This window comes from Neopsephotus bourkii, unplaced genomic scaffold, assembly GCF_033783945.1.
Source record: "Neopsephotus bourkii isolate Nb327-2 ecotype Australia unplaced genomic scaffold, CSIRO-AGI_Nbou_v1 NB_659, whole genome shotgun sequence".
Classification (NCBI taxonomy): domain Eukaryota; kingdom Metazoa; phylum Chordata; class Aves; order Psittaciformes; family Psittacidae; genus Neopsephotus; species Neopsephotus bourkii.
The window spans coordinates 2819025-3044895 of record NW_026901158.1 but is presented as its reverse complement, the minus strand read 5'-3'; the positions used below and the strand labels follow the sequence as shown (position 1 = coordinate 3044895).

General features: G+C 43.9%; 3 protein-coding genes and 1 long non-coding RNA gene across 9 annotated transcripts; 2 read left to right on the top strand and 2 right to left on the bottom strand.

Annotated features, from left to right (window-relative positions):
* The first annotated feature begins 11462 nt into the window (after positions 1-11462).
* On the top strand, positions 11463-35187 carry PSMB7 (proteasome 20S subunit beta 7). Its single transcript, XM_061352588.1, has 8 exons — positions 11463-11602; positions 11724-11817; positions 12182-12279; positions 12832-12972; positions 13105-13220; positions 20514-20572; positions 33931-34082; positions 34951-35187. The coding sequence occupies exons 1-8, from the start codon at positions 11541-11543 to the stop codon at positions 35060-35062; spliced, it is 834 nt and encodes a 277-aa protein (XP_061208572.1). The 5' UTR covers positions 11463-11540; the 3' UTR covers positions 35063-35187.
* Positions 35188-36222: 1035 nt separating this feature from the next.
* On the bottom strand, positions 36223-179640 carry NEK6 (NIMA related kinase 6). Of its 5 annotated transcripts, none has more exons than XM_061352586.1 (10): positions 179509-179640; positions 73008-73132; positions 64989-65129; positions 63884-63946; positions 61040-61150; positions 57464-57572; positions 56111-56218; positions 47427-47521; positions 42000-42113; positions 36223-38377 (listed from the first exon to the last, which is right to left on the bottom strand). In XM_061352586.1, the coding sequence occupies exons 2-10, from the start codon at positions 73098-73100 to the stop codon at positions 38267-38269; spliced, it is 945 nt and encodes a 314-aa protein (XP_061208570.1). In that variant the 5' UTR covers positions 73101-73132; positions 179509-179640; the 3' UTR covers positions 36223-38266. The 5 variants fall into 5 exon arrangements, with proteins under 5 accessions (XP_061208570.1, XP_061208571.1, XP_061208569.1 ...); XM_061352587.1 differs by lacking the exon at positions 179509-179640 and adding an exon at positions 97717-97847 and having other exon boundaries at positions 73008-73129; XM_061352585.1 differs by lacking the exon at positions 179509-179640 and adding an exon at positions 97717-97842.
* Positions 179641-181459: 1819 nt separating this feature from the next.
* On the top strand, positions 181460-187687 carry LOC133211846 (uncharacterized). Of its 2 annotated transcripts, none has more exons than XR_009725301.1 (2): positions 181460-186277; positions 186872-187687. It is a non-coding gene; the product is annotated as an uncharacterized LOC133211846 (long non-coding RNA). The 2 variants fall into 2 exon arrangements; XR_009725302.1 differs by lacking the exon at positions 181460-186277 and adding an exon at positions 186344-186777.
* Positions 187688-200708: 13021 nt separating this feature from the next.
* LHX2 (LIM homeobox 2) lies at positions 200709-224171 on the bottom strand. The gene is made up of 5 exons (XM_061352581.1): positions 223242-224171; positions 220501-220703; positions 219399-219781; positions 211042-211247; positions 200709-203890 (listed from the first exon to the last, which is right to left on the bottom strand). The coding sequence occupies exons 1-5, from the start codon at positions 223467-223469 to the stop codon at positions 203603-203605; spliced, it is 1308 nt and encodes a 435-aa protein (XP_061208565.1). The 5' UTR covers positions 223470-224171; the 3' UTR covers positions 200709-203602.
* Positions 224172-225871: the final 1700 nt, after the last annotated feature.

Genomic DNA, 225871 nt, shown 5'->3' with positions numbered 1-225871 from the left:
AAGGCCAGCTCTAGTGGAGATGTCTAGGAGCGTAAACAGAAGACCAGGCTGATACAACGAGCAGAGCTCACTGAAAAAGAGGCAGAGTCAGACCAGCAGCAGCTCTGCAGGGCACCTCCAGCACATCTCCAGTGTAATTCCCTTGCCTAGCAGCTTCAGTGTTCTGGCATTTCCTTGAGCCTGAGCCCGTGACAGTCCTGGAGAGAACATGAAGGCTGGAGGGCTCAGGCCACCTCCATGGGCCAGCAATGCTCCCCGCCTTACAGGACAGAGCTGCTCTTTCAGTTTATGCCCACTCACTTTTGCTACAGCAACAGGCACACAGTTCCCACTCCTCCCCTCTAAGTGAATGCTTGAATCACACCATGGATTCACAGGCAACTGGCTTTTGTTCTTGAGGGTCTTCGTCCGGGAATGAAGGCAATTACAACATCCCAGAGCCCCTGCTCGCTGCAATAAATCTCTCACAGAAGAATGGCCCTTGGAGGCAGCTGAGCCGGGCTGCTTAGTCACTGCTGCCAGTTGGGAAACAGCCTGGCACTCCCGGACAGTGCAGCACAGAGCGCCAAAGGCTTGGAGGGAGAGGGCTCTGCTGCTCACTGGATTGGCCAGAACTGGATCCTACTTTCCCTTGGTGATGGAAGGAACAAAGGGGGTGAGGCAGAGCTCTAGTTTACACCAGAGATCTTCAGAGGAAAAGTGCAATGTGTTTTTCAAACTCATGGCTGGATTAGGTTTAATAAGAGTTAGAGTTACCCAGCTCATAGTGAACTGTTCTTTATGCCCATGTCTTAGAATTAGGCACTTTTTGTAACATCAATAAATACAGTTTCCTAGTAGCATTAGAAATGGAATCCAGCCCACAGCCTCCAGCATCACTCTTCTATAGCCACACAAACAAACTATCCTCTGTGCACATGCAGAGAGGTGAAGTTTCCTGTGCTCACTGAATGCTGCCTGTATGTAACCTCACCTACACAAGTTCTTTGGATTTAAATTTGAACTAACTTCCATAATTACACACTGGACTTTCAAGTAAGACTCAATGCTTTGGCTGGGATCAAGGGCAGCTCTAGACTCTGGTAAGAACGTTTCACTGGTGTTTCAAAGGAAAGGTCACAGCCAGCAAGTGGAGGCTGGTAATTGGCACCTAGTTGTGTTTTCACCTAAAATCAACCTAAAGGCCCCCAAAGAGCTCAGGCTCCTGGGCTGCACATCAAGTCCAGGGAGTGGGGTCCAGATCCTGGCCTGCTGGATGCTTCTTTTGGACCTCTCAGCTCTCCAGAGGATCTCCTGCAGCCACATTCACACATGGGCACTGCCATATGTTTGTTCCTTGCCATGGCAGCAGTCGTTTCCACCAGTGCTGGTAATCCATCATTGTATTGACACTAAATCCCACAAAGCAAATATTCTAGCCAGTCAGCTGTCTCCTTAGGGCAACTGCAGCTCCTGAATTCAGCCTTCATCCATCCATCTCAAAATTAATTAGAAATAACAGAGTTCTTAGAATTAATAGGTGTCCATCCAGTGCAAGAAGACCTTACCAAGCAGCCATATGACCTTGGTTAGATGGTAACATCCCAGTGTACTTTTAATGCCTGTAAATCTCTTTAATAAGCAGCTGAGGAAAGGGCAAATTGTGCTGTGCAGTATGGGAGATGCTGTCACCCTGGGTTAGCTTGTTTTCAAATTGGTTGTGATCCTGTTTACATGCAGTCAATTTAAAAAAATCAGCTCAGGTGCATTTTAAGAAGTGTTAGCTTACCAGTTAGTAAACCCTGATCTGCCACCCTCGAGGCACATCTTTCACACAACCCTTGGAAGAGCTTCCCAGCACATGGGCGAGCAACATGTTAAACTTTATAAATCAAGTGTTTGCCAAGTGGAGTAGAAAGCCATGTGTCTAAGCAAGATGCATTGGAAAATGGAACAAAGCACTGTGTGTGTCAGAGATCACTGGGTCGTGTTGCAAGCCTGTCCCTTGCAGAGTTATCCTTCAAAATAACATTCCCTCGCCCAGCTGTAGATGGTATTTCACTCCAACATTTGTTTCCTCCCCCTTTTTCCTGCACGAAACTGACCCTTTCTCTGACCCAGCTCCTCCTCATGGAGTTTAATGTTACCCAAACTTTGTTTGAATTAGACTGGGTTCTCTGCTGAGACAGGGCTTGCTGAGTGTTGACTTAGGAGGCTACTGCAGTTCAGAGCTTTCAGGGTGCCCTTGTTTATCTGCATATGGATGTTTCTGCAAGGGGTGATTCCATGTAATGTTTGAAATAAATGAAAGCGCGGAGTCTTCATCCTAATAACTCCATCTTTGCCTGTCCAACTGCTTATTATTCAGAAAGAAGAGTGAAGCAGTTGCTGCTTCTCTCTTGACTAATGCTGCGTACTTGAAAAGGGACAGTTGGGCTGTTTGTGAGTGCACAGGTAACAACTGGAGCTTTCTGCTGCTTCTGATTCAGGCACTTCATTGAGGGGTGCAGACACAGCCCAGATGTCTCTCACATGCAGAAACTAAAACTACAGCTCACTTCTATAGGGCCAAAACACTTCTGCTTTCCAGTTCCACCAGCAAAGCCTTCCATCAAATGCCGTCCCCCCTGCCTAAAGGGCACTGCAAATGGGCAGTTTGTAACTTCCACAAATCGAAGTCTGTGGCAGACTTAAGGCTGAGAATGGACAGTCTGACACTGAAAAAGGGACAGGGCTGATGAATTTCTGAGTGTGTTCTCAGCCTGCGTATTTAACACATGCCTGGAACAGACACTTCAGTGCTAAATCTCCTCTCTTCCTTCCCACACTCCTGAGATTCCCATGTGTGAAGAGAAGTGTGAACTTGCTGTCCCATGAACTCCAGCTGGCTGAAATGCTGCTGGCTTCTGCTCCTGCAGGACCTCTCGGTCAGCTCTCCCAAAAGAACATTAACCAGTATTCAGGAAGCAATTAACACTGCATTGCAATAATCCAGTTGTAGCACAACTTCCCACTGTTCCAGCTGACAGGGAGATGTCAGTCCAGGACATCCCATGTCTGTCACTCTAGGCAAGCTGTTAACATGTTACCACTCTCACATGGATCAAGGTATCCGAAGCAGCAATGCCTGGAAAAACCTAAGACAACGATTCCACCTCCTCTGAACAAAGCCACAACATCACCACCTAACTAGCCTCTATTCACCCGTTACCCAGAAGACTGTTGTGTAGCTACACAGCAACCATTGACTGCCTAAGCTAGCTAGCAGCAGCCATCAAGTGAACAATTTGCTCTTTGGACTTTGGACTGTGGATGTAATTTTACATTCACATCGAGGACACGTGTTCAAGCTAATTCTTCAGGTTTCCAAACAGGTGTCCTTATTCTGCACACTGAAGGTCTGCACTGATTTGCTTTTATGGCCAGACACCTTCATGTTTGGCAATGCCATTATTTGTCTAGTTCTCTCTATTTCCTCTCCCTCTCTCCTTTCAAGTCTGTCACATCAGGGTTGACCAAACTTTCTGACCCTACAGGCTTCACATCAAGAGTCTAGTACATTGGGGATATGTCCTCCAGGAAGCTGAGCGGAGAGGGCACAATTTCACAGGCAGGAAGAGCAATACCTCCCCAAGGGGACAGGATGACCCAAGCATGTAGGTCTCAAGAGCCTGTTTGTATTGGCTCACCTCTTCACACAGCAAAACACACAGTTCACCCTGCAGTCCTCACCCCACCGTGCCCCTGTCTGCAGCAGTGTGGCCTGCCTTCAGCACGAGTCACACCTCAAATGCTTGCAAATAGGAAGCTGTGCTAGAGCTCTGCAGTGAATATCTGCATCTCCTCTCCCTGTTCTGTGCACTGCTGAAAGCACAGTGTGGGATTGACCACTGAAGACCCACTGCAGACACTACTTTGTGGCATATGTCAATCTTAAGTTATATATCTGGGGAGATGGAACTGATAGCAAGGAAAAGATTTTCCTAACTTTCCTCTTTGGTTTTCCTGATGCCAGCATGTTGGAAGAACTGCACCAGCAGAAGAGAAATTTGAGCCTTACTGACCAAATTAGTTTATTCTAGTATCTCTCTCTACAATGGCTGATATGGCCAGCTGCTTCCCTTCCAGTTTCAGAACTGGTCCCAAGAAGCAGCTGAGACAACTTGTGTTGCTGTATTGCTTCCAGGGCCTTTGTAGGGTCAGTAATTTGGGAGACTTTTATCAGAGTGCCAAGTATGGAGTACTGTCCAGGGCTTAGAACTTGCATTAGTTGGGTACAAATCTCTATTGCATGGATGCTGGTGCTTGGTCCTAGTGCTGGATAAGCAATGCAGAACTCCCACTGCAGTTTCAGTGCACAGAACCCTGCTTGGTGTTAATTTCCTATGACACCCCACCGACAACTACAAGACATCTCAGCTGAGAAGAAAGTCTTCCCTCCACAACCCCAGGCTCACATTTCTAAGGCAAATGATCCTATTTCAGTGCTATTTTGCTTTTCAGACTTGTTTGTAGAGTTAGATTTAACCAGGGTTTTATTTTGTTGTTTTTGTTTCTTAAATACCCCCAAGTGTCAGTGAGGTTTGTTGAGGTTTGTTTCAACAATCTCTTGTGGACATGCCAGCCTTAATCTCACTCTTCCAGGCCCTTCTTATTGTCTGGGATGAAAGCTCAACACAGAGCCTCCCCTGCTAATTGCTAGCTTTATGTTTCCCAATGACAGGTGTATTGTCTGGAGGAACAGACCCAATTGTGTCCCTGCACAGTAGGGTATCAGCTGCTGATATTAGAAAGCCTTTCAGGGGAGCTTGGGCATGGCTGGTTATTTAGTGCCATCATTTATAACAAATCTGTGTAGCCTAGAAACTTTCAATAGAAAAAAATAGGACCTGCCTTTATTATTCATCTTTTTTTTTTTTCCTCAAGCTACTAACTACTCCTAAATCTCCCATCCTCCTACCAGCAAGACAGAGCATTTGGTTCTGATCTTTGCAATACTAAATCTCTCTCATACCCTTTTCCCATAGTTTTCTACTAACGGGGTTTTTCTGGGTTAACCGGACACCCACTGTGCATCTACTTTAACCTGTAATCACAGCTGGTGAAAAGTTTGCAAACTGTTATTCCTGTGGGATGCATTCTGAAGCAATAGGGCTAATCAATATGCATGTGCTCAGATTTACAAACATCACAGAGAGATGGTTTATAGCCTCCAGAGGTCCTCGGTAACAGCCCTGAGGCAGGTAGCTTGCTTGGGGGACAGTGAGTCTGTGCCTGCTTTATCAAGTAAAAACGGGGCTCTGGTAATCCGAGTGAGGAAAGGCAGCAGCAAGAGAGCTCCTGAGAGATGAGAGGAATAAATACAGGAATAATATTAGGCCCAGATTGCATCTGTCTTTCCCATTTTGCACATTAAAGGGTAAAGCTTTCCATACGTGACTGTTGCACAACAGCAGAGCTCCAGCCAGTACTGCAGCACCATGCGACCAGAGACGCAACAGACCATTAAGCAGATGGCCCAAGTTTTCGCTGCAGGAACCTGGCAGTAGAGAAACCGTCTCCTTACTGGATTCAATCACGTCCGTCACAAGACAGGAGGGATGGTCTACAAACAACCCGTGTAAGCAGTTCCACCTCAACTTACAGTAATACAGATGTCCAGAAAGAGGAAGCGTGTGATGTCTGTCTGAGCCCTGGGTGCCTCTGCAGTTTTGGAGCAGCATTTTGGTCAGACAAGGACAGGCATCTGTGCATGGAGATTTCCCCTCATTTCTGCTCTCTCCCATGCTGCGCAACATCAGTATGTGCATCCAATAACCAGTGCTGGGAGACCTGTGCCTACACACAGGTAGCCTGCCAAGGAGCATCAGCTGCCCAGAGGGACACAGTGGGCTCCTGGGCTGGCCATGGAGTCACAGCACCTCCCTGCAACACACGCTGGTGCCCAGCAAAGCAGACCTACATTATGCCTCTTTATACAAAGCAACAGTGAGTGGTAGGAAAAGTAATTATGGCTTTTATAGCTTAAAGGATCCAAGGAGGAATGAAAGGATAGTACTTGGTAAGAAAGCACTGAAAGAACTGAAGATTAATAAGACAAGTAATTACTTCCTCAAGGACAAATCTCTGCTCAGAACAGACTTGCCTCCTTCCATCTCTTTTGGGTGCAATCCAGATGATCATTTAGATTTTCTAGTGTTCTGTAGGTCACTTACAGATTACCAACACCTACTTTCTGAAGTTTAGCTTGTCTTAAAAATGGCCGTACTTCTGCAGTCGTGTTCATTCAACTCAGATGCATATTGACAGTCCAGATGGACTCCCTGCTTCACATCCCTTTTAATGACACGCAGCAGCATCTCAGAGAGCGGCACAGAGACCTCTTCATACCTGAAACTCTCTTCCTCCTCTTCCAACTCGTGTAGGTTTGCCAGCTCGTTCTGCCAGAACCTAAATAAAGCTGAAAACTTGATTCCAGCACTACTAACAGAAGGACTTTTGCAATTGTCAACAGAATACCAGAAATTCAGGCATGTCTCCTAAACAGTATTGACAAGTGATAGACAGTAGCATAATGATTTGAGTATCATAACACTAGAAAACAGTGTAAGATCAGCATTAGGCATTCTCGAGTTTCTAGCCCCACAACATTTAGCTGAAAGTATGCAAAGAGTTCCCCGTGTACATCATTTTCCCCCTTCCTTGGAGGGCGACAGTCCATTTCTTATGCATACACCTCCTCCAGCAACTTTTTCCCATTCAGAAAATGGCTCTTTCAGAAACTCTTGGGAACTTGCTTCACATTTCAGTGCACGGCCCCTTTGCAGTTCTTTCAGTTTTCAAAGTAATGAAGACACCCTCTTGGACTCAACTCTCTATTTCATTCTAGAGTTTCCACACCTCAGACAAATCCTCTGCTTTCGGAAGCTACAGTTGCACAACAAAGAAGATCCCCGAGGGATCACCTTCTGTCCTGACCCAGGCAAGCACTCAATTAGCTTTGTTTTACCCACAGGTTGGTGAAGTTTTAGTCTATCTAGTTCTGATCTTGTCAGAATTGTATTTAAATTCTTCTGACAGATTCTTGGCCAGCAGCTCGCTAACAGATCGTCGTTGAGGCAAGATGTTTGAAATTAGAGTGGTTTTGAACAGGAGAGACACATGGTGCGTTTATTCTCCAGTTCAGTGATTATCTCTCTGCCTGGCTCCGCTCCTAACACAAGTTCACCTTGGGACATTACAGGAGTTGTTGGCGAGTTTGGGAACTAGTGAGTATTTATTGGAGTACGCACAAGACACAGCCACAACCCGGGCCCAGGCACAACTGCAGTATGGGCTTTCAGCTTCTGGACAATTTGCATTGCCTCTGGCCAGCTCTAATCAAAACCAGTCCCACGGAGCGTTGGATGGTGCAGGGACTGGTATATTCTCTGCAGACAGACACTGAATGTAAGGGCACTCATCCATTCATTTATCTGGACTTCAAGCAGCAGAGATACAAAGTGTGGCACGAGAAAGCAGTTCTTGGGTTTCTCTAATTGCCTGTCATTTCACATGCATGTGCCTGTGGTGATTTATCACCTTTCATTTTGAGCAGTTGTAGGCACCAGTCCCATAACCACAAGCTACTGGGCACCACACTCCCACCAGTGCTCTACTGGGATCCTTGCTGACTTTTACCTAGCAGCGCTGCAGGCTTCACTGATGTACTGCAGAGCACTTGAGACCATCTCAGAGTCTCGTGCAGCTGTTGGGCTGACTGTGGCTGTCAGGCTGTCCTTTGAAAACCTTCAACAAAGAGGTGCCAAATTGTTCCATCAGAGAATGCTAGAACAATGGAAACCTTCTGCCCATCACTCTAACCTCTTACAGAAAGCCAGTCCTGGATCTACAGGATCAAAAACCTCATCTGCAAAGACTTCATTTTTTGCCACCCCCTTATTCTGGAGAGCAAAAAGTGATTTCCACTTGTTACCCTGAAGAAACAGCATGGTTGTCTTTCGTGCTACAAGAGCAGATGCAAGCTTTGTAGAGTAAAAGTGTACTAAAGATTTTGTTAAACATTCCAAGTTACCCACCATCTCTTTAAAAAAGGTCCAAGAATTTAAAATGTCATTTGGCACTCATGCACAAAGAAAACACTGAGTACAAACTGGGAAGACAGGCAGGGTATAAATGCAGACACCAAAATACCTGAGAGTTTATACATTACATACACAAACTGGAAAGACATAGGCCTCAGCTTGAATGCCCACCTGCTGTGAAAAACACCAACATTCCTTGTATCCCAAGTAAGTTTTTAGAAATGAGTCTGGAGTGCTATTCAACTTCTCTGTCAGATGTCTTGTAGGATGGTAAACCTGGATTGCAGCTTTGTTAAGGCTGGAAACAGACTTCAGGACTGCTTTAAAAAAATAAAGAAAGAGCTTTGCATCTTCAAGCTCCAGCACAGTTCATCGTAACCAGGCTAAGGTAAGCTCTAAAAGTAGCCCTAGATGCTCACAGAGGATACAAAAACTGCTGAACAGACCACTTGCTGTCTGTCAGGAGACCATGCAAGCACTCTTCTATGTACTAGTTCAGAACCTTAAAAACTACTTTAACTTGACACTCTTTTCCTCGGTGTTTTTTTCTCCTAAATACTTTTAGATTTACCAAGAGACATTATGTCTCTTCCAACCAGGTGACAGTGGATACCCAGTGACAGTGGTTATGCCTTGTGATGCCACCCATTACCCCATCATTTGTTCAGAGGAATGCAGGGCAGTTGTCAGGGTTTAGTGGTCCTGATGGCACCTGTACTGGAAGACTCTGAAGGAATGTACAAAACATCAACAGGACCACTGTGTATTCATTGAAGGGCGTCAACCCAGAAGCAGCTGCAATACAGTGGGTGTGAAAAAGCCTATGTAAGATATTCATAAAAGATCTTATTCTTAAGACCACCGGTTGTATTTACATAAATGGCACTGGAAGGAGGTATCCTATAAAGCTGAGAGGGAGAAACAAGCATTTGTCTGAATCTCAGCTGGCCATTAACCAGCAATAGATGGAGCTAGTGATGCACTAAGACGGCTTTGAACTAGGGAAGAGATGTACCTGCACATCTGCAAAAGAGCCAGTCTCGTACCTGGGAGCATAGGAAAAGAGACTATATTACTAGAAGGTAAAACAATAATTGTAGGACATCTGCTTAGTTGTCAAGGACCAAGAGGGAAATAAAGCTGTTGTCCCCTCTAGCTAAAACCTGCTGTTTCTTTTTCCCCAGACTCCCAACCACCAACTGCTCTACAGTTTGTATGCCAATCCAATTTTGACGCCTGTAATTCACCCCAGAGACTGTTTATTTTAACTTTATCAAATGAAGGGAAAAACAACTGTGTTAGAATAAAAAAAGAGCATCTGGCAGCAGGATATTCTTTTCTCTTAGGCAGCTTCCCAGCCTAACTGGTATACAAGAAAATGGGATTTTAGTTGCTCAAGTGTTGAAAGAAAAGGGAGAAGAGCGTGAAGATTGCAGGTTCTCTGTGTGCTTATCTTAAAATGGTCTTTCATGGTCTCCTGGAACAAATGCTCCTAGTATATTGTGCTCCAGTTCAAAAGAGGCACCCGAGCCTGCAGGATGCAGGAGCAATGAATCCACAGAGGACACTGTCCAATGTAGCCTGTGCCAAAAAAGTGACCCCTGGAACTCCACCAGCTGAGTAATGTACCCCCAGGAGCCCCTGGCCAGCGTGGGACAGAGCAACACAGCTTTCTGAGAGTCAACACAAATGAAAGGGCACTCAGGAAAACAGGCACATCCATTTCTTTTTCCAGATTTTGAGTATCAGGTGCCTTTCCCCCAAACCCCAGTGGCACAGCAACCTTGAGCAACGTCAGCACATGTCACAGAGTTCTCCATCTGCAAGGTGTCCTCAGTGAGAACTTGTAAATCAGACCATCCCTCACTTCCTGACCCCTAACATAAGCTGATTCCTTCTTCTTTCATGCCAGGACTTTCCTATTCACCACACTTGGCTCTGCAGCTTCTCCACTCTGAACACAATGGGTTTTTTTTCCTGCAAGACTGGCACAACCAAGAAGGAAGTTGGGGCTTGGTTTTCTTCCCTGTGGCTGTTTTTGTTCCTTCCCATTGGCAAGCATTTTTGAACACTGGAGGCAAAAGCAGACATTGCACAATAGCTTTGCCCACTCACCCCACTTTTATTTGCACACTTTCATCTCAGTAACACACTGATGGAGAATGCTCATTTTGAACCAAAGTGATACTGCAGATGTGTAGATTTGGTCTGGACAGTGGGACCCCAGCTTCATTTTTAGGCTACCTGTTAATTGGGTACTGTTCAGGAGACATCTGACTTGCTTCTGATGCAAGAGCCACGATTCCTATTGGAATGAAACATGGGCCTGCTCCTCTCAGCAACACCATCTATCCTAATGATGCCATGTTCTGAGCATTAACCAACTCAAGAAAGCAGGTGCTTTACTCTGTATAATACTTGGAGGAAGTTCCCTTTAGGAAAGAAGCTGATGGGCTACTTACTTCTTGCGTTGTTCTACAGGAGAGAGCCCCCCACAATTAGCATTTTATGTTCAGAACAAATAACTTTTTTTTTTTTTAATTCAACAAGATATTTTTTTTATTCAACAAGATTTTTAATTTCAGGCATTTATACATTTAGACACACAGAGATATACTGAAAGCAGATTAGATATGTGATAGGCTTTGAAAAAATCACAGCACATGTCTGCCTTGCTTTAAAATGCATCCTTTCTTGAGCTGTTGCAACAAGCTCTTTTCTTGAGCAATACATTAGGGCATTCTTTTTAACAGGTCAGTGAGCTGGAGGAAGAGCTAAAACAGAGGTCAGATGTATTTTATCCAGAAAATACTGGATTAATTTCATTGACTTCCTTGATGTACAACAGGACTTGTCTAATTTTGAAAAGGGCATTTATCTTTTCTTTCACCATATTACCATTACATTAACAGCACAGAAATTTTAGGCAGGTTCCCATTTTCTCACGCTATTATAGGCTCTTTGCAAGATAGAAACTTAAAAGTTTGGGAGTTTTCACCCTTTATCTTCCCTTCATTTTCTTTTAAAGCTTCACAGCTTTTTGCCGAACCTATCAGACAAGCCCCACATCCCAGCGACACAGCATTTCTTCTACTTTAAGTACGTTAGAACGAAGTCAAATGAAGGAGTAAGGATGAGCATCCCGCCCGCTCCTGTCCATCCCTGCTCCCACCAGCCCGGTCCCCAGGGACCACCGGCACCTCCTCGACCACCCCGCGACCCGCAAGGGTCGACAATGCCCTAACACGGCCCCTCCCCGGTAACCGGAGCGGTGCCCGGTGCCTGACCCTGTGCCGGTAACCGCGGCCAGGCCCGTGCCGATAACCCATTACCGGCTCCGCCACCCCGCAGCCCACAGGCGGGAGCGGCCCAGGCCCCGCCTCCGCCCCAGGCCCGGCCTCCGCCCCAGGCCCCGCCTCGCTGCGGTTGACCCGGAAGCGCTCGGCGGGCTCCGCCCGTCTCTGAGGGAGCGAGAAGATGGCGGCGGTGTCGGTGCTGCAGGCGCCGAGTGGCGGCTTCAGCTTCGATAACTGCGCTCGGTGAGGCGAAAGCCGGGGCTGGGCAGGGCTACCGGGGTTGGGTTGGGGCGGCAGCGGGGCCTGGGGTCCGCGGCCGTGGGGGAAGCCCTCCGTCTGGCCTCACTTCTCGCCTGTGTTGCAGGAACTCGCTCCTGGAGGCCGAGCTCTCCCAGAAGGGGCAGCGGCTCCCCGCCGCCCGCAAGACCGGCACCACAATCGCCGGCGTCGTCTACAAGGTGAGGCGGGCACCTGGCGCGTTCCTCCGGTGTTTCGCAGCGGGGAGGAGGCCGGGCCAGGCCGCGGGCCGTTCCTCCGCTCCTGGGTCGAGTTGTGCGCGGCTGCCCCTCCTTGTGGGGCCGCGGAGAGGCCGCTCGGTCCCTCGGTGGGAAGCGGCCGCCCGGTGCGGCGCGGCCCGGCCCGGCCTGGCTGGTGGTGGAGGTTCCGCGCTGCTGAGTCATGCGCGGTCTGTACAGACCCGGCTCCTGTGCCTCATCCCCCTCACCCTGGGCTGCTCCACACCTTGCAGCTGGGCTGGCTCTCGGTGCCAGAAAGTTCCCCTTTGGAGTTTTGGGCTTTAGGAATAACCCTCACTTTCTGTAGGATGGCATAGTCCTGGGAGCAGATACAAGAGCAACGGAAGGAATGGTTGTTGCTGACAAGAACTGTTCAAAAATACACTTCATTTCCCCTAATATCTAGTAAGTATTAAAGTGTCTTGTTGTGTAATGGCATTGGAAATAATACTGGGGATTTTTAGCCATGTTCTTTGCAAACCGCAATATTAGGGTGTACTTTAAAATCATAGAATAGTTAGGGTTGAAAAGGACCTTAAGATCACTCAGTCCCAACCCCTCTGCCGTGGGCAGGGACACCTCACACTAAACCATCTCACCCAAGGCTTTGTCGAACCTGGGCTTGAGCACTGCCAGGGCAGGAGGATTCATAGCTCCCTTAGGCAGCCCATTCCAGTGTCTCACTGCCCTCACAGTAAATAACTTCTTCTTTGTACCTAACCTAAAATCCTGTTTAAGTTTGAACCCATATTGATGTGATAATTTATTAGGAAGGGTTGTAGATTTTTAGTATTTCATTTGCACATAACCAGGCTATCTTGTGTCCTGAAAATACTGACTGTATGAAAACTTTGATTTCGTTACCTTCATGGTTAAATTTCTATTTGTTGGATAAAGTATGGAGTTGTTTCCCCTGCCCTCCCCACCTTTTCTCAATTTGCTCATCATTCATTTCAGCTGTTGTGGAGCGGGCACAGCTGCAGATACTGATATGACGACACAGCTGATTTCTTCCAATCTGGAGCTGCATTCACTATCGACTGGACGACTTCCAAGGGTTGCCACAGCTAACCGAATGCTGAAGCAAATGCTTTTCAGGTAACCACATGGGTTTCTTTTTTCTTTATTAACAATGCTGTTAAAGTGTGGTTTGCTGTTCCTTGTGTAATCATGTTAAGGAACTGCGGCTTCATTGTGGACTTCTGATTCACATATAAACGTTGCTCCCAGGTATCAAGGCTACATTGGTGCGGCCCTGGTTCTAGGTGGAGTAGATGTCACAGGCCCTCACCTGTACAGCATATATCCCCATGGATCAACTGACAAATTGCCTTATGTTACCATGGGTAAGTGATACTTCCTCTGTATTGTACCACAAGTACCTGGTAAAAAGAGTGAACAAATTATTATTTAAAGATTTATGTAAGGTTTTACTTAAATTCCATTGTTTACTGGGAGCTCTACAGACCTCAAACATAAAAGCCTTACCTTCATTTGTAAGGCAGGTGCACTGCTCTTTCTCTTCTAGCATTTTAAAAACTTGGGGTGTTATACCATTTAAGCTGCCAAAAACCTGCTATTAGGAAAATTGCTGTTTGCATTCCCTAGCATACCTTTAAGTAAGAAAATTGTGGGATTCCCAAAAAGTTGCTGTAAAAAGATATATCCTTAGAAACTTGATATGCAGATAGCCCAAACTCACAGCTCACATGAAGTCTCACTTGAGGAATTACAGTGTACTTGAAGTTTTTTCTGTAGTTTTACTGGGGAGAATAGGGGGGAGAATGTGATTTGCTTTTCCTTTTGAGAGTATTTTCTCCTTTGTTGTATTTCTTGTTAAGAAGTAGCTGTATTTTACTCCAGAAGGTTTTTCATTGTAATGAAGCAACACCTGGTGTGCTTCGTACTCAATAATTGGTCTAACTACTGTATGGAGCTTCTCAATAAAGAGGTTTAATTTTGTCTACTGCTGGGGTCAACTTAGCATTAGTAATCCACCATCAGGTAATGGAGTGTTATTACTCCAGTTCTGCTGCCTATGTAACATTTTCTGTAGGAGCAGTGATTTGAGCTCTAGTAGATGCAGTTCTGTGTATGTCTTCTTCAGTTTTGAGTTAGAGATTGTGGTAATATTGAAAGCTGAAGCCACAGATGTTTGCATGCTTTTTGGGCATTTACGTACTACCCTGTCGAGTCTAATCACAAAAGCAGTGCCCAGAATATATTGTAAAATACATACTTGCTAAGTACATTCTTCTTTGGTGTGTTCTCAACTATAAACAAGAATATAGGATAGCATGGAAATAATAAGTACTTTGTGGTAGCAGAATGCAAATTCTAAGCAGCTTTTCTGGAGTAGCTTGTCTCTCACTTAAAAAGTGGAAACAGTGCTCCATTACTTCCCAGTTCTACAGAGGAGATGAATGGCTACAGGTGTTGCAGTAGCAATAATTTCTAATTGTGAAGTGGCTTTTGGGTGCGTCCATTTACCTGTGATCTTGCTGAATAGCCCAGTTAGGCCTCTTAGGAGTACATTCAGGAAGACAGTAATACAGAATGAGAAAATCTTCAATCATCTCTAATCCTGATTTGTGAATTTAACTTGTCTTTGGCTGTGTTCTCTAAATAAAATTGTTTCTTTAGTTACCTTAATTGTTGAGGGATGCTTGGACATTGCCTGTGATAAGAATGCACTATAATAAGCTTTGCAATTTGCAGGACAGCCTGAAAGAAGAGGCACACACATCTTGAAAAATTACAGAATTTGCCCAGTCTTTGGCAAAAGGAGTCTTTTCAACAGAAGCGTTGAACCTATCAACTTGATTGGTTCTAAGTTTTCTGTGATTTATAGGGAATGATTTGGGAATAAAAAATAGTTAGAGAAAACTAGTGCTTTCTGAGCTACTAATACTCTTGTGCCAATAATGTGTGGTGTTTAAGGTTAATGCCCTATTCAGGCTATCGTGTATCTGAAAAAAGTAAAACTCCAAACATGGCCTGGGTTGCAGTTGGGGTTGCTCTCTGATCACTTGAGAAGATACCATTTCAGCCTTGAGTTTCAGTTTGAAGACTTGGATGATTTTGAAAGAGAGCTTGGTTTTAGGAATGCTATGGAAGTGTAATGTAGAGTCCAGATAAATACATGTGAAAAGCAAATTGCCACTTTTATTTTGTCTCCGTCATGGGAAAATAGAACTTTATTTTTTTGTGTTGCTCATGGTTGGCATCTTTAGATAAAACACATATCCTTGGAAATGTTAAAGGCTTTTTTTTGGATCTTTGCGCTATTGAAACAGTGCTGCTGTTTAAACTGAATCATCTGGTTTAACTCTGTCATGAGAACTGTGATGAAATCATACAAATCCTGCAGAGGTGGTTCTGGACCAATAGATGGTGCCAGTGCCTCGGGAATTGGGAAGTAAGTTACTCGGCAAATAAAATCCAAGGAATAGTCATGTGATGTCATTGTTTAGCCTTTGATACATAAAAAAAGTAAATGCCTGATTTTATAACTGCCTTATACCCAATGTTGTAGTAAAGTAAAAGTATAACTGACTTTATGCTGATAGCTGTTGGTAGGTGATTGATTGACTGACTAAAGTTGCAGTCTCCATTATGTATATGGTTACGTATGTGCCTGTGTTTTAAAAGCTTTAAAATGTGGTGTTTCCGAAAATCCTGGCTACTCCTCTTTCCCTCCACAAAAATAACATAGGAGCAAAATAAGTACAAACAAGTAGGAAGTCGGAATATCAATGGATTATGTTCATTGTAGCTTAAACTTTGATTTGCTGTCAGCTGTACCAGGTCTGTATCTGGTGATTACATGTCACTTTTGGCTGTGCTGTCAAACAAAGCCCTTCTCAGTGTAAATGTTCTTTACCTTTCTACACCTAGTAACTTGACACTTTTCCCACTGACTAGTGTATATTTTAGTGGAAAGAGTAGCTTGTGCATGTAAATGAGCCATAGAACTAAGAAAGCAGAGAAAGTATCAAAGGTCAAATCAGAGATAATAGTTGAAATTATATTTTGTTCTTATTAAGATTAATCTATTGTTAATTTTTTGAAGTTTTCTAAGAGCAGTTTATTAAATTATTTTTTGGCTAGTTAATTTTTGGAAATTCGGTATCAAATAGGAAAGATGGTTGTGGTGTTGGCTTTTTGTTTGTTTTTAATGTGCTGGAGCGTGTTTGTGGATGGACGGAGTGGTGTCCTCTCTTGAAAGGGAGATTTAAAAGATACTCAGTGCTTACTCAGGAGTGAAAACATCAAATTAAACTGTTTATGCTGACAAAGGACAAAATTGGATTTCAGCAAACGATGCAAGATTGTCTCATTGCTTGGCTTGTCTAGGAAAGCTTCTGGCCAAGACTTATAATGAAATGCATGCATAAAATTAAAGCACTTGAAGTCTGTAGTTCAGCTTTTGGAAACAGTAAGTATGTTCCAGCAGTCTCTAGTGGCTAAAGCTGGTCCCCTGGTACCAGTGTTGCTTCATATTCATAAATCAGCTCTTCATGCGTTGGCAATGTCGTCCTGCAGAGCAAGCACTACCACTGCTGAGACACAGCCCTCTCAGCCAGGAACCAGGGTGAAAAATGACCCCAATCGATGGGGCTGTGGAGATCACTGAATTTTTACCTAGAATGAACAGCAAATTGAATAACAATGAGTGCGTGTGAATAAATGCCCTGTCAGGAAGCCCTGACAGTGATGGATTAGGAAGTGCTAAATGTTGCTCTCTGAAGGCTCTGTACGTCCTCCAGTGTGGCAGGCTGAGGTAGCAAACAGGTCCTTGGGTGATGAAAATGGACTGTGCTTAGCAATAAGAAGTTGTCTTCAGTGGACGTTCTGCTAAAAAGATCCACTTCATCTGTTTTAGAAAAGCTACTGCAGTTGCAAAACACAATGGAAATTACTGTTGGTTGGGTTTTTTTTGCTATGTATCAATAATTATCTTTTGCTTTAAATCAATACTGAAGTGGCACAACTGCTCAAGGAGAGAGATGGGATTTTAAAAATGAGTTTATTATAGTTGAGACCAGAAAAATTTTAGTAACTTGCTTGTGAAAACTTATGAAATGACCAATGTTTCTTAAAGGAGAAAAAGAAGTCTCTTGGTCTTATAACTTACCTGGTTCATGCTGATTATCAGGCTGAAAAGCTTGCCTCAGAACACAGCTTTGCATCTTGGTTTCTGTAGCTTGTTATAATTTGTTTGGCAATCAATATTTTTTTTCTGTGTAGAGGCTTTTTGAGTATTTTTTTCTAAAGCTCACAGAAAATACATGGAAAAATGATTCTTTGGAATTGTTACAGCGTTTTTTTTCTTGATGACTGTGTTTCCAAGGCTGTTGAAGTGTAACCATAGTGGTTTTAGAAATCTAGCTGAAAGGGTTCCCCCCATGTTGTATAATACAAATACATGACGACCAATTATATTTGGCTTAATTATCTCTATTGATTGGAGGTTGAACTATTGCATCTTAGCAATGTTGAATCCTAGCTGGTAGTGACTTAAACCAGTTCTTGCGTATGAGGTGGGAACATCGATCTCTAATTAATGGACGGTGTTTTGCAGTGTTTGGATATCTTTCTCCAGACATTATGTTTGGGAATTGTTAAGCTTGTTTCTACATAAAGGCAAAGCATGCTTGTTAAAAATGAGTTATTGGTGGGCACTGAATACATGGACAAGAGAACAGCTGTTTTCCCCACATACAAACAAGTTCTCAATAGACCCTTAATATCTAAGTTTTCTGTGCTTTTATAGGTACTGCAATAAGAAAACCATACTTGCAATGTTTACTTAAGTTCACAGCTTTTTATTGCTAGTTCTCCTGTTACAATGCATAGCTTTCACAAGTCAGTTGAACTACTTGGAACATTGTGGGGTTGTTTGGATCGTATGTGGAATTTGACAAGTAGAGGGAAGTTGGTGTAACTGGATAGTGAAGTTTGCAATTCATGAGCAACTGTCCACTGCTGGTTTCCTGCATCTTTGTGGATGGTCAAGTGAGGGGGTTGCAGCCCCACCAGCAGTGCAAATAGGGGCATAAAGGGATTTTATTAATTAACATGCTACAAGTGAATGCATATCACTAATGTTTTTCAAATCAGTTCCTATTTGTGTTGGCAAACAGCAGATTTGTTTTGATGGAGAAACTCTGAAGCATACATCTATTTGCGTTTGTAAAACATGCTGTTTACATCTGGTGCTAGTAAGAATAAAGAATTTTCATTGTACTATTTAAGATTACAAAAATGTGTTCTTTCAGAGAATGCTCAGCTGTGCTGTGAGACTTTTACTAAGGTACTTAGTAAGAGTACTCATAAAGCTTATGTTTAGGATTTACAAACAGTAGAGAAAAAACCCAGACAAGTTTATTTGGCTTTTCCAGCTTTATTTCCTGTTCTGTTAGACCCTCTGTGGGATCTTGGTTTGCAGATGTAAATGTCTAACATGAAGGTTCAATGAAATTAAGACTTTCAACAGCTCTTAGAAAACTTACATTATGGGACTGTTGGCATATATGCATTTCAAATTAATACTAGATTTGGCATTTGTCTTGTTAATATAGTGAGATAAATAATTAGAAGTATAATTATTTGTGTATAAAGAATTTCATGTAATGTAGCATAAGGTGTGTCGTGTCCCCCCCCCCCCCCCTTCTTCCTTCTTTGTAAGTCTGCTGAGTTAGGGCCCTAGGTTCTTTTGGGCACTTCTTTTAAAAAGGAACTGGAGGGATGAACCCAGTTTGAGCCATGAATGGGATTATTGCAATATTTGTTAGTGATGATTTTTATTTGTCAGTAGAAGCTGTAAGGAATTAAGACCATATATTCTTGGCTCAGTAGCTAATGTAATAACTTGTCAGATGCTACATTTTATACTTTAATTCCTGCAAATTTTTTTAGTCTTCATACTAATTATTTCAAAGAACCCTTATCTAAGGGTGATTGTTTCCTAGTTTTGAGGCTTCCCATTCTGCTTATGGTAGGCCTTCATTTAAGTGTAGCAGGAATGTGGTCTTAGTTTGAGCCCATATCTCCTTTTTTTTTCTCATTAGAAATCTTTTATGTCATCCCACAAGAAGCATTATTTTATGGTTAAAATCCTGTATTTGTTTTGGAGCACGCCTTCTTGCGACCTTGTTTGAAGGATCAGTAAAATTCCTTTGATTTGTGGTTTGTTCTGTGATATCAGCTGTTTGTATCAGCAGTTCATTTCTGCTATTAGTTGCTTAAAAATCTTCTTTATTCCCAGTTTCAGCATTTAAAAAATAATGGAGTTGTGTATTGCTCCAAGGTGCAAATGAATAGTCATTGCCTGTAATACAAGTACACACTTAGAGTGTCCTACTGCTTTTAGATGTGATGTATTTGGTACTGTAAAGGTAATGATCCTCAACCACAGCAATATTCTGTAACAGGAGTATCTGTCATATTCGTTGGGATTACCATGTTCATTGATTTGTGTCTGTAAATCTGCTGTTTCTACCCTTTAAATTTGATCTATAATTGGACCTCCTTAAATGGTTCAGATAAGGTAGTCTGTATTTTCTCAACAGTGTCACTGTCAGCTTCTCCTTTTTCATTATACATTCAGCAGACTTGATAAAATCAGCAGGACACCTCATTTGAAACTGTTTAATCGCTGCCTTTTTCTTTCACTAAACCATTGAGGTGGTCAAGTGATATACACAAATCATTTTAAATAGAAGATATGGCTTTCTCTGTGACCCAGCTAAACAGATAGCAGTATGCAAAACAAGTTAAAAAGTAATAAATGCCAAAAAATCTTCTAATTGGAGTAAAAAATTGCAGGTAACTTTATTCACTCCCCAAAAGTAGTGCTCTCTGAAATATGGTTAGGTCCACAGACAGACAAAATACCTTCCTAAAGACTCACTCTTTCTGAACAAAGCAAGCTTATAGTTTCAGATAGTATCATACTGCTTTTTGTATTAATTTACAGAAAGCACATTTATAGCACCTGCATTTGCAGTGCTTTGGGTAGAGATGGCTTCTGTTCTATTACTACACTTGCACTGCATCCTTTAAGAGAAGTAATGTTAAACTCGTGTTCTCATGTCTGTCATTTTGTCTGTTCGGCTGTTGCTGTTCAGTGTAAAAATAATGGCATAAAGTAAATGCATAATAAACTGTTTAAAAGAAGGTAAAGGGAATAACCTCATGGCAGCAGCCACTACCCTATTACCACTGGTGGTTTACTCATCCCCATGTGTAAAGGTGACTGTGCCAGGGCAGCTCGTTAAAGCAATCTATTCATTCTGAGTGTCTTTAGTATTAAGTGACATACCCTCTAATGTGGCCAGGCACAAAAGTGGGGCAGGAGAAATGGAGGAGTAGGAATTACAAACGGTAGCATTTGGTTAACTCTTTTTCTACCTCATTTTTCTATTTTAGTCTTCAAAATAGCAAAAAGATACTGTCAAGATGGACATAGGTCTGTGTGCCCTAGCTATGAATTTAGGATTAAATTAGGTTCTGGACTTAGTGGCTAGTAAGGTAGACTTCAGTGTGGTTTGTAATGCTGATGTTTATCTCTTTCTTAAGAAAAGACTGTATTGAAATACACTGGCTAAAGTACTGTCCTAATTCTGTTGCCACAGGTTCTGGGTCGCTGGCAGCTATGGCGGTGTTTGAAGATAAATACAAACCAGACATGGAGGTAAGAATTTTTCTTTTAAAACCTCAGTTTTCTTCTCTCAACAATCCTCATGATCATAAGAGGCTTGAAGCTTTAAATAAAGTTAAATCTGCTCTGGTTTCCCTGCACTTAAAATGTACTAATGTCAGCTTACTGCAAAGCTGTAAAAAATGATGGGTAAAATGAAGTTTAAAGGAACACAGCTGCTTGTGTGTTTGTGTATGGAAATGCTTGTGTGATTTGAATGTAGGTGAAAGCTTTAAAACCATACCATTTGCTGATTAGAGTTGACCAGGAATTTAACAGCACTTGCATAGTCAATATTGCTGTCTTGCCATCAGTAGTCAGACCCCCTCCTCTTTGAATTTTAAGAAGAGAACACAGGATTGTAAAATCAACAAGAAACGCTCAAGCAGTATACGAAACTAGTTAGATTTCTGCTTGATTGGGTATGTTCAGAACTAGTCAATGTACTTCCATTATTATCTACTTAAAAGCTGATTATCAGAAGATTTACAAGGTCGTGGCTTGTTTGTGTTTTGCTGATAATCTTGATTAAAAATTGAAAAAGTGTTTGGTTGCTCATTACAGAGAATCATTCAGGGAGCTAAAAGCTGGAGTGCCGTGATTGAGATCAGAATAAGCTCTTCAATTATGTGTGTATGCAGCACATTAGTATCTATAGTATTTCCTTACACTTGGTTATGTTCAGTGCCTGTTAACTAAAGAGTGAAAAATCCAGTTATCTGCAGACAGACTATTGATGAAAACAATTAAAGGGCTTTCTGTAACTGTGTTTTGTAAAATGCCTCAGTAATGTCAAGCCCTTTTTTAAACCACATTAAGCTCTTTAGACTTTCTGAGAATACTTACCATTCCAGTTGATTAATATTTACATGGTAAAGAAAAAAATGAATTCAACAGGACTGAAAATTGAACCTATTAAAAATTACTTTTAACACGAAGACTTGCAGTCATTTCAGCCTGAAATACAACAAATCTTGCCGGTACTGAGTTGATTTCTTTCAGAAAAGGTCTTCAGAAGTTCCTCATATTTGTCATGCAATTGCTGTGGGTCATTTCCTTCCCTTCAAATGCGCTATATTTTCTGGTGATGGTTCCATAAGTCCACTGAGTTCCTCTAAAGTTGATCACTTTTTAAAGTTCAGGTGTAACTGATGTCGTGCTCTGTCACATCTCCTGAAGAAATGTGATGTGTAATACCGGTTGATTAAAAAAACCCATCTGGTTTCAAGAAGTTTTCCATCAGTGAAACTGCTTAAGAGTGTGTAATAAGCACTTTTCCAGTTACTGCTGGAACTGGCTCCTTTTCTGTAGGTATGAAATAATTGTGCAAAAATGCAGTAAGATCAGGATTTCTGTGTTGCTGCAGTGGTTTGGGTGGTATCTGAAGACACTGGACTTCAGGGCTCTGGGGTGTTCATAAATGTTATCAGAAATATTGGGAGTATTTTTAATAGGCACTCAGGTTTCCTCTCTCAGTGCATTACACTGCATGACTGATGAAGAGCCACTAGATAGAGGTATTTCCCTCTCCCCTCATGCCTCTCTTAAGAATGACAGTTTCTTTTTCCAGCCCCTTGTGTGACCGTGTGCTTGGCATGTGTGCTATTCATACTGAAAACATGAACTACAAATCCTTGGAATCAACAGCTCCAGTGTAATAGTCTGCTCTCAAAGCTATAAATGTCAGGGCTGTGCTACGAAACTAAAAATTTCATCGTATTCTCAGCTAGTTTTCAAACTTGTATTTTAAGACATTCTTTGTGTAAGAGCAACCAGAAAAAGGCACCAAAAATTGGTAAATCTCCAACTTTTTCTATTTGAAAGGTCATCCTAATTAAATTGTCTTCGTATACAACCATAAATGGCAGCAGATATTCACTGGTATAACAAGCATGTAGAGATAGAGCCTACCAATTTGTTGAAATAGATATTTAGATCTTTGAGGCTTGGGTGCATCTTAACCCTTCCTTTGTTTTTCCCAGATATTCTGTTAATAAGAGAATATTGTTAATAGTAAATTATTAATTTAATCATAACTAAACAAGCAAAGATCCAGGTGATATCCTCAACTGCCCTCTTAAATGCTGCTTTGTAATTTGTTATAGCTGTCAGCCTAAAATATTTACCTTTTAAGTCAGATGTGGTTTGTTTTTTTTCTAGTAAAGGAACAAAATAACAAATGATATTTCTCTTGAAATTAAACCAAATCTGAGGTATGCTATGGATATTTTACATAATATTGCTATGAAATGGCAATGGTGGTAAACTTAAAATTCCTGGAGATTAATTTAGTAAAATGGGTAGAGGATTAATATTTTTCTGTCAAGATCAATGCTGCTTTCTCTTGCACTAATTGTCAGAATATCTTGCTAGGGCTACTGGAGGGTAGTGGTGTGCTTCAAGACCATCACATCACAGAAAAATGATTCAAAGGCAAACTGTCCTGCACCCTCTGGTATCAACTTGCAAATTAGCATCTGGAATGTAATTAAACAAGCTTAATGAAAGTAGCAGCTGAATACTACTGGAAAAGACAATCAGCTTTTTTGCCTCTGATATATATTCTGTACTATTGAAGCTGATCACCAAACGCATTGTGTGAGCACAGTTAAAAAAAATTAGCATTTATTTGAAGAATAGGGGCTGTTTTTCATTCTGTTATGCTTTTGGCATGCACTGGTGTCCCATGAGAGCCATGCCACAGCAGATAGTGCACAATATTTATAAATCCATGACAGGCAATAATAGCAACTTGAAAAATTCTTTTGCTAGAATTTCAAGTTGAGAGCTGCCAAAAGCGGCGAGGATCAAATCTGCAGTGGCAGCTGCTGTGCCCTACAGTTAGAATCGTAGACTTTGAAGATGCTCAACTCGAAAAAAAAATAAAACCTAAAAAAATAAAGAAATAAAAAAAAGAAGACTGCAGGCTTAGCCAATTTCTGCAGGTTTCTAGAGCCCTGGCTCTCTGCCTTTTGAAGATGAGTTGCTGAAGCTTCTACCACTGCCTGAGGCGTGCTAACACCAGCAGGATGTGGTTTTTTTCCATAGACTTAGTGTGTCTTCAGATTTAAGTAGCACATGCTTTATCAATGCCAACTGTGATGGTCCTTTCCCTGGTTGCAATGCTGGGAGATGATCTTTACCCAACATCCTTCAGAGGAACTGCTAAGATAGATGGTGACGTACACAAGTGCCACTTCTGCAGTCTGATTTATGGAGGCCTGTTTCATTGTGAAGCAAGTGCTGGCCTCTAGAGGAACCATTATAGATTGTTGAAGATGTGAACACTTTCAGCCCTGAAGGCCTGTAGATGCTTCAGAAATGTAATGCCAAGCACCTAAGTACTGTGGAACAATATTAATCTGTCATATGGGCAGCTATAGATCTACTTTAAAAAACATAAATGGAAGAACAGCACATCTAATAGAGTGTTCTGAGCTTAGATCTTTCGTTGCAGCCAATTTTTCTTTCAATAGCATTTTGATAGAGTAGCCACATGGTTCTTAAACCTTAGAGTCAGATTTTGCAAATGCATTAATGCCTTCTGGTGTTAAACAGTAGTGAAGAAATACTTTGAGGTGGTGGGGATGGAAACCAGCATGATCTGGGGAAAAAGTCTACAGTGTTAAATGCTGGAGTTCTGGGTTCATCTGTACTGTGGGTGGTGAATTCTTAGGTAGATTGGGGTTATTATGTATTTTATTGTGGTATTTGACTTAAGTTGTTTGGAAAGTAGAAGCGTTTTGTCCGTAGAAGAATTACTTGATGTACAGCAAGGCTATGTTGGAGCTTTCTGACAAGAGCTTTCTGCTTAGGCAAGGAAACAGGCTGCTTGTAACTTCATTTCTGTATTTCATCAGAACAGCCAGGTTTAATAAAAAGAGGAGTCAAACTGAAGAGAATCAGTAGAAGCCACAGAAAGTGGAATTGTTGCAGGGAGAATGGAGTAAATCTTTATGTGATGAGTTCAGGGGCATGGAAAAGGGAAGCAGGCAAGTATGCAAGTATTTAATAATTCTTTCTAGGTAGATCACCCGAAAAAAGTGAGATTATATTTACAGTCCTTTCTTATTTAGTTTTTTAAGTGTGGCAGGAAATCTCATGGTACTGAAAATGGAAATATTCCGGAGGGGTAAGAACAGATTAAAAGGGGGCTGTTCTGACTATATCCCACTTGGAGCATAGGCACAAACTGTGCTGTCTGAAAAGTGGCATCTTGTTCTGCTGCCAGTGATGGTCACTCCTTCAGCTGCTGGCCAGGTTTGCTTTAGTGATGGTTCTGCAGTGTGATTACTTTAGTTAACTCATCTGGTTCTGCCAAGCATGGGTTAAGGAGCAATCCTATGAGCAATTCAGCTGGCAGGTTTGGGTAATCCTCTGCAAAAGGAGAGATGATGAGCAGGCAGGAGGAGTTGGAGCCTTTTCCAGTAATAGTTGTAGGTGTTCTCACAAAGAAATTATACAAAGTAAGCACTGAAGCTGCAAAATTTGTAGACTAGGGCTCTTTGGGTCCACAGTGTTGTTTTGTCACTGGTTTTTGAGGTATTTTTGAGTTTTCCCATATCCCCAGTGAGGCAAAATGTTCTCCTGATGCAGCTTTCACTGCGTACCTCTCAGTTCAGTAAAATAATGCATCAGGCATAGTGCAAAATATTATGAAAACATATCACTTTCTTCCATTTTCCAGCAGCTGCCATAGAGATCATTCAAATCTTTCCATGCTCCTCTTTCCTACTGTCCCTCAATATGGTGGTATTATTTTTGTTTGTTAACTACAGACAATAATAGTGAGCTATTTTGGGAAACTGTCAAAACTCTCTAATCTTCAACAATAGTTGTCTCATCAGTCTTATTTAGCCTGCATCTGTGTGATTCGAGGCGCAAGAGCAATGACAAGCTGCATATGAATTCTGTATTCATTAGTGATGGTGATCAAAATGCCTGTGTCCCTGCCATAGGGCTCAGGTGTGGAAGTCTGCAGGCTAATCCCACCAGCTGACATTTGGAGGTTTAATGACTCCATGGGAAGGTGACCACTTGCTGGGAGGTTTGTCGGCTGAACTCGGGCAGCAGACAATAGAGATCAAGCCAGACTATCAGAGTTAAGCTGGAGAGCCTGCCTGAGATACTTGAACCCCTGTTGGTGTCAAACACAGAGATTAAGTAAATGGGGAGGGAAAAAAATCTGACTCGGCGAACAAAAATAAGTACTTAGTATTTATGTGCTCTGTGTATCTGTTTATTTCATTACCCAGTGACAGGAACTGAGACTGTTAGTGGCATATCTTCAGTGCCCTTTTTGACAGCGCTTGTGGCGACAGAGATCTTGTGCTTTCCTTATGTACCTGTGTTACCATCTTCTTCAGAGAGATGAGCTTCCACGGGTACATACTGGGTGTTAGTGCATAGAGTCATGCAGAAAATAAAGGCTTACTGTGCTATTTCTTATTTTTAGATTAAAATTATTCTATGATAAGCTGGTTTCTGTTTGCCACGTTGGACAGTTAATACTGTGCTCATCTGCTTTCACAGGATTGTGCCTTGGATTGATTTCCTTTGCAGAACTAGCATGAGACAGGAAATACGGGCTGATTCAAAACGCGCTAGCTAGCTGTGCTCTGGAGTGGGTAGGATTACTGGAGAAGTGTTCTGAGGTGTGCTTTCTGAATATATCACACGCAGGCTCTGTGCAGAAATCAGGTGGGAAACCGCCGACAGGATCAGTCTGAGGTACCTGTGATGCCCTGTAGCACTTTCTTCTAGTTTTCTGCTTACAGACTGCATCGAGGGAAATAAATTTTACCCGAGTTTAAATTGGGCCTTGCTGCATGACAAAGAGCAACAATTTCTTCACCTTTATGAAAGTAACACTTAAACTTTGTATGTAATAATGTAGACAAGCCCTGCAGAAGCAGGGCTCCATGTTAAGAGATCATTTCACTGCACAGGGTAGATGTAGGACAGGTAATTATTTTTGATGCATTTCTCAGGAGCAGGTGTTGCAGTGTAAATTGTTTCAGTTTGTGCATCTCCCCGAACTGCAGAACACGGGCAAAACACACTGGAAAATATTTCACATGGCACAGAGCCCGAGTGCTGCTCCTGCGGCAAGGGCTGTGCAGGCAGGGGAAGGCTTGTCTGAGCAGGGAAGAGGGAATGGGAGCCAGGGCCGGAGGGGGGGGCAGCTCCCTTCAGCCACTGAGCTGCATGGAGCAATTTGGGGTATTGGGAAGGAAAAACTATCCCAAGACTTCTCCCAGGTGGTGACCTTCATTCCCTTCCATCCTTTTTTCAGAGGGACAGGCTGATGAACAGATCTGCTTTATTTGAAGGACATGTGTTATGGCTGGATATTATTTTTTTTGATATGCAGTAGTAATATATAGCAGTTGTCATATTTTGTGTGGTTTACATACTGGCTTCTTCCTGGCAGCTGAGGCTCAGTGTGTCACTGCATGGGAACGTAGCTGTATAGAAAACTGAGGGTGTTGTGCTGTCTGTGGGAGAACTTCCAGCCTGGCAGAATTTACAGCTCTGTTGCTGTTGAGCAGCATCTTTTATTTTGGGACTTAGTTCCCTAAAAATCCATGAACTTCACGCAGACAGAAGCAGCAATGGATGGAGTGAGTTTTCCTTCTTAGTTCAGAGCATGGGAATAATAGTGAAAGAAATCCTGTAGTTGTGAAAGGAGCTTGTCATTTAATTCTGTACCACTGGAAATACATACTGTAGTCATCTTTGTGTAAGGAATGGCACGTAGGAACTGATGCTGTGGAATAGTAGTTCCGAATCGTAAGTTTCTTGCCTTGGCAGGTAATTTGGCATAAATTGTTAATGTAAATCCAGGTTAGCGGGGAAGACATTATTTTACTAAAAAAGATAAACTGCTGATTAATTCAGTATAGAACTCAATTACAAATTGAAAGTGTCTCTGCGGGACGCCAGTACCCTAAAGACAGCAGATGTTGAATTGATACTCCAGCATATTTCACACTGGTATGAAATATTAACATGGTTTATTATACTTGTGTGGTGTAGGGTATCAGAAAGGGGGAGGTGATGATGAGTCTGGGTGCAGGCGTCTGCCATCGGAACATGCAAGAGCTGTAATCGCCAAGAACAATAATTAGGAACTAAGGTGCATTTTATTTGGGAAGTTCTTAATAGAAAGCAGTTAGAAAAATAAACATTGACTTGCATATTGTTCACAGCAAGGCTGACGTGAGGTGCACTGAAGAATTACCTCATCTGTGATCTGTGGATCAATGGAAAGATGTTTGTGTAAGAACTCAATTGCTGAGTTTCAAGACTGCTGCTCAGTGCTGTGCTCACATTTCCTCTTACGTCGTTTCCTGCCCATGCCACGTTTTTAGCTCAAGATTGTTACTTCCTAATTTTTCTGTATTTTGTCTGTAAAGCAGGCAGCACATTAACCCCGATGTGTTCATAATCCAGGGATTTAAGCAAGTTGGAGTTTTCCCTTTTCATGTGCTGTGGTGGTGCCATAGACTGCATGTAAGAATGCCCAGTGAGAAACAGAGGAATGCAGCAGCCCAAGGAAATACAGGAATGAAACTGGCTGGGCTTTTTGTTTTTCCTTTTAAATGCAAGTCCAGCTCTGAAACCCAAGTTAGAATTGAGACAAATGTATTTGAAGTCACTGCTCCGAGCAGAAGTTCCACAGCACAGGATGTGTCCTGGAGCGAAAATTCTCATCATGTTTAATAGCCTTTGAGGCCTTGACACTGTTTGTTGTGCAAATACTGAGTCATGCATTTGCCTTCCTGCAAGTGAATTCAGGTAATAATTCAGAACTTGGAGCATTTCACTTTCTTCTTAAATAAGGCTGTGGAAGCAGAACTGGTAAATAACATGGTGTGTGTTACCTTGATTTAAACCAGCCTGGCTAGTTAACACGCAAAGGAAGAGTCACTGTTTCACTGCCCTCTCCCCTTTCTGCTTTAGAAACTAATACACTTCTGGTTTTTTAGCCTTTCACATCTGTTCAGTAAAAATAAACTTGCTGCTGGTCTTCCAGATTCTGATGTTCTTAACCCCTTTGCCAGTAGTTGCTTTAATTCTTCCTACCTGCAGCTTCTACTTTGTAAATGTTTCTTTGTGCTGTGTTCCTTTGGCATGTCAGTTTAATCTGGTTTTCTGTGACTGGGAATCCTGATCTTACGTTACCTCTTTTAAGAGCCTGTTTTGCCTTGTCTGGACTGTAACGTCTCAGCATTCCACCTCGAACTTGGTAACGTCTTAGAGCACAAACAGAAAAAGATAGTGGAAGGAAGGTAGGTGAGGGTCATATTAGAAGGCCTGCCTGCTCTTGGGTTTCATTCACCTGCTCAGAGAGGAGAGAGAAGCAAACTACTTTGTCTAATAAAAACCCTAAATTTGAAGTGAGGTTGTTCATCCGTGTATGGGGTCCTGCTTGAAATGCAGATTTTTTTTGTTTTGGTGAAGACTTGTTAAATCTGAGCAGTTTAAGTTACAGGTGCCAGCCCCTTTCCAGCCTCAGAAGGGAGCCAAACCAAATTCATTCTCACTAATGGAGTCTTTCAACCTCCCCTTACAAGAAAAACACAAAGTACTTTGCTTCTCAGTTTTGTTCTCTCTTTGGACTTAGCCAGCAGATTTTAGCATTGCTTCCAGTTACATATTGATCTCTACCGCAGCTTCTCCCTGCAGGCAGACTTGCACATCCTCTCACATGGTGTACTTGGCTGATTACTCTTCCGAAATCTAATTATGCTTCTGTAGGTGCTTATGTCCTTCAAGAGGTATTGCTTTCCCAGCCCCAAATTCCCACCACTCCTTTATAGATCTATTTTTTATTATCATTGTCCTTCCTGAGGCTTCTGATTCTTTTCCTCCCCTCCCCACCTGCGTCTTGTCAATTCTCACTTAAAAGTAGGATCAACTTTTTACATCCTAGGAACGCATTTCATTCTCTTGTAAAAACCAGTGTGGTATTTGGTTTGGTTTAATTCTTACAAATATTGTTAGACACCATTGTATCCCTCCTATGCAAATATTCATTGTGCACTGTGCTGCAAATTCTTGGCAAGACTTGCTCTTGGAGCACTGCACTATGTATGCCATCTGTGACAGCCTCCTGGTGACCTGCAGAAGGTGCTCATTTCACTTGGGTAAGAACTTAAAGAAATTATCCTTTCTAGTTTTTAAACAGGAGATGGCTTTTCCAGATTTAACTTGTTTGCAAAGTTACCAAATGCTGGGAAAAGAATACTCTCAAAATCATTCCAGCTGTTCTTTTATTGTTGGAGGGATAAGGATAAACTTGTTTAAAATCTGCTCATAAAGGCAGTATTGATGTGATGTAGAAATAGCCACATCTTCTGCAGGAAAGTGTCTCTTTTTTCCTTTGGTAGCATTTGAAATCTAGAAATCGCTTAAGTGAGAAGAGAAACTTGGTTCAAGTCATATACAAGAATAATGTGTAAAAGTTCCTCATTGGTGCTGTTTGGGACTTGCAGCATAGCAGCTGCAGAGAGGTAATCTATCAGTTCTTGAGTGTCCACAAAATGCAACTCTCCAGATAACAGGTTTAAAGTAAAGATTTAATACTGGCTCTATCTACTATGATGTTGCAGTGACAGTTTAAAACTCATTCTCTAAATCTCAGCAGACTTTATAGCTAGCAGTGGGCCCATATAAAGCTTAATGGCATTACAACACATAAATCATCTTTTAAAGATGCTACCAGTAGCACCAATATTAAATGCAGACAATTGTCTGTGTTATAAATAATTTATCAAACACCGTTTCAGATTAGCCTTCCATGCTGAGTTATTTATTTTAGCCTTTACTGTACTATTCCTAAGACACATTTTGGAAGATCCATTACTGGTCACTTTAATGAACTTGAGGGTCTGCTTTTTCCCCCCTCCAGCACTCTGGTACATCTGCGGTGACCATTACACGGCTGAGCTGGACCTCTTTGTGCCTTTTACAGGTGCTGCCCATTTGTCATGTAGTGGTAAATGGAGTTGCACATTGGAGTCCTGGGACACATTGTGTGATGTGGTGATGGAGACAAACAGATAGCTCTATAAAGTGCTGCTTGTCACGACCGACTTGTGTTACAGTACATCACTCTCATGGTAATCTCATTTAAGAAGCAGTGTGGACCCAAGAGAATGATATTCCCAGTTAGCTTGGTCTTTGCAACCATAAAGTAGGAAGTGCTCCTTTTATATACTCTGAACTTTTAGGGTTTTTTAAGATTAATTATTACAGTGACTCATTCGTGCCCCTATGTCAGCACTTTTCATGCTAACCCCCTGTTTTCTGACTGTAAAACAGCAGTCCTTGCTTGTGGCCGTTCTGGTCACCTTCCTAAATCACAAAAGGAGAAGTAAAGAGCACCAAAGCAGCGTTTTCTAATATGAAAATTATTCCAGGTTCATGAACTAGGCTGCACTCTATCAGCTGGCAGAGCAGAGATCACATTTTACTGTCTTGGTGCAGTGGATGCCTTAGCGCGGTCACTGAGCTCTGCTGCCTGTGCTAGGTATTTTTAGAACTGTTTTAATAGCAGGAGGTTGATCAAGTGCACTTTAGAAAGTAAATAATATTCAAATTTTATTTAAATAAAGTTTTACTTTTTTGTCTAAAAATGAGTAAATTAAAGGGGAGAATGGAACAAACTCCCACCAATCTGCTGTAGTTTTTGTAAGCTGTGGTGCTTTTCATATACTAACATTTGTATTATTGCTTAAAATGATTTTGGTTGCCATCACGTTTTTAAATCAGATCGATGTGTATGTTTGTTTTATTTTACTGTATTTACTTTCTCTATAGTACCCTTAGCATGCAACCAGTTAGTGAAAGCAGTTTTCTATCAGCTGAATGAAGAAATACTTAGCAGAGTTTTATTGCCAAAAACCAGTGAAGAAAGGCACAGAATTAGTTTTACAGCATGGCTGTTTTGTTCCAGTCAGCTTGGTAGAAAGTGCAGTTCAATTTATGGTTTTTTAAAGAGTAATGCTAATAAAACTGGAGTTAAATAAGGACTTATGCAGTTTCTATACTTTACTGGAAATAAAGGCCTCCTCCTGGTCAATACTGTAATTAAGCTGTTATAGGAATACTGTTATTAGGCAGTGCTCTTGCAGAGGGCCATCGGGGAATGCAGGGTATGCACGGGGAGCAGACGTGGTTGTAGCTGAGCTAATTTTGGGCTCCTCTTCAGCCGCACTTGTACACTGGGGCTTGTGCAGCTGCTGTTGGAATCGGAGGGTTTAGGATTGGGCTGTGGAGCTGATCATCATTGTTGGCATGTGGCAGGATACTGGCAGTGACACGGAGGCCTTCAAAATGAAGCAGGCATTAGAAAAGCTGCATTTATCATCATTTGCCTGTTTGTTCCTCTTTTCACCAGGTCTGGTGGCAGGAGATTATTCAAAGGTGTGAAATAAATATCAGCAAAGCAGTGAGGACTGATCATGGTAACGTAGTTGTGTTTGGCTGGCTGAGCAGCACCTGCTAGAAATGACTTGATAAAATAGGAGTCCAGATTGGTGTGGTTTAGTCTTTATTGGAACAGGCATGTGCTAGTTGTTTTCAAGTAAGCTCCTTATACACCTTTGAAAAAAGGGTCTTGTGTTCAGGTATGTACTATAGTGGCTATTGAAAAGATTCAAGTGTGTGGCTATGGACACAATCTGTTTTCCCTACATTCAGTGCCATGGGAAGAGGCCTCAAGGCCCCTGCTGAATGATGGAGCTTGGGCAAATGGTAAGTGGTAGGGACAGGCATGTGTTGGTACTGACGGGGCCCATACAAGGTGTTTACAGGATTTAAAACATCTGGAACTTTGTTTTGCAGCATTTCTTCATAAGTAAGTGTAAACCTAAGGCATTACTGATTATGTCTAATAGAGCTGGATCTGGATTGGTGTAAGTAAGCTGCCTTTGAAATAAGTAAGCCCTGGCTGGGAGCTGTAGAGGGAGCCAGTGCAGCTGCCAACCCTCTTGTTCTTGAAGGCTCTCAGGCAGATCAGAACTTGTATTTATTTCTGCCACCTTCACATCAATACCAGTCATGCTGCTGATTGGGGAGGGGTGAGGATGATTACGGACAGGTTGCAGTATTTTAGTGGAGAGTGGCTGATGAATATGAAATGTGTCCTGGTAAAAGACGGTCAACTGATGGTTACTGGTGTTTCACAGACAGTGTGGGGCTCTGGTTCAGGCTATATACATAGTGTATTTCTCAGGGTTACACGCCACGTGCATATTTCAGCAGCTGCATGTTTGCCCTCTCAAAAGAAAGTAGCCTTCCAGTATCTGAAAGGGGGCTATAGGGATGCTGGGGAGGGACTCTTGGAACTGGGTGATCTTTCCAACCCTATTCTATGATTCTATGATACACAAAACCTGTAAGAAATCAGAGCTCTGCAGGGTTAGTGTGTGGTTTCATAAGCAATAGAGAGCTTTAGTTCCTGTTCTGGTTTTCTGTTCTACTTTTGTTGCAAATACTTGGTACAGGGAGTAGGGTTAGAAATATATAAAAATAGATGATATAAAAATCTAATTTTAGCATTATTAATAATACATTTTATATTTAACTAAATCATATATATATTTATCTATTAAGATATATAAACACTGTGCATTAAATGAACTGTATTAAATATGTATTCTGCTTCAGTTATCTATGGAATTCCTGAAGTGTGCAGCAGCACAGAAACTAGCACATTTTCCATTTTCTCACTTAATGGAAAGACTTTAATTACAGATTGCAGCATTTTGACAGCAGTACCAGGCAGTACCAGTGTTTTCAGCAGGTTTAAGTTCTCTGCACTTGTGTTCAGGACCAGAACTGAACATTTGAGCCAGGTCGAGCTCAGTACAGAGCATGGCTGCTTTGTGACAGTTACTGTTAAGCTAAGCTAAGCTACATCAGCATTGAAATGATTTTGGTCCTGCAGAGCATTCTCTACCCAGGGAAGCCTTGTAACTAAAGTATCATGAACCTTTAATGTGTATACAGCTGTTGCACAGAGGCCAGTGCAGGGAACTTGACCCTTACACAAAACCCTGGCACATAAAAATCATAAAATCTATTTATTTCTCTGTTCATTAATGCAAACAAAATCTGAACTTTGCTTTCCTGGCTGTCTCTTTAAGTTTGATCCATCCTGGATAGGATAAAAGGTACTCCCTGTGGGTAACGCACTGTTCAGCACTGCTGTTGATGCTGTGGTGATTAAAAAGGTGCTGGTATCTCCTGTATTGTTCCGAGAGCTCACAGCTTCCCCGGTCACATGGACAAACACCCCTGTGAAATGCCAGCATTTGTGACAGCTTTTCTAACTTTTCTAGGAAGAGGAAGCCAAACAGCTTGTGAGAGATGCCATTGCAGCCGGCATATACAATGACCTGGGCTCTGGCAGCAACATCGATATCTGTGTTATAAGCAAGAGCAAGCTGGATTTCCTCCGTCCGTACGATGTGGCCAACAGGAAAGGGGACAGGTTGGTATTCCCAAGGCTGTCCATTATCTGTGTTCTTCCCAGCATCTGTAATACTTTAATTCTGTCAGAGTAATCCCTAGGTAAGTGTATGAATTTCAACTCCATTGCCTAATAGGGGAAATCACAGCCCCCAAGGCTGCTAGAGGGTTTTGCAATATGTACTTTTATGTTATGTGCAACAAGTTGTGCAACTTCTCAATCTACTGCCAAAACAGGAAAGTTTAAAGAAACTGTTTTTTTCCTGCTTTTAAGGCAGAGTTATGCTGTTCCAGGTAAAGAGCTTTTCAGATTCCTGCTCAACTCTTAATTGTGACACTTAATTCTGAGCAGACATCTATGAGGGAGAAGTTTTGTTACACATTTTAAGTGAGATTTTGTATTATACTCTACATGGGTGTAAAGGGCAACACCGCATCTGGACAGATGCGATTAAGATGCCAGAAGCATGGCCTGATTACAGGCAGTCTGTGTGAAATGTAGCTAATTTTTAGCACAGAAACCCAAAGCTCAGATATTGGTATAATTACTCAAGAGTTGCAAAAAAGAAATATAGAATTATATATCATATAAATTGCTAAAACGCCTTCTTAGTGCGAGTGCTCTAATGAAATCCCACTGACTCCTAGAAAGTAAATGACTAAGTACCTGGAAAGGGCTGTTTTGTTTTAAAGGTGATGTTTCCTAAAGAATGCTGATTTCTCTGAAACGTTCTCTGTTACTGCAGTCAGTTTAGATGTTGCACTAAGCACAGTTCCTTCACTTACTTTATACAGAAACTTCTGGAGAAATCTGGGTAGTTCTGAAATTGTAAATGAGATTTTTCCTGTGCATCATCTTTAAGCTGAACTGTCCCCTCTGTCTTTAACAGGTACGGGAGGTACAAGTGTGAGAAAGGAACTACTGCTGTTCTCACAGAAAATGTAGCACTCCTGGAAATTGAGGTGTTGGATGAGACCGTACAAACCATGGACACCTCCTGAGCTACCCACCAGCCCTTCTGTTTCCTTCTGTGTCCCAGGCAAGCAGCACCAGTTAGTTTAGCAGCCTTCCAGCATCCAGTGAAGCACGTGGCTGATACAGAATAAAGAGGGTTCTGAATATTCTCCTTGTGTTGTCATGTGGTGCTGCTTTCTTCTACTGGTTTTCCCTCCTTAGGCTGTTGAGAATGAGGCTGGTGCAGAACAGAACTTACCTCATCTCCTTCGTGCTGTAGGCTGGGATCACAAGCTGGACTTACCTGAAACAGGCTGTACCATTATACAAAAGGGTAATGAGCATCAAATTGGCATTAGGGCAGAAGAACCACCAAGTACAGTATCTATTCTGTTACTTCATTCTAGGAACAGACTGCAAAAGGGTAAAACTATTCCACATAATCCCAATTTGACAAATTAATTCTGTTAATTCTATATATACTAATAATATTCTGGTTTTGCTGGGTATGTGGATATCAAGAAATGCTATGAACACAGAACTGGGGGTTCTGAACAGCACACTGCAGGGAAATAACACAGGTTATCATGGGATGTTTATATTAATTCTTCCCTGTTTTCCATCAATAGAGACAGGGTACGGAGTAGATCCAGCCTTTGTACTGGTACGCACATTCTTATTCCTAAATGCCATGACTAAATTTAGACAGCATAATTCAATTCAAATTCAAAACAAGACTAATTGTCTTGTTATACCTGCATCCACCTGGACCCTTCTTGTCCTAAAAATCCCAAACTTGTGCTATTTGAGAGACACTGATTGCAAACTTCCACACAGGACCACATAACCTGGGAGTGGAGAGGGTATGCAGAAAATCCACCTGCAGAATTACTTTTGTCAAAAGAAAAGCGAAGCACATCATCCACACTCTGCTCCAAAATGGTAACAGGCACCGGTGCCTAATCTCAGCCTCCTGCAACAACCACCCAGGAAAAAAGAGCTTTAGCTGTGCCACAATTTCAGAGGGTAAAGACAAGGACTCTCGTGCATAGGTTTCCATTGGGAGAACAGGTACAATTTATGGAGACATTCTGGAAAAGTAACTCCACAAAACAGCTGTTAGGAACAGTTTCACACATATTTAAGCCTGTTTTCAGGGTTTCTAAAATATTTTCCTTAATACTAGACTTTTTTTTAAACAAAGGTGTTTATTTTTTAAATCATTTTTTTATTTATCTAAAAATGCACAATTGCAAAAAAATTACCTTTTGAAATACATTTACGTAGAAGCACTAAGAAATTCTATGGAGCAAGAAAGTGACCAGACTTCTCAAGAGACTCAAATTCAAGCTGAGCTTCCCTGGAAGCCAAAGATCCTTTTTTCTGTGTTACACCAAGAGAGGCGCAGCACATCCGTCCCTCTGAACGTGTAGCTGCCACCCTGGCTTAAAGGAAAGCTGCAGTGTCAGAGTGACAGTCTTCAGTCTTAAATGTAAGAACTGCTGAAGAAGTCGGGTATAAATTAACCATGTTAGCATGGGAACAGGGGAAGCAATTTGGTGCCTCCACCACATTCTCATGCTGATTTGAATTTCCTGCCTCTCTCCTGAGAGCAGCAGGCTCAACTTTCTGCTGAGAAGACTCAATGAAATGGCACCTTGCATTAACGATACCAACCTTATTCACAGCAATTAACAGCTTTCCTTGCTATCCTATATAAATAGTTCAAAATTGGATGGGATGGAGTTGAAGATGGCACTGCAGTTTTCCTTTAAGTAATGCAAATTAGGTTAAAAAAAATAATCCACTAAAAGCGTATATATGTAGGTAACCCTCTAACCCTAATCCTATTTCCAAAACATTAAGGATTGTATGCTTCTCTTCAGAATAAAAACCCAACAGGCACAGGCTGCATTTGAACTGTCACACACAAATGTACACTTTGGCATTAGCCACCATCACACATGGAAGCAGCACTGCCACAGGACAGGCATGTGCCTTCCCCTGCTGGAGCCCTCAAGAACATTAAGTGCAGCCTGTTCCTCTGAACAGGCACATGAAATGGAAACACTTGAACGTGAATCCACGTTTGTTCCTAAAGCAGTGACTATTTTCCCTCGACAGTAATGAAACAAATCATTGATTCAATGAATGAATTTAGCTGGTTGACAATTTCCATGTAGTTAAAGAAGACTCCTTCAAATCAGGTGGAGATCTTACAAAACTTCACATTCTATAAATGAGCTTTCACAGTTGAACGGACGGGGCTGATCCTTGTGGAGAATTAGACACACAAAGCATTTGACTTCTTTCTGGTTAAAAAATGTTCAAAGTGTTTAAACACTGCTTTGCTTCAGTTCTACCTGCAGTACCTGACACACAACTGAACGTGGAGAAGTATCTTCACCAAAACAGAGTGATACAACACCGGGTTCTAACAGGGACCTGTAGTCTAAAAAGAATCATGCCAAACGGGAAAATAAGTGTGAAGAGAATTTCCTTACAGGAGCAATGCTTGCTTTGGGTTGGTTCGTTGGCATGTTCCTTGTCTCTGTCTCCAGGTACATCCTTATCTTGTTGGCTGTAGCCAAGTTAACAGATCAATGCATCAGCAAAACACTCGCTCTACATTTCCCATTAAAAAAAAAGGAACTCTTGAAACAAATGAGTTTCCCACCCCCCAAACCCTTCCCAGTTCCTACATCTGAAGAAGAGGGAATTAACAAAAACACATAAATGGCTGCTTTAAAATACACGAAGTAAAAACTGAATTTGCTATTGAACATCTGCAGAAGAGGCAAAGTAGCAGTTATACAAATTACACAAAATCTACTGTAATTCTTACATTAGTATAAAGTGATTTCACTGAAGGAATTATTTCAATAGTTCACATTACAGTTAAGATAGAGGGGGTGCAGCAAACCTGCACCCTTGTTAATATCTATCCTAGATTACACACGACAGTTTTAAGAAAGGACCCTTAAATGATCTACATCTGTAAATGTTATTGGCCTGGAAAAGAAAACAACAGCAACAAAAATCACTTGCAATACCTCACAGAATCTTCACGTTAAAGCATGACCACGGCGTAAGAGTCCTTGTCAAATAACCTGCAGAAATAATGGAGCCTCTTGCTACGAGTGCTCAACCCTCCCTCGGGGCTGACAAGGCACCACTTGGTTTCAGCTGAGAAAAAAAGAATTCAAGTAAGACTGAGCTGTGCTGGCTTCTCGAGAGCGGCTGCAGACGCTTCATGTGCTGGAGGTCCACACATGCATTTGTTTTGCTATTTGGTGCACGTAACCAATGTCAGGTCTTTGATCTGGATCGGGGTATATGCACATGCTGACCAGCTCCCGCAGCTGAAAGACAAGAAAACAGGCATGCAAACATGAATGGATCCACGGACTTCTTGCAAAAGACTATGGGAATGTTTGTCCAACCACTGGAGGCCAGGCCAGGCGCCAAGAGCCCTAACGCATCCATCCATCTGCCCATCCTGTGTCACCCTACACAAGGGCCAGAAGAAGCTTTTCCACCAGTTTTTGTGTGCTGAAGATTAAAATCTTCCCAGTGCATCCGGTATCATTTACCGCTCAGTGGTTTGCTGGGGCTCTGCACAGGATGCACCAACCAGCTCTGACACCAGGGGCGTGAAACTTTTCATGAAGATATAGATCTCTTTTTCCCGGGGTGGGGGTGTGTGTGTGTGTGTGTGTGTGTGTGATTTATCTCAGAGACCCAGCGCAGGGATGACCCCTGTCATCACCCTATGGTCCAAGCAAGTAGGAAGCACAAAACAGGAGTAGGGGGGACCCAGATGGGGGCAGAGGGAGGTATAAGCAGGACATGGATTGAAGGGAAACCAAGATCACTTCCAGAAATCCCACTGATGGACTTGCCTATGGAAGTGGACTCTGAGGAAAGGGGGACGCCTGAACAGAGCTCTCCTGTACAACTGCACACCCCTTCTCACAGCAATCCCCAGTCACAAGCCAGTTAAAGCTCTTCATCGTACAAGTCTGACCAGCACTTGTGTATCTTAAGATACTGGAGCTTGGCTGCCAAACACCAGGGCTTCCTAAAAACCTTTGTGAAGAAGAGACTGGTCATTGATTATGTTTAATAAATAAAATGCAGAAGGACTGAAGCCTCCCCACCTCCCAGCCCTCTTTATTGTGCACATGAAAGATTGTAGCTTTTAATTATACAGACACTGAAAGCTGCTCGTACCCCCGAGGCACCAGGAGAAACAGCCTTGAGCCTCTGATCTTCTCACATCCTCCCAGTAGCCACAGTGCCAATTATTTTAATGGTAATTAAAAGCATGCCCATACAGCTATTGAGCACACAGCTTCAGCTGCAGCACTGAGCGTACTCAAGTGAGGTTTTCAGCTCCGGATGGAGCTGGGCCCTTGTGCTTCAGCCATTGCTGGGACCATGAATGTCTCATGGGGGATTCCTAAGAGGTGGCACAGGCAGCACAAGCAGCAGGGACACGGTGTAATGCAGTTCCTGCTCACCACCTTCCCCATCATTCTGTGTGCACAGAGAGCAACACAACCTCCCTTAGTGAGGCCACCTCCAGGGCAAACCCAACCCCACAGCCTGGCCCATTCTCTCTTACCTGCTGTGTGCTGTTTTCTGGTCCACCTGAGAGCAGGAGGTGCTGCCTTTGTAACCCTGACACCCTGAAGGTTTAACACACCTCAGCCCTGCTCAGACAGCATCACCACAAAACACCCACAAACTAAAATGCTTCTAGAGCTCTGACCAGAGCCCATGCCATCAGCACAGCTTGTCCAACCAGCAGCGGTGCCCCCTTGTAAATACAGCACTTAAACACAGGTGGGAAGCTCTGCCCCAGTCAGCGCCCAGGAGAGCACAGGCATTTCACCATCACCTGCAGGGAACTGGCAGACCAAGCCAGGAGAAGCACCAACCAGGATCTCCAATTGCCAGCAAATTTGTTCCTGATACAGAACACTAATCCTGGCCGGAGTCCCAGCTCCTCCTCCTGCTACAAGCAGCACGGCAGTTGGTCACAGGAGGGTTTGGACTGGTTAGCCACAAGAAGCTACAAAGAGGGACACCACAGAAAGGAAGCACCATTAAAGCAGGAATTCTGCTATAAATGCTCTGCCTTGCTCATCTAAAACACCACCACAACCAAACTATTCATGTGATTAACAGTCAGCCTACACCAAAGCTTTGCTTCAAGATCACACTTCCGAGGTGAAGAAAAGACGCTGATGGCTCCAGAGCACCCCTAGAGATTTGGTAGCATGGCACGGCCTCATCTTCACCCCTGCCTTTGGGCAGGAGGATACAAAGGCTTTACTGCTTCCCCACACCTCTCAAACCTGCAGCAGTAACAATAACAGTGGATGTAAAGACTCAGCCCTTTCAACCTAAAATGGAAACATTCACTCATGAAGGAAAACGCATTCATCCAGATCGAGATAACCACCCGCAGGAACAACAAATTCCTTATGGTGCAACTCGCTGCTGTTTCTGATCCTGCCTGCCTGGGTTATTGAGCTTGGCTGCAGGGAGACACCAACACACCTTTTCCTTCGGCTATTCACTCCAAAAGCATCTGAAAACCCCGTCTTTAAAAGCAAGTACTAAACCGACTGTTGTTCACGGTGGAGTCACATTCTAATATTCACAAAATCGAAGCTCTCTGTGGTTTCAGGAAGCAGCAGCAGCAGCTAATGCAGCGAGATGAGCTACAGCCAAAGGCACAGCCCTCCCCAGACTTTGTCAAGCATTCTGTTAATAGTGTATGAACACCATCTGGAGTCTAGTTCTCTGGGACCTGGCGCCTTTGAGCTTTAAACCATCCTTCTCACCCTGGATTGTATCACTACACTACACACACTCTTTAGCACTGCCAGAGGGAAGCAAACAGACAGTAATTGTAAAGACAGGAAACACATCTGTCAACTTACACTAATTCTTGCTGCCAGCAGGCATATCCTGAAATGCATGCTACAACAGCATGGCAAACATGAATGCATGAGCCAGGCCTCGCTGCTGCGGCAGCTTGGGGAAGAAAAGATTAGAAAATACAGTTTTCCAGACCAGTTCTCAAATGATCTCTTTGCACGAGTTACTCAGCGAGTAAAAACTAAGTAAACTGCATGACGTGTGGTGCAGGGTCCCTCTCAGGGCGGGGACCAGGCTGCATACAGTACTTCCCCTGCATCCTGCCTCTTGCTCCTCAGAACTCTGAGGTAGGATAAAACAAAAGAGAAACCCCAACGGATATGGTGAACATTTAAAATTACATTAGCCATTTCCTTTCAAATAGAAAGCAACTGTAATGGAATGAGGAGGTAAGGCAAAACAGCTGCTTTGCCTAAGTAAGAGAAAGAAAACATTAAACCCATCTCAAAAGGGCCTGAACAAAACCAACATGTGCGTGTGTGCAGCTGAAGTGAAACGCAAGCAAACACAGTGACAGGGTCTTATACACTCTGATTCAGCTACTGCTCTGCATCGCTTGCTTGCACATGTGCAAAGACCAAGCTTCAAAATCCCCTGTACAGCTGCTTACTGCACTAAACTGAATAGCTTTCTCCCCCTCTTTTCCTTAAGGACCTTTCTCCCCTTGTTCACACACCAAGGACTTCACGAACAAGAATTTAAGCATGTTTTAGGGTATGTTGTTTGAAGGGAAAGGAAGCCAAGGACAGGGCTTTCCCACAGTTCACTGCTGGTTTTTGCCAGCATCAGACTTTGTTTCACAATATTCCCCACATTAGGAGTCTTTTCTGTCTTATTTAGCTTGTCAGCATTCAGATACCACCACGATAGTTTCCTCAGCCAGCCCTAAAGGTACCCGCAGCACACTCTGGCCATCTCCTGTTCTGCCTTGGATGGAGGGTGTTTCTCCTCCTGCGTTCCTTTTGCCCTGAGCAGGGAGGAACCTCACTGCACCCCCAACCACATCCCCCTGCAAAAACACTCCCAATTTACCTTTTCAGAGTAATGTTCAGCTGGAAGAGGTGGGTAGTCACATTGCTCTATTTTTTGGCAAAGAGAAAACAGGTTCATTTTATCTCCATAGAAAGGACTCTGAAGAGCTGCCATCTGGAGAGAAGAAACAGAAACGTTTCAGAAACAGAAAGGATTTCATAGCCCTCAGTACTGCTGATTTGCAAGAACAAATTTTGTTCTTTGACAGTGAGCAGCTGACGAAGTTGCTCTCCGAGACTGCCCACAGCCAAAGCTGCTTCTGTTTGCATAGAGGAAAATACCTTTCTTACAAAGAAAAACTCCAAACACCAATCAACCAGCTAAGCAAGAAACAGGATGCTTGGACCATAGGCTAATCATTTAGAAACCAGCTGGCTCAAAGGCAACTATGAAAGCCTCTCATGAACACAATCATCTCCTCTGTTGTTGATAACATGTCCTGCTTTCAATCTTCCTCAGTTATGACCGTGTTCAGTTCATTTGCTCTCTGCAGCTGGTAGATTTTTAATAGACTACTACAAAGAATAAAAGGGTTATTTCTGGACATTCAGCTACCTATAATACAAAGAATCGTGTAAGCATGAGGAATGTACTTCAGCCTTTTAAAACAACCCAATCAACCTCAAAACAAACATCCCCTCCTGCCAGAAATCTGCTAGTTAGAAAAGAGTATCTCAGGCAGATTTGGGAACCAAACTACCGAAACTTTTCCCAATAAATCTCCTCTTTTTCCTCTTTCAATTCTGTTTTATGAATCCAGTATTTGCATCTCCGAAAATAATGACAGATGTCCAAGATAAACAGGCTGTTCACACAGCAAGGAGAACATGATGGGAGGTTCTGGGTGGGAAAGAATTCCTTCCAGGGCACGCAGGGACTCCTTACAAAGAGATGTTTATATTACCCTTAAGTCTCAGGAAGGAAACTGCATCTTTGTGTGGAAAACCATTTACACTGGAAGTTCTCAACGAGGAGGTCATAACCATCACTGCATGCTGAGCCTCAGAAAAACAACCACAGCAACACAGGCCTTTTTGAACTTGGGAGTATGTGGCCTAAGCTGTGTGTACTGAAGGGACAGAGGATGAGCACAGCACCTTCCCTCTCATGTCCCCCCACCAGGACCCAAGCCCAGCAGACCCCCTGCAGGCACTGGCCATGCTGGGCACATCTGCTTATTAGTCCAGGGTGTTACTCAAGCACTGCTCATCCCCCTCATGCCTGTCAGAGGCAGCCCCACACAGCACAGCAATACCTCCTCCTAATGAAGCACCACCGCAGAATGGGGGAAATTATCTGCTCTGTTTAGATCTTTTTAAACCATTTTGCTACAAGGCACACCAAATTGGCAAGCTTTTCATACTGAAGCCAGCTCAAGTTGATACTTCTCACTATGGTTTTAATAAGGGGTTATTTGATGATTATTAGTCTTTTGCTCATTACCATGCACTGTGAAAGCCATCTGAGGAATGCTGTCTTGTTGCTGACACACACAGCAAGCTCCCAGCAGAGTTAAAAAACCCCCAGTCAATACCAGGTCCTCCAATCTATTATCCTGCAGTCAGGAATCCAGATTGATGGATTATCCTTGGTTTAAATCATAAACCTATCTTAAGTAATTTAAAGTTCTTATATTTCTTTCTTGCTTATCTGCAAGTTGGTTCCTCTGTGACTTAGCTGTAGGGGGTCACCCTTGCACAAGACAGCCGGGGTTGGAGACCCTCTGCAATGAGTTCTAAGCAACTGTAAGTAATAAGATGTATTTCTGGACAAATTTCCTAAGTTATCTCCTTATGTACCACCAAATACCTTTCAGGAAGCTCTTCCAAAGGTATTTATCAGATATCCAAAGAGGCTTATAAACAGCAACACAGAATATACAAAAGGTGCCCAAATTACACTGAAGGACAGAATGAACTGAGTACACAGCGTCCCAAAACATCTCAGAATATTCCAGGCTTGCTCAGTTTTCTGTCTGTAAAGCTTCATGTAACATAGCTTGAGACATCTGCTGTGCTAGTGACATTTATTGTGCTCTGCTGCAGGGCGGGCAAGAAGAGGAATTACGGCTGGGGAATGGGCACACTCTGACCTCTCCGAGTTTCACCACTATTATCAATACTAATGCTAAGCTATTCCTCATAAACCCTACAGATGCTGAGGTTGAAGAGTTGCTCAGAAGGCCAGTGAATGGAGCCCCAGCAACCCTGTGCTTGAGGCCTTGTGGAGGTTTTTGAAGGTAAAAGGTGAAGTATCAACAGTAACAGGCAAATCAGTGGGAAAAAAAAATTACACACTCCAATTAGAGACTCTAATCTCCAATTAAAGATCGATAGCAAACTGCTCTCGATCAGTTAAAACAAAACTGGAGAGACCAGCATGCCAGACTGGTCTAAGAACACTAATGGGAGCATTAGGGAAGGCACAGAAGGCAATCGAGGTTTAAACAAGGTCTCTGAGATTTCAATATAAGCATCAATAATGCCAGTAAGGTTGAAAGGGAGTTTCCAATTCCCATTAACTTTTCTTTCCAAGTCTAGTTAAGTGGTCATGTGCAAAAGAGGAGGAAAGACCGCAGGGTTTTGGGGTGGTAAACTCAGGGAACTGAAATGGAAACAGCACACGCATTCTGACTGAAACAGTCAGGTCTGCAGGGGTTGTGACCACAGGCACTCCAAATATCTCACTAACAACCGTCTGTGATGCTATGCTGGGGTTTGTTCCTGACGTTTTGATTAGAGCAATTATTGCAGGACAGTCAGATCTCCATTTAAAATGACCACCATGCAGTATGACTGGTTAAAAATATATAAAAGAGAAGAATCACAGTTAGTGTTTAAATTGACTGTCTTGCCAGAACTGCTAAAGTAATTGCTTGTAGCTATATTCTAGGAATTAACAACTTATTTTTATCCCCTCCCAAGTTATCTTGCTGACAGACATCTACAAGAAGTGAGGGATGAAGACAGTTACTACTATATTGATAAGATTGAATAAAAATCACTGCATGATTATCAACATCAAAGTTAAGTGGTGCTATGTGGCATCACATCCCAAACCCCTCAATGTTCCCTAAGTGGATTCTAGTGGACACGCGTGTCTCTGAAGGCAATTTGTACATTATATCTCTCTGCAGCTTATCTATACAATCTATCTGGAGAAATATCAGAAGTGACTCATAACCAAACAAGCATCGCTTCCTTACTTTTAAAGCCAAATGGAAAAACATTCTCATTACAAGGAATTAGGGAAGATAAAACACAGCTCCTTCAGAGGCACCAACTTGAGTTTTAGTTTTCCAAGTTCTAGAAAGTTTTAAAAGCCAAGGAGCTGTTTATCTACTGAGCACAGAACTGGTAACTGTCCAGGCCCCCTTGGAATCTGCAAGATCTTGCAGCTCCTGTTCGCAAAGTTAAGGCTTACCTACGTAGGAAGTAAATTTGAGAACACTTCACATGCCAGATCTTTCACATGATTCTATAGTACTGCTACTCCTACCAGAGAATTATGTTTAGTGTGCAATTAAGTCAGCTTCTTGAAGTATAAGGAGTACCAAGACTACTGTGCCATAAGGGGACCATATTGCCTGCAACAAAAACACATCTTAGCACAACGCTAAATATTTCTCTCTGCATAAATCTGGAATCCCATCTCCAGCAGAGCTCAGCCTCTGAAGTGACTCAGAGCAGCCTGACGGAGAAGCCGTTTCACTACAGCAGCAAATGAGTAGCTGTGTCCAACCTGGGTGTCTTTGGATGTTGCTGACAGACTTGGGAAGCCCAACACACCATGGCAGGGCCAAAGTCCTTGACTCAGCAAAGCCTTAAACAGGGAATTCCTCTTTTACATGAAGCATACCTGGAATTGTTCAGCATAATGAATTACTGGGAGCTTGGGCTGACTTCCCCCTGTTCCCACAGAAGAATCTCCAAATTCCTTTTGAAACACCACCAGCAGACCAGGTTCATACAGCTATACTGCACCATTCCAGTTTTCATCATCTCTTTAAAAGCATTACAAGCAAAACCCTCCCTTATAAAAATTAACTTGTTCATGGCATGTTGCTTCAATTCTTTCACTAGAGGGAATAAAAATTTGAGGAGAAGCACAAAGCCACTTAAATTAAGTTCACAATTTCCCAAATATTTTTGATCAGTTACTTAGTAGGGTATCCTCTCCCTTCCAACCCATGGAATTTTACCAATGTAACACTGAAACAACCATGTCAGGCTCCCATGTCTCCACTAAAGCAGATCTTCCCTCCAGCAGATCTGGTGCCTATTTGCTCTGATATTAGTAAAGGCAGTGCTGGAACTTCACAACACTTGGGGTGACTTACGGGGCATCTATGCCAGGCACCCAAAAAAATCTTTTTTACTTACTGAAGCTCTATGCCAGGTCAAGTGCACAGGGCAGCCAGCAGTTGGGAACAGACTGTCTGAAGCTTGGGGGAGATACAGTCTTTGGACGGACAGACACTGGTAAGAGTATAAAACCCTTCTGTTTATTCTCTAATTCCATGTGGTTACAAGACGTTGTGGTGAAAAGCAAAATGTCACCAGTTCACATAATTTATTATCCAAAAAGGATGTGAGCAATATTCTTGTTACTAAATATCTCTGGGACTTTTAATTCTCTGGGCTGGGATAAAGGCTTTCTAAATGTTGACACGCACTTTCACTTGAATTCAAAGGTATGTGTATCTAAAAAAAGGATTAAGATTAGATTATAAGGAATACAAGACTGTTCAATACCTTTGATCCCTGCTAAAAATGAAACCACAAAACTCAGAATTACTGTTACAAAATCATAGCACTTTTCAAACTATATGTAATAGCTTTTAAGGAAAAGTTGCACACTAAGTGTGCAGTTGATGTAAAACATTCCTGGCCTTGTATCTGTGCATTTTAGCCAGAAGACAATGTACAATCAGAAAAAAATCCAACTATAGTGTAATACAGCTAGAAAAACTGATCACATTACATGAAACCTCTCTTTTTCATTATTGAAAAATCCCAAGATTAGAATATTCCAATTGGTCACAATTCAACTGAAAAAAACAACAGCTTACCTTCAAATGCATTTACTGTTTTTGAAACAAATGCAGCATTCAGGAGAAACTGTGAATATGCTGCCCTAACAGCAGCTCTGCTCACACAGGAAGAAAGAATGCAGCAAGCTGGCTTGTTTACGTGTATACCTTCAACATCTACGATGACCTACTGAATTCCCTTTGTGTAAGTACAGTGCTGGGTGGCACAATTCCTTTGTTATTCATACTCAAAAAGGACATGATGAGCAGGGAATTAACTTTTCAAGAAGGTTTTTTAACAATTCAACTAAAGGAAAGTCTGACCTACTCGATTCCTGCACTGAATCGCGTGGTTAAGACAAACCTGGGAAAAAGAACAGTTAGACGATACTTGCCTCATACAATAAACAGCCCAAAGACCAGATATCAGACTTAAAGTTATAGCCGTTTTCATGTATTCTTTCTGGGGACATATAGTATGGAGTTCCCACTGTAAAAACAAAAACACAAAAGGAGTTACATCTCCAGAAAGCGACTGTGCAACCTGGATTAAACAGAAGCTTGACATCATTTAAGGATTAGGTTTAGCATGAACAGCTAATTAGATGAGACTGGCACAAAAATGTGGAAACAAGTGGTGGTTTCGAAGGTGCAGAACCAAATATATCATCACATACAGCGCGAGAGGGCTGGGGAGCGTTACTGAAAATATCTTGTGTCTGTCTGAAATCTGAGGAACATTTTCTTCCCCTGCCAGTCTTCCAAGTACCTTCAGAGGGTCTGAGGCGGACAGAGCAATCGTAAAGGATCATCCTCTGCTGGTTCACTGAACAGCACTGAAGCTGCAAGTTAGATGTCATGAAATGTGCTCTGCTCAAACAAGACTCCTGTGACAGCGTATCAATTGAACGTTCACCTGACACACACTTCGCTCGCAGCATGACAGGGCAGCTCCTGATAGGCCGGGGTACCCTTTACAGCAGTTCAGGAGACCGTTTACTGCTGCAGAGAAACGGAAGGAACAAGCCCAGCACCAGACAGGTATTCAGAAACTTTCTGAAAGAACCAAGGTAATCATTCCAAACTTTAAAACACTTCTCCAGCCTGCAGTCCTGTCAGGAGCTGCGACATTCCCATGTACTTCCAGGAGTCTGTATTTTATCAAAAGAAATTTACCCCAGCATTTTGGACAGAAGTTACAGGAAATTATTAATAAATTCCTTACCTCAAAAAGGTTCTTTTTAAAATCCTAAATAAGTTTCAGTTGTGGTACTGAAAATACAAGACATCCTGGCAGCCTCAGCTACATCAAATAATCCTCAGATACATCATTTATTAAAACATCCAAGGACTTTACACACTCTCTCTTCTCCTGCTTCCCCTGCTTGCCCGTCCCCTGTCAATTTTGGTTTTTTTCTTTGCTCTTGGCATTCCAGTGTATCCTTCTCCTAATTAAAGACCCTTCCTCACAAGATGGCAAATGTTTAATTTGCTTGTAACATTCAGTTTACAATTTCTCCACTTGAAATGCTGACTACAGACAGCTGGAAGACTAACAAGCAGATGAAGGATAGTGTTAGAGGTGGAGGAGGAAGAACAGCCATCCCCTTCCCCTGGCTTTCTAGAGAGAGGGTTCACACACTGCAGGAAGCAAATGAGTTCTGGAACAGAAAGCAACAGCTTTCCAAAAGGCAAAAATCACTCTGCCAAGTGCACAAATCACACCACCTTTAATACTCAAGGTGTACTCTTTCTCTGGGGTAAAACCCATGCAGCTTACCCTTAACCCTATAAACTCAGCTTGTGTTTGCAGGTCATTCAAGCAAGAAATTACTTCACTTTCTATGTGAAGAGTACCCTAATAAGAAATAACATTTTTGCTAATTCTGTATAAACTACAACAGCACAGAAAAAAATCCCACATGGAGATTATTGTATTTCCATGCTCAGTAATCCCATATCCATATTGGGAGCATGTCAAACCGACTGTCCCAGATCTGGCTGCTTTTAATTGCCAGCAAAAGGCCTCTATGTACAGATGAGACAATAGTTCTGCTAACAGTTAATAGTTTTAAACAGACTGCAGAGAGTAACTTCACAGAACACCAAGAGTGGACATTCAAAGAACACAAAGCTTTCCAAGGATCTCTCCCATGTGCACACAAGATGCACACAATGAACATAGAGCTCTCCAAGTAATTCCTACACATTTGCCAGACTTCTGTACAAGAACTGACTTGGTTGGAACAGCACTGATTCATTTTCCTGCTTAAAAACACGCAGCTCCAGAAGAAACAGTGATTCATTATGTGAAGTTCTTGAAGACAGTTTTGGAAGTCCCCACTGAGCATCAGTGTGTAAGACACTTCCCTACCTTCAACTTCCTTCCCAGTGCTGCTGCTTTTCTCACATCTGCCAGGAGAGCTACTGGAGCAGCTGAAGCAGACGACTCACTACCCCTTTGCTGACAGCGAGCACAGGAGCTGAGCACAGGCGGACAGCGGCACACATCTGGCAGGAGGGGACACAAGCATCATTCCCACTCCTGCTTCCTGAAGTCTTCACGCTTCTGAGCGCTGGGGCCAGGGGCAGCCTCCAGCTGTAGCTGTTCTTGCCATCAGTTATTCTGGGTCATTGAGTGAAAAGCTCAGAGCAAATAATAATGCGTGGGCTCTAAAGTTACGGCCTTGCCTTCCATGTTATCAGGGGTCTGCTTGGTAGGGTAAAACTGTCATTTCAGATAATGCCTTAAACCAACCTTCGATCAAAGCAGAATGACAGGGTTTGTAACATGGATGAGTGCTTTACAGCCCGTATTTGATTAGTCTGTTCCATTATATTAATAGGGCTGTGGAGAAGCCCACGCCTGAGCTGATTTTATGAAGTCTACCTTGTGCATTTACCTATCATTACTGTAGTGTTGTCAGCAAATATACCAACAAGCAGGTCTCTGTGTCTCAAAACTGATGCATTAATTTTTAAATCACTGTCATGATACAAGACTGACAAGCCCAATTCTCTTTACGGCCTTTCCAACACTACATGGGAATCTCCTGTAATGAGCATCTTCTAGAAAACCTCACAAGGCTTCCAGGGCAATCAGTCGGGGCTCACCACTGCATTACATTAGTCAATTTGGCAAGAACAGTCTAATCAGACACTACTAATCAGAAACTTTCTTTGGTGTTTGCCCTGCTGAAAATACAAAACATTGTTCAGATTCCAAATTAGTCACCAGGTGGTAGAGTAATGCCTTTAAAGTTCAAAATGTCACAAAACTGTTGAGAAGATTCTGAATAAGCAAGCGTCTTCCCATTCTATTCCTGGAAAGTCAACACACTGCACTTGAAGATCAGCCTACTTCAGAACGTTTCTCCTGCTCTCCCCAACACTATCTGCGTGCACAGCTATAACACCCACACGGACCAGAACATAGCTGGGGTATCTGCAGCACCCAAGTTAGTGAAAAGCTAATTATTCAGAGTCTCTTGTTTTGCTGGGAAAACACAGAGGCAAAGTTATTCCAGCAATAAAATTCAAATTCCTTTCCTCTCACATACAATCTGAATAAAAGCCCCTACCCATGCAACAACACAGTACTCTGAGCTGAATTCCCACATCTGCCACAGAAACACCCAGGTGAAGAGCTACATTACTCCAGAACACAGCAAGTCTTTTACTACACAGGCAAGATCACACTCACCTGTTTTGAAAATGATTTTTAGCTTGAATCAGGAGTTTTGTTATGAAAGTAATGGTAGCTGGGTTATTAGAACAGCCACACACAGGACTGTTACCCTCTATACAGAGCTTCTCCCCAAGCAAATACAGAGCAATGCTTTCTGTGGAATTCATCCTTAGCTTCTCATAGGCAGAAACACGAGAAAATCTGATTCACACTTTCAGGAGGCTCTATCAGAGTCTCATTCACCAAAGTTAACATACCACAGACAAGTCCCTTGCAGCAGCAGCTCTCCCACACCGTTAAGACAGATTGTCATTAGACTGAAATCGGTGCAGAATATTTCCAAATATTTTAATAGGCTCTGAATGTTGGGATTTTTTAAATGCTATTAAAAAAAAAGGCATTTCTTCAAATTAATCAAACTCCAAAGCCATATTTGGCTGCAAAGTACAAGAACAAACGACAACAAAAGCTTTTACTTTATGCCTTCACCAGCACCTTCTAGCTAATCTTTAATGGTGAGCTGAAAGTGTTTCCAAATCTATCACTTCTCTTGCTCACAGCAGGGAACACAGTTCTGAATATGAAAGAACCTAACAAAATCTGACCTTTACTGTATCTTTACAGAGTATTCCCAGTTTCAAACTAAGAGATATCAGAGCACAACGCAGGCCTCAAAGGGGTAATACCGATTAAAGCATTCCTTCATTCTAGAGCTGTTGCACTCCTGTCAAAACAAACTTTGCAATGTTTTGAAATACTTGTGATTTTTGAAACATGCTCATTACCGATGAAAACGGCAAAGAATGATGCTCAAAAACCTGAGATGCCATCCATGAATAACATAAAACCACCTAGTTAAAAAACCACAATAATTATTTCCAGAACTATTAACTTTAACATACAAGAGACACTGCTACATGTTACAGGAACAGACGTACAGTTAAGCAAAATATTCAGCATGTCTTAGTAGTATCTGGTAGAAAGGAATTCTACCTGCAAATGGAAGTCCACAGCTCTCACCTGTTTCATCTCTCTAGACATGCTTGAAGGTCACCAAGAAAGGTTACAGCATTATTTAAAAGGAGTCTAGTTCCTAAGTATCTGTTTCTAAATGTTTGCATTACTTGGGGTATGTTCCCAACCAGAAGGCTGAGGTCTTTTCCCAGAAGAACGTGGGAATTAGCTCAACTTTGGAGAATTAAAGTGAAACAGCAGTCAAAGGCACTAAGACACACTTGAAATTCCTTAAAGTCTCAGTGTGAGGTTCCATCATGAATTGTTTCAAGTGAGGAAAAAAACAGTAGTAAGAAAATCTACTTATTCTTACAAGAGAAAACAGGTACTTTGTGCACAGTATTTCAGCTATTTTTTTACAAGACCTACTGCTCTATTTTTGTCTTACTAGTATTTAATTACACACATAACTCTACCAAAGTCCATATATATTTTTGGTTTATTTTAAGTGGATTTCTTGTGTCCATATTTTCTTCATAAGTACTGCTTACTAACCCCTTGAAGTACTGTGATTTTGTGTCAGATGGCAAACTGGCTTGGCAAGAAAAAGAAAGAAGACAGATAGTCCATTTATAAAAGAGCTCTTCTCCTGACTGCAGTTCCTCCCTGTTCACCCTCATATCCAACAAGAAACCAGAAGGAACGTGTAACACCCCACGTATTCCAGGCCACGGCTGTTTGCACGCTCTAAACTGGGAAGCTTTGACTTACACGCATCCCCCAGAAGGAAAATCTGCTCCAAGTTTATTCTTGTCCAAGAATAAATAATAAATCATCTGCTCCAAAACAAGACTATTCTGTGAAAATTTATTTGGGTTTTTTATTATTTGGCTTTGTGGCTGTTCCCCTTTTTTCTTCAAAATATAAAACCAACCAGCAGCTTTGGATAATGCCAAGTTTATTTGGCTAAAAGTGGGCACAGTTCACAATAAAGTTATCCATTTTTACGTTAGTGGAAATTCTCTGTATTTATTACAGCTCCTAGTAAAACAAAATCTATGAGCTTACTGTTAAGCTTTCCCAAGACTATGCTGTTTTCAAAAGTCTCTGCCCACCTCAGAGATCAACAAAACTGTTCAGGGGACACAACCAAGCATTAAGAACAGACAAAAAACTAGCCCTATGAAAACTTGGATAAAGAGATGATACCCGGAAGCATATCACACACCAGGACTGTAAAAATCAACCTGAACCGCATGGTTGTAAAAGTTTTTCACAACAATAATAAGCAGTATTTAACTGCATCCTTCTCCCCCCACCTCAAAATTCACCAAGGAAAAGATTAATTGCCCCACATTCCCCCTATATCCCCACAATAAATGAAGTTTGTGATACATGAGTCCATCTCCACTAAACTAAATCCCGGAGCTTGTTGTAAGTAGTAAAATTCACTTTGGCTACACTCATTACCGTTAAAAAGTGAAATTTCTGGTCAAGTATGTGCATGAAGAGCTCTCCCTATGGAAAAGCATCTCCTGTCTTTGCTCACAAGTCATACAAGGCAAAAGGGAAAGTGGCAGAAAAGGTGCCAGCTGGTGAATCCACCCACATCCTCCAGCCCCCAGCTGGTTTCTGGTGTTTATCACCCATCCCACAATGATGCTGCCTTTCCCAACACAGTTTTGTTACTCAGTGAGACCAGAGGTGTTCACATTTCCTCTCTCACAGGTCTGCCCATGGAGGTTGTCCAGGGGTCGGGGCTCTCCCTGGCTCCCGATCACATGCTGTGCCGCCAGTCAAGCACCCTGCTGCTGCTCCGAGCCAGGCGCTTGGCTGCATCTCGCGAGCTGTGTATGGGCAAATCTTTCATTTTTCTTTCATTACCCCGGCATGTACTGTCACTTAATTTTTATGTATGCAATCCTTCCTGACAAATATGATCTGCTGCCTGGTAATTCATCTGACGTGCATTCTGTTCCTTGCTCTAATTATGGCTCCCATCCCTGACACCGTGGCAGCCACGATGCTGCAGCCCGGTGGTACACCTGTCAGACGGGTCGTGGTACTGCCTAATGCCCTTTTATGCCAGTCTGAGGCTAGCAAATACAACGAAAGACACAAAAAAATTAGCTGAATATATTTGCATAAGCTGTGTGTTCAATTCATGGGTCAGCAGCCAGAGAAATGATGGTGCAGGGCGGTTGCCGGGGCAACGTGGCTACGGGAAGTGCCCGGCATCACAGCCTGGGTCCGTGCGGGTACCACGCTCTGGTTTGTGGGGTGCTTATCACTCACAGCTACTTAAACAAATGTCTTAATTAAACTAAACCAAGATCAGTAGATTTCCTGCTGCTATAAAGCCCGCGTGCCTGGCAAATGACCAAAAAAAGGAGAAAAGCTTCAAATCTGCGTATTTTTTTTGTTAAAGGGCTGTTTTTACCTGGATACAAGAACCACTGGTGTGTCCATCCCTCCCCACAACACACCACACTGTCTCCAACATTGCTCACTGCTGCTCCCTCAGTGCTGTGCACCTCTCTCACCTGTTTCCAGGAGGATGCTGATTTGAGGAAGGGCAAGGTTCATGCAGAAGAGGCTGAACTCCTCCTATACAAGCTTTATCAATTAAGAGGGAGCAACCCTGGTAAAGGTCACAAGCTTGGTTTACATGTGCAGCCAGTTTCCAAGCCCCAATTTATTCTTATTAATATAATAAGTGCAGCAGTCAACCTAGGTAAGATCATATCATTAGACATGATGATATTTTTGCCTGTTCAGATGATGCGATTGTAACTTTCTGTGAAGAGGATTGATTTTAATCTATTTAGCATGTGCTTAACTAAATAGATTTAACCCAGAATAGCTTTTGATGCAAAGGGAAATTTCATAAATTTTATGAAAGTAAAAAAGCACACAAAAAATATGTCATTTCTCTTCCTTTCCTGTGCACTGAGAAACACCAGTATTGTTGGTGAATATTACCAATTAAGTTTGTACCCATATAAGAAACAACAGAGCAAGACTCGCACTCAGTGGAGAAAACCAGACAAAGACAACAAAAGATGCAAAACAAACATTGTGTTGCCAAATCAACTGTGAGAGCTAGATGTAAAAGAGCTTAAACACTGTACTAAAAGCTGAAGTCCTCCACTGCTGTAACACAGAAGGTACCTTTGTGACTCAAAACTGAGACCCATTAATAAAAACAGAAAATGAGCCACCTCTCAAGAGGTTACAGACACAATTGTTAAATACATCACACTGAAAAACTTCAAGAATGAACTGTATGTGTTGGATACTTTTCTGTAGCATTGTAATTAGTGCCAGCGGTAAAAGTAAGAGAGGGGAACCCAGATGCTTAAACCAGCCAACTTAATATGAATTCCTAGAACAATGCTGCAGGTATGATCATGCCACTTGTGAAACACAGTAAAAAGAGCAAGAAACACATCACCAGCACTATGACTGGTCCATGAAACATCATGACAAATTATTTCTTTTTTCTGTGATAAGGCAAGAGGCCTCATAGGGAGGAAGCAGAAGCAACAGAAGTGTTACAACTGTAATGCTTTTATCAAAGGCTTATGTAGCTTTACTTGTAAGTAAACTGCTGTATCTGTCTCAATGAAGCTACTTAATGGATGTAAAATTGGTTGGAAGAGCAGTTAATTGCCAAATTAGAAGGCTACTTCAAGTGAAGTCCTACAAGACAGCCAACAGCTCTAGCTCTGTTCAACACATGCATTAACACATGGGGCCATGGTGATGCTATTGCTTTTGTGGATAACAAGAAGCTGGGACGAACCAAAGCAAAACAGAATAAAAATTCAGAGCGATCACAAGTACGAGCATCTGGAAAGAGGACACAATTCAATGAAAACAAAAGCAAGGTCCTATGCTCTGGCAAGAATTTTCTTCACCAACAGAGGAACGGGAAAACAATCCTGAGATATGCAGAAGACATGAAGAAAACTTTGATCTTTAAAGACTAAGCTGGGTTTCAAGGGAAGTCCCTTTTTGGAACAGATGAACCATGAAGGTTTTGAACACTTCCCTCACCTTGGATGACAGTCACTGTCCCTGTTCAGGGTCAGAAAGCTGACCAACATCTGCTAAAAATGGTGGTGGTCTAGCATTTAACTCTAGTCAGCAGAGCATAGGCAAACATTCTGAGCAGAAAAGCTGCATTTGTTGCATTTGCTATATATAAATCATATATGCTTACCAGGCCAGATCTTCCAGAAACAAATATCAAGTGGAGTTTTAAACCAGAAAATACCTCTTTAATTTTATATGAATAATATTTTAAATACATATCACAGAAAATATAAGCATGCGTCCACTGAGTCAAGTTTCTGTCATAGGAAGAGGACAGATACCACTCCTTTTGAACATCACAGCTGACAACTGTATTGCTGTGCTTGCTTAACATCTTACCTAAGGAATGTGCTGCAGTGGTTTTAGAACTAAAAAAACGGCCTAATCCAAGATCTCCCAGCTTCACCACCCCTGTGGCTGTTATAAACACATTGGCTGGTTTTATGTCTGCAAGAAGAAAAAGGTAAAAGGTCAAAGCCACAAAAGGTTATTTGGTTCTAATACTGCAATAGAAACATAGCCTGGAGCACTCTCTGTACAAAAGAGGCTCCAGCAGAACTGTGTTTCTTTATAGCTTTGATAGGCTGAACCTTCCAAGACTTCAAACTCTGCACATACACAAAAATCAGAGTGTACTTGCCAGCATACAAGAAATACCAATGAGGGAAGAAGCAGGAAACAGCACAACAGAAGAGAGGCAACCTCTTTAACTAATGGACATCAAAGGAACGAGTCTGCTTCTCTTTGGAAATCGTTTTCTACAGGAAACTGTACTGCCCACCACTGTCCCCTCACACCAAAGACCAGTTATTGTCCCCTGTATACATAAATTCTGGGCTCTATACAGCCCAGTTTGTTCATGGAGCATAAAAATTACTAGAACTCCAGTTTCCCCAGCAGTCATGTCAGGATTCAGTCACTGAGGCTCTTTCCTCACATTAAAGATGACGAGATAAGCAAGGCTCCAAATTTCAGCCAGCAATTACAGACCTAACTGCAACTGATAAACTGCATCAGGGGATATATAAAGGAACAAAAATAGTATCACATTGCTGAAAAAAAAAAAAAAACGTGAAAAATTCATTGTTTCAAAAGAGAAAGAAAATAACCAGAAGCACAGATTGGTGCCTTTTGGGATATTTGCATTTCCTGGGTCAAGTCCTTCACAAAGCATTTCACTTATGCTGAAAGAAGCAGTGTAATTTTTGTGTAAGGCTCAAAGATATAAAAAGTTCTAAGACAAGATGAAAAAATACTTAATGAAAATAGAGATCAAATTATGAGAGTGTAGGACATACTTGTATTAATATTCCAGGAAAACTTGCAAGATGGAAAAACTCTTCTAAACTCTCTAAGGTCACAGCTAATATAATGAAGACTATTTCTTAAGAGTTACTGTATCCAGTAGTCTCAGCATTTTAGTTCTGACACTTTCCTAATGGCAAGTTTGACACTTCTACTTAGTAACAGTGTCTGGAATACAAAGCAGCTCATCTTCCTAATACCACGCTCACTTCGGACTGAATCCTTTAACAATGAGGCAAAGAGACAGAAGGAGAAATCCATCTTGCAAGCTCCAGCCTCTCTAAACATGCATTGGCTGAACATCAGCATAATTGTTTTTGAATGTAGGCGCTTACTAATTGGAACATTATATTATTATTCAGTGAAAAGAGACTGAATTAATGTTACCTCTGTGCATCACCCTGCGGGAGTGCATGTGTTCAACTGCACTGCATAACTGCACAAAATATTTCCACACCGTCCTTTCCGGGATTAACCGTTTCTGCTTTTTAAAATACTGTGGGAGGAAATAAATAAAAGATCAGTGAAAAAGCATCATATTTGACTCCTTCCTAGACTTGTGTTCATCAGCTGCAGGTTACTCATGTCTTCCAGATCTGCAGCAGCATGACTTTTCTTCTGATTAGCTTTTAACTCCTTCTCTCTGTATGCAAGCTTCAATGCAGTTCACTAATTAACAACTATTATGAAAAATATGCTTCAATAGGTTTGACATTTTTGAATGGACACCAATTATGATTAGCATTAATCTCCGTAATTACCCTGCAAAACATATTTAACGCCTCAAAACAACAAATGTCTCAAATATTTTGCCTTAAGTAACAAAAGATCATTAACAAAAAATTGTGTTGCAAACATTCATTATTGTACAGTCTATAACAGAAATAAGGTGATCTGTTTCCTATTTTAAAAGATGGCCAAAGCATCAATAAAGTATCCATGTTTCTTCTGTGATCAGGCAGAATAATATATTCTATTTCATGCATACTCAGAATACTAAATTAACTGAACTATCTCTGGTAAGACAGAAAGACACTGCTGATCAAGAGACACACAGATCTGGAAAAAGACCGGTCTGCGTGCTTTTAAGCAGCACCAAGCAGAGCTGAGTCCAGATTCCATGGACCTCTGGCCACTTCTAGCTCTCAAATAAAATAATCCTAAGCATAATACACACAACACAAAGGACTGCAGGATAGTGATTGGTCTCTGCAATACTCAAGTCTTCTTCCCAAGCAACTTACTACATGAATAAATATCCAGCTGCACACTTCACTGAAGACTAAACATATGTATTCAACTACTCTTTTCCCATTTCAAAGGTGCACAACAGGCATGTATGTCACATGGAAAGTGTGACAGCTTTCCCAAGGCATCCCAAAACAGCACTGCTTTGGATTAGCAGTCTCTGACTTCTCACTGCTTCTTCCCATGCTATATACCAAGTCAGTTCTTCATCCAGAGCATTAATGCAACACACTTACAATACCTTTCAGAGGTTTAGATTTATCCTCACCCTTCAATATACAAGGTGCCATTGGATAACTACCTCAAACACTGTACTCCCTTTCCAGCACACTATAACTGCATTTCTTTTGCATCGTACCCTTGAGAATTTCCAACAATGGCATGCAAGAGCAAGAATACAGGAAGGGAATGGGTTGTTGCCCCTTTGTGCACCTTGTGCTTTTTCCTCTCAGTACAGACATCTGATGTCCGTTGTCACATCTTATATTTTATGTGAAGTGCTGTTACTGGTTCGTGTTTGACTCAAGTAAAGGCAAATTCTCTTTTGCAGATCAGCTGTGAAGGGGCACAACCCTGCAATTCCCCAGGCAGCAAATCTGACAGATTGCAACAGTTTCAAACCAAAACTTGATAGAGAGCGCAGAGGAATTGCAGAGGGTGAGGGACAAAGTGTTATACACACAATAAAATTATTTAATTCTCATTAAAGTATTTAAGAGTGGATATGCAAGACCACAAGTGATAATTTTCTAAATGTCATGTCCAATAAGATTTGCCTGACATTTACAAGAAAGTCCCAGCTCTCCAGTGGGTTTTCCTGCAGCTCTCTCTTACACCAGCTTTACAATACCTCATAAATAATGCAGACACCAGGGGCGTGACAAAGATAGTCCCTGTTTTTATCACTCTCACACCTTCACAGTGTTGTTCTGCTGTTCCTACCGCCTTGAGGAAACTGAAAATCCTCACAGAAGCTTCAGTTCCCAGGGGATGGGAAGAGTGACTCGGGGGCAGGCAGGCAAACTCCACTGCTGCAGTTAAAGCTATATTTAGGGGAGACTTTGGTTCCCTCTTGGTTTTGATTTTGTTTGTTTGGGTTTTTTTTCCCCTTCTGTTAAAAAAAAAAAGAACGGAATTCCAGGGTTTGAACCAATGGAAAAACATCATTTATATGACCTTGAAAAACAATCTTGCACATCCTCTTTGAGCCTGATAAACACATGGAAAAGCAGACCAGGCTGGGGAATGCTGGCAGAAATCACACAAGTTAAAGTGCTGTTCAAGTTATCAATCTCAGAATCTAGAAATTAGGGTTTGGGAAAATGTAACTTCTAAAAGGTAATTAAAAAACAATACCCCACACTGATAATGTGTTTATACGTAGGGAATGTTTTAACTTAAAAACTGTAAATGACAAAGAATACAAGTATTCCCTATGATGATTTCTTAGAATTCTGTTAGTAAAACTTTTTGTAATCTAACAGCTAAAAATCACGCAAAACATTTGCCCACCCCAAGACAATGACAGCCCAAACTCCTGCTCTCACAATCTTCACTTATTTTCTGTCTTTAACCACAACTACAAAAACCCTGAGATAAACTGCAACTTTCCCAGGATCTGTTGGGAAAAGGGTAAAACATACAAGATGTCACAAGAAAACATAAGATAAAAATACACACAAGCTTTCCCCAGGCAGAAGGGCCAGCTCTGTCTCCATAACCCTCAGCGAGCAGAACCAAGACCCTGACATCCTTCACTGCAAGTCACTGCGGTTTGGGGCAGAACCATCACTCCTGCTACTGAGCACTGTAAAATGAGGCTGTATCTGGAATTCTGGGGCTCTCCCCAGGAGCAGCTCTGCCAACTGCCTGTTCCCAACTCACTCGCCCAGGGGGACTCTCCTGTGAGATCGAGCAGATTTTCATGGATACTGTAAATTTAGCCGTTGACTATGGACTGAATGGGTAACTTGTTTGACAGCCTTTGGCCTAGTGCCTCATTGCTCTGCTGGCAAAGAAAACAAATCTGTTAATAAGATATTTTAACTGTGACAACAAGGAGGAGGAGAACTTTCCAAACATTCATTTATGATAATTACAGAATAATGATTGCAAAAAAACAGGTAAAACATGGAGAGAAGGTTGAGAGTGCTAACAAACTTGATATAACACATCTGTTCTCACAAGGGATGTATGTCTAAAGATTAACATGTCAAAGAAAATATAAAAGCAGGTGGTAACAGCTTAACTAAAGCTGGTTTGCAGCAATACACGTATTCCTAAGAGCAACATAAAAGAAGAACAAGTACTTGAAACATTTTCTCTAACCCAAATCCCCATTGCCAAGAAAGTCAATACACTTTCTTGAATGTCTGCAGAGTGGCAGACAGGCTATGTGAATAGAGAATCCAACAATGATTACATGTCCCTACCAGTCACAAGCTGCATAAATCAACCTTGCAAATAACATAAATCCCACCAAACCATGCAGAAGCTTGCTCCCTTCCAAAGCAGGGACCAAAAGCAACCAGCATAGCCTGCAGTATTTATAATGCCACCAGACACTTTGGTTTTGGCTCTGGAAGCACCTTGTGGGTGAGCAGAACTGTGAGAAGAAAATAAAAGTGCTTCTAGCACAGATGTGCCCTTCGCCTCGTGTCTCTGTCTGCCTAATCCTGAAAATCTGTAGCACCTCTGGAACTGGAACATCCTTACCTTAATCATCTGGGAGAGATCACCAGCATCGGCCAGCTCCAGGACAATGTTAAGTTCATTGTCTTCAATAAAAGAATCCAAATACTTAATAATATTGGGATGGTTCAGTTGCTGCAGATAAAAGGGAATGCAAGAAGCTTTTAACACTGTAGTAGCAAACCCTAAGATACAATAGCTTTGCTACTTCTGTAAGCATTATGCAAAACAGTTCACAATGGGTGCAACAACAAACCATGCTCTGGGTTACTATAAACAAAAATCCTGCAAGAAGTCTCACTTATCGTAAGCACAGCATAATAAAAGTGTCTTGAGTAAAGAGCAATACAGCCCAAAGTGGTGTGAAACAACCTTTTCTATTTTAATCTCACAAATAGCTTAAAATCAATGCCCTGAAAGAAGATTTGTTAAGCAATAATTGTTTTTTTCTGCATTAAACATAAAGAAAAACCCAACTGTTGACTACAATGCTCCTTGAGGTCTCTGTCCCTTAGAAGAACAGATTTAACAAAACTTTGATGGAGGAAAATAATGCAGAAATGGCACACATAAGTTTATTTTTCTGATTCTTTCTGCTTGCATCTTTGCTCATTACTTTTTTCATTTCAGTAGATTCTTCTTACGGTCACAACTGATATTAAAGATGTTTTTTCCTTCTACATTCCTTAAAAACTTCCACCTTGCTCAGATTGTTTCACTTCATTCACAAGAATAAGAAATGGGCTGATCTGGTTTAATATTTTATGTTTGAATTTCTTAAGGTGAAAAACTGTAATTGCTTGAAAAACAACGCAGTATCTCAGTATCTCTGTTCACTCTAATTTTGCTCTATATTCTCCCCCTTGCGCTCTTAGAAATGCAGTAAATTTAGAAACTCCTGAAGTGAGCATGTCATCTACTAAACAGCTGTGACTCAACCTGTCTATTCCAGGGGTTACGAAGCCAAAAGAAACGCTGTTATGATCTATCACACTAATCACTCCTCTCTGCATGCACATTAGGGGACAGATTCTCCTTTGCAATGCTGCGCCACTAGCACACATTAGCCTTAATGGGATCCATGTGCAGGCATCAGGAGAAGAACATTCCCACTAGCCCAAGCCTTAAATAAATAAATAAATGCCACAGCCCACGGTTTCTGTTGAAATCTCCTGTAAATGTCTGCTCTCAGGTGCACTGATCAAAGACCAGCTTCCAGTGAAAAAGCAGCATCAAAACCACAAGCAGAGCAGCCCAACACCTAACGCACATCAGGGTGCCTTCCCCCCACCACTGCACACACACTGCGATGGCAGCCCCAACGCTGGGTGCTGTGTACTGCTCTCATAGGTGCAGTAAAGCCTGGCATCTAAGAGATGCTTTCTGTTCTCTTTAGGATGCTCTGAGAGAACTCTCTCACAAGTTTCCAAAGGCATCACTGAGCTCAGGCGGTCAAACAAGCCTTTTTCTAAGCCTCAGCACCACATGCCGATAAAACACATCAAAACAGTACAACTGTAACAGGTAGTGAAGCCCACACACTGCTGGGAAAGCCACTACACTAACATTTTACTGTTCTGTGTCCCCAGAACAGACAGGTTGGTCGATCTGGAGAAGCCAAACCTCCATTCTCCACTCCTCCTTTTGTCAAACTTATTCTAAATAAATACACTGACTCTCAAATACCGTATATTCATGTGGCATGGAAAAGACCACTGAAATTTTCTTTTGTCAGAAGGGAAGTATATTCATACTCACAGATTCTTAAATGCACCAAACATCACAAACGCTTTCTCTTTGGTTAATGACATTTCCTATTTCTTTAATGCATCCTAAAAGTGTGATGGCAGTTAATGCCTGATGTATATGCACAGCAGCACTGTCAGCAAGAGGCGTGTGGAAGGGTAAGCCACCTCTAAATGATTGAGTGTGGGTGCTGGCAGCCCAAACACTGATTACAGCCGCATTATTGAGCTGCTTTATGGAAACCTTTTAGCCAGAATTACACTGAAAGTAATATATAATTTTGTCTGGCTTCTGGTAAGTTTTGAATAATCATAATTTACTTATAGATCACAAAAAAAAAAACACCCTTTGGTTTCATGGTCACAGAGAAATCTTTGATCAAAAAGGACAAAGTATTATTTTGACAGGATGGACTATAGCAAGTCTATGCAATTCCATCACCAATTCCTCAATAGTCAGAGTACGCACAGATAGTGCTTCACTCCAGACAAGGATTTTAAACTTAGATACATTCTCTCAGAGACAGCTACAACATTTGGCTTCAAAAGGAGCTGAATCAGGCTTCTAATATTGCCAACGCTTGACTGGACAGCTTTGGTGATGTTAACAGAATGGGGAGAGTGAGCTATAATTTAAGTGACTTCGGCAGCAGAGAGCATATTCCCTTTCACAACTCTGCTGCTACAATAACCCTGGTTTGGTATCTGGCTTCTTGGTGAGCTTCACTCAAGAAGGTAAGCTGCCTCTGGTCCTCCCACACAGGAGGCTGGGAGCTGACATTCTGGACTCTCCTGTCATTGTGGGTGTTTTCAGATTCCTCTGCTTCTAATACATTCACATATTTCGCTCCGAATGAATCTAGTGCACGTTTATAACATTCTATAACTAGAGTGAGACAAAACTGTTTAAATTACCTAGAAACCAAAAATACCACAACTCTTCCATCATGTAGGCATTCTAGCTTGCAAAAGTAAGCATCATCTTTTAAGATCACTGCGTGTGCTATATAAACTTTATCTCCCATAAAAAGGCAAATGACCCTTGCTAATCTGAAAACAATTTTTTTCTTAAAAAAAAAAAAAAAAACAAACAGGGAAAGCCATGGCAAAAAATAAATCTTACCTTCAAGAGGTCAATTTCTTTAATGCAATCTTGCCTTGCCTTGGCATCCATCATTTCAAAAATCTTCAAAGACAAAAACAAAGAAAAAAAACAATGAAAAAGTAATTTTGTATTTTAAGAATTGGTCTTTCCTCCCCTAATCTGTATTATTTTCTGCTGTAATCAGTAGTCACATGATCCCCAGAACAAAGAAAGATCAATGTTTTCTTTATTTTGAAACCACTAAAAGGCTAGGAATAGGGTAAAAGTAATCGTAGAACCTGTAGAGAGTATTCCAAGCAGCACAAAAAAAACAAAGAATCTGCTGTTGTGAATTTCAAAACATTGTTTAGTTTCTAGTTATTCCATGAGGTAAATAAAAGATAAAAAAGTTGAATTTTTCTTTTCAGAGACACAGCTTCCACTGATTTCTCTGTAATAATTAACAATAATATTAATTCTGAAATATAATCAAGAGAGTCAGTCACTAGAAATACAAGCTTAAAGTATCTGTTGAAGGATTAAAGGCAAATCCCTTCAAACAAAATGCTGTTCCAAACACTGCACAATACTTAAATCAAGTTACAGATCTATATGGCTTGCATGAAAGTTGTCAGAAATCCTTTTAACACTCCACCAGCAAGTGCAGGCATTTTTCATTCTTGTGCTCTCATGATTTATCTGTGATGAGATGGCAGTCTCCTACCTGTATGAGCACAGCCATTAGGGCTTCATTCCTTCACACATACTGGATTCTAATTTAGTGAATCCTTTTCATAAAGTAAAAAGTGAAATAAATAAATTGCACCACTGCTTCATAGTTTATTAAAAACATAAACCTACTTCAACATGATGAGGGATAGAGGCCATGAAGTGCAAACAGATGGTTCAAAATTGAAGCAGGGTCCCATACAGAACATACAGATTTTTAAATATAAATATGTCAAACCAGATCATCCAGTGCTCCCAAACCTTAAACTCTCAATTTATAAAGCATTTCATTGCATTATTACTGCTGACAAAAGAATACTGAAAGAATTATCCAACTAAAAGTAATCTGCGTAGATACTTAAAACATGCCCATTCTACTTGCTAAATAATAAGACTTTGAATTTAAAATGCTCACCTGAACTTTCTTTAATGCCACAGGTTTCCTGTCCAGAAGACAAGTTGCTTTGTAAACTTCGCTGAATTGTCCTCGTCCAATCTTCTTCTCTATCTGAAAATCTGCCAGTGTGCAGCGATATGGGTATGATGTTAAGTGTCTCTGTGCAAGATAAAAGAAATTAAATCAATAAACCAGAAAAAGTCATGCAAAGTCCTGGATTAGCATTCCCAGCATCTTTCTTATGACCACAAAGTAGTGGTTTCTGTGACTAATCATATTCAAGAAAATAAATTCCTTACAGTAAGGACTGACCAGAAGAAAGACAAAGAAATGTGATGTACAATGAATGGATAATGGAGTGGTCTGGTTTTCCTTTTCCACCTTCAATTTTCTTTGCCTGCTTCAGACAACACTGTACCAGAGCACCTGCCATAGCGAAATGCAGTATCTACCCGTGAGTGCGCACAGAGTAATGCCAGAGACCTGAGCAAAAATATTAACCAAAGCATAAAACTAGTAACAAGTACACAACAGAACTTGAGGGGAGTGCATCCAAAGGATACAACTACCATTTGCTGCTGGATCCTCAGCAGACATCCCAGCACAAGTCTCCAGGGAAAGCAGGCCAGGAGGGCTGGATGTTTCAAGGAGACGATTATTGTTACCACTGTCATTTCCTAACACAGAGGTGTGGAGACAGAAGCTTTTAAAATGCAGGTAAAGCCTTCAGTTTCAGTCCGGCATCTTTTGCCAGCACTATACAAGAGACTGAGGATCTATTACAGTGCATATTTAAGTAAGTTTAGGCTGCTCTTCTTTGCAACAGAAATAAAACTGACTACTATTCAACAAACAATAAAAAGTGTCAATCAGATATTTGAAAAAGCTTCCAGATTTCCAGGTGCCTGTGCAGCTCTGAACTACACCCACAGTTATTTGGCAGAAGTTCTGTACACAAAATTGTGAAATTCAATATTCTTAAGAAAAGTCACCAATAAAGTCCCCTAAATAGTAATGTCTGACCCACAAACTGCACCAATCAACCAAGACATGCTATTTTGAAAACAGTCACCTCTACAGCATTTTTATCACAGCAAACTCAGGAGAAATGCCCACAACTAAAGCTGCTCTACCGCAGGCATCAAGAAAAATGATTACTCTTATAAATGCTGAGGATACAGCAATGAGACATAAATCACAAACCAGTGGAAAGATTATCAGGTCTTTTTGCCATCACCTTCCCCCTCATCTCTGGCAGCAAAAGGCTGCTTGTTTCTGGAAGCTGCCCTGCACTTCCACATCACTGCCCTGTGCCCTTGAGAACTTCCTTAGGATAAAGATCAGCAGTTACGAAAAGAGAGGACTGCTGCTAAACTGAGAAGCTTAGATAGTTCTGAAATCCAGAGGAGACAAAAATGCAACATCACAGTGTCCAGCCAATGCCTGCTAATTTAAGTAGCCACATAACTCCAGGCCATTGTGCTCATCAGCTTTTTCAGTTTAAGCTCCCTAAAAGAGCAAATCTGCTCCTTTTCAGATGAAATGCCAATTTGACTAATTACTTGTGAAATGCCAAGGCCATAGGTAAGTTTTTCCATCACCATGAGCATTTAAGTTATTTCATACCATGAGAAATGGTTTTAATTTTTCCAGGCTAAAGATGTCACAGTAAAAAGTTTAATTCATGCACAGTAACCTACACAAATTAAGAGGGGTGCATGAGAATTTGCAGCTATTCACAAAGGTGAATCACAGAAATAGGAAGCTCATTTCATCAAGTGTTTCCTTTCAAGAGTTCAGGGAGTTTCCCTTTTAAGATCACTTCAGTCTCCTCCATACTGTGAAAGAAGCCCTGTTATTGACTTTACTGCACAGCCACCACTGCCATCAAGATCTGCGAAGGTTAGTCTCAGTACTTGGGTTGTGCTTGAAGTTACACTGCATTTACAAGCTAAAACAATACAGCAAAATAAAAATTAAACTGAAGATCCAGGATTTGTTTCTCTAAGCTTTGCAGTGTATACTTAACAATAAAACAGGAGTATCCTGTCACTGATGAGGAAAAGGGAGTCAATGGGTCATCAGATAAATAGCAGAATGTTAAGATAACATTATTATTTACACATATTCCCCTTTAAGTAAGTAATTCATCAACAAAGCAAGGCAGCATGGGATGAAATCAGACAAGCAAATATTCAAAGGAATCAGCCCCTGCAGCTTTCTTAGTTTAAATATCACCAGAAGAATGTCTGAACCCAAGGATGTGTTCAACTTGACTGGTAACTAACATCTCCATTTCCCAACTTCTTTACACAAGAGCTTCTAGGCAAAAGAACTGAGCTGTCCAGTCAGATTGCTTTATCCAGCCAACACAAAGGTGTCAGTATACAGAGCTACAGAACACTTATGCCTAATTAAAATATAGAAAGGAATCAAAGCACTTCCTTAACTGTCAGTGTGCCTCCTGAGCCAGCCCTTCTTGAGCTGCAAGAACATTTGAGCAAGTTTTTTCCAACTTGGAGTTAACGTACACAATAAAGGTAGCAGTTTTAATGAGATTTTATGAAGCAACTACCACAAAACTTTCTTTTAAAGGAAGAAATCCATGCTACTGTTAAGGATGGTATCCATTTGCCCTTCATAAATCATTAAATTGTGCGTTAAAACTAAGCGTGTTTAAGTGTAAATTAATATTTTAAGCATGTGCCAAGTATTATCTGGCAACTTCCTAACCTGAAAAAATAAATAAATGTTAGGAAGTGACAGGGTGTATGTGTGTGTCCTAACCAGTTTCACATGGTTAGCACATAAAGTCTGCTTGCCATGCTGGAGTTAATGCTGGGTGATGACTGGACACCTTAGCTGATATGTTCTGGCATCCTCCAGGACTACAGCTGCATATTTACATATGCAATGACCTAGATTTGCATTTGCTATCACAACCTATCAGACCTAATTAAAGTAATGGAGCTTGGAGCTTTCATACAGGCTGGATGATGTTTGATTTCGGTATAAACCAGAGAGCAAGCTCAGGTTAGACCAAACCATGCCAGAAAGCTCCGTATGGATTACAGCAGTCCATTTCCCCATGCGTCTCTTTAAGCTTAACCTTCTCTTATGTTTTGCTGTACTTAAATGCAAGAGGCAGTGCTTCTAAATACTGTCACAAGGTCAAGAATACCTAAGAAATATCTACCTTTTCTGAGTACCATCCCTTTAGTCTGGCCTTGCATATGCTTCACTTATTTCATGACATTTTCCAAGTCCTTCCAAATTTAACCACTACAATTTTTTATAAACCTGTCAAAGAACCAATATATATTTTTTCAAATACACCACAATCTTTATTTTTTCAATCTGAGAGAGTTTTCATATACAGATGTAAATTGTGTGTGAAATTAGACACCACCGTCATCTTCAAACCTGTTCATCAAAAATAGATTTTCGCATTTTCATGATTGGTTCAGGCTTGGTGAAGTGTTCAGGTCTGCGTGAATACAGTAAAACCAAGGTACTGTCCCTGCAGAGCAGGTTTCAAGATCAATGACTGAGTTTGAATTCAAAAGAAGAGAAATAAAAAGAAAAAAGGGAAAAGAAAAAAAACAACCAACCACAAAAACCCACCCAACCACTGGACCTCTAAAGGCACTAGGAAAACTAGGCTGTTTGCACATTTCTGCTCCCAAGGCAGCTGTAGAAAGGGGTCAGTTTGGGAAGAGCTAGTTTTGAGACAAAGGCCGTTCTTTTTATCCATACAATGAAGTCTCATTCTTCTACTACTCCATTAAAAAAAGCTGAAGATAAAAGTAAACTAATTCCTCATTCAAATAAAGAGGCTATTCATTTTTACAAAGGCAGAGATTATCCCAAGGACAAGCTATTACCAGCAACATCTCTGGCACACATCTTGTCTTTGAGATGTAATCACTGAAGCAAGAGCAAAACTTTCAAAGCTAGCAGAGTAATGCCACAAGCAGCCCCTGTCACAACACTGACACAAGTTTGCTAGAATTTTCTGCCTCCAATTATGAGGTGTTACAGGATTTTGTGCATAATGGAATTAGTAAGGTGCCAGGATGTACTTTCTACTTCCGTATTGTCAGGGAAGTCTGCTACAGTGCTACCACAGGTCCCCAGTCACAGGCAACTCTCTGAGCACACAGGAACACAAACAGGTCAAACTTAAGAGCTGGACATTTGGTATTCTCCTAATCCTCTATACACTGCTATAACCACATGCAGGTAGGACAGCTGCATTACACCTCCATACAGTTTTGTATTATTTTAAATGAGTAGTTGTACAACTCAGAATTTGTATTTTTTTGATAAGGAAGAATAAGACCTGTTCTGTTGACAGATTTTCAATCTCCAGAACAATTCATGTGTGGCCAACAAATTTACTTCTTTGTAATGATTTAAAAGCTGGGGAAAACCTGAACAAACCTGAGAAAACCGTCCAGCAGCCTCCAAGTCAATACTGCAGGCAAAGGAGAGTACTGAGGGACAAAACCACCAGTAACATACTGACATGCTGCAGAGCAATGTCTGTGTGTGATGGCCTCTCCCAGTGGCACAGGGAAAAGATAGCTCTGAGTTGAAAAAGGGGACTGTTCAGCGCTAATTGCACAATGTTAATTAGCAAGATCAGTTGTTCTATTGCTGTCTTACTGCCACGCAGGAAACCAGCACTAGTCATCAGTCTGCACAAATGGTCACAAGACGTTTAGATTATTTATAAATCAGCCTAAAAATTGTTGAAGATTGGGTAACCAACAGTTAAAGTCAGACTCTACAATCTTTAGATGCCAATGAAAGCATCTTTCCTGTAGAGCCATGAAATGAAATATTCCTTAGAAGAGTAAAAACACTCGCCCAATTAATTTTCTGAAATCTCATTAAAAAATTTAGCCCGACTAAGTCATACACTTCTGACCTGAATTTTAATTATCTTTACGCTGGATAGAAGGCTTTTTCTGATATTTGCAATGCATCATTAATTTTAAAGGAATTGTTTCCCTGCTTCTAAAGTGCATACTTCATCTGAATGACATTTACCATAAACTAATTTCACCTTTAAAAGACATCTGCGATAGTAGATGGGGAAGCTTCAGCCCCTCCAGTTGAGCACACATACATTATAAGCAATGATTTACTATCAACAGCAGCGTTTCTAACCTCTTTATGATGTCCGAAATGATACACCCATCTCCTTTCAATAATGCCTACCTGAAAATAAATTTGCATACTTTGAGGTTGAAATTCCAGCATGAATTTATGAGAATACATTAGAACAGATTGATTAAGAACTTTAAGCTCCCAAAAGAGGAGGAAACTTTTAAAATATGGATTATCCTTCAAACAGGTAGTCAAGTAATTACTGAAGGATACATCACGTTTTTCAATTTGCAGCTTCAAAACTAGGCTACACAGTCATAAGATATCCTCAACCTGACCTGTTCCCTAGAATTTGAAGTTTGCTGAAGAACTTGGCTCAAATCTCAACGTTTTAACATCTCTTATCAGATGTTTGCACTAGCTTACAACAAGGAAAAAAAGAAATACCAGGTTGAAAATAGTAGACCCAAGGTGATATTCATAAAGAAATCAGTATTAACATAAAAATAACCTAATTATTTCAGAAACAAACTGAGAGCCTTTGCTGCAAGATGACCAGTTCAAATCTACCTACAACTCATAGACCAAAATGACACTATACCATGAGCAGCTCTGCTAAGCTATGTGAGTACATAAAAGAGTTCTTTAGAAGTGAGTTATTTAGTATGAAAACTAAGTAAAAAAATCATAGCTCCGTATTTTTATATCACTGATTTACTTCTAAATAACGTTTATTGCTTATTGCCATAAACACTAAGTAACCTAGAGACTTAAATAACTGACATTTTCACTCGGGAACATGACTAGAAAATCTTCTTCCTCTTGCTGACAAACTCCATCAGGGTAATGCTGGGCAGGTAGGAGAGACAGAAGCAAATCCTGTGATTTTATTGGCCCTTTTATATTTATATATTGACTTACTGTAGAAAATGCCTAAATATGAAGCATTACTCAAGCATGTCATCTTATTACTATAGTAAAGGCAGAAATTAAAGTCTGATATACTCATAGCTCTATTCTAACTAGCTGTAAAACAAGAATAACACCTCAGATTGAAAAAAAAATCCCCTCATCTAAGACTCTACAAGCTTAAGTTCTGTTCTGATGCTAAAGCTTTAATCCCTGCCATTCATGGCATTTCTGTTAAGACAAGTTTGGTCAATTTTTCCTTCTCAAACATCTTTCTTCCACAAGCTATTATACAGCATCTACTTAAATCTTCAGAAGAAAGAAATGATGTAACTTTTGATTCTTCCAGGTACCAGGTATCAGAAATGGAAAATTATATATAATTATGTTCCTGCAAAATGGAAAATCAGAAGTCAGTAATAAGCAATCATACCATGGCATCAGTGTCAGGCAGCCTGGACTCTAAACAGGACATAGTTTGATATTTTTTAAACAGAGTTTGCTGAGGAGACACATTTTGTGCAGTTCTCTGGCAGACTGTGCATTTTTGTTACTCAGCTTTATTAAAAATGGATTTTAATAACAAAACCAAAGAAATTCTTTCTGCAATCCTAATTCTAAATGAGATCATCCTCAGAGCAGTTAATATACTCAGAGACCTCCATTAACACAACTTGGGTTGTGAGAGAGTTAAGGGGAGGTTTCACTGAACAATGACCATAGAGCAAGATGAGCCCACTCTGTCTCAGCATAGCAGCAGAACGCAGATTATTAGCTACTAATTACACTTAACTATGTCATTACAAATTCTAACATGTGCTCCAAGATGCCATGAATGTATCTGCTGCACAGGAACACTTCCTAATCTTGTTCATGAAATAATTACAGGGGCTCTATCCTGCCAAATGAGGCAGTAATTAACCCTAATTGCTCGAAATGCAACTGGCTAATTCTAGGAGATTAATCAAGGGGATTCAATTATTATTAAATGACTTAATATGACAAATTGCTACATTAGGAAAGGGGGGCTTTGCTCCATACGACATTACTTTCCCAGCAGTGCTGAGCAAGATACATTCATCGTTGTACTCTGTGTGTAGGCAACTTATGGCTTTTGCAAATCTGTGTTTGGATCCAGCTTTCTTAACAGCCACTTCTTGGTCAAGGACCTGGATCAGCACTGGAGTGTGCATTCCAAATGACAAACTGACACCCACACTCCCCTCCCCAGGGTGACTTTACACCACAGTTGCAATATCCTTTTTTCTGACAGCTTTTCTATGATGCTTTTTGTTTACTCCTTAAAGTGCATATAGGTAAAACCCAATTGCTCTGATCAACAGACAAAACTGTCTAAAACAGGCAAGCAGCCACAGTTCACAAAGTACAGGTTTCACAACTCCAGTGAAGGTACCACGATTACTTTGAATGCAGATCTAACCCTAGTTTTAGCCCACTTCTGCAGAAAGGCAGGGAGGGGAAGTAGATATGAGCCACAATAGTGAAACTTGATAATAGTATAGACAAAATACATTGTGGGAGAGATTCCAGAGACACACAGGAAATGAAGCCAGAGAGCCTGCAGTTTTGTGTAGGATGAACTTTTTCTTGTATTTGGTAATTACCTCTTCAGCATTTATTATTAAACTATAAAAGGAGATAAAATGCATTTATTCAGTTACACAATCAACTGCTTTTCTTTGGCCTTTTCTTCAAAGCATCAGAGAGGAGAAAGCCAACATAGAACATGTTTTTATAAGACAATTTAAAAAGACTTGCTTTAAGCAAAATTCAAGCTATTTCCTTTTTCTCTTATTATCATAAAAAAAATAAATTCAGGAAACTCTGGCAGGCTGGCAGACTCCCAAACTGGATATACCCTAAAAGTGCTCTAACTGCACTATAAACAAAAGAGGGGAAAAAAGAAGGCTAAATGCTAAGTAATCTATAAACCTTTATAAAAGGAATGGAAGAGAACACAAAAGGAGAAAGATTAAAGAGACATGTACTTACCTGAGGATCATGCTGGTACTCTTGCCCTGGCAGCTTGCAAAGAGGGTTGTTCTGGTCCCCTAGATGATGTGGATGGTTATGCTGCCCTTCCATGGTATCATACCAAACTCTGCCTCACTGTTCTGCTGGAGTTAAAAGAAAGGGGAAAGAGAAGTCTCATCACTGTCCACTCAGCGCTGAAAGCAGCAACAGGTCAAAGCTACCATTGCTGTCCCCAGATTACAAACCAAACCCACAAACATTACTGGTATCATTTCACAATAAGGAAATTAGCAGAAAATGGGTTTATTTGGTCAGTGGTATGTTATCTATGACAGATATCACTTTTGTCAACTCTAACAGTGGCAGGCATTACCTCTTCTAGAACTGAATGGAGATGATCCCCAGTTATACCAGGCACTCAGTGCATAACTCAAGAAAGGTTAGCACATTTTCGTATGTAAAACAAGTCACAAAAAGTCCCATTAGGCCAGTTGCAGCTTTCTTTGGCTAAAGACAACCTAGAAGTGTAGCTTTACCCACATCCTTTCTTCTCCACTCTGAAACTAAAAGTTGTCATGCAGGTTGGTGAGCCACAGGAAGCAGTGGCTACAAACCATGTTAGCTTCAGTGAGATTAAAGTATTATTCTAGGAATAAACAAACAAACAAGGGAAATTTCCATGAATTATTTTGTACCAGTTTTACCTACAGCAATTACTAAGTACAGCCGTCCAGGAGAATGTCCTACAAAAAATACAGAAATTAAAAGGATGTGGTGTTGGAGTACAGAATCTAACAGAAGTTATCAGATACACGGCTTAGTGTAAGGAAGTGAAAATAAATTCACCATCTCAAATTATCCCTCACCCTGTAGAGACCAATTCAGCCTCCCCTCCCTCCTTAAAGTGTAAAGGTCTCCTTTGTGAAGTTTTGAGTCACAACGAACAAAATTGAACCTTCATTCATTCTGGCAGCACAGCTGGTGGAAAGCTGTGAAGTCCAGCACTTGCAACACAGAGCTTCTACACAGCTCCTCTTGGTTTACCTTGAATCAAATCATTTCACAATATGCTGAGATTAGTTTTATTTTGAGCAGTATCATAAAGCCAATGTATACGAACAAACAAATACATAAAAACTTGTGAGTAACAGGAAAGAGGAGACACCAGATCCTGGGTGAGAGGGCTCAAAAAGAGGTTATCATCAACCCTAACACAAACCAATCAGAAGGAATTGGAAGTGTGGTGGGGGGTTTCCATTCTTTAGATCTTTTCTATAAAGGATAAATTCCCACATGATTGAACGAGGTCAAGGAACTGGTTTCCTGAACTGTCCAACAACTACCCTGGTAATTTTGTTAGCTGTTCAGGGGGCACTGAGAGCACATCTCAGTGCAACTTGATCCACATCAGTCTGGGGTCAGGCTCTGGTCCTCAAAGCATATTCACAGCATATACAAAACATGCACAACAAATACATGAACATCTTTTCCCCACAAAGGGCTGCATGAAGGTTTAGGGGTTTATTTAATAACGTTATTCATAGCCAGTTATTCATTATCCACACGCTGCAGGTAATATGTCATTTAGAGTCACATTGTTGCCATCCTTAGCAGTGACCAAAAGCCTAATAGTGACAAGGGAAGATTTAGTGGCCAACACAAGCATTTGCAGAAACTTGCTTCAAGAGTTTTGGCAAGTATTCATTCAGTGAAAGAGCACAACCTGACCTCATTAGTGTATTAATAGTGCATGCCTGGCACTTGGGCAATGACTAACTCTTAATTTAAAATACAAAGGTATTCTAAATATTTGGGGGAGTGGGGAAGAAAATATGATGCAGAAGAATTTCTATTGCAAGTTGTGCTTGGTTCTTTCAACAGCTGTCAGTGAAATAAGCCTTTAGCTCTGGCAGATCTTTCCCAACACCACCTACTGTAACACATACACAGTATCAGGGAGAAAGATGAGAAAAGGCTCATTGTGTTTCTTAAGCAAATGAACTTTCACTCTTAACAAAGCACTCATTAGAAAAGAGTTGTGAGAGCTGGAGTACCCGCTGCACAGAACCAGGCTAACACATGGGCTGCTCTCAGTAAAAGGTTTTTAGAAGTCAATACTATGAAACTCCAGTGGGAGAAGGATAAAATGAGTGTGAAGTGTGATTTTAAGGTTCCTTCAGTATCAAGCTTTATTAGTAACCAAGATAAATAAAAATATATCTCAATATCAACATTAAGCTGTCCTACGAAATTTCTATTCAGGATTTGAAGAAAGGCTGTTTACTTGAAGGGAGAACACACCACATGTTCCTTCTCAGCCCACAAGATCAGAGAGCACTCTGTTATGGACCGCAGGCCACTGAAGGCCTCACTTATCACCACTGATCTCTAACGGGATTCAGAAATCTCACATTTACAGCCTCCAGATAAAAGGCATGTCCAGGCAGTGTCATGTGAAGTATCTGTAGTCTAACACTGATCAAACATCATGTCTACCATGTCCTGCCTTCAGAAAGGACTAAAGCTCAAAAAGAAAAAGGGAGTTATTTCTGAAGACGAGAACATGAGTCATCTGATCACACACAAATCTGGGACATTCCTAAGAAAACCAGAACTTCCCATTTGCCACAAGGAAGCTCAAGGTACAATTACTTTCACCATAAGGGATTAGACAAAGGGAAGGCAATTAACAGTGCAGGGCAGTCTGGATGCCACCAGCACGTACGGGAATGTATTAGGTGGAGTATTTGGGTCTGGTCACTGTTTGTTTAAAGCACTACAGCTAGAAGCAAAGGAAGAAGTAAGAACTAAATATCAGCTTTGAAAAGAGATACAGCACAGCTCACATGACACCAGCCCCGAGCCCTGACACCTACAGGACAGCATGTCCTGCTGGAAGCTGTCAGCTCAGCTATTCTGGGCTACTGGCAAACACACACTATAGGTAGACTGGAAGGGGGATCCCCACGAAGGAGCTTCATGGAGTCTGGAAATAACAGCCAATGCCACAAAGGCACTTTATTATGTCAAAAAGGGTACACAAATTGCACGGAATCATAGTTCCAGAAAATTCTACTGGGTTCTTGAGATTCTCTCTTTTAAAAGGTCCAACTACTGAACCAATATATCGGTTTAAAAGAAAACTTAATTACAGTTTAAATTCTATTTTTAAACATAAAAATGTTGAGCAAAGAACATGACACTTAAAATCAGGGACTTCCACCCCTATTCCAGACACCTGCACTCTCCTGAGGAAGCTACTATGTTTTGAGCTACATTTCACTAAACCTGAAGATAGCATGCACTCAATCCTCTCGTCCAGATCATTGATAAAGGTATTACAGAGAACCAGCCGCAGTACTAAGCCCTGGGGAACAGCACTTGTGACTGGCTGCCAACTGCACTGAACTCCATCCACCACTACTCTTCAGGCTGGTTAGATCAGAGCTGGTTTAGACTGCTGAACAAAACCATAAATACATGAGAAATCTTTAAATCTGTTCAGCCACCCCTTACTCTTATCACACCACTCAGGCTGTATATGCAGCCTGTACATTTAAGTTCTCCAGGAAAGCAACAGTTACCATGAAACCCTTCCTTGTAATTAACATAAGCACTTTAATAAGATGTAGCATATCAAAAGCCACACCTTGATTCCTCTAAAAAGGAATCAACTTCTCAACGTTACTTGAATGAGTTACGATCTCCCACCTCACTCAAGCTGAACAGGTTAGTATAGAAGGATCTCATGCTAAGAGAAGCCATTTTTCCAGCACCATGTAAAATGTTTGTTAAACACACCCCAGTAAAAAGGCTGAACCGTGTAACATTTCAGCTTAAAGCATGTAAAGCCTCATTAACTGACAGTGCTATCAACAGGTCATGAATTTTCTTTTAATCCTTTCTTAGAGTTCTTTAAGTAACACTTAGTGCACCAACATCTAGAACCAGTGGTCAGCATAACTAAACCAAAGTCGTATCTTCCCATCTAAGTCAGTCTTTGACCTGAATGAGAAGTGAGAGAAAAATCTACTATCCTGGTATATTTCAGGATATAACTTCACCAACTGGACACAACTTTAGGTGTCACTTTTTAGCTGTAGCACTATCACTGACACAATACAGCATGAAAAGAAATCAAACAGGGAAGGAAAAAAGCTACTCAAAACCTAACAGTGACAATAGCACTCCAGATAGTCTTATTTCCTTACTGTCAAATGAGGGGGGAGGAGGAGGAGCAGTTGCAGACAAATAAGTGAAGACTTCTGTATCTGTTTAAACAGCCAAAGACAATAGGTGGAAATAAGAGGTCTTGGAAGAAGCTCTCTTCACATTGGCATGTTTTCATTTATGTTGTTCTCGCCCTGCACTCTCACTTCTCCAGTGACAGGCTTTTTTATTCCTGCTTCCAAATCTCCTACGAAGCTTTGCAGTGTCAAACATCTTCAGGCTGGGTCTTGACCATGACAGTAAATTAGAACAGTTTTAAATTGCATGAAGCATCACATATCTTCCCAGAAAGGGGATAAAAGAACAGGATCAGCATCAGTGAAAGGCCTTACAATAAAAACCTAACAGCTTTCTCCAGTTACTATGAATACTCAAGTGTCTCATACACACAAGTCCCCAATAACATGTATGTCTCAAATATCCACATATACAAAAGGACTATATGTAGTTCATAAAATCTCTTGCAGCATTTTCTAGTTTTGCAGACAGATTTCCACCCTATTTTAATCAAAACTGAAGCATTTATCTCTACCTCCAGAAAAGCTGCTTTCAGAAATATAAACTAAAAAGGAAAACAACTGATAGCAACTGGGTTCCAGTCCTGGATTAAGGAGCAGATAACTGTATTTGGTTACTGGTAAATGAAGTGCATAGAGCAAGATTTCAAAGTCCTACTGATGCAACATTACATCCAGGACATTCCAGCCAAGTCATGTTAACGATGTATCACAATTTGTTTTAGTATTTTGCAATGATTTTCATCAGCCAAATTCCATATAACTTGGCTTGGCTGCCAACCAATGCAGTAACTTTTACAACAGCAAAAGCGTCAGCAGCTCAGGTTACTTTCAAATACTGGAGTTTATGATCATTCAACATTAGCAAAATCAATTACCTTGTACATGTGCCATCTCTGTTACAGACACAGGCTCACGTCCCTCTGCACCAACCACAAATGTACTCATTATCATACCAAAATCAGAGGGAACTCTCATAAATACAGATTCCACTGATATTTCAAATTACTAAAATATGGGTATTCAGCTGCACAGTTTAAAGTGAGACACATGTTGTCTTGGTAAAGCTGTTCACTCTAATACAAGAAAGACATCACGACAGCATAGAACCACACACAAACAGTGGCAGCTTCCATCCAACTGGGCGGCGCAGGCATACAACTGTTTGTACCTGATCCACTGGGGGAAACAATTTCTAAAACAATGGAAGGAAGTAACAGACTTTCGACTGAATCAGAGGCCAACTTGAATCAGTATTTGAGAAGATGTAACTGAATGCAGTGCAGAGCTGCTTCCCTTCTCCCAACAAATCTTAAGGTATAAGCTGAGAAATCTTGAAAGCAATGCACTGAGAATACCCAAGGTACAAACCTGAGGTTAAAGGTTTTGGTACCTCCACAGTTTTGCAGACAATTCAGTTACTCTCAGAATAAACAGAATAATAATAGAAGACAGAGCAAATTTAACAACATAATGGGGAATATGCCCAAAGCCCATGTGGGATGAGCAGCTTATTCTCTCAAACTACAACTTGGTGTAGGTTTGTCTGTCACCAAGCATCCCCCACTCCATAGGGGAATAACGCAGAAAGAAGAAACACAGAACATATGCCAAAACACCTAAAAAAGACCCCATCCACGCAGTCACAGTCCTCAAGCATCCTGGCACTTACTGTTACCCTTCTGCAGTACAGTTATTCCTGCAGACAGTGGCAGTATTCACAGGTAACCTGGATTTTTTACAAAGGGAAAAGAAAGCTCCCATACCACAATCCAGGTTGCAATTCCTCTTTGGGTACCTAACTGTCCTTATGCCTCATCCCATCCACCTGACTCCTGAATCAGTAGAACTCAAACCAAAACACAAAACCCCATCGAACCCCACGGTACTTTGCAGGTACCTGACAGGTGGGATTCTCAGAGCAGAACAGCCCAAGGCACTTGATAGCAAAGGCCAAGATCATTAGTTATGAGATACTCATTAAGGAGCAGAACCTCATCAGCATCTTGGCATTCAGTCTCACACACCTACTGCCCTGGGGTGCAGCTCCTCTCTAAACCAGCTTGGTTAAACAGCTGTGACCAGTCTAATGGGGTATCACCACATGTCTCTAGATGCCTTAAACTCAACTAAAGGCCAAATTATTTGCTCCCAGATGTATAATCAATGTGACAGGACCATGCACCTCTAAAGTAGACAGCAAAGCAGAAGTCTGAGTGCTCAGTGTTACAACCATTTTCTGTACCAACACTTTTCACATTCCTGCAAGACACACCAGCTGCTTCCATATTCCCTGCATGCAGCTCTGCTGCTGCCCACAGCACTGCAGGGGCCAGCAAACCCAAACACTCCAGCCACTGCTATACCAATCTGGAACTGTCAGGGCCACAGCAAGGGGTGGCACTGCACAGAGCAGCTCTCTCGGCAATCAGAGACTTGCCATGAACAGCTTTGCAAATGCAGAATAAGTCACAGTGATTCCAGCTTTCCCTTGTACAGTCACAAAGAAGTATACTGCACAATAAACCATGAGGTTTTCCACTTTTGCACCACTACCTACTGCAAAAGCGACACAACTCCATCTCAAAGAGCCTCAGCATTCCTGGCTGTGGAGGCAGCTGTGACCTTGCTGGAAATGTTACAGGGCTTTTTCTGCCTCTGACCTGCTCCAATGCCCTCAAATATCATGCGATATATATATATATATATATATATATATAAACACACACATATACACACACACAGACACATAATATATGCTTATATATGTATCCCTCTCATATCCTCTCACTCCACAGGCACTTGGGAGGGGGAAGAAAGCAGCTCTGTTCAGGTACCTTATTTGGAACAAAAAAAGGCAAGTCTTACACAGTTCCAGAAACCCATGAGTTATTTAAATACAGTCAAGTACATTACTTAAGCTACTGCACGAATGTCCGTATTTTAACATATACAAAGAACCAAGATGAAGGGTACACACAAATCAGGCTCCCAGGTCAGCTATGGATACCCACAGTAAGTGCACCCGGGGGGGGGGGTGGGGCAGGCCCTCCCATCTCCCAAGCCAGCAGGAGCTGTTCACTGCAGCTCCCCAAAGACTGGAGCAAGGCAAACTCTTTTACAAAATAAGCACAGCCACATCAGTAACACTTTCTGCCTCTCTGCTGCCCAATAATATTCTTCCTGTAGCTTGCTCATAAAATAAATCTGTCAGGATACTATATGAGATTACCTATATATTTAAATGATGATCTTGGCTTATGATTACATTATCGCTGCGGTTCAGGGTACATGCTGTGGGGAAGGCAGTCCAATCCTAGGAGAGTATTATTTTCGAGTGACTTTTATTGTCCATTATCTTACACCATTTCTGTCACAGCTATGATGTCTGGTAGGAATAGTTCACAACAGAAATATCTTTGTCGTTAGTATTCTCATTGCAATTTAGTCAGATCAACCTTTAAATCTCATCCATCACACTGAAGAGCTTTGGCAAAGCACGCGCAGTAATATATGCTTCCATGCAAAACCTAATTACAGGCTAGGTTAAAAAGCCTACCCCATTCCTTCTGCAGTGCAAGGTGACAGGAAATTCTGAGCTTCCCTTGGTTTCTCACTCTCCCTTTTTGCTGGTGAAGTGCATAACCCATTCATTACAGCAGACTGATTCTGTCTGGCACATGACAAACTTACTTGAACCTAACAATTAAACTTCTGACAGCGTTTCCAAAAGCAGAGAGTATTTACTGTAAATGCTTGACAATTTTTTCCTCTCTGCTCATCTCTCTCAACAGTCACCTTATGATGACTGGAAATTACCATAAGCAAATAGCAGCCTAACATCCAAAAAACCCCTCATGTTAATGTGAAATACACACCTGCCAACACTGAAAATAAATAGGAATATGAATGTTAAAGGAGACAAGATGAGGAATGCCACTGAAATACATGAGACAGGAGAGAATGTTGCAAAAACACAGTTAAATAATATAATTCAGTAAAGAATTGCTCAGAAAGAGCTGCCTACACAATGCAGTGGCTGCCTACCACCACCAGCCCTGCAGAGGAAGGACCAAATCCAAGTTAGTGTATTATCTAACTTTAATCATCCTCATCGACATAAGCTCTAAAAGACAAATGAAAACCAGCAACAATCAATTTTGCAAGCCATTAAATCAGGCAAAATTTAAAGGGCCCTGGATCTAGTACTAAAAATAATAAAAGCATCAGTTACCAAATGCAACTAAAGACAATAGTTGTGTTGCAAAGTAAAATTATCAGTATCTCACCTATCAGTATCTATCAAGGCCCACAGATGTGTTAGTTAACTTAACCTTTGAGTTCCACTTAGCAGATGGGTATTTTTGAAAACTTTCAGAAGCACATCCTCATCCAAGCTTAAATATCTCATATTAATAGAAGTTACAAATGTTCAAACTGTGAGATTAACCTCACTGTGAGAAAACACAAAAATATACTTATGCATTTATATATTCCAAATTTTCCAAGTAGCTACGCGCAGTCAAAATGCAGAAATCAAGTCACAGCCCCCAGTGAAAACTGTACCTGCAATTTATAAACCCCTAAAAAGGATGAGGATGCTTGTAACAAATCAACCACAGAGCAGAAGGATGGTGTGATAACCACACTGTCCATTCTACAGCTGAGAGTGGGTGCAGATGAGTTTGTGTTAAGACTCTGTGCACACCTTTCGTCAAGACACTGTGCTATCCACATTTCAGAGTGCTGGCTTCTCAAAGACTGAGAATGTTTCAGTAAAATGGCTGAAAAGCCCTAGAGCTTTTTCATACTATGTCAACAACTGATATTCATTAAACAAATGCTGTGACAGACACTGTAATTCACTGTTCCATACCTAGAAGCAAAATGACATTAATTCAACTATTTAAAGCTCTTCAGAGCCACATCACTGTAGATGTCAATAAAACAAATGCTTCCTGCCAATAATTAAGTATCTGTGTCAAGCTTCCCACTCTCAAATCACTCTCTGCATCCAGCTCAGGTCCATATTCCCAGTCTAAGCAAACCAGATTATAATCTCAAATACTCTATTCTAGCTGGGGACAAATCTAGGAAAATTACTTGAAACTTGCAGGGTCTGACACAGTATTCTCCCTCCCTGACTGTATTACTATGCCTGAAGATGCTACTTGAGTTTATTCAATACTTCTGATAGAATGTTTCATATGCTTGTTACCACCAGCCAGGAAGGCAGGTAGCTTACTTTTAACTTTGGTTTAAAAAGGTTTAGCCTGAGTTAAGCATTGGGTTTGTGGATTTATTCCTATGTTATAGTATCAGTTCCCTAGAACTTGGTCCCAGATGAAAAGACACAATTGCTTGCAAAAGTCTTGTGAATACAGTTTAGATGCCATGTAGCTCTATCTATTACAAGGGATGATTTCACACTGCTTCTATTAAGAAGACCTAGGATCACTGCCAAAAGTACATGGTGATTTATAGTTATGACTAAGTAATCAATGTGGTAAGGTAAATATTTCTTTTCACCAGCCTAACTGGCCTATTCCCACCTCTTATTTCACTGTACAGAACTCCTGACTGAAACACTACATGTAAATATTTGTGTACAGTGTTTGTGTGAGATGCAGATGAATATCAAATACATACTCGCACCCAAAATTGAGGATGAACAACACTCAGTGGCATTTAACCTGACAAAAGTTCCTTTGAAGAGAGGTAATATTGTTAACACAGCAGAGCAACAGCACGCTGAGTTCTTCCCCAACTAGTTTTTGCTTACATATTTTTCAGATAAAGTAAAAGCCAACATACCTTAATTTATATCCTTCTAGTTTCAGTTTTGAGCTTTCCAAAAGTAGTCACTATATTCATTTTTATAACCCTTGAAACATCAGAAATAGACCTCTCAGGCCACTACTGGTGCTAACGAAACACATGTTAAAAATAAACACATACTAAATCTACCTGGAATGTTCCTGTATTGCTTACCACGCATGCAACAACATGCTCACCTTTTAATTCATAATGCAGTAAAGCTTTCAAGCCTGAAGCCAAATTATTTAAGAACATTTCTGTTATCCTTCTCAGAATTCATTAATTTTGATGAAGGAAAGATTAAATATAGGTTGGAAATATATTCATAATGTGAATGCTCACAGAAACTGCCAGATATTTTCACATCATTAAATCATAACTGAAAAAAGCAACATCACATGCAGCTATGAAACGTGTGCTGTCTGTACCAGTAATGTCAACTTCATTACCCTGCTGGCTGTACCTCCTTCCCCCATCAAGGGAGCAATCAGCCACTTGCTCATAAGTAAGCAAACTTTCTGGACTCCCAGAGAGTTAACAATCTATGTGAAATAGTTTCTACTCTCATTCAGTATCTGAAGAGCACTAGTAAAAAAAAGATCAAAAAATCAAGTAATAGAGAAGACTGACTGGTCCTAACCTATGGTGAAAAGATCCAATTTACCAAACCCTAAAATAAGTTTCTTCCAGAAACCAACTTTCTTCCCGAGCTTCTTCCCACTGAGACAACTTTAGCAACCAGCCATCTCAAGAGCACAGGCAAACAGACCATCTTAAGCCAGTAAGAAAAACCAGAGGTAACATGCAGAAGTATGAAAAATAAATAAGTTCTGCTTCTGTAGCCCCAAACTCCCCACGTGGCAACTGTTCAGCCTGGTCTGTTTTCAGAAAGCTTAAACCTATGACCTTAAATCCTAACCAAGTTCTTATAAATGCATATGTGATTAGAAACATCACCATTAGCACTAATAAATACCTTTTTATTAGCACACTTCCAAGCACCTGACCAATAATAAGCAAACCTCACAAAGACAGTTCTGAAATATTGCTGGAATTTCTCAAATGGTTAAGGAATTCTTAGGCACCCCAAAGAAAAAGAGCAAGCCCATGTCTGATGGGCTCAGAATCCATAAAACCTGCTGTAACTACTCTGCTCATGCAGTTTCTCTCTACAGCCATTAACATGAGTCTTCATAGCCAACATATCTGTCTCAAATCCAGGGAAAAGGAACAGAGGAAGATATGGATACCTATAGCTATATAAATACATATAGTTATAAAATCACCCAACTTCAAAACATCAGACAACAGCTTGAAGTGTTTACATTTCTCATAATCATAAGCAAGAGGAAATTATGCTGAGAATTATGCAGCCCAGCCAACCTAAAGACTCATATGATTCAAATCCAAAGGCAACTTCAAAGCCACCTCATAAAACCTTGAGCAAAGCTTCCAAGCAACCAGATGCTCACATTACAGGAAGAGCTTGCATAGCATCTGGATCTTGCAAGTAACAGCCAAACGGAAGCAGAAACTCTTCCCCATGTAAAAAGGTTTAGCATTTTTCTACTTACAAAAATAGTTACATTAGAAATAGGTTGGTATTTTTTTCAGCCTCAAAATATGCTAAATAAGACTGTATTATCAATATTCCTATAATGTGTCTTATCTACACTGAATAGTCAGCTTCCCTACATGCTCCTGAGTATCTGGAACTAATGGCACCAGTATTCCAAGAATCCCTGTATCTCTTCAGCTCATATCCACAATTCTACATCAGTATATGTGATACATCTCCATCTCCTTTCCCAGTTTTTCTTAAAGAACAAGATTCATTCAAGAGTGTCCTGCAGATCAAGGCAGGTACAACAAGGGTACAACAAAACACCCCCGTTCTTTATAAAGCCTGCATAGCTACTTTTATTACTTATTCTGAAGACAGTGTTAATGAAGTTCTTGAGAAAACTCTCCCCTTCCTGGGCTAAATGCCCAAATTCTTTCAGGATTCACAAGACTTGTCCATTTAAATTGGGTCCAATTTTTTTTCCCCGTACAGAGAGGCCTGCACAGAATGTTTTGAAGAGAAACTGGGAATTATCCTTTCAAGAAAATTATAACTAAATGCGCAAGTTCTGTGCAAGAGACATCACATTTCACACTATATTCTGCCCTCTATGAAACAGTTTTCTATTATTCTAATAAGCTTCAATATTGAAGCATAAACTCATTGTTTCATATCATTAAAGCTTACTCATGCAAACAAAAAAATCTATCCCTCCCACCCATCCTCCATTTCTTTCCCAGCCTCCCCTGACTGCCAAGACACCACATGTATCTCAGACTAATACTGCGCTGTTAGAACACAAATTTGCCTATTTGAGGGAGCAGAAAAATTACGCTTCACTTACCAAAACAGCAGCTCCACAGTTTTACTTCCAGTTTCTTGTCTGGGAAATCTCTGCTCTACACCATGCAATGCCTTTCACACATTCCCAGCTCCACAGCAATATTCTGATCAGAGACTGAGCAGTTTCTCACCATATGGGTACAAGAGATTGACAGAGTGGAGAAGACTTGCCCTGCCCTGGTCTCTCCTCACTAAAACTGAGATCCATCTCACAGTTGTTTTTCCAGCTACTACATAGTCCTTCAGATATTAATAAAAAAAGCACTTGTGCCAGAAAGGATGAAAACAAAGAGTTAACAGACGCCTGCAAAGCCTTTACATTACATTTTCAAAATGCAGCATCTGTTCCATCAGCCACCAGATACCTCCCCATCAGCCACAGCCATGACGAGAAGTACTTACGGTTAAAGTGCTAATGCAATTAAAAGAAATAAACAAAAAAGTCCAGCTGAGGCACAGGATGCAATTTAGCTTTCAGCAATCCATGAACTAAGTAAAATGTAATTTTCCAACCATCTCAAATTACCAGTTTTTGAGAGTAATTATCCAGAACACAGCTGAAAATATCTACCGCAGACCAGTTCATCAGCATTCAAAGACAACTGTTTACCACCAGATACTTGCACAAACACAAAGGTTTGTTTCAGAAAAGAAACACAAATATTTACAGTATTTCAAAATAAGATACAACATGTTTTAGTAATGTTAATGCAAATTATGTTGACACCTTATTAATACCTGTGAATCACACGCTACTACTCATCAATAGAAAACATTTTAAGTCCAGCAAAATCCACACACAGCTATCCAAGACCTGGAAGCAGCAAACAACATAGCAAAGCAAGAGCAAAACCAGAAAAATCAACATTAAAGAGCAGTGACAGCAAAAGATCAAACGGACCTAATGTAAAACCAAGCAGCTTCAAGAGCTGGGAGGAAAATAACTGAAGAGTGATGTAGCAATTTATTTGGAAATGAATGAATTGCTGCATTAAGTGTCCAGACTTGAGTCAAAGATGGAGTCAAACAAAACAGACCTGTCCTGACTCCACACTCTGCTCTAACCCCTAGACAGTATCACAAAATAAATGTGGATCACCACACTGATGTCAGCAGGATCCTGCAGGGATTTGTAGGTATTTGGAAAGCAAAAGGAGCGTGTGGGCAAGGTTTCTATAAAAACAACAAAGCTGCTTCAGTAGCACACATTCCTGTGAGTGGCCAGAGTTCCCACACCACAACCAAGAGCTGCCTAACAACTGAGTAAATGCGTGGAAAAGGGGAACACGCAGAAGAAAAACAAGATATTTAAATAAACAGAACATTTATTAATGAATTTGCACCATCTACCAACTGCCTGACAGACAATTGCAGATCAAACCAAGACAGAAGAGAGTTGAATCCAAGCCCCAGAAACATGAACCCTCAGTGCAGGGAGGTAGAAGCAGTACTACACCACCTAGCTTTAGAGGTCAAACCTGACATTTAAAACATGGGAGGTGGCAAGGGGAATTGCTTCAGCACAGCTGGTAGCCCCAGCTCCACTGCATGGTAACTCACTCCCTGAAGAGCCTACTGTCTAAACCAAGGCAAAAGCCTACTTAGTAAAACTATAGTTGGTCTACGGAAGAACCTGCCATGTGCTCCTAGCAAAATGTAAAACCACATACTTGCAAGCACCGTTATCTCATGCTATGGTAACTGCATGAAGGAAAAACTATGGAGGACAGCAACTGAGGCCAGAGGAGAATTAACACCACATTGCATGCATGAACAAAAGCCACCCTGGTTATTACTGCTGCCTGATGACTTAAGAGTAGATGGAAATTAAAATGTAATCCTGTATAACAATTTATAGATGGTTTCCAACGGAAAACTATATTCCCCATACAATCTAGCTGCTTTTATCAAATTCATTAGTGCCATCTATGTCACCAAAACAATAAGCAAGCTGACACTCAGCTGTCCCCAGTTTCAGATGGATAATAAGAAAGACAGCACGTGATTTCAGCAATGTCTGGTAAGACTCATGATGAATGATTCGTTTCAAACTTGACTTCTTCTGGAGTACCAGATGCAAACAGGTTGTTTCAAAACACACAACACATTCATCTGCCAACCCAGGCTTCACTTTCTGTTAAGCTTTTCCAGCTGACCAACTTCCCACACACCAGCCAGGGACAGACTGCCAGATTCTCCTGCCAGTCCTACGAACTCCAAAATAAAGCTGACAAAAGGCTGGGGAGAACCTCAGGGACCCATGTCATGGCCATGACCAGCACAAAGCTCCCCCTTGGAGCTGACTTTAGCAAAACATAAAACCAAATACTCCAAAAGGTGTTCCCAGCTGTGAATAAAGTGACCAGAAGAAGATGGCCTGAGCAGTGCTGAGATACTGGCTTTCAGTGCCTTGTTATTAACAGGCAATGATGCTGAGGCAGTAAACATGGTTTTCCTATTCTGAAAATAAAGCTCGTTTCCTTCATTTCCCTTTTGACATTTTTCTAATCCATAAGTACACAAAATACTGAAGAGGTTTATGGAAAAGCAAGAAAAAAATCCCACAAGCAAACAACAAATGTTACACATAGTGTGATATGCTTACAAAACAACCAACTCCAAACAAACCCTGCCTGAATCTTTGGAAACAATGCAAACTTCCTTGAGAATGACAATGTACAGCACATTATACACAAAATGCTACAAGGTCTGTTTGCCCATGGGAATGAATCCTAGTTTACCCCTGGGAAGAAAGAAAACTGCAACTGGAATGGGCTCCTTTGGGGACATAGTCTATCCTCAAAAAGCCATCACAGATGCTGAAACCTGCTTTTGCAGCAGAAGCTTCATACATCACCATTCGCAGGTAACAAAGTGTTGTGGTGATGTGGTAAAAAAGCAACAAGAAAGGCAATTTCAAGAACAAAAGCTCCAGTGCTGGAGATGACTTTATTCACTTTCCATAAGCCAACTGAAACCCCATAGAGTCAGAGCAGGTTTTCACTCTATCTTAAGAGAACTACAGTGAGAACATACCATCAAGTCGGTAACCTTTCCCTACCACAGGGCCAAATCCTCCCTTGGAGGGCTGCGTGCTCACAATACAGCAAAGTGTTTGACTTAGTCATCGGTTTCACCTCAAGACAATCAAGAATATTTAAACAGTATTTGCAGCAATTTTGACTTAAATAGCTTCAAGTTGATTAAGAGCCTTTTCTTCAGAGAACTGCTGCAAGCTTTCCTTCTCCCCACATTAGTAATGAAAGCTAAAGTAAGTCATCACAGTCACTTTAAAGTGCAAACTAGGGAGACTAAAAGAAATCCCAATAAATAAGTCACAGAGTAAGTTATTGCATATCTTACTATACAAAGAACTAAGAGCAAACACAGGTAAAGAACCATACCTAACACTGTTTACCCTTGAATGGTAAAGTTCTTAGAACTGACAATGTTATAAATTGAGTAATTGACCCGCAAGGAAGTAAGGAGCTCAAGAGAGTTAAAAATTACCCTATAAATACCATAAAGATTAACAGATTTGTAATACCCACCCAAGAAGCGCTTACTCTAAGTAGAATGATTATGAAAACTAAGCAAGAATATTTATGACATAGTATTGAGTTCAGTATATACAGCCTGCCACAAAAGGCAGCACTGGTTCTTAATATAGTGACAGCTGAAAGTCACCACTTAGGCTTCCCAACTGATTAAAGGGTAGCACAGAGTTGTGACTTATTTGCTTCTTTGGAATACGTTCATATACCTTTTTAAACCTTTTCAAGCTTGTTTAGGGGGTTATTTTGTTCCAGTTAAATGTTTCTTCGACTTCCCATTTTACACAAATCTGACAGAAGAGCTAATGAAATACCGACAACATGGAAGAATGAAGCAGAGTTTCCATGAATGAAAGAGGAGGGGATTTTTATGTCCATGTTTGTTGATATCCATTCTACCCTGAAGTCCCCACTCTTGGAGGAAAGGCATCTTAAAATATCCACAGCTTTTCTCCCCCTCTCCTCACTGTAAGGGCATGTGTCTCCCCCAAGAACCAGAACCCACCACAAACTCCAAGACAGGCTTGACCTTCAGAATGTTCCAATGCAAGAAACAAAATGCTGAACAACAGGAAAACACACTCCTTTTCAGGCCAGCAGAGACAAGTGTCCACAAGGTTAAGAGCAGGACAGAGACTTAAACCAAAATTCCTGAAAGGAATCATATTCATTGTACTGTGAAGTTGCAACCCATCCTGTAGGTCGACATTCCCCAATTGTTGCACCATCTGCAGTGATTTTCATCTCCAATTTCACAGTTTAAAAATCACAAGGTTAAGTAATAAAGTTATTCTAATGAGTAAGAGAGGACAGTTGGCTCTTAGTAAAGAAATACTGGAACTCATATTATCTATTCTGCACCATTTGAGCCAGTAAACAGTGGCTGCCTCAAGCAAGCACCATCGAGCAGCAAGTATGGACTCAACAGCTTGAGCTGTGCTTCCTCCAAGCACACCAGCTCTGACAGGGAGCAATCCCAACTATCCAGCTCCCATTCTCCCTGTCAGCGTGGACTTAAAGCTCAGCTTCATGCCCATCATGAGTTCTCAACAGGCTGGTGGATCCTTCCCGCCTTGCAGCAAGTGGGCTTCTCAAACACCCAAAACCAAAGGTAACTGGAGAACAAGATCTGCCATTGAGCTCTGCAAAAGGAAAGACTTGCAAATCCTCCTCAGGGTGTGGAGCAACACCTGCTCGTCAGCAGGCTGGGCTGGGCACAGGGTCACAGCCCTTATCAGTTCAGTTTTTGACCCCTGAAATACTAACACACTAGGTGAGGCGACTATGATTCACTTGGATATAGCACATGGAGGAAGACAATGGCGAAAGTGTCCCCAGTATGGACAGCATAAACAGTGCTGGGGAATCCCACCCCGACCAAATACCAAAGGATGGTTTGGGCCCAAAAGGTGGGATGCTGCATTGAAACCAGACACTGAGACCTCCCCAGGAAGGTCCCTCAGCTGTCTCTGGGCAATGCTGAAATGTGTATCTGGGGATGCACCAGCCAGGCTGCTGACAGCCATTCATCTTGTACACAGCTGAGACAGCACAAGACATTATTACCCCCCTCCCTCCACAAAGGGGAATCTCTAGCATTGCCACACTCAGGTTTATTACCCTTGAGTCCTCACTTAGGCTGGTTTATTAGAGTCTTAAGCTCACTGAACTAGCACTGCCTGAAATGAGCACTCCCACAAGCAGCACAAGACTAGAGTCATGTCCTTCCCCTAACCAAAAGTCCTGTTTCCAAAAGGGGTTTCTGGAACAGCCTCAGCAGCACCTACATGCTTGGAAAAAGCATTTCCAGACAACTTCCAACTGGTGTTCTACAAACAACCCATCCACTGAATTAAAAAAAAAAAAAAAAAGCATATTATATATTATATTGAAATAAATCAGTTCAGAGGTGCAGTCACATTTTAAAGACATGGTGAACCAAAATAAGCACAGACCACTGCACCTGCCAGCTCCTGACAGAGAAACCAGAACAGCTTCAGAATGAGAACTTCTTGAAATTACAACCAAACCCAGTCAGTACTTGGATAAAGTGACAGAATAAACTGCCTTCCTCAAAAACAAATGTACTGATCTGCCAGGGTTGGTGCCCAAGGTCTATCCCAAGGCAGGGCATGGTTTGGCACCTACTTTGTTTCATCATGTGAAGCACATATAAAGGTTGGAGTCCACAACTGGAGACTTGAGTTACTCAAACCAAATAAACACAAAATCTTTAAGAAATGCCTCAGGATTGTAACATATCTGTTAAAAAAGAAGAGGGGGGAAAAATAAAAGTATCAAGAAAACAACCATAAAGGGAAAAGCACTATACCAGCAGCAGCAACTTTTTAATTTCAAAAGAACAATCTTACCATCTCCTGCATTTTGTCATCAGAAGTGTCGAAACTATTTTAATAGGTTTTATAATTGCTGTGGTGTACTAGCACACAGAGCAATAAAACAGCAGATCCATTTACAATCTAAACCTAAATTCACGTAGTCCTGTGCACAAACTGCATTTCTGCCATCTTGAGATCTCAGCAGGCAACACTCAACTCTAACAAAAATCAGAACTCCTTTCACACTGGCTCTTTTTTGGACTTCATTGCCTTGGCTCTGATTGAAAATACAGGTTTGCTACATGCCTCCTTAACAGTTTCTAGTCTACCTGAGTTTGTTGTGTAAAACAGAGTATAAGAACAGGACAGACAATATCACTTCACTGGAACAGCCAACAAAAGAATTAACTCATAAACTACCTGCGGGGGGGGGAAGAAGTTATTGGTTTTGTTTGTTTTCCTGATATTTAATAAATAATGCATTCTGCCTGCTAAATGAACATTTGTGAGCTTTCAAGAACAATTTCAAGTACAAAATTCCTAGAGTCTCATTCACTTACACTATTTGGTTTCAAATACATAAAGTCTGCTGTCGGTTCACTTAAACATGCAGCAGGAAACTCAAATTTGACTAAAAGGTTGTATTACATTACTACTGGTTTTATATGGAAACCTTTTTAGAAGTAAGAAGCTAAGGGGAAGTTTTTTTCCCCTCTCCCATCTGCGACAGACAGCTGTTCACTGCCTGGAATCTATGATAGCAGACACTTAAAGTAGCACCAAGCTGAAGTAAACACTTCAGAAATGTAATTCCTTTAATTGTACTGCCACCATAAAATTATTTGCAATTTATTTCGCCATGCCATGAATAAACTCGATCATCTGACTGATCACAGGAAGCCAAATTTACTGGCAGAACAGAAGAAAAATATTTTCTCCCGAAATACTTTTAAATGTTAAGAAAAATCCAAAACACCCCTCACACAGGAACAAGAATGGCACTTACACCAAGTCCAGATGTTTAAATACTTAGCACAGGTTAGAACACGCAGTAATCTCGATCCAATCCAATATGCATATAAAAATAAGCCAAGATAGGAGAAGACCCATCTACCCATAAAGAGATTTGACAGCTTTACAGACTTCTGCATTCAAACCACTATTAAAAATAGCTCCCTGTGGCTTGCTAGTTTTAAACAAAACCTAGCTCACAAGCTCTAGAACTGCCTACTTCATCACACACTTACACAGAACCTCTCTTCTCCCTGCCCTACACTGAAGCCTACTTCAGACAGCAGCTTCCAGCTGGCTTTAGAAGCAGACGCACTGATCTCCACACCCCCCCCAAACCTGAGAGAAATGTTTAAAGAAGTGTTTTATACCATTTAATTTTCTGTGATATTTACACACAGTGCAGCAACTTCAACTTGCTGGGGAAAAAAAAAAAAAAAAGCTGCTATTATTTTAATGTCAGTCTTCAATCTAGATTTTGCATGCAAATTTTTTGGCTTCTGTTTTTTTCTTCAGAAAGGAAGAACACCGCCAGGGGCAACATCACCTCTCAGTTTGAACACACATTCTATCTCCTAGATACTTTTTTTTTTTCCACCTCCTTCTAATCTTAGAGACACAGCTGTACAGTGAAACATGGAATTCAGAAGTGAAAAGACCTATTACATCACATCCAACGTGCTCTGCACCCAACAGACCCCTGCTCCATTAAAAGCATGAGGCCAGAAGAGTCCAGCCTGCTTTCCCCAGTGCACATCCTAGCCCGTCCACTGCAATGGTCCTTCCATCCCTCCGTAGCTCAGTTCCCCTTTGGGTAAAGGCACAGCCAGAGAAAACACAACTTGCCCTTTCAGCTGCCACAAAGAGTAAAGTGGTTCAATCCTCTTATTTAATCCAACTTTGGTTTGGGTTGGGTTTTCTCCCCTCCTTTTTTACTTTCTTAGTTTTACACCAATATCCCGAATGCAACTCCTGGCACAGCAGAACAGAGAACATAAGGGTTGGTTGTACCAAGCTGATGGTAGCTCAGGGACACAAGGATTGTGCATGATGCCAAGACATGCCAAATCTTCCCTATTCTGTTGTCCTCAGCTGTCAGATAAACCATAGTTATCTTCTAAGGCACTTAGAAAAGTGCTTAGAAGAAGCACAAAGAGCTTGCTGAGCACTTGTATGTGCTTGTACTAAAAGCTTTTCAAAGGGAAGGGTGAGTATAATAGCATTTAACAGGACTTAGGAAAAGAAGAAAGGATTTTCAAGGCCCTTTGCCTTTAACTGGACAGTGTTAACTCTCTCCATTTTGGACAACCTTTAACTTACATGGGATTTTATTTAGCAAAGGCCATTCTGTCCACTCCATCTGTCACAAACACACGAGCCTCCTCTGCTGCCAAATCAATGGACTGGGTCACCATTTTCTTGTCAAAGTCGCATTTTCAGGGTCTTCAGTGACAATGTTTGTATCATGACAATTGTGAATTATATATTTCAACTACATGAAAACTTTGTTTGCTTTCAATACTGCAAGAATGTTTTTCTTGCATCTTGCATTTCTACTGTATGCAAAGACTTCCTACAAACAACCCAGACAAGCACTCAGATGTACACTGAATTAGTCACCATCATTCCCATGGAAGAGAAACCAAACTGGTTAAGTGAGTTTACAGGACAAATGCAGAAGTGTGTGTCACAGGTAGAATGGCTCTTCATAGCCTCCTTAATCACAACTCTAACCACACAGAGCACTGGGACCAATGTGCATCTAGGTGAGTGTTTTACTGTAGTATGACTCAGAAGGTTGCAATTAAAAACATGCTCACTTAATGGTAAAGATGATCCCAACTTCTAAAATGAGGTTCCTTATGCTTATTCTTTTCATTTGCTGGAGATCACCATGAACACCCTTTTCTATAACAAGAACATCTGAGAAAAGCATATTAGAATGAAAAAACCCAAACCACAAGTTGAGTTATTAAACTCACTTCCTGTAAGAACTATATCCCAACCAGGCTTCATTTAGGAAAAAGTCAAACCCCAGAGGTCACACTGACTCCCACTTTCATCGTCTCGTTTTTTAAATCTTCCCCTAGTACTTCCTCTGCTCCTCCAGAACCCACTGTCCATTTTCTTGCTTTAATTTCAGAATGAGCACATTTGCTTTCCACCCCCTGCCCCACTTACTGGCTCCTCCAGTTCACACGGTCTAGCCTGCACTGTACATTGTTTGTTGTGTATACATTTGTCATAGCCTTGAGGTTAAATATAGTTGGCACCACGTAAAGTAAGGACACCCACTAATTAAGTCTTCTACGCATCTAGAAGGTGTGCAGGAGTGGACACTTGCTGGTAACTATCCCCCATTTCCTAGCTAATAAAGCAGAGGTAGAGCAGGATCAAAACCCACACAGGTATTTCTGGCTCTTATTACTACAGAAGAAAATGACTCCTTTTACTCTGAGTAAACAGCCCCTGATCACTTGCTTAGTACTCAACAGGTAGGAGTGAGTAAATCCAAGAAACATGCTGGAAGAGAAACCTCAGCATCTTCCACTGTTTTCCTCAGCACAGCCTTGATTCCTATGAGGAACGAGAAAAGCCAGCATAGGCTCGATATTTTTCTATGTACATTTAAGTGTTCTATACTGACGTGAAACTTCTTGGGCAGGATCACAGAATGCTACAGTGCGCTATCAAAAAAAAGTATCTGTTTCCCTGTGTGGCTTTGGGGCCCAAGTAATTCATCTTCCCCTGCTTTTCTCCCTAAAATGAATACTGAGGAATTTGAAAGGGTGTATTAAAACTCATGTTCAAGTTACATGTCCATCCTGTCCCATAAAATATCAAGAAACAGAATTCCAGAGGAAGGCAGGAAAACCAAACAAGAAGTGTTTTATAGGTCACAGGTGTTAAGAAACCAAAAGGTTGGTTCCCTTGTGCAATTCCTTTAGGGTGACAGCAGTCACTTGCACTCCACCTAAGAATCTCACTTCCCACAGAAGATGCTCTTTTTCCATCATAAGAGAAATTCCTCCCATCCCCCATTTTTTTAGGTCTCTGAGGCTCAGAGCCGTAGGAAACAGGGGCAGCAACATTCTTACTGAAAAGAGGTTCCTTCCCTCCCTCCCCATCATTGCTTAAAAGACAACTGTCACAAAGACTGTCGACAGGGAAAGAATAACAGTGGAAAGAGTTTGACTCAGTGTCAAGAGATGTCTCAAAACGCAAAAACTATAGAAATGTTGCAGAAGTGCAACGGTTGCTTACAATGATTCACAAAAATGAACTTTTAAAGGAGACACAGAAATGACAGTGAGACAGTCATAAGGCGTCAGGAACTTGCATCACTGGACTTCTAATTGCTACAATATTTCCTATCAAACTACTTACACTGCAATAATGCCATCGGCAATCATCACTGGCAGAAATACCCTGCGTGTGCGAACAGACAGACAAACAGATGGAGCTCAGAAATCCACCATTGCTCTGAACAGGCATAAATCACACTTCGGAGGGAATAACATGTTGGGGAAAAAAAGGAAGGAAAGAAAAAAAAACAAATAAGGTATTTCTTAGCTCAGCTCTAACGTGCTCTCTCCAAAGCAACGTGGTAGTCCCTGAAGAGCTGGTTTTCTTCGGTTCCTGTCGTTTGAGGGAGCAACACCAGGCAGGTCCGCTCCCCTCGCAGAGAGAACGGGACAGGCCCGGAGCTGCCGGCTCAGGAGGCCCCTCGGGGAAGCGGCTCGAAAAGGCCCCGGGGGCTCCCAGAGCCCTCGGGGCTCTCTCCGCCAGCCCCAGGAGCACCGGGTTCCCCCGGAAAGGAGGCAGACGGACTCACAGCACACACCGGGCTCCCCAGCGGGCAGCGAGCCTCCGGGGGGACCCCTCCACAGGGTACGTGTGCGTGGTATGCTGCTGTTTTTGGTGTTAAAATACCAAAACCCCTCCACAGAGCTCTGCAGTGCCACCGAACCGCTCAAACATTCCTGCTTTTACAACAGTTCTCACTCCGCTCGCATCGCAGCGCTGCCGGACGCCACCTCCCGCAGAAGCCGACCCCTCCGTTCCCGTTCGCTCCCCTCCCGCCCGGGCACGTGTCGGCCTCGCTGCCGCAGCAGCCCCCGTGAGGCGGAAGGCAGGCCACGAGGCGCCGCGGCCCGGACCCCGCGCGGGCCTCCGCGGCCCCGGCATCCCGCAAACCCCTCTGTCCCCTCAGCGCGGACCGGGGGAAGCCGGCGGCGGCGCAGCAGCACCGCCTGAGGGGCCGCGCGGCGAAGGGGCCCGCGGCGGTTACACCCCCGGCACAGCATGGCCCTCGGCGGCCGCGGGGCCCTGTGGTGCTCACCTGCAGCCGGCGAAGCGGCGGAGAAGCGCCGGTGACCGGCCACGGAAGGAGGAGCGGGGCGGAGGCGGGGGGGGGGGGGGGGGTTCAGGCGGCCGCGGCCCCCACAGCCCCGCAGCGACAGAGCGAGCGGCGCCGCGTCCCACACGCAACTTCGCCGCGCGCGCTCGCCGCCCCCAGCGCACGCGCTGCCGCCCGCCGCCGCTCGGGTGCGCGCCCCGCCGGCTGCCACGCAGGCCGGGCGTGCCGGGAGCGCGCAAACGGGGGGGGGCGGTGCCGTGCGGAGCTCCGAGGGAGCGAGCGCCCGCCCCGCTCGCCGCCCGTCCCGCCGAGACACGGCGGAGTCCCCGCGCTCGGAGCACCCGCCCCTGGGGTTTCCCGGGCGGGCCCGGATTGCGCAACTCCAGCTTCGCTCCCGCCGTGCCAGTGCAGGAGGGCGGCGGGGGGGGGGACGGGGAAGACGCGCGGTCTGGTGCTCGTTCCCGCACCCACCGTATACCCGAGGCGCTACGCGGCCGTGCGCCCGCAGTGAAACACCTCCTGGGTTTACAGGAATAAAGGTCTCAACGGGGCCATACGCAGCATTCCCGACAGGAAAGCCTTAATCCCCAAATTAATGCGTTTTGCAGATCAGAACCAATGTTAGTATGGTTAAGTTCAACTTTAACTTGGAATTCAACCGGATTTCTTATAATTTATCAAAAACCTAAAAGCAAACCTCACAACAAATAAAAACGAAACTAGGAAGTCTCACCAATGGTCTAAACTGGGCAAAAGGCGGGCGGGAGCAGCACATGGTGGGAAACGTGAGTGCTCGGACTCTGTCCGCTTCCATACACCAAGGCCCGACGCCATCCGAAGGTTTTTGCTGGTGTGACTGGGAAACTCCCAGTGCTGCCAGATCAGAAAGTGCTAATGCCAGCAGGGCTCAGTGCACCTCAGCAAATGGAACAAGCCATGCCAACATACCTCCACTTCTACTCAGCCCTGAGCCAGGTAAAAATAGTGCTTACTCGGTAAGGAAGAACCAGTGTCTGAGCAAGATGAAGTGAACTGCTGTAGGCCAGCAGTATAGAGCTGATGCGCTGCCTCTTCAGCTGGGGTGGGAACGGCAGATGTGAGGGAGGGACCTGCTTGTTAGATTTGAGGTTCATTAGAACTCACACCGGGCACCTGATGTTATTCCTGACACCAGGTGCCTGGTGTTAGGGTTAGCACCACGGGGCTCCCCAGGTGTAAAGCCCAACAGCTGGGGAGCCCTGCTTTTTGGCCATGACTGGCAGTTCCATCTTGTTTGTCCCATGCCTTGGCCTTCTCCTGTTTCCCAGATTTCTCCCAGTGTCCTGTTGCTGTGCTTGGCTGTCTCGATAATAGTTGGATGCTGTGACACCTTCCCAACAGGAGTGCATTCCCTGGGAGCTGTGGGGGAAGGTCCCATTCTGCATCCTGTGCAACCAGGGATGTATAATGCACAACTTCCAGGGCAATGCAGCCATGGGCAGTGTAACACTCAGGCACTGCGTCTCCTCTCTCTGTCACTGCATCATCTACACCTACACCAGCACTGCAGGGAACATGCTACCAAAGACATCTTGGTTCAAATAAATCATTTCTTCGATAAGACTCCACTCGCACAGTTTAAGCTCCTAAATCAGTTGCTCTTCCGCAGAACCTGAAAAATCATGGCTGGCAGCTCCTTGCTCGGATGGTGGTGGTTATCCATTGAAACTCCTGCTTTGAGGAAGACATTCTCTCTAAAGCAGTGCCACATCCAGAGACAAGAAATGGCAGCAAACATTTGCAGGATATTCAGGCAGTTTGGGAAGATCGGGGCTTGAAGCAATCTGCTCTAGTGGAAGGTGTCCCTGCCCACGGCAGGGGTTTGGAACTGGGTGAGCTTTAAGGTCCCTTCCAACCCAAACCAGTTTGTGATTATGTTTCTGTGAAATGTTACTAGGTTTTGGTTTTGTTATAAAGCTGTTTGCACAAAGCTAATATAAATCCAGTGCATTTGTTTTGCATGAGTCCTTCCAGGGGCTCGAGTCTCTGATAAGCCTCATATTTAAGATACTGTAAAACCAGATTCTCCCTCCCTGAGCATTTCTGATAGCGTAAAGAGTTTTCTCTCAGGGGTACAGATGCCTGCACAGCTATGCAGTGCTTCTCACTAGAGACAGAGCAATAGACACAACAGATGGAAACTAAGAGGCCACCTGGTTTTAAAGCAAATCATATCATCAATCTATCAGTACAAAATCTGAAACATGGGAAAGTGCTTAGAGAAACAAAATGAATTCCGGGTTTTTTCTCCAAACTCATTTTTTTCAAGGTCTGTTGATGTACCATTTACAAAAATGCATTTCTTTCCCTTAAAAAGAGAGCGTCAGTGGATTGGGGTGTAAGAACTTGTGTGTTTTACATCAAAACAACAGCACAGAAAAAAGATCTTTTGTTTTGCTGCCATAAGTTACCGTCTTTCTATTCAGAAAAGCTGTTTTTAAAAATCTGCCACATTCTTGTGCACAGCTTCAAGATCCAGGTTTCGTTGCTAAATTAGACAGACCAGACAGAATTACTACAGATTATCAACAGCAACCCAGTTAGGAAAGAAAACTACATTTCCTCAAGTAAGTCTTGACAGAAATAGTCTTTCTTTCGTAGTCTGTGCTGTGGTTTTGTGTGAAATTCTCTTTTAAACACCCCCCAACATGAGAACTTGCAGAAGATGTTTGCTTCTCCCTTGTTCAGCACCGGACTCTCATCACCCCCTGCACCCCAACAGCTCCCTTTGAGCAAGGGCTCAGCACAGGGGCAGCACAACTGGGCTCTGTGGCCTGGTTCAGCACCGGACTCTCATCACCCCCTGCACCCCAACAGCTCCCTTTGAGCAAGGGCTCAGCACAGGGGCAGCACAACTGGGCTTTATGTCTCCAAGTTCAGTCTCATGAGGTGCAAGAAGGGTTTTTTATACACAACCATCCAACTGAAGGCTGCACCATTCACAGCTCTCACCTACCATTTGAATTTAATCAGTTTAATTATTGTATACTATTCAAGGATGAGTTAAGGAACATTTTGATCTGTAGTATTTAAAATCCCACAGATACAACTATCAAAAGGAACTCTTTGTTGTTAGCCTAAGTAAGCCTGTAAGGAATGGAGAACTACAGAAATAAAAGTGTTTTAAATAACTTAAATTTTAACCTAAAAAATGAGGAAGTAGTCTTTTATGCCTCTAAAGTTTTTACAGCCAATACTCAATGGCTGTAGAGCAGCCACCACCGTCTCATTATTTACAGCCCAAATGTTTTAGCACTGACCCATGGCTAGTGAGGCCTCTTTATTTTAACTGTTCAAACAGAACCAAGCACAGCAAGGAATACACGGTATCAGTGGAGGCTGGGAAAATGAAACAGGAACATTTCTGTATTACTTACATGAAGATTCCAAGGAACATTTCTGTGTTACTTACATGAAGATTCCAAGTAACAAATCTGTTCTAGGAAAACTAGAATGATCCTAGCCCAAATCTTCGAGGATTTTAAATCAACATACAGTCAATGTGATTGATTTACTTTATTCTGAGTGTGAAAATGCAACTGTCACTGTATCCTTCATCCTCAGCCCATTATTGATAAACTCCTGGCCTTATGGACTTAATATATGCCCATTGACTTATTTCTTATTTTCCATTCTTAATAGCACACACTGAGGAGGCTCTGCTGGAAGTTATTTTTAGAGGAAAGAAAGACAAAAAATCCCAACCCCATCCTTCTTCCTCAAATGAAAATTACAGAGCTTAAAGAAAGTCATTTTTCCAGCAGTAGCTGAAGGAGATAGGCTGTGAATTTCTCTTTCCTCAGCCAGAGCTGTGGCATGTCTTCTCCACACACACACTGCACACAGGCTGACTTGCACAGTGTGTCTGCAGCCTGCACGCTCGGTTCTCATATTTCTGTAAGGTTCGAGTCCCAGAGGAAGCATTAATGCTAAAGGAATGCATACCAGTGTGGAACTAGTCTAAAAGTCAGTACAAAATCTCTCCAACAGATTGCTCAGAGAAACACCTTGGTTTTACCATATTTAAGATCTGTAGATTGATCTCATGAGCATTTGTGCAGCAGTTGAGTTTCAAACTGATAAGCGTGCTGCAAAAAGAGAGAAATGGAATCAAAGGAGATTAAAAGGCGCTGGTCTTCAGGAAGATAAGGCAACCTAGAGCCACCACGTGACCCAGCAACTGCTCCAGCTCAGCCGCCTGTGGATCTCATCAGGGAACCAGATGTGACCAGTGGCAGAATATCCTTCTCAGCATGAGCTCTGGAGTGTGTGATTGCCATCCAGGAAAGGGGAGATGGGAAAGTATGATGGAGAATATGTCCCTTTTTTTATAGAGTTTAATTGCTTAGAAGAAAGACGTTTTCTTTTAAAGAAGAAGGGATGCTAGAAAGCAGGCTCAGGAAGGCATCTGGAGGAAGGAGCGGGAGGATTTTTCACATAGACAGAAAATTTAACATTGCTTCCTCTTTCCTGGTGACTGTGTTTCACATGATTAGGTGGCAGTGGACAGTTCTCATTCATTTCTTTGGTCAGTTGAAAACAGGGCGGAACAGTGCAGAAGAGAGAAGAGGCCCCTTGTCCCCTCCTCGCCGTTTTCATTCATGAATTTGCTCATTCTCCTGTGTGGAGAGGAGAGCTGGGGAGGAGGGGTTCAACCCATCAGAGCCGTGCTGCATGCCTAAGGGGCAGAAACACCTCAGTGTCATCTGTAGCACACTCCTTGTGACATCCAGGCTGGCTGTAGGACCGTACCTGGTTAACTGTTGCAGTGGTACCTCCACCTCAACTGTTAAGAACACTCATGGCATGAGCTCCATGTTGCCAAACAGGGACTGTGGGATGGCTGTTTCTGTAGCTTTCGTGAGAGGGCAAGTGGAAGATAGAGATTTTCAGGCATACAGGCTTGTGGTCTCTGGTTGTTTTGGGGAGAGAGGGAGGAGGAGGAAATTTGCTGTATAGAGCTGGAGCTGGGACACAGGGTAAGCTGTGTGTCCTGCACACTCAGATTTCACTCACTGTTCTTGAGAGTGAGGAGTTCTGGATGCCTTCTCTCAGCCTCTAGCAAAGGATTTGGAGATGAAGCCTGTGCCCTTGAATTTGTATTCAAACAAAGAACAGAGAGGTAGTGCAGGGAGCAGAGGCTGGGGTGAGGCCCCCAGCAGCCTGTGTTGCCAAGCAGATGGGCTGCCGTGTTCTTAATCAACTGCAGTTTTTAAGGTCATGCCTAGATAATGAGCATCACAGCACTCAAGCCTACAGATCATGAATATATGGATGAATATTGACTCATGCATTTTCCTTTCTGCAGCTCTGTTCATGTAACTTCCCCACTGCTCATCCCTTTTGGTGTCTCTGCAGACTCTGCACGACCCTGTGCCTGCTCATAACTCCCCGGTCCATGATAGCTCAGCTCTTGACATTGTGTGGTCACTGCAGTCACCCCTGCAGCCAGCACCACCCATGGTTCTCTTCTGGTAACCTCATTATATACGAAGAGATGAGATGGAAAGTAAAGGGAAGGGAAGTGAAGGAAGAAAAAAGAAAGAGAGAGGAGAGGAGACGAGAAGGAAAGAGAAAATAAAAAGAGAGAAGAGAAAGAAAAGAGAAAAGAGGGAAGGAAAGAGAAAGAAAAAAGGAGAAAAGCAATTGAAGCCAGATTGAACAGCTCTGGTTTTAACAGTCCTAGGCCCTTCCCCTATTTTCCCTGACATTCCTCCTGCTGACCCCTTCCAAGTGTTCCAGGCGAGTTTCACAGGAATGCAGAGTTACGCTCAGTCGCCGTGAGCACGGCCCATTATTCAGCAGGAGCTGGCAGAGCTCTCCAGCTTTCACAGCCAGATGTTACAGGGGTGACCCTGCCAGAAGCTGTGTACAGGCACCTTCCCGCTCTCAGCCCCCTTTCATAGGGGAGACTTTCTAAAGAATCTTTTCTGGGTAATGCTTTTCTTTTTCCTCTCTTCTAAGATCTGGTCATAGCACCAGTGCTGTATAATTTCACAGCTAGAGAAAGTGGGATGAATTTTGCCATCAACTTCAATGGGGGCAGGACAGATTAGGAAATTGTGGGATTTTGGGGTCCTACTTATGAGCCAGGACCCACACTGTGCTTGGTGTTGTGCAGAAACATACAGGACAAAAAAAGATTCCTGCCAGAAAAAGCTTGTAGGTAAGTTTTACATTTTAGACTAAGCATAGGGATACATGGAGATGAAAGGATGCAAAGGAAAAATGGGGCAATATTGGTTAGAGTAACACATAAGGATCGTACAATATCAACAGCTCTTCTTCCATCTTTTCTTTCTCTTTTCCATGTATTCCTCTAGCTCCTGAATAGTTAGGGCGATGCACATACCACAATGCACAGCCAGGATTGGAGTCTTTAGCAGTGCAACACCGTATCACTGCACACTGAGTGACAGCACTGCAATTTTGTGATTATAGCTTTGTGTCCTACATGGTGTACGCTTACAGGAGGTTTAAACAGTCACAATTGCTCTTATCCCACCTCTTCCTTTTTCTTCTATTGCTTTTCTTTTTATGGTTTTTGACTAAGCCATAAATTCTGTTGGTCAAAACCTTTGTCCATCCTAGCAGCACATGGGATTCCTGACTACAGTTACACTCTTGAAGAGTCACCTACAAATGCTGAATATAGGTCTCAGGACTAACAACTCATCACTTCATTTAATTTATCAAGATGGCACATGGTGATTACACCTTACCTCCAAATGAGCAGAGGTGGAGGTGGAGATCAGGACGTTTACATTGAATACCTTTTTGTGTTCCCAGGAAACAGATGGCAAATTTAAGGGACTGTTTTGAAAGGAAGTTAAAATAACTGCATAGCATAGTTCTTCAAGTGCTTTCTGTCCCTCCAGTGAAAGGTGCTGCAGAAGTGCAGAGCATTATGTTTATTTATTAATAATCCCACAAAGACATTTCCCTGATGGCCACTGGGGACTGTCTGACAGGTGACACAGGCGACCTCCTGCCAGGAGTGACATCTCTCCCCTACAATTTACATTCTCTAAATGATTTGCGATCAAATTACAGCACAGATTAGCTTCTCCCGCTGCTATTCACTCTCACACCACCATATTCAACTGTTTCTTCCATAGGGCCATAAAAATAATAATATGGAAAGTCAGTGCGTCTGCTTCCAACATGGAAACAGCGCACTGGCCAGGAGATCGATTCCTGCACTCATTTTCTCAGGCACTGTGATTTGCATCTGGGGGAGATGCAGGTCATTGGCTTGAAAGGGGCGTTCTGAGTTCAGGTTTTGATTGCACAGGCAGATAAACAAACAAAGTGTCCCAGTTAGAGGAAAGAAAATCATCAGCTCAGAGTTTGGTGGTAAAGGAATGAGCGAAAGAAGGAGCAAACAGATTTGGAGCAGTCAAAGGGCATATCCCAGCCATTTACTGCATGTTAGGGTCACTGTAACCCTCAGTGGCAGGGAAATGGTTAAGACACTATATCAAAGGTGCAAAGGGTCTCCCGACCTCTGTCACTGTCAGTTCTGTCAATGGGTCTACAGATGCCAGTGGAATAATTATGGCCTATATTTAGATTATGGAAGCATCGGGCAGGGTGAAGGTTGAACATGGGGAGCATGGTCGTTTGCAGTTCATTAGCGATAAGGAGCAGCTCTGGGTGGGAGGAGGGCACTGAACTGGATTCGTCCCACCTGGAGTGCTTGTGCTGAGATCTGATTATATGTGGAAACAAAAGCAGTAAACAACTCCCTGCAGACTGTCACACCCAGCGAGCTCAGAAAGGAAGGAAGGAAAGAGAGGAGAAAGCAAGACCAGGCTCTGGCTCGCAGCCAGGCTGCTTCTGTATGAACACTGTATGAGCACTGAAAGACTGGCTGGTGGAAGGCACGGAAGAGCTAATGAGAGCTGAGAGCATGTGACTGCTGCTGTGGAGTTTGCACATGTCTGTAGAAAGGGCGGGAGGCCCCAAAAGAGTGGAAGATCATGAGTTTCCCTTTTACTGACTACTGGACCCCAGAAGGCAGCAGAGCCTCAAATGAATTAAAGCCCAAAGCACTGACTGGAGAGCTGCTGTTGCTTATTTAGGGAAGAGGAACCTGCGTGCTCTGTGTTCTGCATTTCCCCTGCTGCTCTTGCAGTCCCTTTTTAACTTTGAAAGCAATCCTTAAAAACTTGTGCCAAAAGCTTCCCAAGTTTAAACTCGCCCCTATTATTCCAGGCCATGGTATCGAGGTCTGTTGTGAAACACAGGGGGTTTATTGTTCTAGTCCTTTTTCCACATCACTATGTTGTTTTGCCCGGGTCCTAAGTCTTTCTAAAAGAGATAGCAAACAAGACCAACGAATGCTGTGTTGCAAGTAAAAAATTCCAGCTCAAATCTAAAACATGTTCTCTTTAGGGGGAGAGAAGAGAGAGAATGATATTGAAGAAAAGAGGAGGGAATGAGAAGGGAGGGAATGATATTGAAGTGATCTTGTGGCATGTAACACCAATGCACATGACCATGCCGACACTGGAAGTCCTTGGGGGCGTTGCTGCACAGGTCTTCAGCTACTGGTTTGTTGGCACAGCTATTAGTAAATAGCAAATCAGGTAAAGAGGTTGTAGAGAATGTGAAATGGAAAACAGATGCCACAGCATCACGTTATTTGTTCAATGCAGACTAAAAATGACTGACAGTTTCCCATTATACTTACTACACAGGGCCCCGATCAAATGGCTGGCAAAGTTTCATTACTCCAAGATGCTGGGGATAATGAATTCAGAAGTTTCTGAACAGCTGCTTTTCATGGATCATTTAGAATTTGTGATGCAAATATGAAAAATCCATGTTTAATGCCCTCAACTAATTGAGTGGAGTACAGTGAATACAAAAGAATAGATCACTGACCTTGGTAAAACCAGCACAAAATCTGCCTGAGAGACCAAGAAGGCAACTGAGGAGTACAAGAGAGCAGAAGCCTGCATACTCTCACTCAGGTTCCTAATTTTGCTTGCCAACATATAAATACAAGACTTTCCTTTTGGGAATATGCAACAGGCCCTAAATCCCTTCCTTACAATCCACAGCAATGGAGAAAGAGGTGGGTGGGAACTGGGATACTGCCAAATTATCAGTGTCAAACTTGACAATTCAAGGCAGAACTTGATACTGGGGGAGAAGAGAGAACAGTTAAGGGCATCTTTTAGAAAAGGGGGTTGTTTTTCAATAGCTTAGAAGGCACAAGATGAAAGTAGTAAGACAGGGAGGGGTGGGAGTGGGGTGGGCAGGAAGCAGGACTGCATGGATCACTGGGGTTGCAACACTGATGCTCAGACGCAAGTGAGAGATGGAAGATGCAACACTGGCAAAACTGAAAACAAAGGATAACTGTGGCTTTCCAGGCTGACGTGGCAGAGCTGTTCACCTTGGAAAAACAAGGAGCTCTCATTACCTGGCTGTATGTTGCAAATCCCTAACATTTTTCCTTAGCTAGGTGTACACTCCAAAGGTATTAATTGTTAATCATCAGCTGCCTGCATGAGGGGCTGTTGTTGCTGAGTCGGCTGGACAGATATGACATTGCTCTCCCAAGGCTCCCTGTATGGAAAACAGCAGCAAGGTCCAGCAAGTGAGCAAGTCTCCCCAGTTGTAGTTTTCTAAAATTGGAACGTCACGTCCACTGGGCTGCACATACCAACTCTGCCCCTGTCAGCTGTTCCTCACTTTATCATCATGTTCCTTCGGGGGAGACCAGATAACTGCTCTCTTGTTGCTACAGGCACCACCACACCTTTCCCAGGTTGTGTCTGTGAGGAGCAGCAAAGCAGAAACGCTGGAAACAGTACAGGCCAATCTATTATTTATACCCAGTTACTCCCTTTGGGCCTGAACAAGCAAAAAGCTCTCTTTAAAGGCTTATAATTCTTGGTCAGATTCCAAGAGAGACAAAGGGATGTTGTAAAAAGAGTTTCATGTGAGCTCAGTAAAACACTCTCCTAGGGAAGAGGCAGCACGTTTCCTTTGTGAGGGAAGGCAGGAGGTAGATGATTTTGTCTAAAATTACATTCACAATGAAGGATTTTCCTGTGTGTGTTTCAGTGGCACACATGCAAATTCATATTTCTTTGAGCAGTTTTCGGCATGTTTCAGTGCCCTTCCTAAAGCAGCAGCACTGTTTCATGCCCTCTTGAGTCTGTATCACTCAGGAAGTTGGAAGTGCTGACTCAGCTCTGTGAAAAGCCCATGAAGCATCTCTGCCCTCGCTGTTTGCAATTCTCAGTGTGAATAACTACAGAACAAAACCATCTTGGTGCCCTTGGTTCAAATGCTGGGCTGATACAGGGCTTTCTCTGAAACAGGAAGGAAACAGGGAGGTACAATAGTGGTGCCATTGTTGTCAGAAATAAGAGCACAGACAACTGAAGCAACCAAGTATCGGGAAGAAAGCAGAGCCACAGCCAGGTGTTGTGCTAGAGGCCTGGGAAAACACTTGAAATGGGCTTTTGCTCCACTAGTTTCAGCCGAGTTTTAAATGCCCAGAAAGGATCTGGAAGGTTGCCAAGACAACAGCGTTTTGGAAACCACAATGTTCAGGTTTGGGTGGGGATGAGGAACATGTTCAAGTTATTCCACAGTATCACAAGCCAGCAAGAGAGAGTACGCATGGTCGGTAATGCCCAGCAGGAACTGACACAGCCATCACAAAGTTCTATTATTCTTTATACTCAGCACAAACCACATGTTTTTCATTAGGTTCAAATTGTAAAAGAAAATATATACACATTAAACAAAAAGACCAGAGTTCTGTGAACGTGTGTTTGGCAGTTTGCGTTCAGGTTACAAACACTCGCACTGTGTGTTTTAGGAAAAAGCTGTTTTACAAGGTTGTGATCTGCAGTGCAGTAACGCGAGACATGCCATATTCTCTGATATAATTTCAGCCCACACGTCCTCAAAAAGCAAATAAACAAAACCAAGTAAACTAAATCATCCTGCACTTCAACAGCTTGGTTGGTTTGGGTAGATTAGTGCCTTGGAACAAAGGGGTTTATGGATCAGAGACCTCTGCAGTTTTCTGACTGCTTTAAGCCCGGTTTCCTAAGGACGCAAGAATTCTGCATTCACACCGTCCATCTGTCATCTCCCCCCACCTCCTCCACCCTCAATCTTTTTTACTCACTGGCCAATTTTAAATATTTTTCTGTAATTTGGCAGGCAGTTGAAGGAGGCTCCAGCACAGACTTCAGTTTGACAAAGTTTGTGAAGAATCAGTGGACTAGAAAACGCTCAAATGAGCATCCTTGCTGCGGGAAGAAGCCCCACAGCTACCTCTGCCCATGCTCTTGGCCAGCTGCCTGCACAGCCAGGAGGGCACGGTCCCGAACCCCGGCGCACCAGGGAACAAGGGGGAGCCTGTTGTGCCCCAGCAGGGGCTGTGTCTCAAGCACGCATCAATGCACTTGTCACCATAACTGCAGCTCACACCAGTGGGGTCTAGATGTAAAATTCTGCTGCCCTTTTCTCCCAGCATGTTGTTCACTGGCATTGTGCAGGGCCCTGGATTTTGCTCTTGAGAAATCCAAGAGAACAAGCAGTAACTGTTCAGCAGCAATGTAAGCTGAGGTAGTGTTTACGCCATAAAAGTATGCTGTGCTGGTGAAACATGTATAGAAGGAAGCAGTATCTGAGAAGGGATTGTTTTATGAGGGGCTGACTTTAAAATGAGTCATTTAGCACAGAGCAGCAATTGTGACTTTATTACAAATCACCATGTTCTGGAGTGAACTCCTTGGCTCGGCTACATGTCCTGCCAACTTCGACTTCATCAGAAAATAGGTCTTGCTGAATTCCCATGGAAAAGTTCTGGAGTGGGTCCCAACTCCATCTCCCTCCCTGGGGATGCTGCTGGCACCCTGTGTGTGCTGGCAGAGGAGCCCGATCTCTCCCTGCAGTGCAGATCACATCTTCTGCTGCTTTTGTAACAACTTCCTGTGTTATTTCTGTTCCTCATCGTTCATTAGGTACATTTTGTGCACTGCTCAGACGCTGGCAAAGTGCTGGTATTAAATTCAGCCAAAAGGCTCATTTGAGATAAAAATCAGACTTTTCACAACAGATTTGCAAAGCGCAGCCCCCCAGGAGCAGCCAAGCAGGTACCAGCAACTGCTGCATGCTCTGGGCAAGAGGTTTAGGACAAAGCACATACCTAAGGAACAGAAAGTGTGGGAAAACCAGGACTTCTTATATTTAAGTTTCCATAGCCTTTAGGAGGATCCAACAAATTCAGATATAAACCAGATTGCTTCGTATTTTAAGTTTTAAGTGTATGGACTTCACATGGCCAATTTAAAATTCTGCATCAAACTGCTTTTGTCTCTCCCCTTCCCTGAAAACAGGTTTTGGGGATGGAAATACTGATGTAAACTAAATCCCAGGAGCCTGACAAGCTTTCTGCAGAACTTCCCTGAGACCCTGGGACATTGCCAGCTTTAAGTGATGGAAAGGAAGACTGCCAGGTCACAGGGCATGCCACAGATGGGATCTGACTTCTAAGCAGTCATTTAATTTAGGCCTGGAACGAGATTTACAGCAGTCTATCTGAAATCACAGAGAAAGAAAGAGGGCTGGGGGTAAGATGCAGGTAGATGTGAATTTAATCAGGCAAATTCCATCTGAAGGGTGAAGAATATTCCTGTGAGGCCCCTCATTCCCATCTCTGTTTTATGGATGGGGAAACTAATGCTCTAAGTTAAAAAGCTGTGCTAGCAGAGTGAATAATAGCACAGGGAAGAGTAAGGACACACTAGTTCTGCTGTCCAGCTTTGTGGTCTAACCCTCCTCCTCCTCCACACACTCCCTCTGCAGGGAGGATGGGGTGAAAAGGCAGAAATTTTGTGTCGTTTTCTGCTTCTACCACCCAAGGTGCATCCACAACTGGAGATTTAAAATTGGGTTGGTCTTGTGGACACATTAAGCAGAAACCTCCAGCCAGCAGCCATGGAGAAGCTCCCCTGTCATGATCCTTTCTTGCCTGTGGTCCCAAGGCAAAAGAGGCCTCAGCACAGCGAGAGGCACAGGTATTTCAGTCACGTTCCCTGGAACACTTTCACCAGCTACCTCTAAGGCATTTTTTGTTGCTCCTACTGTGTAGCAGCTGGCCTAGAACCAAGCTGGTCCTCCTGAGCACTTGTCATTTTCTCTCTTCCCTCTCCTCCCCTCCTAAACAAAACTGAAAAAAAAAGGAGGAAAAAAAGAAAACAAAACTGTTTCCCCACAGGCTGCAGACATAAGTGAGATGCAGGTGCAGGCTGCACAAAGCTAATGAGTTCAAATACCAGCTCCCCGCACACCCTCATACAAGATGCCCAGTCCTTTGAAGAGTAAGAATGAAAGGAGAACAGGCAAGAGTGTGTGCACCTGGGGAGGCTGCTCCCTCCTCCGGCCGTGCAGGTGGACAGGACCCCGCACCAGGATGCCACGCTCACTTCACAGTAATGCCTTTTCCTGAAGAGCTTAAAAGCATGACTTAAATATCAGCCTTTGTAGCTCTGCAGTGAAGCTGGTCATTATTAACTCCGTTTTATAAATGTAGAAAACTGAGGTGCCGGGTAGAGCAGGGAAATCGTTTGAACAGATCATGCAGTTTTGTCAGGGCAAAGACACCGGGTGGCTGTGCCTACCCTACTGCACCAGCCCCTTCCCCATCATCTGGGGCCCTTGAGGTTTCAAAGCTCAGCCAAGGAACTTGATTCCCTGCTTCTGTTTGTGGCAGTTTCTGGCCACCGTGCCAAATTTAATGTAGAGGGAGGAAATGAAAACTGCTCCTTTCCATTTTGGAGTAGCAGGAGCCAGGTGAGTCTCCAACTTAGGCCGGGTGTAGTAATGTGCCACCACCTCTTCTGTGTGCAGCACAGCACACAGGTGCTTTCCATGCCAGGACCCACCAACCTCCCTGCAAAAGAGAAGTCCAAATGAGGACCAGCTGTGGATAGACAGGGACTAAGGTCTCCTCATCTATCTCACTTCAAGATCATGAAGTCCTGCACCTCACCCTGTCCCACATGGAAACCACCTAAAAGCAGCTTTACTGAGGAGTCCTGGCAGTGATGTGTGTCTTAATCACTGCAAAGCTTTGAAAGTCAGTGGGAGGAGAAACATGTTCCTACAGCTTTACCAGGTGCTTTCCAGAATAGTCTCTTGCTTTTCTGGTCGCTGCTTAGGTTCCTGCTATTATTTTGCCTCTTTGACACATATGGAGAGAAAGGGGAGCTGCCTCTTTCCCCAGGCCTTGACCAGCCAAACTGCTGCCAGGGGTGGCCTCAGAGCCAGCTCCCCCTGGGCCTGCAGCGTTACCCTGCACGCACTCCCCTGCACATCACTGCTCTAACCAGAAAAACAAGACAGACTTCAGCTCTGCCCTTGCAGAGACCCAGCTCCATGTCTGTGGTGTTCAGCATCCTCCCTGCTCTGCCAATGGCCTGCCTTTCCTGCTGCCTCTGCCCAGCATCACCTCTGCTCCTCAGGACAGTGCTGTGAGCAATCAGCCTTTCTCTGCACCATGTTCCATCTCAATCTTCTCCCCATTCACCAGCCCTACATGTTACATTGCAACACTGCAAACTTCAGTTAATCCTGGAACACCTCTCCTGCACCTCAGGCTGGCAGGCACACAGCCCTTTGCTACACGACATCAATGGTCACATTAATGGTCACAGGCCTGCCCACACACAGGCAGTCCCAAAGAGCTGAGCTGTTAGGATACTTCATATCCAGAGACAGTAAATGTGCAAATATTAGGAACAAGGATGCAATGCCCACATCCACACCCACATGCCAGTGCCTGGATTAAGATAGAGGACATTAGATCCTGCAGTCAAGAGTGGATGGGAACTGGGGAGTGGGCTCTGCCATGGTGAGTGGTGGTGGCATCGGAGCATGAGGAGGAGCCCTGAATCCTGTCTGGTTCCCAGAAACTCAGCTCTTAACAGATCCAGTTATCCACTGGACAGATTCCCCTTGGCTGGTATGGTGGAAATGAAGCTTTTCACCTGTGTCACAGTGTTACACTCTGCAGCTGCATGGGCAGGGGAGGTCTCTCAGGCCATGGCTTTCCATGTGGCCGGGGAAGCCCCTGCAGTGTGTCAGCCAAGCAAGGCTTGTCCACAGCGTTCCTGCCTCAGCAGCTTTCCCCACCTTGGCTGCTTTGCCATTTACTCACCAGGAAATGTTTCAGCTTCACAGAGAGTTGCAAAGCACTTTCTGCCTCTGGTTATTAACCTGCTTGCAGGGCTGCAAGGGGTGGTAGAAAATAGGGCAGGAAGCTGGGGGTGTGCTTGGTCCTTTGCGCATCCAGCCACAGCTGGTGACAAGGAGCTAAATCTATTTTTGGTGCAAACAAGTGTGACTCGCAGTCCAACTCCAAAAGCCAGCATAACCCCCAGTCTGAGCTGGACCCCATGGGGTGACAGTACACAGAGCTGAGACCAGCTGCCTCTTTCCTCAGGGAGCTTTGGCCAGTGTGCCTGATTTCCCTCTCATTTATTTTAGACTTTCAGCAAGACATTTCCACAGCTACTCCCGATTTACACCAGTGGGAATAAGCGATGGCCCAGGCCCCTCCTCCCAGAAGCCTGGCTGTGGTTCCTCAGATTTCTTCTTACAGAAAGCATTGAAAGTCCATTTTTTCCCTGTTAAATCATCTGATTTTTTTGGCTTCCCTTTCGATAGGAATTCTTTCTTTCTTTTGCATTAATTTTGCCCAGTTCCAGCACTGACCCGTGTTTATGAAAGAGGCTTATGAGCTGTAATGTTAACTAGCCTCAGTTTGCTGATTCAGCAGCAGAATAAATAGGTAATTACACTCTGCCATATGTGTCTCTAATTCCAAATAGATGGTGTCCAAAAGGCGCTGTGCATTACCAGCGGATGACTAGAGTTGGGACTGTAAAAATGAGTAAATTGGTCCCCAAGGCCAGAAAAAGCTCTGTCAAATCCCACTGTTTATATCATACTGAGTGGCTGACTTGTGGTTATTTTGTAATTTAATACTGCTAAATGTCAACGGGAAATCCTTTCAACTACAGTTTGATACCTAGTGACAGAAAATCATTCAAGACTTAGACAAAGCAGCTAGCTCAGAGAAGTGCAGGTTTTTCTTTTAATCTTTGCATAAAGAGTGATCTTGCAGCAGATGCCCTGCCCTGGAGGGGAGAGGGCAAACATGCTGCTTGCCTCTTCTTCCCTCAAAGATGCACCTTTCCGATGGCCAGCACCTCTTTCCCAGAGCTGGAGCCGCTGTGCTGCCGGTGCCTCCTTAGTCCCTGTTTTACGTAGTTTCTTCACTGCTTGTCCCGCACAGCCCGGTGTATGAGACCAACTCTTCTGCCTGCATGTTTGTTTATAAGAAAACAGAAACCCAGAATGGCCACATTCTCCAGATATTTCCTGTAAACAAATCCAAACACTCATACACAGGCAAAGGCTGCTCGAGCTGCACTGGGAAGGAGCTGCAGAGCTTATAAGTGACTTGTGACATGTCTCTTTCAAACGAGTAACTGAATCTCACACACCGTGTTAAATAAATCTGTCTAAACTCGCCCAAAGCAACCTACTGCTCTGCATTCAAGATGCTGCCCTGCCCACCCAAAGAGCTCCTTGGCTCCTTGAAGGATTATTGCTGGGAAGCCATTGAGACAGCAGACAGGAATCAACTATTCTGGTGCTTCCGGCTGCTGGTCACCTACTCACTTGTCCCCTTGGGATCAGAGCATCACAGTGGTGCATGTGGCAATGGGGAATAGACTCAGCTCAGAGCTGGTTGTGCACAGCCCAGGGAGACCCGACTGCTGGCAGGAAATTGTGCCTGCTGCGTGTGGTGGGAGGGCACCAACCTGTGATACATGTAGCTGGGGGGGGGACACACTGATCACAGCCCAGCCAGACATGGAAGCAGGGAAGAGGTGTTTCTTCTCTATGTGCAAATACAGCTCTGCTTGGTGCAGACTCAGACCGTATTTCAAAAGCTCTTTGTGCTTGGCAGCAGCAGCCATCTTTTGCAGGGCTGCTGTCCAAGCAGGGTCTGTCGCACCTGATATTCTTTGCTCAGTCTGTCTCCAGCAGATCTCTGGTCTCTTGGGGGCTGAACAGAATAATTAGAGCTGGACAAAGCCTGTCTGGTGGATGGGGTAATTTACAAATGCTCAGACTGTCCACACTCCTAAGCCAAAGAGGAAGCTTAATTAGAGGCACAGGAGAAATTCATCTGGGAGAAAATTAGGACAGCAAGAAGCCCCAGCCCACTAGAGGCAGAAGGACACCCCATGCAGCCTGCCCCTTTGGATAGCCCTCCTGCTGGCATGGGCCAGGGAGCAGGGCTTTGCATGGAAGCAAGGGGCAAGTGGTGGCCCTGTGCCTGTGAGCAAAAAAGGTACAGTTGTCCGTTCATTGAGTCTCTGCTCCCTCCTGCTTTGGGAAGCTCTGACAAGATGCTCTGAACTAGCTCAAGCATCTCTCCAGGGCTGCGTGGCCCGGCCTTATGTTGGCAATTGCCAGCTCAGGCTAATGGGGTCTGCGGGGAGGCTGTTTCACACTCAGCTCTTCTGTTATACACTGTTAGCAGCAAAGTGGGGGGAGCTGCACAAGCTGCTCAGGCAATATGTCTGCACAGATCCCACTGGATTCTGTCTACTGCTCTTCAGTGATCCCTTAGGATCCAGTCTGCTTCCTCAGGTTAGGCCAGTGGCTTCTAGAAAACAATGACTGAACAGCTCCAGCCAATCTCTGCCAGGCTGGGGGCAGAGTGGAGTGGCACAGTGGGAACTGCCTGGCTCCACATAGCATCAAGGCAACAAGCACCAACATAAAATCAGGCCAGGGTAGAGACTGTCCCAGTACCAGGAGTGGGAGCAGCTTGTGTCACAGCTTCTGGGGCTCTGCCAATACTTACAAGAAAGTAATTCAAAGGTTTGTCCCTTACAAACTCCAGAAAAATCTGGAAGTCCTGTGATTTAGGGAACAATATTCTCTCAGTGTCTCCTCTCCCAGTCTAGGGAATGGAGCTATTTTGTGGCTAAGGCAGCCAAAGGCTGGGGCACAAAGTGTTAGGTCTGCTCCAGCGATTTGCTCTGGGGCTTTAAACAAATCCTTTTTGGCCCAGCTTCTTGCAGGCACCTGACAGAGACAGGAGCCAGTGTGTAAACGCATTTCTTCTCTCAGAGTCTTACTTTCCCCATTTGTAAGCTGGGTTTATACTATCTAACTCCTTCCCAGGATGGCACTACTCTTCATTAGTACATTTAAAGCATGCCAAGATCTGCAGATGAAAGAAATACGATAATGCAGTGATACAGTATGATCGTCTTTTGGACTTGGAGACTCAGCCTTCACCCTGCATCCAGACTTTGCAGCTCCTGGCATCCCCAGAAACACCAGTTCAACAGCTGGAGCACTGAGGGGAAGTGAGCAACATCAATGCTGTGGAGAAGTGAGAGCTGCCATCCTTGACAGCCCCAGTACAACTGTGAATATTTCCATCTTGACAGCACTGTCAAACCCTAATTCCTACTACTTGGGGTGAAGGCACCTGAATTCACTCTCTAATCCTGCAGCACAGTTTGAGGAGGGGAAAATGCTTATTGCACAATAATCACTGTCACCCCTGGAGCCCCAGAGGAGCTCCCCACTGGCTTCCGCTGCTGCTGCCTGCAGCCAGGGAGGCACAGAAGCGTGGGATGTCTCTAGCCACTAGAACTCACTATTTATGTGATCGTTCTTTCCCCATAGCCTCACTTGGCCCAAAATCTAAATTTCATAGCACCCACACTGTGCTGAATCTTCACACTTTGCCCTGCCCGAGGCTGCTGGGGTACCTGTTGCATGCACACAGCCTCCTGCAAGTGGAGATAAGGCTGGGGGACTGAGATATGACACGTAGGGAGATTTCTGAGCTTGTAACAGTATCTCAGATTTCTACTTTTGAGATCAGCATGGAAAGGGAAGTCTGGTTTGCATGATAATCCCTGTAAAGCAAAACAGTCTCCTGGAGAGATGAAACGGCTTTACTCTCTTGCTCCCAAAGACAAATTTACTGCTGAATTGCTTACCTCTAAAGCTCCCTAAGCAAGATCCAGCCCTCTGGGGTGCTGAGGGGACCATGTGGCAGTGGTGTGTGGCTCCCATCTATTCTGAGAAATAACAGCTGAAGACACCCAGTCCCTGTTTGTTTGATGAGGTCTCTGGGCTGGCAATACCTCCTGAAGTGAGGTCTATTTTCCCTTGCATCCTTGGGCCTTACACAAAGGACTGCTGACTTGCGCATTTGGGGACCAAGTGCTATAAAGAGGATTCCTGGGCACATCCAGTGGTGCTGAGTCCTGCCACTGAGCATGGCTAGAAAAGAGGTCTCTGGCAGGTATATGTAGAACAGTTTTATGGAGTGTGGCTGGACAAGACAGTCATTTGAGTAGAAGCTCCCTGGCCAGACAGGTAACAGGCCCTGGCTCCAGCCCAGTGCAGTGGCAGGGACAGGAAGAAATGAACTCCTCAGACCTGCAGGGCTGAACATGGAAACAGGGCTGAGTGTGCTGCTGCCCCGGGGTAAGTCATGTTTCCAGGGGAGGAGGGCTCGGTGAGGGGTTGTCAGACATGTGGCTGTGCTTTGGCAGCTCTATCTGCCCTGTCACCCAGCCTGAAGTGACACCTGCCAAGCCCTTTGACTCCGGCTGGGAGAGATTAAAGGATGGAGTGGCTGGCGGTTAAGGCTCAGTTCGTTAGAAACAGTCCTGTTAATTGGGTATTAACTGGCCTCTGCTGGGGATCAGGGACACATGGACTGGGAATACAGGAGCTGCAGTGTGATGCTTGTCAGACATTTGAACTTTGGCAGGCTGGTGTAGCTGGCATGGGGAGGGCAGCCCAGCCCTCAGCTGGCATGTCAGGCCATGCCCCTTGGAGATTCACGGCAGCTATTGTCTTGGCCAGACTAATCCCTCTTACTGGGATGATGGTCTGGTTTTTCCTTCCCATCCCAGATTGTGTATCACACCTCTTGGGCTTTGCTCAATTTAAAAATACATGTTTAGGGCTTAATCTGTGCTGCTTTAGGGCACAAAGACCAGGCTGGCCCTGAGATCACCTGACATTAAGTCCTGAAACAAAGCCCTTAGGGCAGAGTCCTCATACTCTGGCACTAAAGTCTCAATTCCTGTCGCCTGGAAACATAACAGGATTGTCTCCGTTTAGTGGGATTATGTCTGAAAAAGCCTTTTGTTACTGCCACTCTCTGCTCCAGGGTTGACAGCTGAATCAAACCAGATGGGAGTCCCACAGTCAGAGCAAGGAAATGGTGGAGGGCTCCTGATTCTGACATGGGTTGACCTTGCCCAAGTCACTCCATTGCCCTACACTTGGCCTCTCCTCCCTGGGGCAGAGGTGAGGAAGAGGCCTTCAGAGATCAAATGCCTTTTGCCTGAGACATGCCAGGAAGCTTGAGTGGGGGCAGGAGTTATTGTCACTTCTGTCCCTCTGTGACCTTAGAGGCAAGTCTCATGTATGTCAGGAACAGCATCCACAGTAGGTGCTGTTGGAGTACAAGAGTGTGACTTTTGGCAAATCAGCAGGTCATGTTCACAGGGGAAATACTGGGAGCACGGAGATTAAGTGGGAAATATGAGGCTTCCCGTAAATGATTCCTGTCTCCCCTTTATGTCAAACCCCAGCAGTGTCCCCTTGCAATTGCGCTGTATGCTACAGGCCAGGTCTCAGCTTTCTTGGGGTTGATGGCATGAACCTGCCCAGCATAGAGCTCCCCAGGTCTGCTCTGTGCAGCAGCCCGGGGAGGAGGAGCCTGGAGGTGCCTTTCAACAGAGTTGCAGCCAAGCAGCTCCCCCTGACACTTGCAAACCTGCAGCAATGACGGAAGGCTCTCTACCTCTAAGGCATGAGATGTGCTGTACACAGCAAGAAGCTTTGCCTAATTAACTCCGATTGTATATGACATTGTCATGTTGATTTACTAAATATACGCGGGAAATCTCTTTATTTCACCAGCTGATTGGTGACATAATCTGGGTCTGTAAGGAGCAGCCTTGACACCAATTCCCTCTGGTTATGTTACCTGTCTTTTCCACCTGCAATCGCATCAATGAAGCCCACAAGGAACTTCAATAACTAATTTATTCATTTTGCTTCTGATTTATAGTAAAAAGGAAAGGATGTCAGGATACACTTGTCTAGAATGACAATCAAGCTCAGAACCCTTCCAAGCTCGCGCCTTCTCAAGAAGTAGAAGGCTTCACCTTAGCAGCATGTGCACTGTGCACATCGCAATTACCAACCACTTTTGTGTTGCTGGAGACTCACACCAGCTGGGAGAAAGTTTTCAGATAACACAAGCCTGAAAAAGTCAATTACCTTGCTCCCTTATCTGCTGAAGTATGGGCATCCCTGACTGACACATGACATGTTCAATCATGCTTCTCATGTCCCCACTTGCCCCAGAATAATTACTCCATGTTTACCAGGCTGTGTTGAGGTCCTGCTTTTGTACTGTACTGTGGTGGAAAGGGCACCACAGACCCCTGGGATCACTTGTATGAGCAGCAGACATAGGATGAAGACTCGAGTTGATGCAAATGAATCCACAACTGCCTGTGGATGAGTCCTGCAGAAAGGCTCAAGGAGCTTTCACATTATTCAACCTTACTTACTCTGAAGTGCAGATTTTCAAATCTGCATTTGCTATCTAAAGAAAATGGACTCCAAGAGAGCTCTGAAAATCTCATCCTAAACCTCCTCTCCTCGTGTGCGACATGGGAAATATTTGAAAGTTTGTCTTGGCAGGAACCTACTTTCAGTATGAAGCCATGTGCCAGAAGGTCGAGGCTTTCCTCCCCAGATGGAGAGCAGAGAAATAATTACTGCTCTCCCCTTCAGAGGCCACAGTGCAATCTCTTTCCGAAAGAGAATACAGTCCTATGCGCCTTGCTGAGAAGCAGCTGTTGTTAGTTAGTGCTGCAGCCTTCCACTTGCCCAGGTTTGCAGAAACTGGGCTGCTCTGTCGTGTGTGCAGCTCCTACAGAACCAAACTTGCATTTTTCAGGGCTGAGAGAGACAAGGAGCCATGTTCCCTGCTCTCAGTACAGAGGTGGAAGGATCATTGCTCTACACTGTTCATCCTGCCCCAGATCAGCACGCCGCCATCCAGGCCACCACAATGGCATTTCCCATTGACCACAACTCTGCCTGACATTGTTTCCCAAACTTGGAGCATTTTTCTTAGGGCTCAGCCCATCACTGAAGCTGTCGTTCTCACGGGCTAGTAGCATGAGTGGCCTAACACTGGCAGAGGCGCCCTGGGAGACTCTGAATGCCTCCTTCAGCAGTTCTCCGAGCTGCTCCAATTTTTGGCTGGAACAACTAAAGTTACAGACCAAAAACACTTCCTCCTGCACACGGACTGTCCTCATCAATGCAGCACTCTTCATCACAGTGAAACAAGAGCCTCATTTGGGAGAGCAATCAGGGGAGCAGGGTTAGCTACTCAAAGGGATGTGCAGATACTCTGTGTCAGGCGTGGAGCCTAGCTCAGCAACACAGAAAGCAGGGGACAGGGGAACACGCAACTCCATTGGATGAGAGCCTAGTTAAGATCTGTCTGTGTCAGCCCAAAGCTTAATCTGGATTGATGCAAACTGCAGAAAGTATCATTAGAGGCTGTCTGGGGAAGTCACAGAGCTTCTCTGCTCCCTTCTTGTCTTCCCCAATAATAGAGATATTTCTGTTTACAAAGGTGGACTTGATCATCAGATTTTCCTCTGTAGATCTCTAGTATTTGCATGTGTCACCCTGTTTTCCCTGGCTCATTAATCACTCACTGTGCTTGTCAAATTGGAGCAGTGCCTGCTGTGCTCCCACAACCTGCTATAGGGGCCCCAGGCTGAGCTGCTGCATAGTTGCTTTATGGCACTTCAGAACGCAGCCTCCTCGGTGTGCCCGATGCACCTTGTGAAGCACACCCCAGGAGCCCCCACACCAACTCTGGAGCACTGCCCGGCACATGGCTGGCTTGTTGGCTACAGGCCAAAAAGCTTTCCTTAAATTCCAAATAAAACATCTTCCATCAACCATGTGCTCAGTCTGGTGTTTCCCATACTCTTGAAACACAAATACATGCCTGGCCTTTATTGTGCCAGCACTCAGTGAGCTGAGGACCCCATGCCTGGGGCTGGAAAGCCTCTGGCTAGGTCCTGCTCTCACTCTCCCACTCTAGACTTCAGCCCTCTCTCTCTTCCATTACATTATCACTCTCTGGTTCATTTTCTTCCCCTTCAGGAAGAAAAACAAGAGAAAAAATATGTCTGTACCAGGCCTCATGTCCCCTGGCTTTCAGGGCTGTTAAGCTCAGGTGAGGGCTGAGATCCACTGTCCAGTTGATAGCCTGCTTTAGTCCTGCACATCTCCCCCCTACTACAATACTAGCTCTTTTCTTCACTACATGCAATGGCTTTTTACAGCACAATCTCTGTCTCTGGTACGAGATAAAAGTGTATCTTGCCTGGGGAGTGGGAGAAATGTGGGGAGAGAAGAACATGTCAGCAGTATGTCAGGAAAGCTCTTGAGCACACCTGTTTACAGAAGAGACAGCCTGGACCAGTGAGACAGGCCCAGGTACAGTTTAAACAAGATCTCTTGGAGCTGGGATGTGGTTCGGGCCTGTCTCAAGCAAAGTGGGGTTTGTCTCTGCAGTGTGCAGTGTCTCTGGCTGATTAGGAGCAAAGCCCATCTCCTTCTTCCTGCCTTCCCTGTCAGCTGAAGCACATGGCTTACAGGAACAGCTCCCTTTTTTTCTTCTCTCACAATTTTAATGACCAGCCTCTGTGATTGGCATGAGGAGCTGAGACCTGGTAGAGCTGCGGAAATTCAATATTGCTAAGACCAGGACAGGAAACAGCAATGTGTTCCTGCAGTCACAACTCCACATTAAGTAATTTGTGTATTAAACTGAAGATGACACAATGAAATGCTGAAATTATCTTGCTCCATTGCAGTTTACAGGACAAAATGAACTTAAAAGGGTTCAATTTGGTATCTTTAAGACACCTATCACTTTGTTATCAAGCTTTCAAACATCTATTTAGGCATTATTCACAGCTGATCTATAAGGGATGGAGCCGGACAGGGAGGCTCAGTCACAGAGCCTTGTAAGCCCTGGGGCAGTGGGAGCCCTGGTCCAACACTGTTCTGCTATGCTCAGTGTTAATCTAAGATCTGCAAGTTCCCCACTCTATGCAGCAAGCCAGGCATGACAGGGAATAGATGTTCCCCTGGACACTGACAGGAGAAATCCCACAGGTTCAAGATAGTTCTTTCCACTTGAAGATTTCTAAGAAACACGTCCCTGAGCTTCCTGGTGTGTGGAGCTGGACGAGGGACTTCAGGAAAGCCAGGTCTCTCAGAAGATCACCAAGACTGCCTAGTTTTAGTCAAGTCTGAGGCTCCCCAGAGGTAGAGCTAGTCAGGGCTGACTGACATCCACATTAACCACAATGTCAAGCTGGGAATGGAAATAGTCAACTTTGTCTCTCAAATTGCAGAGGCATGGAGCTGGAAGCTCCAGAAGCCACGACCAACACAGGGCTGCCTTTCTGCACATGCTGTTTACTTTGCTGTGTATCAAGTATCAAAGATTGGAATCCAAGGATAAAACCTGGATGCTTGCTCCTCATTGTCCATGCAGGGCTGTAAGACCAGCTGAGGCTCCTGTTTTACCTACCTTATCTTCAACTTATTCACCAGCAAAAATCAGAATTCAAAGGACAGTGTGAAACTGAAGCTTAATGTAAAGTTACTTTTCAAGTCTTATTTAAGTGTTAAAAAGAAACCTTTTAAACCTGTAGTTGAATCCCGTTAATAGCTGTTAAATTTCCCAAAGGATTTAATAACAAGTTATTGATTTGTAAACTCAGCAGTTGAGCAATGGAAAGGAAAAACCAAGACTGCAGAAATCTGGGAGGGTAATGCTAGAATTACACTTTGACACAAACAATCACTGGAAAATATTTCACTTAAGGTTTTCCATACGACAAATCAAAAGAGGGAATACAAAAATCCGTTGTCTTTAAATGTGAAGCTGAACTGCTGTAATCCTATGGATTGTTTCAGGTAGAAGAGATGCTATTTCCACAGTGCTGTGATAATTTCTTGCCAACTCTTCATTAGGAAATTGCAACAAGAGCCTAGAAAACACATACTCGTGTGTGAAAGTGAAGAGTAGGCCACCTGAACAACACTCCCCTTCTCAGTAACTCACTTAACAATGTGCTTAAATATAAACTACTGCATAGTCACATACCCATAGATACACACATTTCCATTCATATTTCATTCATCCCAAGCTAAGTATTTCTATTAAAAATCTCTTCAAATGCAGAAAGGCAAAATATACCCCCAGTAATGAATGGCAATTAAGCAATTCAATTCCCTCTAAAACTTGTCTACTGTAATCTTCATCAAGAAACTCAAGCCAACCCAAAGTAAATGAATATAGATATGCCTGCTCAAAGTAAATAATTGTTTGAGGAGTCTCTCTACTGTGGAGGGTTTAATTCTCTTCTTTTCTTGCTGTTTACAGAGTCACTGGCAACGAAAGGACATGTTTCATTTTCTCCACTTCAGTGGGGTGATCTAATGGACTGGAGTGGACTCACTAAAGCTCTAGAGCATGGTATAAATGGGCAACAGCCATTAGACAATGCGGGAACAAGACAAATCAGTCCTTTTTAGCTTCAGGTCCTCTACATAGCCCATGGGATAGAGCTAATGCAAGAATTAGCCAAATAGAAAACCAAGCATTCAGTCCCTTAATGACAGGAACTGCTTTACCTCAGGTTCAGAATGCTTCCCTACAGCAAGACAGAGGGACACTGGGAGCAGACATGGTGGCAAAATGGCACAATTAGGGGGGACTTTGTGCTGAAGGTAGCAGGGGAAGGGGATTTTCCACATTGCACCTTAAAGGGAAGGAGTTTGAAGAGCCTGTGATACCGTTTCCCTGGCTCAGGAGCTGGGGCTGCACTTTCAGCTGAGACTGTAGTGTACAGGCTTCCAGCCGTAGGAGCCTGGGTTGAGGGGCAGCCCCATCGCCCAGCCCTGGGTTGCTCTGTGCTGTCCTCCACAATACATTCACCCATTAGAGCAGGCTAAATTCTCTTTGACTCGTCCCTGTGGGGCAGCTGTGCATTGATGTGACTGACTTCTGGGAGCATTCCCTGGCATAAGTGATCAGGAAAAGAAATGTTCAAAGTCCCCCAAGTTGGCATCATTCACAAGTGGAATCTGTGCTCCAGCACACAGCACTCAGGCCATGACTGCTGAAGGGCTTTTCCAGGCAGGACACCAGAAACAATTCTGACCTCACTGCTTACCCCAAAAAGAGCAGAGCTGCTGTCTGGAGTATCTGTGACCAATATATAGAATCAGAGAGTCTGAAATAGTTATTGTAGAACAGAAGTAAAAGTCGTGCTTCAACACACTACCTTGTTCCTGGAACAGGCACAGAAGCAAAATGAGCTGTTAGAGATTAGTCACTGCTCTGACCCTGTGCTTTGGCCAGCATGGATTCACAGGGCTGAAACAATGCTGCTTCCCATGAGGAATGATTCAGAAGTCTAATGCACACCCCACTTCCCAGCCCTGGCTCTTAATTCCACTCTCTTTCTACCATCATTCAAATGCTATGTCCCTTTGCAGCCTTTTAGACACCTGTCCTGATTTGCCAGAGGGTTCAAAATGCTTTTCTGATGCATCTCTGTCTACACCCTCACTTGGTTTCTCTGCTCCTGCTCTGAAAATGATCACACCAGCCTTGCTGCAATGTGGAGTTACTCCACTGAATGAGAAAAAACATTACCAGATGCAGAATTAAGGAAAAGGCAGGCCATCCCATCCTGCATTCTGTGGCTATCTTGAAAACGGGTACAACAATGCAGTGCATTTGTTGCTATTATATGTTGATGCCTGTGTGTGCTGACATTCAGACAGGACAAGGGAGATCTGCTCTTCCCGCTGTTGCTCCATTTTGGCTCAGCACCACAAGTGGACTCAGACAGATCCATCCTGAATGCATGTCCCCTGCCTTCCTCTCTTCAGACAGGTGTCCTGATACAGCACTGGGAACAGCTTTGTAAGACAAGTGCACTTTAGAGTACAACCCTCTGAAAGGCATTTACAGCTAATGGGGGAAGGCAGAGAGAGAATAAACATGCATTTTTCAAAAGCCAGTGTAAAAATGGTGTGGAATTAAGCTAGCAGAACAGAAATTACAGCTGGAGCCCATGACCCAGGCTGAATAACTGAGCAGCTGGAGGTCCTGTCCTTGAGATGCTGGGGGGTGGCTTGTTCTTCAGATAGGTATTTAACACCAGGACATTTCCAGATCTATGGGAAAGTCTTGTTACAGTTTCAAAACAACCATCCCCTCTCCTTACACCCAAATTAAAAGAAAGGCTGATAAAATGCTGAGTAGCCTCACAGGCAATTGGAGGTGTGGCAGCTCCTACCCACTGGGTATAATTTTTAACAACCCAAACCAGCTTCAGAATAAAGCACAGAAAATGTCAGCCCTTTGTATGAAAGGGCTTTTGAAAAACCCAAGCTGATTCCAATGTGCTGGAGGCATTAAGACAGCATATGTCACAGTGCCTGGGAACTGAGCGGCAAAGAGTTGGCTCCAATGTGCCGGATAATGGAGCCACTACTACTAGTCCAGTGAGCTCCGGCTGCCACCCTGCTCCTGGTAGGAGTTTCCAGCATTCTGGCACTCGGTGCAGGCCACCTGCAAGCCAGATCTGGTCTGTCGGAGGAAACTGGGACCTATTTTAGTTGCCCAGCTGCAGCTCAGCTCATTTGCAAGAGGCAGCCTGCCACATCAGAACTCCTTTAGGAAGCACCAGGAGGCAAACCAATCTGCTGCCTCCGAAAACAAGATGGGTAGGAGGATGTATCTCTGCCCTGCTTAGATGGGAAGCAGCGGGGATTGCTGTGGGAGGCAGGAGAATGCAAGGGCTGTCTCCTCACCAAACATCCTCTGCTTTGCTTCAGGGAAGAGCTCTGACATCCCCAGGCTTAGACATAAAATGCCAGGGCAGCTGAAGGTTGTGCCAGCATCTCTTGGAGACTGCTAGGGCTTGGCACAACAGCTGTGGGTAGAGGCTTGTCAGGCCTTGGAGAGCTGGAGACCCCCCAGCAATTGCCTTTCCAACTCTGCTCTCCACTGGCTCCCTGCAGACCTGGTGACACAGGAGAGTTGAGTTTTCCCTGGGTCAGAGTCTCAGGGTCTAGTGCATGGCGGAGCCAGATAACTGGGTTGCAGCAGGTGCCCTGCTGCTGCTGCAGACAAAGCTGCTGAGCCTGTGGGGCAGTTCTCTGCCTCTCTTCTCTGCCAGGAGGGACTGCCATTGTGCTGTCCCTGCCATGCTCAGCCTTGGCCATGCAGCTTCCCTTGGAGACTGCAGCATTTGCTCAGCTTTGGAGCTGGATTTGGGTCTGCACTCGCTCCCCATGGCAGCGTCCTTCCTAAGCAGAGCTCAGCGAGCACACAGCACACTGAAGAAGCTGCTAAGTTACAACAGCAGTGTTGGAAGCCGTGTCATGGCGCTAGTAGGTGATATGCACCCAGGGAACATGGAGAGAGCTAAGCCAGAGCAGAATAATGAAATATTGCCACCTCTTCCCAGGCCTGGCCTTTTATCAGATACAACTTCCTTCTCTTTAGTCATACATTCTTGTTCTCCTGCCAGAGTGCAACCTCAGATCTAACAGCAGAGATGACCGAAATGCCCCTGCGCACACATACCCCTGTATCCTCTTTCTTGCTCCAGCTGGAAGGTGTCTGCTAAACTACCTGAGGAGAAACAATAGAATCACCCCTCCCAGGTCAACTGTCAGCCTCAGGGAGAGCAGTGCTGCTCATGGCTTGTTATGTTTCAATAAAAAGCAGTGGAAATACAGCCACAGAAAAGATCCAGAGACCCATGTCCTCCTGAAAGAAGAATCAGTCACTCCCCCTTCTATTGGCCTGTTTTCTTATCAGACACTGGTGGCCAGGTGGGATGGACGGGAATGAGTCAGACACAGGGCTGGTCATAAAGTAAGCAGGAAATGAGAAGTATTGTCCCTGCAAAATGTGCTTATCAGAAGGCTGGAATGAAAATGTTCATTTTCTTTGGGAATGTTTTCAGTGGAAATGTTCCAACCAATTTTTTTTTTTAAGAAAAAAGCCTAATGCTTCAAATTTTTCACTTTTATGAAAGCGAATTTTTCACTTTCATGAAAACGAAACCTGTCCCTGTCATTATAGGGACAGGTTTTTACACCATGCAGAAACTTATATTTGTGGGATAAAATGTTCCTCTGACATTAGCCGGCAGTGAGCTTCCCAGGAACACCAGTTTACTGGTAGGAATGATCACAAACCAGCAAATCTTAAACCTCCCTGAAAGAACGTTCCATAAAGGGAATTATGGGCTCATAAACCAGCTTTTGCACCTGATGCCATGAGTTAGGCTTACTGAGTTTGGGAAGCGAAATGCTGTCACAGGCACTGCATGTCAAACCAGAGCAACACAAACTGTACATGCTGGCAGTTTCCTGTCACAAACAAACTGCAGACCAAGAAATCCTTGTTACTACCTCAGTCATTTCAAAGCGTAAATGTAATTATCATGATCTGATCAGGGATAACAGAGAAAGAGGTGTAATTTGCTGACAACAGTATTTGCAATAATTAATCTTCCAGATCTTGCTTTACAGGGTCATGAACATCTTGAAATGGGAAATGGGATGCTTAAATCATTTGTGTCCCTTTAATCATCTGCATCAGCCGGGGTGACTCAGGGCCTCCTGCCCAGAGGCTGGCAGGTTCAGAGCCAGACCCCCACCTGGGGTTCAGCGGGCTGCCTTAGTCCCCTTTCTTTCCAGGGACCAGGATTCTGCATATCAGGAGAAAAAGGCCTGCTTTGGTTAATGGCCTGCTTTAGCTTTTTGGTTAAAGGAGCTGTACAGCCTTTACAGACGTAAGTTCAAATAGCATTTTTCAGCACTGGAGTTGTTCAGTGTGGAGGTTGTCCCTCAACCAAAATGCCACCAAAGTAAGCCCACAAGTTCTGGAATTTACTGCAGGGTGAGTGTGGGGAACTTTCAGCTTTACTGATGAATAAAAGAGACACTCAGCTAAGTAAAATCAGTAACCAGACAGCATGTCCCAAGCCAGATGGGAAGGGGTCAGGCAGAGCAGACAGGGCACAGGGAGGGTTTAGGGAAGCCAAGTCAGGCATTAACCTTGCCCTTCAAGGTGCCAGAAGAGCTGGAGAAGCTCAGCATCTAAAGCCTCGCTAGTCCTTAGCCTTGCTGACACTACCCACATCAAACCAGTGACTAGCAGTGGGAATAGCTGGATGCTGTGCTGCAGACACCTCCACTCCCCCATAAAAATCAGGGATGTGTCCCATATCCTCCGTGCTCTGTCTGACCACAAAAGGCTTCATTTCAGCCACCCAACTTGCCTGAGGAGGGGAAGGATTACATGAGTGGGAGCATGTGTGTCTCTAGGTCTGCCCACGTGCTGCTTGTCCTCAGGCATCCAGGCATGTGGGTGGTGCAGTGTGAGACAGGAATCGGCTGATGCTGCTGTAGCAGCCACATGCTGTAAAAATGAGCCTGAGAGAGTAATATTTCTTTTATGGGGGAAAAAAATCCTGCTACTTGAAAGGCGACTGAAGCAGAGATTAGAAAGGTGCCTGAAAGAGGTAAATAGAACCAGGATGCAAGCAGCACTTGGAGTCACCATTTCCAGTGTTGAGCTCTGGCCCCTGGGCTGAGATTGGTTCATTTGGCTCCCTGGAATGAGGCCTGTCAAAACTCTCCTACCTTTGATCACCTTTTGTGGGAAAATGAAGTACACATTAGATGCTCATTAACATTCATGTAAGTCATCTACTTATCTTGTCTGCTGTTTGCTTGGGGGAAAGAAAAAACTCACAAAAGGCCTGCACAGAACACCCCCAGGACCACAGCAGTGCTGAAAAGTCCATCTGATCCCTCAGCACCAGTTAGTCCTTGCTCCCTTAGTAATTCCCACAGGGACAGAAGCAGCTCTGGAGGAGCTTCCCAGCTAAACTCTTACATTTGCTCTACCAGGTTAAGTGGTTAACTGGATGCGCTCTGCTTTTAGAAAATGGTTCACTGAGCACAGCTGTCACCAAACAACAGCATAGCACAGACTGAACAAACGCATTCAGGGGAAATCACACAATAGAGGTGGAAAGTGTCCTGTGATCCATTTAACTGTGTCTGCTCCCACGAGAACACCACAGAGACTACTGGATTTGGTGAACCAGTATGACTGTGCAGTGGAACGCGCTCACACACAGCCACTATCAGGCAGAATGGGGCAGAACACATGCCTCTACCAGCAAGCTGCTGGGATCAGCCTGGACATGGTTAACATGAGCAGGTCTGGAGGAAGGGATGGGCACTGCGTCCAGCCAGGACTACTCTTGGTGAACTTGTTGCTTCACAGAGCCTGTTCAGCAGATGAAATCTCATCAAAGCACTGTGTGGCATTACACTGAGCTAGGTGAGTCTTGCAGGCTCACCTGGCTCAGACAGATTCAGACCACTCTCCCCACTGTTGGCCTAATAATTAAGAAGTTGTTCTTCCCAGGTTAAGGACACATCTTTCTTTATAAAGCAGCAGGCTCTGTTTACCCCTAATTGCACTCCAGGTAAGAGGTTAAGAGGAGAAAGGATCTTATTATCTGGCTAAGCTGAAAACAAAATCCCAACCAGGAGGGCCAGCGCAGCTGTTCCTTCTTCTCCAAGGGCAGGACTCTGCCTCTGGAACCTCCCCAGAGCCTCATCCCTGCCCTGGAGAATTAATTATGTGCTCCTTGTGCCTGAGCAGAGAGTGGAGAGAGATGATTCCTTTGTTACAAGAGGAATTGTGAAACAGATGAATTAAGTCTCGCTCAGTCTTCAAAGTCAATTACAGCCCAGCCTGCAACAGCTCTGGTCTGCACAATGCGCTGTATCTGGTATAGGAGTCCTGTGTATGTCCGCACACACAGAGCTGTGTTGAAGCAAGGAAGGATTTCTCCTGCAAGGCCTGAGATTCCTCAGACAAATCCTATCAATCAGCTAAGTTCTACAGCATAAACCCTTCACGCAGTCAGCCTGCTCTGCAGGCCAGGGGACCAGTGTTACTGTGAACGCCTGATGTGCTGTGGCCCCAAGCCCGGTGGTGAGGATGCTGCTTTCACAGCACCCCACGGTGACAGACCCTGGAGAGCAGGCAACAGTGGCTTAGCTCTCAAAGCCTGTCCTAACCAAAAGAAGCAAAAAGGCAGTAACCCTGCAGCCCAGCACATAGTATGATGTGGAGCTGTGAGTGCACAGCACGGAGATTACGCAGGGCAGCTGCCAGGGCATCCAGCTGGGATTTCAGCAGGACTCTCTAAGACAGAATTGAATGAAAGGCATATACAGGACTTCATACAAACCATGAGGACAATTCACACACCTGGCAGAAAAAGCTTTTAAGCACAAAGTATCAGAAAAAGCAGGCTCAGGAATACTGAATTTCTCCAATTGTATTTAATCTGAAACTGAGTGCATGAGACACCCACCTCTCAACAGTAAATACCATCAAAGAAATGTGGAGCCCATCTGGGAGGGCATGTTGTCTGGGCTCATTTCCATGCAGATGTACTCCCATTTCCCATGCAACTTGGAAAACATGCTTATCTTTTCCAGGTAGGGATGCTTCTTGACATAGCTAAGAGATGCTGGAATATACTCCCTGCATGCAGCACAGGGAATTCATGGCAGGAATTGCTTTCCCATCTCCTGAGCACACTAGTCAGTTTTGAGGCAGTTTCTCCTTCTCTGTTAACAATGTAAAGCTTTGGCAGATTACCCAACTTAAAAAGTAATTTAAACTGCACTTATAAAATATTTCATTAAATATTTCTGAAAACATTGCCACTTTCACTCCCCAGCCATGACAGCAGCAGTTGAAAGAAGGATTGTGCAGTGAAACCTCTCTTAAACTCAGATCTCTTGAAATTTCTGCTGCTTCAAGCTGCTCTTTCTATTCTGTATTCACTTGAAAGGTGTGGGAAATAAGCATATTCAATATCAGATTTTGTTGTTTTAAAACTCGTGGAAGTAAATACTTTGATCTAATCACATGTAAATTATGTGTCACTGTTAAAATATGGGACTGCATGTAAATCTCAGATACAAAAGAAGTCATCACCATCTCCATGTAGAATGAAAAGAAATGTAGAATATTAAAATCAAGAGGTTCAACTTTATTAGCATAACAGCTTCAGTTTATATTCATGTGCACCAAAAATGCATTCACAGCAAAATAACTCAGAAAGAAGAAAAGCCCTGATTCAGCACAGTAATTTAACTCATATTTAGCCTTAAGCATGTGCTTAAGTCCAGCTGGGCTTCAGTCCAGATGAAGAGAAGCCCTCTGATAAACCAGACAAAGCCAATAAAAGCTGAACAAATGATTGCAGGCTGACCAAAGAATCCAGAATACTTTTTACCTGAGTTCAGTCTTTGTCTCAATTTAAGTGTGTTCTGTTGTTACCAATCTCTTTGTCCAGGCCTAAACCAAGTCCTCTGAGAATATTAAATTCATGGTAAATACTATCCTTGAAGGGTGGAGGACAAAAGCTTCCTGACTGCATCAATCTTCTGTTGACAGCAGAAAAGATAGAGCATCTACAGGTAACACCAGTAGAACCCAAGTGGAGCATACTGGGGTCTGGGAGAGGCTCAACAGGACACTGTTGTTCCCCTGTTTCATAGGAAAAAATGCAAGAGGCCATGAGTTCCCACCTGCTGCCTTCTCCCTCCTGAGCTGGGCAGTACTCCAGAGCTTCATGGGATCAGATTCCCTTGCCATCCTCCTAGCTGGGGGTCATTGCTGTCATTGCTGAAAGATGTGGTTTCCAGCTCTCCCATGCAAAAGAAGGCCTGTTGTCAGGGCTAGAGAAAGAACTCACACCAACTGCAGGCAGCAGAGAGCTGTTTTTCTCCCTTACATGCTATGGGGAAGGTGGCATTCACTCTGCAAGAGGTGACAAGCACTGATGCAGAGGTGACTGTGGGCTCTGAGTACAGAGATCCCTGACCTGGCAGGCTGCTGGGACTCTCTCTGAGGATCTGCACTGCCTTGTCAGGCTGCTCACAGATTTCCCAGCTCAGTGATCAGTGACAGCACTGTTCCAGACCATCACGGCAATGAAGCCATGGCTCAACTGTGCACGGGGGGAGAGCGGAGCGGGGGCTCCTCACTGTCCATCTATCAGCATTGGTGTGAGGGGCTGAGTCTGCAGCCAGGTCAGGCATCAGCCCGTGGAAACAGAGGTTTGTGATTTGTCTTGGTGAAAACATCACCCAATTAGCTGCAGCAAAGAATACAAAGCAGTACTGCCAGGCTCAGGGAGGACACAAGTATGTTAAAAGCAGAATAAGATATAAATAATAGGGAATGCTCTTCAACCATTATTAAGTGGAGGAAACCCATGTTATCCTTCAAAAGAACAGCACCTGGCACCCAAACAGAAAAGAGAGGGGTCTCGGCTCACACACATGCAAGGGCTAACAGATGCTAACTGATGCTAACAGATTCAGACTCCATTGAGAAGGTGTTCTGGGGCTGCTGGGCTGCAGTGGGCAATAATTGGAGAAGAGAGAGGAACTCTGCAGTATCACACCTCAGACTGACCCTCTGCTGATAATAAGGAGAATTGTTCATTAAGAGCTTTTCAGGGAAACAGCAAATTCTAACTCAATATGTATACGACACCTAGAGAAGGAAAAGTACATTGTCACTTTGAAGCCAAAGATGTTGGTGCAAAAATGGTAATGAAAAAGAATTGCTGTCAAATTGAGGAAGAAACACACCTGAACCATCTGGACAATGACTGTACTTACTGTAAGTACAGGCATTGGCAGCAGAGTAAAATATTTTGTCATATTCCAAAAGACTTGATGCCCTAAGAGCTCTAAACCCTCCCCAAACTGTTTGGTGACATGAACATAACCATTTCCCAACAATCTTCTTTCCCAGAGCAACAGCGAGACACTGTCTTTCAAGGCGATGCAAAGCATCACTGGCCCCATGCACACAGGAGGAGATCACTGCTTTCTCTCTCTGCACATTAGGTGACTTCACTCTGTTTGCTGTGAGCTTTTGCAAAAGGTTCCTTTCATCAGCTGCCTTTGAGGTTCTTTGAAAAATGGAAATAATTAGGCATGTGTATTTTCATTGGCACAGGGAGGCTGAAGCCTGATCTGAAAGGCTTTGCCTCTGCAAGAAAATAATAGGTCCAATTAAATGTACTTTATTCTCTGAAGTTCAAACGCCATAGCTTTGGGGGCAAGAATTACGTGCAGAACAGGGATATAGGTGTATATAGAACTGGGGTTAAAGATTATCTGCTTGGGTTTACAAAACAGCAATGCTGATGATTAATAGAGAAGCAAAGGGTGAAAGTGTGACACTCCTGTCCAGAGGGACAACGAAAAAGCCCTGTGTCCACTGGCACTTAGTCCATTGAGAACTGAGTGATTCCATTTGCATGTGTAATCATATACCAGACTGCTAAAATGATGGATGTAGCTGTGATAAAAACATACTGGCCCTGAAGGGAGCTGGAGCAGACCCCTAATTATCACTCATGATTCCTTGTTCAGTTAATACTTGCAAGAAGTTTCTAAAGTTTCAAAGGAATATAAATCTTACCAAAGTATTTCTAATTGCACGTAAATGACACGTACGGTGTCATTTAGCTTGGGCTGCAGGGAAGGGGCAGCAGAGCTCTCCAGAACCAGTGCAAAGGTCTAATACTGCATTCAAAACTCCCACAGAAATCAAATCCTCTTCTAAATGTTAACTGAAAGCAGAACTGCAGTTAAAAACCAGAGAGGATGCTCTAAAAATAATTAAAATCATGTAAGGCAAATCAACATGCTCCTCTGCTTATGGGTCTTGGCTCTCTGGGGGCTAACACCTGCCTTTGCTGCCTGCAATGGCTTTCTATCTGTATGCTTGGACAAAAGACACTTTATTACAGTAATTTATCACCCCATAAAAGTGGCTTTCTTGTATTGCTGAATAATTTTGAAAGAAATATGTTTTAAAAATTAAAAATGCAGTCGGTGTACGCACACTCAGGTCTGCTGGGAGACATTTCTGCAACTACTGTAACTGCCTGGGTAGTTTTAATACCTCTACCTTCTATTATTTAAAGTATGATGATATTTTTTCCTTCTCTGAGCTTTGTCAGCTATAAATAAAAGATAAGGGTTGAATTGTACAGGGTATCTGTAAGCACTTCCATTATTGATACTTAATGTTACTTGGAGGGGGTAATGAGACCACGGTGTTTCTCATTTGCACCTAAACCCTAAGGCCCAGCTGAGAAAAGCAGAAGGTGCATGTTGAAAGGTCATTTTCTCTGTGCATGCTTCCATTTTTTGTCCTCCATGTAGAACCTTCCAGCATGAAAATGAGACCTATCCACAGATATTTAATGAGACATTAAACAAAGATGTTTGGGGAACTGTGAAAATTGCTTGATGGGACCCAGGAGGAACAGGAAAGGCTTCCTAGGAAGATGCTAAGACAAGATCTAGAACTGGGCTCTGAAACAACAAAAAGTTGTTTTGCACTTGTTCTCCTAGACCCAGAGGGTTCTTTGTCTGCTGAGCTGGAGCTGCTTTCTCCCCAGCTCTGGAACAAAAGGACATCCTTTTCTTGGCACTCTTGCTATTTAAGGTGTTGCCCTTCTTTTCAGCACATCAGTCAGTGGTTCCTCAAAAGCAGTGACATAAGGAAAAAAGTATGCTAAAATGGGACTAACAACAAATGTACTCATCAGACTAGTTCAGAAGCAGAAGGGTGGTTTGACCTGGGATCAGTCTGAAGGAAAATGAATGCGTTAGTAAGGTTGCTAAACTAATTTGGTTTTACAGGTGCCAATATACTTGTTCCTCACTGCTGTCTCCACCTGTCCCAGCTCAGCATCCTTAGACACTGGATTGAAGGCAGGACATTTTCCCCAGGATGACTGTCCCTACAAATCTTGCATTTATAGCTGAGTCATGTCCTTATGCCTCAGGAAAGCGGCACCAAAGCAACTTCTTGTACATTTATTTGTCTACTGCTAGAGCTAGATCAAGAAAAACCTTGCTGTTAAAACAGACAGGCTCTTCAAGAGTGCAAGGACTACGCACTCCATAGGAATCCTCATCCCCACAACCCCTTGGATTTGCAAAGCAGCAGGAATTGGACTTGGAACAGATACCTGAGTACTCCTAAGGGTAAACTGGTATGAATCCTGCCCTCTGTGTCATTTCTTCAATGCTTTTAAGGATCATGTAGCAAATTCCAGCCCATGCAGCCAGAAAAATGAGTGCAGTGCTAAAGCTGGAGAATAACTGGGGAAGTGGAGTCACTGTCAGCCTCAGCCATCCATGTATTCAGAGCCTCATACAGAGACAGGAACCACTCAGAGAAACACTTCACTGGGAATTTTCGTAAGAGTTAATGACCACCTTTGGTTTTATTGTGGCCCAGTGAGATCACAGAGTAACTGGGTTGCTAATCAGCCCCGAGAACACACCAGCATTTGCCTGATGAATCAATAACACACTGAGCTGAGTTTCGCCTTCGTATTCTCTATGTTCCATATTGCCTCAGAACTGGTAATGACTGAGTCAGATACCCTTTGCCAGCCATACACTAATTACAGATCTGCAACCAGTCCTGATGCTTCTTCAAACCACAAGATGATAAAATTAGATCATTACTCCCATCACCCTCTTTGCAGACAATTATCAGACGGATGCAACAGTATCTCCCCATTTCATTTTCTAAGAAGTGACTTCAAGACCCAGAGGGTGAAATAGTGAGACATGCTCAGAGGTTTCCTCACCAGCTTTTATTTAATCAGAGTTAATAAGAAAAGCTGCTCCCTGTGCAGATACCTAAAAACTGAGCACACATGGTAGCCCTGCAAGAACAGTCACACAAATCTCAGGCTTTGTGTAAACTCAAACCACTGGTCTACACTTTAAAACCAAAGGGGCTGCCAGGCAAATCATAGGCACCACTGAAAGCAGAAGGGCGGGAGCCTGCATCCAACCACAAGCATAAGGGACAGTCCCTAAGTTATCTCACTGACAGATGGACTCCTCTATCACACATCCCTGAACTGCCATTTCAGTTGGAAATAGGCAGCAGGCAGTCACGCAGGCAGTCACACAGGCACTGGGCAGGGTGTTCAGGGGATCAGTGCTGTAGAAATGCCTACACATACACTCAGTTGTTGAGCTCACAGGCCCTGGTACAGGTACAGGTACAGAGTTATACTGGGCCAGACCAGAGGTTCATTACCCACTGTCCTGTCTCCATCAGTGGCCAAAGGCAGATGCTTAGGGCAGAGTTTAAAGTTAGACCACTGTCTGGTTTGGGTTGACCTGGTTTAGCTGCTCATTTCTGAAGTCATATGGGGAAAGATGCAATGGCTTGAGCTGGGCATGTCCCACATAAGCATGGCAGCATTCCCAACTTCCTGAAGTGCAGTAAAACCCACAGTCCCACTGCTTACAGTCAGCTCTGTGAGTTTCTGCCAAGCACAGTCATCTTTCCGGGCATTCCCAGCCAGTCCTGCAATATCACAGATATTTTGCAGACCTGCCCTGATTATGCTTCATGTTATGGTACCAGTTCTTTGCAGCTTAAAAGGCATTAATAAATAATGAGTTGAAGTTGTTGGCCTGTTATATAGAGAAGCAGCATGTGTCCAAAATGGTTACCAGCACATCAGTGGAAGTTACCACAGATCATGATAAGCTACAATTAAAAGCAATCTATTGCTCTGCTGGACTGTATAACAGTATGTAATAAAAGATTAATCACTTATTAAAATAGCTACAAGTATTTCATTAACCTTTATGCATTATTTCTAATGGGGCTTGTCTATACTGCAGTGACTAAGTGGACTCGGTGACAGAAGTACTGGGCAGGATTTAAGCAGCCCTCTTCTGGCACCACATGCAGCGCAGCTGCTGTGACTAACAGTATTGTTAGTGCTTAGCCCCAAGTATTTACTCAGCTCTTCAGGCTGGGTTTCTGGCCCTTGGTGATCTCTGTGCTCTTGCAGCACTACAAGTAACAGGATTAAAGCAGAAGTTGGAGCTGCAGCTCCTGTGAGAACACATTCAGAGATGACTCTTTGCCATGGAGGCCTGCAGGACACAACTCTGGCAGAGTCAGGCCACCCCCTGTGAAGTGCTGATTCCCAGTGCTGGCATCCCAAACTGAATCCCCCTGGCTGCCTTCCTGCATGCTGTAAAGACATTTTGCCTATGCATAGTGGCCATTCCCCATAATTCTCTAATGACCAGTTGAACACTTGCCACCTGGTTTCCTTCCCATAATAGAAATTGGATGGGTCTGTTTTCTGGAGAGGAGCTCTCCAAAGAGCCCTGGATGTCTGTGCTCACCTTCATTACATGTGAGTGTCACCTGTGCTGGGAACACCTGTATTGTACTGTGTCATTTGAATGAGCTGGGGAGCTCATTCCATTTACTGTGTTCATCTTCTATTATAAGTTGGATCTGGATTTACACAGACATATGGAAACTCAGGAAAAATCTTTCCTCTGAGCACTGCTGATTACTCCCAGCAGTACTTACTATGGGATAAGAGGCTTTCAGAACTGAAGTACTTCAAGGACTGTGTTTCCTTCACAGAAGCTAGGCTGCTTCTTCAACACCCTGCTACTTGAAGCTCTCTCTGCCCATGGCAGCCTATCACAAGCCTGCAGAAACTAAATCAACTCAAAAACGGTGTGTGCAACTGAAAAGTGGTTTTCAGGAATGCTTTTTTAATGTGTAAAATAACTCCATGGCTTGTCGAAAGCCATCAAGAGGTATGCTTGAAGAACAGTGTTTGGAAAGAGCAGAAAATAGCTCTTCATTCCAAAGGACAGCAAAGTGTCTTTAGTTCTTTCTTCCTCTCCTATGCAAATATTATCCTTTAATGTGGCTGGTCCTAGGGTGATAAAGGACACACCATCTCCATTAGATGAAAGTATGATCTCTTTTCTGTGCTCCTTACCAGCTTTTCTCTGTGTGGGAGTGAGCCCATATTCTTCCTTAACTTCTCAGGCTCTGCTGTGTTTAAGCCCCAGCATTACATCCCATTTGGCTCTCCAGCCCTACCAGCTCTCAGACAGAATCATCTGAGACATTCCTAGGCTGCAATCCTCCTTTATTCTCATATTAATGGGACCTATTCACACATAAGGTACCTCCATTATGCTTGATGAAAGATATATGACTTGTGGAAACAAATTACTTTGAAACATTCGTGCAGCAGTTCTGTAACCTCAGCCAGAGTTCACAAGTTGTACATAGATAAAGATTCTCTAAATCAGTACACTGAAATACACTGTTCTCCAGCAAAGCCACTTCTCCTATGCCTACATGTGGTTCCTGCCTGTCTATACCTTTTGCTTTTGAAGTTAGAATTTGTCTGATATATCAAGGAGAGGAAGAAGTATTTTTCCCACAAAGTTTTGAAATCCCCATCAGTTTGCACCTGTAACTTTCAAACCAAACCAAGCTCTTGTATTGCTAGATGTCACAACACTGTAAAGCGTCACTTAAGTGTAGAGTATCAATCCTTCCCCGAAGCACCAAACAGCCAGGTCTAAGCAGAAGGTTTGGGAACCTCCCAGAGAACCCTGGATAAATTTACAGCTTGAAAACTAAAATGATGAGGTTTTTTTTAACATTAATCTACCTAAGGTGTTATATAATTTATTAGGAACTTGTGCACCTTATTTCCACTGGTGTATGAGTGTGCTGCAGCTTGTATGGCAGAGGAATCTTTCCCTGACCCTCCAGTATGAGGGGCATGTTTGAAATCACCAAGCACAGAAGCACAAAGTTTGGGAAGAAGCAAGTGAGAAAATATCAGCTTCGTGGGAATGGGTGCAGGAGCACAGGGACTGATGTAAGGGATGAGCCAAGTGGTCTGTCTGCCCTAGATCCTGCCTCCCACAGTCACAAAGAGAAGTGCAAAATGTGCTGCCAATAGTGCAAGTTTCTCTCTGACCCCCCACAGCAGGAGAGCAGTTTGTGCTCTGAAGCAGCTAGATTTACAGATCCAGTCCTGAATGACATGGGATTTGTTACATATGAGTAGCAAGACAATCCAGAGATACTTTTTTTCCCCTGATAATTTTTTGACCCAGACAATAACTTTGCTGAATTCAAAGTAGAATTCGTACAAAAAGACTCTTCTTTTTTGGTGTTAATGTTACGATTCCTGCTTTCAGTACATGGTCTCTGTTTAAGAATTGTCACAGCAGTGGAAATTGTCCTGGTGCTGCAATGGTGAAAGGTTAAGAAAGATGTGGTAGGTAGCAATGATTCTTTAAAGCTTTTCTTTGGTGTATGTCTCATTTGTCATTGAAAAAGGGGTTATCTTCTATGGACATCATAACCAGGGTGTGGAGCACATGGGAATTTATGAACTGTATTCTAGACAGCAAGTGCCTTTCAGTTATGGTATGTACAAATTTATGTCTTATGCTCAGTTTGAAAGCAGAGGTTCATTAATTTGTCCTTCATTTGCTCCATCTCACTTGCTGCTTTCAAACACAGAAAGCATTCTTCTCCTTTTCAAAGATCCAAAGGAGACATATCTCAGAAGAGAGCATTCCTGCCCAGGGTTGGATCCCGAGCTCTGCACTTGACTCCGTTAATAATGGGTGTCCCTGAACTCACTGTTTACAGGATGAATGGAATATTTTTCACCCTTTGTTTGCCTCTGTTCTTGGCACCTCTGCAAACTATAAAAAGCTGAAAAATCTGGAGCTTGCCAAGAACTGTTAGTATGAAAACTTCATCTTTCCTCTCCGGTGTGGCAGTCACATGTGTCAAACAGTATCTTGAGTCTCATCTTGGGCAACACCTGAGCTTTTTCATACAAAGCACTACAGAGCTGGGGCTCCACAGACGTGCTGTACAGGTTTCCTTTCCTGTGCAATGTCAGGAGCAGTCAGGCACTGCAGCACAGCTCAGTGTACTGCCTATTCCTCTTCCAGAAGCACACATTTTTAAAAACTAAATCCTTGGCTGTTTTTATCCTTCCAGCCCATTTTCCAGTTCATTTCACCCACTGAAGTAATCACAGTTATTTCAAATGTGTTTATAAGTATCTGACATAGCTTTTGTGATTTCCTACTGCCAGAGCTGCCTTTCAAAGTATGCAAGCAGGGACACTGCCCAGGGCTCGATCACCCTAGGCAGGCCCTGTGAAGCTAATGCAGGTAGTAGTTGAAGCCTCACTGTATGTAAGTGTAAAGGAGGAGTCTAGCCCTTGGCTTGTGCTCTAGTCTGACAGCCACTCTACGTGCTGCTTTCACTCCTACATAGGTTGTCCTGTGCTGCAAAGTGGTCTGTCTTGACAAAGCAATTTTTTTCCTAATATTAAATATTTTGGCTCTCTTCAGCCATGTCAAATGTGAGTGTAGTTTCCCACAGAGCAGGACACAGTACTGTATAAGGGTGTATTGTAAGCCAGATGCTAGGTTCTTAGAAGTGCTGAGCACTCACAGCTCCTATTGCAGTCAGGAGGTGCTTCATGTTCCCTGAAGCCACAAGCCGTGCAATTACAGCTCTCCATATCCACTGTCTACCCAAGTTCTCCAGTACTGACAGCTGATGTAAATCATCTATATTCCACTGAAGTCAGCTGGATGCACAGACTTACCCCAGCACTCTGATCACACCTTTGCCAAGGATGCTGTAGGATTGTTCAAATGGGGACCTACTGTGTGCCCATATTAGTGCTCCAAATATATAGAATGCTGCATGCAAGCTGAGATGAGATCATTTGAATGAGATAGGGATTATCAGGAAGCCAGACTGGGCAAGCAACAGTGTGATGTGCAGCCTTATCCCACAGCCTGAAACACAGCACCAGCCACTTCATATTCCTGTGCAAACACTCAAACGGGCTGTCAGTGGGAATGAGCAGAGAGGGGCTGGAGCAGACCAGCCTTGACAGGCTGTAACAGGAGCTGTGGACCCAGCTGCATGTAAGACTCTCCTTGACACCACCACAGTCTGCTCTCTTGGAGTCCTGGAATGGTGTCAGCATTTCTCAGACAGTATCATATCAAATTACTGAAAGTATTTTCAAAGAGGTGCTTGCTTCCCTAAATTTTGATTGAATTAATAAAAACCGACAGAGCTGGAGAGAAAGCAAAGAACATGTGCTTCTGGAAAGGAAAAAAGGCCAGTCAACAAAAATGCAACCAACTCGAGAGCAGTGCAATCTGGATGCCTTTGGAACATCTGCAGCCAGAGAATGAGGGAAGAGCACAAGGAAAGAAGGAAAAAGGAAGGGGAGAAAACAGCTCTCTTCAGATCTCAGACTATCCTCAATGTCCTCCAGTCATTGCATTCTCTTACAGATGCTTAACAGCCAGACAAGGCCCATGCTGAACAGAACTCTTGTGCACTTCCAGCAGTCTCCTCTTCCTTGTGAACAGAGAGTGTCTCCTGTCTAGGAAGAAGAATTAGTCTCCAGGGTTGACACTCTGGTATCTTTTAGCAGTGTAAATGAATGTTGGTGGCAAGAGGAGGACTATTTTATTTACCTGTAAGTGCCAAAAAATATTTTTTTGTTTCTTTCTCAAGTCAGGCTTGTGTTTGTAGTGTAGAGCTACCTAAAATGCTAAATTACCTCCAGCAGCTGCAGAGAAAAGTCATGATTTAATTACTTGTGAGAAAAACTTTTAACTTTCTTTGTTCATTTTGACATAACCAAATGAAACCACTATGATTTGTTGCTTTGGTGGCTTTTCATAACAGGAAATGGTAATAACACATTTCTGTCTGTAGGAACTTCCTCTGGTTTCTCTCTTGCCCCTAAGGGAGCATTAGGAAGCTGACTGAAACAGGCAGAAAACCTTTGCCATGGTAAGAAGCCACTTTCATTCACTTTCTGTCTCCTGCTTAAGTTCTTGTGAACCCCTGAAAGGCTGCCTGGCACTTGGCAGGAACAGGAAAGTGAAGGTCTGTGTCCTGCAATTCTGCACTCTTAACTTAGACACACAAGGGAATTAAAAAAGGAGAGGTAATACCCTAATTTCCTCTTCTGAGTTTTGTTTCACACAAGGCGATGCTATCTTGCTCCAGGACCAGAGTAAGAAAGTCTGATCCTAGACAGAACCTGTCCACACACAGGAACACATGCTGCCCTCTGCCTTCATGGGCAGCCTTCTTGCAAACTAACGTTAAAAGGCAGACAACACCTATGGCAACAAAATGAGAGCTGAACTACTTAGAAAATGTGGCTTTTGGCAGCACACATAAGGTCAGAGGGAAGTGTCCACATCCCAGCCTTGAACACTCCTGAAGTTCCAGCCTGTTCCAGCTTCTGTTACCATCCTGCCAATGGTCCACCAACATGGCTCAGCTCAGGCAGCAGGGTCTGCTGCATACTGAGTTCCCCCCTTCTTTCAAGAAGCCCATTGCTTACTATCTGCAAGTCACCATACTGCCTCATATGATACAGATCTTTATAAAGCATTGTAACTGCACTGTACAGGATCAGAGCTGCTTGAGTTCTTCTAATGGGACCTGCAAAGAGCAGGCAAGGGTTACGCTCTAGATCCCATGCTCAGTGCACCTGGAGGGGCAGTAGCTGGGCAGCCCCTGCCACTGCAAGGGGCTTGCTGTATGGCAGAGCAATAGGGACGCCCCTGAATGGTCCCTAATAGCAACTGTGAAGCATGTATCTCACTCAGACACACTGTTAAGATATATCTTTCTAATTTGGAAATGTAGGTTTTGCCACCCTCCCCCACCCTTTCAAGCTCAGAAATGTTAACAAACGCCACAGTTCAGAGGTATGAACAAGGCTGTCCTAATAATGTGTCTCTCTAGATTCTTGTCATGCTGCCCTGGTGATATTCAGTGTGATAATGAAGGCAGGAGGGAAGGAAGAACAGAGAAAATAGCAAACAACCTGGGAATAATGTGGAGTTGCCATGAAGAGTCACAGATTTGCTTACTGGAATTTAGAGCAGTTTGATTTTTGCCTCTGAAGTCCTGCTTGTTGTAGCAGAAGCCAGTACACAGCAGCAGAACCACTGAATGGGGCTCAACACTGCAGGGGCAGCTCAGGTACAAATGAAAAGGTTTGTCTGGGGCACTTTGTTGGCTCAAAGATGCTCTTAGCCTACAAGATCCAGGCAGAATGAGAGGGCACAAACAGCCCCGGGGCTGACATCACCTCACAGCCTTGAGACATTCCTGCTTAACTTGGGTTTATTTTAGCACTGAAAATACAAGAATGACCTCTCCTTTCCAACCATCTGGGGCAGTACCTGGGCTGCCAGTCACAGATCAAGGGTCAGGCAAGCAAAGCAAAGCAATAGGTCTCTCCAGTTTGCTGCAGGATCTCAGGTGGTTATTGCAGTCAGGATTGAAAGATGGGAAGTGAGAGGGGATGGAGCAAAAGAGACAGTGAGGATCTGCTTGTAGTGGAGGGTGCAGAGATAGAAGAAAGGCCAGGAACTGCTCTATCCATCCACTCTGGCCTTGCCCTTCATTCTCTCACACCTTCTGCCACATGCCTGCCCTCACCCAGCACCCCCAGCAGGCTCTCAGCATGACCCCCTGAAACCTAGCCCTCTAATCTCCCCTTTGCTCCTCAGCAAAGGGAGTGCAAATTTAGAACTGCCTGAGTTGCTCTTTCTTGTGTCCTGCCATAAAACAAAGTGATGGGATAGGTCAGAGCCTGGCAGTGAGGTTTGTACCTGAGAAGAGCTGAGGGATTGTTCTGATTAGATTCCTTCTACACCCGACCACAGGGCATGGGAATATGAGGAGCGGAACAGCAGATACTGCTACTATTAGGGTTTAATACTCTCTTACTGAAGTGGGACCAGCAGGGGATTCAGACATCTCTCTTCTTTCAAAACTTCACTGCACTGGAATGAAGTTAGCTTTTTGTTTTCTGCTGATTTACCTGATGAACTTTAATGATATGCTCCATCAGGTCAAGGTGGCAAAACTTCATTGTTCAACTGGGCTCAAAGAATTAAAGGCCTTTTGCTTCTTTCTGCAGAGCTCTGTAGATGTAAACTTATTGATTTGTGAGATGGTTTTTTTCATCTTTGCTTTTTTTCTTTAATCTGTCTTAATAGACACCATGTTAATTCACTGTAACTAAAGATACTGGGATTTTAGTGAGTTTTCTGTCAGTTCCCATAACTCATTTTGATGGGAACCCATTGGATTTTAATGGAAACCTATTAGGTGAACATATTGTGATCATTAATGAACTTGATGTGCAATTATACGGGGAACCACCTAAAGGTAATTAAAACCTATCAAGACCACTAGGGAATAAAGAGAAAGGAAGTTAGTCTTGTTCAAGACAATTAGTGTAGACAATGATCTGAGAACTAAATAAATGATCCCTGATGAAGAAAAGCTGTGTAGATGGCTACCCTGGAAGATATAGGCCATGCAAACAAGGGCTTCCTTAGAAAATCAACAATTACAGTAGTCTGGCTTTTTTCTATTGCAAGTGGAGCTTTGACAAGGAAGTTCAGCCTCTTCTTCTATTGCCTAGCTCTTTTACATGTTGCTAATCCCTAGGTCTGGGGCAGAAGAGCACAGAATGTCCTTCTGACACCTCTGTGCTTGTAGATCCAGGCAGAAGGAAGCAAGGGAGTATTAATCCCAATTGTTTTGAAAGGTTCTACTGGATGACATTATGCCTGGACCATGGTGTGTGGTCAGGGTAGCAGGAGAGGTTGCATACGGCTGACAGAGCACAGAAATGGCAATACCCCAAAGGATGAATTCCAGGCGTGGCTAGGAGCAGAGCTGTGTTCCACCCTTACTCCAAGGACTCACATACAATGTAGATTTTCCTTTAGTCTAGTACTGTTCTGCCCTATTGAAATGATGCTTGATGCCAGTGACTTACCCCTAACCATGAAAGGATAGCATCTCAAAAAGGAAGCAAGCTGCAAGCTCAAAAAGTGGCCCCAGATCACTGATACATTCCTCAAAATCCCAAGAAATCCTATTGCTTGCAGACCACTAAACAATGAAAGCCCCTTTCTCCATTGCCATTGATGTGCTCTGCATGCCTTTGGTGAGAAACAGCAAATGAAACGTAATTAGCTGGCGGGTGATGTCCACCAAATGTCATTCCTGAACACATTTGCTTTAGTCCCTATTCACCAGCATCAACAGCAAGGCTGATTCCCCTTCCACTGGCAAAGGCTTTCGCCAAGATTTTAGAATTCAACAATGAAACAGGCCTGCAACTAAAACATTTATCTGGCAGTTTTCCCTCTTTAAGTCAAAGTGTTATGTTGGCACACTGCGCTGTGGGTGGCGATTTGCCAGAGAAAAGCATGTGTTGGAAAACCTTGCTCAATATTATACCAATCTCGTGCTCGCAAGCCTCGTACGACTCGAGGGGGAGGATGCCAGCAGGGCTCCCAGACGCCCTCCCCTCTTCCCAGGGCAGGGCTGGAGCACAGCTCAACTGTCACCTGGAGCAATCGGAAAATGAGGTGTTGGTGGACACAGCTTAGCATGTTACATGTTGGCTAGGGGAGGAATTGGAAAGGGGAAGGTGTTGTAAAGTGACTGCCATTAGTATATGTCAGCTGGTCAGCAGAAGGAAGCTTTGTGGAGGATAGCATAGAAAGACATTGGTTTATATTTCTGAAACATTTCCCTACGGGTCTTTAAGATTCTTTGGGGCCAGCCCAAATGTAGGACAGCTCTGGTGGGCTTTTTATATGGAGTGGATGATCCTCACTGAAGCAAGAAAACTGCAGGGACTTGCCTGAAATAGAGAGAAACATATTGAGAAGGCAGCAGTAACTTAATATGCAAGAGAGGCCTGGATGCAGAAGTCAGTTGCATCATTCATTTAGCAACACTCAAGCCACAGAGCAAGAGCTGGCCCGCCAAGTGTGTGCACTGGGCATTGTGCTCCTGCCAAGTTACATCTTAGGGGAGCCAAGGAATGAGCCAGGACAAAAAAAGAGGACGAAATGGAGTACTACAGAGCCAAACAAAATCAGGACTCTATTCCCCCTGTGCTCAGCTGAGGAGGTACCTGGCTAGTGAATGGGACCAGAACAGGGACTGTGAAAAGCTCTGACCACCCTGCTTTCCCTGTGCTGATGTGGCAGAGGTGTGCTCCATCTTTTAATTCCTTAAGTTTGGATTGTGATTTCTCATTACACTTTCAAAATACAAGCAACATGCATTCATCCCTTTCCTAAATTCATGCAGCTGCAACACTAGAATTAGCTTTGAATCACCTGGATATAGGGACATGGGACAGAGAAATGTTCTTGGTGCAATCTCACTAATAGAGATGCAGCATTAGAAACTTCTCAGCTAAGCCAAGCTCTGAAGAGTGTTATAGCTGCAGGAAGTGCGCAGTCCAACCTGCTGCAGCTACCACGAAGTGTGGTTACAGCAAAAGCAATTTCATTTCTATTTAATGAGGTTTCCAAGTAAAGCCTTTCTGGGTTTTCCAGGAGCTTCATCTTGCTCTATTTAAAATTACCAGCAGGGCAGATGTCACACAGGAAATAGCACCGCTGGGCAGCTAACGATCCTGCGGCAGCAGAGCTGTTGCTCTCCTGGGTTGCACAGAGCAAATACTGGAATCTAGCACACCTCAGTGGAAGTCAGTAGAAGAGCCCCCTTCTCAAGGCTCCCATGACTAGTGCACTTCCTGCTCCAGCTTCCAGGCAGAAGAACATCAGCCTTTTGGACTGACAGATATCAGAAAACAGTCACCCTGGAAAAAAGGTCAGGAAACAAGACTGCAGTGCAGCAGGTACTCAAAATGTCTGTGTAAGCAGAGGAACACCTCACTTCCTCGCCGGGAGGGGGGGAAGGGAGAAAAACAACTCCGTAGAGCAGAAAGGGAAAAGCATATGGCTGTGATTAATACCTCAACCTTTTATTAATAACCCTCTATTCTATCTGCGTCAGCTCATTGATGTCAGGAGCTGCTGCACTTCTGTATGTCACCCAATGCATACAGTTTGCTTTGAAGAGCAAAATAAAGATAATAGATTAATCTTGTGCTCATACCAGTAACACAGTCCATCCTTCAGACTGGTCCCCTCCTCACAGAAACACATGTGAAGCTTCCTAGGAATCCCAGCCTGTTTCCTATTTACCCACCATTTGAACTGAAGCAGGAGATGGGGTAAAAAATCCTTTCCTATAGTTTTCTTGATTTTTGTCTCTGTGGTGAGGCTGGACTTGGCCTGCTGCAGCTGAGCACAATCTTTCGCTGCATGCTGTAGTTGGGATTTTTGGCCTTTGGAAGAAAATAGCAGTTCCAGCAGCAGATTCTCAGATCACAAATACTTCTCCCATAGAGGACACTAATCCATTTTCCTTTCCTTTTTCCCCAAAGCACCAGGCAAAGCTTCAATTACCTTCTTTTACCACCCTTGCCAGCCATTTAACTCTCTTTCACCACTGGGCAAGCTCAGTAGCAAATTTGCCATTGCTTTGGTCCTGTGGTCTCCTCAGCTCCTCTCCTGAGGTGCTGCAAATCAGAGGGGCAGGCACACAGCAAAATTTGAGGTAGGAGATGGGATCTGGAGGGGTTTCATCTTTCTGCCTTTGTTTCGTATGTCTCTCTTCCATTCAGCTGCTACTGATGGAGACCCTAAGGAAGACTTGAGGATGCCCACACAAGTGAATGGATAGTATGGGATCCAGGGTGTTATTTTGTATTTATTGTTCCAATCTTACATATCTAAACATGAATATTTTTCTTGGGTAATTTATATGATATTTGGTGTTTACATTCACTAAACTTCATAAAACTATTTACAACCTGTCACAGTCACTCTAGGCTGCCACAGACCCTTCCTGTACAGTGGGTATCAAACCCGTATTTCTGCCTGTCTGCAGTCACCTAAAGGAGTCCCACACTGAGACCCTGCTTTCTCAAGACACACAACTCTCCTGCACCAATATAATACACGTATCGTACCTGTATATCACATTAGCACTGTGATAGCCTATTTTCATCCCAATCCTCACACTTACTTCTGGCTCTAAATTGTTCTTTATAAAGAGGTCTGCAGGGACCTTGTTATTTTTATTGCTGTAATAAGGCAGCTCTACAGGAGAGAAGGAAAGTGTTTAGAAAGACAGTAAAGGCCCTGAGGCTGTCTGAATGTCAGAGAAGGCCTGTTGCAGAGGCCAAGCAACTTGGGCTCTTGCCTTGGTGAGCACTAATAAGTTTGGCTTGCAAAATGTGTACCAGGCAATAAAATACAAAGGGTGAAGCTGCCCAATTCAAGGATTAACCTGCACTAAGATCCCTGACCAAGAAATAGGGTAGAGCAGAAATTTAACACCTCCTTCGGGGGCGTTTGGGGTCCTTTCATCCTCAGGGAACAGGTACCTTCAGCAGCAATGACCTGAATCCTAAGGAAATGCTCAGCAAAAGCAAATTACAAGCAGCACATCTGCATACTTCCAGTAATTCAAAGCACAGACTCATAAGGCAGTAACAGGTGATGAATGGTGCTACCCAAGTTGTGTGCTCAGCAGATAAGGGATGCTCTGCAGTCCGGTTGGAGGAAATGTGAAGCAAACACTGTCAGCCAGCAGTGCCACCATTATCTGCAGATTGAGGAGTTTGTTGTGATAGGTATGTTCCCAGGATGGGGATTGACTGGGTAAATCTGCTGGTGTCTGATGTGTCAAACAATGACACATCATCAGGTTTGTCTCTCAAGACTTCAACAGAACAGGTTTTCAGAAAAGGTAGGTAGGTAGGTAGGTAGGTTGGTAGGTAGGTAGGTAGGTAGAAATAAATGGATGGATGGATGGGTGGATGGATGGACGGACGGACGGACGAACGGATTGATGGACGGACGGATGGATGGATGGATGGATGGATGAATGGATGGATGGATGGATGGATGGATGGATGGATAGAGGACCCAGAGAAGAAGTGGCACACTGACATGTGAGAAGTGCCTCTCAGTAAAGAAAGTCAGTACACTGGCTGAAATAGTTATCGATCCTGTTAGTGCTATTGCCTAATCTGAAAGCAAGTCCTCCAACATGCATGACAGAAGATCACAACCTGGATTTAATTTCCAAACCAAGCAGTAATAACACAGAGAGAGAGAATGCTAAAGGTAGAACAAGTGTAAGAGACTTCCAGGGTTACAGCTGAAGCAAAAACAAACATTAAATAAATTGGGTGACAGGAGCTGTGCCCATCTCACTGAGCAAAGATGCTCAGAATGCTTTTGACCGAATGTCAGAAATCAGGAAGTACTGTTTCATCAGGAACAGAAATGCTCCCTGGGAACATGGGCAGCTCAACAAGGCTTGAAATAGGAACAGTTCTGAACAATTTGTTCCTACATTCTGAAGTCTATATCCCTATATATTTTACTGTTATATATCATCTCTGACATTTGGAAATTATTGCACAGAAATGCTTCAGTATTAGAGAAAGGTGATGTTTTGATAATGGTATTTTGCAGGGTTTTTCCCAGCTGAAACATTTCAGGTGTTTTGTCCAATGCAGCATTTCAACATTTTGATTTTTTATCACAATTTAGGACAATTCTCCACCCCAAATTCTGACATATCAGAGTTTCTTGGGGGACCAATATTTTGTTTTCTGAAAAGCCTTATTGCTGAGAAACTAAAATGTTAGTGTCTTGGGAAGTGATTCAGTGCTGCAGCAGCATCTCAGACATGAGAGTACCCTGTACTAATAGATGAGACTGCTGTATGATACTAATATGGAAACTAGAGCTCCAGCAAACCATTCATCTCCCAGGTGAACAACTGAGCTCAGTAGCTCACAACTGTTTGCTTTATACATTCCCTTGTTGTTGCCATGAGGCCAAGCACACCTATTCAGTTCCCTAAGCATTCCTGCAAGACTTAATACTCATTCCAGGTTCCCTTTTGGCACAGAGAATTTACTGGCTTGATCCAAAAGTGAAAGCAGCTTTTCTTGTCTCAATCCCATTGCTTTGAGCAAAGTGGCAACTTGTTTTTCAGAGCGTTCTGGGATGGAAGCATTGAGCTCTCCACTCCATACCTGTGCAGCACACACAGGCCTGGCCTTGAAGATTTGCAGCAAGAGCCATTCTGCCACCATTATCTCAGAGTTCCTTTTAAGATCTTACAAGACAGTGATTGATCTGCCCATTGCAATGGGTTTGACTAACATTTCATTACCTTATCCCCACTGAAAATGTTTGATTTAGGTTCAAAGAGCTCATTATGTAGGGATGATTTTTTTTCTTCTCAGGAAAAAAATGAAATGCAGAATAAGAAAGTATCAAACACTGAGCTAATTACAACTTGCCAAGGTTTGGTTGGTGCATAAGTATATCTGAGAGTTTGCTCATTACCAGTTGTATAATCTAATTTCTACTGCACATTTAATTAGTACCCCAAAAATAACCTAAGGAATTCACACAGCCCAGTCAGAGGACAGGAATAAATCACTGAGGAGTAGGTCTGGGGGAAATCCCCACTGACAGTATTTTCACTATTGATGTAAAACACTCAAAGGTTTAACTTTCAAAACAAACATTTTGGGAGAAGCTCAGAAGCATCTCCAGGACAGCTTCTATGCTACATTCAGACAGTTAAACTCCATCTCATTCCACAAGCTAAGTGCTTTTCTCTAGCTGATGTCAGGTAGCTCCAAACAGGACTCAGCTCAGGCTTCGGAATCATGCTTTCTACTGACTTGGCAGAAGCACCACGCAGCATTCAGCCTCTCTGACTACACTGCCTTTCATCCCAGTACTGCATGTCCAAGACTCACCTTCTTTTGACGGTTCATTCCAAACACCTGAAGCTTACTTAAAAAAATTTCATTTAAGCATTAACACACAAACCTCTTTCTTCCACCACAACAGTATTCATCCTGAGACAGTGGAAAATGTCATCGACCCTCAGAAATCAAGGGAGCCATGATAGACCACTTGACAGATCTGCTCCCTCACAGTCAACCAGGCTCCCTTAGGGTATGTACAGCCACGTGAATCACCTTCCCAGCTGTGCAGTCTAACTGAAAAATAATCATCTCTCTCATAAAAGGCTTCGTCTTGGCTCACAGTGTCATTCACCACTGCAGGAATGGGACATACTGAAAAGATGCCACTTTAATTCTGAGGCAGATGGAGTTTACTGCATACGTGGGATTGGTGGATTTGGTCTCTTCTCCAAGTCAGCTGAGCTATTCTGAACTTTGGACTGAATCTAAAAGGAACAGCACTCTGTATATTTCTTCTAAACCAGTTAATCCACTCCTGCTTTCTGCCCTTTTCCATTCAGATGCTTTTGCCTTTTGAAACATGTCCAGTTGTTCTGTCCCCAACCAAAAGAGAAGATAAAATTCATGATGTACGTAAGCATGATCTCTGTGAGGCTCTTCCAGACAAGAAACAAAGCCTATTGGGAAGTATTAAAACCAATGACCATCCCAGACAGCTTAAAAAGAAGTCAGATACCACTAACCAAATATGTCGCCGTAAAATGTATTGCTCTGTCTTGGTCTGTGTTTGCCATCATATCAAAGCCTAAAACTGGTCTCCAGTTTGCCTGTGTTGGAATTCATTATTCACCACTCCTCCCAAACCTGATGTGATCTGCAAAGTAGGAAATCTTGCTTTCTATGTCCTCAGCCAAGTCTTTCATACACTGTAACTATCAGAAAGACCAGGATCTGCCAGTGCAGTCTCCTACAGTACACGCTCCTTTATTAACTTCTCTTTCATCTTGAAAGGCTTCTATTTATGCCTCCTTTCCCCACTCTGCTCCTGTCCTCTGGCCAATTTTCAATCAGTGAACCAATTCTTCCCCTTTCCAACTCCCCACCTTTAGACATTAACCTCCGACGTGGGACCCTGTCAAACACTGTCTGAAGATCCAAGCCTCTCCTGACTGCTGCTCAGCCTCTTGTCTATGCCGACAGGAGTGTATGTTCTAAAAAAAGAAATTTCCAAAAGTTAGCGAGGCAGAAAAGGTCCTTTCCGGAAACCATACTGGCTATCTTTGGTCAAGCTGTGCGTTTCTCAACAGGCCACCTTTCATCTATTAAAACATTTTCTAAGACTTGTCTTCACCTGAAGGGAAACGAACTTCCCTGCAAGACCCTGGTGCACATCTGGGTCGTTCCTTAAATAATGGTGGGAGGCTGTCCGCCTTCCACCTTTGAGGAATCTCCTGCAAAACACTTCAGCTCTGTGAAGTGCCTGTGAAAACCTTTCCAATTTAGACCTACAGTTCCTTTAACCTCTTTAATAAGAGAGCCATAAAGTAGGGGGTTTGGTACCAACCATCCACTTCACACCCTCCAGCTCCCTGAAAGCTTCGTTGCTTCTGTGCTCTCTTTTCCTTTGAGGAATAAAGTCTGGTTTCCACCTTTCTACTTACAACTTTGGTCCAGGCAGCTCCTCTCTGACTCAGGTATATTCTCTCTGCCAGTAGCCAAGCCTGGTATTTCTACTTGCCTCTTCTCTACTCCACAACCAATAGATTAAAACAAAATTAGCTTCCATCTTTGCAGCCAGCCCTTTTCTTCCTGCTGACATGCAGACTCTGCCAGCTTGTTCTCACCCTGCTCAGCTCCAATGCCAAAATATCCCCAATTACCAAAGAATCCCATATATCCTGCTCTGTGTGTGATCACTCCTACACCATTATCTTGCCACTCAATTCATAGCCTCTGCCTAGAAGCAGCAGTAAACCTGTCTCAGTGCGCCACTTTACATCCACATTGAATCTCCTTGGTCTCCAGAGGAGTGTCTCGGCTCACAGTCACCTTTCTGCAATGCCATTTATAGAGATATGTGTGTGCACAAGCAGCTTCCTTCCTTGCATGCCAGATGAGGAGATGAATATCCTTTGTTGCTTACATAGCCACATAAACAGGTATTTTCCCAGGCCACTATGTTGCTATGCATGATTAGAAAGAGCTGACTTAAACACATCCAAATGATTGCACGGGCTAGTTACAGTGTGTTGTGTGGAGTGGCTGTAATGTTTATCCTCTGTATATTCACACTGCCCTGGAAAAAGGTGCTGTGCCTATAAAATGGAAAGGAGCAAGATTATTTTGGGCAGAAGTAGTTCAGTGCAGCCAGGGATGGACAACGCATCTCACCTGCTCATCTGCCATACCCAGCTCCAAGTCCTTCCTGCAGCAAACTCTCCTTGTCCTCTGGACTGCACCTCCTTCCTCCTCCACCCCAAAGATAGCCAAGGTCACATTTGCTGAGTTCCAAGCTCCAAAGCAGCTTGCTTTGTTTCAGACAAGCCAGGGGGAGCAGACAAGAGAGTCAGTCAGTGTTATCACAACTAATGCAGCTCATTAGAATTGTTTTAAACTCTGAAAGCAAATGAATATCTAATGAGATTTCCCCCCAGGTGTAATTAGCAATAAGCTTTACATTGCTCTAAAAATACCCTCCAATTTTTTGAAAACCTAAATGCAGATAACTGGAAGCTCTAGTTACACTTAATGAACTGAACAAAGCACATTGAAAACTAAGAATATTTTAATTGTGTTTATTTAGCCTTCAGCAAAGGATCCGAGACATTTTCATAATCATCAAATTAATTCCAAAATGCTTCTTTGTAAGCTGTCCAGCGAGCAATGTCAATGTTGATCATATACAGTGGCCTATTTCCTGGTTGGACAATCAATTTACTAAACAATGCATTATTCAAGAAACTGAAGCCATCTCTTCACCAAGCTTTCCCTCCCCTTTCTTCCTCCCATGGGCTCTTCAGTGTATAAAAAGAGTTCATCAGCTCAAGAAGAAACACTGCAGTTCTGGCTAGTGAAAATAATTATGATTAGGTATCTTCTTTCTCCATATTTGCTCCCAAAAGAATGGTGAGGAACATCCTCATTTTCTTTAAGATTTACAAGAATGACTGAAAGAAGGTATTGCCTTTCACATTCACTTCAAATCAAGTGGTAAGTTGAGTTCATATCACTGAGCACCCTTAATGACCAATTTATGTTGGCAACTGGGCCTGCTCATTAGGGCCATCCTCACACACAGCACCTCTATGCCAGTCTGCCATCACCAGAAGTGCAAATGAAGAGCAGGAGCTCCTGCCTCCTTCCTGAACACTTGCACTGCTGTGAGATCTTTTTCATTCAATACTGATCAGTGGAAGGAGGCGCAAGCAGAGTAAAGCAAACAGAGCCCGAGTCAAAAAATAAATTCATAGAATAGGGGCTGAGATGAGATCTTTCATGGAAATTGTCAGTATTGTTCCACTAGAAAATTTAAAATGCCACCAATAACTCAGTCCCTTGCACCCTCCCACACTTCCACCACAGATAACAGGAGTGCTGCTGTGAAGAAGCATGGAAGAGCAGGACACAAGAAGGGACTGTGGCAAGTCCTCCTTCTGTTTCTGCTAATTGTGTTCCGGGAGTAGCCCCTGAAGCTCAGGCTCAGGCCAGAGCGTGGCCTCACTGCATTGCTTCACACAGTCCAGGTAGTCAGAACCCATTGACATCCCTTGTGTCTCCACGCCTGGCTTGCCAGCTTCCTCGGAAGCATTGCAAAAGAGAGTTAATTAATTCTGATCACTCCTAATAGTCTTCTAGGTCACAAATTGGTGATCCAGCTTCATTAATTTGATTTCTAACATTTCATCCTTTGCACTCTCTGCCCGATTAGCTGCTTGAAATTTAGTTTCAGTAAATGGGATGAGCAAGGCAGAAACTTCCAAAGAGATTTTCCTCACTGGCGTTTGGAGGACAAGCTATAGCACAAAACTCCTGGACTTGCAGCCATACTGCGGTCACCTCAATTCTGCAAACTTCTGGATGATGGGGCAGCTTGGCCAGGCTGCAGTTAGAGCACCGGAAGAGCTGATTCTCCTTTCACTCAGACAGGCCTAAACCAAGAAAAGCACCAGTGCAGATTGCACTGGAGTAAGACTGGTGCAGGAGGAGAATCAGGCCACAGAATATCGAAAAGAATGAAGAGTTATTTTCTCTGATAGATTTTTTTAAATAAAATCTTTAAATAAAAGCTTTAAATAAAATCAATTTGTAGGTGTGTGTATAAATAGAGATTATATATACTGAAAAGTTCTCTTTCAGGCATCTATAGATGCAATGTCAGGAAACAAAGCAAATCATGTCAGCTGTGCTCTAGGGCAGTAAGAATCTGTGTGCCACCGAACGCTGTGCCTTTGTCTCTCAACATTTTTAGACAGGTCAGTGCTGTAAGACCCCCTAAAAAGTTGATGTTGCAGGTGGAGGAAGTGAATACATTATCCTAAACTTGGGATCTGGGTGAGGTTTAAAACCTAAAAGACATTTTTTGAAGTGACCCAAAGATCATTATGGCTTTGTGCTTTTTGGATGAGAAGATTGCAACATGACATGTTTGTATTTGTCTCTCTGAGACAAAAGTCTTTATTGTATTCCAATGTACAGCATATATTTTCTTATGCGAGACCAAACTCAATTCTTCCTTGGTAGGACCTAGTCCTTCTTCCCAATGAATAAAGCTTCAGTGTACTTACACATGCCTGCAAATCAATCCTGTACTCACAAACATCATTACTTCAGCTGAGGAGGGAAGAGGAAAGGAGTAGTATCAGTCATATTTAAAATGCAGCAGGAATTCTGTGATGCTGAGAAGGTCAGAGGAAAACTAGAAAATATTCTGTGGTCCCTGGTGGTCCCAACTGAAAAACTGCCTCCATATGGATTACTGAGGAGCATCTTCTAGCATAATTAACTCCAAAGTTCATTGTCAACCTCAGCCCAAGCCATTTTCAGCCAGGTTTGAATTGGAGAGGTGCACGCGGCTTTGCCACAAAACCACAAGACAGTACAAGTTTGAGGATATTTTATCAAACCTAAGCCAAAGTTTATCACAGAAGAGAAATGTGAAAGCAGGCTGGTCCCACCTGGCTTGTGGGTTTCACTGCAAACACATCACAGAGCACAAGCTGCAAAAGGAAACAGAGTTCTAAGGCCAAAGGAAATCTTGGGGTGAAAATAGTTTCTAGGAAATGAGTTGAAACATGCAGATGTACACCCAGAGCAGCGCAACCTGAGAGAGAAAACAAACCCACAGCTGTGGCTGGAAAATAAACCTGCCCTGTCGGCAGCACAGCTTTTCACATCACAGGAGCCAATGAAAAAGTGCTCGAGTGTTCTCACTGCTCAGACATGTGCAACCTGGACCCTTCGCTGGGCTTATTGTTCCCTTGCAAAAGGCCCATTTACAGCAAGCCCAGCAAGCCTGAGAGGGGAAGGAGGACAATGGCAATCTCTCCCATTCAGCAACAGAGGCCTAGGAAATATTTGCTACTCCAGGAGAGCAGCAGAGGCGCCTTTTCAAAGCTCCCTTTGCTGGGAGCTGAGTGACAGCTGAATCACAGTACTGCTTTCCAAGAGCCAGACCTCAGTAGCACTGCCAAGAGTGGCCCGTTGTATTCAGAGCCCTGACACAGCTGCAGTTACTGGGAGGTCCTGCCATTGTCCTCCCCCAGCAGAAAGATGTTTCTGTCCCCCCTTTATAGACCTCCATCGCTGCCCAGTACAGGCAAGCTGAATGAAAATGTCAGCAGCAAGCATCGAGCAGATGTGAGGGGACCATGCTCTCTGACCTGGATTCACCCATCATGTGGGCTAACATGGCTAGAGTGAGAATAGCTTTATCAGACAACTTCAGGGGGATGGGATGCTGCCATTTGAAACAGCCTGACTGTGGGGTGCAGATCTCACTGCCTCAGGAATGGTGCTTCAAGGGAGGCTCAGAGAAATTCTTCCAGGGAGATGTCCAAAATAGAGCAGCACTGTAAGAGTGGAGCAGGATTTGTGCACTCAGAGGACGATGGAAACTCTCCATCTAATCCCACTCTGCCACATACTGCACATTGCTCACAACACAGACCTCACTTTTGGATGGTGGCTGTAGGCTTCAAGTCCAAGCTTTTTCAGAAATGAACCCCAGAAGTGAAAGTTCTAGAAAGCGTTAATAATATAGTATCTCCAGGAAGTACAGAAAACAGTCTATGGTATAATTCTGTCTGCAGAATAATAAAATTAAATTTATTCAACATGAAAATAAGTGAAAATAACTAGTTTCACAGTCCAAAGTAAATAAGATGCAGAAAAAAACAGTACTGAATAAGAGGAAAATACTATACATGTTCAAAACAAATTTTAAGCAAATTTTGTCCCCATTATGTTGGCAACATTTCTGCAGTGAATGCTGGAACTGCAATTCATTAGCCCAGTGCTCATGTCGAGATCTTAAATATTCATCTGAAGTGCATCCAACTGTCTGATTATCCAGAGATGCAGAACCTGCCCCATCTCCATGCACGTGCTGCCCCACCAGCACAACACACCCCCTGTGACTCAGTGACTACCCGCGGCTGCTACGAGCATATGGGCACAGATTTTCGGCAGCTGAAGAAAGGACCATACAGCATGATTCATAGTTGGGCAAGAAAAGGAAAGGAAGGGGAAAAGACCTGGGAGGTCTGTCAACAGGGCAAGCAGTGTGGTCCAGAGGGGATTTTACTTCATTTGGGAAACAACAGGACACCTATGGAAGGGACTGTGCTCCTGGGGATAGTACAGGAGAGCAGCTGCTTTACACTGTCATCCAGATCAGAGACAATTCTGCATCCAAGGGCTGGATGTGAGCCAGGTGTACTGAATGACTACAGAGATACCTAAGATACAGGGATGGTAATCTCTCACCAGGTTTGAAATGCAGATGAGGGTCTGCAGAAAGGGCAGCAACACAAATATCTTGAAGCTGAGAAAAGCCAACTTTGAAGGGAAATGAGACAGAGCTGAAGGAAATTGTTTAGGATTTAATAAAGCCTGAGAAAGCACAATGGAGAGCATTTAATGCAGTCAGAAAGCAATTTCATTAGAATAATTCTACATTACAGCATCTTGTGCATCATTGGGATTTTTTAATGTTCTCTCTGAAGCAGTGGCAGAACCCAACATTTTTCAAGGTGACAGTGTGGAAAGAAATCTCATGTGCCAACGTACTAAAGATGTGGGATCCACGGGATCCACAGGATCCAGGATTCCTCTCAGCCAAGAAAGAAGCACCAGAGTCAGGCCCAGCAGGCACAGGCGCTGATGGGACTGCAGGAAAGCTCTGTGGCAGTTTGTACCTGAAACTAAGCACTGTCAGGTGTGCAGGCAGGAGGAATAGCCGCTCCATTCAAAGAGCTCCTGGGTAGAAGGTCAGTGCTGTGAGTGACAGAATAAAACTAGAGGGACGAAGCAACTTCTTACCCACACTTCAAAGCAAACAAAGTGCCAGTACAGGCAGCACAATGGGGCCATTGAAACCAGAGAGTGATAATGGGAGAGGAGGCGGCACCATACAGCTTAAAACCAAAGCAGATTCTTCCCAGAACTCACTCCCAGAGGCCTTACAAACTGAAGGGAAAAACAAGAGGGTAAAAATAGATTCAACTCTGATCCGCACTAATTGCACAAGAGGGATAACAGGGATCTCAGAGGTGGAGACCATAAAGTGGCAGAGATTTAAAAGTTAAAACTGTAGCACCAAGAATTAAAACAGATGTTGATGAATCTGGGAACTACAACCTACAATGCTGCTTCTGGGCTGGCTGGGAACTTTCTCTGAATTCAAAAAGGGCTCTCCAAGGATTTCTGCCACCCTGGCAAATGGACCCCTTGCGAGGAAAGGAGGGCATGTGCAGCCTATACAGCCACTAAACCCGGAGGAGAGGGAGAAGCGTTCTGTTGCTGACCCTGGCTGTAAACAGAGCAGTATGAAGCCTCCACCTCTGTCTTCTCACCATCTGTGTAGTTATCCTGATGAACTACAGTGCTTTCCAGCCCAGCAGGATTTTTCCATCTCTCAGTTCAAGGGAGAGCTTATACTGAACAGACGACTTGCGCTCTAACTTTAAAAGCTTGCTCTTCCCATGTATCTGTCTTTGTTCTGATTTTATTTGCCTCAGAAGGCAAGATAATTTTGACTAACACAGAATAATTAAAATGAGATACCAGTGTCTTAAACTACTGACACCAAAATTTCTTCCAAGTTACTGACTCCTAAATAGGTTGGACACATTGAGGAGGAGGCTTGAAAAATGAGCACGACCAACCCATGGGTTTTGGTGTGTGCACATGGAGGCACACGGGGGGACAGAGAATGATCACACCATTCCATGGATGGGGAGTGCCCATCTAACTCCAGCCACAGCCAGTGCAGTTCGTGGTCAATTTCTCCCTCCTCTCACCAAAAATTGCCAATGTCTTCAGCCTCCCAGTAGAGGAGAGACCAGTGCCACAGAGCTTGGGCAAGTGCTCTGCATAGCCTTTTAGCTGTGCATACAAGCAGGCTTGGAACAGGGGTAACCACAGCATGTGTTGCCAATTTCATGTACTAAAAACCAGTGACTCATTCTTCCTGCCCCAACCGATCACATGATAAAGAGGAGAGATAGATTTTGGTTTCTTTTTCTTTGCTTTCTGTTTTCTGATCCATTAGGCTGCATTAATTTCATGCATGAATTTTACTCTCGTGGGACCTCATTTGGAGTACTGTGTAAAGTTCTGGTGTCCTCAGCATAAGAAGGACATGGAACTGTTGGAACAAGTCCAGAGAAGGGCCACGAGAATGATCAGGGAGCTGGAGCACCTCCCGTATGAAGACAGGCTGAGAAAGTTGGGGCTGTTCAGCCTGGAGAAGAGAAGGCTTCGTGGAGACCTCATAGCAGCCTTCCAGTATCTGAAGGGGGCCTACAAGGATGCTGGGGAGGGACTCTTCATTAGGGACTGTAGCGATAAGACAAGGGGTAACGGGTTAAAACTTAAGGGAAGTTTAGATTGGATATAAGGAGGAAGTTATTTACAGTGAGGGTGTTGAAGCACTGGAATGGGCTGGCCAAGGAAGTTGTGAATGCTCCATCCCTGGCAGTGTTCAAGGCCAGGCTGGACAAAGCCCTGGGTGGCATGGTTTAGTGTGAGGTGTCCCTGCTCATGGCAGGAGGATTGAAACTAGATGATTTAAGGTCCCTTCCAACCCTAACTATTCTATGATTTTATGTTTTTAAAAGTTGTCTCATAACCACAAAGATCAGAAATATCTTTTCTAAAATGAGAGATCAAACTGCACAAAACTCCATTACTTTCACCATTTGGAAGAAAAAATCCCACCAAAACCTGCGGGACTTAGTCACACTACCAATAGGACACCAGTGTCCTCTTCCAGCAGTCACTGCCTGATCTGAGCCCCTTCTTCCCAAGAACAGTTTTGCCTCAGGAATAATTAGGCAAAGTCAGAGAGCAAACCTTCCTCTTGCTGCCACTGCTGCCTCTACCCAAAGCCCTTAAGAACAGAAGCATGTCTGTTCAAGACTGATAGTTCTCTTGCACCTATAAGGAAATATTTCAAATATTACAAATATTACACGTAATTGTACCAACTGGTGATGCCTACTATAATAAATAGTCCAATAGAGCAACCACACTTCAGGGACACCTTAGAAAACTTCTTTCTAACATCACTCTTCCTCTTGTCAGGGGAAAAATGAAAGTTAACCTTCCTAACAGAATTATTAATTATTATTTTCGCATAACAAAGCCAAGTAAAAAAAAAAAAAAAAGAACAACCACTAATGTGACAGCTGTGCTGGGAAACTAAGCTGACCATTGCTGGAGATCATCACCAGAGTCCTGGTAATTAAAGAGAAGCTCAGATCTCCCCACATTTGCAGCAAAGCACAGGCCTTCTGCTGAAGAATGGAGCATTGGGTCTTTCCCAGAGTCACACTAAGTGTGTACCTCAGAGTAGAGGCCTATGTCATTTTTCCATGATTAACACATTTCTAATATGATCCAGAGAAGTCTGACGAGGAGACAGGGTTTGGAGAGAAATGAGGTGGCTTTGATTCAAGCTCTGGCTTCCATCAGAATGCTGTGGTCTGCTTAGAATGCCTGTGGACATTATTTTACAACACACACTCACACAGAAAAAATCCCTGTGGGGTTTAAACCCTGCTTTGTAGCAGGACCCAAACAAGAAATGTGTGCAACCAGACTGCCAGGGACAAGTAGGCATCTCTGCACTGACAGTTTTAATGGCTGGACAAGACAGGACAGAGGGGTGACACTGGAATTCCACCTCCTCTCACAGTCACAGTTTTCAGGGGACTTCATCCTTGGTGTCCTGTGAAGTTGCACAAAGCAGAAATGGCCAAGCCACTTCCTGAGTTGCAGTTGCTACTGCCTGCAGAAGCTAAATGTGTCTTGGAAGCCTCCCACTTCAGTGCTAAACCTAGTCAGCCATCAGCCTTGCCTTGCTGCCATCTGAGGGCTCCCAGTGTCAGGTGGATTGGCTGTAGGCACAAGCACAACCATAAAGACAGTAAGCTGTGTGCACAGACACACAGGTTTTTTCATATCCACCAGATTATAACTAAAAATATTTCAACAGCTGTTTCTTTTTGCTGCAAGGGAACACAGGGAAAGGGAAGCACGTGGCCCTAGTTATTATCTTAAGGATACTTGCCTTAATGTTGTTACTAAAAGGAATAGACATAGTCAAAAATCTGTGTCCTGCTGTGGGCTGAAGACTGGCAAGTTTTCCCTTTCACGTACAAGTAATTCTCAAGCAGCCATCTCATGATAGAGACTTGAGGGCACCTGAACAGTAGAGTTCAGCTGTCCAGTACAGGTGAATCAGTAGTTCATGGCAGGTTCTTTTCTCATGCTCCAAAGCACAACTTACTCAAAAGGCACAATCAGAGCAGGCCCAGAGCCTTCAACTAGGGCTTAAGGAGCCACTGTTCTGCCTTTCAGAAGATGTTGAGATCAAGTGGTCCCTCACACCATGCAGGCTCATGGCAAGACCAGGCACTGACATCTCTGTGCCCAGAGGTACCCTTTGGGCCTCTGCACTCACTCCACAAAGCCCATGCTGCCTCAGATCAGATGATGAGTATTGCTTCTTTCAAGAAATTTTACAAGTGCTTTAGGACAAGTCTCCCTTAAACAAACCCTCAGCCTTGCTGCTTGCTTTAGGCTTCACTGCTGCTACCCTGAAGTAGATGTTTCCTTCATGCTGGTTGCTGGTGTGATGCCTGATAAAGCGAGGCAGCATCCCCTGAATTTTAACTGTCTAGTAAATATTTCAAATGCTTCTGGCTTACAGTGCAAGCACTAGAACCAGTCTTGTCCCAAAATAAGAAGCTACCCCAGCCTATAAAGAGCAATGCCTTTCTATCAGAGCACATGAGAGAACAGTAGCTGAATGTCACCATTCTTAGCTAATTTGGCACTTCAAGCGGCAACAAGGCTTTTATCTCTTCATTATAACATGGTGAGACAAAAATTAGATATCAGTAAGTAACTAAGCTGGCTACAGAGGACAAACAAATGATTGCAGGCGGTTGCTTTGTAAGTGATAAGCCTTTATGGGCTCGATCACCACCTGTAGGAAATCTCTGATTCACACACGAGATTATGGAAGAGAAAGCCTGGCAGAAAGCAGACATGCACAAGGGAGTAGCACCTGATGTCCTTGGTACCTGGGGCAGCAAACACAAGCAAGTGCACCTCCTGTAAAGCCCCAGTGGGGCAGAAGGCAGAGGGGATTACACCAATGGTTTTCTTTTTTCTACCCATATTAATATATATTCTTTGCACATATGCTCCTCCCCATTACTACCCAGGTATACATGTATCTCCAATGCAATGGACCAAAACACCAGCCTCAGAAGCATTACCTCAGGGCATGAAAATTAGGTAGTAACAGCAATACAACAGTCTTACTGCTATTCACAGAGCCAGGTCAAAAAGAACCTGAACCATGTACAATGTGGAGAACATGGTTCAGCTTCAGAAAAGTGCAGCCAGGCTGAGATGCTTCTAAGGCCAGGAAGGAAACCTCGGTGCTTCAGCCATTGCACAGCAGGCCTGTTTATGGAACTGGCTCCTACTTCTAGAGTACTGAACCTGACACAAATTATTCCAAACTCCAGACTTCAGCCTTGGACCTCTTTGGCCTGACAGCATGCTTCACCTTTAAGCAGTGCTTAAATGTCAGATGGCTGCTAAGTCAGAGGGCAGCAGAGCTGTGAGCTGCACCCAGTGCAGCAGAAGGTGAAGTAAGGGAGATGTCTGTCAACTTTTACTGCTGCTGTCTTCTGTCCAGCGTGAGCAACAGAACCTAAACCAGCCAGTTTTAACAAGGGGTTTATTGGGACTTCATTAACGAACATAGTAGCCACTAGATGGCAAACTCACAGCCAAAACTGAATACCGACTGCAACAGACTCCTCAAATGCTGTAAAATCAAGGGTGCAAAAAGCCAACGGGAACGGGGAGATGGGGGGAGAATGTCACACACCAAACACGGCAGGTTCCTTCACTAGGTTCAGCTTCTTTGTGTGCTTCTGTCCCGCTGCATAAAGATGAGCCATAAACAGCATGCTGTCAACTGTGTAACCCTTCTGCTGCTATTAATGTGGAATTTCAAACATCCCTGGCACAGTTACGGCAGAAGGGACAAAACAAAATTCCAACACATCCACTAAAAAACATATTGCTTCAGCCAGAAAAAACCTGCAGCCTGCAAATAACATGGCTAAGGGAGCCCAGATTGCAGATTATGTATTATTCATTGCTACATCACTGCAAGCCTCCAGCCAATCTTGCTTTTCAGTGTGGGCTGCAGGGAAGGTGGGGCCAGTATGTAAATCAGAAATATCTTACAAATGACTCTTACATATTAGCTGCATGTCTATGAAAAGAAATGAATTGCATGGTAGCCAAAGCTCTACACAAGCAATCATCTTTGTCTTGCAAAGTGGCCATTTGTATTTTATGTCAGCCTGTTATTACCCTGAATCAGTTCTTGAGCAAAGATCAAAGCTGCTCTGAGTAAAGCAGTCCTCACTCATGACATGCTGATAATTTTGTGAAGTAGGAGTCCTTTCCAGGAGCTGGAGGCACTGTTGTGTGCACAGATTCTGCAATAAAGCTGGGTCACACTGAGCCAAAATTTCAGCAAAGACACTGAGGGCAGCTCCTGCCTCCACATCTAGGGAGAATGGATGTTCAAAACTGCTGTGCATCTGTAAAAATACCAGGGCAGCAGTGACATAGTAGTTCTACAGAAAGATCTATGCTTCTTACTTAGCTACAAGGGAAAACATCCCTTACTTCAAGAATAACAGGAAACAGATATATTTTTAAGTAGCACCCAAATGTACAAATTGCAGTGATTTTAACATGCTATTGCACAAGGCAGGACAAACTTGCACAAGGGCAGTTCACTCTTCCCTTGAATGACTATAAAAAAGACTTGATCAAAACAGTTTTTATTTTAACACCAATTTCAGGAGCTCATTTTCCCAACAGTGGGGTTGTTTGCTACACTCAAAGTAGCAGCAGTGATGAGTACCCAGACTCAAATAGTCCTTTCATCCACAATTACTTCAGGAATGTCAGGAAATCATAAGCACACAATCTTGCAGCATTACTGATAATATTTGCCTCACCTGATGATACTATTTCATGCCCCTCAGCAAATTCAGCCTAAATATGTAACTATAGTTGATCCTACTCATTTCTGGGTTTGTATATGCAAAGCCATTCAATAGAGGAATTAATTTCCCCAATTACAGTTTCATACAATTTATGGATAAATTTGGCACCATCAGGTCTGAATTACAGTAACTCCATTAGATCTTTGTAGGACCAAACTCAGGGTTTATCTTGCCCATAAAACTCACAATAAGCACCTGCTACTTGCAGCTGTGAACCTCAGTTCCAGAAAAAGGTATTTTCATTGACCTACATTCCAAGAGTCCAAAATGAAGTACTCTGAGGTCCCCTCACATGGCTCATCCATAGGTACGCTCTCGGCTTTGCCTTATTCAATTTCACAGATTTACATGAGCTGAACAAATTTCTCCTGAAAGGTAACTATGCAACCTTAAGCAACAGCACATTGCTCTCTTTTGGTGTTCCGGTTCTGCTGTTTTCCTGCTTTTGCCCTCACTGCTTCAAACTGTTGACATATCTCAGAACTGTGTCCATTATGACCAGCATATTTGATCGGTTTGTTTCAAACCTGAGCATTGCACTTGACCATCTAATGAGCAATATTTTAGACATTTTCCAAACTTCCTGTCACCAGCATTAGCTAACACACAAGTGATACAGACAGACTCTTTTGTTCTGAGCAGCTGTGCTGTAAAACAGGCTGAGGATCTTTGCGGCCACAAACTGCTCTCTAAGGTCTCCCCATCCCCAGGCTGCCATATGTTGCCCCTAAAGTTTGTACAAACTCTTTCATTTCCTCTCTATCCTGTTGCATTTCAGCAGGTTAAACTGAAAGCACACATCAGCATTCCAAAGCCCAGCTGTTTGTGTTCTGTGTGCTTTGCTTGGTTTGCAAAGGGCACACAGCCTTTTGGGGAAGTTCCTTACATGGCCTCTCACTGAGATCTCTGATTTTGAGGTTTCTCAGCCTTGAAGCTCTACTACTTTCAAGAAACACTTTTGTGAGCATCAGAACCCACTCCTTTGGAGCACTGGAACACCAAAGGTGTCACATTCAAAGCCATCCATAGTAAGGACAGTTAGGTGGTTGTGCTGTGGTGGGGCTATCTCAGGTCAAAATCAATAAGCCAAAGAGATTTAGCTAAGAAAAACCAGCACAGAATTTTGAAACTGTCCACTGAGGTTGGGGAGAGACAGAGCCAAAGCACTGGGAGCAGGCTGAGCTCCCTGGTATTCTGCTGACATGCTGCACAGCCTGGAGTTCATCGTGACTTCTTATCTGCTTCTGCTCCCCCTCCATCCCAATATGAATTATTCCCAACTCTGGGGACAATTAATCAAATGAACACTGGTGCCACTAAAGATAAAAAGCAAATAAAAGATGAAGGGTTGATTAAAATGAAATGCTGGCTAAAATACAACCCTTTGATCCCTGGTTGGGACTCCCAAGTTTCAAGAATCCAAAACCCCAACATGATGAACAGCCAAAACTGGCACTGGATGTGTCTCCACAGTGAATCGGGTGAAGATCTCTTCCACATTCCCATGTGGGAGCCAGGTGACAAAGGCATGCATCACACACAGGCCCATGATGTGGGCTCCTGCCAGGGATGGAACCACTAAATGTCTTCCCTCTGCACCCAACAAATGTTGTCTCTGCCTCTGCCAAGTACCAACAAGGCTGCATTCCCTCCTCTTATGCAGTCTGCTACACAAAGTGTAGCAACAAGACCAGTTACAGGTACACACAGAAAGCATTGTCCTGGTTTGGACAGAAGGAAGTAACTTCTGACGATCCATCAATGGTAGAAGAGCTATGTCATACCACACTATCAGGCTGCTAGACAAACACAGCTCATCCATAACTACTGAGATAAAGGCTTGTGTCAACAGCACATTTTGAGAAAAGCAGAGAACTATAGGTAGCAAGCAGCCACTTGGAAAGGCAGAGGCTGTGCTCTACAGGGACATATGTTATTCACAAGGGGAGAGTTTGTGTCCTCAGTGCTTTACTGGAGGAGCCAGTGGGGCCTCGCAAACATGACAAGTAGCAATGGTGAGAGTGAAGAAACAGTCGCAATCTCTTGAGCTCTGAATATGAAGAGGAGCCTCTTCAGTTCTTCTCAGTTTCAACTTTGGAGGCCAACAAGACATCAATACGTGTCAAGCTGAGTGTCAGAAGAATGCTAATGTGTATGTATAACCCGGTCTGACAGGCAGCCCTACTATCAGCAGATTTTCTCAACTCTGAACAGGCTCTTGCCATCCAAAAATTCTGCACCAACAGTCACTGTAGTAAGCTCACTGCAGAGGCACAGAGCACTTGATTGGCAGCACTGCACTTTCTGCACCTGCATTGTGCAGCACATGCACATGTATTTCTGTTCAGATGGGGCCATACCCTCAGCCATGACCCAGCTGGCTGCACCCTGCACTAACTGGAATTTAGGAAACACCGTCCCTGCTCCAGGAGACACTGCCACACTGAAATCAGCAGAACTCAATCAAAATGCCACTTCAGTGATCACAGGGACTCACACCCTCTCCCACTGTGAGACAGCATATTTCCTATTTCTCTGAACAGTCCTACCAAGCTCTAAAGCATCAGCAGCACTAAATTCTGCTCTCTTTTGGGATGGAGCCAAAGCTGTGAATGTAAAGCACAGGATGTGATTTCCTGCCCTGTTTGGAAAAGGAAGCTATAGTCCAAAAGGTAGAGAAAGAACTCTTAATCCTAGAACAACCATTTTAATGTTGATCACATGATGCAGCTGCAAAAATGCCAGTTCAATTCAAACAGAACTTGTAATGTGTTAAACATGGGGGACTGATTCTACAGAAAAAGAGACAGCAGATCCGGGTGCTAAGAAGAGGAATTACTATTCAGAAACCCCTGAGGAAAGATGCCTCAAGGACTGTCGCTCTTCTGACAGAACTCTTTAATCAAGACAGTAGAAAACTATAAAAAACTAACGGCAGATTCTCTACAGAATCTTCTACAGTTCTACTTTATATTGTATATATGAGCTGATTAGATGAGGAGTCATGGCCAACCTCATCTGAGGCCCTGCCCCCAAGCTCAGAGCCAGGACCCCACCTTTTTATATTCAATTTAATACATCAGCAAGGTGATGGGTTCTTGGAAAAGGAACAGCTTATGGAGTGCAAAGAAAACTAATGTACAACCCCAGCAGGTTTATTTTTGCACAGGCTTTAAAAAGAGACGGAGAAACTAGCAGTGCTATTGACTTAGGACAGAGATGGGCTGTACAATTCCAGTAGCTATTGCTAGTTTAAGCACAGCAAAACAGGATGAACAGAGGCCCTAATGTGGCTGACTCACCCTTATTCCCCAACAGCCTAAAGTGGTGTCTTCTGAGGAGATCAGAAAATATATTTTTAGGTGTCTTAAGGTGCGAGTCTGTACAGATTACACAGCCCAAGCCACAAGTGCCTGTTGTTTTCCATCTGTATGACGCTAAGAACTCTCCCATGTGCAGAGCTCAACAACTACTTTTGTTTTCAGAGTGTCTCCAACCACTTGCAAAAGACTGACAGACATGCATGCACAGTCACACACACTGTCATGGGGACTTGCCTTCTGTTATTTCTCACTGTGGTTTTCTTCAGCCTAAAATAAAAGCATGTTATGCTGTGCCCTTTGTGCAAGAAAACATAACACAAGAGTGTTTATTTGCCTATGAACACTGTAATCTTCGTAGATCGATATTAAAACCCTTCACACTTCTTTTCACTGCCTAGTTCAATTGAATTTAGAAACTCCAGTGTATCTTGAGAGAGTGCAGAACAGCTGCAAACTAGCCAAGGGATCACATTCCCACAGATGGTATTAGAGCCCACAGCCCTTCATGTTTGACTGTGGGATATATACAGGTCAAATGAGAAGTTACACTGTCTGGGCAGAAAGTTTCACAATCCTTACACTGTTAGTTGTTTTTACAGTTCTTTGATTTAATACCGTTCACTTGGAAAATGCTGTTTTACACGGGGGGTTCTGTAGAGGTAATTCAAGGTCAATTAGCTTTCACCAGAGGCCATCTTCTATGTAAATTCTGGTATGTCCAAAATTGGTAGCTTCTCCACTGAGTGAATAAACACAAGGTTTGACGTAGTGTTTTCAGCACTAATCTGATGGGTTTCTCGAGAAATGCATTAGGCGACCTAGTGGTCAAAGGAGGGGATTAGAAACCAGGACCCTTAAACTCCAGTTCTGCTCAGTGTTGTTAATTATGCTTTGCCACATTTCCTACCCTCATTTACAATCTGTCAGAGTCATGCAGTGAATGTACTGTATGGGGAAGGAGGAGGATGTACATGATTGCTTGCCTCTTGCAGGCATTATCTGCTTTACTCCATGATGCTGGCCTTTGCCCAGCATCATGGAGTAAAGGTCAGACTGTCACCCTACCTCCAGCTCACAGCTCAGTGCTGGTGTGAGTGGCCCATGCAAGAATGGCCAGTAAAGGCAGAGTTTGCCCACGAAAAGGCATGTGCATCATGATGAATATAGCAACTTGCTCTTGCTTGTTATTAGTAGTACCACAAAGGATGCTACCAAGTCCAGAAAGTCCAAAATCATAAAAACACAGCATCTGCCTGACCAGAAACTGCTTCCATGTACTTATTGCTATGCTCAGTAATCAAGCAATATTCCAGAGTGTCGGAACATGCATTTCTGAGGTAGTGACCTTCCAAATGCTGCAGTCAGAAGCAGGACAAAATTCAGAAAAAGCAGATCTTTTCATGATGGCTATTTCAGAAAGCTGGTGAGCAAGAAGACCCCAGGTGCCCAGACCTTGGGCAGCGCAGGCACAATTCTACGTTCTGAAGCAGTAGCAGCTTGTTCAAAACCTGCCTGAAGAGATGAACCCTGGAGTCATTTTTCATTACTTTTAAGTAAAGCTCAAGAGCTGCTTGGCAGACACAAGCTCTGGACTGCTAGGCAAGTGCAAGGTTTTATTGTCTGCCTGTGACTGAGATCCTTGCCTGACTCCCGTAGGATCTTTGTTTCCCAACTTCATGTATTCAGCAGGGGCACAATGGTCAACGTGGCAGTCTATTTGCAACAGCCAGGGCAATAGGCAATTACGCTTTGAAGACAAAGTGATTGTGTATGTGAGAGTAAAAGAAAGAGAGAAACAAGGGAAAAAGAACTGATGGGAGCACCAGGTAATTTCTCAAATGCCCTGTTTTGCAGAGACAGAGCAGTGGGCCACCCCCTTCCTCAAACTGCGCAAAGCAGTCATGGCCTTCAATGAAAGTGCCACCTTCAAAACTGAAGAGGTAAGCACAGATGTAGAATGAGATCTGCTACTGATTGGCTTCTACAGCCTTCCTTGACACTTGCAATGCACCCATTTTATGCTGGCGTGTCCTGGACACGTACAGTTCAGAGCCGATCTGAGTGTATTTCCACTTAGGGCTAACCCCAGGATGCAGAAAGACAAGAATTATCTAATCACATCTGGATAGAATATCTGCACTGCAGCAGAATGGGCAATCTCAGAGCTTTCCAGTGGTATTCACAGTGTCTTTCCTCATGTGAGCTTCCAGAATTAATCACCAGTGTATGAATTTGGCTTCCCATCCCTTTCCCCAGCTGACAGGAATTGATGGCACCAACTGCCATCACCATGAGAAATAAGTGATTCCTTCACTAGCATGGCAGACATATGCCAGCTAAGAAGAGATGATCTGATCATCAGACTTGCTTGTTTTGGCTTTTCAATGCACAAAAGGCTGTTTTTCTCAGAATTAGGGTGACTGCGACAATCTGTTTTTAGACAGAGTTAGAACCACAAGATAAAAGAGGCAGAAATCTTCTCATCTGCATATTTATCATCAAAATGCAGCAACTGCATAATTTAAGCTTAGTGTTAAAAATATTGTATGTATATTTTAAGGTTTTCCTACTCAGGTGAAAAGGAGACATGCTTTCACTAAGGAGGTTAATTATTTCCTAATGGTGTGAAAACAACAGAAAAAAAAAAGGAATCAAAAGGAATTTTCTTACCCTTCCCCCTACCCTGAGGCACAGCAAAGAGGCATCTCCATCCATATCCTTCCCAGACATGTACAGAAAAATGACTCAGAACAATAGAGCAGAGGCATGTGTTGGTAACTGGGGTCCTGCTGAGCCCCACAGTGGTCTGGACACTTGTGCAAAGGTGCAAGTTCCAGGGGATCTGTAGGAAGCAGAAGCATCCTCGTTCACCTAAGAAGGGAAGCACTCCCATAGGCAGGGGATGAGTGCAGATACCAGCTGCCTGGCAGGCTCTGCCAGAGGGGAGAAGGCTCTCTGATACCAGGGCCAATAGTGTCACCCAGCTGGGTGAGCACTGCACACAGCCCTCTCCAGCAGCGAGATGCCAAAGCTGCCTCCACTCTAGTCCTGAGCAGAGCAGAGCCAGGCTCTGGCTGCCCCGTGCCATCCCCCCCCACCCTCGGGGGAGGACAGAGGTGCTATTCACTAGGCCAGGCTCTGTAGGGAAGAATGAACTAAATACATGCTGCCGTTGCAGTACTCAGTCACAACTGAGCTCTCCCAGTGGTGCCATGGAGGTTTCCTCATTGTTCCTGCCTATTTCTGCTGTACATATGGAGCCTTTATATTCTGCAGAGCTGAAGCAACTAGCTAGCTGCACACGAGATCAAACTTCTTAGAAAGAGGACTTCTTCACCCAGAGTTGTTCTAGTTTATTGTTGTTTTTTCCCACTGGCTGTTCCTTAACAGAGATGTTTTTATGTGGCCTCTACTGCTGTCCACATAAACATGTGATGTCCCCAGACAGGACCCTGCTTTTAGACTAGGAAGCATCCTTTCCTCTCCAGCACTGCCCAGGCACCCCGCGGCACAATCAGTGACTGCCCAGACATGTCTCTGAGAGCCTGGCATGCAGAGTGGGCTGGCCATGGCCAGCTGGTGCTCCCCCAGCTGACACAGCTTTCCCATGCTCTCTGCTGGCTGCCTTTGCATCCTCACATGGCCACACAACGCACTGTGCTTTGACAGCCTCATCCCTCCGAATCTTGTCCCTGATAGGCACATGTGCTTCTGTTTCAAGAGACAAGTTAGAAGGGCAATGTGTGACAACACACCACAATCTGAAGACAGCCAATCAAACCAATAAATCCCCACTCGCTCCCCAACAGCTGTAGCCCAATTAAACTCAACAGTTCACAGGTGTTCATGTAATGACTTTAACACAAAAAAGCACCGCTCCCTTTAGGGGCCTTTAAAAAAATTTAGAGCTCTTTAAATTTTATATACCAACAACATCAAACCAAAGTAGGAAATAATAAAGAAGTAAAGGAGATAGAGCACAGAAAATACACACAGTGTCAGCATCAGCAACAGCCTAATTAAACAATTGCCAACAGGAAAATGCACATTCTGCTCACTCAGCCACAGCCCTTCTTGAGCTCTGTGTGCTGGACGCAAAAGCAGTTTTCTGTGCAGCCTTTTCAGCACTGTTCCACCAGCCACGCTTTCATTCATGAAGTCCCTGTGCCTCCCCAGAACAAAGCTGTGAATGAACTCATGCTAGCAAAGCAAAGGCCTGCATCTAGCATTTCTCTCCAACTCTTTGACTCCCTCCTTCGCACAAGGTCGGGACTGGGCTGCTCTCCATGGTGTGCTGGGCAGCCAGAGCTGCACATCTCTGGAAGTGACTAATGACCCCATGATTTTCTATGGCCTTGCACCACATGTTAGTTGATCCAGGGAACCCTAGTGAAGCTGACACTCTTGCTGCTCAGGTTGTCTGCACCATCTGTTTTCTCTGTGCCAGCAGCAGGCTCTTGCTAGGTGCCTCCTTGCTCCTGGGTTTTGTTGCCAGCAGTTCTGACCACATCACCATTATTTTCTTTTGTAGTTTTCCCATAGGTTGCAGGTGTTCCCTCTCCTTCTAACTCGCCTTCATCCCTCTCATTCCCACAGACCTGCATACATGAGCCCCTAGCAGTGTCAGGATCAAAGCTAGGAGCTGCCATGTCTACCAATTGCAGGAGGGATGGAGAGGCAGGAAACACTAGTCTCATGAACCTAGAGAAAGAGGCATCAGGCTGGAGAAGAACAGCTATTTTGGGGAACCTACATGGCTCTGAAGAGGCAAAGGATTTGCAATACCTTGACTTTGGGGGGAACTCAGTCCAAGACTTCTTTGTTGCTGCCCTTGGCTTGATTATGTGAAAAGGTGCTGCTCTGTTGTAAGTCAGAAGGTCCTGGGAGGGACCAGAAGGTCCTGGGAGGGGAAATCAGTTTCTCTCCATCTTACTAAAAACCAAGAGCTTAAGAAACTATGATATTTTGAGGCTTCAAAAACCCAGCTACAATGCTAAAATAGTGCAAAAGAATATAATCTCCCTACAAAAGGCAGATTTACAGGGCAGTATGGAGGTCTTCACAGCTATGTATCTTATTCATGCACATACAGCACCTAGCACACTGGGCCCCAACCTGGGAGATTCCCTTAGGAATTACTCTAATATAAATAGTAAATAAATATGAATAATTATCTGAGGATGATAACCAGTGATTTAGATATGAAAAGGCCCCAGGATGCAACTGCTAATCTCCTGAGATACTCAGCCATCCTTTCAAGATGCATCAAGACATATAAGTAGGCTAATTACAAAGGAAAATGTCTCTTGTATATAAATCTCATCTATATTCAGAAGTGATGCAAAACCAAATTGAGAAGATACCCAGGAAAAGTTCAATGATGTTGCTGGGAAAGGTTAATTTTTAGAGATTTTTTTTAAGATAACCCAAAAGAGCCTTAAATATAAAAATATTTTAACCTTAAATAGCAACTACAAGTGTCACAGCAGAGAGGCACTCTAAAAATGAATAGAACTATTGAACTGTGGAAGCATCACAGCAAAAAACACAATTTCATTTTCTTAGTTTAGTTTCAATTTATAATTCACACAAGTAGCTTAAACACGTCGATTTGAGATCAAAACAGAACTGCAGGTTACATAGCATCTGTTCTATAGGAGGGTGCTGTGTGCACTGAGATAATTTTAGATGAATGTGTTATAAACAAGATCTGTGGAACATTGCAGAGTAGCAAGTTTTCAGAGAGAAAAACATACAGTTTAAATGCATAAATTGTTTAGAATGTTTCGCATGCGGTTGTAAAGCAATCAACCAAGTAACCTGCTTCCCAGAGCAGGACAGCTCTCACAGATGAAACAGTAGCTTCCTCTATGTTTACTCTAAGACTCGTTCAGCTTTCAAAGAAACATCTTCTTACTCTGCGCAAACTTGATGATCATAAAGATCACTGCTTTTTTATTTTCCAACACCTCCCCGAGCTACTCCTACAGTACCAGGCCTGACATACTCTTGCTGGAAAAACCCCACTGAGACCTCTCCTGGGACATACTGGTCAGTGTAGACACACTTTGATCCAGTTATTTTGGGATATGGTCACTTTTGCTGGGAATTACTAAGGTTACCGTTGTGTAAAGAAATAAACACTTAATTCCTTCTTGGGAAGGGCAGTTTTGGAGAGACCCAGGAACCAAGCTACACCACTGGGGTGCCCTTCCAGATTAATTTATCCACACATTCTAAGCACATCAGGTTGCTTGTTCTGCCTGTAGCAAGGCAAACACTTTCGGGTACCACACTCACAGGATTGGTTTCTAACAGGTCTTCCTATTCTAGTCCTAGACTGAACATCCCCCCAGTACTCCAATGCTGGGTCATCCCTGAGCACACCTTATCAATCCAACAAGCCTTACATAAACTCAGAGGAGAATAACAAATTTGAAACTAGAAATGTAAATTAGATAAATACTGTATATTTCTTTCACAGTTCTTTTTTCAGCTATATGAAAAAGAACAGGGATATGTGTAACACAGGAATTCCTGACATACTAAGCATCAAACCTAAAGGAGAGTTCATGATAATGGTGTATTTCAGGTCAGAAAAAGGCATTTCATATCTGAATGCAAATGAAGATGCATGAAAATGGCTTTTCCTTTTAGAGAAAAAAAAATAAATAGCATGAAACAACCTACACAGTGTAAGACAAAAATCACCTCAGTTGGTTGATAATCCTCCCCAGGCTGCAGCGGAACCTCTCCCTGAAACATTTCCTCCTTTGCTGGGTTATTTATGGTTTGCTTTTAACCTGACTGCAGCAACTGATACCCTGCAAAGCATCAGTAAGAAGGGAGAGCAGCGAGCACCAGTTCCCTATGAGTTACTCTAACCTTCTGGCTCCAAAGCAGATGCATCTCTTATCAAGCCATCATCACAACTCACTACAGAAGCAATGTACTGTTGCAGTACTCATGACTGACTCCATAGTCACACTGCACTGCTGAACGCACAGCATGCAAGCACTCAAACTACAGGGAGGAGGATGCAGGGTACACTAGCTCAGCTCAATATTAATGCTTAGGTGACCCACTCTGGAGGTGTACTGAGGTCTCCAGTGCTGTATGAGTTCTCACCTGGGTGAAACCTATGCTGACCTATAATATTTTCCATGATCTAGAACAAAGGTTAAGTATAACCTGCTGCATTAGTAACAGCTCACTCCCACTAAAGTGCAAGAGCAGCCAAGCCCTTGTTTCTTCTACATGAACTTTTCCTGACATCCCTGAGCCTTCTGGACTGAAGTTAGACACAACCACATCAGGCACACTCCATTCAGTGAATGAAGCTGGCTCTGTTTTGCTGCTACAAAGACGAGCAAGAGATTGCAGCAGCTCTATTCTGCCCTATGGAATGGAGACATAAGAGACACATGGGTCTGACTGCCTCTGTAGCATGGTCTCCCTCTCATTGTGACCTCTGAAAATTCCCTGCTGCAACTACACAAGAAAGCAGAGTGCAAGGGAGCATCAGACATCAGTACAGAGCCTGAGCAGCATTCACAGGAACACATACTCCTGCTTCAGCCAAGTACAACTACCCAGTGGGAGCACCTCCCAGTGGAAAATACACCAGCCTTGCTTCAGCAGAGCTCTTCTGCAGAGACCAGAGGTGGAAGGGAGATAGGTCACTGCATGTGATGTGAACATACACCTCTTCACAGTCAGCACTGGTCTCCTGCAGTGCTCTGCACAGGGAAAAACTACATCTATACTCCAAACCAACAAAAAATTGCAAGTAGACTACCAGAACAGATCATACATGAGGACAAGGCTCTGGGTATGGGCTAGAGCAGGGCAGCGATGTCTCTTGGCTAGACAGACTCTCCACTCTGCTCAAGTGTTTGCAGCCACCCACTGGCTCAAAGATCAGCCTGTGGAGAGGGTAAGATGCCCATCTGCTGTTTGCACCGGCTGCTCACAGGGCATGCTGTGACCTCCTCCCACCCTTCTCCAGACACCAGCCGCTTCCATACATTTATCTCCTTGCATACTGAGCCAATGCGCTGTCACTCACAAAGTTTATATTTAAATAAGCCCTTCTGTTGAACTCGAATTAAATATAGCCTGTTTGAATTTGATACCATGAGAGAATCAAGGCTGGAGGCAAGAGGGAGAACGAGGAGGAGATCACAACTGAACAAATACATTTAAAGCTGCTAAGTTAACACCAGGCTGCACATCTGACTCTGGTACATGCTGGGTTTGTTTCTTTTCAGCTCAGCTATAGTATTAGTTGCAGTGAGGTCGCCCTCACATGTCCTTCTGCTTTATGTCTCTTACTAGGCAGACACACACAAATCTTCACATTTTACAGACAGAATGAAAATTCAGACAAACATTTGTCTCCCTGACCTGTCAGCACTTACAGCAGTGCCTGACTGACAGAGGCACGAGTGGGGAAGTCAAGACCTCTGCAAAGGCAGGTATCTCAGGACTAATTTTAGAGTCTACTGACAATAATAACAATCAGCTCTTAGCTAATGTCACAGTGCAACAACAAAGCCTGCGGCAGCTTGTGCTTCCAGTTCAGACCAAGGACTCATTCTGGGCTCTCTTCTGATGTGGGTTGCCCTTACAGGCATTTTTCAAGTAGTGCTTAAAAGCTGGCTGGGGAGAGGGGCCTGGGTGGCTGGACCTGAGAAGGGACTAGCGCTGAATGTGCATAACGACAAAGATGGAATTTAGGAGCCCAGGCATAAAACAAACAAAACAAAACCAAAAGTGTGAGCATTGCAGTAAGGGAAGAAAGGTGTACCACTGTGGTAAGAGAGTTTGTAAGAAGTAACACAATAAAGTTAAAAACAGGCCTGTGGGACTCAGGTGTTCAAATCCTCTGAGCTGGGTGCATAGTACCCTAAAACTTCTCATTAGACTTCAGGATGAAGAGCAGCAGAACAGATTTCATCCAGTGCAGTCAGCCACAAAAAGCCTCATCAGTCATCACATGATAACCTTGATTGAACAATTCACATATATTTAAGAAACCAGTCCCATTTGCATTGTAAGGAACCAAGCCAAGCTGTTCCTGTTTCTGTCCCAATATCCTATAAACTATCCCTAAAAGCTAGTCCAGATCTACTTTGCTCTGGCTAGCTGACTTCCTTAATGGCTACTATGTTTAGTTACAAGCTGGGCCAGGGCAAGGAGAAGCAGAGGAAAACAGGGAAAAACATGCTGAGCAAACTTCCTGGGCTTGAAAGGGTTAAAGATGCTGTGTGTGCCAGTGCCTATAGCCTGTCTCCAGTCCTTATAAAACAGTGTGTGCTGAAACCCTGCTTTGTCCCTCTGCAATCTCTTCAATTATTTTTTGTTCTGTGTATTTTACAAAGGATAAATCAGGGAACATTTCAAGAAATGTTTTCTCATTCTAAAACTTATCACAATATTGCTGACACTGATCCATGGCTGGGAATGTCATTCCTGAATAAACATGATGTCATTCTCATTCCATTCATACTTCTCCTGGACAGCTGCTGTCAGCCTCAGTGAAGAAAAATGCCACCTCACGGGTGACAGCTGCCAGTTGAGGTACTTTGTGTATCAGCCACCACAGGAAAGGGAAAAAAAAAACCAGCCAGTCATGCACATGTTATTTAAAGTATGTTGCATCTTGATGAGAAATGCAAAAGTTAACATGGGGCAGGTTGCTCTGTGTCAAAAGCCTGGACAATGAAGAATAAGGAACTTTCCAGGTCTCACCTTTCTAAGAAGCAACGCTCAGACAAGGCCATCTCTCCTGCACTGGATTTGCTTTAAAAACAAAACCCATGCTGGTTAAGATGTGCTCTGGTTGCTTTACTTTTCCTTATTTTAATTTAGGCCTGAGAAGTCTTCTAGAGCTGACGACTTAGAGGGGACAAAGAAGTGCATGAGCAGACCCAGTACATATGCACATCATGACTTACACCATGTTCCAGAAAATACCCTAGGGGTGACAGTTCCAGTATAGTGTCATCTGCAAACTTTCTGAGAGTGCATCTTGGTAAGAGCTTGTCACTTGGCAAAGCAGCTAACCTTCAGGGAGCAGACCTGGCCCTCCACACCCAGCCATATTCAGAGGAGGCTGTTCATGTCAAGGGCTTAGTCAGATTCCAAAGGGAAAGCACTAGCACACCAACGAAGCTGTGGTCCAATCTGCAATGGACAGGCACATGCAATACTCTGCAACCACACTTAGAAGGCTTCCAGGACACAGGTAAATGACAAATTAGAGCAGACCAAAGAATATTTTGACTTCCACTGACAGGTTTTGTTAAGCTCCTAGGCAACAAAGAGACTCAAAAACTAATACTTTAATTTCCTCCTCCACCAGTAGGGAAGAAAATGAAGAATTTAAACAACATAAAGCCTGATATTTCCTGATGGAAACTGTTTTGAGGCCGATCCAATTGCAACTCTTGCACTAACTTATTTTGCCTCACTCTGTGAATGCATGACATGCACTTCTGACCAGTTTACTTGCCATGCAGTGATAGCACAACATGCAGATTTATAATAAATCATTGCTTTTTTCCAGTACCTCAATTACAATTTACAATTTTCTGGCAGCCACATATCCTGCAATTGCTCTAGGAATTGTTCTGAGCTGGTGTAACTCTTTAGTTGCTCTCCAAGCATGGAGACAGACAATCCTTGCCCCAAAGAACAGCACAGACTAAATCTGTGTTCTGTACCTTCTGGCCTCCAATTTGCACTGCAGCTTCAGTGTCAAAGGGGCAGATGTAGAATCCGGGAAGCTTTCCAGATGCATCTTGAGCAAAGCAAAGCATTGTGAATCACTGGTACTAAGCAGGATCTTTCAATCTGTCACAGTACCACTGGCAGCACTTAGTACATGCTCACAGTACACCCAGGATAGAAAGCACCTCATGGAGAGGACACCAGTACTCACCAGATTCTCAAAGAACAAAAAAAGCAAGTTATCTTCTCCTGCATGCTGTGGGGTTTCATCATGCAGGCTGTGCTCCAGCAGTCCTGCTCTACCCCCGCTTGCCACAAGACCACGCTAGGCATAATTTGCTCTGCAGCCATAAATGTTGCATTAATAGGTTTCTTGCTATTACTGGGCCATCACTTTAGCTTTTATCACTTCTCCACTCCCATAAATGCTCTCAGGTGCTCTTCCAAGGAGTCTGTGCAGATTGCCAAAGAGTGGAGAAGAATGACAATGACATGGCCTCTGGCTCTCCCCTGAAACAGCAGATTTTCTGTCATCTCCTGGAAGTGCTCCAGTTTCTTCACAGCTCTGGAAAAATGGCTCAAGCAAGGTTGCCAACACATGTTCCTCTGTGTGAGCCATTACTCTGATTCTGGAGCCTGCGAGGAGCCTGTCAGCTATTATTCTGCTAGGAATTCCCTACCCCTGGCTCCTGTACTTTCAAACTCAGTCTGTGTTAGGCTGAGTGAGAGGAGCTGTCAGGTATCTGGAAAAACAATAGCAGCTTTCGCTCTAATTTGCATGCCCAGTATTGAAATCCTTTGTCACTAACTCAAGTGGGCAGTGGATAAAAACTAAGTGAAATATAATGATGCAATTCACACAAATGCGTGAAGGGAGCCCCTCTGCACCTAACCTCATGCTCACCAATGTTCTGGTGCAGATGCGTTGTGTCAAAGCATCAGAAAATAAATGGGTATCCATCACGCTGGACTCTCCAGATCCAAATGGCATTTATCAAGTCTCCTCATGGGCTGTTCAAGTGGCAAGTTAACAGTTATTTCTTTAACCTGCTTTCCTCCAACACCTAAGCATCCCAGCCTTCTGCTGGGACTGGCCTCCAGGCATGTCCCATGCCAGTTGCTCTAACATTTGGAAGAGAGAAAGAAAACCTCCATGCAGGCTTTATAGATGTTGTCTTTGCCTGGCTGTTCTGACACAGACATCCTCTGCTTATCACCATTTCGTCCTGCTACCCTGTGTATGCAGCCTTATTCCCTTCCCAGGTTTCCTCTATGGTCTGCACAGCAAATAAGCACCCACACACCTCAAACCTTGGGCAGCTGAAATACCTGGAACCTTCCAGCACTCTCAGCCCCTCATGCTGTGAGGCAGGAGGAGAACAAGGGAGCTCAGGGACTTAAAGAAAGCCAAAGCGCAGAGCACCTGTACTTTCACAACACTTTGTTTTAAATCAGCATTAGCAGAAGTGAAGCTAAATTTTTCTGCATGTGAAAGCCCTCTCCTGTCTCACAGAAGTGCTCCCCACTGCTGTTTGTCCCACTGGTAGCAACAGATCTCCATGGTGACACACACCAAAGCCCCAGTATCACTTTTAATTACAGACCATGCCCCTGCAGCCTGGTTTTCAGCAGTCCAAGCACTCCACACAGAGAGCCCCCAGCAGCACCCACACCTCCATGGCCTCAGCCTGCTCCATGCAGGGATGTAGCCCTCAGGCCAGTCACCCACTGATGGAGTCACCACACACAGTTTATAACAGAGGGGATACCACAGAGGAGCCAGGTGCCACACTTTGTGCACTAGTGTGCACGTACTAGCATGGCATCATTCAACTGCCATGATCCTGCTGCAAGCATCTCCTGAGGGGGATAATGGCGGCTCCGCCCGCTCCAAGCCCCAAACGCCCCAGACTCCCCTTCAGCCTTACCTGGTGCCGTCTTCTGGGTGATGTTTCCTCACATGGTGCCCACAGGAGACCTCCTGCTCCACAGAGTCCTCAACCAGCACCATCTGCCCTTGTCTTCATGGGGAATGAGAATTCACCACAGGGGACACGGCAGCAAAACGCCGGTGCCTCAGAGCAGCTCCAGCCATTCCCAGCAGTGGAGCTCTTTGGGCGAGAAGTCAATGTCCTCAACTGAATCCTGGGATTTCCTCCACTTTTGAAGTAAAACCTTCCCTTTACAGAGGCATCGTCTCACCAAAAGCACCTGAGGAACATCCCGGCTTCCCCTCAGCAGCCTCTGAGGTACCCGAACACCTCAGCCCTCTGAAACACTGTTACTCGGAACATCGCTACCTCATAAAACTCAGCGGTTGCCCTAGGAACGGCTCCTATGGACACCTGGTGCCTGTGGCCAGCTCTGTGGTGGGCCGGCGGCTGCCAGCCCAGGCCGTGACTGCTCTGAGCAGGAGCCCGCCAGTGCAGCTCCAGAACCTTCCGGAGCTTTACCTCATGAGGCAGCTGCCCCAAAGGAACCCCCGTGCTCAGGAGGCTGGAGGGGTGGGGGGGTCTAGAACCTTCCGGAGCTTTACCTCAGGAGGCAGTGGCCCCAGAGGAACCCCCGTGCTCAGGAGGCTGGAGGGGGGGACTCTCTGAGGAGGGGGCACCGCCACTCACTCCTCTTGTCATGGAGTACCAAAGATGGATGCTGTGGGAGGCAGGAGGGGACAGGAGCTCCAGCCATAGCTTGGCACCAACCTCCCCGAAGCCCAAAATGGCCATCCCAGAGTGCCGGCACCAAGTCCCGCAGAAGGGAGAGGGTTTCCTCCATCAATAAGGCACGACAGAGCCTGCAAACCTTAACAAAGAAAAGCTCTAGAAAGGAGTTAATTAAAGAGTTCCAGTTCCCTTCAACGCAGACCCCGGTCCTTTGTGAGCACAAACCTAAACCCAAGCATTCCCACTGCTAATTATGAATAAGTTGAGGAGCCCTTTGATACGGCTCCTGTGGTTCAGGCTGCTGCCACATAGTGCAGACAACACCCAGATAAAGCCACCGGTGTGCTGGCTGCGGGCTCTCCCCTCCCTTACTCTGGGCATTTACATTGCTTGCAAGCCTTATCAGCAGTCGGTGCATCTCCAGAAATAAAGCTGCAAGCGCTTTCTCCAGGGAATTCCCCAAATCGTGCCATGTGAACCTGGCCCTGCAATGGTGACACGGACATTGATGAGATTTTTGTCCTATGAAATGTTCCTGTATTTTTCTCCTAAACAAGCAAGCGAGTCCATAGGTGGAAATACAAAGCATCCAAACACATGTAAAGCTGTGGCTGCAGTGTGTGTTCCCTCTCTGCCAGGATCATCTCACAGCTCCTGGTGTTTCAGCACGCGGTTGGGTTTCACAAGGTGTTCCCACAGGGAATTACATGATGATGTATTCCCACAAGGAATACATCATTCTCTGACCGTACTTCAGAGACCACCTCTGCTCGAGGGCTGGCTGAGGGATGTGCCAAGTGCTGAAGTACGTGGTCACCTGTTGTGGAAATGTGATAGGTGATAGCAGTTCCCAGACGAATGCTTCCTCTCACTGCCCACTGCCAGGTCATCCAGCATTGCTTGCTAACACCAGGTCCATATGGGATGCTGAACCAGGACACGGTGTCAGTGCCTGAGCTGGCAGCACAGCTTTCTGCTGGAGGTGCAGCTCAGTACACAGTTACAATCACAAAAAATCGAATTCTGGACTTTGGTTCAGTTTCTGGACTCAGTGATGCAAATACATGATAACCATCAGCTTCTCTGCATGGATCAGCATGAAATAAAACAAAGCATGTCACAGATGTGAAAACCTGGAGCTGTTTTCTCCTGTACTATTGAACTCAAGGACTCTCTTTGCAAAGAGACTCTTGATAGCATGTTACAATAAGAGATCTCCTTACACCATTTGATCAGGTTAAGCACAGGTACCAGTGTGTAGTTGTGTCTGGCATTGATTTGCCCAAAATACCCCCATAAGAACACTAAGAGCAGTTGTAAGATATTCCCTTGGGTTTGTTCCAGAGAGGTGGTACTGTCTATTTGTCCAGCCCAATAGACAACACTGGACTTGGCCTTCCAAGCTCAGCTAACCATGGCCATCTGCCAAGAAACCCTAATCTGAGGATCTCACTGGATCACTACTGGGAAGCAGACAGCATTATCTGTGCAGGGGAACGGCTGCTTCAAAGAAGAACAAAAGCAGAAAGCAGAAAATTAGAGCTTCAACCATAAAGTTCAAAGAACACGGGGAAAAAGCATGAAAAATAATTTTGACACTTTGAAGTAGAACTCAATTGTTCCATTAAACTGTATTTTTAATAAAAAATAACAATAACAGCATTCCAAATATCTATTTTATAAGCTTTACTAATGTATATTTTTTTAATACATGTCAGAAATTCTTACTTGAGGCAAATGCAATATTTATAGAAAGCAAGAGACTTCAAAACAGCTCCAGAGACTTTAAGCTCTCGATTTATTCACAGATTTAGAATAACTCAGGAATACAAAATGACAAAATGTACATTTTTTATATTGTTTACTAATGTATTGTCTCTTGTCCCTGATCCGTCATTTTCCTGACTGGAGGAAACACATTCAGCTTCTTCACTGCCTTTAATGCTACACACTTCTGGAGGGAAATATTCCCATTTGGTGAAAATCTATCACAATTCTGTCTTGCAGAATATCACTCCCCGAGAATTATGTGAAGATCATTAATAAATACATTTTTGCAATGACAGTCATTTCTTCTTTGCTCATGATTTGTATCTATTATTTGCCTCAGCCTCTCCAGTTCCCAGAGAAGCTGCTGGTGAGAGTGAGGACCAGAAGAGGCAGTGCAGCTTCAGACCAAGGCCAGAATGGAGGCTGGCCAGTGGCTATAAACGTTAACAAGACGTCAGTAGTCAGCTAACCCGAGTTAGACACGTCCCTGGTTGTGGAAAGAAGCTCTCCCTGTCTGTCAAAGGCCACTTCCACGATGTGTTGGCAGTGTTTGGAAGTGAGGAACACGCTTTCTGGAGGATGGCTTTGGGAGCCAGCAGGTCCGTGTCTCTCCTCCAAGATCAAACACTGTCTGGCTGTGTGGCCCCATGCACGCCACAGAACCACATCATCCTGAGACTGATCCTGGGTGGAAGAAAGGCCCATCCTGTGCAGGGCCCGCTCACAGCCCCTGCACCCAACCCAGTCAGACACTGCTGAGGGATGCCACAAGCTGCCAACCAGCAGAGAATGGGTAAGAAAATGAGAAAGTGGTCAAAATATTCTTTCTTTTACCACTGCAAATCTTTAATTTTTCAAAAACAACAATTCTAGACCCACAAAAACACATTGTTTAAAAAATACCAGATATTGGCTTGTTTTATATATTCAGCCTGTGTGATGCTCTTCAGTCTGGAGGCATGGCTGAAACTATGACATTTCCACCATTCCTTCCTTCCTCTTCAGTCAGCAGGTGAGCAGGTGTGTTTCCCTTTTCCTGCCAGTTTCACTTCCATTCTCATGTGGTTTTTCATCATATTACAGTGCACCTATACTTTTACAGCCATACCTAAACACTGCTATAACAGAACACCAAGAAGTTTCGGAGCAGCCAGTCTATGACACCCTACCTGTGACACAGGCACAACATCACTCCAAGAAGGATGATGGGAAACAGTGAGAAGCCTAAGAGAGCCCTGCAGCATGACCTCAGGTCTGCTGTTCTGGGCCCTGGTGGAACAAAGGTGTGAGATTCAGTTGCAAATATCTAAGCACAATAGTGGAATTTTCAAACCAATACATTCTGCGAAGGAACCATAAACACTTTTGAACTTCTTTTTATTTCAGCACCATGTAAGTTTTAGCGTGAAAATTGTTTGATGTTCTTCTACAAAGTAATCTAGCCTCTGATTTTGGGGTGTGAATTTATTCCACATACTTCACTAAGTGCCTAGCAGAGGTCACTGGGAAGCAAAGGAATTTGTAACCCACATACACAAATAACTATATGCACAGCATGATACAGATCTGTGCAGGCACGGGGTTATTTTTCTTTTCCAAGAAAATCCTGGATCAGAATTAGTCAAAAAGACATGTTACCCTGGCAAAAGATAAGTCCAGAGCTCTCCCAAGTGTACTGCTGCTGAATCAACAGCTAGAGCTCTCAGCCAGCTCAGTGCTGCACTAGACAGACAGTAATAAAGGATGTATTTTAGCTACCCAAATTGCAGCAGCAAAAATATGCCATGAAATGAGTAACTGTTGAAAGATGATTAGCACACCAGTTCAGAGCACTGCTACAGGGTGTTTCTTTTCTCCTTAGACTTTCCCTGATGTTTCCAACTTCTGCCCAAGTCCTGCTCAACTGAAAGATTTCAGGACTTGATGAAAGACCACAAATTTTGCCTACTCCATAACCTAACAACTTTAAGGTTATGCTTCTGGTTGGACCCACATGGACTCTGCAAAGGCACAGTGTCTGCCCAGGATCTGCCCAGGAACTACAGACCTCAACTGTAGTACATTGAACCACAGGTGTCATCAGGGCTGCATTTCCTCTAGGAACAACCTGCTCCCCCTGTGATGGCTACTGACGTTCAGAGAAACGGTTACGGTGTTTTGGCAAAAATCATTTTGCAAACTACAGTAAATGAACATTGCTGGGCTCAGCTGGAATCCACAGGAGTGGATGCATCCACAGTCATTTCAGTCAGTACCATCCAAAAGTGTAACTCAGGGACTAAACATCAACAACTTAAAAGTGAGCGTAAGTGCTGGGATCTTTATTTCCCTGGTGTCTCAAGTTCCGACTCTGACTCCTCACACAGGGCCTTGACTCCAGCTGCTGGGCTTTAAGAAAAAACAGAGACTGTTCAAAGGCATGTGACAAAATCATGCAAGTTGGTAAAAGCAGAGCCGGAGGGGTAGAAGAAACTGGTGAGTCAGCTTGTCACAGAAATGCATTTAGAGTTAAACTGGCTGTAAATCTCAATAGGGACTATGTGTTCTGGGGCACTAGGCCAAAATATGCCCAAGAGCCTCCAGCTCCATATGACAGAAGTAGCTCTATCACGCAAACAAACACTTTTCTGAGCAAAGGATTTTAGTTGAGAGAGCAAACAGGCCTTTGTGAGCCTTTCACCGCAAATGGCTGGTGTCCAGTTTGGGATATTCTCTTAAATGTAAATAAGGAAATACATGCTGTTAAGAATTCTGGTTAAACTGAACAATAAAAATAATGGGCATTTGTTTGTATGGAAACTACCTGGGGTCATAATGTCTAGGGCAAAATCACTACTGCCTTGGTATCTAGAAAAGTGGTTACCAGTGTTCCCCATGCCCACCTGCTGCCTGGGTAAAACAGAACTGATGCCACTCTACCAGATCCTGCAGAATCCCAGAGAGCTACTTCCCAAAGCATTTGAGCTGGTGCTTTTCACTGGAGCAAGACTTGTTCAGTTCCCATGCAAGGGATGGCAGGATGTGAGCTTTGGATCCTGGGGAAAACTGTGCAAAATCCTATCCATTCCCCTCCCCTCTGTGACCTGGCCTGGCTGCTGATGCTGCTAAGGTCTGTGCCTTGAAGTACTGCAGGGCCTTGGAATAACTCAGTTCCATCAGTTCCTGACATTTCCATGTTCACAGCTGCTGCAGGAGCAAGGCTGTCATCAGGGCCCAGTGCAGCAACCGCATCGGGGACACAGGGGAAGGCTGCTCATGCTTTGGACATGCTGGATGAGCAGGACCCACAAGCTCCTGTGCCAAGGGAGCTCCTTTTCTCTCTGATACTTTGTCTTAGCAGGACCTCACATATTCGCATCTTGCTCCAGTGCTCATTCACAAGGCTGACACGTATGGCTGTACCCTGTGTGGCCCCTGCTAATTCATGACAACACTAGTGACTGACAAGAGCTGGCACCTTCCCCATCAACACACACTGTGGGCCAGCATGAGCAGCAAATCTACACTCGAGGAATCTCTTAAAGTAAACACTGAAGTGAGTGCTTGTGGCTGTATCTTGCAAGCACTGCTCAACAGACTTGGCTCCTGGGGTTGGAGTATATCATCTCCAGTGTGAGCCTTGCTGAAGTTAATATTAATGCTACAGCTAACCCAGCCATCTGCTGCACAAGGCAAAGAGCAGTTTATAGCAGAAAAGTCCCTGCAGCCTATTAGTTCCCTGCAAGACAGCAGTCTCATCCTTCCAGATGTGCGCTCTGGCACTGAACTCCAGAGCATCTGAGCACTGCAGAGCTGGCAAGCTCTACACATGCCAAACATGTGTCAGAAACACTTCAGAGGAGCTTTGCTCTTGCTGCTCATCCCGTGCTGTTCCGGACACGACCACAAACAGCACTGTGGCACACCAGGGTTCTCGCTGTCAGGAGTGACAGTTTGAAGCCACCCTGACAGTGCTCAATGCTGGCCGTGCTGAGCCCTGCACAAGCTCAGGCTGATGGTTCTGGCTGTGCTGAGGCTGAGCGAGAGGTGCTGGCTGCAAGCATGCTCCACATCTCATCACCCAGGCAGGGATGTGGTGCAGAGGGACCTGGCTCCCCTCCACGTTGCTTTCCCTCCCCACAAGCGAGGACTGAAGTATGCTGCTGTGCACTGGGGTTTTGTGGAGATGTGGGTCTGGGTGCAGCCCAGGTACAGGCTCAGACTGGGAGACTGCTTTGCTGGGCTGGGCTGGGCTTACAGATTCTCTCATATCCTTGGTTCACAGGTGTGTATCAGCCTACACATACTCCACTAACCATGGGTGTTATAACCATGGGTGTTATCCCCCTCACCACTTAGTGTGTTATGTATTAGTCTGGTGTGCCTGTCTGTCTCTAAAAGACCAGTATTTCCCACCCTTCCTCTCTTTCCACTGAAAGTTTCATGTGACATCTACATAGATGGAGAACAAGTTTTGTTCCACCAAGTTCTGGCACATTAAACCTAACAAACACAGAAGAGATGCAAGAGTAGCTAATGCTGTGTGCTCAGTGCCTTTGTGATACATCACTACTAAGGAGAGTGTAGAGGGGGCCAGCCCAGAGCAAAACTATTGTTTGCAATTGCCTTTTCCTTTTGACATTTTCATTGTACCTTCTTTTAGGATAGTAAATCTCCCACCATGTCTTTACAACACAGCTGCAAAGAAGCAATATCTAAAAGGCTGAGGAAGAAAATGTCCTGCCACCTGGGAGCAGCACTCTTTATCTCCCTAGTAACATGCAGGTGTCTTGGGCTGGTCTGGCTCTCTTCTCTTCCACTGTGGTATTTTTCAGTCAATGCATGCCTGATTCTTTTTTTGTTCTTTCCTGAATTGCAGGTAGCTTTGAAAAAACACACATGAACCAGCCCTGCCAGGTGAAAAATAAAGGCTCCTGATTGCTATCATTATTATTATACCACTAGACATTTTATTAACACTAAAGTGTGACATTTCCCTCCAAAGAAAGGCCTTCTTCTGCCCTTCTGCATGGCTACTTTATTGAATCCAAACTCCGTTTCCGAGGATCTTCACCTGTTTAAACGCTGCTGTGTTTCTAAAAGCAATTTAACCTTTCATCTTTTATGGATGGATCCTTTTTTAACAAAAATCCTATAGGGCCATTTTTCTCCTCATCTCCGTGTGATCTCAGTGATATTACGTGATGTAGCTTTTGAAGAAGAAATGCCGAAACAGCAGCTTCACCACCTGCAGTTAATGCAGCAGGAAGACGGAAAAGGCAACCTGGAAAATTCCCTTTTCAACATTTCTCTCACAAGCTCCTGGTAAGAATCCCCCAAACCGACAATGTCTCTTGCATGGAAATGAGGGGCAAGTGCTGAGGAAGGAGAGAATGGCCTGGAGATTTTGCCCATGTAAAAGCCATCAGTTTGTTTTCCAGCCTCGCAGCCTCTCATTGCATCAATGACTCAAGCACCACCCAGCTTTAAGTATTTATTTTTGGCAGTGGCTGCGTGCTGTCCAAGGTAACTCAGTCTCCTGGGATGAAGAAAGCCGTTCTGAACACAGCCAGTGCCCGAGAGGTGCAATGTTTAGAGACAGAACTGTTTTCAAGGCATTGTTGGATGATTTTACTGCTTACTTACCTCATGGCTCACAGGGGATTCTTGGTTCAATAAAAACCAGACAACTACAGACACTAGTACGTATTTTCCTTTACTAAATCCTCTAATCCCAGTTCAGTTCAGACTACTCAGAGAAATTCAGCCTCTCTCCATGACAATATATGTTTCTTCTTCTCCTTCCTCAGCCCAGGCATCGCTCTGGGGAAGGCAGATCTATTCACACGGCAAGCCCAGAGCACCCTGACCCTTGCACATCACCCAGGCAGGGAGTTACCACCAGGGACCATGGAGCCAACAAGGCTGCACTGGTACAGGCCATAGCAGATCCCTTTCTCCTTCTCCCATCTGCCTTTGGCACCGAAGCTGAATGATGGCTGGAGCCCGCAGGGTTCTTTGGAAAAACCTACTGCAAATCCTGCCCAGTTGTGACTACCCAGTGCCACCAGCCAGGGGGAGCACAGGGAGGATGGGGGCTGTGGGAAATGTGTGGGGAGGGATGGGTGTCCACAGAGGACCCCGATGACCTTTACCCTCTGCTGACCCTACTTTTGCATAGCAGCAGTCGATGTTTCCTCATCTAATGGCTCTTGGAGGCTGTACAACTTCCCCAGCTCAATGCACCAAGGTCTCCCAGGAGGCCTGATGCTGCAACAAGAGACTGCATTGGCTGAGCAACATAAACAGTGACAGGCACAGCCATAACAAGGTGCTCTGGCGCCTGCAGACTTAGGCCACAGGCTCACGAATGGCACCTGGGGCAAGGACAGTCCAGATGCCTCTATGAGCAAGCCCTACCATGAAAAACCCCATCACAGCCTGCTTTCCTGAGTCCCTGAGAAGTTTTAGGAGGTTTTTAGTCATCTTGAACCAATGACAAGTACAGAACATGGGTCTTTTCTTCATAAGGTCTCTAATTTGAGGATTGTCTGACAACTACAAATAGGGACTGCTGAGTGCTGTAAAAGGAGGCTTCCTTGGTGTGGGCAGCTGAGCGCACAGGAGCAGAGCTCAGTGACCCTGAATACAAGTTAGTTTGCAAATCTACTCCCTTCCCTGTCCCCTTCCCTGTCCCTCTGTATATCAGGTGTCAGGTTTTAGTTTTGGAGCTTTTGCCTCAGTAAAGCTTCTCCCATTCACACCTGCGAACATTCTCTTGCTGTGGAAGATGTTAATTGTGCGTTTCACCCAATGAAAGACTGTGAAGTCTCACAGATGTGCCTTCTCGAAGCTGTAGTTAAAAATCTACATTTATCTGTAATTTACTTCATAAAACACATTAATAGAAAGAATGAAAGCCACATAGCCAGAGTATCCACCAGCCAAAGAGACATCATTAACATTCCCTGCACCTGAATAACAAGCAAGGAAAAACAACACAGGGATTTAGAGTTCAACTTGCAAAAGATAACACCATGCATTAGAAGCGAATGAGCCTCCCAATGGGAGCAGCACTAGAGAATGGAAAGAAAATAAAGTAGGGCAGTGTGCCAAATTCAGGAGGTTTAAAAAAAATAAGCAGCACAGCCATCACAAAAGAATCCCCGTTTCAGCCCAGCATGGGAGGAAGTATGAACTGAAACCCAACGAGGATTTCCATGTTACTGTCTTAATTTGTAAAGGCTTTGAAAAATAACACAATGCTGAGCTGGTCTTTCTTTTTTGGGAAGAGGGGAGAGGGTCAAAGGGAACTGTATTGGTTATCAAATAATGACAGAAAAAGCTATTCTCTCTGGCTCTCCTAAACTCCCAAGTGACTTGAAGGGACACAAAACACATCCAAAGAAACCCTTGCACAGGAAGGCAAAGCAAAGCCTGCACCTTTCTCCAGCACGCTGCTCTTGTGTAGCTGTTCCCTGCCTCCTTGCTGTGCACTGACACATGGCTGCTGTCCCCCAGAGGGACAGGAACTGCACCTTGAAACGGAGACTGATGCCTTTCCTCACACAGGAAGACAAGCTTTGGTGACTATAAAGCATATGGCAATAATGGCAGGATCAGATGCTGTGCATTCAGTGACAGTCCTGGGCACACACCACCACGAAGGGCTCCTACCTTACAATTTCTGGTCCAAGCTGTAAGGAGGTTATGCTAATAATGTCTACAGGTACTGGACACAGAGCCCTTTTGTCCGTGTTGTTGGGGGATGCTTCATTCAGATCCACCTTTTCCTTTGCCTCCTGTTTCCGAACCTGTTCGGGATTTTTGCTTTCCCCCATTCTTATTCTGGCAGGTTTAATTGTAGAAATCCAGCTTTACACCTTTTGTTGCTCAATGGATACAGGAGAAGGTGAAAGGCAGGTAGAACACCACAAAAGCAAAAGGCAGGTGAGCTTTGAAGGAAAAGGGGTCTTAGGAAAGGGACAAAAAAGGAGCATAGAAATGGAGGGTTGATCTCTGTTGTACTCACAGCATGTAGTAAGCCAAGCAACAGCTACTGTACCTTAACTAGGCAACCGGTAGAAAATCAAACCTTCCCTGTGATCAATAGGATAATGGTGAGAGTTTGATTAGCCTTGGAAAAATTACAATAAGGAGAGAATTTTTTCTCTCCATGGGCTGGGTGATTTCCCTGTGAAAGTTTTTACAAGAATGAGGCTGCAGATAATGCGTCTTGTTAACCCAAATTACATGCACTCGAATTCCCTCTCTTTCCCCAAAGAAATCAGAGAAGAAATCAGGCGTGAAATGGCATGTGGGTGGGGCGAGCAGAGCCAGCACCACACTGTAATTAAATGAGACTCGCCGAGCCCCCTCGCTCAGAGCCCTTCAGTTCTTGTTCTGGGCTCTGCTCGCTACTCAGAAACACGGGGATACACTGCGTGTACTGCAAGAGAAAGCTGCTGCGGGAAAGGGGGGGCTCTTGTCTTTCCCTAGGCCAGGAAATCCTCAGGCCTGACCCTCACACTGCAGCCCCAGAGCAGAGCTGCCTGATGGAAATGTGGCTTCTACTGATTTATCAGGTCCACTCTCCAAGATCTCAAACAGAAGGGCTTCTGTCGTATTCACTAGAGAGGACTGGACAGGGTGGTGCACTGCAATTTAATTTCTCCTATCCTGGTCATAGTTTCTGCTACCAGATAATGTTACCAACTCCTCCAGCAGATGCACTGGGAGCTCCTTCTCTGCTATCCTCTCTTAGTGAGAGCCCACACTCTTGTGCTGCCGTTTGCTCCGGGTGAAATTCCCTGCACTGAGTGGCACCACTTTGCAGCAGGTCATTTGCTAACTGCATTTCACTGATCAGGAGGCTTGAGAGTCTTTTGAGACTTAACATGGGGGTGAGTTTACGGTTTGCTCCTAGGAAGTTCTGCAGGAGCCGCTGCAGGCGCTGGCAGAGGACACAGAGGTGTCACTGAGGCTACCAGGGTGCCTCCCAGCAGGGTCTCTATTGCCACGGCACATTCAGAACTTCCCTGCGTGGCGTTTCTCTCTCACAGCCTTGTGCAACGAGGCTGCAGAAGCTCTGTGATGTGGAGAGAAGCAACTGGCCTAGCCCGTGACAGAAGAACAGGCGTGTTTTCAGCTCCAGGAGGTTCCTGCAAAGCAGAGAGGGGCTCACGCACAGCTCTACAGCCCTGCACGGAGCAGCGATGGCCCTGCCTGAGCTTCCTGCTCCCGAACTTCCTCTGCCGAGCGCAGCCGCTGTGTGCGCTGCTCCCCAGGGAGCCCCCGCCGCCAGGAGCCCAAACCCGGGCGGGTCTGCAGCACCCGCCGTGACCAGCGAGGGCGCAGCGCCACCGCCAGGGACCGCCCCGGGGACCCGGCACCGCCGGCACCGCCGGAGCCCCCGGACCGGGACCGGGGCCGGCCGAGGAACAGCCCGACCGGGCTCCTGCCCTGGGGACGGGGCGCCAGGAGCGGCTGCAGCCGCTCTGCTGCCGAATGTGTTTCCGAGCTGCCGTTATTGTGCTGGTGTCTGGTGGTCTGTAAGGAAGGGTGAGACCGGCGTGTGCCATGGTGCGGAAGGGGGGCAGCCGGTGCCTGGAGACACCCAAGACTCAGCCCTACTGCAAACCCCTTCGGGGATCAAGGGATGAAATACGAAGCCATACCAGGGATGGAGATAAGAGGCTGTATCAGTGATGCAATGCTCCTGTACCCACAGCTCTCTGGAGATGTGCACTGAGCACAGGAATGCTCAGGGGGATTTTGTGTGAGTTTGGTGCCAGATCTTGTTTCACATGAAGATACAGCCATGCCCAGCCCAGTCCCCAGGCCAAACCCAGTGAAGGCACCCATTTAATACCACGTTGATGCTCTGGTCTGAAATGCCTGATTTGATGCAGTTTATTATGGCTCAAAGAGCAACCTTGTGCACATGAGAACTGTAATTCCTTATCCCTGTCATAAAATACATAGGAATGGAATCCCTGTTTCCCAGACAGCACAGAAAACAGTGTATTAGGTTGCTATTATTATTAACAACAGGACTAGAAGTACTAATAATGTAGATACTAATAACTTGCACAGTAGCAGTGCTGAGAGTCTCTGTCTCGCAGTTGTGCTAAAGCACGAACCATACCCAGAAGACCTCACAATCCAAAGATGCTCAACAAAGTATAGGTGAAAGGGGCACTTGAGCCCCATTTTTCCAGCTGAAGACTTGAGCTGCAAATGGAATTTAACAGCAAGATGGATGTTTGATTACGAAAAAAAGATGTTGTGACTCTCCCTAACTTATGCTTTGCTGTATGTTTGCCTCTGTAGGTGTAGAACCTGCCTCTGCTTCCAGGCTCTCTGGCTGTGGTTGTCCTTGAAGCCCACCATCTCCTCCTTGACTTGTGTCCCTCTTTCTGCTCTGGTGCCGGTGTGCTGGCACCCTGCCTGCTGGATTCCTTGCTTCTCCCCTTAGTTTCGGGCTTTGTTTTCATCAGTGGTCCTGGTGATGCAAGGGAAGGCTGTGGTTGCAGTAATGAGCTGGGTAAGTAAGCCTTAGGGGGAGCAACCTGGGACAATGTGCTCATGGTGCTGCCTTCCTCCAGGGAGCAGAAACAAAGGAGACTAAGTGAGGAGAGGTGAGCAGGTGGCACTGGGGAGGCAGCAGGTGGGAGCGAGGCAGCCACATACAAAGGATGAAAAGAGGAACATAAGGAGAAAATGAAGCTGAAAGAGATGCTCGATTTGGGGCAAGAGAATGCCGAAGAAGGAGCCATGGTTTAGGCCTTTGCAACAATAGGTGGTGAGGAGGTCTGCTTAAGAGAGGATCAGCTCTCCTTGACTGACAGCTGCTAAATGTGTCAGTAGCTCAACAGGAGATGTTTTCAGTGCACACACCTCAGGCTGCCTCTGCTGATCCACTGCCTCAGGTCAGGTGTATTTTATACACTGTAAAATAGCAGCATCCTCACCAGTTCCTGTGAATCTCCCTTCCTCTGCAGTCATCAAAATGCACTCCTCATTCACAGTCTCCTTCTGACACTGGGAATATCTCAACCCTGAGCAACAGGTGATGACAGGGCATGACATGTTATATCAGTGTTTCAGTCTCCAGAAGATTAAGATTAGATTTCTCCCGCTTTTGCATTAATGTCCTGTGAGATGCACAGGGCTCAGCTTGCAAGCAAAGTATCATGTTTGCTACACATGGATGTACACTGAGCTCTGCAAAAGCACACTCACGTATTGGTAATCCTTTTACCATCTTCTTGTTTTCTTTTTCATTCAGACCAGGGGTGAACTCAATGTCATGCTTTGACAATCCAGGTGCCACTTCAATAACGCATAAAATTACACTATTTTTTCCTTAGCACCTCCTCATAAACAGCAGAGGCAAAGCTGAGTGATCTTAAAAGATGCTTTGTGCAACTGAGTTTACTACAGGCTGGAATCCGGGGCTGATGGCCCCAGTTGGCTTAGTTTGGTGAGGAAACTGCCCAGGCTTTTTGGAAGTGCCTGCACTGCACAGTGTGAGGTGTGGGCTGCTCGGTCAGTGATCACCTGGAGATGCACTTTGGCTCCCTGACAAAGCTGATGAGGGAGTCACCTAATAAAAACCCTGGAATTATGTGCTGGAGACCAGTGCCTTTAGTCTTGATCAATGTCCAAAAGCAGTGAGAAGAATAAAGCGGAGGGACTCTGATGTTATTTATGTATTTACTTCTTGTTCTTACTATAGCCAGATGTACTCGGAAACTTAGGAAACCTGAGCATCAGCCTGCTTCCAGGTACTGTGCCTCTGTGGAAAGAAGGACTGTAAGCCCCAGACCAGAGCTCTGGGGAAGGCTCTGTTCAGTAGAGGGAGAACTGGGGGAAATACAGTGTTAATCCGCAGAACCTGTTGCAGGTTGGCCACATCAGTCAATTTTCACAAGTTAATAAAAGCGTAGGGACAGACAGGTTTGGCACTTGGGACCCAAGTGGGGCAGTTCTGTGTGTGTCCAACCAAGGGCTGTGACAGCTACAGACACACACGCTGCATTCCCCAGCACCCTGGATCATGGTGTAAATGTAAGCCTCCTTCAGCCTCCCTAATGAGTCCTGCTAACTGGATCAGTAATGATGATCAGCTATGCGAATGGCAAAAGAGGTAACCAGTTATGAACAGAGGACTCTGTCTCCAAAAATACTCCTGTGCAGCTAGGTGTTTTCTTGTTCTCTGTGCACACATTAAAAAGGAACTGCAGAGCAATAAACGTTAGTATTTAAAAACACCCAACTTAAGAAGGGCACATTTACTATAACTTTCCTCTTTATGGAGGAATAACAAAGGATCCCTAAGCTTCTATGGTTCTACAGAGACTATAAAATGATTGTGAGTTTAACTGGATCTTTCCTGGTTTTGAAGGTATAAGATTAGTGTATATCAAGGGAATATGCTTTGTTAATACTTGAGGTTCAGTCCAGCTGCATTTTTCCAGCCTTTTATGGCATCTGTTTTTGTCACTTTCAGCAGTTAGGTAACGCACCAAGATAAGAAACATACCCCAAATTAAACTCTGTAAAAGGAGAGACTGGCCTTACAGTTTCCTGTTACAGGCTTTGTAGGGCTGGAAACTCAGGCAGTCAGAACCACGCGGCACTAGTGCAGTAAGTGACATCTTTCCTTGTTAATTATTCATACATAACAACAGTTCTACTGCTAAGTAAATACAGTTAATGAGGAGAGCCAGCTTACAGTAGCAAAGAGCAGTTTGGGATACAAAGGCAGCATGTGTAATAGGCTGGGTTTGTCTCCTTCGAGACTGAAAGCTTGGAAGTGTGAAAGAGGACACTAAACCCTCTGACATACTTTTGCCATCTTTTACCTTCTATGACCAGCAAGGGCCGGGACGCTGAGCTGTTGCTGAGTGTTCAATGTTTAAGCATTGTTACACACACTATAGATTGTTTTCTCCCTGACCTATGCAGCACGAAGCTGAAATCGTTCCTCACACCAAAAGCCTTCCCAGTGATTGGGGATGGCGTCACCTTTAACACGGTAACATCTCCTTATCCCAGCAATCCCGTGTTCCTGACCTCCAGGCCTGGTGTTCTTCCCAGATTCCCTTACAGTGATTTTTATATAGAAATGCAGCTTTACGTTCTTTCAGTTGTAAAGTGCCTAGGGCTTTTACTGTCTCACAGGAAAGGAGAAAGGATAGACTTCTCATGCTCTAAGCCTTACCTGTTTTGACTGTGTTCAGTTTTTCACATCCCTGCTTCACAGGCCCATGCCTTCTCATCTGCAGTTACCAAATAATATGATCTAGTGTCTCCTTTATGGAAAAGGAAGATTTCCTTCAGTACCAGCCACTACAAATTCCTCTGAGTTGGTTGCACGTAATTAATTTGTGCATTTTCTCCTACCTTGCAAATCCCTAAATGGATATGCAATAGTTCCTGGTTTCCATTTTCCAAAATAACATAAATCATCTCCTCCTGTCTTCAGCACAGCCTGGCCGTGGAGCAGTTAGGACTTGGAAGGTGCGACTGGAGCTACACACACATGGTGACACTCATCTGCTGCTGTTTCATTTTCTCATGGCTTCCCATGTGAAATGTAATGACTTCCACTTTGCAATGACATGTGTTTTGCTCTGTTTTGTTCACTCAAGAACATCAAAGCATTTTCTCACAATAATATTAACTAACCTCTGGACAGCCTCACTGTGCTGGCCAGGGAGTAAACTAGTGCCTGTGGTGGAAACAGGAGGCAGGATTCTGGCCTTGATCTCTGCTCCAACCAATAGGCAGGAAAAGAAAGAACAGTAATAGCTGGAGTCCTGCCAGAAGTACATTCTTTCCTTTAATACCTGGCATCACCTCCAGTATAAATCTGGAATTAAACTGGATTATGTTTTTATGCAGATCCTGTAAAAGCAGTTTAGCTTTGGGTCCTGTCTGAGCCATCTGATAACGATGGTATCTGCACGTAAGTGGCAGCAACACACCTTACACTCCCCACACAGATCCCCAGGAACTGGAGCTGGTTTTAGGGAGAAAGTAGTTCTACAAATAGCTGCCAATGCCTTTTCCGAGACTCCTCTATTGCTCTGGAATAGCCAGAAGGGACTCGAGATCCCTTCAGTGCCAGTGGGTGTTGGTGTGTGCAAGCTGTAACTTCTGAGGCAAAACAGAAAGGGAGAAAAAGAGTACGGACACGAAACATAGGTAGGAATTGCCTGAACTTGGGGAGCTGAAGAGTAAAGAATCACAAAGAGCATTGTATAGCTTTTATATTAATCTAAAGTGGATTCCTGAATTCTATAGGCACAATAGGGGTAGAAGGGGAAAAGACATAAAGGTAAATGAAGGGCACAAATGGCCTTTATTACATTAAAAAAGCCTTTCAGAGTGCATGTGGTTAGGCTTATTTCTGTAACACGAATGACACTGGCTGCAGTGTAACTTCTGCTGTCATTTAGCATGTTGGGTGAAGTGTGAGGAGTCAGTGCCAGTGTATAAGAAATGGAGAAAGCCTGGGTCTGCATTAATTAGAGTTGACTGAAAAAGATGGTAGGAACATCCAAGACTGATTCCTTTAAGTATAATATCAGCTCCAAAAGGCATCAGCAGCTGGCCAGGGCTGCAGCCCGATCCAAGAATTCTCTTATGAACCTTGCCTGGATGAAAGTGAGCACTGCAGACAGTGCTGGAGGGGAACAGCCACCTTTCAAAGAGCAGTGCAAGCTCATGGATGTGAAACATCCCATCTCCCGAGTCCACGGGTAGCTCATGCTTGTCTGACAGTTTCTCCAGAAAAGGCCAGATCATACAGTAACACAAATGGATATAAAATCTTTTGAGCTACATGTAAGGGATCTATGCATGTGAACAAATCACGGCAAGTCTGTGGTCAGCAGGGTTAAATCCACGAGACAACAGTCTGCACTCCAGCAGAGAGCGTGCAGGGATCTACAGCTGAAAAGGCTGGAACTGTCTGTAAGCAATGATAAATAAAGTGTTCTTCCTGCCTTGGAGGATTTCATAGGATGGTTAACAAACTCTTGGAACCTCTGGGTGCAGGAGATGAGGTGTCTTTGGGGGCTTGGTCCAGGCAATGCCATCTGCTCACAGGGTGACAGACCTGGCCTTTCAGAAATCATTATTCCCTGTGTTCCCAGAATCCTTGCCCAGCCTAGCCTGGCATCAGCTTCTTCCTCAATCACAGCCTGCAAAGCCATATTGCAGAGGATCTCTTTTGTTAGTCTTCATTTCAGGACAGCAAAAAATGACTGATCAAACACGTGGAAATGCTGAGAAGGCAAATGAAATAGTTGCTGCAGAAACAGTTTCTGTAGGCTGTTACTTTTTTATTCCCATAGGTGCTGGGCTGAGCTCTGCAGGGACACAACAGGTTTCTCTCTTTAATGAAAAGCTTCATAATTTCTTTTTTCCTAGAGGTTGTTGCAAAACTGTAACTTCCTGTGAGGTGCTGGGTTTCACAAACTACCAAACTGATACCGTGGCATGTAAACAAGCTGTGTAAATGTCTAGGCAGAGCCATGCCATAGCATTATTATCATTTAAACCACAACAGCATGCTAAATGATATTGCAAGGTTGGAATTTACTGTCAGCAGTTTGTATATTTGAAGTACTATGCTTTGCTCAAAACAAAACCCCCAAAATATTTACTGACCTTTGTTGCTACAAAAATCCAGTTGTTCAGCCAGAAAGAGCTGCTAACATCCCATGAATCTGATCAGAAAGCTATTAAATGCCCAGGATAGCTTTCTATTGAAATAACTTTCTATTTCTATTTCTTTTTGAAAAGAAAATTATCAAATTGATAAATGCCATTCATGGCCCTGATCCAGCACAGCTCCATTTTCACCAGGCTGAACAGTAAGAGGGAACACATGGTAAATTAGTAGAAAAGGTGAGGAGGGAGAGTACAATTGTAGCAGAAATGGCAGTAATATAAATTTCTATCTATTAGGCCTGGCAGAATTTGCTGCTTCAGTGGAAAGAATTTGAGAGGCTGGGTTCTGACTTCCTCGATATGGAGAACTTGTGTGCTGGGTGAACTCATTCTGTGCCTGCTCACTGCCGCCTATGGCTGGACCCGATGCCCTTGACCAAACCCGGACGTGACTCTATGGCAGCTCAGATCACCTTTCAGCTGCACATCACTCCACGTAAAGAGTGAAAGCTCCCTATGAAACAGTCAAAAGTGCAACTAAACCCAGCTGAAAATTCAGCCTTTTTTATAACAGCAATTTCATGGCTGATGTTTTTTTAACTGCAGACAGTAATATATGATGACTGATGCAACTCAATACTTCCTCCCATTCCTGGCATGAAGCCAAAGGGTTGGTAAAAGAACCTAAAAATGACTCCGTACATCCCAAATGCTAAAAAGACTAACTTTGGACGGAGTTTCCAAACTAAGAAATGCGAGCAAAATGAGACATGGATCTTGATTGCGGTTATAAATTATTACAGTTAATTCAAATATCCATTCTGAGTTTCTCTGCTCAGGAGGTCAGCTTGCTACTGAACATCTTTAGGGAAGTCGATGGAGTCCATCAAGCACATGGAGACTGTGAAGATGCCTTCCAGCAGCAGAACGAGGATGGACACTTGCACACCAACCACTCTGCTCTTAGGTGCAGCCTTCCTTCCTCCAGAAACTTCTCAAATTGCTGATAGCTCATCATATGTCATGAAAGAGTTAAACTTGATTCTTCACTTCCCACATCACCTTAAGCATCCCAGCTAAAGCCTGCAATGAGTTAAAAACCATCACCCCACTAGTGGGAGTGAAAACATGGGCACTCCTAGTCCAGCTGCTTTGCTGCTTGTCTTCATACCCACAGCAGCTCCTGTGTATCAAAAACATGCCCTCTTTATTCCCTCTTTGTATCCTAAGATACTCTTTAATCACTTCTTTTATTCACTGTAAATCAAGAATCTAATATTTAATCTTTTGCTTCTCTTCAATTAAAATGGTAACAGACAAGGATCCATATCTCCCCTGCTGCCTACAGGGGTAGTGATGGCTCTGAGCACCCTGAAATGCAGTGTATGGGAGGGTGTGGACAGTGTGGTTTGCTATACTTAGCTTTTCAAGCAAAGATAGTGCAGACTCAGGCAAAATCATTTAAAGTATGGGATTACACAGAGTTCCAATCAAGGTACACGCAGGACAAGACAAAAAAGGACTTGAAGGCCTGGGAAGGGAAATGTAATATTATAACCCTGGAAAACAGAAATGCAGATAGCTGGCAACTGCATAATTATATGCACCAAAGAGTGGATGCAGAAGCATTTCACACACATCCAAACCCTGGCTGCTGATGTGCACTGGACATGTTGCACTTAATTTCACCTGCAGTCTTTGCAAATGTAGGTAAAATTGATGTCACAAATGCACAGGCCATTCATTACACAGATCCTTATTTTACCTACGGATAAACTAATCGCTACCATGAATGGTTTAAATCCTCCTTATTCAGGAGGGATAAATTCCTGCAGAGGTAAGAATGAACTCCACCAAAGCCTTCAGCTGGTTGGAGGACTCACACTGTAGAAGCTGTGGACAGTCAAACTGTGGAAGGTAAATGAGAAAGGTTTGGCAGTGGCAGTATGAAGACTGGACATAAGCAGGAGGGTATAAACTGTGTGGCAGGAAGATGATCTACCCTTCATTAAAGTAAATGAGCCTATTGTCGGCAGTTTGTGATGTGCTCTGGAGAAGAACCTGGGTTTAAAAGATGGAAAGAAAAGGGGAAAAAACCCTGAAAATACCTAGGCTTATCTCTTCACACTATAGTTGATGTTATGACCCTTTCCAATGGCAACTGAGATCAGATTTCATTTTAAAGACGGCAGCAGAGCTGTGTCATTAGTCCTGGCTTTCTGAAGTAAACAAAAAATAAATGAAAATTTCATTAATCCTGTACTTGCAATTAAACTCTCTCCTTCCAAGCAGTACTAAGTCACTGTGAAGACCATAAGCACATACACATGGAACTTCCTTTAGTCACTTGGATATCTCTGCTATCATCGTGCCTCAGTATGAAGCCTGATTCTTATTTGATTTGTGGTTTTTTTCTCCTTTTCCTTTAGATGAAGATTATTACCTTCTGTCTAAGCTTTAGTCTTTACCTTCCAACAGACAAGACATAACTGTTACAGGAAAGTGCTCTAAATATGCTGGGGTTTTTAACAGCGAGGAAGAGAACATAGTTTGGAAACGGGAATATTCTGGAGGCACTTTCTCCATCCATTGTATATTTCCTAAATTGACTTTTGCTTCCCAGGCAGGCATTCAGCTTCTTCATTAGTATAACGATTCTTACTCTTCTCTTCCCAAACTTAGATAATTTGAATGAAAAGTAAGTTTTACACAATGTAGCTATTAATAGCGTCAACACATTTTGCATTGTGATTGCCTTACAGTAATGCTTACATCACTTACAGAAATGCTATCCCTCTCTACTGTGGATCAAAATGTATTTGTTCAGCATTCTTAACTCAAATATCCTTTCTCTTTGCTTGACAAGAACAATCCTGTGTGCTGTTGAGTACCAAGATAACTTGCAAGTTTTTCTAGTGTGTAATCCCCTTTTATATTCTGCATTATGTATGTACTCAAAAACAAAATACCTGCATTCTCTTAAATAAACTAGGTAAAATGTATTTCAAAAAGCTTCTTGAGTCAAAAAGTAGCAAATCATTGTATGTATTTTCCATAGTTGTATAGTTTCATTATATTCTCATTCTAAGTTACTCTTAAGTCTCTTTCATATTTAAAAAATGAACTACACACCTATCATGCAAAATGTAAAGAAGTATGTTCAACTAGTTCAAATTAGATATACAGTAAAAATACACTTCCAAAGAAATATCATTTCCATTTTTGTTCATGTTTTTAACAGAATTCCAGACTAATACATCAAATGTGGAACTGTACAAGTATGTGAAGAAACATTAGGATTGCAGTAGTAAAAAAATGTACAGCATTCAAAACCAACAAGCTCTAAACAACCAAACAATACCACAGGATTGAAACAGTCATGGGGATAACATAGGTCATCGGAGCCAGAGAGTGAATCCTAATGCACCTACATAAAGACCCTACATAGAATATTGTCTCTTATTTATATGCAAAATCCCTGATTTGATTAAACCAGACAATTTCTCTAATTGTCTCTTATAGGTTTTAGATAAGATTAACACCAGAGTATTCCCCTTCATAAACGTCAGTTATTTGAAAAGGCAATATTGAAAATTGATTTGAAAGGTATTTCCATCTGTGAGGATTCAGGTAGTTAAAACACAAGATCACAAATAATAGCACTGCAGTTTTAAAGAACATTTCAGTTGTTATCCGCTACATTTGCCGTAACACTTAGGAATTCAGGATTCATTTCTTTCGGAAACCGTTTACAACTTAATACACAGGTTTTTTAATTATGGGCTGTATCCATTTAAGAGTGGACCAACATTGCCTTTTACATCAAGAAAAGATACAGCTAAGCATGTAAAAAAATATAAAGTCTCCAAGGTAATCGACAGTGAACAAAACATTACATACAGCAGAATCTCTGTGTCCGAGTATCTCTGAAAGGCGCATATGTACTCTTTTACAGTCCACTAACCAGCACAGTTTCCTTATTACACATTTATCTTATGAGGAAAAATGTCTTGGACAAACCTGTAACAGTTATTAATTCAACCCAAATTATCCTTTTTCATGGGGCATCATTGTGCATAACTTAATGAACTACGCTAAGCCTATTGGTTTTAGTGACCAGAACATAATCCCTTTCACACATCTTAGCTGGTTAGGATATTTTGAGGACTATCTTGCTTTTCAGATAACTCACCTGTGGGGTTTTTTTAAACTGAAGTGTGAAGAAGGTTAATAAATGGCCTAATTATGCCAGCATTACTGTCCCACAGTGCTCATGCTCTGTGATCTCTCACTGATCTCGATAGGAATTTCATTTGCACAAGAATGGCAAATTTTCAGCTGAGAAAGCTGAATAAACGTAGAGCTTTTAAAACCAAAACATTGTGACCAACGAGTCTGGTCTACTGAATCATCTTTGATGCACTGAAGAGGGCAAAGAACACGAATCTTGGCACCTATGTTGCTGTTTATTTGCATTAATCTTTTCGCCATTTTGTTCCAATGGGAATGACGGATTAGTTTTAGAGAGCCAGACACATACAACCAAACGTCCGACTGAAATCCACTGATCATAACAGGTTTGAAAAGGAATAACCATATGCATCTTATGTACCACTCAAAATCTATAAAACTACTGGGCAAACAGCATGGTGTATACTCATTCTTGTACATATTTAAACTTTGCTGAGGTATTTCTTTAATTACAGAAAAGCATCTTTAAAAACAATAGAAAAAAACTCAAAATATGAGTTATATTCTGCACAGATTTGGGGGGAAGAAGGAGTTCAATTGTATTGAAAGGTCCTTAATCATTAAAGGAATAACCACTTTTATTAGTATCCTCCATGTCATATTTTTCCTTGGTTTTTTATTCCTTCAAAGCATTACAAAAAATGTAAGGCTGTGTCTTTATAAAACATAATTTTGCCTCGACTTTGCCCACCAGTGTTGTAAAATAACCTGAAACATTCTGCCTTTTTCCTAAGGAAAACTGTGCCCAGTGTCTACCTTGTAAGGGGCTGACTGTGGCCACAGAGCTATTGGGTACCCTCATGCTCGCCTCCCCCATGAAGCGTCTTGCATAAGAGCAAGACTGTTCTTGTAAATGCCAGCTGAAGTCAGATTTGTTTCACACAGCAAAATTAAGTATGGATTTTCTGCTTGATTTTTAACATTATCTGGTAAGTTCTACCTGCAACTAAGTGTTATTTCTCTAGGCTGAGGATAACTACACTGTTGCACAAGGTGGACTTCTCACCCATATATGGGAATAGGAGGAACACACACAGCATATTTAGAGTTTATCCTAGGCAGACACTGTGTTTGTAGAGCAGTTTTCTAATCTTTTTAAATACAATCAGCCTATCTTGATTGTGACACTAGTGTTAAACGTAACTGCAGCCATTACCAAGTAGTTTCCGTAAGTGGTTTTATTACTGGTTAGATTTTACAAATTCTGGTATTTGAACAGACTTCAACCTTAAAATTCTAAAACAACAAAGCAACCAATGAAAGGCTTAGGACTATTCAAAGTAACAAACTCTTAACATTTTTGCCCTGGTCATAAATATACAGAGAGAAAAAGAGAGAAGTGGACATGGAACCCAAAGAATGTAGATAAAACAGTATATAAGGCACATGGCAGTCTTTGAAAATACAGAAGCTTTAGCCAACTTAAATTAATTGCTGTTTCCCTTGCTCAGTCCACAAAACTGTACAGTTACACAAATGTTGTGTTGCAATAGATCTTCCAAGTTATTCTTCAGTCCATACTCCGCCATACCAGAACACTACATTTCCTTCTGTTTTTTTTAGGAGAGATCCTAATTGTGGTTAGTCAGTTGCTCAAAGCCTCTATTAAAATACACTTGGAATTTCAGCTAAGAATAATTTCTTTTTTAAAGAAATTATTAAGAAAGAGTCATCAGAAAAGATTCGTAAGAGTCGTCTGTGAAGGACTTCGAGATTCATGAACCTCAAGACTTCCGGGCACTGATGTCAAGACAGATGTCACAGTAGGCATAGTAGGATTAGTCAAGTCCGTTAAAGTAGTGGGAGTGCTGGATGGACTCATGGAGGCATTGGATATTTCTGAGGCAGGACCTGATGGGGTCCCTGCTTGGAGTGTTGAGTCTGAAGTCTTATCCACCCCTGTGTTTTCTTGACGTAAGAGGTTCCGTCTGAATTTGGCTCGAGCATTTTGAAACCAAACCTGAAATAGTTTAATATAACAGGGTAGCATTTAAAGAGCTGCAGCGTTTAAAAAAGCAAAAGCATATTCACAAATTCACCAGTGCTGGAATTGGGGAAGATGTTTTCACTGGTAACATGTTAGAAAAGTAGCCCCAGTCATGAGAAATGTCCTCTGCCTGCCTGCAAAGCATTCCTCTTTCTCTCTCCTACAATCCTGTATAAACGGTCTGCCTGGGACAGGAGTGGACTGAGGATGGAGGAGTGGAGTTTTTCTGTGCTTAGAAATTTGGCAGCCTGCACAAATCCTTAATTTCCCTCAATCCCAGAAGTATTTGTCTGCATTGGGCAGACTTTGAGCATCAGATGGATATAAAAGAATGAGTTTCGGCACCCTCATATCTCAAGTCCATCTCCCATCGTAGCAGCAGGTGGCACAGACCACAGCACCCTGCCTTTCTGCAGGCCCCGATCCTTCTGATCCCTCAAGTGTCTGCAATGGTCTCACTTCTCTAAAAGGACTGTCCCTCTTTCCTACTCTTCTCTTACTCTTCTTTCTCAAACGCTTCATCTCCATTCACCTAAGCCCGTCTTCCTTTTCAAATGTTTTCAATACTGGAATGATGTCATGCAAAGAAGCTTCAATGGTATTAAAGACCCACATTGCATTAAAAATTGTCATTTCAGTAGAAATCATATCCACATACAGAATTTTTTCTGACATTGCTACTTCTTCCATTATTTGATTATTATCTAAGAGTGAAGGCCAAAAGCTACGACTTCATCTTTCTCAGTTAAATTTCAGTGTTTAGGTCCAAGATAAAAGCTTTCCACTCTCTGCAGGATTTCTTTAATGATAAAATATCTTTCTGACCTATTTGAAAACAGATAAAATAAAATGGATTTGTGAACTGGCATGAAACCGACATACAGCAGATCCCTGTGTTCAACCTGATACATGTTGCTACCAGGCAATTTTATTGCTACAAACTAGCTGAAATTTCACTGTTCTTATTTATCAGAAGGCCTCTGTCAATCTTACATTCTTTACAATGGACTCAGTCTTCATGCTACTGTCCTCATTTTGACCTGCCAGAAGGAACAGGACCGAGTCTTTGCATTCCAGATGCAATGAGCCTCATCATCTCTTTATCTGTCAGAGAAAGGAACTGAATGAGTGAAGGGGTCTGCTTCATTGTAAGGTATCTCCATCAGATTTCTCTCCTGAGGTCTGTAGAGGGAAACTGAGTGTGCAGAACTCTCGAGACCACACTGACCTGTACAGAAAGTCTGACTTCTAACTGCACAACAGCATGGCCCTGCCACGGGATCCGCTTTAAGTCACTGACAGAGGAGTGGTATGTAAGTACGAGCAGTCCTGTGAGGCGTTCTTGTGCTCTCTGCATGCCAGCCATGGGTGGAACTGATGAACGTGTCTGAGCTGGCTTTCCTCTGACTGATTTTCTTCTCATCTGTGGATGCTCCAGCCCCCGATTGCCCCCAGTGAGTACTCCTACTTATTCTCTGGAAAGCTTTATCCTCCAACCAAGGGCCTTTCAGGTGCACAGCGTCTCCTTCACACTCTATCCAGGGAATACCGTGAGGAAATAATCCTCAGGCACACAAATTCTAGCAGTGGCCATGGGAGCTGCATCTGTCAGCCATGCATAAATCACATCCCTACAGGTCCTCTTCTCTGAAAGCTTGGTAATTTAAAACAGTATGTTGGCATTCCCTTAGTTAAAACGCTTAGTTCAAAGACTAGTTATCAGTTTCATATATGACAAGAAAACAAGAATCTCCTAAACTAACATGGATAAAAATAGACTTGTGATTTTAAAACACAGTCCACAGTAAATGGGTAAACCCATTAAAGGCCAGTGATGTGTTTCACATTAGGCAAAGCCCAACATGGTATTTTTGCCTGACACCTTCACAACCAGTATCCTCTCCCGTGACTGTTCGTTCAGAGCCATACAGGAAGGGAAGCATGGGAGGGTCCTGAGCAAGGCAGGGAGCCTCGGTGCAGGAGAAGCAAATCTGCTCTGCTTGTTCAAACCACAAAGTCTAAAGAACCAAGTAGTTAGGAACAGTGAAAAAAACCCCACAGTTTGGACATTTGTGAGCTATTTTTACCTCTCAGTAAGAGATCATTTATATTTGGCCCACAAAGTAATTTGGGTTTGATGTTTCTAATATACCTGCCAGTGACTGTAAAAACAATAATACATATGGAGGTGAAATGGAAGTTTAAAGCCTGCCACTGTTGATCTGTACGTGTACCACAGTTACATAGTAATCAGAACAGGCAAAACCACTAGTCCAGTTGCATATACACATACTTATGCACAATTTCACACTTCTGTTCATTAAAAATACACATTTCTATAAGCAATGGTCTAAAATATGAGCAACATTTCCATCCCTGTTCCCCAATTTTCTTGTTTGAAGTGTGTAAAACTGTAGAAGGCACCATAAGTATTTTACATTGTTCCTAAACATCCAACTCTTCCTTAACCTTAAAAGGGTGATAGATCCAATAGTATTTTTTCTGTTTGTGATTTGAAACATGTAGTATGCAAAGTGAGCAAGACTACTGGTGTTTATGCATTCCCCTTTATCTTCCATTAAATATGAAAATCCGTGCTCAGATGCCCTTGCCTATGACCATTCATGCTGCTTTCAGGAGCTGCACATATAACATGGTTCTCTCTTTAATAGTGGTGATTCTATGTAGACACAGAAAATACTACAGTCTTGTAAGTATTATTCAAAAATAAAGATCATATGACTACTTTCACTTCCTTCCTTGCTCTTTAAAATTGCCCAATAATAACTATGGAATTATACTGAAAAGGCATCTAAATATTTAACTGAACTTCTGGGAATACTTTGCCTTATGATAGAAAGAGTTAACACAGTTATCGCAATAGTGATCTTTGGTTACACATGTACAATATGAGAGACTTTACACTGAAGAGTAGTGAAGGAATTAAAACTACTATTGTCTGAGTTGTGGGAATGTGAGCCTACTGCTCTGCTGCCCCGTGTTGTTACCCAGAGCTGTGCACAGCAGCATGTAGGAGCTGGCAAGTGAGGGCTGCCCATGCATAACGGCGGTAGCGCTGTGTGCTCCCACTCAAGCCCTGCACCTGTAACGGTATTCCAGTAAAGCAAAGAAATAACAATCCAAACATACATAACTGAAAGAATTGTTCCAGAAGGACTTATCACACATCAATTACACAATCAGGAATTGGGTCTTCGGTACTGAGGAATAAACAAAATCATTGGGAAGTATTTAGTGCTTTGCTGTCCAAATGTATCATCATAAGGCTGAGCTACTTCAAATCAAAGGGGATAATATGGACTAAAACTTCTGCTGGAAAATAAAAGCAGCTGCAAGGCCCACCACTGCTGCTACCACATTCTGGCTGGCGGGGCTAGATGCTTGTAGCTGGGCAACTCAGTGGCAAGAGGGAATAACATCTACCACAGTTAAAATACTACACTATCTTTTCAGTGATCTGTGTAACTAACTCTGTCTCCATCAAGTAAAACAGGAATAAAATAACATCTCCATATGACAGGGAAGGATTGGAAATAAACACATGAAATATTGTATAAGGATTTGGATACTGCACTGAATGGGATCATCTAATCACCTTAGGTAACTTTAGATTCTTGTTTGTAACACTCCCATTGTTGCAACTGTTATGTATTAGTTGTATGAATAGCTTGTGCTAGAACAAATATTCACACAGCTACCTGGAGCCATTTATGTTTACTGAATTTTACTAACTAGCAAGTAGAGAAACAAAAAATAACAGATGTTGCACCACAAAGCAAACTACATTCACTCTTTGCACATACATTCTGACTACTCTGTTGTAACTAGTAAACATCCATTCAAAGGGGAAGGATGGGATGTTTTAGGAACAGGGGCTCGGTGCAGTGTGCTAGCCCAAAGCAAATCTTCAGCACAAGGTAGCGCAGGGTACCCATGTGTGACTGGAGATCTTCATGCCTGTGGGCTATTGGAAACTGAATTAGCCAAGTCCAAACACATGCAGTAATCTTTGTGGGGTTTTCATAGCAACTGTACTGGGGAGCAATTCAAGAAAGAATAGGCAGTGTACATGATACCCACTGAAAAATAATGCTTTATGTTCCTAAACTGCTTTTGCCCTGGATAATTGCATCCCAGACTCCTGGAAGAGGTACATTCCTATAGCCAGCAAACCAGAGCTTCTCAGGGCTACCTACTTCCAATTTCCCTTTCTAAACTCACAAAAGGAAATATCGGTTCCCAAAAGAGGAACATTTATGCCACTTAGTTAGCTCACAATTAGCTGGTCACTTTAATTATGAATGATAGCTTACAATAATGGGCTGGTGCTCCCCAGTTGCAGTACAGGAGGTATATGAATTAAATTGCAAATATAAAGCTAAATTGAAATGAAAATAAATAAAAGCAGGGGTTTAAATAGTCTTACTGTGATTCTATTGTGGCTACGTACAGAAAGTGGCCTGCATTACAAAGCCACTGAAGGAAATATAATTTATGAAGCAGTATGTTACATTTCTATGCCATTCCACTTCTGGGCCTATGTAGCTAATGACTATAATACAAAGCAAAGACAGAAGTCAGGTCTTCCAGATCTGATATCACAGATCATTAAGAATATGGCTAAATGCTCATCTACAAACAAAGTACCCCCGTTACATGTTATGTGGGACTGCCTATACAGTAAGGGCACTACAGCTGTCTCTAAATCCCTAGGAACTCTACTACTTGTGTTTCGGAAGTACACTGCTTTCAGAACAAGAGAATTTGTTTCTCCTGATCTGCTGCCTTGCATTTTCTATCAAAATATATTCTATAAAATACGCAAAGACCACAATCCTCCATCAGCTGAACTGGGATCTGAACATACAGAAAATACAGCAGCTTACAAATGTGCCTAGTAACAACACAGGGAATGCAGAAGATTCCATACTACTGCCACGTGTGCACGTACGTCTGGGAGTCCATGCGCCTTCGGTGTGTAAGACTAATGCTAATGATGCCTGTTTAGATCAATAGTGTCAGTGAATTACCTTGTGTTCAGTAAGTGACACAGACAGAATGCCAGCGTTTCTGGCTCTAAAGAATTAACAAGTGACACTATCTCAGTAACCAACACCAGGAAGAGATTTCCCCAGCAAAGAGCAACCCTGAAACTCATATAGGTAGACCTCAGTGTTTGAAAATTTGCCTCTCTCAGGTTAGAGATAAACCAGTTGGGCTCAAAGGTTCTAAAATCAAAAAACAAATTTGTTTTTTCATGGCCCAAATTAATTTTCAAACAAAAACTCCAAGAGTATAGAGAGTGCTCGTAACAGACAGGAAAACTTCAGTGACACTAGACAAAGTATCACTCTGAGCCACTGTCTTGAATTGCCTCCAGCAGCTGGGTACAGCCCCCACCACCTTCCACCACTCTTCAGCTAAAGGAGTATTTAACTGTGAAAGTGAAAGAAATGAAATACCAACATGATAAGAAAAAGTTTAGTGGAATTGTAAGGGTCTGCCACAAAAAAAAAGAGGAACCACTAAGCACCTAAAAACTGCATAATGTGGTACGTTTCATATGGAAACAGAAGCAATGAAGAAACTGAAAGAGGAACTGAAGTGTAATGGAGGTGTGGAGTCCAATTTTGCAGAGAAGGAAATACGTTCTGGAAAGGAAGGAAGAAACAGAAACCTGGAAAAAAGGTGAAAGGAAAAAGCCAATAGGTGAAAAGAGAAGAGAGATGGAAATCAAAGTTGGTGTGGAATGAGGAGAGAGAGCACAAAGATGATCAAGAGAAAGAGACTTTCTAGACACTGATCTCATTTCTTAAGGCACTATGTGAGATTTCTCAGATAATTCAGGTGTGAGTACACTGTAATGGACAGAACAGATATTACTGAAGTGTCTAAACTCTGAGGGTAAAATAAAGAAGCGTCAAAATCAGCATAGACAAATGCACTAAATTACTTCACCCATGTGTGTGGATAAAGGAGAGCTGCTGTAAGGGCCACTATTTCAAGTGTTTGGATGTACACTGGGTGTATTGGAGGAATCTGCCGCTACTGCAAAGCAGCCTCATAAAAACACCCCCAAAAAATCCAGCTATGGAGGATGTAGCCAAGAGGAGTGGTTATGTATGGATTTTCATTAGTAGTTTTTACTGGGAAGCCTACAAATCTTTTACTCCTTTTTCTATTGGGTATTAACACTGTAAGGTCCAGAATCTCTCCAGGGAAATCAGTTTTTCCCAATATTTTTTGTCTATTGCCCTCCACTTGCCTGTGGATTTATGGGAGCTGCCCATGATGCTTTCCCAGAAGCCTTTCTCTGTGCATACCTCACACACTATTTTTCTACAATTAAGACCTGTTTAAAAAGTTCAGCAGTAGATCCCAGCATGCCATGGTTCCTGTACGCTCAGATTTATCTCTAGATGCAATTAGCTGGATAAGTTCCCATTAAAACTGACTTCTTGAATCAGAACTATAAATGAAAATGGAGCTGAATCAACTAATATTCTCACCTTTGCTTTCCATAATAGTTCAAATGGAGTGCATATCCGTGAAGCAAAAGAAATCCAGCTTTCAGAGAAAAAGTACTTTTAAAATGCAGTCTCCTTTCATTCTAAGTTACTAAACTGTGAGTTAGTTGTTAAACTGTGAGTTAATCAAGAAAACAGATTTATATCCACTTCAATTATGAAAGAAAATACATCCTCCTTGTCCTGATCAAATAAACTGCTGACTAAATTCTTATCTAGGTGAACGTTCACAGTAAGTTCTAAATTAAGATCTCTCTGTGTTTACAGTGAACACACTAATTAAAATAATTCACTTTTTCTTACAGCAGACTGGAAGCTAAAACATGCACCAGAATTAACTACAGGAGAACAATCTGAGCAGCAGACCTTCCCAACTGCCATTAAAAATTAGACCCTAAGTGATCTGCTTGGGTTCTGAAAAGAAATCACTTTTCTCATACTTTCTAGGATTTACCTGAAGCTTCACAGAAGATACGAATAATTAAGAAAAGCTCGGAAATCAGCAAACCCCATGGCAGTTTAAATATAAAATTGATCTCTTATTTATTTTTCAAGACAAAAGACTACTTTTCTTACCTGAAGAACTCTTTTGGTCAGGCCAGTTTTCTGAGCTAGCTGTTTCAAGTCCTTGGCATCAGGATTGTGGTTAATAGCAAAGTATGACTTCATTGTCCGCAACTGGTGGTGTTTGAATGATGTCCTCATCCGCTTTGTTTTTTGATTGCTGGGGTATTGCTGGTCTCTATCCAGGTGGTCACCATCGTTTTCATTGCAGCTTAAAGCTTAAGGTAACAAGAGGAAAAAGCATGTGAATACATTGTTCTGTGGCCAGCACTGTTTGCAGTCTATCTGAGTGCAGCACTTAAAATAACACACCATGGCATGTATTGTGCTGGTACAAATCCTGCTTGTCTTCCCCTCCATTTCATAGAATCACAGAATCAGAGAAACATTTACGTTGGAAAAGACCTTCAAGAACACTGAGTCCAACCATTAACCCAGCACTGCCAAGGGCACCACTAAACCATGACCCCATGCACCACATGTCCATATCTTCTAAATACCCCCAGGGATGGTGACTTCACCACTTCCCTGGTCACTGTTCCAGTGCTTGACAGCCCTTTTGGGGAAGAAATTTCTCCTAATACCCAGTCTAAAGCTCCCCTAATGCAAGTTGGGAGAAGTGACCGTCCCCTACCTCACTCTATCCTCCTTTCAGGTAACGACCGAGAAGCCTCCTTTCTCCAGGCTAAACCCCCCAGACCTTCAGCTGTCTGTGCTCCAGACCCTTCACCAGCTCCCTTGTCCTTTTCTGGACATGCTCCAGCACCTCAATGCCTGTCTTGCAGTGAAGGGCCCAAACCCAAACATGGTGTTCAAGGTGTGGCCTCCTCAGTGCCAAGTAGAGGGGGATGGACACTGCCCTGGTCACCCTACTGCTGATACAAGCCAGGAAGCTGTTGGCTTTCTTGGCAACCTGCGCACATTTCTGACTCATATTTCTGCATCTTCTACGTTTTCCTTACAATAACCAACCTGTAAGGACCATGACCTGCCTCTTTATGGCTTTTAAAATGTCAGGTCCATTTCCTTTCTTCCTCCCTGCATCTCCACACAGCCTTTCCTCCACTTTCTGCTTGTAGGACAGTAGCTGTCCTCAACCCCATAAAGTGTTTAGTGTACTTTATCACTATAAATTGCATTGCAAGGTACAAAGTAAGCTGTACAATACAGTCCACTTAAATCTCAATGGAACAGACCAGTTAAAATTATAATTATTTCCTCCATCAAACTAAACCCGGTAGAGTACAAGGGAGACCATTAGATGAAACACTAGAAAAGAAATAAAGTTTGTGGGTACCAGACAGCAAATTATGACTATAATTTGACTAGCTATAGAAATAAAGCTGCTAGTACAAGGTATCACTGTCAAATGAAAAAGATCTTTTTCCTTATTTATGTGTTTGGATTTCCTTTTTCAAATATAACTATTTGCAAATACTAGTTTGAATGATCAATTCTGTTATTGCCTTTGAAATCATGGAATGACACTGACAGATACATGTGCAAAAGTCAACCATAAAGCCTGTAAAGAAGGTCTACGAGCAAGGAACATTACAATAATTATCAAATAGTGTTAAGTGTTGAGTGCCAAGTAAAATAATCTCATAGACAAAAGTAGTTTTTAATTTATTTTTGCATAGAGTAAACCATAGAAAATCTCTTAAAACAACAGGAAGGACCAAGCTTAAATCCACTAAAAAAAAAATCAGGGATATAACTGAAAATTAGCTCTGATAAACTGACATTAATTTGCTTTTTCTGTCTAATATCAATGTAGTTTTAATTGTGAATTATTGGTGAATTTCTCAAACAGAAAACCAGATTCCAGTTGTCCGTTATTGCTGGTTAGATGTACAACTAAGTACATCTCATCATCATGTCTTTACAGTCTCCCTTTAAATTCATGCTTTCCATCAAAGGTTTTCAGCCCTATTGGAAACATACACACGTTCTGAAAGGCATGCATTAAAAACAGTTTTAAAAATAAATACATAAAAGGCATGTACTGATCAGTAAAAATGCACACAGATTCCATAAGCAGCAGGTTTGCAGCATGTCCAGGAGCTGCTTTGCAAACTTCAGCTTTTCAAACCCTTGTAGAAAGATGTGGCACAGTACAGAGCAGATTCAGCTCTAAGGCCAAAGCCATGTTTGTTTCATAGACATAGAAAGTGTTTGAAACCTCAAACTTTTCTGTGTGTTTCTGTACCCCTGTAATTTAAAAAACAGCTTAAACCCCCTGTGCTGTTCATAGAAATGTGTGTATGTGCGTGTGTGCGTGCATCTGTGTACATTTGTATAAATCCTTTCCAGACCTATGCAGCTCGTGCCAGATTCTAGCACTAAGAAGTATTTCTGCTTGTTTTCCTGCGGCGTGGAAAGACTGGAAGCACCTGAATTTAAAAGGTGTAAGATGCTTAAAAGGAGATAGTAAAAATGTGGCATTAATGGAGCTGGGTGGAATGCAGCAAAACCTTTCCTGGTTTAAGAACTAGTTGCCAAACTGAGGTCATGGCATGTACTCCAGTCTCCTTCATAGCTGCAGTTCCTGATGGAAAGAATACTGGGATGAATAACTGAAACTATATTGCTCATAGCAAATTCTATTATGGAAATGTAAAACCGAGCAGTGCTTGGTTTTAAAATGTACTCACGGAATCTTAGGTATTAGTAATGGAAAAGACCTCTGTGTATTATCTGAAATACTTTCAAACCCTCCCAAAAATAACAAGGCAGAGATTTAGGAGGAAATGCATCAAAATATCTGTTTGAAGGATGGAGATCTGTTCATGTTAACATGCAACAAAACAAGACCTAAGGCTGCAAGTAGTGGGATTTTAACCAGTTCTATAAAGAATGAAGTGCATCCAGGATCCAAGGAAATAAAAGTGATTTAAACCCTCCCAAAATGGAATGAGGGTATCAGCTTTCCATCAAGCCCTGATAGAAAAACAAACAAGTTACTCCTTGAATTTCTCATCATTTTACCTCCCCAACTGCCAAATAAAAAGAGTAATAAACCAATAGTAAATAGGCACCACTTTAGACTGGAAAATAGTCTTTTCTATGCAGGAAGTTATAGAACAGATTTTGAAAGCACACAAGGGTACTGCTGCTTGTTGTCTTGTGCAAGCGGTTTCGGTACCCCCAGGCATCACCTGATATGACATAAATATTTCATGTCAGTGCCAATTCCCCTCTTGTATTTGGTTGTGGTGCCTGGCACCACATCCAAAAGTCGATTCTATCTGTGCTATTACTATATGTCTCTCACAGTGTTGGAAATGTCTATGAGCGCTGCAGGCCCAGAGATACAGAACAGGCCAAGGCTGTATGCATGGGGAGGTTTTAAGAGCTGAGGAGTTTCTGCAAAAGTCATCCTGGTGGAAGACTAACACTGCACACACCCCTCATGCAACCCTCTCTTTTTCAGGCACTTCTTTCCTGCGCCTCTGTGGTGTCCCTGCATACCTCCCAAAGGAACTTTTGCACTATCCATACATAAGGTTTCCATTCAATTGCAGTATCTAAGGGCTCCTGCTGGGGGTTCAGAAACACAATTGATAAAATTCCAGTCAAATAGAGGAATCTTACACTAACTAATGTTTCATTCTTATTTTATGACAAAACAAATTCTGAAGTGCTAAGTCTCTTTTTTGACCCTAGAACATTTCCCAAGGCCCTTGTGCCCTTCCCCGGACCCACACCCAGGTCGTTGCTCTCCTTGTCTCACCAGCCACCAGCTCTTCCATCCTCCTCCACCAGCATCACAACACAAATGGCCACTCAGCCACAAGATGGTGATGTCCAGGGAGAGCACCACTAGAAATGGAGATTAAAACATTGTATTTTGACACTGATGACCAAAATAGCCTTTGCAGAATACTACATAATACTGCCTCTAAAAACAGTGACAAGAGTGTAAAGCCGGATGTGCTGTTATCCTTGTGACAAACACTGTTTGAAGAAGAAAACTTGGGAGCACTGTTTCACGCTCATCCCCACATGTTGGGATTTGTGGCGAAGCATGTGCTTAGTAGTTAGTAGGTCACTAAGTAAATGGCACATGGAGAAGATGGGAAAGAGGAATTTCCTTTGAGGGAACTTTTGTTCTTAGGAGCTTGTGTTTGACATGTTAAATTACCAAAAACAAAAAAGCAAACTAATCCCGATTCTAAAAGAATGATGAAATGAGACATTTGATGCACGCATCAGCTCTCCATATTCAGTGGTTCAGGAACATACACCCCTTTCCTTCTGTAATAAGAGACAAGGGGGTGTTTTAACCTCCTGCTGCCTGGAGAGGGAACTTGCGATTAACCAGACCATACAGGGGTACAGCCTGATTTGTTGTCTGAGGAGATTTAAAGGACTTTGTGGTACCCGCATGCCTGAAGGGGACAAAAGTAAGATAGAGCCCTCTGAATGGTACCTGGAACAAGAAAAGAGAGAGTCTTTCTCCCTGGTAGAAGAAGACACTTGGAGAAGGCAGATGCCCAAACTCCTTCCCACAACTGGGATCAAAAGGGGTGAAGCTGCATCGCTTGGAGCAGACAGGGAGATATCCTCGCTGCTCCTGGGGCAGCACTGAAAGGAGGGTGCCTCTGCCAAGCCTTGGGAGTGACAGACACCGAAAGTACTGCTTCAACCTTGACATTTCGAGAATGTTTCTAGGAAAAGGAAGATAAAGCCTGTCCTAAGGAGTGCCTGTCTCCCAGGCTGAGCATCACAAGGCCACGAGAGAGCAGAGCTGGGACTAGAAACCCTTCGGCCTTCCCCATACGCCTTGCACAAAGGCGCTGCGTGTCCCGCCGCCTCCCGGAGCTGCTGCAGGCCCGCCCCGGTGCCTCCAGGGACAGAGCTGCCCGGGCCGGGGACAAAGGGGCCGGAGCGGGGCCGCTCCGAGCACCGGCTGCGCGGGGGGAGCCGGCCGCGAAGGGCTTTTCCCCTCAATTAAGCCAAGTGAATGGCGCTGAATAGCCGGTGCGAGTGCGCGGTAATTCCCTGAGCGCCACGATTAACCCGGGCAGCCCCAGCCGGGCCGGGGGAAAGAGCTGGCTGCGGGGCCGGGGCGGGCTCCTCCCGGGGGACCCCAGCTCCACGGCAGCCTCCCCGGGGAGGGAGGGAAGGAGGGAGCGGGGTTAGGGTCCCGTTCACCCCTCGCGGAGCTGGCACTGTCCCGGCCCTGACCCCAGCCCCCGGGGAGGGGCCGGATGCACCGCGCCGCGGAGCGGGCAGAGGAGAGAACTCTGATTTCTCGCAGGAAGCCACTGCAAACACCCCTTATTAAGCTGCAACTCCCGTTACTCGCTCTGTATCTGCAGTGGCAGGAAAGCTTATTCTAAGCTTTTAGTCCCAGGGGAAAGAAGGAGAGAACGAGAGATTCCCCCTCCCGGACTTTCCAGGCTTTTCCCAGTTTTTGTCAGGATAAAATCAGCCCCACACTCTCGCGAAAGCCCGTTTGAAGGCCAGCTCCAGAGAGCCCTGTGGGGCGAACCGAGCCAGCGGTCCCCAGGGAGGCAAACCCAGCCCGGAGCCGCGGCCACCCGTTCACCGGAACGCTCCGAGCCTTCCCTCTAGCAAAGGAAGGAAATCGTTGTTAGTGTCGTCCCTGTTTGCACAGATTATGGGTATTTTATCAGCCCTTCGTGCCCCAAATTTGTGTCACTTTGGAGGATATTTTAGTGTCTTCGTGTTAAAGACAGACTAGATACAAATGAATAAAAAGCAGCCACTGGGGGAGGTTCGGGGTCTAACCACAAAGGGAGTATTCACAATTCTTTACAGGTGCTTCTGTGTTCAGCAAGCTTTCAGCCATTGATTTACTGACCTAAAAAAAGAAAATACCCCATCAAACTCCATTCCAACAAGTGAAAGAAGAAATTATGATCACAGGAACACACACTAAAAAAAAAAAAAGAAGAAAGAAAGAAAAAGAAGTCTTTTTGAAGTTTCTGCATCCTTCTAAGCTATTTTCCACTTGTCAGGCTCTATCCACATCTAAAAGCCATCATCCCCGTGCAAACGGGGTCTCGTTTAAGTAGGAGGGGGGGTGGGAGGAAGAAAAAAGTGCGTCCCATCCGTGTTGCAGATGAATACTTGCTGCAGTTCACGAAATAATTCCAGTCTCTGCTCTGCCGAAGTTTACGGTCCCCTTTTTCCCATCATCTCTGGGTGTAGGTTTATTTACACACAAACTATTCTACAGGAACTAACCAGCAACAGATCCCCTCAGAGGACAATACTGGGCCTTTCTGAGAAAGAAATTACAAGTTTCATTAAAAAGAAAAAGAGAAACTGTCCCACTTGCAAACGGTTTCCCTCTAAATGGCACAAAATCGAAAGCTTTGCAAAAATTTATTAGTTTGTGAATTTCTACATCTACAAGCAACCCGGTCACATTTCCAAGATCAATGGCACTTCTTATCTTTCAAAACAGTCGATTATTGGTTTAGTAAATAGTTAAGTAGATAAATAGTTTAAGCTCAGAAGCCAAAGGTTCCTCAAGGAAGGTCTCGAAAACTCCAGCTCTAAACACAAATTAAAAGACCAAAAATCGGAGGGCAAATATTTTGGAAACGAATTTGAAAGGACGAGGTTAAAAGCCGTTTGTGTGGGACCCAGGGAACGGGAAAGGCTTTCCCGGGTTCTGCTCCCAGCCAGGATAGAGCCGGGATTCGATTTACAGGTCCTTTGAATCTGAACATCTGCCTTGCACAGGGAGACAGTGGAAGGACAATTAAAATCTAATCCCTCCGAAAAGGAGACGCTTTTAGACGGGCAAGATGCGTATTTTATGTGTGTTTTAAAATTCAACTGTTACTTGCGAGAACACCACGTACACCTTTCATCAACCTTCACCACTGGGACCACTACTGATTTTTGCACCACTTCCAAATTACTCAGCAATTAGCTAAACCAATAGTAGCTGGCAGTTTTGTTCTCGAGGTGCGTTTCCCTGTTCGAGCTGCGCCCTTTCTCCCTGCCATTTTCAGTGCAAACCGCTCGATTTCGGCGCAATCGTTTCCGGTCCTCGAGCTCCGAACCCCGCATCCCACCCCACCCCGGCTCTGGAGCCCCGGGCGATCACCAGTACAACCCTCCTGGGGTCCCCCCCGTGCTCCTCCGGACAAGTGCGGCCGGAGAAGCAGCCATCGGGGCAGCTCAAAACCCGCAGCAAACTTGGCCTTCCCCTAACGCCTTCTCCGAGGGAATTAAAATAAATGTTAAAGACAAATCCGCGCCCTACGGGACACGTCTGAACTTCAGAGATTTAAAACAAAAAACACTCTGGGGACGGCGGAGAAGCGCAGCCGGTACCGGAGCAACACAGTTCTGCCGGGCGGGCGGGAGAGCCCGGGCACCGGGGAGTCGGGGTCCGACGTGACACACACAACTCACACCTCCCCCCTTCCTCCCCTCGCCGCCTGGACATCCTGTCGCAAAATCAAGATTTAAGAAGGTTTTTTTGTCCAAACCCGTCTCCGGGCTGCACACGGGGAGCGGCGCTGGCAGAGCAGGCGGCCACAACCGTTCTGGTGGGCAGCTACCGGATCAAAAGCAGTGAAAGGATGGGGGGAGTGGGGACGGGGGGTTGGAAGGGAGACTGGTCGGGTTCCTTTGCCTGCAAAATTACAGTGCTGCGGGGGGCGGAGGGGCGAAGGTTAAACGAGGAAACACAGTGGAAAGTTTGCAGCTCGAAGCACAGAGCCCGAGAGACAGGGCTGCGGCCCTGTTTGCTCCCGTTCTTCTGGCTGCTTGTCCCGGTGGCAGGGTTGTGGGGCTGGGGAGGGGGTGCTGCGGGTGTCCCCACTCTGCCTCGAGTCACATCTGAAGAGCAAAACTCCGGACGAACTTGTCATCGTGTGAGCAGCCCCAGGCTGCTGCAGACACCTGCTGCCGGCCCCCCCATCCGCCCCCCCACCCCCCCCCCCCCGGCACAGGGAAACAGCCACTTTCTTTCTCCCCCCTCCTTTTTCCTCCAAAACTCTGAGGTACAGGAGCTCAGGACAAGGGCAGAGTAATTCACCCATCAGCAGCCTTTGAGTGTAGCCACTAAAGAAAATTCACAGCTCTCTGAAGTGCTAACTTACAATCTCTGGTTTCCAGATTTTATTTCAGGCTACACTCCCCCTTCTCCCCCTCCTTAACCAGATGACCTTGCTTCAAAACATTTTATTTCCAGCTGAAGTGAAAAATGCTAACATATTAGCTTCTGTAATTGCAGTTTGACAGCACTTGATCTCAATAATTATGCTGCAGCTAAACTATTATTAACGGTTTAAGCTAAAATAAACGGAAATCCCCCTTTGGAAGTGAACAGAAACAAACCACTGGAATCGTTCAGGAGGAAGACTGGGGTCTCGTACCTGCGTTGTAGGCTGCCAGGTCCGCTCCAGGCCCTGGGCTCTTCCTTTTCCTGGGTCTCCCCTTCTGGACAGTCCCCACACCGTTGTAGTAAGGCAGTCCCAAAGTGTTGGCAGAGCCCGCTCCCAGTGCCGGGCCCTTCCCAGCGGCTACATCCGAGTGGTTGAAGTGCACCTGGTACTCCCCCTGGATGAGAGTCTCGAAATGGAGGCGGCAGTACACCAGATTGTCCTTCATCCCAAAGTGGTCGCCGGTGGTCAGCATCTTGTTGCAAGTGGTGCAAGTGAAGCAATTTAAGTGATATACCAAATCCCTGGCCCTCATGACCATCTCGGAGGCAGAAATCCCCAGGTGACACCTCGCACATCTCTGCACCGAAAACCTCCTGCAAAACAGAACAGCCAGAGGAGACGGTGAGAGGCGCACCCCTCCCTCCCCCCCTTGTCAGGTCCGCCCGGAGGGCGGCAGAGGGAGAGGGGCTGTGGGGCCCGGGGCAGTGGCACAAAGCCGGGCCGTTTGTGGAGCGGCTTTCCTCCCCGGGCACTGCTCGGCAGCCGGGCGGGCACCACGGCCAGGACCCCCGGGGGACTCCGTCCCATTTCCTGCCTCGCGCCGCAGCTCCTGCCCCTCCCGCTCCCAGCGGAAAAAAGCCCTGACCGCCGCCCGCAAATTCCCCCGGGGCCAGGAGCGGCTCCGCGCACTGCCGGGCCCCGGCGGGCGCCACCGCCACCCGGAGAGAAACCGGCTCCGCGGCCGTGCCCGGGCCCACAGGGGGACGCCGGCGGGGAAACCGATCCCTTCCAGGGTGAAGGGCTGCCCTCGGCCTCAGCCGTCCCGTTCTCTCCGCGGTCCGGGAAGGCTGGGCCGTGGAATCCGGCTCGGAGCCCCCAGTGCCCGCCTGCAGGCGTGGGGAGCTGAGACCGGGCCTTGCCCCCTCCCGAACACGAGGCCCATCCCCACGGTGAGTTTCCCTCTCCAGTGGGAGGTTTTAGGAGCTCACAGCCCGCCCCGTAGGGATGGGGTCTGCTCAGTGTGGGGTGCCCTGAGCAGTTCCCTGTCATCTGTCATCCCCCTCTCCCCGTGGCAGCTGAGGGCAGGCTGTACCTGTAGTAATCCTCCTTGCAGTAAATGCTGCCGTCCTTGCTGAAGCAGGTGAGCTCGGACTCCAGGTTGAGTTTGCATTCACAGCACTTCAGGCAGCGCATGTGCCACTGTTTATCCACAGCCAGGAGGTAATAACGGTCGGAGATTTTCCCCCCGCAGCCGGCGCACAGGGCAGCCCTGTCACTGCTGATGGAAGGCATGGTCTGTTGGGGGAAAACAATTACAGACCGTTAGCAAGAGGGACAAACTCCGGTGTGCTGTTGGGCACCCCCCCCCCCCTCCCGTTCCCGGCAGGGGCCGGGCTTCATTCCCCGCAGAAGCTGGCAGGGGAGAGGGGCTCCGCGTCCGGAGCTCGGCCCGGGACTCCCACCTTCCCGGGGGCGGGACAAGGGGACCCCCGGGGGGCTAGAGAGGGCGTCCGAATCCGGCCACGCACCTCTTCCCTTTATTTTTTCTTGGTGGATTTTCCAGCCCCAGAACAAGGAAAGATGCTGCTCAACAACAGGCACAATAATCACCGAACAGGGCAAATCACGGATAGTTAGTTTTCAAATTTATTGTTACAGCTCTGTTGAGAGTGTCTGCGCGGTTACTGCTCTGTGCGTGCGTGTCTGCGGAGCGTGCCCATGTGTGGTGTAAACTTCGAGTGAATGGCGACCAGGGCACGGGGCCGGCTCCAAACGACCGGTGCCCGGTCTGCACCACGGGGATCGGTGAGCACAGCAGCGGAGGAGGCGAGCGGCACTGACCCGGGTGCAGAACGGTGGAGCGGGAAAACGAAATAGCGGGAAAGGTGTAGGAAAGAAAGCAAGGGGGCGGGGGGGGGAGGGGGGGGAGAATAAAAATCAACAGAGCACTTTAGATTATGTCGGGATAAACTTGGAAGCAATAAAACTAAATGTAACCCCTATATAATTTAATAGTTTAGTGTCAAATCGCAATCCAACCGAAACCTTGCAAAAAACCCCAAATACATACATATTCTCCCTCGACTTCTACCAAAAAAAAAAGAGGAAGTATCAGCCGGTTAAGGACGCTGACTTTTTTTAGCGGGCACCTCAGGGCAGAGCTGGGGCTCAGAGCAGAGCTCGTTGCTGCCCACCGCGTCCCAAATGCCCCTTCCCGCCCCGCACCATCCGGGCTTGGCCTCGTGCAAGGGGACCCGAGCCATTCCTGCACAGCTGCGACAAACGCGTTTGTATTGATGCAGGCCAGGGGCAGAAGTTGCTTGTTTACTTCTACCTCCTCCCGAGCCCGAACGGGCAGAGCTAACGGGGCAGAGCCGAAGGGGCCCGACGGTGCTTTGCCAGCCGACGCTGGAGCGGTATCAGCCTCCGGCCCCGCGGGAACCCCGCGTCCCACCGCTGCCAGGGCTGCGGGGTATAGAGAACCGCGGCTCTCCCCACCACGGCTTCTCTCCCGAAGGCACCGACCAAGGTCTGCTTGGGGATCCGTTTAGAACCAAAGCAGTTTCCACTTTAAACAAAATACAGTTTTTCTGCTTTGCTTTTCCGGTAACAAAAAAATATTCTGAGATGCAGAAATGGTATTTAAGGAACCAGTATTCCATCCCTCTATTTGTTCCACACACGTGTACACATACACGTTATATATAGATATATAAAGGTATATATTCCAGGAAAAATAATTTGTTATTGCTTAATTGTACGGAGAAATATTAACTTTCCCACAGAAAACCAAACCCGTTTAGATTAGAAATCATGTTCCACCCCTAAAGCACAAAGGCTAATTTCCAGCCACTATTTCGGGTTTAAATATTCTCACTGTCACCATTAAGTAAATTTCTACATAGCATTAAGAGAAATAACACATACTGATGAAGTTCTAAAACCCGAGGACACACAATCTTGCGTGTGCCCGTATCAGCTCAGAGGACACCATTTAACCAAAGTAAGGGATTATTTCACTCCAGAATTATCATTTTTGATTACAAATAAAGTAGCTTATATAAAATGTTGTCTCAATTAACAAACTCCAGAAATCTCTTCCACTTTGCCAGCTTAACGCCGGTTAGAAGAATGCATCTTTTGCTTATCTAAATCTATTAATACACAAGCACTACGCATCAGCAGGCACAACATAAAAAGTGGTAAAGTTATAACGATTTGCATACATCCGCCTCCCTGAACCATATCTTCCAGTTCTGCTCGCCAGGGCTGCAAACCCACCGTGCATATATATTAAAATTATTTTTTTAAACTCGTAATTTAAAGGCACTCCAGTTTATTTTATATAGATATAAATGCTATAAAGACTCCCTCAGCGTAGACATCCTACCTGAAAAAATAACACGGAATTGGATTATTTGGTGTTTGTGTTTCCATTCTGCAGGCAAAAAATTCACTGTGCCAAAGCGTTATCTGTATAAAAGCACACTTTGCCTCTTCCCCAAAACTTTGGAAGGCCGGACAGGCTGGGGGAAGGGAAGGAGTTCTTGGACGCTACCAAAAGGCTGGTCCCACTTTCTGTTTTCTCACAAGAGCAATACCGTTCCTTTCACCCGAGCGTTACTATTACTATGCATATTATTAATAATTAACAGTTTCATGCCTTTCCCCACGGTTTTATTTAATCTTTTGGGGTACCTTTTTGCTTAATTTTCTTCTGTTTTAGCATTTCGCGTAGGTTTCCCCCCGATCTGTTATTTCGACACAGAAGCTGTATCTCTGAGGGGTTATTATGTTTAGGGGTGGAAGGGATCCCCTTCCCTCGCTTCCTACCGTTTCGGTCTCTCCCCTGTCTATAGCCGAGCTGATGGCCGGTGCTTCGCTCTTGGTTCTCCGATCCATCTCGTCGATGACCCCGTGCATCTCCGAGCCGGACAGACTGTGGAAAAGCATCGCTGAGGAAGCAGAGGAGGAGGCCCCGAGTTGCTGCTGCTGCTGACAGTTGTCGGGGTCCCTGCAGGAGCCCAGAACTTGCATTAACCGGAGCCCTCCCCCATGCATCTAGCACGGTCGCCCCGTCTCTCCTCAGACACTGGGCTTTTCACTCCGGTGCAAGTCTCCGGAGCGCAGGGCAGGCAGGAATCCGAGGTTTCAAGGGGATGGGGCGCAGAAAAGGCGGGCGGAGGGGATGAGGGAGAGGGGATATCTGGTGGTGTAAGCTTCGGGGCTCGGGTCTTAGTCTGTTGCGCGGCCCCGGTACATCCCTCTAGGAGGCTTCTTCAGTGCAGGGCTCATGGCCCCAGGTGCAGTCCCAGGCTTTATGCTGTGGCCCAGCTGGCAGCAAGCTGGGAAGGTTTACGGTTGGGAGGGATTAATAAATAATAGAAATATAAAAAATTAAACCATCTTCGGTGAGAAATAAATAATAATAATAATAATAATTGAAAAAAATAAAAAGAACAACGACAAGCCCCCTACATCGTACTGTGCGAAATTTCGGGGTGGAAAGCGAGGGAGCGGGAGGCTGCAGCAGGCGGAGAGCGGGCTGGTGCTGCAGGGAGGATGGGGCGGATGCCCACCGTACGCACTCACAGTCCAGAGGGCTGGCAGCGGCGGCAGCTCGGGGGCAAAGTTTGCTCCTTCCCCCGCTCCTCCCCCAGCCCGCGGGAGCTCATTGGGAAAAGAAAGAGCCAAGGGGGAAGGAGGAAGAGTTGGACGGGCACCAGGTGGGACGGGCGCTCGGCGGCCCCTCTCCCCGTGACGCGACGCGGCCCGGCCCGCGGGGCCCGGGGCGGCTGCCGGCGGGGCGGGGCGGGGCGGGAGCGCAGCGGCGGAGCCGGAGCCACCGCCCGCCGCGGTGCCTGCGAGCGGCGCGTCTGCAGCCCGGGCGCCGCGCGAGGCTCCGCGCCTTTTCTACAGCCCCTCTGACATCATGTCCTGCCCCGCCGCCATTGGCTGCCACCGCGCCCGGGCTCGCCGGCATGTGCTCGCAGCCGGGAGGCGCGGGGCCCGCTCAGCCCCTGCCTCCCGACCCCGGGCGTGCGGCGTCCAGCAGCGCTGCCGCATCCTGCGCCCCGCCGTGCCCCGGGCTGAAGGCTGGAGCGGAGCCCACAGCCGCTCCGCGGAGTGGTTTGCGTTTGCCGCTGGTGACAGCCTGCGACGAGTCTCGCCGTGGAGCAGCAAAGAGGCTACCGGGGGGACGCCGCCAGCGCGGGAGAAGTAACGGGTCAAAAGTGCGTTTACGCTCCGAGATCCCGATATCCCCGATAGGCGTTACTAGTTGAACGCACACAACGACGCCCGTTATGAAAAACATTCACCGTTACAGCATAAGAGTTTATGTCATTCAAGTTCGTGGAGCCTTCCCCGACTGAGGCTGCCCGCTGCCTGTGCTTCCACGCAGGCTGTTAGGAAAGCCAGGCCAGGAAGGTCTCTGAACTTGAGGAGAAGCTTCAGGAACTCTCCAGAGAAGACAAAGAGTACACAGGGAAACGGTTTGTGGTGTCTAAATATTTACCCAGAAGGCGGGTAGTAAGGAAGGGCTAATTAATATTAAAGATGTCAAATATCACACTTCTAATGATGTTAGCAAAGGTAGCACAACGGAAGGTAAATGTGAATGCACATCTGAGACCATGAGATTCGCTACTTAATCCATGACTGCAGATCATTGCATCACAAACCGCAAGGTTTATTTCTAACAGAGATTTGCCTCTTACAGATGCTGTGCAGTTAAGACAGTATTTGCTACAATTGGAATTACTCTGTTCATATTTGAACTTGGTTGGTTTTACATATTCCGTTTTTGCAATAAACTGGGCTTTTTGTCATTGTTCTGTTCTGTCAGGATGGCTGTGGGTAGCTGAATGTATTTGCATGTCACAAAGGAGAACAAGGTGTCTCCTGCAAAAATGCCCATGAAATAGCCACGAGAGCCCTCAGGACCAGTACAGGATGCAAATTGGTTTGGCATCTGTTGGTGCTACCCAAAAACTGGCTTAAAATTAGACCTTGGAAACAATGGAAGTTCACGTTTCATCCAGACTAGAACTCTGCAACAGAGTTAGTAGAGCTGCAGAGGATTTATCTTGATAAAATGATCTTTCCCTTCCTCCATTAATTTACAAGACATTTCACATACTGCCTGTGATGGGAGATTTGTTCCAGCAAGAGCTGTGGGGTGTTACTGGGCACCGTGCACACCACTGTGGAACACTCTGGTGTTCTCCTGACTCACACTGTTTGCTGTAGATACCCTCACCTCCATGTGTGCAGTACTGTCCATAGATGTCTTAGTGCTGGTTTAATTCCCTATCCCATACCTGGTTACACACATTTTTTGTTAGGAAAGGTCATGGACTCATGCACTCCGCGTAACATTGTTAATTATCAAAAAGCTTGTATCTATTTAACAGAATTAAAATACAATATTCTATGTAACAGCCTTGCATAAGTGGCTGGAA

Coding starts and splice junctions, on each gene's coding strand:
- PSMB7 (XM_061352588.1), top strand. CDS start 11,541: ATGGCGGCGGTGTCGGTGCTGCAGGCGCCGAGTGGCGGCTTCAGCTTC. Junction 11,818..12,181: donor TCGCCGGCGTCGTCTACAAG/GTGAGGCGGGCA, acceptor CACTTTCTGTAG/GATGGCATAGTCCTGGGAGC. Junction 20,573..33,930: donor AATACAAACCAGACATGGAG/GTAAGAATTTTT, acceptor TAACTTTTCTAG/GAAGAGGAAGCCAAACAGCT.
- NEK6 (XM_061352586.1), bottom strand. CDS start 73,100: ATGGAAGGGCAGCATAACCATCCACATCATCTAGGGGACCAGAACAAC. Junction 61,151..63,883: donor AAGAAATTGACCTCTTGAAG/GTAAGATTTATT, acceptor TTTTATCTGCAG/CAACTGAACCATCCCAATAT. Junction 57,573..61,039: donor ATCTCTCCCAGATGATTAAG/GTAAGGATGTTC, acceptor TTCCTCCCACAG/TATTTTAAAAAGCAGAAACG.
- LHX2 (XM_061352581.1), bottom strand. CDS start 223,469: ATGCATGGGGGAGGGCTCCGGTTAATGCAAGTTCTGGGCTCCTGCAGG. Junction 211,248..219,398: donor CCTGGCAGCCTACAACGCAG/GTACGAGACCCC, acceptor TGTTACCTTAAG/CTTTAAGCTGCAATGAAAAC. Junction 203,891..211,041: donor TGACCAAAAGAGTTCTTCAG/GTAAGAAAAGTA, acceptor AAACTATTTCAG/GTTTGGTTTCAAAATGCTCG.